A 278,181-nucleotide genomic window follows, 5' to 3' on the forward strand; every position below is an offset into this window, starting at 1 on the left:
CCAAGAAAACAGGCACAATGTACTGAACATGTTAGCTTCCCCCAAGGCTTTGACTCATAAAATCATGGGATTTACTTCTTCACTTGGATCACTGATAAACATTTTAAACCTATAATTTCAAAAGGTAAATATTTGTGACTTCTGATTCTGAATGAAGATGTATTAACAGATCAGATTTACTTCCACCCAAAATAACCAAAAAGCTGGACAAGTATTGGGCTGGCCAAAAAGTCCATTTGGTTTTTCTGTAAGATACCTCTAGTAATGCCAAGCTGTCTTTAACTTCATTCAAAAACAATTGTTTTAGATTGTATTGTGACAGCTGTCATATCGACATGCATTTTTAAAATACATCAAAACTGATGAATTTTTGTGTAGTCATTTTAATATTGAAGATGAAAGAAAGAACACAACATTTTTGGTATATTATGCTCTATTATTTCAAGAAAAGGAAAAATGCAACTGAAATGCAAATAAAGATTTGTGCAGTGTGTAGAGAAGGTGCTGTGATTGACCAAATGTGTCACAAGTGGCTTGCCAAGTTTTGTGCAGGAGATTTCTCACTGGGTGATGCTCCATGGTCGGGTAGACCAGTTGAAGTTTATAGCAGTCAAATTGAGATGTTAACTGAGAACAATGAATTTTGTACCATGCAAGAGATAGCTGAGATACTCAAAATATTCAAATAAATAAAGTTATTGGTGAAAATGAAAAATGTCTTTTATTTTATGGAATGAATTAAATGGACTTTTTGGCCAACCCAATACAATAAACAATGTCATGAAAACATTGGATATTAGACAGTGAAGAACAGTTGTTCCTGAAAGATGGGAAGCAAATGAGATAAACCCTATGATGACCCCAGCTTAATGCCTGGAGGGAAACCCAGAGAGAGCTTAATAGTCTCCTCAAGTTGAGAAGATAGAGTTGGGAGACTAAAGTGACTTGACTTTGCAGGCCAGATCATCAGAGAGGAGGAACTACACAGAGAGAGCTCAAGAAATCTTCAGAAGTTCTCTGGAGTATTCAGCTGAGTACTGGCAATGTGTATATAAGGAAATCTCACAAAGCAGAGGAAAGTATCACATAAAGGACCTGAGGAGAAATCCCTGCAGTTCAAAAGGAATATACATAATGCATATTCTCAGCATCCAGAAAGGAAAATTGCATAATTCACAGGACATCAGATAGAATATACAGAAGAGTTTGCCTCAGTGGTGGGGAAAAACTAGCCCCAGAATAAACACTTATCTGGTCCTGTCTAACAAAGCTTAAAAGCAAGATCTAAAGAATTAAACTGGTTCCAAGTGACTTAATTGTGCCATGTAACAACAGTCATGCATTTATAAGAATACAAAAACATCTGGCATGCCAAAAAGGTAAGATTCAAAATGCCTTGCATACACTCAAGGGTTACCAGGCATGCAAAGAAGCAGACATAATCTGTGAAGAAGGAAAAATCAATCAATAGAAACTGACCCAGAAATTACATAGATAATAAAATCAATAGGTTGGGGCCTTAGCAGTTATTTGAACTATAATATATGTATGTTCAGGAAGTTAGATGAAATATTAACATGTTAAGTAGAGACACAGAAATATAAAGAATATTCAAACTGAACTTATATACATGAAAACTGCAATGTATGAGATTTTAAAAATACATTGGATGTTACCAAAAACAGATTAGGTGTTATGGAACAGAAGACCAGTAAATTTGAAGACACAGCAATAGAAACTATCCAAAATAAAACACAAAGCATAGATATACTATAAACAAAGCATCAATGAGCTGTGGGACAACTTCCAGCATCCTAACATACATGTAAATGGAGTCCCTAAAGGAAAGGAGAGGAGAGGAAGGCAGTGAAAAACATTTTCCTGTTTTATTGAGATACAATTGACATGTAATATTGTGTAAACTTAAGGTGTACAGTGTGTTGACTTGATACACATACATGTTGCAAAATGACTAACCATAGCTATGTAACCATAGCTAGCACCTTCATCACATCACATAATTACCTTTTTGTGGTTAGAACACTTAAGATCTACTCTCTTAGAAACTTTCAAGTGCATAATACAATATTATTAACAATAATCACCACGTTGTACAGTAGATCCCCAGAACTTAGTCATCTCAAAACTGAAAGTTTGTACCCTTTGACCAACATCTCATCCCAGGCCTCTCCCCAGTCTCTGGTAACCATTATTCTACTTTGCTTCTATGGGTTTGCCTTTTTTAGATTCCACATGTTAGTGAGATCATACAGTATTTGTGTTTCTCTGTCTGACTTACTTCACTTAGCATAATGACTTCAAAGTCCATCCATGTTATTCTAAATGGCAGGATTTCCTTCTTTGCCATGGCTGAGTAATATTCCATTGTAATTACACACACACACACGATGAAGATATCACATCTTCTTAACCATTTATTGTTGATAGAACTGAGGTTCTATCTCTTTGACATCCTGTTTCCATTTCCTTTGAGATGATACACCCAGATCTACATCCAAAAGTGGGATTTCTGGATCATAAGGTAGTTTTTTTTTAATTTAAAAGGACTAATGGCCAGTTATTTTTCTATATTAGATAAAAACAACAACCCCAGATAGTCAAGAAACTCAATGAACCCCATGCATAAGAAACATGAAGAAAACTACACCGAAGTTCTTCATAATTGATCTGCTCAAATCAAGAGATAAAGAGAAAAATCTTTTAAAAGGCTAGGGAAAAGGGAGACAGAGATTTTAATGTAAACCAGAAATAGTCTAACAACATCTTTAAAGTACTGAAAGACAAGAACTGTCACCTTAGAACCTTTTACCCAGTGCAAATCTCTATCAACAATGATGTGGTGTGACTGCTAGAAAGTAGACAATGACAAATATCATGTGTCCTACGAACTCTAAAGCAATAAGTATAACAGCTTTGAGGTATTGCTTATAAGTCAACCAAAGAGGAGATAAAAATTTCTAAACTGATCCAAAAGAAGGCCAAGAAAAGAGAGAAAAGAGAACAATGGCCAGATGAGACCTGGCCCTACTGGAGCAGAGATAGCCTGCCTTGAATAATACAGGTGAGTAAGTAGGCAGGGGGTGGGCGGGCTGTGGATAGGATGTAGGTGGCTGGGTGGTGGGAGGTAGGCAGATGGGTAGGTGATGAGTTGAAGCTAGTTGAGCAGGTACCCTTATCCCTAGGTCTCAGATTCTTCCAGGGCTTGGAGCCCCAGATCTTGGTTGCTCATACTTTGCCTGCTTCATTCCAGCTTAGTTTCTTCCCGAAGGAAGATCTCAAAAGAGCTAAGTCATGAAGGAAGGATAACATTTAGGCCCATTTAGAAGAAGGGGATGGTGCTTCAGAAGAAGATAAATCACAAACAAATATATAAAGCCAAAAAAATTGTTCAGGGACAGCTCAGTTACTAGTTAGGGTTGAATGAAGATGCAGGATCAGGAAGCTAAAAAAGCAAAAAAGTTGAATGATGAATCCTCCTACAATGATTGAAATGACTGCTATTACTGCTGATTTATTGAGCACATACTATGTTACAGGAGCTATGCTATAAGTGTTACATGTTTTGTAGCTATGCTCTGAAGTTGGTATTATCCCAACATTCTAGGTAGGTAGATTGGCAAAGAGAGGCCAATTAGCACAGCTGTGCACACAGAGGGGGGTGACTGTCTCAGCTGGAGTTCAAACCCAGGTCAGGGTGGCCCCAAACTGGCCTTCTTTGCTGCCTCACAGAAACCACCTTCTCACTAGATGGACCATGCAGTGGTTTGGGGGGTATTACTGTCTTTAAGGTGCCCTGTCTGGAGATCTTACTTTTTTTTTTCCCCCTTTTTTTCAGGGTTTGAGATCCTTTAGAAGGTCAATCCCAGAGAAGTGGGATTGACCTGCAGTGGTCCCCTGGAGTGTGAGTCCTCAGGCATTCAGCCAGCAGAGTGGGTACCTGTAGTGGGCCACTGCTTTTCTCTCCAGCCTGATTGTGTCTTCTGAGCTGAGGGTGCCCTTCTTTTGAGTCTCTGGAAATTGGGGGAAAGTTTTTTGCATTCTTCGAATCCCACATCTCACTAGTTGTTTGACTCTGGACTGATCCATTCAGCATTTTTTAATTTTTTAATTTTTATTTATTGATTTAGAGAGAGAGGAAGGAGAGAGAGAGAGAGAGAGAGAGAGAGAGAGAGAGAGAGAGAGAGAGAGAGAGAGAGAGAGAGAGAGAGAGAGAGAGATTGAGATTGATTTATTGTTCCACTTACTTACACATTCATTAGTTGATTCTTGTATGTGCCCTGACCAGAGATCAAACCCACAACCTTGTGTAGCATGACAATGCTCTAACCAACTGAGGTACCTGGTCAGGGCGTGTTCAGCATTCTGAGCCTCAGTTTCCTTGTTGGTAAAAGGTGAGTCCTTGGGTGAGCAGGTGCAGCAAACATTCCACAAGCTGCGTGAGCCATAGAAGCCAATGAGCGGCTGGGGAGGGGAATGCCCTGGATGCACTGAGCTCAGGGCTCCAAGATGCAGTGGGGGGAACTGGGAGGGGGCAGCCTTTAACCTCAGACAGCACAGGGTTCAGTTGCCTTCTCTGCCACCCACCTACTGGCTGTACCTGTACTTTGTACAAGTTCTGAACATTTCTGAGAGTTTCCTCCCTTCCGGAGGGGCTGGTCACAGATCCAACTCAAAGGGGTGTCAGGAGGACTAAATGAGCAGGTGCCTGTCGGGGCCTGGAGCTAGGGACACAAGTGCTTTCCCCCTGGCGTTGTCACACACTGATGCCAGGTAAGGGGCAGGTTGTTAGCACACAGCACAGGGATCGCCTATCCTTGCTCCTGCCCACCTCAGATGTGACTCGGCAATGTCAGGTGTCCAAAGAGAGAGAAGCAGGAGGGTGAGTAGTGCCTTTTTCTTTTGTGGCTAAAGTATGCCTACTAAAGAATAGTGTGTGTAGGGGGTTGGGGAGCCAGGTGTCATAACCCTAGGAAATGTTCTGGTGGTCTCAGGGGGAGCCCTGAAGTTGGCAGGGACTGAACTCACAACCCAGGCACGTGACCTGACTGGGAATTGAACTGGGAACGTTTCTTCACTTTGTGCAATGACACCCAACCAACTGAGCCACACCAGTCAGGATGGAATAAAATAAATTTTTGTGTATTGACATTGTATCCTGAAACTTCTCTAAAATTCTCTTATTGCTTCTATTAACTGTTTTTGGTAGATTTCCTTAGGATTTTCAACATATATGAGCATGTTGTCTGCAAATAAAAGCAGTTTTACTTTTTCCTTTCTAATCTTTATCCTTCTACTTCCCGTTGAATAGAAGAGATGAGAAATAGATCTTAGAGTAATTATTGATCTCCTCCCTGATTCCCCACATCATGCAGTTATTAAATCACATTTATTTTTCCCTAGAAATATACCAGGAGTCTGATGAGCTCTTATCCACTCTAGTGAGCTGGTAAAATATGTCTGCTAGAGCCGGAACGCCTAGGTTCAAATTCTGACTTTGCCAGTGACTGGCACTGTGTACTTGGGCAGTTACCTAACCTCTTTGACTCAGTTTTCTGACTTACAAAAAGAGCATGATTATAATGACACCTACTTTGTTGTTTGTTGTGCTGGTGAGGATTAAGCCTTGACTCCTGGGGAGTGCACTTTGAATTTTTATATCAAGTAGCCCCCTATGTGGACTCACGCTTTCAGCCCTTCAGTCTATTCTCAACTCAACCCACCATATGGATCCCATTAAGAGCTAAAGCAGAACATATCACTCTCCAGTTCAATGCCCAGCCTGCCCCTCCACCCCCGCCCCACCCCCACCCCACAACCCCACACAGTGGTTCCCATTTCATTTAGAGTAAAAGTCAAAAGGCTTACAATCACTGTAAATCCAGGTTGAGGAGGTCCCATGGAAGCCCCCACCTCACTGTTCGGACACTTCCTCTGCAGGGAGTGGGCTACAGGACATGTTATAGCTCAGCAGGAAGTTGAGTGAGATTTCGGGGGCAGGTAAAAGTAGCAACTCTTTCCCATTGTGGTGTTGTCCTGCCCTCCAGGAAGGGTGTTCTTTCCCAGCCCAAACTCCTGGTCCCACCTCGGGATAATGGTCTTGCCACTGCATACAGGCCGGTCTCAAAGGGGTATGGCCAGAAAGCCCATTTTCAAAGACCAGACCAGCAAGCTGGGAAGAGGCCAGGGAGGTCAGCCTGTCCGGGAGCCAAGCTGGCTGATTTCTTGGTGACAGTGTTGTTACAGAACCCCTGGGCTGCTCCAGTTGAAAACAAACCCACGGGCTCTTTAGTTAGGGGCCCGATTGCCCGCCGCCAAAATTATAACTCTCAATACCAGAGTTTGGTGAAAAGAAAAAGAATTGTTTATTTAACAGTTATATAGATTTAGTTATTTGCAGATTTCTGTTGTTAAGTCTTATGCTCTTTAAAACACCCACAAACACATATCCTTGCCTCCCCCCCTTCCAAACCAGGCTAGTTTTAGGAAAGTCACAGAAACCGTTTCCCTACTTTCCAAACACAGTTCAGCTTTACCAGCAGCTGCCAATCATTCAATCCTGATTGGGGAGGTCCTTTCTGTGCTGTGGCGCCCTCCAGCTCTCAATGCAGGACCGCCTGGATTCTCAGCCTCCTTGCAAACTGCCTTCTTCCTGCAAACCGCGTGGATCTTCTCTCCTCAAAACTGCATGGCGAGAGCCTCTTAAAGCAGCCTGGAGACCCCCTTCTCCAAGCCACATGGAGGGAGCACACGAGAGAGCGAGAGCTCCAGAGTGAGCGCGTCAGAGAGAGAGAGAGTGTCAGAGCGCCAGAGCGAGAGCACGAGCCAGAGAGCGAGAGTCCCAGAGTGAGAGCACGAGCGAGAGCCAGAGAGAGTCTAAGCTAAAATGTCTGCAGCTGCTTATATATCCCTGACTGCGTCATCTGACGCAGTGGGCGTTGCAAACAGTTCTGACCACTCACAGACCCTTACGTAGGCTCTGTGTGCTTTCCATACCGTCCCCTGGTTCAAGACTCCTCCCATCTGCCTGAGGCTTTGGATGCATTAAAGCCATTTTGCATAAGAAAGACAGTAGCCACCAGCCTCAGGCATGTGGAAGCATTTGAAAAGCCGCTTACTTCTCCCCATCCCCCAGCAGCAAACTCTGGGGATTTTTGGACTCCCCTGTTTCTGTAACAGTGTCATGTCTAGATGGTCCTGGGGTCAGAGTAGTGCAGTTGCAGTTCCCTTTGTTTTGGAGGGAGACAGGTGTCTGTCTGTGCCATCTGCAGGTCAGGGTCTAGGCTGGTGTTTGAATGTTCTCACTCCACCTTCAGAGCCCCAGAGGCTGCACTGGAAGACCCTTGTGCTAGGTGCCAGGGACAGTGATGAACAAGACACAGCCCACCTGCATCGTTTAGTGGGGAGACAGACACACAAATGGCCAGGGCAAGGACTGGAGCAGCAAGAACTTGGGGAAGGGGCCCCCACCCAACCCTGGGGATATGGCAGGCAATCAGGGAAGCTTTCTGGGGAAGGCCACACCCACCTTCTTAGGAATACAAGTTGCACCAGTCTTCACTGATATTTTTAGAAGATATCCTTTCAGAAGATATCCTTTCCAATAGTGCTGATAAACCAAGTGCTGGGACACACTTCTTACCACACCTGCACTGATGTCACCTGGCCATTCTGTATGAGTCAGCATGGTTGGCTGTGTAAGAAACGTTCACAATAAAAACTGGGACACAGGACTTGAGCAGTAAAAGAGGCCTTTATTCACGAGTCTGCAGAGCCGGGCGCACCCTCACAGCCAGGAGAATGTGCGCGCCAAGTAGACAAAGGAAACTGGTTTTATAGTCTTAGCTTCCCCACCCTGAAATTGCCACCCTAAAGTGATTATCTTCTCCACCCTAAAATTGCCACCCTAAAGTGATTATCTTCCACACCCTAAAGTGAGAGCGATTAGCTTCCCCGCCCTAACGCAATTAGCTCCCCCTCCCCTCTCCTTCTTCCCCTTTTCTCCATTACTGGTTACTACGGAGTTACAATCTAACACGGTTATCTAAATGCCCCTTCTGTGGTTTGTAGATATGCCAGTGCTGTCAGCTCCCTTCTCAGAGACCCTCTAATTACATTTGCCCTTAAGACCCTCTAATTACATTTGCCTTGTGTTACTAATGACTTCCTACTGGTTTGGGAGTCACTCTGTCCTTGTTTCTTACAGCTGGAAGACTGGCCCAGAGCTGTGGCTCTCTCATCCCCAGCACAGCAGAAAAGAAAGGGGTCCCAATGGACACTGGGCATGCACTGTGTGCCCATCCCGGGCTGGCCCATACACGTGTGATCGCTCATCGCTTGTTGTCTGCAGCACTACTCTGCAAGTCAGTATTATTACTTCCATTTCAGAAACGAGAAAACGGAGGCTCAGAGGGGTTGTGATGGTCCCTGTGTTTTGTCCCAGGCCATGCAGCCAGATTGAGGCTGTTAGAAACAAGGACATAGTGACTCCCAAACCAGTAAAAAGTCATTAGTAACAAAGGGCAAATGTAATTAAAGGGTCCTAAGGGCAAATGTAATTAGAGGGTCTCTGAGAAAGGAGCTGACAGCACTGGCATATCTACAAACCACAGAAGGGGCATTTAGATAACCGTGTTAGATTGTAACTCCGTAGTAACCAGTGATGGAGAAACGGGGAAGAAGGGGAGGGGAGGGGGAGCTAATTGCGTTAGGGCGGGGAAGCTAATCGCTCTCACTTTAGGGTGTGGAAGATAATCACTTTAGGGTGGCAATTTTAGGGTGGAGAAGATAATCACTTTAGGGTGGCAATTTCAGGGTGGGGAAGCTAAGACTATAAAACCAGTTTCCTTTGTCTACTTGGCGCGCACATTCTCCTGGCTGTGAGGGTGCGCCCGGCTCAGCAGACTCGTGAATAAAGGCCTCGTTTTACTGCTCAAGTCCTGTGTCCCAGTTTTTATTGTGAGCGTTTCTCACAAGGCCAAGCCTGTATTTGCTCAAGTATCTGTCAGCCTCCAAAGGGTGAGCCCCTCCCACAAAACTTGGGATCTTTCTTCATGCTCTCTGATGCTCCCAAGCAAGGCAACAGTGACATTTCTTGTGTCTCCATTGCACAGCCTCTGGTCTTGAAGTCCAAGAAGCCAGAACTGTGACTCAGCATTGACTTAGGTAAATTTCTTAGCCCGAAGGAGACATGTAGGTTGGCCAATTCCCATGACAAACAAAACTCTGGGATGAGCCCTAGGCTCTTCACTGCCTGCCTAACACTGTTGCTGGTCAGTCACAGGGGAGACCGCCAGACTGACCTGAAGCCCCTTCCCAAAGAGTCCCCTTGCTGCCAGTAAGTTAACGTTAATGACAGTTTCCTTGCCTCTAGCCCTTCCTGGGTGCCAGGCAAAGTCTCAAGGGCTCTTAATAAATCCCTTACCTCAAATCCCTGAGGCAGTCAGAATTCCCATCCTTATTTTATAGACGAAAAGGAGGCTCAGGGAGGTTAATTTTTTAAGGGTGCAGTGTCTGATTTGAAACCAACCTGACCCCACACCTGTGTTCTTACCCTGCAGCCTGGTCCCACCTGTCCTCTCTCCCTTCCTCTGACCCCATCAGGAGCAGGGGACCCAGGTGCTCCAGAACAAACAGTGCCCACTCAGGGTTGTCCTCTGGACAGAGGGCACTCTTCCCTGTGTCAGACTAAGGAATCTGTGTTTTATCTTGGAGACAAGGACAGTTAGCAGGACAGTGGAATGCATGATCCAAGAGGGATGACTGTGGAGTGTTAAGTCAGGTTGCCAGGGTGTCTCATGGTCGGAGGCCCACTTGCCAGCCCACCTTCCCACCACTTTTCACATTCTGCTCAAGAGGAGTTGGGAGGGGGGACAATCAGAACTGGGCCAGGGGTTCTCTGCGTATTGTAATCCCCTGACCCAGGCCCCATCCATGCCTCTCTTCCTCTATTCCTTCATCTCTGTCACTCAGGCCTCTGTAGCAGGCTTCAGCTGCTGCTGCCTCAAAGAACTCAAAGAACTCGTGGATGGGGGGGGCGGTAACATTTTCATGGATAACAGACAGCTGAGTGGCTGTCAGGGTGTGTGCAGGATGCAGCGGGGGCGGTGGGAGCAGGAAGCTCTGGCAGAGTCAGTGTGGGCCACCGGTGTGCACATTTGCCAGTCCAACCCAACATTCCTGCTTTAGGCTGGCCCCTTCTTGGATCTGACTCCCAGCCTATGTCCCCACCTCTGCCCTAGAGAAACCAGAGGGGGAGGCTGGGGTGGGGGAGTGTCAAAGAAAGACTAGGAATGGGGGTGGGGGTGGGGGCTCTGCGTGCCTCTGAGTGAGAGGCATTGGGGTTGCTGGACTCACAGCGGCTCTCTTGGACACATGGTGACCCTGCAGACCTCATCATCCCTGGCTGCGCTACCACATTGGGAGTGGGGGTGGGGGCAGCTGAGAGGGGTCAGGTGGCAGGGCTTCTCCAGGGCAGAGTTCTGGCAACTTTCTCACTCACGGTCCCTCCTGTGGGGCGGGTTTCCTGTTTGGTGACTCCTCCTCTTTGCAGGGGCATATTGCCCACCCCCTGCCCCTGCTGCTTGCACAGGCAAGAGTCCTGGGACAGTCTTTGTTTCCTCTCACCTCTCCTGATCACGCTGTACCGCCAGCCAGACTTTTCCTGGGCAGGATCTTGAGTGCTGGAGGAGGGTTTTATGGCCCTGTAGTCAGGGAGGTTTGGAAATGCTGGGACGCTGACAGGTAGCTTCCTGCAAGTCATGAGACCCAAGTGGCTCTGAGCCCTGATGCAGATGGGTGTGCAGGCCTGTGCTCTGAGGCTGCCCCTCAGGCACCAAGTTCTGGAACGTTTAAATACAAGCCTTCAGTGGTAGGACTGTGTCCCAGGTGCTGCAGTTCAACCAGGGCGATTTTCGGAATGTGTGAATTAGTAACTCACCAGCTCTCTCCCTGCTCCCGGCGCCCCTTGCCCTGGCATGCGGACAGTCTCTGAGTGAGGACAGTCTGCTGGCCATCTGCTGACATCTTCTGGACTCAACTTTTACTTCTTCCACTACTTGTAGACTGTGCCCTCTTAGGGAACATCTAAGCCCATCCTTCTTCTGTCAAATGCTGTCACCCTCCACTCTGTCCCCTCCCATCCCACATGCACCTCTCATTCTTCTTCCTTCAAGGGCAGCAGCCTGCAAAGGAAGAGGGATGCTCAGGTGGCTCCAGCCTGGCCAGCTTGCCCCAGGGCCCTGCATGCTGCAGGAGTTGATGAGGGCTTGCTGCTGGGCCCTCAGAGATTCACAGGAGGCTGCGTTTCCCAACAGGGCTGGTGAAGGAAGGCCCATCTGGGGACCCAGAGGAGGAAAAATGAGGGTGGAGTGCAGGACCCATAGAGGTGAGGTGGTCACAGACCATGGCCCTTCTCTGTGGTCTGGGAGGACTGGGGCCCCTTCCTTTTGGGCGAATTTACAGCAGGGTCAGGAGTCTAGTCCTTTCCCACACTATGCCACATACCAGGGGCTACAGGCCTGGACACGGAAGCTGGAAAGAGATGGACAAACAGAGAGGGAAGAGGGGAGGACCAACATGAGTAAGCTGGGCCCAGGTGGGTCCAAGGCAGAGTTCCGGTGCAGGCTGAGGGGTACAGTAAGGGTATCAGTGGATTCAGAGATGGGTGGAAGGCTGGGGTCGCGGAAGCTGGGGCAGCATCTAAGGGCACACACTCCAGCTTACTCCCAGCCTGGTGGTTTCTGGTCTTCTTAAGTGTGCTGACTCCCTTTTAATATTCAAAAATCTGATATATCTCACAGGATTGACAGTACTTTTACCTTCTCTTTATGCTAATAACTTCCAGAAAGTAAATTAAAAGCAGATTGTCTATGTAGGTTTGGGCATGGGACAAAATGTGTCCCACACATTGTTTGGGATGAAATTCCACAACCTTTAGAAAATCAGCTTCATGTCAGTACTTTTAATTCCTTCTCACATTTGATGTACTGTTCTAATTCTGTCTGATACATAGTTATTATGTATTTGGATTTTCTTAGCTGCATATTTAAGAAGCCCAGGAATAGGACCATGGTGCTTTAAAATACTTATTTTTGCTATGGAAAATTTCAATCATGGAAGTAAAGAAAGTAGTAAAACAAATCCCCATGTGCCCATGACCAGCTTTAATAATTACTAACATGTGACAGATCTTGTTTCAACTTCAACCCCCACTCCCACTCCTTCTCCTGACTCATATCATTTCATCTGCAAATACTCAGTCCTTTTTCTTTAGAAACATAACCAATTCTATTATAACACCTAGAAGTTGGCAATTATTCCTTAATGTCACCAAATATCCCAACACATTTAAATTCCCCAGTTGTCTCGTTAAAGGCTTTTACAGATGGTTTGTTTAAATCAGGATCCAAACAAAGTTCACACATTGGTTGCATCTGGTTAACATGCCTCTAACTTTTTTTTTTCTTGGTCATTCATTTATTGAAGAAACCAAGTCATCTGTCATGTTGAGTTCCCTATATTCTGGACCTGGGTGATTGTGCCCTCTTGGTATCATTAACATATTCCTCTGTTCCCTATCTTTCCTATGAATGGTAGTTCATAGGAGGTTTAATCAAATTCATGGGCAATTTTCTATAAGAACATTTTATAAGCCCTGGCTGCTGTGGCTCAATGGATTGAGCATCAGCCAGTGAGCCAAGTGTTGCTGGTTCGATTCCCAGTCAGGGCACATTACTAGGTTGCACGTCAGGTCCCCACTTGGGGGTGCGAGTGAGAGGCAACCACACAGTGATGTTTTTCTCCCTCTCTTTCTCCTTTCCCCTCTCTCTAAGAAATAAAATAAATAAACAAACAAATTTTAAAAAATAAAATAAAAGGGTGTTGTTTAATACTCTCATAAAAAAAACTTTATAGATGGTATAATTTAATTCTTATCTTATCACAGCAGAAGTCACATAATGTCTGTTGTCTCTATTTTCATGAAACATTCTTTATAGAGTGATGCATTGTAGAATTTGCCATCAACATTTTGGCTAGTGGTTTTAAAAGACAGTCATTAATAAACATTGTCCAGGTTATTACTACCTTAAAGTATGTAAAATGATGATTTTCAAATTCTACCCATCCCTTCTGAATTTATTCCTATTCTTCTCTAAAGAACTTTCCTACATCAACTGCTGAGTTACCCTGAATACACTGTGTACAGAAACTGCAATAAATGCTTTTTTAAAACAATTTTCAAAGTAATGAGCTGGGTGAGATATTGGGTGTCTGCGATCTTGGCTTCCTAAGAGCCACCAAGTTAGATGGCCACACTTTCATGGAGGTCAGCAGAAGACGTGACACCCCTAGGTCAGAGACAGATGGCATTTACTCAGCAGGCAGCATGAACTTTATGTTCTAATCAGTTCCCCTTGTCTCCCAAGGTTCCTGGATGAATGCCACACATGCAGTGGGTTGCATCAGAGCAGACAAACACTGAACTTTGAGGATGAGGAGTCACCTTTGTCCTGGAGGGACACATTCCTCAGACTTGAGGGCAAGGTTGCTCTCTGCTAACGTAACACTAATAAAGGGCCTGGGTAAAGAGAGGTCAGGACCTCGTGTTCTTTACATTCCCAGCAAGAACATGCAAAGGTGTTGCACACCATGGCCTGAATTCCATTGTGTTTTTGTTTTTGTATTATGTATAGACTCGGTTATTTTTGATATATTTGATATATTTTATTCAAAATATAAAAGTGCAGGAATTATTCTTTTTGATGCCCTAATTGTCCCATCTTTTGGGACTTGACTCCTCTGATCTTTTGATATGACTCAAGCAGTCTTGGTTGGCACCCTTGCTTTCTCGTTCGATAGTTTTGTAGGCTCACCTTGTAAATTCCTGCTTCAGACCTACAGACATTTCTCCAAAATCCTTTTTTTGGAGGATGATATTTAGAAAACAAAATCTGGGTGCCAGAGATGCTCATTACTCCTGGGTGGATGATTGATTGTAGTTTTTTTCAGAGGACAGGGCTAGAATAGGTATTTGTTTTAAAATATAAAAATAAATTAGGAGTCAATAGTAATGTAACAGATTAAACTTCAAGATTACAAAATTTGACTTAACTCTTTGAATTTTGTATTTGTATCTCTTATGGTGAAAATTTTGACTCCTATTAACATTAATCTAGTTATTTATTTTATCCTAATACATAATAGTTTCAAAATAATATTACTAATATCATTACCACAATATGATTACTGAAGTAATCAACTTAAAATTTCTTTGCAGTTATGTCTTATTTGTAATATTCAGCCAGATTGCTGTATCTTAAAGCTTCTTTAATAATTCTATGTATGGTTAAGCCACCGACTTGATATCCAGTTAGGTTCATTCGTTTTATTTTGTGTTCTATATTTTTTTCTGTGTGCATTTTCTCCTGGCTCAATTTTGTGTAATTGTTCTATAAATCATCTACATGATATAAAGTCAGAGCTATAAAGTCAGGTAAATTCAGAGAAATTCAGTTTCCATTCTCTTCCCCTAAATCCTTTACACTCCCTCCCCATATAGAAAATCATTTGCATTTTCTCTTCAGCTGTTCTTGCTTCTGTTTTTAAAATACAAGCAAATATGAATATATGTATATTCCCCAAGTCCTTATATATTAATAAAAGATATTATATTATACACATGATCCTGCACTTTGCCTTTTTTCATTTAACACTATATTTTATACCTGTTGATTATACCAAGACTGTATATAGAAACTCTCCTTATTCCTTTTTATAGATATATAGCACTCCATTACATTCACATACTGTGGTTTATTAAACCAGGCTCTAGTTGCTGAAAATATGGATTTCCTATCTTTTGCTATTATAACAGCACCTCAGTAAATAGTCTTACAAGATGTCATTTTGTCATTTTTGTTAGTATCATGGAGGAAGATTCCTAGAAGCAGAATTGCTGAATAAAGGCATAAACACTTACATAATTTTGCTAGATGTGACCAAAGCCCCCTTTACAGAATCTGTGCTATTATCATTGGCTACACTTAAAGAATGATGTGATAGTTTTATTTAATATCAGGTTATATATATATATATATCTATATGTATGTATATATATATGTATATATGTATGTGTATATATATATATATTGTGTATGTGTATATATATATATATATATATAGTCCCTGGCTGGTTTGGTTCAGTGGATTGAGCATCGGCCTGCGAGCTAAGTGTCGCTGGTTCGATCTTCCAGTCAGGGCACATCAGAGAAGGAAAACTCTGACTCCAAAAAACCTCCGCTGCCTTGCGGCATACCTCTTCAGGGGAAAGGCTAAGGGAGTAAACCCCGACAGAAAATCCGGAGCCGGAGTCCCTTAGGCGGTTCGACGTTGTAGTCAACACCGGCAACTCCTGCGGCGCACCTGAAGCCAAGCTGTATTGACTCCATCTTTCCCTTGGACCCTTCAGCTGCGAAGAGAGGGGGGGTCTGCTGCATGGGCAACAGCAGACCCTCCATATCACCCTGCCCAGGCTCTGTAGCTTCAGCTTCACTGGAGAGGACACTCCAGCATCATCGCAAGATGTCAATTCAACACGGGAGGAGACAGATACCGTGTCACTACCGAGTCGGACTGCACAGCCATTCTCGGCGGTGCATATAGACTCTTAAGAAGCTACACCATCGTCTCTCGAGATGGACGGCTGCCGACGACGATATATATATATATATATATAGACAGAGAGAGAGAGAGAGAGAGAGAGAGAGAGAGAGAGAGAGCACAATTGGAGCATATGATAAAATACTTTAGAGTTTAATTTTGAGAAAGTACAAAGCTTTTCAAAAATGTTTTAGGGATTCTGGCCAAGATGGAGACCTAGACTGACACGCTCCATCTACCTCCACAACTAAGAAGGACTACAACTACTGCAAAACCAGAAATAACCAGAAGTTCCAGAAGATAAAGCTACATGGAACGTCAACATATAAAGTTATAAATAAGTGGTGCTTGTCTGGACGGGTAGGAGGGATGAAGCTGGGGCAGAGAGGTCAAGCTGTGCTGACGGCGGCAGCTGCACCAATGGTGACAGGACAGCGGTAAGCACAGACACCCGTATTTAAGGGGAAGCGAGAAGCACCTGGGGAGCACCCCCAGCTGCAGACCAAACCAGTTAGCTCGTGATTCCAACGCTGGGGAAGGCAGACCCCCATTGCCTCAGACTGTGAGGGCTAGAGGGCTTGGGGATGGAGGAGGAGGCTCCCGGTCTCTCAGCAGAGAGTGAATGGCAGGAATCCATCTTGGACCCCTGCCCCCACACAAAGCACCACAGTGTGGTGAGAAGGGTTGCCCGGTAGTGAGGAGTGCACGAGGCTCTGCCCCTGATAGCATAGGAGGTGTGACAGCCCCGCCCAGGAAGCAATGGTAAACACAGAACTGTCAGGATGGCAGGGATCATGATAGAAATCCCAATCACGCAGCTGACCAGACAGCAAATATATCATCTATCGGACCAGCAGATAGGAAATCTTTCTGAGGCTCAGTTCAGAGTTCTGGTTATAAGACAGCTTACAGATCTAACAGCAGATCTTAAACAAGACGGAGAAGGAGTGAAAGCTAGCCCTGCTGAAATGAGCAAGAACACATACAAAACAAGTGGTGAGGGAAGGAAAACCAGGGATGAAATCAACAAATCGGAACATAGGGAAGGAACAGTCAACCAGAGCAGAAAGAGGAAATGAGAAGTGAGGAAAATGAGGAGAGGCTCAGAAACATACTGGACAGCTATAAGCAGGCCAACATCCGAATCGTAGGTTTGCCAGAAGGTGAAGAAGAAGAACTAGAAATTGAAAAAGTATGTGAAAAAATAATGAAGCAGAACTTCCCTAACTTGGGGAAGGAAATAGACTTACAGGCCCAGGAAGCACAGCGAGTTCCAAAAAAAACTGAACCCAGGGAGAACCACACCAAGACACATTATCATCAAAATATCAAAAATTAAGGATAAAGAGAGAATCTTAAAAGCAGCAAGAAAGAAGAAGGGAATTAAATACAAAGGGGTCCCAATAAGACTATCAGCTGATTTCTCAAAAGAAACTCTGCAGGCAAGAAGGGACTGGAAAGAAATAGTCAAAGGAATGAAAAGCAAAAACCTACAACCACAATTACTCTATCCAGTGAAGCTGTCATACAGAATAGAAGGGCAGAGAAAGTGCTTCCAGGACAAAGTAAAACTGAAGGAGTTCATCAGATCCAAACCACTGTTATATGAAATGTTAAAGGGACTTGTTCAGGAGGAAGAGGATCAAAACTATGAACATTAAAATGAAAACTGTATCACAACAGCCAACAACAGAAACTAGGGAATTGAAACAAAGGCAAACTAAGTAGGCAACGAGAAGGGAAAAAGAATTATAGGTATGGGGAACATATTGGGGGGAGGTCAGTGGAGAGGGGGAAGGGAGGAAAGGGAGGAAGATGGTACAGGAATTAAGAAGCACAGTAGGAGGGGGTGGAGTAGAAAGGAAGATGTTGAGAAGAACTATATGCACAACCAATGGACGTGGACTAATTGGGGGATGGACAACTGGAGGGAGAGGGGTCACTGGGTGGAGGGGAACAAAGGGAAAAGAAATTGGGACAACTGTAACAGCATAATCAATAAAGCATATTAAAAAAACATTTTAGGGTTTCTCAAGTAAAATTTTAAGACAAGTGGTTTCAGAGAATGTGTAGAATCGTTGGTTATATTCACATTTTACCCCTGGGTGAAAGGTGAAGTTTTAATGTCAGATAGACCTGTGTCCCCTGCCTCCCTGTCTACCGGCTGAGTGACATTGGATACATCATTTAACATCTCTGGGACTCATGGGGAAGGCATTTTCAGATAGTGTGAGGGGAGATAATGCACAAAAAGCACCTGGCACAGAATCTGCAGCAGGTGGACCACAATGTGGGAGAAATTATTACTGACTTGACTTTGCCAGAACTTCACTGCCCCTCCCCATCCTCATGGGCCTGAGTGGAGGAGGCAGCTATGATGGGACTGAATGATCAGGGAGGCGGTTGAGCAACTTGTCCTGGTTTGCCCTGAACCTTTCTGGTTTTAGCTCTGAAAGTCCCATGCCCTGGGAACCCCCTCAGTCCCAGGCAAATTGGGACAGTTGGTCACCCTCTTAAGAAGACAAGCCTGGGATGAGGACCACAGAAACATCTGACAGAGTTGGAGAGAGCTCCATCCTACTCTTCTCAAAAGGTCACAAGGCAGAACAAACAGCTACAGTCACAGAGGGGACCAGAAATGTTTTCAAGTTAAAAGGGGGCCTTCACCTTGAAACTGCCAGGGTGACTCAGGGATACCCAGCTCCTTTCTTCTTGCCTGGGGCTGGGAATAGTTTTTCGTAAGGCCTTTAGCCTTTGGGTATCCACCATGACTGAAAGTCCCCTTGCCTGTCCTGGAATGGTGGAGGTTAATACTTTTGTGATAACAATAATGAGGTGTATAGTTAGCCTCCTCGCTGTAATAAAAAGCAATCCCAGGAAACCATATTTAGTCATCTCTAGTCACGGGGGGTAAGCCATTGTTTAATATTGACCAAGCAAGTGAGAACATTGGTATTTGGCAGCCTGAGATTCAAGACTCCCTGCAGGAATTTTCATGCCAGATTTGTGTCATTCCGCTCCAACTATTTCAACATTTTCATGAAAGAAAAATGTCCTTCCATATTACTGGGTGCCCCAAGGTTGCCAAGAAGTAGGCCCACTCAGCCAGAAGGGAAGAGAATGTGCTGGGAGCCAACCGACCTGCCTCCGAAGTTCTCAGGCTGCTGGGCCTCCCCAGGAGGATGGCCTGCCCTCAACTCTCTCGTTCCTGCTAAGGGCCCAGGAACAGTCTCAGGGTGGGGCATGCTAGGCACTCAGAGGTTTTAGCCCTGATGGACTTATAACTTGAGTCATGCAACCAAGTCTCATTAATTGCCTCTCAAATTGTATTTCATGTTCAGTATAGCTTACCAGTTCTTCAGGGACACTCGGTCCACAGGAAATGCGTGTAGCTGCCTGTGGCCCATTACTCACTCCCCTGCTTTCTTTGATCAGACCATCCACCATCCCATGCCCTGCCCTGCCCCACCCCCTCCACACACTCACCCCACCCAGTATCAAGTGCATTGTGTCCCATCATCTCTGGGGGGGATGTTTGGTCACTTGTGATGTCCTGTCACCAAACAACATCCAGTCAAGTGAGGGAAAGTTTCCCACGGTGGGCAGCCCTAATAAGGCTCACCCCAGGCCTAGGCAGGATGCCCACTCCTCGGTATCACCCTGATGCCGCTGAGGTGGGCACCACCCTTCAAGGGTACCTCCTCTCCTGGGACCTTCATTTCCCACCAGAGCCTTTCAAGCAGTGAGCAAAGGTTTGGACTTCAGCCCACTCTGGCTGTGGCTGTGACTCCTGGAGTGGCTCAGAGGTGACCTGGCTCTCCAGGGTCCCTGCCTCCCAGGACTCCCACATGCCTTCCAGCCGTAGCCAGTGACGTACCTGGGACCCCAGTACCTAGCTGCCTCCATGGTGAGGAAGGTCTGTGGGCTGTCCCCCTTGGAGACTTGTTCATGAAGCAGCCTGGTTCCTCCAAGTCTGGGAATTTAATTTTTTAAAATTAATTTCTTATTTTCATTAAGTAATAAACACATAAATAAACCTGTTACAAAATTCAAAATGTGTAATAAAACACCGTAAAAATGAAGTCTGTATCCCACTCCTGTCCCCTACCCCATATTTGTGTCCTTCCAGAAGAAATCTTCACATTCATGATTATGATGACTTAACATCACAAACCAAATCCACCTATTTACATACTGTTCCCCCTAAGGACATAGCTTAGAGTCTCAGCGTTGCTGATGGGAGGAAGTAGTTGGGTGTTTTGTTGGAAGGAGCAAGGACCCACGCAAAGGGATTTGTTCTCAGGCGGGAGGCTGACCTCCAAGGCTATGCCAGGCAGGAGCTGGTGCAGCTTGTGAGTTGCCCTGTGAATCTTCTAGCACCGCTGCCTGCTTCTGCTGGGAGAAACAGTTTCCAGGTCCACTGAGCTGTATCTCATTCAAGTGTGCCTTCTCTGTGAGTGTGAGAGTGCCTGTGTGTACATGCAAAAATGTGCATGTGTGTGTGTAATGCTGGCTGCACACGTATTGCTGACACCCAGGCCTTGTGCACGGTGTGACAGGGTGGGGAAAATCAGGCCTTGCTGGTCTCCTAGCACTGAGCAGCACCCGGCAGACAGAGAGCAGGTGCTCAGAGCAGCTGGTCATCTCTTCCTCATCCCCCAGCACGAATCCTGCACTTGAGCCGATCTCAGTGATTGTTTCCCAGATTATCAGCAGTTGCTTCAAGAAACAAGTTTCATGTTTCTTGTTGGATTTCATTTCTTCTACCTGGAATATCCTTCCAAGTTCTTTATCGCCTGTTGAAGTCATGAGCATGCTTTCTGGCCCTCCTCTCCGGAACGCTTAACTGGACCAGCCGGGCTAGCCAGAGGCCACTGAAGGCCTTCCTCTGTCTCACATGGGACTGCCCAGGCCTCAGCACTTACACAGCGACCCTACCCTGACCCTAATCCCAATCCTAACATCGACACCAGAGACACAACATTATATGGGTAAAACTGTCCCACCCAGCCCTGATGTCTCCCAATGTCACTTGGGGCTAAAGGGCTGGGACAAGCCTGGAACCTCATCCACAGTCTGTGGTCTTTCCATGTGAGCCACTGCCTCTGAGCTGGGAACTCTCAGTGGCTAATTTATTTTTCTTGCTATCTTCTGGTTAGTCTCCTTTCTAAACTCCTGAGCAAGAGGGAGCTAAAGACAAATATGAGATTGGCCACTAAATCCCCACCATGTGTGTGGGCTCTTTCTCCTCCCCACCATGCACACATGTGGCCCAACCCTGTCAGCTGTGAAAAGAGGAGAGGAATCATGGCTCTCTGGAGCTGCCCTCTCAGTGTTTGCTCATTTAATCATCACTTACCCAGCTTATTAACGGGGCTCCTTCCATGGACTGCCGAGCATTGGGGATAGAGCTGTGAACAACACCATGTCCAGGTATGAGGAGCTGATGTTCTAGGAAGGGACCAACAATAAACAGATAAGCAATGAACATATAGCTAATGTGTCAGCAAGGCTGTGAAGCAAGCAGAGGCTACCAGGGTGTGCAGTGGGGTGAACCCTGGCAATTTGTCAGGCTGGTCAGGGAAGGCCTCTCTAATGAAGTGGTACAAGTAAGGAGGACTGTTTGGGAGCAGAGCCTAGAGGCAGAGGGAACAGCTGTGCTGGGGATCTTCAGGGGAGAGGAAGGGCCCCATGTGCTTGGGAGGGAGGAACGAGGGGCAATGGTAAGAGATGAGGCCCAAGGTAAGGTTGCTGGGGCTACAGTGGAGCAGGCAGTAAGTCATACAGGCCCCAGAAAGGACCTTGGATTTTACTCCATGTGTGCTAGGAAGCGTCCCCTGGACTCTGGAACATCCTAGAAGAGTGACAACATCTGACTTACGTTCTAAAATGATCATTTTGAAGCTGTGTAGAGAACAGGTAGTAGACGGGGCAAAGGCAGAAGTTGGGAGAGCAGTGAGGAGGCCACAGCAATGATCCAGGTAGCAGCCGAGGGAGGTGGTGGAGGTTGGCTGATTCTGGACCAATACTGAAGGAAGAGCCAGTGGGAGGTGTCGATGGATGAGCTGTGGGAAGCATGAGAGGGAGAGGTGCACCAGTGGAGCCCCACGTTTTTTGTCTTTGGCACCTGGAAGGTGGAAGTGGGGAAGGCTGTGGGAGAGGCTGGTGCTGAGGTGTCAAGGACAGACCCTAGGTTAACACGCATGCCTTGGTGGTGGTTAGAGACATAGGCTTGAGGCAAAGCCAAAGTCTTGCTCCCATCTGGGGCCCACAGTGCAGTATGGCTTCATGCGAGGCTCCCACAGTGCAGGGCGCCTTGCGGGGCTGCTCTTGTCCCTCCAACAGCCTGACAAAGCCTCTTCTATCTTGTCAAGAACATCATCCATAGCAAGTCAGCTCAGTTGTCATAGTTAGACCAAAGGAAGGTAGTTTTCAGACTCTGCCAGATGGCTGCTTTGGTAAGAGATCACTTTGGTGGTAAACAAACAGCCCATCTGGCCATCCTCAACTGAAAGACAGAGGAATTCTGACATCCCGCCATTGTGGGAAATGTCCACACTGTGTCCTTCGAAATGATACAAATGTAAACAGCACCCTTTTCCCTTGGGTCATCCCCTCACCCTTCCTACTAGGTCTCCACAGGTTGAATAGCTTCTTCGAGGGACGGCTCCTCTCCTGAGGTCAGAGGTCAAGGCTGAGCCCAGAGCTCCTCCAGCTCCCAGGCAGGACTCTGCCTTTCTGTGAGAAAGTGGGAGGGCCTTTGCGGGTTTCTGTAAGTTTGAGGAGCAGACAGATCCTCAGGTGTCTGAGTCTCTGGACGTTGTTGCTTGAGGCTTTGTTCTGGCCACTTGGCCATGCTTCCCAAGAGGCTGGCCACTGCCTGTGGGGTGCTTCTGCCCTCCTCCTTGAAGAAGTCAGTGCTCTGGACTGTGAAGGAAGACAAGGATACAGTAATCTGGAGGCAAATGGGTGTCTTCCCGTGACCAGTTCTGATCTACAGGCTGGTGGACTCTGCAGTAATATAATGATGGTGGTGGCCACCATGCATTGAGGGCTCACTGTGCACCTGACACTGTTTTAAACACTTGGCATGGATTACATCATCTAATTCTCACAGCTGCTACTGAGGTAGGTGGTGTTATTCTTGCCATTTTACTATTGAGAAAACCTAGGCTTGGTGAAATTGGGCACTGGCCTGAGGTCACATCGTCCAGGACTGGTGTGGTCAGGGTGGAAGCATGTGCAACTCAACAGCAGAGCCTCTGTGGGGACAGCTGCCCTGGGCCAGGGGAGGAGAGTGCCAGCACATGGTGAATGGGGCATAGGCCATTCCTGGCACCACAAAATAGAGGCCTTCCAAACACATGCGAGCCAGCTCTGGGGTTCAAGGATGAACGGGGAAGTTCCTGCACTCTGGGAGCTCATGGCCTAGTAGAATAAAGTCCCTGTGCTGAGCTCACCACCCTGACCAGTGCCCTGGCCCAGTCATTGTTCCATAATGTTCCCTCCATGGGCAAGAGTGAAGATCTGACTTCTGATGGAATGCTAACATTATGGGTGGAGTTATCTGACATTTGGGACTTTAGACATCATAACACTTTTTTAAAAAAAATATGCCTTATTATGCTCTTACAGTTGTCCCAATTTCTTTTCCCTTTGTTCCCCTCCACCCAGTGACCCTCCTCCCTCCAGTTGCCCCGCCCTTAGTCCATGCCCATTAGTTGTGCATATAGTTCTTCTCAACATCTGTCTACTCCACTCCCTCCTACTATGCTTCTTAATTCCTGTACCATCTCCCTCCCTTCCCCCCTTCCCCCTCCCCACTGACCTCCCCGAAAATGATCCCATACCTATAATTCTTTTCCCACTCTCATTGCTTACTTAGTCTGCCTTTCTTTCAATTCCCTAGCTTCTGTTGTTGGCTGTTGTGATACAGTTTTCATTTTAATGTTCATAGTTTTAGTCCTCCTTCTCCTAAACAAGTCCCTTTAACATTTCATATAACAGTGGTCTGGATCTGATGAACTCCTTCAGTTTTACTTTGTCCTGGAAGCACTTTCTCTGCCCTTCTATTCTGAATGACAGCTTCGCTGGATAGAGTAATTGTGGTTGTAGGTTTTTGCTTTTCATTCCTTTGACTATTTCTTTCCAGTCCCTTCTTGCCTGCAGAGTTTCTTTTGAGAAATCAGCTGATAGTCTTATTGGGACCCCTTTGTATTTAATTCCCTTCTTCTCTCTTGCTGCTTTTAAGATTCTCTCTTTATCCTTAATATTTGACATTTTGATGATAATGTGTCTTGGTGTGGTTCTCCCTGGGTCCAGTTGTTTTGGAACTCTCTGTGCTTCCTGGGCCTGTAAGTCTATTTCCTTCCCCAAGTTAGGGAAGTTCTGCTTCATTATTTTTTCACATAATTTTTCAATTTCTAGTTCTTCATCACCTTCTGGCAACCCTGTGATTTGGATGTTGGCCTGCTTATAGCTGTCCCAGAGGTTTCTGAGCCTCTCCTCATTTTCCTCACTTCTCGTTTCCTCTTTCTGCACTGGTTGATAGTTTGTTCCTTCCCTATGTTCTGATTTGTTGATTTGATCCCTGGTTTTCTTGCCCTCACTATTAGTTTCATATGTGTTTTTGTTCATTTCAGCAGGACTAGCCTTCATTCCTTCTCCGTCTTGTTTAAGATCTGCTGTTAGGTCTGTAAGCATTTTTATAACGAAAGCTCTGAACTGAACCTCAGAAAGATTTCCTATCTGATGCTTCATTAGATTAGATATTTGCTATCTGGTCAGTTGTGTCACTGGGATCTCTATTATGATCTGTGCCATCCTGACAGTGTTGTGTTTACCTTTGCTTCCTGGGTGGGGCTGTCACACCTTCTACACTTGGGGGGCAGAGCCCCGTGCACTCATCACAACTGGGCGACCCGTCTCACCACGCTGTGGCGCTTTCTGCGGGGGATAGGGGTCCAAGATGGATTCCTGCCATTCACTCTCTCTGCTAAGAGACCGGCAGCCTCCTCCTCTGTCCCCACTCGCTCCGGGCCTCACAGTCCAAGGCAATGGAGGTCTGCCTTCCCTGGCTTTGGAATCGCAAGCTGATGGGTCTGGTCTGCAGCTAGGGGTGCTCCCCAGGTGCTTCTTGCCTCCCCTTAAATACGGGTGTCTGTGCTTACCGCTGTCCTGTCTCTGTCACTGCTGCTGCTGCCCCAGACAGCACAACTTAACATCTCTGCCCCAGCCTCGCCCCTCCTACCTGTCCAGACAAGCACCACTTCTTTATAACTTCATATGTTGGACTTCCATTTATTTTCTAGAACTTTTGGTTATTTCTGGTTTTGCAGTAGTTGTATTCCTTCTTAGTTGTGGAGGGAGAGGCAGAGTGTCAGTCTAGGCCTCCATCTTGGCCAGAAGTCGCCTATGTTTGTTTGCTTCCCTGTCCGAGGCAGAGCTGTCGCTTGTACTATGTTTTGAAGGGGTGGAGCCTTAGAGATTTGTCAGTAACGGGTGACCTGTTTCACCACATTGTGGTGCTATATGCGGGGGAGGGGTCTGACAAGGAACAATGCCTCTTGCCCAGCACTCGCCCCTTTTCCAGTCACTTCTCCAACTTCTGCACCAGACTGACACCCCTCTAGCTGCTTCCCTGGCCGTTGTTCCCAGAGTGGGTGGGTCTGCAGATGTTCTAGGACTGTGGGGGCCCTTTAAACAAGCGGACTCTGTTGAGAGACCGGCAGTTTCTGCCTCCATCCCAACCCCCACTGGTTTTCACAGTCAAAAGCAATGAGGCTTGATTTTCCCCAGTGCTGGGACTGTGAGCTGCGTGGTCTGGTGAGGAGCTGGGAATGCTCCCCAGGTGTCCCTCCTGACTTTTTAAAACGTGTAACTGCGCTTTCCGCTGGCCTGCTGCTATTGCCTCGGCTGCCACCACCACACTGTGTCTTCACCCTGGCTCCACCCCTCCTACCTGTCTGGATGAGTATTTCTTCTTTATATCTTTGTTTGCTGGACTTCCATGCACTTTGATTTTCTGGAACTTCTGGTTGTTTCTAGTTTTGAGGTAGTTGTATTCCTTTTTAGTTGCGGAGGGAGATGCAGCATATCTGTCTATGCCTCCATCTTGGCCAGAAGTTTGACATCATAACAAACTGTTCTACACTGGCTAACCATGAACTTGAGTGGGAGTAAACGATGAGCCCCATTGACTATTTTGCTCACAGGTCAAGCATAGGCCCTGGCACATTGTAGGTGTCTGGTAAGACTCAAGTGAACAAATAATATAGACCATTGAGGGCAGGGGATGAGTGGCTTCTGCACCATCAGCATAGCAACCCTGCACCTGGGTCACCGAGGTGAGGCTGCAGAATGCACAGGTGGGTCCTGTTGATGACTCACTAGGGGCCTGTCCTATGTCTTGGGAAGGGATGGTACTTTGGAAATAACCCTTAGTGTTAGAGCCGTGGATGAATGTGCCTCTGAACACCAGCCCAGAGCCCACTCACTGAGCTCTTAGAGGAGTGTGCAAGAGGTGGGAGGAGACTTTGCAGATGGATGGAAGACGTGAGGCCTCTGCTCCAGGCCATGGTCAGATGGAGCAGCGGACTTAGAGAAGGGAGGTGTGCCCGTGATGTGCAGAGGCTCCTTCAAAGCAGCCAATCTCCTGTGATCAAGTATTCAGGACTTTCTCAGGTGTTACATGCCCAACCAGACCAAGAGCAGCAGGGCAGCACAGGGTAGGGGTCCCCAGGACAGCCCAACCTACCTTCCTGCCCTCCAAAGGGGTCAGGTAGAACCTCAGACCTTCGAAGACATTGGAAATAAGTCCTGCTGTTATTCAATGAATATTTAATGAGCACCTACTTTGTCCAGGCACAGAACAGACCAAGCCCCTGCTCCCATGGAGCCCACACTCCAGGGCATGATGAATCCCCTTCCCCTATAAATGGAGAGGGCTCACCCTAGCAGGCTGTGTCTCTCCTGCAGCCAAGAGGGTGGCTGAGGGGCACAGACAGGAACTGGAGAAGCAGGCTTTCAGCAGCCCTGTGAGCCGCAACTAGGCCACTGGTCACAGACTTTCTTAGCTACAGATTTTTGTTTTTAAAGAACCTTACCTGGAACCCCATCTAAACAGTGTTTTTATTAAATATACCTTTGTTTGATGCCTCCCTATTTGTGGTATTTACTTACTGAAACAAATAGTGAGATTAATAAGGCAGTTTTTAGCGATATCACCACTTTGGGAGGTTCCCTGTCCCTCAGTTCCCTTGGCGCCAATGAAAGAACTGACTCAGAAACAAATTGTCTGAGGAGAGAGAGAAGGGTGAGTGTCTCTCATAGGGGATCACTGATCACTCTTTTCTCAGTCAGGGTTTTTATTGAGTTTGCTACATGCAGAAATGCACGGGATAAGCATGCAGACCTCCACCAAATGGTTGGGAGTAACAAAAAAAGGGAAGCATAAACCAGCTTAGGGAGATAGGTGGCAAGACTGTGAGGCACCCAGGCATGTCATAGAAGTCCAGATGCCTCTTTTTACTCAAACATTTTGTTTTCACATTGCACTGATAAGAATTTGGGGCTACTCAGAGCAAGGAGGCTTCATTAGCTTCAAAGAGTACATTGCATTCCTATCCTTCTAAAACCCCCCAGAGTGTGGGACCAGCAGTATGGTATGTGGTGCACAGTGGGTACAGCTCTCTCTCAGTACCATACATATTGGTTTCCCACACCACTTGAACTCCAGGGTTAGGGAAATTAGTCACAGGGTCTTATGTAACCTAGGTATCCAATGCCTCCCATGTATCATTGGCACTATTAACATTTGGGGCCAGATAATTCTTTGCCATGGAGGCCTGTACTGTGCATTGTAAGATGTTTAGCAACATCCTTGGTCTCTACCTGCTAAATACAAGTAGTAGCATCCCCCTCAGTAGTGAAAACCAAAAATGTCTCCAGACATTGCCAAGTGTCCCTTGCTGGGGGCAAAATCACTCCAGCTGAGAACAACTACCACCTATTTTGATTGCAAATGTACTTGCAATTGGCAAGAGTGGTTTGTTTATTTGTTTGTTTGTTTAATCAGCTCTCTTGTTACCTGTAGGATCACCTTTAATTAAATAGAAATTTCACTGTAAGGTCTGCACAAAAAGCAAGTTAATGCAACAGCCCAAATTAATGTGTTGGTGGTGGTTTTCAAGGTACTAAATTTATATGTAACACAAATGTATTACACTTGCATGGGTGTGTTGTTTTATTACAATGTTGAACAACAGAAAATCTTCATATTAAAAGCATTCAAACAAAATATTAGCAGACCCCCCACCGCCCGCGGGCCCAAACCCTTTGGCCGGTGCCGGTTTCACATTAGGAAGCAGCCGTAGAGAGGCCAGGAGCTGATGATAGCGCGGGCTGGGCAAGAGGACAGGGTCACTGCGACTTCTTTTGCCTCAGAGACTGAGGTTTCATCAAACAAAACCCGGGGGAAGCAGGGAGGGCGCATGGAGGACTGAGAGCCTCTCAAGACAGGATCCGAAGTTGGAGAGGAGAAAAATAAGACTGACATAAGGGGTGAGAAGAAGGAATACAGGGCTTCTCGCCCCATGCAGTTTTAGGAAAGGACCCCATAATCTTGGTGATGCGGGGCAGGAGGTTAAACCCAGAACAATCATAATGAAAACAATCTGCACTATATGATGCTTCTAGAAATTCCCGGGAGCGAGTCCAAGGTGGAGAATCCCAGCGGAAGTGCTGCTGATTAGAACGGAGAGGGTGGTGGTGGATGAAGGGACAAAGGACGGCATCTTTCCCAGCTCCCAGCGTGGGGGGCGCCAGCCACCCCAAGGGTGGTGGGGCGGGGTACCCGCAGGCTATGGAAACAACAGCTGGCTTTAATGTTCCAGAAAATAAAGTTCTCCACTGGAATCGATTACCCATGGGGACTGGCAATAGACACAGCGGAGGCCCTACCCGGGGACCGAGGACCGGTGACAGACAACTGCCCACCAGCTATGGTCTCAGGCTCTGGAGCAGCTCTGGAAGTAGCTGCGACACACCACCCGCAGGGCAGAGACCTGGTTTGCAGGCGCCCTGCGCCCCTTTCTCACGTCCTTCACCACAGTCACTTTGAGAAATCCCGTTCTTGTAACATGACTGACCACTTCCCACAGGTCAGATGTGGGTGCGAGAGAGACCTCAGCGATGACGTGGTCCAACCGCTCATTTCACAGACGGAGACTCGGAGGTTCAGTGCGGGGTCTTTCCAAGGTCCCGGCCCAGGTGTCCCGAGCACCGACTTTGTGCTCTCTAAAAGCACCACCTGCTTCCTGATGGGGGAGGGTGACTTGTCCAGAGCATCTCAGCTTTACCATCTACCCTGCTGTCTCCTGGGATACAGCAAGCATGTCCATGGATGCACACACGTGTGTGTGTGTGTGTGCCCCAGCATGACCGAGAGAGTGAATATGGTGCCTACATGTCTTTGTAAGCTGCTGACTACTAAGTGCCTGGACAGACACTGTGTGAAGTGCTGGGGTCAGGGCGCAGGCTGGACAAAGGTTGGGGGTCAGGGTGAGTGCTGAGAGTCAGGCAGTCTTGTGTGGGACTCAGGAAAGTCCTTGGTGGTCTGTGACTGGAGTGGTGTTGGGTTGGGGTCAGGCTAGCCAGAGTAGGTGTCCCAGGAAAGGAGGTCCTCAAAGGGTGCTCAGAATGTCAGCTGCTAACAAGGGACCTGGGAAGACCTCCCAACACACACACACCACAGGAAGAACAAGGGCTGGGAGTCTAGAAAAGAGAGCAATTTGGTGACGGTCCAATAATCTACATTGACTGCAGGGTAGGGTTTATTTGGGGAACAAAGAGTCAGCTGCCAGACATTTATTGAGCACTGACTGTGCAGGTGCTGTGCTAGGTACTAAAGACAAAGGTGGAGGAGTCCTGAGAGTTTACCCAGAGCTGCTTCTCTTGATTTCCCCAGCAGACTTGCAGAAGCCCTGCTCCGTGGCACACCGAGGTTTCTAAGAGGAATGACGTGCTGTCCACAGCCTGGAGAACTCACTGACCTCAGGCAGAACCAAACGCAGCAGCGTGCTCGCTGCCTGGGAGGGCACCTGCCTCCTTCTAATCCCAGCCTAATTCTAACGCCCACATGCCCACCACCAGGGGTCCCGAAGCCCACATCCTTGTGCACCCAGCACCGCAGGAAGTCTCTCAATTCCCAGGATATGCGTGTGCATTCCCTGTTCCCATGGAACTTTCTCAGAGGGCTCCTTAAGAACCACCAGCCCTTGCGCAAGCCCAAGGAAAATGCAAAGGTCAGTCTGCCTGGAGGAAAGGACCCCAGGGCAGCTGCATTTCCAACTGAGGACATACAAGAGGTCTTCAGACTTAGCCTGACACATTCTGTGGGTCCTGCTCTGCCTCAGGGCAGAAGAGCCCCAGTTTAGCAACTTCTCTGCTTCATGTTGAATGCTGTCACCAGTGTACCTCAGGGTCTCCCCTCTCCCCACTCCCCTCAGTGACTGGAGACTGACAAGTTTTGCCTCCCATTTGGAAAGCACCTTGCAGCTTCGCACCTCAAACCTCTCCTCCGGCGCTGGCAGAGAGGTTATGGCTTCCATTGCGCAGAGGAGGCCATGGAAGCTTGGTGAGGGCAAGTGTGGTGCTCAAGGGTGGGCTCTTTCTGAGGAGGGTGGGCTCCCTCTGAGGCTGGTGCCCTTCCCATGCCTGAGGTCCTGCTTTGCAGCTTTCCTCACAGTCTCGCCTTCGCCAGTGGGGGTCGGGGGACTTCTCTCAGAAGACACGTGTGCCCTGCTCCTTTGTGCCGGGAATGGTTTCCAAAACCAACTGCAAAGTTTCCTGGAAGGCACTCCAGGGCCTCCGACTTCCAGGGCTCGGCAGGGCCCTGCCAAGGCAGCACTGAGCCCACACTTCCACAGTGACGCCCCATGTGCTGACCCTGGCATCAGGGGTCTTCCTCTCCTCATTAGGGGAGGATGCTGAGGAGGATGAAGGAGGCTCTGAGGAAAGCCCAAGCCCTTCTGGGAATCCTCCTAACAGACGTGGATGCTCCTGTGTGGCCTGCCCAACACTGGGCCCCACCCACCTCAGCCTTCAGCAGGGCACTGGTGCTGGAAAGAATTTGTCTTACTTAACTCCTGGGTCTTGCAGGAGGCAAAGGTCAGAACATTCCAGGGCTTGCGGTCTTTCTGCCTCAGAACAGATGGAAGGCTTCCATCTCCTCCTGAGCTGTGCTGGGAGCTAGAATGGACAGGGGTGGGGACCAGCGGCCTGCTCTCTACCAGGTCAAGTGCTTGGAGCTGCTTGGCCTCAGCTGAGTGGGAACTGACCTGGGATCCTCCCTAGCTGAGGGTACAACTGGGCCCCAGACCACTGCCTGCTCCCAATGCCTGGACCCCAGCCATTGAACTGCCTCGTGGAAGGGCTTGTTTCTCTGCTAGCAGATAAGACACACAGATCTTGGTCCTGTCTCCCTCTCTGAACATCTAGAGCCATCTGCTTGGTCTCCCTGGAGGCACACAGGCCTTCTCTGTCCCTCACAGCTGCTGCCCCACTCTTGCCTCATTTCCCTGGGATGCCTTCGTGGACACCGATGACTGGCCCATCTGTCAAATGCCCTGCCTCTCATCCTCCCAAGGGCTCTTCACGGTCAGGGCTAGTGACCTGAGGTGAATCCATTGCCGCCCCTCTCCAACCATGGGATGGTTAGGATGTGCCAGGCCAGACCAAGTAGGAGCTGCCTGACTGTGTTACTGGGAAGTTGAATGTTCTAGCAGTATTGAGGTTCCCAGAAGGTGCTGCAGTGAAGCCCAGCACACACCCAGGGTGGGAGGAGGCATGCCTGACCCAGAGAAGGGGTCACGTGGGGCTCACACCAAGAGGGCAGCCCAGGCCGGCGTGTCAGGGGTGGCACTGGGCAAGGAGTTCAGAGGGGCGGCTAGTCCAAATGGGATGAAATGTCTTATAGTAGGTTTGACAGGAGAGGGGAGGGCTGTGGAGGAGACAGTGCCCAGTGGGGGACAGGCAAAGGCAGAGTCCAAGCCTTTGAGCAGTGTCAGCAAGGGTCTCCACCTTACAACAGAGCTTCCTCCTTGTGGGGATAAGGCAATGGCTTCAGAGGCACTGGGTTCAAATCTGCTCCCCACTTTCTCTACAGAGACACACTTTCCTCATCTGAAAAGTGGGGACAACAAGACCTAACTGTCAGGGTTATTGGGAGGCCAGCTGGGGAAAATGCCTTTGAAAGGTCAATCAAATGTCATTTTGCTTTTTCCGTCTCTGCAGGATTGCAGGCCAGAGGCGAGGGCCAGGAGAATGGCGCCCTCCCGACCCATGGAAAGTGGTCACCACCGGCTAGTTGCTCTCCCGCTGATGGTGAGCTATTGCAGACCCTGCTCCAGTGACCCATGGCTCTGGGCAGAAGGCAGAAGCAGCTTCCTGCGAACTGCACAGAGATGGGGAGGGTTTTTCCTGTCCTCCCAGCCCTGTTGTTCACAAGCATGTCCCAAGCTCTTGTCAAGGACCAGGCACTGGACAAACGCATGCAGATGGAAGGATGCCACTCTGCCCTCAACAGGCTCTCTTTCCAGGGCCAGAGAGGCCTGACCCTGAAGGGGAGCAGATTTGGGAGCGAGGGTGCCTTTTCTAGACAGCTGACTCTAATAACTTCTTGGTGTAGGAGAGCCAGGGCCCGGTCGTCACTTCCCCTTGCTCCCTAGAGACCTGGCCAGTCCCTGGCTTTCAGTCCAGCATGTCTCCAGCCCAGACTCTCTGAAACTCCAGACTCCTATAGCCAACTGCCACCAGTCCTTTCCCACAGGGGGACCACTTGACAGCTCGTACACCTGTCCATAGCTGGGCTCTGAAAGAGCTTTCCAACATTGCTCTACCCTAATTTCCACTGACGGCATCTCTAGCCTTCCAGATCTTGGGCCAAAGTCTTGGAGTCACCCTCTCTTTCTCTCACAGCCTACATCCAATCTGTCTACCAGTCATGTCAACTCTACCTTAGATATATGCAGAAACTAATCGATGGTGACAGAAAGCAGACCCATGGTTACCTGGAGTGTGGGGTAAGAGAGAGATGACAAAGGGACACCAGGAAGCTTATGGAGGTGAAGGAAATGTTAAATGTCTCTATTATGGAGATGTTTTAATGGATGTGTATGTGTGTCAAAAGTCATCAAATTGTACACACTGTGTGCAGTTTAACGTACATTATGAGATGTACTCCTGTAACTAATAGGACGAGTAGAATGAATGCCTGCACACTTGATACAGGTATGCAGCTGTCCAAGGAAATATTCTCTTCCCTCCATGGAGGGAAATGTCTGGGCCCAAATGTCATGAGTTTGAAAGAACAATGCAAAGGAGCAAGGGGACCTGGTCTCAGCCCAGCTTCCTCCCTTCCCACCAGGGGGATTAAGGGCCACCAGCTTCACCTCTCAGACCTCTGATTTCTCATTTATGAAATGAGACAAGAATACTGTAGACTTCAAGGAGTTAGCATGATTGAAAGAGAAAACACATGTGAACATGCTTTATGGGAATGTGGGGCTGCCTTTGTGGGTGGAATGGCTTTTGCTGGCCATAGGGATGCAGAGCTGCTGGTCCTGCATAAGAGCTTGCTCTATGGCAGGTGTGTTGGGCTGAACTGTGTCCCCTGAAATTCATATGCCCAGTATGATCATACTTGGAGACAGGGTCTTTAAAGAGGTGATTAAATCAAATGACATCAATGCCCTGACCAGCCGGTGTGGCTCAATTGGTTGGGTGTCATTCCACAAAGTGAAAGGTCAACAGTTCCATTCCTGGTCAGGGCACATGCCTGGGTTGTGGGCTCAGTCCCTGGTCAAGGTGTATATAGGAGGCAACTGATGGATGTTTCCCTCTCGCAGTGATGTTTCTCTTCCTCTCTCCCTCCCTTGCCCTCTCTCTAAAAATAAATAAATAAAATCTTTAAAAAACCCAACCAACTAACCAGACAAAATGATCTCATTAGGGTAGGCTCTAATCCCATATGACAGGTATCTTAGGACAAGGAATTTGGGACATAGTTATAGAGGGAAGATGACAAATTAGAGAGAGACCTCAGAAGATGACTAATTAGAGAGAGAGAGACCTCAGAAGAAACCAACCCTCCCAACACCTTGATATCAGACTTCCACCCTCCAGAACTGTGAGACAACAGATTTCTGTTGCTGAAGCCCAGCCTGTGGGGCTCTGTTACAGCAGCCCCTGGAAACCAATGCGGTAGGTCTGGCTGGGATTCCATGAAGATTAGCAAGCCCAGAGAACTGAGCCACTCTGCTCCTCTCCCACTCAGAACTCCACCCCCCCCACTTGCACACACACACACACATGCACACACGCACACACTGGCCCCAACATCAGTCTTCCAGTACCCTGCATTCACACCCTATCTCCCTTGGGTCTTGGTCTTACTTGGTTAGGTCTCTCAGCCTGAAAGTGGCTCAAGAGGAGTCCTGATGGTCCCTTGGAGACCATTTCTGGGCAGAGACCCACAGGGACACACTCTGTTAAGGTTCTATGAGGAGGGGTTTTTGAAAGGGTCTTGGTCACATTGATTAAGATGGAAAACACAGTCTCTGCTGGACTTTTCTTTTTTTTGGCAGTCAGAGGAAAGAAGTCTATATTCTCTGGAAAGGGCTGGGCAAATGCCCAGAGCCCTGAGCCCAAACCCCCTCTTCCCTTCCCATGCTCTGGAGGTCCTCTCTGGGCACATGACTCTGTCAGGGTGGGGGATCTGTTTGTGTCAAGAGGTTGCCTTCGTGCCGTAGTGATTGAGATCACCCCTGGAGGAGTTCAGGGTTCCGGGATGCTGCAGGGATGTCCTTGCTTCTTGTCTTAGGGACCACGACCACTGGGGCAACTCACTTCCAGATCCTCCTTTCTTGCACTGGGCTTTCTTTGTCATGAAATGCTTTGGGGTCTGCTGGATTTCCCAAGAATCACCCCACCCTGTCCCCCTTTCAGGCCACCCTGTCCCTATAACTGCTTTGGCCAGCATACAGGCAAACAGTCAGGGAAATGAGACGCGTTGTAACTATTGACCCTCTTAGAATTTCCAAGTCAAGGGCTGGGGCAGAAATCCTGTGAAACCTTGGTAGAAAATCTCATTTCTTTCTTCTGTAGAGTATGGGGGAGAAAATAAACAAAAGGAGGTTCTTCTTGGCAAAACAAGGCCACCCATGCGCACTCCCCTTCAAAATCTAGGCCTGCCTGGCTTAACTGTGAAAGTTGGCCACTGTCATGTAAATGTCGCCCTGCAGCAGTGTTTGGAGGCAATCTCCCCATTTGACTAGCTGCTGACTTAGGAAAGGGGAGCCTGGGGTCTGGGCCAACATTCCCCAGTCCTGACACACGCCCACTACAGCGCACTCTGGGGAGAAGGGTCTGAATTCCAGCCCCACAGCCTTGCTCACAGTCGCCTGCTGCATTGAAGAAGACTGAAGGTCAGCTGCCCTTGGGCAGCTTGGGGACAAGCCCTGAAGGAACTAACTGTCCTATCAAAGCACGGGCTCCACAGTAGCTGCTGGCACATGGGGTTTCAGATCCACATGGAACCTGTTTGACTTTGGACCAGTGTTCACAATTCAGACAGTAGCTTTGGGTGTGAATATTTGGTATCGATCAAGCACATTCAGTGAAGGGTTTTGGACTCCTGCTCCTTCCCTCATGCTTCTCCATAAACACGGTTGTTTTCTAACAGAAGCTGGACAACACACAGATGTCAAGGTCCGTGGCCTCGAATCTGTTTGTGCAAAGGATCAAATTAAAATGGGCTTTTCTTGACAGTTCCAAGAGAGGATTAGCAGCCTGTGCTTATGGGTGTTACAGGCTGAGTGACCTCGAGACCCTATCGTCTGTTTCTCTGGCAGCAGGGAGGGCTCCCCACATATCAGAGGAGCCCCCGAAGTCCCCTTAGTGCAGACTGCCCTTGGCACCCTGAGCTGGGAAGTCCCAGGAGAAGGAAGCTGCACATCCCCCAGGTCTGCCTGCATTTGTGGCTAATCCCATGAGGATGCCCAAGTTCACGGGAACCCACTGCCAGGGAATTTCCTTCTCCTTCTCATTAAAGGGAAGACAACTAACCAGGAATACATTCTAAATAGCTGTTTAGGGAGTTTCCTCATTGATAACACATAGCAGCTCTCCTCACTGTCTGCTTTTGCTGCCTGACCCAATTGGAATTCAGAATGATGTCCCAGGAATCAGAAAATTCTGACTAATATTTTTAAAATTCTATTATGCTTACTCGATGAGTCTTACAGAGTCAGGAAAATGAAACATATGTTCAGTGAAGATTTCCAATAACAGCATTTGAAACTACACTAGACAATCTGTGGTCAGTAGAGTGTCAGCCCTGGCTGCCCTGGCCACAGCCGTCTGTCTCACCCGAGGCAGCCACTCACTGGTGGGAAAGAAAGGAGCTGGCATGGGCCCAGTCTGACCACTGCTGTGCTCTCACTGGCTGGAAGAGAGAGAGAGAGAGGCGCTGAAGAGGTGTGGGGGAGTCATCTGGAGAGAATGGCAGATCCAGGGTGGGAGCCCCAGATGCCAAACTCGAGGAGCAACAGGATTGGGGTCAGCTTGGTAGAGCAGTTCTCATGGGCTACAGTCACACTAATGGGCTCTGCGCTGCTAGCTGCACTACTAGCTGTAGGACTTTGGGCAAGTCACAAACCCCTCTAAGCCTCAACATTCTCCTCCTCCAATAGACAATGATGAGCATCTCGTGATAATGCACACAGAGCTTCTAGCACCATGCCTGGGACCAGCACTCAATAAACACTCACTATCATCATTATTAAGGCAGCCTTAGTATAAACCCAAACCTGAGTCCTGACTGCAGGGCACTGCCAGATCCTGCCCATGTATCTCTGTCTGTCTGTCTTTCTTTTCTTCCTTTCCAATAATCAGTCATAATTCTACTACCTTGAGAGTGTCTGTGTTTCTTGCAGCTTGGAAAAGCCTCTTTAACATGGAAATACAAAGAACTGTATTGATTTGCCAGGGTCCAGGGGGCCAGGATGTCTGATACCCCAGCACTCTGTGTCAAACACGTGGGAAAGCAGCTGGCAGGGGATGGCTCAGCCTTTGAAGGATTGGGTCTCAGTACCTGTTGGGTCAGTGCAAACAAGGAAATGCAGTTGTGGATACTGTCCACCTGGGGAGAGGCCTGTCCAGAGGAGGAGCAGCAGCACTGAAGGGGCGTCACGTGCATCAGCAGTGAGACCATGCATCTGTGTGTGTGTGTGTGTGTGTGTGAACTAGACATAAGAGTGGACAGGGATGGACAGGTGTGCTTGTGCCAGGATAGACGTGTGTAAGGGTGGGGCTGAACGGATGGGGGAGGGTAGGCTGCCTTGTATCTGGGAGAGTTGGGCAGGGTGTCCCAAGTGTGTGTACCTGAGGATGGGTAATGTGCACACGTGGGAGTGTAGTCCTGTGTGCAGATGGACATGTGTGTGACTCTGTGCATGGCAAATGTCGGCTATCCCCAGTGCTGAAAGGGGTGTGGGAGGCCCACTGGTCACCTGGCTGACAGGGCTGCAATGACAGCCTTTATGGGGCCTGCGGCAGCCCAAGAACAGAACCATTCAGGAACTGCTGACCAAAAACAAAGAATGAGGAAGTCCCAAAGGTTTCTGTGTGTTTTTATTTCAAAGGACACAAAGTGACCTTTGCCTCTCACTTGGGTTTGCTGCTGCCTCTTTGTCCTTCCCCCCAGGGAGGGGGAGAGGTCAGTTTCACTTTTCTTCTGTTTGTTTTTACTTTTAAATTCCCTTCATTAAACACTGAGAAAGGCAAGGCAGCAGTGGTGTGGTGTGCTGCACAGGTGCCTTAGCAAGGGCCTTGGCGGAGGGAGAGAGTGGGCTCAGGAGCCGGCCTCGGGTTAATACCAATGGCTGTGATGAGCCAGCCTGGCCAGCCCCATGACAGAGGTTGTGACTAAACAGTATTTGTTGTTTATTGGAAATTTACATCGACCTGAGGGGGCATCCATTATTTTGTCTGACAACCCTAACCTGTGTCAGAGGCTCTGCAGGAACCTATGACTAGCTGTGAAGTACTGGGGATTGCCACTGATCCACATGTGAGGACAGACTCGGGTCTCTCCTGGAATAACGCCTCTCTTGGGTTCTATAACAGACAGTTCATGCAGTCTCTGGACAACCTAACCGATGCCCAGACCTTCAGTGTCCTGGAGGTCACTCCAGTGTATCAGCTTATGTAGCAGTTACAAGCTGCACAGTGCTCCAGGCTTTATACCCCACCATTTCTTTTGCTTTTCTTTCTCTTCTTTGCTTATTGCTATGGACTGAATGTTGTGTCCACTCCAAATTCATACTTTAAAACCTAACCCCCAAGGGGTGTTTCTGGGAAGTGGTCGTGAGGGTAGAACTCTCATGAATGGGATTAGTTCCCTTCAAAAAGGGATCCCAGAGAGCTCTCTCACCCCTTCCACCAATGAGGACACAGCAAATAGACAGCTCTCTATGAACCAGGAAGCAGGTTCTCATCAGACACCCAATTTCCTGGTGCCTTGATCTTGGATTTCAGCTTCCAGAGCTGTGAGAAATAAATTTCTGTTGTATAAGCTACCCAGGCTATGATATTTTGTTATATCATCCCAAATGGACTAAGACACTCATGAATCCATTTTTAGAGAAGAAGACTCAAGTGTGATTAAGACAGTTCAGCAAGAGCACCAGCCTTGACATTGAACTTGGGTGGGGATGATGCTGTGAACATCTTTGTGAGTGATTCCCACATAAGATCAGAGCTGGACTTTGGTGTGACAATATCCAGGTTAATGACACCATCATACATGTCTGTAAATTAAGTAATAAATAAGATTTCTTTATTCTTAGCCCTCAGTAGTACTTTGAAGCCCTATTCAAAACTTGTGGGTTGGAGATACACATACAAAATCAATGAGTATTGCAAAATATTCACTATTTGAAAACTTAGATTCATCTTGTTCATTTATCCTGTAAAGTGTCACATCTTAGGCTGATTTGTTTACTTATCTGCTTGAGAAATGCTTTGGGATTATTGTTCCAAATACGATGTCTGCGGCACACTCTCCTCCACTGCCCTGCAGTGTTTTGGGGATGTGTCAGCCCCTCAGTCTAACCTGGGCGGGGATCGTAGATTGAATTTCTGTCTGATCCCCAGTTTTGAGTGGGGTTGGTGACCACATTTCCCTCGACATCAGCCTTAGCTGAAATCACTGGCTCACAAACCTGTTAGAACCTCATGTTCCTTCTTGTCACAGTTTCCCTAAAGTTCCAGGTCAGGAGCTGGATCAGATGTTGCAAACACTAGTGGGGAAGATTGTTTTAAAACACTGCCTTTTATTTGTGCAGGCAAAGGGCCAAGATGGGAGGTCAGTGGGCAGACCCTGGCCTGGCAGCCTGGATGAACACACTTCCTGCTGGCTCTACTCTCAGGAGCTCTGCTCCAAGAAGTCACTTTGACATCTGAGCCCAGAGAGCGAAAGCTGGGGCTGTGACTTAGGGACACACGGCCCAGATGGGCAGCACTGTGCAGCCCCATGTAGCATGTGCTGGGCCCTGCCTGGCTGGACGGCAGATAGCTCTCATCTTCTGGAGCAGCACATGGGGATCCTTCCATAGCCTGGGACCTGGGACAACATTGCCCAAAGAAAGGAGGGACACTGGACATATTAGGTGTACAAATTTAGCATTGCTATACATCGTTATGAATTTTTTGCAACTTTATTCAAAACTAGAAAAATGTGACACCAAACTCAACAACAATCACTTATTATACCAAAGGATGCTGTAAAGTGATTCCTTTAAGTTCTGTCACATCATCACATCACTTAGCTACTAAAAACAGGTGGTCTGTCTGCCCAGAGAGCCTGAGACTTCCCTAAGGCAAGGGCCTATGCTATATGCATGCGAACCTGGCCTTGGCAGCCTGGTCATCAAGGTGAACCAGGCCTGAAAGGAGCAGAGCCATGAGCAGATCTTCCCAACTCTTGGCTCCACAAGGCAGGCTGTTCTATGTATTGATGACTAAATCAGTTCTTAAACAACAACAACAACAACTTTCATCTACTTTTTATTGACCTCTGGCTCCCACTCATTGCCCTTCTTTGTTTTTTAGTCCTCCGTTGAGGGCCCAGATCTCCTGAGGCTTGGAAACTGTGAGCACCACTTTGAAGGGACGCCTACAAGGAGAGGGGCCCCATCACAGTCATGAGAGGACACCGTTCCTTGTGCTTTCTGGAGCTTCAACTCTCCAGAGGAAGGGAGGCAGCTCTTATATTCAGTTGGGGGCCATCAGAAAGTGTGGTGGGGCCAGGGGAGAGAAGGACTGGGTTGGCTGAGCGGACAAAGAGCCTGTAGCCCGGAAATTTCATTTGTGTGTTGCTGAGTGAATGCACTATGGTTCCCGAATGCAGGATGAAAGACGATTTGTTTTTTGACCCATCTGAGAACTTTAAAATGGGAAGGAATAAAAGAAACAGGAAAATCTCAGTTTAGAAAAGGGTAGCGAGGATTGTGTAAGATCTTCTGGAATGCACAGCTTATCCTAGAATAAATGCACTCATTTATTCAACAAATGTTTATTGAGCATCTTTAGAGTGCCAAGCAATGATCCAGAACTGCTTCATGGGCTTTATGAAAGTCTGGCTGTTTTGAATGATTGAATCAGATCTGGGCCTTGGTAAGAAAATCAGTACCATTTTATTACAGTATTTCCAAAAAAAAAAAAAAAAAAAAAAAACCCAAATATTTTTAGCTTCCATCCAAAGAAATTCAGCCCCTGCCCAGCAGCTCCATCCATTCATGGACACAGGCATCAGCTCTCAGAGAATGCGCCCCCTTCTTCCTGTGCAGATAAGATCAGCCCTTGTAGGCTGTGGGAAGCAGGGCCGAAGCTTGGCAGGGGTCTCAAGGTAAAGGCCATTTATTTAGTCCCTCAATCAGACAGACGGCAGAGAAGAAGGAGCTGGTGGTTCTGAGGCTCTGCCCCTGGGGAGTGATGCTGGCCTCATTGTTAAGACTGTCCCTATGCTCCTACATCAGCAAATGGGTTCACGCCATTTCCTCTCCAGGGCGGGCATTTGCTTATGTGGACAGTCCTTTTGACTCTCAGCCCTGAATGTGGGTGCTGGGGAGGGAGCTCAGGGCTGCTAGAGGAAACTGAGGAAGTACTCCAAATGTAATTGATAAAATTTTTAGGTCTTTACGGAAGCACGTCTTTGTGTCCTTTTAAAACACACATGGATGGGGCATAGAGAAAATACAGCAGTCAGAAAGGAAGGTCTGGCCCTGGCCAGCTGGCTCAGTTGGTTGGAGCATCATCCTATAAACCAAAAAGCTGTGAGTTCAATCCCTGGTCAGGACACATACCTAGGTTGAGAGTTCAATCCCCAGCTGGCGTACGTATGGAGGCAACCGATTAATGTTTCTCACTCTCACCCTCTCCCTTTCTCTCTTCCTTCCTCTCTCTCTAAAATTGATAAACATATTTTTGGGTGAGGATTTTAAAAAGTAAAAAAAAAAAAATAAGTTGAGATTAAAAAAAAAATAAGTTGAGGTTTAAAAATAAAAAAAAGAAAGAAAGAAGAAAAGATCTGATTCTAACCTGAGAGCAGGCGGAGCCCCATCTGATGGCCTCAGTGCCACTTCTCTGCGCCGCTCACACCACTGATGATCTTTAGTACCTATTTTCTGCTCTCCAGCCATAGAAACAGAGACCAAGAGTAAGTTGGAAAATGAGCCAAGAGTGAGTCCAGGCACCTGAACAAGCCAATGGCACAGAACTCACCATTGTCACTGAGCCACAGTGGAGGACCAAACCCATTCCTCCAGCTCAGGTGGGAGTGGCCCATGTTTGTACGAACCTGCTGAGGCACTCCCCTCTGAAACAGTGGTTCTCAAAGTGTGTCACCAAGCCAGCAGTCGCATCACCTGGGAAGTTGTTACAATGCAAATTCTCAGCCCCAACCCAGGCCCACTGCATCACAAGCCCAGGGACCTGTTTGTAATGCACACTCACAGGTGAGAGCCACTGAGACACCCCTGTCATCTTCCCCCCAGCAGCCACACCAGGCCAGTTTTGTCACATGTACTCTACATGTGAGAACACCAGGTGTCAAGGTTCAGTGAGTGACCCAAAGCTCTCTTTACCAACGTTCACAAAAGCTCCCCAAGGGTGAGAAAAGCAGAGCAGAGGGGTGACTGGACCCTGAGGTGTGCTCCCAGTGAGACCACATGGGCCAGCCTTTCGTGTGGCCTGGGACACTGTCTCTCAGGGACAGGTGGAAGACGGAGGTTTCACAAGGTATATACCAAGCTCAAGGAAGAAACAGACGGCCTGTTTGCTAGGGGCCTGAATCTCGCATAATTGGCACAAGAGTGGCATAGGATATATTTGAGGTCTCAGACACACCAACGTGGGGAGAAGCAGCTGGAGCAGATCGTGTTCTGACAGCTTTCGACCCTCCTCCATCAGTGGAGTCTAAATGCCTCCTTTCCTCCACTGTAGTGAAGCTGTTGTACAAAGAGCGAATGGCCAAGACCCACACTCCACAGAGTCTGTGGAAGTTCACAAGAGTGTGAAAACGTGGGCCTCGTTAACTTCCAAGGGAAATGGGCACCTGAGGGAGACAGAGAGGGTTTAAGAAAATAAAAGTGGAGGGGAGTGACGGAGAGTAGCATGAGGTGCGGAGAGGGAGCCATGTGGTCCCGTAACGCCCATAGTGGGGACATCGTGGTGTGGGCAGTGAGACCGCACACTTGACACTCTAGCCTGGTTCCGGAGGATGAGACGTCTTAGTCTGGGATGCACAGTGCCAGGAGCATCGCCACCACTAGTTGCTGCTATTGCAACTGCTTGGCTGTGAGGAGTGGGAGAGGCATCCAGCAAGACTCGGATCTCTGCCTTGGAGCTACTGGCGAGTGGAAGGATGAGGAGGTCTGGGGAGAAAGACGGATGCACTTGGCTCGATTCCAGACATCCACGAGCTGTCCGGGTGAGAGGTTAGGAGGCCCCTTGGTGTAGGGCTTGGAGGTCGGAGAAAGTTGGTGTGAGTCCTGAGCAGCAGCAGGTGGTAGTTGAGGTTGTTGAGATGCTGAGGGGGATGATGAGGATCGGAGCACCAAAGCACTGGGGTCCGAGGGGTGTCCGCAGCCACGCTGGTGCTGTGCTGGTTCTCACACTCAGATGTGCATCAAAAACACAGTGCCCCCGCTGAGAAGCAGGAAATTGGGAGGAAGCTCCCATGGGAGAAGGGGTGAGGCTGGGGCGGGGCACCCACCATGAGTGGAACCCAGGTTTTCAGGGCATATGTGAACAAGGCCCTTTGTGAGCTTGTCAAGGGCCATTCCGAGGTGACGGTGAAATCTCTAAGCCGGATGCAGTGGTTTGCAAATGGTAAGTGAGAAAAACAGAGACAATCTCAGAAAGTGTGACCGTAAAAGAGGACAAAGAACAGAACAGTGGCAAGCGGAAGTGAGGGGGAAGAGTGGCTCTGTTATTACTGTGGGGAAACATGAAAACAAGCAAATTTGCTGAAGGGAGAAGCTCGAAATAGAAAGAAAAAGAGCTGAAGATGCCGGGGAGAGGAGGAAATTTGAAGGATCAAGTGGCTGCCCCCCAAAGCGAAAGGGGATGGACAAGAGCAGAGGCCAGGGGGTCAGTGGCTCTCAGACGAGAAGAGGGACAGCCCTTCCAAGCAATTCTCTGGGTTCCAGGCTGAAAGGAGGTGGAAACAGGCAGGAAAAGGCAGTTGGGAGAATCCAAGGCCTGAGAGCACTGGGTGTCTCCTCTGTGAAGTGCAAGGTTGGAATGAGGCCTGAGCGGCATGCCTGCGTTCCAGAGGTGGAGCGGCTACCGGAGGAGGCGGCCTGCTGTGGGCACAGGTGACAAGTGTGGCCGGGAGGTAAAGGCCTCCAAAGTGGAGGATGTCAAGGACTGAGGGTGTGAGGATGGGAGAGAGATCATGTGGTGGGGATAGAGGCCAAGAGGAAAAGCTCGGTCAGAGCAGCAACCTTGAAGAGTGAGGAGAGGGACCCAGGAAGGGATGGATGACAGAAATGAGGAAGAGGCTGAGGGAGGCTGAGCCGGATGTCTGAGCCTCACAGGAGGCAGGACTCAAGGAGCAGAGACATGGAAATATCCTCAGGAACCCAAGAGAAAGCCTCCAGCCAGGCACCCCACATCCACCCCACCCACTGCCCGATCCTGAGTGTTGGAGGAGGAGCAGCTCTGCTGAGGAGGGCACGGGGAGTGGGCCCTTGAGTGCTGCCATTCCAGCCAAGAGGCAAGCAGAAGGAGCAGAGGGGACAGAGACTGAGGAGGTGGGGGATGGGGACAAGACCCAGGGCATCTCTGTACTCCAAGGTTGTGGGTTTGATCCCTGGTCAGGGCACATACAAGAATCAACCAATGGATGCATGAGCAGGTGGAACAGCAAGTTGATTCTCTCTCTCTCTCTCTCTCTCTCTCTCTCTCTCTCTCTCTCTCTCTCTCTCTCTCTCTCTCTCTCTCAAATTAACAAATAAAAATTTAAAACAAAAATAAAACCCAGAACTCAAGGTGAGCTGGGAGAGGCTAGAAGGCAGAGGGCTGGGGAGTAGTGGGGCAGGGAGGAAGCACAGGGTGGTCTGGGGGTGGAGCAGGTAGAGGATTTGGATCCAGGCCTGAAGCTTGAGCCATGTCCAGACCAGGGTGGGGGCCTGGCAGCTCGACTGGGTGGGCACAGGCTGGAACCACAGTGCCCAGAGGCTGGGTAGGGCTAGCTGATGCTCGGTCGGCTCCAAGGCTGGGAAGGAGGCCAGGGCAGAGGAGCCCTCTCCCATTTCCTGAATTTTGCTGGGTACATCCCCTAATGAAGGCTTGAATGGCTGCATTTTCTCGTTGCCCTCAATGCTCTCTTCCCTCTGTCTGCCTGGATAAGGCCCAACCATCTTAATGCAGGTCACGCCTTCTCTACAAGCATTTCCTGATCATCCTGATGTGTATTATACTTTCATATATATAAACTCAAATAAATTTTGTGGGACTTTTCTAGTTATATACTAATCAAAGATTTATCACCTAGGTTTTATGTGAATGTTACTATATCAATATATCATGCATATTATAAATACATTAAAAATAGAAATTAAAAACTATGAGACAGAGAATAGCTATAAATAGAAGAGATGTATCCTTCCTGCTGCCCTCGGGATGGTCCTGTGCCCCAGCAGGGCATGCATGTGCCCATTGGAGACTGCTGGGCTGTGTCATGAGCTGCTGTGGTATGCTGATATCTCATATTTCCTCCGTGTCTCCTTTGTGAACAAGAATCAAGTCATGTGCACAGCAGGTGCTCAGTAAATATTTGTGAAAGAGATAAATAAACAAGTCACCCAGGAATGTTTGGGAAGAGAGGCAGTGTCTCAGCATGGCCAATGGCTGGGTCTTTGGAATCAGATGGGCTGTAGTTCAAGGTCCAACTCTGCCCCTCACTCACCTGGTGACAGAGGACAAGTTCTTAGGCTCCCTGAACTTCAGCTGTCCCCCCAGTGAAAGGGGCACAATGACTGGAGCTGCTGTGAGGGTGGAGCACACAGTGTAGGGATAGTGTTCTCAGAGAGGGGACACCATGGAGCAGCAGCACATCAGACTGTCTGATGTGGGTGCGCCAAGTAGGCGAGCTCCCCTAGGAGGACATGGGGTGAATGTGAATTTCAACAGAGTTTAAGTCCGGGCTGGACCAGAAGCAGCTTCCCTGCCACCCATCTAGACAAGGGATTGATTTGGTTTCAATTCTGAAAATGGTACTTATGGAAAATTGCTATGTGACAGAGTGATGACTTTCTTTTTTTGTATTTCACCAAGTTTATAATATTTACTTCATTACAAAACAATATCCATCATAAAAATTAGAAAGATGCTGAAGAATAAGATTTTTAAAAACCCTCATAGTCCCACCATGGAAAGATCATCTTTATTAACATTTTGGTATATTTTCTTTTAGTTTTTTAATCCTCACCCAAGGATATGTTTATTGATTTGAGAGAGAGAGAGAGAAACATCAATGCAAGAAAGAAACATCAATTAGCTGCCTCCTGTACTCATCTCGATCAGGGCATCAATCCCGCAACCTAGGTATGTGCCCTGACAGGGCTATTTGTTTTTATTTTTAGTCTTAAAAAATTCTATGCATCAGCTTTTGAAAAACATAATCACAAGTATTTTGTGTGTGTGTATGTGTAATCTATAAGTTTGTCTGCTTTTTTGGCTTCATGTCAGAAGTGTTTTCCTCATTATCACAAATTTTTCATGACCATAATTTTCAATGGCTGTTTATACCCACCCATGAAGCTGTTTCTCCACATGTTTTCAGAGCTGTTTGCGGCTTGGCCGTCTCCCCACGGTGCTGGGCAGTCCTGCTTCTGCGCTTGTGTCTTTAGGGCCTGACCCCAGCAGAAGGACAGACCCTCCTCCACATGTGAGGCCCAGAAGAGGGACAAGGTCTCTATTCCAAAGACCTGGATGCCAGGCCACACTAACCTCTCACGGGCTGGGTGAGCCCCGGACCTCCCAGCCTTAGGTTCTCTTCTTTGGAGCAGGGGTGCTAACAACCAGACCCACCATGTATGGCAGCTGCGAGGTTCAGTGAGATCGTGGCTCTGAGGCCACTCTGGGGATGCCTGGTGTTGTCTGAACCTTGGTTTCCTGGGTTCATTGGAACTCTTTAGATGCCAGCAACAAGAGGAAATCCAGCTCAATGAAACTTAAACCATGAAGAGAATCTAGCAGTTCATGGAATTGCCAAGTCCAGAGGCAGAGGCCTGATGGGACCCACATTCCTGCTCCTTCAGTGGTCACATCCTGGGGCAAATTCTCCCCTGAAAGTTCTGGACCCCAACACTGAGGGAGGTACCCTCTGCTGGCACATGGTCCTGACTGCTGCAGCAAAGGGCCTGAGGGCTAGACCTGGGCCCATGTCCTCCCACCCCACTGAGGCCAGCCCACCTGAGAGGGGGGATATGGTATTCCAAAGGAAGGTCAAGAGCTTTCGCCAGTATGAGACAGACTCAGGGAGGGGCCCACAGCAGATACTCACTTCATGGACTACATTCCTAATACTGGGGCCAGAGGGAGATTCTCAGAGCAGGTGAGGCCAGGCACAGGTGGGGTTTAGTCTCTGCACATGGGTGTGGGGGCGCTGTGGTCTCCCAGCCTCGGGTCAGACTGCCCCCTACGCACCCTCCTCAGCCTCCTCTCCTGCTGGCCGCACAGGGAGGCCATGAATATTTTCTACCAGAATCCCAGCAGTGGGGCCACACCCCCAGGTGCTCCCTCCCTGTGACCCATGAACTGGGAGGAGGCCTGACTCCCAGTGACCTCATCAGGTGACTCAGCACACAGCGAACATGTCCCAAGGTGTGTGAGGGACCCCAGGCCCCTGCCCCCACAGACCTTCATGGACCCCAAACCTTACAGCTGAGAAAGCAGAGCTAATGCGGCTACCTGGGTGAGCGTGCTGGGGCGGATAATGGAGAGAGGACGGAGGTGCAGAATAGGTCATTAACAGAGTCACCAGTGGCTGCTGGACTGGTCTGGGAGCTGGGGAGTTCCCAGTGACCTCCCCTCGACCTTTGTTCAATTGGGAAATAAGGTATGAATGTCATAAGCATGTCCCCACCAGTCTCTCACGCCTGAGGTGGAAAGAGGCAGGCTCCTCTGACAGCTGGGTCCTGCTCTGTCCCCTGCAGGTGGCATCCTGCTATCCCACCTGTGTTTGTACTTCGTCCCTGCCCTGAAGGCTCACAATCCACCTGATATGGGGACAGTCCAAACAGTGCCAGGAGGGTGTGTGCCCAGCAGGGCAGGACACCCGTTCACTCTCCCTGAGTTAGAGAAAAACAGGCATCAGGATGCCCTTGGGAGCCAAGGAATGGGTGCTGAGGTGCAAGGAAAGGAAACAGAGCAGGAGCCCTTTCTGGTGAGGGGACTGCAGACCTGGGCATGGAAAGGAGAAGTAAAGGGTGTGAGATGCAAGACTAAGAGGAGATTCTTCCAGAAGCAAGAGGCTGTGTCAGGTGGGAGCAGGAGCCAGACCTAGATTCAGGACCAGGGAGAGGGCACAGGGCAGGATCCAGGTGAGCCAGAGTGACTATCACAGAAATACAGGCCATGGGGAGCTTTAGAAAATGAAAGAGATGCTATGCACAAGGGAGGGGAAAGGGAGGGGTGAGGGTGGAGGGAGGGGCACTTCTGAGGAGGAAATGCCCAGAGGGCTTTAAGGAAGCGTGTCTGTGAGGGTGTGTGCATTTGCACATGTGTGTGCATGTGTGCATGTGTGTGCACGTGCATGCATGTGCATGTGCATGTGTAGGCTCCCAGGGAAGAGGGGTAGAATTCCAGGACTGTGTACAGAGAGGGCAGGAGAGAGGAGAGTGGGGACTGGAGGAGGCAGAACAAATCCTGCAGTTGCCCTCTAGATGCCCAGCTCCATCCCCAGCATTAGAGGGGATGGGGCTCCAGTTAAGTTTACTTAGGGATGGCTTCAGACTTGGCTCCTGCCTTCTGCTACTTCATTGCACCCTTTATGCCTTCAGTGATCTCTGGCCTGGGATGATGGGTAACTGCCCACTGCCCTCAGATTCAGCTTCCATAGATGCGGTTTGGATTAAGTGTCTCCCCAGCTCTATGGCGCAGAATTATTTGGGAAGACATTCTGACAAATAAAGCAGGGCCTTTTAAGGAGAAAAGCAGGAACAGCTGAGGATGGAACAGGGGATCACAAGGAAGCACTGATGAATGAGAAAACAGCAGTAATGATAGTGACCATTAATGAGGACTTACAAGTCCCATTTCACTCCTCACTCAGTTCTAAGAGGCAACTGCTGCACAGGGAGGTTAAATGACTTTCCCTAGGTCACATGGCTAGTAACTTAGAACAGGGAGAGAACAAGAGGATAACCCCCATTTGGACCATGAAGTCCAACATCTTGATTATACAGGTGAGGAAACCAGCTCTCTCCAGGAAGGTGTCTACACAAGGCCTCCAACCTACAGCCCTGGGTGCTGAGTTCCTTCTCCAGAACTAAGGGTAGAGGACAGGCATTTGGACCAAGGCATCCCTGACCCATGGCAGCCTTGGGTCAGCCCCTAGTTGGCTGTCTGAGCTCCAGGGCTTTGTCTGGGCTACTGGGGACAAGGGAGATTTCAGTGCCTGAGTGGACTCTACAGCTGGAATAGTCATGCCTTTCCCCCTGGGGTGCTGGTCTCCTTCTACAGGTACTTGGAGGGGCGTTACTGGTGAGGAAGAGGAAACCAAAGTGGTGACAGTTCAACCTAAGGAGTAATTTTTGCTTTCACAGAGAACAGTTTCTAGAGGCATTCAGATTACAATGTGGGCAGTCAGTTGTAAGGCAAAGAACTTTCTGCAAAAAATTAACTATCAGGTCACTCATTATTTGTTAAATACAGATATGAGAGGCATCTCCAACTTTCAATACTAGGGGAGGCTTGAATAAGTCCTGGCTGCCCATGAGATGGTGATGACCCCTCTCCACATGGAACAATGAATGCTTATTGTAAAAAAAGTAGGAGACAAATAGTATACCATGATTGTTTTTTAAAGTAAAGATGTGCTTATGGGAGAGAATTAGAAAAAGTAGAAAATTTAAATAGTGACCCAGAGTAATGAGTGAATTGAATATTTTTTCTCTCTCAGGAGAGTTAAAACACAGTTAAAGTATTTTTGAAAGAGTATCATATAAAGATTAACAGCGTTGAAAAACAAACATTGTGGCAAAAACACAAAGCACTGATTTTCTGTTTCCTTGGCAACATCCAGATGACAGGATCCAGTGGGTCCCAGGCCCTCATGTGGCCAAGAACAACAATACAGGTGCTCTCTCAATGCATGTCGCATGACCCCAGCAGGACCCAGAGGCAGAGGTGAAGTCCGAGCTCTCTAGGGGTGGCTGACTAAGGAGCAGGGGTGGTGATGAGCCGGCACAGGAGGACAGGCTATGATAAACACCCTCAGGATGACCTGAGTGGGGTGGAGTGCAGAGGACAGGGCCAGGCTGGGGCTCCACCCACAGGGAGGGGGCCGCTGAGAGGGCAGACCTGAGAGAGGCGTAGGGCCAGGCGTGTTGAGGTTTTTCCTTTCCCTACCCCTGCTCACCTCCTGCCAAAGCCGTGAGTGACCCCCACCAGCTGGGATGTGAAGCTGGGGCAGGCAGTCAGGCCTTGAGCAGTCTTTCCTGGAGGAAAATGGAAATCTCATCATGGTGTCCCCTGCCCTGTGTCAAGCATTGGGGACCCCAGGTAATATGCAGAGGGGCCAGAGTTCCAGGAGGCAGGATCCCAGGTAATATGCAGAGGGGCCAGAGTTCCAGGAGGCAGGACACCCTGGTGCTGTGGTACCCCTCCCTCCCCTACCCTCCCCTCACTGCACTTTCTCAGGGCAGAAGGGGCAAAGTCAGACTCAAGTCCTAAGAGGGAGGTGTGAAGATGACAGGGCTGAGGGGCGGGGCCAGGGTCACAGTGGAAGAGAAAGGCCTGCAGCCTATGCTGCAGGAATGGAATGTGCACAATAAACCAGAGCAGGATGGAGGGTGGTTTGGGAGCTGGATCCAGGAAGACCCCAACAGCTGTGCTCCGACCCTCATTTAGGGCTGGGCATGGTGCTGGCAGCAGAGGTCCCAAGGGGGCAAGGGTGGGCACCACGGTGGGCCTCAGACCCCTGAAGTGTCATCCTGTGGATGGGGTTGGACTTGGCCTACCTGAAGGCTGTGGCTCAGTCTCGGCGGAACAGGAGCCCCAGACGCTGAAACTCTGCCCTGGCTGCAGGGGGTTTGAATCCTGGCTCTGCCACTTACTATCAATGTGGCCTTGAGCAAGTTATTTTACCTCTGTGTCTCCGTTTCTCCAAATAGAAAATGGCAGTAGTAAAAGTAACCCTTTTCCTTGGGTTATTTTGAAGATTAAACAAATCAATATTGCACCAGCCCCAAGCACAGACTGTCAACATTGTGTGTTTGTTAAATATAAATATAAACTAGTAACCAGGGCAGTCCACAACGAGAGCAAGCTGCCCCACCAGTGACAGTGACAGAGCAGTGGAGCCCTTGACTGCAGCAGTGCTCCCACCCAGCAGCAATAACAGTAACTGTGGGATTCACCCCCCAACCCATACCTGTTGGTGCACAAGGACCCGGGAGGCCAGAGTTAATCCATGATGACATTCAACTATCCCAAGTGCCAATGCACCTCCATCAGCGGCTTCAGGAGTGGAGAACGTGGCCCATGGACTGAAAAACATGCCTGAGGGCCCATGGTCAGCCACCAGTGAGGACAAGGTTGATGAAGAGAGGCGGTGGGGGGGTGGGGGGGTGGTCAGAAGGGATGAATTTGAGAATAGAGACAGTGGGCAGGGTAGGGGTGGTGGTGACAGAGACAGCAATAGCCTGGAGGCCTCAGGACAATAAGTACCTCCCCCTCAGTCACTAGGTCTTTCTGGAATTCATTTCAGTTCATTTCCATTTTAATAAACATTTTTAAGCAATAGGATATGCTGGGCCAAGTGGCAGACAGAAGGAGAATTGACACAGCACTTGGTCCCAAGGAGCTCACAGCTGGGTTGAAGGAGAGAGAAAGGGTCCTTACTGTGGTCACTACCACCAGCCACCACAGCAACAGCAGCCGCCAGCACCGAGAACTCACAACAGCTTTTGAAGGTGGACACTAACATCTTCACCATAAAGAGAAGGCACTGAGGATCCGAGAGGTTAAGCCAGCCATCTAAGGTAACACAGCTGATGTGAAGAGTGATCAATCAGCATCCATGTCTGTAAGGTCTGTGCACTTAGCCACCTCACGTATTGTCTCCACTGTGACCATAAAGGAAGAGCCCTGAGCCTGTTTATTTATCTGCAAAAAAATAAATAAACAATGACCTCCAGTTTCCTGAGTGACAAGGGATAATGTGTGAATGTGTGTAACAGGTCTGTACCACCGCAAGACATGTTTTGACACTTGTTAACGGGGCCCAAACCAAGCAGTCACGGGAGCTGCCCTTGAAGAGCAGGAGCCAAGCAGATGAGGCAGGCCGCACAGGCGGGAGTGGAGGGAACACAAGACTGGAGGTACGACTGTGCACAAGACCTAAGAGAAAAACGGAGACAATTCAGCAGAGAGGACAGCCTGAAGCAGCTCAGCTCCTCCCTCTTTCTCTTCCCTCTGCAACGCTCGGGAAGTGGCCCACGACTTTCTCCTTTCCGGCTCCTCCTCCACCCCCTTAATTGGGCCTCTGTGCACTTCGCCGCTGGAAACACTCTTGCCTCGGTCTTCAGTACCAGCCTGTTGCCAGCCCAGCGCTCATCCTCGGGTCTTATCTTCCCTCCTCAGCAACCTGCATGTGCTCTTGACCTCCTTCTCTTTGAAACAACACCCCTGGGCTGCTATAGTATTTCCCTCCGCAGTGGACTCTCCCCTCTGTCTTCTTTGCTGGCTCCATCCCCCGTGCCGCCGTTGGACGTTGCTGTGGCTGGTACGGGACCTACTTCTTGTCAACACAGTCTCACTGGGAGACTCGTCCATCCTCAAGGCTTACCCACTGCCTCCGTGTGGGATGTCCAAGTTGCCACCTCTAGCCCAGTGTCCACCCGAGCCCCGGACCCACACACACCTGCCTGCTAGACATCATGATGGGCATGTACTTCAGGCAGTTTGAACTCAAAATGAGCCCAGGGGGGCTCAGTGCACTCCCCCCATAGCTGCGGCTCTTTCTGGCCTCCTTCTGCCAGGGGTTGGCATCACCAGTGCAGGTTGCCCAAGTCAGATGCTGGGAATCATCCCTAATGTCTCCCTCGCTAACACCTGGATGCCCTCTCCTTTCATGTCTCAGTGCCTTTCTCTCCTTTCCTGTTGCAGAACAGCCCTTCATCTTAGCTCCTGCACTTTCTTTCACAGACTGCCCCTTTGCACTCTTACCCAAACTGCCAGAGAGGTCTCTGTGAAATGGAAATCAGCCCAGGTCACCCATATTCAGAAGCCTTTAATGGCCCTCCTTGGTTTTTGGAATAAGGGCTACACTTTATAGCATGAAACTTGGTAATTTCCAGCCTCTTCACTGCCCACCTTCCCGCTGTCCCTGGGTCTCGTGCTCCAGCCAGAGCAAACCTATGGAGCAGATTTACCTTACTTCCCAATATTCCTCCTAGTCCTTAGGGTTCAGCGTGAGAGTTACCTTCCCCAGGAAGCCTTCTCACTGGCCCAGGATGAGTTAGGGTCGCTCTGCCATGTTACCATAGCAGTTGTGCACAACAGCTCTCTTCCTACATCACATCGATGCTTTGTCTTCTCACTCCCCACATAAGACCATGCAGTCTTTGAAGTCAGGGATTGTCCTTATGGTTTGTTTTTCTACAGTGCTAAGAAATGTTTTCTGAAGTCAAAGGATGTGGAAAGGGTTTTGGAAGCAGATCTGAAGTGCCTTTAGGGAAATGGGTTACTCCACGTGCAGACACTGAACACTGAAAACACAATATACTTTCTTCCCTTTTCCCTAATAGAGACTCAGTTTTGTTCAGGAGGCAGCCATAGTGTTAACTACATTCCTTAGCCTCCTTCGTACAGCGCAGCCATGTGACCCAGTTTGGGTCAACAAGACTTAGTGAAAAGTAGCTAAGCATGTTTCGGGAAGAGCTGCTTCCCTGACGTAAGCACAGCCCTTTCCTATATTTCCTGTCTTTCATTTCCTTCCTGGAGTTAGGAGAGGAGACTGGAAGTGATGATGAGCCGGCCTTGAAGATGAGAGCCACACACTAAGGAATCCTGAAGGGGCCTCAGTCATGGCCACCCTACACTAGCTACTAGCAGACTTACTATGAGAGACAAATAAATCTCACTGGAGCCACTTCAGTTAGGTTTCTATTACATTTATTTAGTTGAACTCCACCTAGTAAAGTAAAGGCAGATGAAGGCAGAGAACCATCTGCAAGCATTTTTGAATTGGCCTTTCCTTTGAAGACGATGTTGGTCCTGACAGTAGTAAAAGGGCAAGGTTAACGGAGCAGGACGAGCTGAGGGCTGGAGAACCTGCCCCTGCCTGGGACTCAACCAGAGGGCCCTGACAAAGGCTTCAGGGTGTGAGGGAGAGGCTGCGGCCATGGCAGCCCTAATGTGCCTGTGACCTTGGCCTTCTCTGTTCTCTGCTTTGTTTCACTTGTGAAATGAGGTTGCTGGAATAGATAACTTTTCAAAGGGCATAGTGCTCAAGTCTTGGCTGTAGAGTCAGACAAAGCTGGGTTCAAGTTCCAGCTCCATTACTTAGTAGCTGTGTGTCTTCCAGTCACTTTTTTTAGTTGACCTAGATAGCATCACTGCCTGTAAAATCCAGACTGCAATAGTACCTTTAACTGTGGAGCTAATGCTGGATTCTATGGAATCACACATGCGGGTGCCCAGCAGAATGCCTGGCACATTCCGCCACGGGTGTCAGTCACAGTATGCTTGCAGTGTTCCGCGGTGGCAGTCATCCTTGTGTTTCAGGTTTTCTAGGACAGATGGGGCACCTGCAGTTTCATGCCTGCTCTGGCTCCCGGGTTGGTGCTGGGCTCAGGAAAGCCTCTCTGGGTGCTCTGCGCTCTGTAGCTGGGTGATGTGGCCAGAGGCCACCCACTATCCAATGGCTTTTCCTTCAGCACTGCATGCTGTTGTGTCCTGTGGTCCAAGTCCATGACAGCATGAAGGACAGGAGACAGGAGAAGCCCCAGGACACAGGACAGCCCAGATCAAGCCCAGAAAGACATCAGGCATTGGGGAGAAATAAGAAACCTATGTGGTCCGACCATCCTGTGGCCTTTGTTGTAGCCACTGTTTCTTGGGTATTGAGGGTGGGCTCGTGCTTTTCCTGAGAGTAGGGTGGGCTTGCAGAGGCCGGCTTTGCAGGGGACTACAGGAATTAGGGAGCTGGAAAAATACCTTCAGAACTGGCTTACTTACTGCAGCTGCTTTTAATAGAACTTTCTTATTTCTATCTTAAAAAGCCTCACCTTCCTCTTCGCTGCATTGGGAATCCTGGTGGGAAAAAAAATCTTGGGGGAAAAATAAAGCTGCTGTTCTATTCCAGCCTGAGAAGGAGGTCAGTGGGGTGCGTCTGTTTGTTCAGCCACCCCCACTCCCCATCTTCCCCGCAGTACTCCAGGCCAACCCAGCGAAGCTGACACTTGACAGCGTCTGCAGTTTACCTTGGCTCAGGTCCACAGAGTTCGGCCCGGCCCGGGGCGGCCCCCACTTCTCCACCTTGATACCGGCCCCCCTCGCCAGCGCTGAGAACAGCTTAAATATAAATCAGTCCTTGACACAAACAGAACCTCAGCGAGTCTCAGAGCCATCACCGGAACCGAGTGAGAGTCCAGGTTTTCTTTCGGCGAGTACAAACAAGCCGAGACCGGCTCAGTAAATCTCCCCGAGTGCGTCGGGAGGGGCGCGGGGGCTCCCCTCTCCTCCAGAAGTCCAGGCTCCCCTCCAACATCCCTGGCTCCCGTTGGCCCCTCCAGCACCCCTCGGTCCTTCTCCGGCCTCCTCCTGCCCCCATAGCCCTGCCGACCCCTTCTCTGGTCCCCTTCAGTCCCCCGCCATTGGGTTCCCTCTGCACCCGCCCAGCCAGTCCCACCCGGCGACCCCACCCTCCTGCAGCCTCCCGGCCCCTCCAGCCACTACCTTCCTTTCCCCGGGCCCGCCACACCCCCAAACCCCTCCGGCCAGGCGGGACCTTCTCCAGAGACGGTCAAGCCTCAAGGGTCCAAGCCGAGCTCCAGGAGCAGAGAAACAATCCTGGGCCGGGAACAAAGTCAAGCGCGGCGCGGCGCCGCGTCACACCTGTCGGAGGGGCGGCAGCGGCGGGGGTGGGGGCGGGAGCGGGGGCTCGCACCGCCTGGGACAAGCTAGGAGAAGAGGGAGGAGAGAGAGCGCGTTTCTTCGTAGGCGGTGCCGGCGGCGGCGGCGGCTACTTATAAAACTTCTCGGCGCGCACTCTCTGGCTCAGTCCCCGCTCTGCGGACCTCCTTCAGCCACCGCGGCCACGCACGACACCCACGCGCCGGACCGCACTAGCCCGACGCCCGGTCCTTGCTCTACGGGCCTCCGCCCCGGGACCTGCAGCCAACGCCCTGACCCGGCCAGAGGGGACACCGCCTCGCGCCGCTGCTGTCGTTCGACCGCGCTCCCGCCCCGCTGTTGCCCGCCACCATGGGGCTGCTGCCCAAGCCTGGTGCGCGGCAGGGCGGCGGCGCCTCCTCGGGCCCAGCCGGCCGCTGTTCCCGCTCTATCTTCAGCAACGTTAAGGTGAGCGGAGAACCCGAAACCATCCTGGCCCGAGCAGCGCCGGGTGCACCTTCGCGGAGCCCACGAGGCTCCGGATGCGCCCAGGACTCCCTGCTCCGCCCTCAGTGCTTCGCTCCGGGAAGCATACCCCGGACCTGGCACGAACGCGTGCTGGGTGTGTGTATGTGTTGTGTTGTGTGCGTGTGGGTGTGTGTGCGCGCGCGCGCTCACATGCCCTCATCAGTATAAGAAACAGGAAAGTAAAGTACCTGCTTATCGGGATAACGCTATTCAGATAATCCCGGGACTAGCCCAGGGAGTCGGTCTGTTATCTGATTGAAAAAGGACATCCCGTGGGGCACTTTTTCGAGATCTCCTGCAGGCAGTTACTTCCTTTAGGAGGTGTGCTTGGAAGTGCCCCTGTCTGGCGCCCTGTCGGGGAAGGCTGTGGTCCCTCTGGGATGGAGGGGATGAGAGCCCAACTCATCTGTGGTGGGTGGTAGAAGGGATGTTCTCCTTCCCCAGGCTTTCCTCTTCCCGAAGAGCAGCAGCGTAGAGACTCTGCTACCTCCCTGCCTGCAGCGTTTAGTATTTCCCCAGGATGGCTCTCTCAACCCTGTGCGTTGGGGCCAGTTTCCTAGGTCCGGAAATGGCCCCAGGAAAGCAGTGGGTTCACACAGTCGGTTCAGTAAGGGCTAGACAAGTTCTGGGGAGTGGGCAAAGAGGTGGGGTGGAGGCAGCTGCCCAGTGAGGACACTTTCTTCTCTAGGGGTCAGGAATGCCTTCCACTCCCTCACTTGTCTAAGAGGACCCTGGATGGTTGAATCCTCGCTCAGGCTTTTTTTTTTGCCTGTTCTGGCTGGTTAGAGCATCTGATAATGCACCTGCCGAGGGGGCAAAGCTGGTGAGAATGTGGAAGGTTGCAGAGCCTACATCAGGGCTCCCTGGGGTCAGGGTGGGGATTTAAGGTGCAGAGCTGTTGTTTCGGACAACCATACAACCATATGGGTAAAGCCTCTAATGGGGCAACTAAGAGGATCCTAGATGTGAATGTCCAATGCAAGGGGTTCCGGAGGTCACAGTGGATCTCACCTACACACTTACTCATATTGTTGGCAGTGGACCTGAATCCTCACTCCCACTTCTGCTTTCTCCCTGCACCACAATATATAAAGGCTGAATCGATGCCACACAAATTTTGAGATGACTTAAGATAATCCTTAGATCTCTTCATTTTTAGCCAGACCTGGAGAATTCTGTGTGTGGTTTTGGTCCCGCCATTTAAAAGAGTCTTGGAGAAGTTTCAACAGACAATGGTGGAAATTTTGGTGTTTATAACTTAGGAGTTGGGAGGAAATGGTGGGGGAAATGGTTGGGTGGTCTGAAAAGAGAGGGTCTCAGGAGGGAGCCAGGGTGGGGGCAACTTCCGTTATTTTCACCAAGAAGGGCAGGAAGGACAACTTGTTCCAGAACAGACCCCTGACAGCGAGGGCAACCCCAAATGAGGTTGATCCACTTAGACCCTCCCTGAGTCCCTAAAATAAATGCATCTACGGCTGCAGTTTCTTTGAAGATCTGTAAAAATAAGACAATTTCTCACATGCTGATGTTTTAGCCACACGTGCCTGCAGCCTGGGCCCAGGCCAATTGGCCTCCTAAAGTCTCATACCAGTTGGGAGTTTTTCTTAACTCTAAACCCCAGATTTTCTTAATTATTGCCTCTGTTGATCCATAGTAATTCTAAGAACAGAGTTTGGCAAGACTTCCACTTGGCTTCCCATAGCAGCCTGAGAACAGGTACAGGGTTGGATATCTTAAGGCAAATATGGAGTCTGCAATTTTGTTAGTTAAACTTACTGGAAACCTTTTCTTCCAGAGGATATTACTGACCATCTAGGAGCTTTGTTTTTGATGGGAGAATTCCTCTTCCCTATGAGAGGCTGTGTGGCTTCCCTTCACCCTCCCAGTGGGGTATGTGTGACATGAGGCAAGGGACTGGGGAACCCATCCTTTTTCTAGGTTCCTTGTTCCTGGGACAGATGAGTCAATTTACTTTATGACATTCCTGCAAAACCTCATATACTGTATGGTTTAGGGGAAGGCGATGAAGTCAGGGGACACAGATCTAAGATCCAGTCCAGGCTTTTATAAACTAGGTGACACAGGGAAGCATTTCTCACCTTTCCTGGGCCTTGGAGTCGTTACATGAACACACTGGATAATATGAGCAAGTCCTACCTCTCGGAGCTCCGTGAGGATGACATGAGGTGAAGCACAGGAAAGGGCTTTGTGGGCCATGATAGGCTCTGGGATTGTCATCCGTGTGAGGCTAGTTCTTGCCTCAGTGAATTGGATACACATTCAAACATCATTTAGGACCTATTGTTCCACTAATTATAGTTAACAGTTAAGAGAAACTGTAGTTAATAATAATAATGTCCAAAATAATAGTAATAGCTAATAGCAATGGAGCTGTCTGACTGTAGCAGGAACTAAGCAAGTATTTTACCCATATTTAATCCTCATTACAATGCTCCCAAGTGGATACTAATACCATCCCCATTAATGTTGAGGAAAACAAGGCTTAGTGAGGCCAGTCCCTTCTATGTGGAGACAGAGCCAGAAGTGGGGGAGGTTAATATAGAGTCAGAGACCCCAAAGGCCCTCACCATCACACAGTGCGCTCAACTCTGGGCTAGCATGTGGGGATACCATGGTGCACTTACTTATTTCCAGTTGTTAGGACTTTCTCCAGGCCTGGTGACCCACACATCCCTGCCACCATCAGGTCACTGTGGTGGCTGCAGTGTGGCCACTCCCGTCACTGACAGGCTTGTACCCTTTCATTCTTCACAACTCTTCATCAAAAGAGCCAGCAACTCTCACTCTAGTGATGAGTTTTCTCTACCTCCTTCTGCAGGCATAAATACAATGGCAATTAATCTAGAGACAAGCTCTGTTGTCTCTGGCTTTGCAGGTTTCTTAAAATGTAGGGAAACTGCTCACCAGTCATTGTCAGAGCAAGCGGTTCGACATCCAGAACTCTAAAACTCTAAATTAAAAACAGGTTCATTCAACGGTTATGGGGGCGGGCAGCAACGGTTGGGAGGTAGGAAGGAGCCTTTGTGGCTAACTTTTATCCTGGCAGCCTCACAGAGATCTGTTTCTCCTTAAAATGAAACTCCTGGGGCCAAACTGAGGTTATCTTATAAAAGGAGCGGCTGATTGGTGACTGCTGCCCAACTTTCAGGCGGTACACACCCAGGGCCCCATGTAGTGAAACAATGTACATTCAGTGAGTGAGGGAGCATCCTGTGGGGGCGGGTGGAAGGATGGGGAGCAGCAGTGGGAAGAAAAGGAGAGACCGATCTGGCCTGAGTGGCCCTGGTGACCTCTGACCTGGGAGGGAGGGCCAAAAATGAGGGAGAGGTACTTGGCCTTGGCCTGTGTCCATAGCTCCTGAGGCCCAACCATGGGCTTAACCTCCAGGTTTCCAGAGGAAAGTGCTATATCCCAACAGCCTGTAATTCGTGCTCAGGAAAAGACTCAGTAGAATGCCCAGGGCCAAAGACTTTCTTAAGTGACCCCATGGGTTAAGACATGCCCTTTCCTCCTCAGGGGTGGTTTCTCTGACTCTGAAGACAGCATTTATTCCGTTTGCGTGGCATGAGTCCGAGTCTTGCCCCCTTGAGGGGGTGAGCAGGGAGAACAATGGGTGGAGTGGGGATCACAGGTCACTCAGACCCTTTCCTCCTGTCGTGATGCTCCAAGCCTTTCTTAGCTTTTGTTTCTCTCCTGGTGATGAATTTGTGACCTACACTGCCTCAGAACAAACGGAAGAACAATTTAGATCTCATAACAGGTAGCTCATTTCATCTCTCTGATCCTTCTCTTGTCTGTGACAGTGACTACTCTTCTTTCCATTGTAGGAGACCCAGATGTTGGAATGCTGGGGTGGGGGCATGGCTCCCCCTCACCTTCTTCTGCTCTGCTTGCAGAACAGGTCATGGCCCACGCAGAGGAAGATGGGTGGCCCCCCAGTCCAGGCCTCACCCCTCCTTGTTCTCCCTCTTCACACCCCTGCTTCGTTTTATCCTGTTCTGTGGTTTTAATCACCTCTTGCCCTTATTTTATGCCCTTTCTGCCTTTGGAGGCACTAGCCTGCCAAGAGTTCCAGTTACATGCTGAAGCCGAGAGACAGTAATGGCGGAGCTGAGAAGCCAGGGGTGCACCTGGCGAAGGGGTCCATCACAGGACCTTATGTGGGGCTGGGCTAGTGCAGCCCTCATTCTGCTTTATAAGTTCACTTATGTGTCCCTTGGGAATTGCATTCTTTGTTTCTGTTGAAGAAGGGTGTAAAGAAATAGCTATGTGAATTTCCACTTGTCTTTACCCCACAGGACCAGGACAGGTGTGTTGTCACTACAGTACTTGGTCCTCTTCTGAGGGACCATGGGAGAAAGCTGGGTTCTTAGTTCCAGACAAAGCTTTATTTATTTATGAGTTTTTGAAACAATTATAGATTCATAGGGAAAATAGTACTGAGATGTCCTATGTACCTTTCACTCAGTTTCTCCCAATGGTTCCATCTTATAAAACTACAGTATAATACTGAAAGCAGGAAATAGACATTGCTATAATATATATGTAGAGTTCTGTGCCATTGTATCAAATGTAGAGATTCATGGAACCACCACTTCACCACTTCAATACACAGAACTGGTCCTTCACCAGAGATCTCCTTGATAGTCACGCCCATCCCTTTTCGACTGCTATCCCAATGCCTCACAGCCGCTTACCTGTTCTCCAGGGCTGTAATTTTTTCACTTGGAGAACGTTATATAAATGGAATCATACAATGTGTGACCTTTTGAGACTGGTGTTTTTCCATTCAGCACAAGGCCCTTGAGATCCATCCAGGTTGTTGCATTGTACGCACAGTTTGTTCCTTTTCATTACTGAGTAGTACCCCATTGCATGGATGTACTGTGACTTGTCTAACAAATCACCTATTGAAGGACATTTGGGGTGTTTCCAGTTTGGGGCTATTACAATAAAGCTGCTATGAACAGTTGTGTACAGCTTTTTGTGTGGACATAAATGTTCATTTCTTTGGTGTGAATGTCCAGGAGCACATTTGCTGGGACTTAGGTATTTGCATGTTGATTTTTAAAAAAAGATTTTATTTATTCATTTCTAGAGAGAGGGGAATGGAGGGAGAAAGAAAGGGAGAGAAGCATCAATGTGAGATAGAAACATCAATCAGTTGCCTCTCATACACGCCTGGACCTCAGGATGAAACTCACAACCCAGACTTTGCAGGATGACGCCCAACCGAGCCACACCTGTCAGGGTGTGTGCTGATATTTTTTTTTTTAAAGGACCTGTCAAACTATTTCTGGAGTGGCCATACCGTTTTACATTTTCCCTGGCAATGTATGAGAGATCCAGTTTCTCTGTATTCTTGCCAGCATTTGGTGTTAGCTATTCTAAGAGGTGTGTAGTGACTTCTCATCATGGTTCTAACTTGCATTTCCCTAATGGCTAGTGATGTTGGACATCTTTTTGTGTATTTATCTGCCACGTGTATTTCCTTTTCATTGAAATGTCTGCTCATATTATTTTATTCATTTTTAATTGGATTATTTTTTACTATTGTTTTGAGAGTTCTTTTTACTTACAAGATATAAGTCCTTTGTTGGGCATGTGGTTGGCAAATATTTTCTGCCAGGTGGTTGCTTTTCATCCTCTTAACAAGATATTTCAAAAAGTAAAAGGTTTGATGCTGATGAAGTCTTAATTTATCATTTTTCTATATTCTGGATCCTGTTTCTGGTATAAGGTATAAGAACCCTTCACTGAACCCTAGTTAGTCCCTGAAGATTTATACCTGGTTGTTTTCTAATTTGGCATTTAAATCTGTAATTTACTTTGAGTTAATTTTTATAGAGGTTTAGGTCAAGGTTAATTTTTTTTTTTTTTTTTTTTTTTTTTGCCTGTGGTTATCCAATTACTCCTGCACCATTTGTTGCAAAGACTAACCATTCTTTATTGAGTTGCCTTGGCAACTTTGTTGAAAATTAGTTAGCCTTACTTATGTGGGTCTATTCTGGATTTTCCATTCTGTTTCACTGATGTATGTGTGTATCTGCCAGTAGCACCCTGTCCTGATTACTGTAGCTATACATCAAGTCTTGAAATTAGGTAAAAGTTTGATTTCTGTTCTGCAATAGTATGTGTTTATCTTATAGACGCCAAATTTTATAACCCATTCAGTTTCCCTTCTATTGCACTTGGACTTTAGGAAGATTTAAGGACAGATTTAAAGCTGAGTTTTAGTAACTAGATGGGGTTTTACACCTATTATGTGTTCCAGCTTTTCTTCTGAAAATGGTTGTCTTATCTCTTGAACTTGATTTTTAAGTCTATGTTCCTAAACTTTTGTATAACAGCCTTGCAAGGGAGGTACCAGCATCTCCATTTCACACGAGGAAACCTAGACTCTTCCAAGACCACACATCCAGCAAATGGCAAAGCAGGCTTTTCTATCAGGAGCCTTATCGCTTCCCAGATCTCTTCTTCCCAAGCCTGCAGAATGCCTCTCAATTCTATAATCTCTAGTCCGGGAACATTTGGGCCTGAGCTCAATGATCTCTGACGTCCTTTCAAGTTCTCAGATTCTCATCTCATTGCTGTTCTGTTGCTGATTGAGATGAGAGTAGGAGCAGGGCCATGTGGGTCTGGGCTTAGCCAGGAGATCTGCCTGCTAGAAACCTGGCAAAACTGGAAGGTGCTGGCTGGCTAGGTTGTCTTCCATCAACCCCCAGCTCTCGCTCTCGGTTTAAGGATCTTGATTCCCTGGGCATGTCTTACTGTTTGGGATGGATTAAATTTGATCAGGGGTGGGGGATGAAACCAAGGCAGGGCATGTCAGACTCCACTGCAGGGTTGAAGGATGGGATGATATAATCCGGTGGGCAGCCCTCTTTCTGAGCTGAGCTGTCTTCCTGACCTCTTCACCCTGTTTAATGGAAATGTTAAGGATGCTCAGGGGGAAATGCTAAAGGCTCAGACACAGCACCAGCCCAAGACTTGTGACCTTTGGGACACTCAGTCTAGTCAGCATTGGCAAGCTAACCCTTTCTCAGAGACTTAGTGTGCACCCAAGTCCTGTAGGAACCTGGGAGTTCTGATGACAAGTCTCATTTTGTTTTCCCAAACATCAGCAATACCTATTCATTTAGGTTCTGAACAATGCTCCACCCTTGGGAGGTGTGACCTAGAGCACACAGCCTTGGTGAAAATGCAAATGTTGGGGGTGGGGGGTGGGGAGGGAGGACTACAATAAGCCGGTGTTGTCAGACTCCCCCACATGATGTCCTGAATTCTAGGAGGTGGTGAACCAGTTTCCACCTAGGGGCAGCACAAGGGGCAGAAGGGAGGTGTCTGGAGATATGGCTTGATGAGCCATGAGTATCACATTTCTGTCATAGTACATGTTTTATTTTTGCTTTTCAATTATTTTTTTTTGTTTCTATTTTTATTGCATTTTTTCATTATCATTTATCTCCCCATACCCTCTTCTACCTCCACCCCCCCCTGCCTGCAATCACCACACTGTTGTCCATGTCCATGAGTTCTTTCTCTTTTTTTCTTTTTTGCTCAGTTCCCTCCACCCCTCAACCCCCTCCCCACACTGCTGTCATCCTCCTGTGAGTCTGCCTCTGTTTTGCTTGTTAGTTCAATTTTTGATAATTTATGTTTTATCTTAAAACTAAGTGAATGCTATAGTTTTTCCACAATATCTATGTGCTTCCAAGTAGTATGCTGTCTTTGCCCTCAAATCTCGGAGTAACAGGGATGCTCCAGAAGGTTGTGCGTGCGGAGCTCGTGGCTCCCAGATGTGGCTCCCCAGTGGAGCATACCCATTTTGGGAAACACAGCACAGGCCAACTCAAGTCAGAACTAGTTTATCCGGTTAGTTCTCCCAGCCAACTTGTTGGGCGCAGAGGGAACGGGTACCTAAAAAGTTTAAGTGGGACAGATGTAGGGTGTGGATGTCAGACAAGTCTCAGGCTGAGCCCTGTGGGACACTCCCAGACAGGATCCCCCATGGGCCTGGAGGAAGGGGAGAGTGGCAAATCGAGGGATAGGGAAGACAGCAGTTTCCTAGAGTTATGTCTGTCCTGCCACCTGCCAAAGAGATCGCAAGGCCGCAAGATGGAATTAAACTGATCACTCTCGCAATCTGTTTTAGAAGTCATTCCTGCCTGCCTCCTTGGGCCCTGTTGAAATCTTTCTGCTTTGCCTCTGAGTCACAGTGCATTAGAGAGAAGTGATTGGGAGCTGAGCTCGGTGCCAGGGCCTGGACTTCACTCCTGCATCAGCCAGCACCGAGTGTCTCCCGTGTGAGGCTCTTTATCAGGCATCACTATTGGCACTTGGCTCCCTGAGAGGCTCCCGAACTTCCAGGAAACAACTGCCTCTAAGTTTCCTGCTCCCCAGTGTGACCAACTAACATGATTGGCCCAGGACTGAAGGAGGGGTTCCTGGGACCCAGGACTTTCAGTTTTAAAACTGGGAAAGTTCTGGGCAAATTGGGACCAGTGGCTCACCCTCCTGCCTCCTGTGCTGTGATATTTTACAAGGATAGAATGCCACCCTCTGACTGTGGGACGGGGAGGCACACAGTGAGGTCAGGATGGTGCCCAGAAATGGCAGCAAAGCTCTGCAATCTGTGGCAGGAAGAAACGGGCGGCTTCCCGAGCGAAGAGAGCCACAGAGTGTCAAGGCCCATTTCTCTCTCTTGTTTGTGTGGGGAAGTCCTCATTGCTCGTCATGATTTTTATGACATTCTAAACTTTTCATTATCGAGAACCTATGCAAATGATGCTAAAACTGAGCTCTAGAAAGATGGCACTTCCTGGCTTATAGAATCCCTGAATTTTAAAATTGGAAGTGACTAGAAAGCGCATCTGCTCAAAGAAGCAGGATCCCTCTTTTGCCTGGCCCCTGTGATGGGGACCTCACCGCATTACAAGGCAGGCCCAGCAACTAAGTGGTAGCACCCCAGGCGTTTAGTGAGTCTTCCCTGTGCTGAGCTGAAATCTGCCCTTGCTCTTGCATGGAAATCCCCCAGAGGGATGCTGGCAGAATCCCCCTCTTCCGGTCACTCTCCTCACTGTTTCTTAGAGAAAGCAGTCTCCCCTCTCCCACAAGGCCTTGTAAGTGAAGAGCTGCTCAGCAGGGTTGAAACGAAAAGCCACCCTCCTCTAAAAGCCGAACCAAGCTCTGAAGGTGGGTGTGACTGAGGGGCATTGTGGTCCAAGGCTCCTGTTGTCCCAGAGCATGAAGCTTCTTCCTCTGCTGGCTCTGATCACTGCAAGGAGCTTCTTTGTCGCTCATAGGAGACCTCAGGCTTTGGGAGACCTCTAGGCTCAGGGTTTCCTAGAACCAGCAGAGCCCTTCCTGTGATAGGGACCCCACCCATCACCTTGCAAGTTTGTTATGCCCTCGTGGGCTCTAAAGCCTGCTCCCACCCATCTCTCACTCTCTTCCCATCTCTCTCTGTCCTCACCCCCCATCTATCTCTCGCTTTCCCTGACTTTGGGAACTTTCATGGAATGTCCTTGCCGAGGCTTGATGAGTCCCAGACAGGCTTTTGAGTCCACCCTCCAGCTATATGACGCCTGATACATCAGCAGTTGGACAGTCAATAAACAGATACTGGGACATCCATCAATGAAATCTTTACAAATCATTTCTTAAAGTTTTATTGAGAAAAGTTTAAACTTGGGGGAAGGGTTTATTCTATAATATTAAGTAGAGATGGCAGGATGGACAACATATATAGAGATGATCCATTTTTTAAAATGTATTGATTTGAGAGAGAGATCAATTTGTTGTTCCACTTATTTATGATTTTATGCATTCATTGGTTGACTCTTGTATGTGCCCTGACTGGAGACTGAACCCACAACCTTGGTGTATCAGGACAACACTAACCAGGAGCAACCCGGCCAGGGTGAGATGATCCAAATTCTTAAGAAGGCTTGAAGAAGTTATACCTAAACGGAGATTAGTTCTCTGTTTTGGAAACCTACAAATGGTTTTGTTTTTCTTCTTTGTGACTTTCTATGTTTTCCATTTTTCTACCATAAACATGTCTTGTTATTATAATTAGAAAAAATGACCAGTTAAAAAGCCCTGATGTCTGTGGCTACCCCTGTGCCCTGCTTTGCTGGGTGCAATGAGATACCTCATTGTGGTAAATGAAATGCTGTGTAAAACGGGAGGTGGCTGGTCTCCAGGACCCTGAGGATGGACCAAGGATGTGGCCAGGATGGCAGCCAAGGGGATAGGGTTGCCTGGAAGGACCATTCCTGCAGTGCCCATCACTGTTCCCACTGCATTGGTATATATATTATCACATTTGAGTCATGGCTCCCCAGTGATGGAGGGAAAGTCAGATTACAATACTTTTAACTCTTAAAGAGAGGTAACACTATGAAACATTTTCTGGGAACAGTGAGAGGTGTTTGTATCCAGGAAGCCCTTTCTGCTCTTCTGGTGTCCTCTCCCAGGGGCTGGCTCAGGGCTTGGGAATCCAGCCCAAAGGGTTGGCCAAACATCTCAGAGAAGTGAGTGTATCTGATGAGCTTTGTGCCATTAAGGGGAGGTGGTGTGGACAGAGGCTGGGACAGGATCTGCTGGGTGCCTCCTGGGACCTGGTCCTGAGTCTGGAGTTTAACACCTGGGAGGATGTGGGGACACCCCTGGGTGGGCTTTCATGCAGTCATTTGGTGAGCCTTGATTGACACCAGCTGTTTGCAAGACAGTGCTCTGCTAGTGTCGTTGACAGGAGAGGTTTCAGACCTCCGAGGCCAGGAATGATGTCAGAATGTCTGCGAGAGACACAGTTATTCATGTCTTCATTTCATAACCTGAAATTATTGATCACCTACCATCAACCATTGGAGGTGTAATAATGAATGGACAAGAGCAGGCTATGAGAGGTATATGAGGACTGTCTGGAAAAAGTCCAAACATTGCTAATACGTATAACCTCAGCATGGCAAACACAGCCATGAATCAGACTAGGTTTCTATATTCCAAAGGTTCTGGTTAGTTGGGATAAGATGGACCTTAAAAAACTATAGTGAACTATGGTCTCCATCAACATGACAGGTTCACATGAACATGGGACCTTCCTACCACAAATACCTAGGGATGTTACATAAACTAGAATGCCAACACATATTTCAATACATAGCTGAGCTTGAAAGAAAGTGAAATAATTAGGTGCAAGAAATGAAGAGAGTTGAACACCAAAGCAATGAGTGTACCAGCTGACCCTGCAGCACGTGTTCAGGGAGAAATGTGTGTGGTGTGATTGGACCAGTAAAGAAACCCTAAGGAAACTCCTCATGCATAAATCTGGACCCCTTGGTGAGAAGGGAACTGACATAAGTCTGCCCACCACCCTAGGAACAGCAAAGAGGCTTGTCTCTAACAGGACCTCTGGGTGAAATAATTCCTTTTAGAAATCAAAACCCCAAGCCTGTGCCATATGGCACGGAACTGAATTTGTACGATGCATGTGGTAAGGGAATCTCTAAGCAAATAAATTAGCATAAACCATTGCTTCTAGGCTGGTGAAACTCTTTGCCATCTGGTAAACACCAGAGTAAACCCACTCTGGAGGGATACTTCCACAATTCAGACTAACTGGAATCCCCAAGAGAAATCAATGCCCATGAAAGAGGAGCTTATAACAAAAAGTTACACAGTGAGGCCTTTGCTGGGTAGCTCAGTTGGTTAGAATGTTGTCCCAATAGACCAAGGTTCGATCCCCGGTCAAGGCACATACAAAAACAATCAATGAATTCATAAATAAGTAGAACAACAAATTGATCTCTTTCTCTCTCTTTCTTCTTTCCTCTCTCTAAAATCAATTTTTAAAAGAAGTTACACAAGCAAACAATGCATCCTAAGCAACACGCAGCAGATAATTCAATGAAGAAGATTAGCACTGCAAAATTTTGAGATAATGGGAAATTCTGGAAGAGACTATAAAAATACATTAAAATGTTTAAAGAGGTACAAGAAGAACTAGAACACCAGGAAAGAAAAAACGCTATGAAAAAGGAACAGGTAAATTTGATAAACACATAGGAATTCTAGTAATAAAAAATATTGATATAAAAAATAAAAACCCAGCAAATGGTTATATAGCAGATTAGATGCACTAAGTGGTTAGATAAGAGAATTTCCCAATTTGAAATCGTTAACTTAATCATATCTGCACTAATTGCTAATTAGTGCGTGGAAGACAGGGTTGAAGAAGTCACCCTGAATGCCACACAGAGTAATGAAGAAATATCTAGACAGGAAGGACTGAGTCCAAGGTGAGTCTGAAATGAGTGAGAATAAAGCAAATATGTGATATAGTATTAGAAAAAGTTGTAGAGAATTTCCAAAATTCATAAATCATATGGTACCTTGATCTAAAGACAGCACAGTAAGTTCTGACAGGAATTTGCCCTAAAAGCACACCTACCCATCTTATACTGAAACTGAAGAACAGTAGACAGAAGACTTTTTGGAGCTACTATAGAGAAATTACAGATTACTCATAAGAATCGATAATTAGATCAACAAGAGGCTTCTCAATATAAATAATGGATACTAGAAAATAATGGAATAATTTTCAAAATGCTAAGAGAAAATTACAATGAAATTCAAATTTTTTAACTAAATAATTCAAGAAGACAAAATAGAGATTTTCAAACCAAGGCAGAGAATTTAGTAATCATGAGTCTTCACTAAAATAAACTAATAGAGGATAAATTTCATAATGCAAGAAGTCAAACACAGAAGAAAAGAGTAGGATGCAAAAAGTGGTAATTATTGATTATAGATAGACAAAAAAGAATAATGACTGATGGAGGGCAAAAAATATGGAAAGGAAAATTGAACTTAAAATCTTAAGTCCTTGGTTTGTTTGGGAAGAGAGTGGAAGAATTAATTAACTTTAGTCTTTGTTAGGTCAATTATACCTGTGACAATGTATGGGTAATCATTAAGGAGAAAAAAAAAAAAACATTGACTTTATACTGTCCAAAGAAGAAGAGGATAAAAAGTAGACCTAATTAAACTAACAGAAGCCTAGAAAAGAGTGAATAAAAGGCAAAAAAAACAAACAAAAGATGTCATGGTAAGTAGTAGCACAATGAAATGAAGTAGACATAAATCTGTATTTCTCAGAAATTACAGCACATGAAAATGGAGTACTCACACCATTTCAAAGCTAGAGAATCTCAGACTGGGTAATGGAGAGATGGGAGAGAGAGGGAGGGAGAGACAGGGAGAGAGGAGAGAGGCAATCTAGTTACATGCTCTTTTTAAAAAGGTTGAAAGTCAAAGGACAAAAGAAGATATATCAGGAGAATACCAACTAAAAGAAAGACTTACCTACCTTAACAGAGAAGAATGTTTCTAGGATATGCAAAGATCTCTTGATAATCAACAAGAAAAAGATAAGAAACACATCAGAAAAATATGTGAAGCATTTGGGCAAGATGGACTGGAGTGTCAGTTGGGCTCTGTCTGCCCTCTCTACTTTTCTCTGAATGTCACTGTTATTATCTTCCATTGTAAGCCTTTGTCTTTTTCATGGCTTAGACATACTCAACAACCAGCATACCTGCTGCCCTTCATTTACTTCCAACGTGAAAAAATTGTGGGTCAGGACTCTGATTGGTTCAGCTGGGTCATGTCCCCATCCCTGAGACAGGGCCGGGTACTCTGACTGGGTGGGGGGCAGTGTGCTTCTCCTGGAACGATGTGGTTGACTAGGAGCCCTTCTCTAAAACAAACGGGAGCACTATTCTCAAGACTGAGCAGACAATTGAGACTTCCTATGGAGAGGGAAAGAATGGACTCAAAGAGACACCAAAAAGGAGGTGTGGTCCTGCTGAGGGAAAAGAGGCAGCCTGAATGAGGGCATCAGTAGAGGGAAGAAGGGAAGGGTTGGTATGGTTCAGGGTTTATATTATTTTTCTATTGCTACTATAAGAAATCACCATAAATTTAGTGGCTTAAAACAAGATGAATGTGCTATTTTATCGTTCTGGAGGATAGAAGACCTAAAATTGAAATATTGGTGGGGCTGTGCTTTTCCTGGAAGCTTTAGTGGAGCATCTGTGTCCTTGCCTTTCCTAACTACTAGAGGCCACCTGTCTTCCTTGGCCCATGACCCCTTCCTCCATCCTCAAAGTCAGCAGCTTTGCCTCTTGGAATCACTCTCCATCTCACCTTTTTTTCCTGAATGACACTCCTGCCCCCCTCGTATAAGGACCTTTGCGATTACATTGGGCACACCCAGATGATCCAGGATTATCTCCCTATTCTAGAGCCTTAATTTAATCACATCTGCAAAGTCTTTTTGGCCTTGTAAGGTAACGTATATTATATGTTCTGAGTATTAGGACATGGAAGTTGGGGAGGCCATTATTTAATCAATTTAAGGGTTCAATCAAACCAGAATCAATACACACAGCATGTATGTATATATATATAGATATTAAGAGATTTATTACAAGGAATTAACACATAATTGTGGGGGCTGCATAAGCAAAAACAAATTTCATTTCATAGGGCAGGACGTCAGGAAAGGATGATCATGGGCCTTGCTGAAGCTGCTGTCCACAATGTCTCGGCTCTCTCTCCTCTCTCACTCTGTTCTGCTTTTAAGGCCTTCTTATTGATTGAATGGGACCCATGCAGATTTTCTAGGATAAGCGTCCTTGCTGAAAGTCAACTTATCTATATATTTTAAATTACAGCTGTAAACTCCTTCCATAGCAACACCTAAATAAGTCTGGCTGAATAATTGGTAACTTGTCTAACCAAACTGACACATCCAAAGCACTGTCCCAGCTTCAAAGGGCAGTGACATTCAGGACATCATGGGACAAAATGTGGCCGCAGCCAGTGGAGGGCTCCAAGAGAAGTGTGCACCAATGGGCAATAGGCAGCCCCAAAAGGAGGGGTGCAGGGATTAGAGGGGCTTTGCTGAAGCCACTGATGGGAGGAAGGTGTGTTTAGAGCGGAGCTTCTGCTAGGAGGCCTGGAACAGGGCATTCCAGCTAATTCTTCCCAGAGTCGAAAATCCCGTGATAAGGGTCTGCTTCCCTCCTCTGCATGGCTCAGATGCCCAGCATATCATCAGTGTTCAGGTGCCCCTTCCTTATGTTGTTTCCCAGTGTTTGTTCTGTGACCTGCTGCTGAGGTCCCAGGCTCCTGGGCTGCAGACATGATTGACAGAGATTTGGGGAAGGTGAGTGAGCTCATGTCTGCTGCTCCTAGGGCTGCAGCTGGTAGGCGGAAAGTATTTATTTAGCTAATCTTTCCCCATCTAAAACATCCTATTGATGATTTCATTCAAGAGTCTCGAATCCTGCAGGTACAAATCCCAGCCAAAACCAGCCAGTATGAATGATGAAACCACATTCCCTTGCATTTGCCTTCAAGAGCTCTAAGTGGGGCCTTGTGGAGTGCTCCAAGGAGTTGAGAGGTGGATGGAAGTGCACAGCCAAGGCTAGTTGTGGGGGCCTCTCCTCCTACCCCGACAGTGCAGCCAGATCCTCACTAAGTACGCGGATGGTCAAGGGAGAGCAGAGATTGTCTTAGTTTTACCCCATTCCTGCAGGATAAAGCTTGGGTCTTGTCTCCAGGAAACAGATGTCTAGAAGGAAGGAGTAGGTTAGAGTTTAGGAGAACTGACTTGAGCCTAAGAAGTGGTTCCCAAAGTGTGAGCCCCATCCCAGCAACATCAGCATCACAGGAGAGCTTGTTATAAATGCAGATTCTCGGGCCCATCCCAATCCAAAATTAGAGAGGGGCCCAGCATGCTGCTTCAACAAGCCCTCCAGGTAATTCTGGTGTACCCTGATGTTTGAGAAGCTCTGCTCTGAGGTGAGGCATGTATCGGGGTGCTGATTCACATGCAGAGGTCACTGAAGTACCTGTGATATCCTTGTTCCCAAGACATTCACCAAAGTTGGGGAATAATCCTATTATACTGAAATGGTTCCCAGGGAATGGAGTCACTCACGTGGAGCTGTGACCGATGGAAAAACTTTGGGGAGCATCCTCGATGGGCCAGTGAAGGCCTCCCAGAGATCCTGCTGTGTGTGGCTTGGGGCCAAGCCAAGGGATGTGAACCTCAAGCCCTAAGACCTGCCTCTGGGCCAGGAGAAAGGAGGATGGGGAGGATGTGGAGAACAGAACCTTCTCGGCCAGGAAGTGCTCCAAGGGCCACATGCTGGAATTCAGGGAAGCTCCGGGGCTTCTCTGGGCACACAGGCTTGCTGTGCTAGGCTGAGATCCACACCAGTCACTTTTCTTCCCAAATGTGCTCAGAGTTTGAGGTCAGCGGTGTTCTTACTACTGATGTTTAGAGCTTTAAGTTAAATACTCTAGTTAAACAGGGGTTCTGAGAAGTTGGCTTGCTTCCCTGCTTGCCCTCACTCCTACTCTCATTTCCTGTGTCTAGACTGGACAGTTCATGCCCAGAGAAGACTCTGGAATCCTGAATGACCCCTCCCAGCAATGGTGGAAATCACTGTGGCCCACTCCCCTTGTCACTACCTGGGGTCATCAGCTGAAGGGAGCCCCAAAGGGCGTGGGTACCAGGGAAGGATGTCCCTTGTTGCTTTTATCTAAACATAACTTTCTGGTGGGAAGCAGGCTAGCATGCCTTGCTTCACCTCCTGACTTGACCTCTCAGCTTTTTTACCTCTGTCATGCCAGCCTGGGGCTTGAGGCACTGTTTCCAAGGAAGGCTTTGGGCATTTTCTGTGGACATTTCCAACTGAAGCCCTCTCTCTTCTCTCAGCCTGGATCCCACTCAGTTTCTTTACCTTTCCCCATCCAGGCCCTACAAATGTTCCTCCCTCTCCCCTCCTCCTTGCTCATCTGAGGAGTGAAAAGGGGAGGAAGGCAGACAGAGAGGAGGAGAGAGGGACCACCTTGGGGGATGCATAGGAAAGTCAAAGACATGAGGCTACAGAAGGCACAGCCCTTTGTCCAGAAAAGTCCAGAAATAAGTTGCCATGATGGAGAGTAGAGCTGGAACAGAGTCTGGCCAGGGATGACCACAGAAGACCAAGCATGTCACCTGACCACCTGCATCATGATTAGCCTGCCCACCTTGGCTAAGGGCAGGGTGGGCTTCATGGGCAGATTTTTCTACCTGTCGAAAGACTAAATAGAAGACTCCACATGGACTCAATCAAGTATGTTGTTAGAAATCAGACAGCCTCCAGATCCTTCATCTTTAAGATCAACGTCAGGCATCCCAGAGAGCCTTGTCAAAGTCCTGTGTGTCCGCCTGATTCTTCTGAGGATTTACCAGGTAAAGTTCTGTTGACGTATCCCTGGGGCTCCATTTCAGGCACACCCTCCACAGTGGTGACCTGCAGCTGCGTGAAGGCTAAGAAGGCAGGAGGCTCTGGCCTCAGGGAGCAGGAACAAAGGGAAACAGAGATAAAGTGACAAGACATCATCTCACAGCTGCAGTCTTGCTCAAGGAGTGCCAGCATTCCATGGAGCCGTAAGGGGATTTATTTCCAGACCCCAAATGAAGCTTCTGAGTCACTATTTTAATCTGAGGATCCGTCCTTGGATTCCATATGGTCCTTTCTTCCTGGGCGCCTGCTGGTTAGCCTGAAATGCAGGGGTGTCTCCCTGGATACTCACCTGGGTCTTCTCCAGCCCATAGTCTAACTCACCCTGCTCCCTTGTTGATTGAGTTCCTTACTTCCCTTTTCCTTGGTCTTCAGATGCTCACCCACTGTCCCCCCCTCTCCTTAATCATCAGATCATTGTCTTCTCCATGGCTTCTGTCCAGCTGATGTTCGCTGGCTCACTGCCACCCCCAATCAGAGGCTCCGTCTACATTGTTCCGAGACTTTATTGACCTTTCTGCCTCTGCCTTGTCTTCTCTTTCCTCTGTCCCTCACCCTTTCTAAAAATCGTGGGATATGCATTATCGCTGCCCAGAAATCTTCAGTGATGAACACAGAGACAATGCTCTCTGACCCCTCTTGGTCACCAAGCCTCCTTCTCAGGGCGGTTTTCACCTCTCACTTAGAATTTTCTCACACCACCCACACCACTTTCTGAGCCCTAATCATGCTTATGCTTTTCCATTCCTCATCTTGTCTCCCGGGCCTAAGATGACTCCTTCCTCCCTCTATACTTTCTGATATTCTCATCCTCACACACCCAGCTCCAGCCCCACTTTCCCCGGGACCCTGTTCCTCATCCCCTTACGGTCTCAGTGCCTCTAGCACGTCACTTGTATTGCTCTGCTGGCATCTGCCATGCGGCCTTGAGTGCGCTCACAGCTATTGTGTACATACGCCTCATCCGTTGACACACTGCCTCCACAGGGGGCCAGCCCTGTTTGACCCTTGGTCTCCTCTAGAATGTGCTTGGCCCATAATGACATTTAATAAGTATTTGCTTATCACATTATTTTAAATGTTTCTTCTGGGCAAAATTAACAATAATGCACCTCCCCCTACCACACACACACACACACACACACACACACACCAGTAAAATCTGTCAAAGTTGGCAGGCCAAGGTAATTGTAAATTATGTCTGTATCTTTGCCAGAAGAGGGTGTCATTTCAGCCGTCACTGGGAGACACAGCATCCGGTGAAGAATAAGTCTTGAGTTATATGTGTTTTAAACTAAGTGAGGTCTTCAGGGGTGGATCCCTGTATAACTTTGGCTGCCCCGAAATCACAGGTGTGATGACGTTAGAGAGGTTCCTGTGGGAGTGTGCCAGCAAGGGGGTGGCCTAGGTAAGGGACGGAGAAGCTTTCCTGGAGAAGTGATGTTCAAACAGAGCATCTAACTCAGAGGAGTCAGAGTTAGGCCTGAGGAGGCAGGGGAGGGGCCCGGAGAGCGGGCAGAGGGCAGCATGCTCAAGGAGCCAGAACCCGGCTGGGGAGGCATATGTTCAAGGAATAGACCCAAATTCAGTATGATGGATGCTGCTGCCTCTGTGAGGCAAGAGAAGGAGGCCCTTCACAGCTATGAATGCTGATGGACACAGGTTTAGCATGAATCCGAGAAAGTCTAGAAAAGCGAATCAGTCTAGAGCCTTGTCCTTTATAAAGTCTAGAAAAATTGGTGAGTAGACAGTCTCTGGCCTGTGGAGAAATACCCGCAGACAGACTCTGATGCTTGTGAGAATTTGCCATCAGCCAAGAAGGCAGAGAATTCTGCACAATAGCTTTGAAAGTCAGGAGGGGAAATCATTTGGGCTGATGAAGAGAAGAGGAATGGGCTTCCTATAACTATGTGGCTCACACAGAGGAGAGGTCTATGCATTGGGGGAAAATTCTCATGGAACTTGAGCACTCAGGGCCCTCCAGCTGAGGCTAGAAAGCAGAAGACCCTGGGAATGAGAAAGGGGGACACCCACGGTGGGGAATGGAGCCCCAAAGGCGAGACAGTACATGGTGGGAGCAGGAAATGGGTGACCCGCATAGGAGGCCTTGGCTGTCACAGTGTTTGTCCCCGGTGAACAATAAATGAGTAATAGAGGAATTAAGAAAATAGCTGGGGAACTTTGGAAGGACTTGAACAATTTTAAAAAATAAAGCAACCTGCTTCCTCAGTCACCTGGAGAGCAGGTGAGAGCAGGCTGTCCCTGGAGCTGGAGGAAGACATGTGGTGGGCCCGGGAAAGACGAAACAGGTTTCTGGTAGGATCAGCTGAGGACATCTGGGCCAGAGGGACAGGATTCTGTCACTGAACTGAACTGAGGGGATGAGGGCCAAGCAGATCACAGAGCATGTCCCTTGTGCTTCTAGTGGTTGCCAGAAATCCTTAGTGTTCTTTGGCTTGTAGACATATCACTCCATTCTCTGCCTCCATAGTCTTATAGTTCTCTGTATCCAAATTTACTCTTCTTTTTTAAAATCCTCACCTGAGGGCATGTTTATTGATTTGAGAGAGATGGGGGGAGCATTGATGTGAGAGAGAAACATCAACCAGTTGCCTTTTGTACAGGTCCTGACCAGGAGTCAAACACATAATCTAGGAATGTGCCCTGACCAGGAATCAAACCTGCAACTTTGGTGTCCAGGATGACGCTCCAGCTCCAGGCAAATTTCCTCTTCTTATCAGGACACCAGTCATTGGACTAGGGCCCACCCTGTTCCAGTATGACCTCACCTTGACTTGATTATATCTACAAATACCGTATTTCCAAATAAGGTTACATTCATAGGGGATGGGCCTTCACCTTACCTTTTTGGAGGAACACAGTTCAACCCATAATAGCCAGCCAGCACAGAGGCTGGGATAGCACAGGTGATGGAGAAGGTCTTCAGCCTTTTGCTCTGAGTTCCAGAGGGTGGAAAGAGACATGAGATCAGTCACAGGGACTATAACAGAGCACTGGGGGCCACCTACAGGGTTGGAGGGGAGAGGGTCTGAAGTGGAGGTGAAGTGGAGGTACATGGGGTCTGCTGGGGACAGATATCTTAGCTTCCCTGCCCAGAGTCATTTAAGGCACTGTGATCTTTTGGTCCATATCCTTGGTATTTTGATTGTCATCAGTCAGAGGGAAACTGAGATTACCAAGTTACCTGCCCCTCCTATGATCTGCAGGAGGTCAAGTGGCGGAATCTGGAATTGAGCTCACAGCTTAACAGGGAGGACATTCCATTCCCTTAAGATGTCTGATGAGAAAGAGGTTTGAATGTTTCCTCGTGACATCCTTCCACCTACCACCAGGAAGAGAGAGGGAGGGAATGACCACAAAAGTACACCCATACATAGGGGCAGTCTGCTCTATTGCAGGATGCCCCACCCCCTGTCCCGAACATCTTATCCTGGCTGCCAAGGGCCTGCTCTACATGGGACCGAGTCTATAGGGGACTGCCATTGCTTTTGGAGTGACGGGGTCTTAGAGGGAGTGGGCACCTGTGAGAATGGTCCATGGTTGTGAGTCCTAGGTCCCTCAACAGGCAGGGAAAGGCCAAGGCAACCAGGACAGTGTATGAGAATGTTCCCATGCAGGGGAAAATTTCTCTGCCAGTGACAGGTGTGTTATAGGGGAGACCCCCTCTGTGAGCACACGTGGTGGGAACGGCAGGCTGAGCATGCCTGTCTGTTGCATGTGTGTGCAATTCCAGAATGCTGTAGCCTCAGGTCCTCCTGAAGTTACATGAGGCTACATGAGCAACACATGTCAACACTGGGGACTGTAGGACAGCAAGAAACACGGCCTCATCTTCCAAACCAGCCCCTTGGACTGTGCTCATCTGCCCAGCACAGGGACTGGTCAGTGAGCACTGAGCCCTTCCTTACACTGTGCTGGGTGCTCTGTTGAGTGCGGTACAAAGGGCCGCAGTGGGTTCTCCACCCTTCCTGGGGGCTCATCCCATTTCACATATGCGCGTCTGGGCAGCGGAGCCGGGAGTGGGGACAGTGATGACCATAAGCAGGCCTAGCATCGTGGCCAGTGTCGAGGTGGACAATTGTCCGTGCACATCGTGCTCTGGCCCCTCGTGGTGAGCGGCCTGCTCACCCTCCTCTCAAGCGGCCGCTGCTTTTGACTCTATTGTAGGTTCTTAAAGCTTTGTTCTCAGCCCTTCTCCGTGGCTCTGATCGGGCTGGGTGTGCTGTGGTTTACAAGACACTCGGGAGCCCAGGAGGGGGACTATGGGATGGTCTTCTGCTGCTGAGGCCAGCAGCCTGATAGTGGGTGGGAACAGGCTGCTGGGCCAGGGCAATCCCTGGGGAGGTCTCCTTCCTCGTCCTGCAGAACATCCACGTGTTCCCTCCTCAGTATCCTCACTGGAGGCCCACAGCAAATGCCCAGACATCCCCCCTCCTCACTGCTCAGAGGGAGTTTCCACTCCCCTCTCCACTGAAGAACCAAATGGGCCCAGGGTTTCATTTCTCCAAATGGAGATACTTGGAAGCTCTGATGTGGAGGAGGCCTTGGGCGTAATTCTGGTCAAAGTGAAGGAATTTATAAGCGTTTGCTAAATAATTTGCTAGCCTCTAGAATTTTGGGGGTGGAGAGGCTATAAATGGATACAGTACAAAGAGAAACGACCTATTTCTACAAGGACTTTACAGTCCATTTTGGTAATTTTACATCTGCTTGCTTACAGGTGCCTAGGTAACCAATGGTTTCACTCACTGAAGTTTTTTCATTCCCACTGATTTGTTCATCAGCAAATATTTGCCCAGCAGATTGCCTCTTCCTCCTAAAGTAGCAGCTGTGCTTCTGTGCTCATTTCCCTCCTCCACCCGCTAGCTGACTAGACAGGTACCTGTTGGCTGCCAAGATTGCTGCAAGGTGGTGTAATTGCAGTCTGGGTTCAATGCCCTGAGGGAACAATAGAGGATGTGTAACAAGAGGGACTTTCTTTGCCACCAGAAAGATAGGTGAGCACCATGACTTTAACCAAGGGTTGGGGCGGGAGTGAAGAACCCCAGGTGGAGAGGATGCCCTACCCCCAAAGCCCTGAGGCCACACATCATCTCATGTGGTCATGAATTTTCCACTCAACTACAGACTCCACTTGCTTATATCCACAGATGAATGCAAGGTAGCTCAGTGTCTGAGAAGAGGTCACTGTGGTGGGAGCCCAGTGGGAGCCAAGTGAGTGATTGGGCTGGAGCAGGAGGGGCCTGGAGGCGGGGCTACTCTGCCTGATTCTCATCTGAGGTGCTGGGGATTCACTGGAGGGTGTTTTACAGGGTCATGACAGGCTCTGGTCTCCATTTTCAAAAGATGATACTGACATACTCTATGGTTGTATTTCTATAAAGTATGAAACAAGTGAACTAACCTGTGTGGCTAGAATTCAGGGCAGTCGTTACCCTGCAAGTAGGTAGTGACTGAGAGGGACACTAGGGGGCTTTGGGGAAGATGGGAATGTGCTATTGCTTGATCTGAGTACTGGTCCCTCAAGTGTCCCCAGTCTGTGAAGTGTTATCGAGCTATCTGTAGGACTTGTAACTTTTTGTGTGAATGTTATATTTAAGGTTTCTTCAAAGGTTGCTCTGGCTACTGGTTACAGAATAGATTGGAAGGAGGAAGGAGTGGAATTAGGGGAAAAGGTAGGAACTTGTGATGGTGGCCATCTGAGAGCGACCTGGACGCAGTGGAAATGGAGAGCATGGGGTGGATTCGAGGCTCGGTTTGGAGGTTGAAGCACCCACCAGTACAAGAACTGGAATTGAGAGGGAGAGAGCATACGGGATAATGCTCATGGTTTGGGGCAGGAGTTTCAGAAACTGATCAGGAGTTGAAATTGTGGGATGGAGTTTATTGCAAGGCCTGGGGTGGAGAAGGGCAGTCTGCACTCTGGCTATGGACCAGCAGCTCCAGCGTGCCCTGGGGATGACCCTGCACACGGATGGGTAGGACACCCAGGGCAGGTGTGTGTAGCGAGGCAGGCAAAAGGCGCGAGGACATACCCAGATACCACCTGCATCAGGTGGGGAGAGAGAAAAAGGCACCCACAAGGGTTTCTAAGGAGGAACAACCAGGGAGAGCAAGAGCACTGGGAGGGCAAGCGACATCACAGATGGTGACAGGGAAACCAGAGTGTCAAATGCTGCCGCCCTTTGGCAAAGAGATCAGGCAGTTACGTAACTGCCCCTCTGGATGAAAACCATTTCCGTGATGACTCCTTCCCCAAACTCTCATGAGATTGGGCTGCATGGTGGAGCAGAATGAGTGTCTTATTTGGGGTCAGTGACTGCTATCATTTCCCAGCTGTGTCATGTGAGACAATTCTGTAAGTGTCCCTGAGGTTTCCTCGTCCCTAAGCAAAAGGGATTATACCTACCTCTCAGAGTGGTATACGGATTAACTTTATGCACAAAATATTTGTTGAACATTTTTATGTGTCAGATAATCTGAAGGTACAGGTGACCAAAACTGGTAAACAGGATACAGAAGAAATTTAAAAACAATCATACAAACAAGATACATGAAGAAAACACACAGCCTCTCAGTGCTTCCCTGTGGCCATGAACCTGCTTTCTTGGACAGTGGGGCCCCTCCTTCTTGACTGGCTTCCTAGGGATTAGCTCCCAGAGTCCTGGTCTCTTCTGAGATGATGTCCCCAATCCCCACTTCTTCTTTCTCTGAAAAACTAATTTCTGCTTCCTTGAGGGCAGGAAGGAAAGGACATAATCTTCAAACCCTTCAGAAGGGAGGGGAAGGAAAATATTAACACCCCATCTTGTAACTGAAAAGACTTGGAAGAATATACAATGGATGAGCTTTCCATATAAATACAGTCTGAATATTCTTTCCTTGCCGTAAACAGATTCAAAGCAGCTCCCCTCATGGGGACTTATTCCAACCTAACAAATTACTCTTGTGACAACTTTCAAAAAAGACAGATGGTTCTTGTCCTCCATGAAGGAAAGCTTTTCTGATTTAAAAAAAAAAAAATGGCTTTAGGATTTTCTGAAGAAGGGTTTGGACACATACTTACAAAAATATGAAAGATGAGTTTGTTTTGAAGTTTTTGTTTTTCTGGGAAACCTTGAGCACCATGCTTCTAGCTAATCAGATAAATTTGTCTAGTCTCATGCGCTCATGTTCCATCTCTTCCAGAATTTTGTTTTTAATCTATGATTTCTGAAGTCCAGATCACAGGTCTCAGTCGCCTCAGGCAGTCAGTTGCCCCGTGCTCTTCAGGTGATCGGACATCTGCCTTCACCCTCCCCAGGGCTGAGGTCAGACAAGGCACTGCAAGGAGGGAGCAACAACAGAAAATCAAACACGACAGCCAGTGTTTGGGGAGTGCTGGTATTAAGAGCTAGAAAGCTCACCTCCTTCCTTTTATGTGTCCTGTGTCCTTTCCAACGAGGACGCTGTTGTGAAAAGCCATGTGTTTCTTTATAGATGGTTCTGATCTTTATACTTCCAAGGGCCCAGGACCCTGTCTCATCCAACGCCTCTCTAACTCATGATAATACAAAATGCGAATGCACGCAATAAAAGCAAAAACAACAGGATAGTGGAGACTGAGACTTCCATGTGAATAAAAAATATATATATATTTTTATCCTCACCCGAGGACATTTTGTTTCATTGCTTTTAGAGAGAGAGGAAGGGAGAGATAGAAACTTCAAAGTGAGAGAGAAACATTGATTGATTGACTCCTGTCTGTGCCTGGACCGGGAATCAGATCTCACAACCTAGGTCTGTGCCCTGACCGGAACTGAACCCACAACCTTTCAGTTACGGGACAACACTCTAACCAACTGAGCCACCAGCCAGGGCTTCAGGTGGTATTTTATCTACACTGAGAGGACTAAGCTGAAAAAATGGCTGAAAGATCCTGGTTTAATCCAATTTATTGGGTACCTGGCTCCAAAGACAAGCCTTGGTCAGGCACCCCCAGGCAGTGTAAAAGGTGGGAGAGAGCCCGCTCCAGCATGATGGGCCTTGGAGCTGTGGTGCTTTCCTATGGCTTCCTGGTCTCCCTTGAGGCTCCAGACCTCCCTGAAGCAGAAGCAGCTGTCACAGGCCTCAGAGAGTGGCCTCTCTCGGTCGTATTAGGAGAACCCTGACAAACAGTAAGGTCACTCTGTAGACAGCAGAGGCTAGCAAGGGGCACACGAGGAAAAAGTTATCCTGGGCAGTGAGAACAGCCAGGGGTCTGGCTCAGCTGGCCTCCCCTCCCATTCCAGCTCTCTAACTTCCCTCTTAGGGAACAGTGAAGCTGTGATGGAAATCTATGTGTTATTCTTTTATTTTTTTTTGTCCTGAGTTTTATACTTCCCAGGACCTATCTTATTAAAGGCTTTTTCTAGTTTATAATGATACTAATACTGAAGAGACCTTTTATTATTGTGTCTATGTATACCACCCACTTTGACCCTAGTCTAGCTATTTTGAATCTCTGAACTTTATCTTGTTCAGGCATTCTTCCTGCATGGGAACATATTTGATTTCCTGAATCACTTCTTAAAAGAGACATTCTCCTTTGGGGCCACCAGGCCATGATTTCAATCCAAAGTCACACCCTGCAGAAAGCACAGCAGGGCAAGCAGGCTGGCTGGTTGAAGGAGGCCTTCTTTCCAGGACACATCTGAGTCTTTACTTTGTCTCCTTCTTCTTCTTTTGGCAGGAGAGGGAAAAAGGATCCCCCTCTTCCCTGCAGCTCTGAAGGGCCTCACTGGTGGGCCTCAAAGGAGCCAACCCAGACAGCCCCCTCCCCTTTCAGATGCCTGCATCTCCAAGGTCATTGGGAAACTGACAGAAGTGATCCTTTCGGAGTTCCCTTCTTTGTCTCCGCTGCATTAGGGCCTGTTGAGACCCAGACTTCACCTCCCAGGTCTTACCGATTCAGTGAACTGCCAATCAGGACTGAGAAATGGGCTATAAGGGTAGAGATACTGAAAAATAGAAATATCAGTGGAGACGGACAGACACCCAGAGCCAGCAACATCTGGCGCGTGCCTTCTCCTGGAGGCTCACCAACCACTTTGGAAGCTTCAAGTCAAGTAACTGGATTATCAGGGTGTGTAAATGCAGTGGGACGGGGCGGGAAGGGGGGCTGTGGAGAAGGACTGGCGTACACTTTTTGATTTGACTACCTAGTCCACTAACAAGTATATGCTCCTTTTTTCCCCCCATGGAAAAAGTGGGGACAGAATTCCTAATTTGTTTGCTAGACTTAGCATCAGGAAATTGATTGGGTTTATTATGCAAGATGACATTCATAACACATGTTTGTCTTTCCTTCTCTCCAACACCCTCATATAATGAAAGTACTGAGTAAAAAAGCGGTGAAAACCAGTACAGTAGTCCCTCTCTATATTGTGGTTCACTTATCGCGGCCTCACTGTATCGCGGGATTTTAAAAAATATTATATTTAATTAGTTATTGTGGATTTTTTGCTGTATCGTGGGATTATGCGGTACTGTATACGTATGTTGTTAAAGTTACATAGGTTTAAGAGTGTAGAATATGTTTAAGAACATAAGTAGGGTTTATAAAAGTGTGGAAAAGGTTAATAAGGGAGTGGGAAAGGTTAATAAGGGACTGGGAATGGTTTATAAGTGTGTGGGAAGGGTTTATAAAGCCTTAAAATATATATAAATACTAAAATAAATGTAAGGTTCCTACTTCGCGGATTTTCACCTATCGTGGGGGGTGGGGGTCTGGAACGTAATACCCGCGATAAGTGAGGGGGTACTGTAACAGAAAAAAGAAAGGGAGAGAGATGATGAATGGATGAAAAGTCAGCTAGTGAGGCCGTGTGCACCCAGGAGGGAAGTCTGCTGCTCCTGGCTCCCAGCTGGCTTGCCACGAAATGAAGTCATACAGTCATGATACAAGTACTGATAGAATGATTAAAAGTTGAGGGCAGTAGGGAGAGGGGTGGGAGGGCAAGAACAAGTAACCTAAATCCTCTTCTGCAATGGCTTCAGTCTCAAGGGATGAACCAAGAAAACGCTGAACAAGCACATTTTCTGAGATGCGTGCATGTCTTCAACAGAAAAACTAAACACAGGTGACTGCCCCTGAACCCTGAACTGCAGTACTGTTGGTGGGCTTGAGCTGAGTACAGGGCCAAGTTTCGTTATTCTAAGCCCTTTCATGTTACCTGAATTTTAGGACATATGCATGTAATACATTGATGGGGAAGAAAATGAAACAGTGAAAATAAATGTAAGTAGATTTATGGTTACACAGGAGGGATTCCAGCTGCCTGGGAAAAGAAGCTTCTGGATGCCAAGTGTTACTCAAATTGAGTTGTCAGCATGGCTGTGCTGTTCTGGGGTTTCCCACAAGATATGCCTTGGAGCCTTGGAATTGCTCCTGCCTGTCTGGGGTGCAGTCAGTTCCCGCCTCGAGAGAGAAGGAATAGAATGGACTCTGGGGCCACATTTTGATTCCCCGATGTTGAAGAAACTAAAGCAAGAGGCATCTTGGAGCCGCCTCCCTCCCTCAGAGAACTGTAGTGGCCCTGCGCACACATTACACGCTAGACTCTCCTTGCATTGCTGGGGAAGGTGGCAATAAGGTTTTACTGTGCTCGCCTTTTCTCTTTCTTCTCTCTCTCTCCCTCCCTTTTTCCTTTTCTTTCTTCCCTCCCTCCCTCCCTCCATTCCCCCCTCCTTCCCTTCCTACCTATTTTTTCCCTTCCTCCGTCTTTCTGAAGAATAGTTCCATTTACATTGCTGACAGATGTCATTTATGAATAGAAGCAGTTGTTCCAAACTAAGAGGTCACAGCCTATGTCACAGTTCAGCCCCATCTCCTGCTTGGGAATGGTTTTCTCCTGAATCCTGGGCTTCCTAGTATGTTAAATGATCTCAGACATCACATGCTAGTAGTGGATACAAGGCATCAGGTGACTTTTCTAGAGTGTTGCCTTCCCAGGATGCCTGTCAACAAAACCAGCATTGGCCGACAGCAGAATCAGTGGTTAAACAAGTAATAACCCTATAGGGATCACATTTCAGAATTTCTGCCCAGTGTCCCTATCACCATGAGTAGATGCCTCAGGTCCTAGTTGCAATGTTTAGTTTGGAAAAGAGGATCATAAACGTGTAGAGCAAAGGAAACCAAGTCTGCACTCATCCTGAGCTGTGATGGTTCCCCTCCTTGTCCTTATGGTTCCCCCTTTATGGTACTGTTCACGTCTCTGAACCTTCACTTGGCCTCTTGGCATCTTTTCAGCTTTTCTTCACTCTTTGGCACAGGTGGAGAAACAATTGCTCTTCATTAGAAGAAGGATCTTTACGACCACTCCAATTTCCCTGCTTCCTTACTCTCCAGATCTCCTCTTCATATTCCTAGGATTGGAGGAAGGGTGGAGCTGTGGGCCCAAGCATTTGAAGTCTTAAAGCTTCCCACCTGCCACAACTTGCAAGAATGCTTTTCCCTGACATTAGTTTTCTCTTTGAGCTGCCTTCTACAACATGTGCCTAAAGACGTATAGTTTTAATATAGTCACATGCACAGACACACAAACTTAAATATTGACATGGTTTTATCCTTTCAAAGTGGGCCCTTTGGATAAGCAAACTTATTCCAATGACATTGCCAATGCTCCTAATATATTTTTTGATAGATCTGTGGAATTCCCTTCAAAGCCTCAGAACATTATTTTGAATATTTTCATGGTTGCAAAATATTTTTAAAATTAATTTTTCCTTAGATCAACTTTATTGAGGTAGAGTTTCCATATAATAAAGTGCATAGATTTTAAATGATTGATGGCCTTTGACAAATGTATACACCTGTGTAAATACCACCACAATCAAAATATAAACTATTTTTACTGCTCCAGAAAGTCCCTTCATGCATAATACAAATCTTTAACTTTTTAGTTTGGGTTTAGAAATATCCAAAAGTAAGTTAGAGTTGAGCAAGGTAAATAAATGGGCAGCTAACCTGACAAAAGATGTTTTGTGCCTTGTAAATTTTGTGGCTTGTGGACTGGTGGACAGGAGAATTCATAAATGGTTGAGGACAGGTCATTGGAACAAACAGCTACTCTGATGGTTGCATATTCTGGAGCAAGGATTCATTAGTTGAAGTATTTAAAGACACATCCGTTCACTTGATGATGACTGACCCCAATTATGGACTAGGCAACCAACAGGGAGATCGCATCCTAAAAATCAGATTATCTTTCCTCCATGAAGCCTACACCCTGGTGGGGGGAGAAGTCAAACAGTGAGAAATCAAATGCGCGACGTAATTGTAGTAAGCAATTGTGCTTAAAAAAAAAAGGTAGAATGAGGAGAGAGAAAATTATGGTGTGTTTTTTAAAGAAGATAATACAGCCCATGTAATATCTTTTTAATTTCTTTTCCTTTTGTGAAGAAACCACAAGACTCAGATGCTATCATAAGCTGCTTTCTAAATGGGACATGGCATCTTTCTCTAAAGTATCATTTTGCAGAGTACTAGTCTCTGTTTTATACACACACACACACACACACACACACGTGTGTGTGTATATATGTTTTATATATATATATGTTTTATATATATATATTTTATATATATGTTTTAAATGTGTGTGAGTTGAGGGGGTTCCATGGTTAAAGTATGGAGAAAGTTGGATAAAACAAAGTTAAGCAGGTCTCTACAGAAGGTTTCCTCAGAGCCTTTGATATGCTAATATGAATTATAAATATTCATGTAGGAATATTATAATATGCAAACTTTCCCCAAGTTTTTTCTCCTGGGAATTCTTTCAACTTGGAGCATGCAAGTGGTGTTCTGTGTACACCTGTGGGAACTTCTGTTCTAGCGTTCTCATGCCTTGAATACATCAGAGAGGTTCAGATACTTGGACAAGAGGAAACAGTGGCAGAACTTTATTTAATAAAGATCCTTCCAGTATGTGGGCCAGGAAGAGTGCTGGGTGCTTTGGACACATTCTCTTGTGCAAGCCTCACAACAGCAATGAGAACAGATATTATTATAGCTCCCATTTACATGGTGGAAACCATCATGAGAGAGGACAAATATGTAGCCGAAAGTAAGGATTTGAACCTTAGTTTGTTTGACCCCAAAACCCAAACCATTGACACCCTAACACTATATTGTCTAAATGATGGTGGAGGGTAGGTTGCAACCCAACCAGCAAACCTCTTCTTTCTCCCACCATTCTGTCTATATATACTCTTAAACCCCATGGTCTCCAGGGGTGAATTTCCAGTTCTGCTTTATGTCAGGTGTCTGTCATTTCATCTCATGCTGGCCATGGATCAGCAAGTTCGAGGAGCCTGGGTCATAGTCCCAGGGTCCCGTCCTCATAAGTTCAGTAGTCAGTAGGTGGGGTCAGATGGCCCTGATGACCCTGAGTGGCCCTGGCCAGAAAGCTCTGCGGGAACTATCCATTCACTTCTTTCTCTTCCTGGCGTTTTCTCCCTGCCAATCCCTCCCTCGTAGCCTCCTTTCTTGTTCCCCTCGATCTGTTGAATCCACTGGAAGCCCAGATACATGCCAGCACTTCTGCCAGGGCACCCATAAGGCACCCAGACCCAACAAGACCGCAGTGGCTAATGCTAGCGGCAACGCTGGTTCTGTGAAGGGGTGTGGGGCATGGAAAAGTGCCAGCTGACTCTAGGCGGAGTCTTCCACCTAGTATTTGGGGAGAGAAAATGGGGAATTTCTGTGTTTACTGGAAAGAGCAAAAGCATATCTTTCAGGAAAATATCTGAGACAGTTTTTTTTTCTTCCACTGTCTTCACCTTCCTCTCCTGAGACTGCTGGGGAATTTGGTAGGGATTAGTCACTGCTGTTAATTCATTACTGATTTAGTTAGAGGAAGCCTGGTCTTTTTTGAGCTCTATGCTCAGAAACTCACGAGTTCCAAAACTGTCCTCCCTGTCTATATATCTGCCTCTTCCTGAGCCTGCTGTCTCCACACTTGGCCCTGCCCCCTTCCTGGTCCTCAGACTGGAGCACTGCCCCTTTTCTTCCACTTCAAATAAGGCACAGCCTAGTCAGCTCAACCTCCGCAAGATCCCCCAATTGGCTCTCTCCCCAAGTCCCCACTGTCTCGGCCTTTGGTCCAAGCTTCACTGTGTCTCCCCGAGGCTGTTTTGACAGCCCTCACTCCTGTGCTGAATGCTGCCCTTAATGCCAGCCATGTGCCAAGCCACCAAGATGTCTCTGTGCAGAAGTTTGCATCAGGTTCTTGGATTTTTAGAAGCAACCTTGAACTAGACACATAACTGAGCACCAGGCTAGACAAGAGGGTCCCTGAAGGGCAAGGAGGAGTTATCCAGACAGATAAAGGGAAGATGATTCTGTACAGATTGTGAGCAAACACACAGACAATGAATGAGTGCTGTGGGGAACTTGAGTAGTAGGATCTTGAAGAAGTTTGAAGGGCAAGGTCTGTGGCCTCAGGTGTTGCAGCTATCTAGTGCTGTGTAACAAAGCAACCCCCAAACTTAAAACAATGACAGCCTTGCCCTGGCCAGGTGGCTCAGCTGGTTAGAGCATCATTCCATACACCAAAAGGCTGCAGGTTTGATTCCCGGTCAGGGCACATGCCTAGGTTACAGTTCTGTCCCCCCTGGTGGCGCACATAGAAGGCAACAAATTGATGTTTCTCTCTAACATTGATTCTTTTTTCCCCTCTCTTTCTCCCTTCCTCTTTTTCTAAAATCAATAAACATATCCTTGGGTGAGGAGTTTTTAAAAAAAGAAAAACAATGACAGCATTTAGTTTGCTCCCTAATCTGCTATCTATCTAAGGCTCGGTGGGGATAGCCTATGTCTGCTCCACTTGGCATTGAAGGCTTGGGCTGGAACCCTCCAAGGGCTCGCTCAGTAACACGATGCTGGCTGCCAGCCGAAACTAGCTGCAGTTGTCAGCTGGAACACCGGCCTTTGGCCTCTCCATGAGTAGGAAAGACTGAGTTTCCTTACAATGTGATATCTATGTTCTAAGGGTCCCTAGAGAGAGAGAGCCAGGTGGATTTTCTATCAACTTTCAGGACTTAGCCTTGGAGATCACACAGCATCGTTTCTGATTCATTTTCTTCATTAGAAGCAGGCAGCTAAGACTGGCCATGTTGAAGAGGAGGGAACAGAAACCTCATCTCTTGATGAAGAAATGCCATTGTCACATTGTAAGGAATGTACATGGGATAAGAGATAAAAGTGTAGCCATCTTTGTAAAATACAATTAACCCCAACGGAGTATAGAGCCAGAATCAGGCGAGGTCTAGGACCTGTCCGGATACCATGCCAAGGGCATTAGTTCTTATCTCAGAGGAAGTGGGAGCCAGCAAGGGGCCTTAATTTAGGTGTCACCTGCTCATGTTTGAGAAAGCTCTTTCTGGGGTGAGGGATGGAAGGTGTGCTGGGGCTGACAGGAGACCTGTGAGAGGCTGTCGTAGTAACCCAGCCAGGAGAGGAGGGCCTGGGGCAAGGCACAACATGGAGCTGAAGGGCACATCAAGATTGGGAGACGCCAAGAAGAAATCACAGGGCTTAGCAATGGCGCACGTGCCAGGGGGTGAGGAATAAGGGCATCTAGGAGTCCCAGTTTCTGGTTTGGAGAACTGAGTGAAGGTGATGGGGCGTGAAGGGAGCACAGGAGAGGTTTGTGAGGGAGGATGACAAGCCCTATTTGGGAAGTGATTAGTCTGAGCGGTCTGAGAGTGTCACATGGACACATCCAGCAGACAGAATTTGGTGGGTAAAACCGGAAAAGCTGGTGTCATGCTGCCTGTCACCTACCAGACCCAATAAGCAGAGGCAGGGACTGAATCTTTATGGGCGCTTTATTCAGACGGGTGGCAATCTGAGAAGATGGCGGGTTTGTATCCTAACAGTCCGTCATAAATTCCATTACAAACAGACCCTTTTTATAAGGAGAAGAAAAGTGTAGGTAAGGGGTTTGGAATTTATGGGAAAAGTGAATCAGATAAAAGCTGCAACATTCTTCCATCTGTGTCCTGGGCCGTGGTGTCTCACCCTGGAGCACAATGGCTCAGTAACATCTTGATTGCTTGCCGTCCTCCTGAGGCACAAAGGTGGAAATGCTTATGGTTCCTGGAGTCAAGGTGGCTCATACCTCCCGTTCCTAAAACAGTAGCTTTTTACATACAGTGTTTACTAAGCTTATTAGCTGTTACCTGAAACTAAAATTTTCCAACATTTCAGTCCCCCATCATGGGTATTAGCCTCTAAGGCAGTGGTTCTCAACCTGTGGGTCGCGACCCCTTTGGGGGTCGAACGACCCTTTCACAAGGGTCACCTAAGACCACCGGAAAACACATATATAATTACATATTGTTTTTGTGATTAATCACTATGCTTTAATTATGTTCAATTTGTAACAATGAAAATACATCCTGCATGTCAGATATTTACATTACAATTCATAACAGTAGCAAAATTACAGTTATGAAGTAACAATGAAAATAATTTTATGGCTGGGGGTCACCACAACATGAGGAACTGTATGAAAGGGTCACAGCATTAGGAAGGTTGAGAACCACTGCTCTAAGGGATGGCAAGGCATCCAATATCCAATCGCCTCTTCTCTCGATTTAGCTTGGACCAGGGACTCGGGGCTTTAGCACGCTCAGATGCCCTGTGTCCAGGGAAAACAGTCTGATCTGGACAAACTGCCTCACTCTCCCCCTCACTACCTGTTGGGAGCCCCAGGCTGGCCTCACAGAAGCTCTGCCCTGGAAGGTGGAAGAGGGAATGTCAGCTCTGATCCCACGACCTCTGCAGAAGGGACAGGATTAGCTTTGCAAGGAAACAGAAATGCAGGTTGAGCCCCAGTTGTTCTCCTGAGATGCCAGCCAGCCGTTCAATTAAGAGGAGAACTTTTGCAATCTGTGAAACGTAATGGCACCCCACCCTTCCTTGGAAGAAAAGTGTAATCTCCAGAAGGAGTGCCTTCCAGGGGGCTCTGGGATGTACAGCTCCTGGCTCTGAACCTGCTATGGACCAGCCAAACAGCTGAGAACTCAGGCAGGCAGGTCCAGAGCTCAGCAGGCAGCTGATTCCAGATGCTGCAAACTCCTTCCCACCCTGCCTGCTGTGCATCTGTCCCCCTGAACTACAGAATTCGCTTTTACTCATACCCACAGGACAGGGTACATGGGGCTGGCTGGGACCAGAGACAACGACCTGGGCCTTCCCTGGGCCATATCACCTGGGGGAGGGAGCCATCCAGGGGAAGAGCCAGCACAATCACACATATTCCTGATAAGAAGTGATAACAAGCTGGGGACATTCAGTAAAACCAGGTGATTTAGGAATGCCTCCTGGTGAGTCATTGAGGTATCAGAGGTGGGCCTTGGTGGACAGGTTTGCTGGAGGCAAGGGGATGGAGAACAGGTCAAAGGGAGTGGGGCAATGTGGCCCAGGGTGTGTCAGTGTCTGGGAGTGACTTGGACAGGAGGAAGGTCACAGCAGCAGCCTGCAGGGCACTGTGGTGTGGCCAGAAAACAAGTCAAAGATGTGGCTCATTAGCCAGGCCTTTCCCAGGGGGTGCTTCTCCAGCCCTGTGGTTTACTGGGCCATTTATAGCAACAGTGTTAAGAACGGCAGGAATGGTGGAAATGGGGGGCTGATGACACACTGAGTGAGTCCCGGTGAAGCCACCATGGCATTTCGCCCTCAGGACCACCTGAGAAAATCAGTGTTCCCAAGTAACAGATGAGAAGACAGAATGGAAGGCCCAGGTGGGCAGCCAGGGCTCACGGGCAGGTGTCTCTCCCAGGTGTTCGTGCTCTGCCATGGGCTCCTGCAGCTGTGCCAGCTCCTGTACAGTGCCTACTTCAAGAGCAGCCTCACCACCATCGAGAAGCGCTTTGGCCTCTCCAGTTCTTCTTCGGGTCTCATCTCCAGTTTGAATGAGGTAAGCAGGATGTTCCGGTCCATCAGACCCCGCTCTTGCACCCTGGTTCCAGGGCCTGGGAGGGGGCTCTGAGAAGTGGGGATCTGGGATAGACACATGGGGAAAGGAGACAGCCAGATGCAATGGGCGTGGTGAAAGCAGCTACATTTCCCGAGGCTTCCTGGCACCGGGCCCTGAGCTGAGAGCCTCTGGTGGCTTCATGTTAGGAGAGGGGGTTCCTAGGCCCAGCTCCCCTCTTCCCATCCCACGAGGTCCACTGTTCTGGGATAGAGGCTGTGGCCTCTCCATCCCTGACCTGGGCCTCCCAGCAACAGCCCTGGGAGCAGGTGCTCTGCTTGCTCCTCCCACCTGTCACATCAGGGCCTTGGAGCTCAACAAGGGCAGCAGCTTGCGCCAGGTGTGCAAACTCTGGGCCTCTAATTGAGTTGTGTGACCACCGATGAGTTTACGTGACCCTTGCCCATCCCCATCCTGGGAAAAGATGAGCCACAGACATGTAGCTGGGAAGCAGCCCCAAGCCCGGCAGCTCCTGTCTTATGAACATCACAGGAGCCAGAGCTGCTCAATGGCCTTGACCCCCAGAAAGGTCAGATCTCTATGACCTCCCAACAATGTGGATTTCACACTGTCCTTCAGTGACTGCACATCAAAGTTAGAGAAGATAGGGTGGGTTGAGAGGTCAGGGTGAGAGAGCAGAGGGCAGAGTTACTAGGCGTCCCTGGAAGCTGGTGAGAAAGAGGCATGGCAGGCAGCAGAGCCTGCCCATCATGGCAGCAACATTGGTGGTTCCAGGTAAGGAGATGGATCTCCCAGGCACAGCTTCTCTTCAAAAGGCCCACTGTTCTGGGATGGAGGCAGTGGCTTACCCATCCCAGGGCCCAGTTTTTCCTCTGGAATGCAGTTAGGTCTTCTCTTGACTTGGTGAAATTCAGGTTCATGTAGTAATTTAGAGTCTGGGGCTCTCCCAAGATAGCTTCTAAGGTGGAGCTGTAAAAGTGGGATGCCTCCTAACACCCACCTCCAACCACCATCTTTTAGTTTCCCCATCCCCCTGCCTGCTCCCAGCTGGTATTGCTCCTTTGCCCTTCACCCCTTGGGAACCCTTCCCTTGTGCCAGATCCCCTGCAGTCCTAGGAGAAGGGATTTCTTCACAGTCACATTTTCCAGACAAGGAAACATGCCTCAGAAAGCCTAAATACCCCTCCCAGGTTGGTCACATTGTATCCAGTGCAGCCAGGATCTGAGCCCAAGACTGTCTGATGACCACACGCTAAGGTCTTCCTCTGAATTGCTAACCTACTTTTTCTATCACCGCTCCCCAGACCCGTGTACACAAATCTCATCTTCCAAAAACCTCACTGGAGTCTACTGGTACCCTTCTCTGCACGCACTCCCTGCCATGGGCTATTACCCCACACCTGTGATATACACACACCTGTGCACATACAGCTCCGTGGCCCATCCTGCTGGCTTAATGGGCCTCAGACCCCTCCTCTGACCTCCCGGACTCACGTGTATGCCATCACTGCTTCTGTGTGTGTGAGTATGTGCCTGAGTGTGTATGTATGAGCATGTGTGTGTGTGAGTGAGTGTGTGTGGTCATGCCTGTGTGTCTGGAGCTTCCCAGTGGGGCCCAGTAACTGGGTTTGCCCCTCCATATAGGTTGTGCTATCCTATAAAACAGGGACCTGGGACCCCTCACACAGAATGCAGCCTCCTGAATGTTGGCCTATGACTTTGACAATACCCCTGGTATGTGTTGTCCTCTCTCATGAAGGACACAAGGAAAACAAATCTCTGATATTTGTGTCACAACAGTCCTATCCCATGACCCTGGAATGCATCCCTAATCCACCACAGTTGTTTTTCCTGCTGAATCCAAAACTCTGAATCCTTCTTCACCCAGTGGTCTAGGCGCCCTTACTGATCACTGTCAGAACTGCAGTGTCACTCAGATGATAGATGAATCGATGCTCTTCATGCTTAAATTTTCATTTCTATTTTTCTAGGCTTGGAACAAAAACATGGGCCCAGGGACAATTGGATTTTTCAGGGGGCAGGGCAGGGAATAGCTAGCTAGGACATGTGGCATTAGGACATGTGGATGTAGATTAGACAAACAAGGGACATAATATTTCCCCAGGCTATAGTTGAATAAAAAATGAAAATAATTCATCCATTATCTCTTCTCTTTCCCAGACTCCGATGAACTTTTCCACAGTCTGGTTTTCAAGCATGTCTGTGGGTGTGGTTGGAGACAAATACCATGAGAAAGTTCATTCTTCAGACCAACAATCCTGTGTGTGCCTCTGTGTGGCTGTGTGACTGTGTCTGCCTGTCTGTGTACCTGTGCCTGTGTGTCTGAGTATTGGTGTATGACTATGTGTGTGTCTGTGATCTGTGCATATGCATGTATTTGTGTATCTGTATTTATGCCTTTTGTGTATCTGCCTGTGGCTGTGTGTGTCTGTGTGTGTCTGTTGTGGAGGCATGTAGAGAAGGTAGGAGAGGAATTCAGCCATAGGGCTTTCTGTTTTCCTGTTGATTCTGCCCCAGGCATTTAGAAACTAACTAGCAGTAAAGTAGAGGTCTTACTAGGAGAAAATGAGGCAGCTAAATCAGGAGGTCCTTCATGGTCAAGCTCAAGGCTCCTAGCTTTTGTGGTAGGCAATAACTGCCATGGCTTCTCTAGCAGAGCCGGGGCAGGAGGAACAGTCTCGTGAAGATGAACCCTCTGGAAGAAGAGACTGGGAGACACTAGAGGTGAAGGACTGTGAATCCAGAAGTTGGCTGGCTGGGAGGCTGTGTCACTAAGCCAGGCTTGAGTGTTTGGGGAAGAAGAGGACCCCAGCAACACCCCAAAAAGAGGAAAGGCAGGATTTGGCAGCTGTTTGAGTACAAGATTGAAGGCATTGCAGACCACAAGGTGGCTGCCAGTCAGAAACCTGAGGGGTGTGAAATAATAAACAGGCCTGGTGGAAGGGAAGGTGAGGCCATCTGGGCACCTGGAGTGTAAGACCAGATTCCAGGAAACGTGAGTATTCAGGCTGAAGCCCATCTCAAAGCCTTACGGGAGTCCAGTGGGGGAGGTAAAGGGGAGATGAGGGCTGGGTATAAAAGGCCAGTGGCAGGAAGAGGAGCTTGGCTATCAGGAGAAGACATTGGGCATCTTGCCCTGTGAAGCAGTGACATCTCTTAATTAACATATTATAACAATTAATTATTATCGTTAATTATTATAAATATGTTATATTTTAATAACTCCCTTTTTATTGAAATATACTTGACATTAACATTATATTAGTTTCAGGTGTACAACGTAATGATTCTATGTTTGTATATCTTACAAAATGATTATCACGATAAGCCTAGTTAGCATCCAGCACTCACATGGTTAGTTTTTTTTTCTCATGTTGAGAACTTTTAGGACCTCTCTTAGAAACTTTCAAATATTCAATACAACATTAATTGTAGTCACCATGACTTACTTATTTTATAACTGGAAGTTTGTACTTTTTGAGTCCCTTCACCCATTTCACTCTCTCCCTTCCTTTTCAAAAGGTTCAGTCTGAGCGGAGATCTAAAGTAGGTGAGATGAGAAGGGAGACAGAGGGAGCAGCAAAGTGCAGAGGCCTGAGGAAGGCATCCTATGCGTGTTCAAAGAACAGCTGGAGGCAGTGTGGCCAGAGTGGAGGGAGGAAGAGGGAGAAAGAGAGGAGAGCCGGTAAGAGTGATAGTAGGGAAGGGGGCAGGCTCTGCAGGGCTTTGCACATCCTGGGACAGACTTTGCCTTTTACTTTTGCAGATTGGAGCAGAGAGAACATAGTCTGACTCTTCACCAAGACCACTCTGCTGCTGGGTGGAGAGTAGACTGCAGTGAGGCAAGAGTAGAAGCAGGGAGCCTGGCTAGGAGGCAACTCAATAATCCAGACAGGATATGACATAGCTGAGGTGGTGGCAGTGGGGAGGTGGTAAGAAGTGGCCAGCTTCTGGATGGCTATTGAAGGTCCAGTCAGTGGGATTTGCTGATAGTTGGATATGGGAATGAAAGAGAAGTCAAGGATGATGCTCAGATGTTTGCTTGAGCCACTGGTAGAATGGAGGTGCCATTTACTGAGATGAGGAGGTCTGGGGAGGGGGTGTCCAGGTTTCCAGGCAAAGATGAGGACTGAGATTTGGGGTGTGAATTAGAAGCACATACAGAACATGCAAAGCCATGGGACTGGATGAGTTCACCCAAATGGGAGCAGAGGTACAGGGACTGAGCTCTGAGAATTGAGAGTTCAGAGAGGTGAGGAGGACATGGCCAAGGAGACTGAGAAGATGGTGTCATGGAAAGTCAGTGAAAGAAGTGTTATAGGGATAAAGAAACGGTCAACTGAATCAAATGGTACTGAGAGATCCAGTAAGATGAGAACTGAGAACTGACCAGTGGATTTGGCAATGAGGAGGTCATTGGTGACCTTAGCAAGAGCCATGTACCAAAACGCTGGCCCCTATTTCCTGAGACAGGGGCACCTGCTTTTCCAGCCAGGAGGAAACTGTGGTGTGGACAGGGCAGAGGCTATGTGGGTGCTGACATTCAGGGCTCCTCAAATCCAGGTGAATGTATATTCTGGGGCAGAGTCATGTCTTTGAATGCAGCCTCACTCGGGCCCTGTGCTCTCTCAACAGATCAGCAACGCCATCCTCATCATCTTCGTCAGCTACTTCGGTAGCCGCGTGCACCGTCCACGGCTGATCGGCATTGGGGGTCTCCTCCTAGCTTCAGGCGCCTTTGTCCTCACCCTCCCACACTTCCTCTCAGAGCCCTACCAGTACGCCTCGGCCAACGTCGGTAAGTGGCCTCCAGCCCCTGCTCCAAGGGGTTAAGGAATGAGAGAACACCTCACAAAGCTGGTGGTGGTGCTTCCAGGGCAATGGCTACCAGGCTACCACGCTGGGCCGTGCTGCCCTGGCACGTGGGAAAGTCAGGACATGCAGAGTGAAGTGGAGCTATGCATGCAGCAGCTAGCCAGCTCTGGCTTGCTGAGGATGGAACACGCAGCAGGTGGCCCCCTCCCATTTGCTTCTCTGGGATTTCTGGTGCTTCACGATCTACTTAGAGTGGTGCCTGTGATGGACTTAGCAGGGTGAGCATCAGAGCACCGACCGTGATGAGGTCTGTGGAATTTCTCCATGCTGAATCATGTATTTAACTCTCCATGACAGTTGCCCATCATTCTTTAGGTTTATAATGTACTTACATTGTGATCTTATTTGATTACCATGAACACCTGTGAAGGGGAGAGTAGAGGTCTACAATGAGAACGTGGCACTCAAAGATGTCTAGTGACTTCCCCAGGGACACCAGGCAGTTAGGGAGAGACAGATTCAGGCATCCTGATTCTTCAACAAGTGGCCCTTCTGCATCCTGTAACCTCTGCTTCTCAGTGATATGCCCGTGGCAGGGAGAGATGTGTGAGAATTTTACATAAATCATAAACAAAAAGTTAAATAACACTAAATTGAGCAGTAAGAGTTTCTGCTTTCTTTAAAAACTATTTTATTTTTAATATAAAAAATTCAAATAAAGAAAATAATATAGCAGACACTTATATAATGACCATTAAGACTTACTAATTTTCCTTCAGATACCTCTTTTTTCCTTCTCTTTTTATTTTTAACAGCTTTCTTGAGACGCAATTCACATGCCATTATAGTTCATCCATTTAAGTGCACAATTCAATCATTTTGATATATTACACTATTCTTTAATTGTGGTAAAATATATAGGGTGGGGAAAAAGTAAATTTACAGTTGTTTGTATGGAAAGTTGCCATAATTAATAAATAATACAAGAAGAAATGCTGTGTTTTGCATACTCATAACTGTAAACCTACTTTTGTCCCACCCTGTATATAACATAAAACTTGCCATTTTAGCCAATTTAAGTAAATAATTCACTGGTCTTAATTATATTCACAATGATTTGCAACTATCACCACTATTTCCAAATATTTTTCATTAACCCCAAACAAAAACTCTGTACTCATTAAACAATAACTCCCCATTCTCCCTTCCTCACCCTGGTAAACTCGAATTTACTTGCTATCTCTATGAATTCACCTATTCTAGATATTTTACATAAGTGGAATCATACAATATATGTCCTTTTGTATGTGGCTTATTTCACTTAGCATAACATTTTTAAGGTTCATCCATATTGTAACCTGTATCAGAACTTTATTTCTTTTTGGCTGAATAATAGGTTATTGTATGGATAAACCACATTTTTATTTATCCATTTACCCGTTGATGTCCACCATAAAGTATCTAAGTATGGGTTAATTTCCACCTATTTTTGGAAGTTTGATGTGCTGTTTCTTTTGAAAATTTAGGCTTTTCTTTAATTCTGAAAAATTATCAGCCAAAAATATTCCCAGTATTGCATACCCATATTTCCTCCATTCTTTCTTCTAGAACTTCTTTTATATTTGTGCTGGACATTTTTATTCCTGGCTTCCTTGCCTCTTAACTTCTCTTTCATAGTTTCATAGCTTTATTCATCTGTGCTGCATCCTGGGAGATTTCCTCAGGTATGGCTTTCTGTTCACTTAGTCTCTCTCTAGCTATATTAATTTATTGTCTAAGCCACTCTTTATATTATAAAATTTTAATGGCTTTATATATGTCATTTCTAAAAGTTATTAGACTAGTTCAAACCAACTAGCCTAGTTATGTGGTTTCTTGGTATTTCCCTGTGATTTCTATGTTTCCTTTGGTCTCAGTTATTTTAAATAGATTTATTTTATAGTCTTTTCTCAATTGTTCTTTAGCTCAAGTTTGTGAATGCTAATCCTCCCAGTGCTTTGTGTCTGCCTGCTCTTGTTCATGGTGGATTACTTCCTTGTACATTCTAGGATATTTGACCATGGGATCATTTACAGAGGGACGTTTTTTCCCCTGTAGAAATCTTGTGTGGTCTGGGTTGGGAAATAGCCCCCACAGAATAGTTTTGCACTTGCATTTATTCAGCACTGCAAGAGCATCACTGCTTTGGAGCTAATTTTATGATAATTCCTTGGTTTGAGATAAATTTGCACTTGCTTTTAAGGGATGTGGGAAGTGGCAGTGGTTTTGTGATGAGCAGCAATGAGAGGCCCAGTTCATAAATACTCTTCCTCAGTTCACTGTACTGGGGTTGAAGATGTCTGAGGATAAATGAGCCACTCAGGGATGTGCTGAGGGAACAATTGACTCCTGTGTGTGGAAATACCAGGCTTTAAAAGAAAAAGTCATATATACAGATCAGGCTCAAGAGATGAAGCACTCAGAATGATAGAAGGGATTCCTTTACAGGTTCTGCGACCTACAGTGGAGACAAATGGGTGGCAGGAATGGAAAAAGATGTAGCAGGAACAAGGATGTCTAGTGACGAAGTGTCAGCAGGGTTCTGATCATGGGAATCTTCCTCCCGCTCTCTGTAACTGTGAACTAGTCACTTCTCAAATGCACTGTGGCCTTGGGTCCTTCTGGACTGTTGCAGGGCTGAGTCCTGCTTCATGTAGGCAGAGGAGGAACACAGACCTGAGCCTGGGGATCCTGCCATGCTCCTTCTTTCCTTCTGTCTACACAGGCTGGGCATGTGAGGCCAGTTCTGAAGGAGAGTCAGGAATTGCTGGCCCCCCTCTCAGAGGCTGTGGTCAGGCCCACTGCATTATTGTCCTTCCCGACCTGAGGTCCCTGCCTCTCTCCATCAGTGTGAAGACTAGCATAATGGAATCAGCAAGGGAGCCTGGGGCACTTTGCCTAGGCCAACCAGGGAGGTGGGGGGGACACATCCTGCCAGGTGCTACACATGGTGGCCTGCTTAGCCTGATGAGTTGGCTCCCTGCAGCCTGGGCTGAATCCCAGGGGCATTTGCTACACACAGAGGGCGGTTAGAGATGGGGGCGGGCTGGGGGTCTTTGAAAGCAATCATTCTGCTCCTTGTTAGGGATGGTTCCACAGCTTGGTCCCGCCTACTGTGATCCTCCCTTCTCTTTGCTGTTCCTGCCTTGACTTGACCTCAGGGCTCTGATACAAACTCCACTGAGAGAGAAACCCAAGGGGCTTTGTGGGGGGCCATGGCTTGCCTCTCAGGTCTGCAGGGAGGTGAGCAGGCCAGGAAAGTGAACAGTTTCAGTGTTGTGTTACTCATTTTGTTTATGTAAATTCTATTTGCAACACAGCCATTCCTCTCACTTTGACTGGGTTTAGAGCAGCAGCTGGGAGTGTTCAGGGCTGAGATACCTTCAGGACATCTTCCTGGTGCCAGGGGATGGGATGGGGAGGCCTTTGGCCCAGGAGCCATGTCTGTGGGATCCAGCTGGGGCTGTGCACCAGGTGCCAGGACAGCATGGGTGTGTGCTCTGCTAAGATGTACAAACAAAAATATTCACAGTCTCACTTCAGGGGAAAAGTTTGAAATGCGACTCCTACGTCAAACGTATTCCTCTGGGAACCTGAGTTTTGAATTATGTAAGGTCATCAAGAACAAACACATTTGATTAACAGCACCCCGCTGCATGGTGTCACGAATCTGAACAGTCTTCTGGAGTCAGGTCGTCCTGGTCTGAATTTGGACAATGAGATTCCCCAATAGCACAGCCTTCGGCACTTTGCAGCTCTGAGTCTCGGTTTCTCCCTATACGAGATGGACCCCCTCTTGCAAGGCTGGGAGGGCTGAGAGGATGCACATTCAGAATTTAGCCCAGTGGCTGACACAACCATTAAGTGGTGGTTCTTATCACTGGTGGTGGTAGGGACAACCTTTATTGTGATGGGTAAACTAGGGGTGCAAATGAGGAAATGCCCTGCCAGGTCCTCACAGGTGAGTCCATGGGATTCCTCTCTCTGGAAGCTTAGGCTGCTCTGCTCCCAGATCCTTAGGTTAGATGAGCCTGGTATGATGGGTAAGACCATGGACTTAAACATTCAGTTCCCAGCTCAACCATTTCTTTGCCAAATCTCCTTAGGCAAGCCACTACTTCGCCGTTCCGAACCTCAGTTTCCTCATTGTAAAATAGGAACAGTAATCCCTTCTCTGTCAGGGTGCTCTGAAGGGGTAAATCAAAACAAGATAGTTTAGGTCAAGTGCCCAGCCCATGTCAGCTGTTCAGCACACTTCCCTCTGCTGCCCTTGTTGTGGTATTGAAAATCTGTTACTCATAAGAAATGACCCCCAGACTGTTATCATGTGTTGATTGAGAATTTCCCCCCCTTGGAGCAGACACACTCCAGAAATGAACATGGGAAATGAAGAGTAACTATGTGTTTTAGGAAAACAATTAAAGAGGGGCTGGACTTTGTGGGAATCACGGAGACCTTTAACAACTAATTGCCCATTTTAAAAAGGCCCTGCAGACATTTATGAATGTTTAGATTTTCTAAATGTCAGTGGGGTCCAGAAATGTGTCCTGCTGGCGTCGGTAGAGAAAAGACGAGCTGCCCAGCCAAAGCCTCCAAGACCACTTCTGGAAGGCACAGAGAGGTTTTGGTGCATGGGAAACCAGCCAACGGAGGCCAGTTCTCCCAGAAGATGAGAGAAGAGTCTTCGGAAACCAGTATCTGGGAGGACTAGGTGTAACCTGCGAACGCTCCTCAGCCAAGTCCAGGGGGAAGTCTGCCCCATGCAGACAATGCAGTGCACAGGCAGGGAGCTTCCTGTAGGATAAGCAGGAGAGGCAGTCTATTGTATTTTTGGAACAGCCAAGAAAAGAAAGAGAGGGAAGAGACACTTTCTAGTCCTTTATTCACGAAGTTGCCAGCCCCTCACCATGCTCATTAATCCCAAGGGTGCCCCCAGGGAGGAGGATGGTGGAAGGCATGAAAAGTGGGAGCCTTAGCTCTTGCATGCCTGTGTCCCTTCCTCAGTGGAGGACATGAAGGACTTGGAATCGGCCTCCCAACGCCCAGAGCAGAACCCACTCCATGGGCCCATGGGAGCTCCACAGGGTCTTTCCACTGAGGGAGCTGCTCCCAGACCATGAGCTCAGGACTGTTCAGTGGCGAACACTCAGACGAGGTATAGGGTGAATGTGCTCAAAGGTCATGTGTCAGAAGTGTGAGTGTGTTTATGGGTAATTGTGTGTGTGTGTGAGAGAGAGAGGGAGAGAAAAAGAGAGGCATTTCTGTGTGTGAAATGGAGTCTCAAGGAGGTGCATAGTATGGAGAGGATGTGGATGTATGTGGAGATGGGGAGGGAGGGGGTGGGGTGGGCAGGAATTAGAGAGAAGTGGGTGTGTATGTGTGGGTGGGGAACTGTAGGGGGTGGGGGGAAAGCTGGGGATGTATGTGAGGGAAAAGGGTGTGTGGCAGGAGTCGGGGTCTGTGTGTGGAGGTGGTGGTATATATGGGGGTAAAGGGGAGAGAGAGAGAGAGAGAGAGAGAGAGAGAGAGAGAGAGAGAGTGTGTGTGTGTGTGTGTGTGTGTGTGTGTGTGTGTGTGTGTGTATTAGGAGGTGAGTGGGTAGGGGATGTTCAGAGTCAGAGTTGCTCAGCCTGGCCAGTTGGATCTATTTCACCTGAAAAGGAAGAGAAAAAAACAAGAGGGGTAAAGAAAATTACAAAACACGTGAGTAGTATTAAGTCAACTGAGAGAAAAAGAGCCTCGAACAGATGAGCACAACGAAGCCTAATGAGATTTTATGTGGGACATTTTTTTAATGCCTAGTGTAGGAAAGACTAGAAACCAACATGGAGGAATGATAGAAAACACTAGCTGCTGTGCTGGACGTTAGGGAAAGGCCAGGGAAGGAGCAGGGGCTCTGCAGCAGAGCTGGCCGTTGCCATGGCAATGGTGTGTGGCCTCTATGAAGGCCCAGCAGTTTTGATATGAGAGAAATTGATGCTCTGTTGGGATTTCTTAACATCTGCTTTGTGGGCAAGTCACAGTCCCCACCTTGGCCAACCTAGAAACATGCCCCCTTGTTCTGGGTCTTCAGCTCAGGTCTGAGCTGAAACAGGGAGTGTGGCTGCCTCTCTCCATCAGCCCCTCCAAGTTTTTGTGGTCATTTCCCATGCTCAGGAATAAGACTTGGGTGGCAGGCCTGCTTGGGGTCTGGTGGGGGAAGGGAAGCCTCAGCAGCAAGCCGAATCCTGCGTCCTGCAAAAAGAAGTTGGGTCTGCCACCCACAAGAGGTGCTCACCAGAACCCTACCGTGCTAACACCGTGATTTCGGACTTCTAGCCTCCAGAACTGTAAGGAATAGATCCTATTGTTTATAAGCCACACGGTCTATGATACTTTGGTACAACACCCCAAACTGATTCCGTTGCATTCCTTTTTCCTTGGTTTGAGCCCCTTCTTAAAGTCTTGGATCTAATTTGGAATTTTCAGCCTCTGGAAGGTCTTATTAGCCATTCCACCCAGCTTTGTGTCATTTGTGTCCTTCATAAGTTTGTCAGCTATTCCCTGCTTTCACCCAAATCCATGACAATGATGAGGGATACACAACTTGGCAGCTGTCTTCTAGGTCACACTGGCCCATCAACTCCTGCACAGGGCATGCCTTGGGCTGGTTCTCCCAGTGGACCCTCCAGGCACGTGTCCACAACTTGTCTACCAGGATATCATAACAAACTTTGTCAAAAGGCTTCCTTCAGCTCAGTAACACCATGTTACGGCTTCCTGCTGCCCTGGAAGCCCTATTAACAAAGGAAATGAGGTTGGTGTGGCATGAATGGCTCTTGGTGAACTTTTGTTGGCTCAGCGAATTGCTTTTTTTCTTCTTCAAAGAGTTCCACATCAGCCAATTGAATAAATTGGTGAATAATACATTATGCTACACTCCCCAATGAGGGTTGTGAATTAAGCACTAAGTAACAGTTTCAATGATGAACCGAGCCAAGCCATGCCTCCTTCTTGGCCTAGTGGCAATTCCTCAGGGTGCGGGCGTGTGTGCAGGGGCAAGGGAGTGAGTGGGGAAAGCCCCTCGCCAGCAGTGTGACGCCTAGCCTTGTTGCACTGTGCTCAGTGGACTGCCCTCTGACACCCAGCTCATTGGTCACATGGACACAATACGAAGGCATTTTCCCCTATAGCCCCCTCTAGTGCCAGGGTGGCAGTGTGGGAAGGAGTGTCCAGCTTCAGCTTCAGAACTAGTCTTGGAAACTCAGTCTTGAGAGCAGAGCAGAGGAACTCTGTCCCTCTGCTACCACCCCGGGCTTGCTCTTTTCTGCACAGATGTGAATGAACCCTTTCCAGCGATCCACAGGCCTCACAACTCCTTTATTACAATCCATCCAGCATGGATCTTACTTTTTCTAGTTTCTGGATCCAGTCCCCAGATTCTTAAAAATCAGGGTGATATTGCTTGTCTCCAGGGTTCTGTCATCTCCCTTATCCATTTAAATTTCTTAAAATTTCTGGCCTCTTTGGAAGAAAATTGATCATATTGTATGATTGCTATGTTCCAAGTTATAATATACTCATTATTTTTAATCCTAATAAGGATATTTCTAGGTAGGTGTTATCTGTTTTTAAAGATTTGTTTGTTTGTTTGTTTATTTATTTATTTATTGTTAGAGAAAGAGGAAGGGAGGGAGAAAGAAAGAGAAACATTGTTGCCTCTCATGCGCCCCCAACCGGGAACCTGGCCCACAACCCAGGCCTATGCCCTGACCGAAAATGGAACTAGCAACCTTTTGGTCCGCAGGACGATGCCCAGCCCACTGAGCCACACCAGTTAGGACTACTATATCTGTTTTGGAGATGAAGACGCTGAGGTTCTGAGAGGCTCCTAACTAGTGAGCAATAGAACTGAGATTTGAACCTTGTCTGTCTGGCTTCAAAATGTGAATTCCTCCCATTGCTCCATGATGTGACCAAGGCTGTCAATCTCAATTCTGTTGGTTTCTGCTTGTACAGAAGAGTATGTTCTACTACTTCCCCCAAATGAAACTCAGAATGCAAATGCCTATAGAAATTATTTTATAAGTGGAGGCTTAGTCTAGTTGTATTAGAACACACATTATTATAAGAACATTAAGGATTAGTAAGGCTTGATGAACTCCATAGGGATCTCAGTCACTTCTGATGTGCAAACAGCCCTCTCTACAAACAACTTTGAGATCTCAAATCATGAGTGAGGTTGGAACAGCCTGTTCCAGGCCTGCTGGTGGGAGTTGTCAGAGTTTCTGGTAAAATTGTTGAGTAGCCGGATTCAGGAGGATGAGGAAATAGGTCCTTCAGAGCGGAACATTCTGAATGAGGTTCCAGGCATTTGCTGATAGCCCAAAGGCTTGGCACCTTGGTCATGCTTCCAGAAAATTCTCCGGAAACACCCCTGCCTTTCCCTATTGTTCTCTCACGGATTGCTTCTGAGGTTTGGGTTTTGCTAATCTCTACCTCATATGACCCTACTCCCCCCCAAGCCATGCCCCCTTCTCATCAGAGAGGTTACGGTGGTTCTTGAGAACCAAGACTTAAACAGAAAGTCACTGCTGCCCTCCTATTTTCTGTCAGAATTCTTTCTTTTCTCTACCAGAATGATGAGAATAACTAGTCAAAGGAAAGCCCACTTGCCATGGCCTTGCTATGTTACTTGACCCTTATAGGGTTCTCTCTCAGACCCATCTCTGGAACTTGGTGCAGAGACCTCTTATTACACCCTGACAAGCCTTCCAGCCCACTGCAACCTGGCCACACCTGGAATGTGTGCCCTTGAACAATGGTGTGGCCAGACCATTGTCTGCCCAGATCTGCCTATAGCCGTGGATTCCATTCTAGGGAAGTAGACCACCATAGGGAAGCTGTTGCCTAGCTTTCCAAAGCCACTGAGGGGGTCCAGAAATTTGAACTGAAATTCTGCATATTTGAGTTGTAGGATGATGAGTCAGATGGTTGACTCCATGCAGCTGGGGTAGCTGGAGCAAAGAGGTCCCAGCCTGTTTCTAGTTAGCATTTCACAGCCCTGTGAAAACTGGCACAGCCAGACCTCTGTGTCTTGTGGGTAAAAGAATGTGCTCTGATGAACTTAATCCTTCCAGAAGTTTGCCTCAGGGAACATGAGAAACAGGCTGACATCCAGCTAATGAATAGACACCCCCTCCTGCCTTTCCCAGGGCCCTCCAAGATGGAGGCAGGCAGCCTTGGGTGGGCAGGTGGCCTTGGGTGGGCAGGCGGCCTTTGGAATCTGGTGGCTGGAACAGTCAGGCATTTCTCTCAGTTTACATTGTGGGACGGTCAGAGCTAGCAATCTCTGAGGAGGAGGGCAATGTGCTTCCATAAATCCATGGAGGGTAACTGGGCACTGGGTTTTTGCTAGAATGCTTGAGAAACGAGGGAGAGGTGGGTTGCTCTTTCTTCTTCACACAGCCCTTAGCTCCTGAAGAAAGCTGAGGAATCTGCTCCAGGGAGGAGACAGGTGAAGTGGGGCAAAGAAAACTCAGCCCCCAATTCTGCAAAAGGCTTTTTCTCCCCCGACTTCCAGCCCCCAATTCTGCAAAAGGCTTTTTCTCCCCTGATTTCCAGCCCTTGGACTCACCTCTCCTTGTTCCCTTATTTTTATGGAAAGAGCCTAGTTAACGGTCTAAATTCTAGAAAACTTCACTCTCACCAGAATGAACTGGCCAAAGCCATCCACTTCAGGGAGTCCCAGGCCTGAGTTCTTGGGAAGCCCACCCTGTGTCTGTCTCTGACATACATACAGGCAGACCTCATTTTATTGCACTTCACTTTATTGAGCTTCACAGATGTTGCATTTTTTACAAATTAAAGGCAAGACCCTCCACCAGCAAATAGATTACAACTAGTGTTATTGCCATACTCACTTTATTGCAGTGGTCTGGAATCAAATCCACAATATACCTGAGGTATGCCTTTCCCTGTCCCCACATCAAGCCAGGGATCAGTGGGTTCTACCCACTGCCCAGCCCTGCTCTTCCTGGCTCCCAGGCTCCCTGCCTCCCTGATTCCCTGAGGACTGTGCTCCAAGGGGAAAAAAGCCTTGCCCTCTACAGGGCAGGCCTTTTCTCATTCACATGTGTCAGATCCTGATCTGGGATTGATTTGGCCCCATTCATGGCTGGCATAATGAAAAGAGAGTTCGCTGGAAGATCTTGTGTCAATGTGGAATACAGAATAGCTAGAGGAACTCAGTAGACTGGGACTTAATTGTGACAATTATGTTTTAAACTACATATTTTTAAATAAAGGCTGTTTCTGACATAGAATCTGACATTTTAAAAGTTAATAATAGCACTGGCCAGTGAGGCTTGGTTGGTTGGAGTGTCATCTCACACACCAAAAGGTCGTGGGTTCAATCCTCGGTCAGGGCACATACCGAGGTTGCGGGTTTGTGCCCGGTCAGCGCACGTATGGGAGGCAGCCAATCGATGTTTCTCTCTCACATCAATGTTTCTTTATTTCTCTCCCTTCCTCTTCCTCTAAAATCAATTTTTAAAAAGTTAATAACAGTTAAACAATCTCCAGAGAGTTTGGCCTCCTGGACACTACATTAGGTGAAATTACACAAGGGTTGTTGTGGTATTGGCAGCCCACACAACATGCCATGTAAAGACTTCATAAGGGAGCATTTGAGATCTTGCTTACTGGCTGGCATATGTCATCAATTTGGCTCAAATAAACTCGTAAAAATTCTCTAAAAATAAAAAGGACTGACTTAATAAGGCAGTCAACATTTTCATGATCTTCAATGACCATTACTAAATGTACCCCACAAAATAATAATTTAGCCTGCTAAGCCAGCAACAATGTTCTAATAATGAGAATTTAGTAAAATAATAAGAATCAACAAAAGCAAGAACTAGAATTCTTAAAAGCAACACTTATTCTCCGGTCCTTTGATTCTCATGCTCTCCTAGGACAGGCCCGGCCTTGTGCACCTCACATACACCCGTTGGGCTGTGTGTCCCCACGTGCACAGTGTGGAGCCAGGCAGTGCTCCCTGCCCCGTATGCAGTGCACAGCATCACCCATTTTACCACAGAAATGTCTCTTGACTGGGTCATTTCCCCTCTTTACTCATGGGCCTTGACCTTAATCTTTCCAGTGTGTTCATTGCACTGCCCCCTCCCCCATGATCATCACCCTCTGGCCACCTCTGGGGACACACACACCCTCCAGGAGTGGCCATGCCTCACCCTGGTTGAATTTCATACCAACCACACTGAACTTCATCGTGTGTTATTGAGAGTACCTCTGCACCCCGAGTGCCTTCGTATGCTGTTCATCTCTCCTCCTTGCCACCAATCTTCTATCTACTTCCGTTGATTCTCTTCAGCTCAAAGGTCACTTGCTCCAGGAATCTTTTCCCAAATCCTCTCCCCAACAACACTGGCTTTGCTGCCTATCCCACATGCTCCCTGACACCCTGTCCTCTCCCAACTCAGTGTGTACCATGCTGGCATTTTTATGATGATAAAATATACGTAACATAGAATTTACCATTTTAGCTGTGTTTAGGTGGACAGGTCAGTGGCATTAAGTACATTCACACTGTTATACAACCACTATTACTATCCATCTCCAGAAGTTTCTCATTTTTTCCAGCTGAAACTGTCCCCATTAAACCCTAACTCCCTTCCCCTCCTCCCCCAGCTCCTGGCAACCACCATTCTGCTTTCTGTCTCTGTGAATTTGGCTATTCTAAGTTCCTCATAAGTGGGATCATGCAGTGCTTGTACTTTTGTATCTGGCTTATTTCAGTTAGCATAATGTCTTCAAAGTTCACCCACTTTTTATGTAGTATGTGTCAGAATTCCCTTGTTTTTAGGGGAATTGTAATATTTCATTGTATATATATATCACATTTTGTTTAGCCATTCTTCCACTGATGGACATTTGGGTTGTTTCCACCTTTCGGCTATTGTGAATAATTCTGCTATGAACACTGGTGTACAAATACCTGTTCAAGCCCCTGCTTTCAGTTCCTTTGGCCATATGCCCAGAAGTGCAAATGCTGGGTTATATTGTCATTTCAGTTCTTCTGAGGAACTGCCATGCTGTTTTCCATAGTGACTGCACCATATTACATTCCTATTAACAATATATCATACAAAGGCCCTAATTTCTGCACATCATACCCAGCACTTGTTCTCTGTTTTTTGATAATAACCATCTGGTTGGATGTGAAGTGATAGCTCATTGTGGTTTTGATCGGACCAGGCAACATGGTGGTTGCCTTTTCGATGATATGCACACCACAGTGGACTGAAGGTTTGTTACGTCTGCACCTGCGCCTGTCGGGTTTCATTAGGAATTAAAGGCCTCTGGCAGCAGGCTCTCCAGTGTGAGGCAGTGTTCACCCAGGAGTGAGGCCTCTGGATGACCCAGCAGGGATACATCCCAGGCCTGGGATGCCACTGCCTCCTGTAGGACAGGAACTGGTCACCTCCATGTCTCCCACCCCGGCAGAGTACCTGCCCACAGTCTGATATGGCCAAGTAACTGGACAACCGAGAATGAATGAAATTTGGTCCAGGCGTCTTCTCAGAACTCAGCATTCAATCTCTCCCTCTGAGAAGCAAGCACCACCCACACTGCTGCTGACGGGCCCGGGTGTGTTCCTGCAGTGGCTGGACTGGGAGCAAGGGCCAGTCCTTCGCCTTCAGGTGATCTTTCAGCCACTCTTGCACCTAACATACACCTGGCCCTGCCACCACATAACCTCCACAATGACATGCAGTGGGGAGGGGCTGTGATACCTCAGTGGAGGAGACAGGCAGCTCAGTCAAGCACATTGGCAAGTGACAGCGGCCCGTGGTTTCAGGGCACTTCAAACTTTTCTCACTTCCTTATACAGAATATACTCAAGTTGTTTGAGTCTCCTGAAAAGAAATGCCATTTGAAAACTTGGCAACATCTCTTGTATTCATGGGCCCTTCAGAAATGCATCAGCTGAGACAAAGTTGGCCTAGGGAAGTGAGCAGAGAAGGGTATGTGCCGATTTGTCTGAGTGACCACAGAGCAGTGTCTGGTCAGTTGGCAGAGTGGGTCAGGGCAGATTCCCAGGCTGGCAGCCTGCTCTGCCCTCATTCCTGAACATGCCCATTTGGTCTTAAGAAGGGCATAGGTGTCTCAGGACTTGCCCATTGCTTTTCCTAAAGGCCAGCCCACGGTGTGTAAATGCTCATGCACCTGGGGTGCACTTTGTGGTTGCCGCATTGAGGGCAGGGAGTGAGCAGTGAGCCTGGCACTCTGCCTGCTTGGCCCTCCAGAGTCTCCCACCCTCTGCAGTTCTCAGCCCTCCATGGCATCCCCTGCGGTCTCTCAAAGTCAAGGTCACTGGCGTAGGGCGTCATGGATTCAAGACTAGAACCCAGGTCCCAAGCTCCCAGTCTAGACCTTCCAACACCTGTTGGCCTTGCCTGCCCGTGGCCCCTTGGACCTCCCTGTGGGGAGTGGTGTGAGTCTGTGGCACCACACCCCTGTTTCTGGGTGTTGGACATGGGTCAGTGTTGGTGGTAGGGTTCCTTAGTGGGGTGGGGAGTGGGCCGCATAGCCCCCATTGTCTCTTTCACAAAAGAAATATTTTACAGTTTTGTGCTTCTAGACTGTGACTGCCCTAAGACTCAGACCCTTGCAATGGTGCTGAGCCACATCAACCTTCCTTCAAGAGGGTGGGCACAGCCATCAGACCTGTGGACTGAGCTGTGGAGTCTGACCTTTCATGCCTGCACTCCTTTCTGGAACCATCGCCTTCTAGCTCTTTAATGTTTCATAGGGAACTTCCCTATCCAGCCACCTTATGGTCTCTGCCTCAAGGGAAACTGAGGCTCAGAAGGGTTTAGAAACTAGCTCCAGTTTACATAGCTACCCAGGGTCAAAACCAACTTCTTTCTTTCTTCTTTTTAAACTACTATATTGAGGTATGGTTAACATGTAAAAAAAAGGTATGTATTTAAAGTATACAATTCAGTGAGTGTGGGAGTAAGTACATACCCCTGAAACCATCACCACCATCAAGGCCATAGCCATATCCATCACCTCCCAAAGTCTCCTCCCATCCCCTCTTTTATTGTGCATGTGTGTGTGGTGGGGGTAAAGAAGGCTTGACATAAGATCTGTTCTCTTAACAGATTTTACGTATACAGTGCAACGCTAAGCTACAGTGTCATAAATGTCCAGAATGTTTTTATCTTGCATTATTGAAGCTTTATACTCTGATCGTCACCTTCTCATTCCCCCTCTCCTCAGCCCCTGGCAACCATCATTCTGCTTTGATGGGTTTGACTATTTCAGAAGAGTCCAACAGTATTTGTCTTTCTGTGTCTGGCTTATTTCACTAAAACCAGTTTCTTGACTCTCTGTACTGTGTGTTTGTTTCATCTCCTTGTCTCAGATATCATCAGAACTCCGAGCAGCCAGCTCCTTTCAAGGATGCTGCTACTAGGGAGGAAGTGAGGGTCCCAGCCACCTCCAGGGTTCAGAGCATCCATGTGTTTGAATGTGGCTAGGCAAAGGGGATGCTCCCCAGGCCTAGCTCCTCCATCTTTGCATAATGTGTGTTGTGTCTTTTCAAAGCCACCATTTCAGATTTAACTTCAGCATGGACTTTGAGTCAGACACATGTGGGTTCACATGCCAGCTCTGCCTTAAAATGGCCACTTAGGTAGACCAGTAACCACTGTGAGAAGGAGACAATGTACGTCACAGCCTTGGCAGAGTCTGCCTGTGCAATAAATAGATGTTTAAAACTCCTGGCACTAGAACTGGGTCTCTACAGTAGAGCCTGTGAGTTGGGGAAAGGCTCAACACCCCACTGAGGGGAGGAGGCGGGGTGGGGACAGAGAAGCACAGCTCTGGTCGAAGGCCTGGGCCAGAAAGAAGGGCAGTGGTTATGGAATGAAGACATAAAACTGGGAGAGACATTGTTAAATATTGGCTATATGTATTAATGGAAATTTTTAATTTAAAAGCTTTTACTGTTGCTTTATTTTAAAAGTATCATGTGTTCATTATAGAAAAATTAGGAACTAGAGAAGCACACACATCACCACAGCTTCATCACCCAGAGAGCCATAGTTTTTCTGAGTTTTTCTCTGCATATTTGATTAGTTCCCATAAGTTTTCTAAATTAGGGATTATACTCTTCTCCAAACCACTAGTTATTTTTTTTGAACCTATACGATGTTACAGCTGTCCTTCCATGTTAATAAGGCCACATCTCCACCCTGATTCTAAGAGGCTGCCCCCTATTTCACCATGAGGTTGGGCCACTCTCTATTTGAATTCTGCATTGAAAGGTGCGGTAATGGGCACAGGATGAGAGGAGAAAGGTACAGAGGGACGCTAACCGAAATCCAGGGGCTGGTCACTCTCCTGTATGCTCCATTCTCTGCCCTCAGCTGGTGTCAGGTTTGGATGATCTTGACCAGACAGATGTCTTGGCCCCCTTTGCCTTTCTTGGGACAGGCCTTTCTGGCTCATGGGGGGGCCCCATAGGCCAGCAGTTTTCCAGTGTGTCCTGTACAAACACCAGCAGAGAGGACAGGTGATGGTGGGGCCAGGCTGAGTGAAGCATGTGCATCAGGGGAAAGGCTGACCCCTCCTCAGCCCCATGGTCCATGGTTCCCAAGAACAAGAGCACTGAGCAGAGCCCAGTGTGAGGGGCAAATCCAGTCTGCAACCCTCAATTTTCCTCTTTGTGGGATTTGACGCCCACCTAGTTCAGAGCTGTACCCTCTCCAGGAGCACCACAAATGAGAATTAAACTGAATCCCATTAGTGCTAAATGGAAAAACCCACAGAATAAGATGAGTAATGCCAGTGGTTTCCATTGGCCTGGACAAGGCAGGAAGAAAGGCATCTCATGGAATGGAGCCCTCAAAACCTTCAGGATCTTGGAGAGCTGACAATGCTGGCTGTTTAGTGGGGGCCAAAATGAAAAACAGCCTGGCCATGTCCCCACAGCCACAGGCATCACGGTGCCCACAGACCACACTGTGGGTCTCTGGGACCCTCACAGAAGGATCCCAGGGTGCAGCCTGGCTCCTCTGGGTGCAGCCTCAGCTCCCCATCTGTAATAGAAGGGGTTGAACTCAAGAGTCTGTAAGTCCCTGCCAGCTTCGCAAGCTCTATGATTCTTGGGAGCTGCCCAGGTTTCATTAGGAATTAAAGGCCTCTGGCAGCGGGCTCTCCTGTGTGATGCAGTGTTCATCCAGGAGTGAGGCCTCTGGATGACCCAGCAGGGACACATCCCAGGCCCGGGATGCCACTGCCTCCTGTGGGACAGAATGACTTCTGTCCTGCTAAAGAGAATCCCATCCTGTGGTTTCGAGTCTGAGACTGAGCACAAAGTACTGATAAGCCTGGGTTTTTCTCTTGGCTCCCCCTTTTCCAGCAGGGTGGTCCTCTCCTCGAGGATGAAAGAGTTGATCCCTCCATGCTCAGCGCCCAGTCTGGGCCCATAGAGGAGGAAGAAAAGACACCCAGGAGAGGAAGAGTCCTCTCCCACCCAAGAAGGCCTGCGACTATAGCCGGGAGCCCACCTTCTCACCTTTATTTCTAGAGTTGCTCCCAAAAGGCCTGGGAGAAAGGCCAGGTTCAGAGGCCAGCGGTGGAACCAGGACACTGGGATGGTGGTGACGGGCATACACTTTCATTGCAGGGAACAGCAGCCTCTTCCAAACCGAGCTCTGCCAGTATTGGCAGGATCCACCTCCCAGTAAGTGCCACAGCACCACCCAGGACACCCGGAAGGAGACCAGCAGCATGTGGGGTCTCATGGTGTTCGCCCAGCTGCTGGCAGGCATTGGGACAGTGCCCATCCAGCCTTTTGGGATCTCCTATGTGGACGACTTCTCAGAGCCCAACAACTCGCCCCTGTATATCTGTGAGTCACGGGCTTGAGGAGGGCTGCAGGGAGGGGTAATCTGACACTTACTCAGTCCCCAAGGGGCCGAATCGAGGTCTTAACCCTCTTTGCCCTACAACACAGCAAATGCGTGCAGAGGTTTGGGGATCAGACAGACCTGGTTTGAATAGCAGTTCTGTTACCCACCCACTGTGGGATCTGGGCAACTGGCTAAGCCCCAGAGCCTCAGGTTCCTCATTTGCAGAATGGGACTGACAGTATCTGTGCACTGGGCGGCTGCGGGATTATATGAGGTCATATATGTCACCATTTAGCCCCGTGCCAGGCACAGGGATGCTCCCTGTCCAGCAGCAGCTACTGGTGCTGTTCAGCCCTCCAGGCCTAGGCCAGGGCACACGTGTCTCTCCAAGCCGTCCACTTATGGACAGGTTGGCTTCCAAGAAGCACATGCAAAAAAGATAGATGACTATCTGAGGGCTCAGATTCTTCTCTTAGCTCTAGCCACATTAAGTATCCTCAGGGCCTGGACAAGACAGACCACACCCACTGGCTCTGTGGCCTCACAAGCTCCTGCCAGGGCCTCTAGCATTGTCCCTGCAGAGAACTTGCCCACCAGCAGCACTGCTCTGGGCCAGCTCTAGAGATGCCTCCTGGCAGGTGGATCTCTCAGACAGCTGCCTGGAGAAGAAGCAGCTTTGGTTCTGCACACCTTAGGCTGTTGAGTGGTTCTGGCATTGTCTGTGGGAAATGCCATAGGTGCAGACTTGTCAGGGTCAGGGGACAGATGGGGTGACATCTCAGGAATCCTTCAGCTATGGAAAGAGCCTGAGGCTGTCACACCCTCCCAGGCCCCCTCAGCCTTCTTTCCCCTGCTCTCTTTTCCAGCCATCTTATTTGCCATCTCCGTATTTGGACCGGCTTTTGGGTACCTGCTGGGCTCTGTCATGCTGCAGATCTTCGTGGACTACGGCAGGGTGGACACAGGTGAGTGTGTGTGATGATGCCCATCCCATCACCAGTTTCATGAAGCAACCTCTCATCCCCCCTTACCCCATCCCCAGCCAATCAGGGCAGAGAATGAAGCTTCAACTGCAAATGCTCACCGCCGCGTGCACACTACTGCTGTTCTCCAGACAGCCAGGAGCAGATGGCGTGTGCCTCCCCTCACCACGGCACATGGTGGATGCTAGGAACAAGGGGGAGGAGGGGGGTGCCAGCTGAAAAAACACTTTCTGCCCTTAAGAAGTGTGCAACTCAGGTTACCTGCATAGAAACCTTGAGCTAGAGGAAGGGGCCTCCGGTACTGCCACCACAGCTGCCTGTCTTGGCGATGGTGTTAAAAATCATTCCTGCCAGCTAGCAGGCGTGGGCCGGAACCTTGGCAATAACACCCCGACCTGTGCTCAGTACACAGATCAGAGTCTGTCCATCTCACAAAGAACAGGGGCAAGTGTTCAACCTGACCATGCTGCCAGAGCCCACAGACTCCTGTCTCTGGGACCATCAGACCATGATGTCACCTATGTAGTGTCCTCTGTCTGTACTTCAAACAAAAGGGAAAGTCAGGGGGGAACTTTGTGCCTCAGGGTCAAGCTTTCTTTGACCTTTCGCTGGCACTTCCTGCATTGATGCCTGACACTTGCTTAACCAAAAGACTCAACTAAGCTCCTGGTCCACTGGGAATGATGCCCAGGGATGCCTGTCATTGTTTGGCTGACGGCCATTATGCTCCTTCTCCTTTCCTCCATGCCTAGGGAGCTTTTTTGCAAAGAGAAACACAATGACCAACTCTTAGATGTGAGTAGGAGACTTGCTAGGAAAAAGCATCTCCTTGGAGGCCAGGCATCTGACTCTGTGGATGGCTGTTTCTTTGGGATCCTAAGGATTATGAGGCCTCCTTCCTTAGGGATCAAGTACAATTGGGTAGCAGTAGCATCCGGTGGTTAAGAGCTCGGTTTGGACACCAGGAAGACATAGGTTTGAAACTAATCAATAACCGTAACCTTAAACTGAGCCTCAGTTTCCTGATTGGTTGGAGGTGGTTGGACATAGTTTCTACCTCATAAACTTGTTGGGAGAACCCAACAGGATAAGAAACATAAACATGTGGTCTCATGCCTGGCCTGTGCTAAGCCTGAGAGTCACTGCCAAGGACTAGGAATAAAATAAGGTGAGGCCAATGTTCTGATCCCTTCAGCCTGGGGATTCTCTGATGCTCTGCTTCCTGCACAGTGACCTCTGTTTTCTGGGAAGGCCAGAATGGCCAGGATAGGGAATGTTGTCTTGACCAAGGTTCTAGTTCATGGCTTTACCTCTTCTCCATTGTGGGGAGCAAGGCCCTCTGACTAGAGGGTCTCTTCCCAGTAAGGCAAGGTCATGCATTCATCTAACAGATATCTGTGTCCTTTGCTTTCTCTTCAGCCTTAGTTAACCTGAGCCCTGGAGACCCCCGATGGATTGGAGCCTGGTGGCTGGGCCTGCTCATTTCCTCAGCCTTCTTGGTTCTCACCTCCTTCCCCTTTTTCTTCTTTCCTCGCACAATGTCCAGAGGAGTGGAGGTAAGATTTGGAGAGCCTGTAACTCTACCTATCGGAGTTTAAGAAAGGGAGGCGAGAGGAGCTGAGAAGCTGCAGCAAGTTAAGCAAATTCTGGGTGAAATCTAAATAAGCCTCATGATGCAGGGCTTCTCAGAGGCTTAGAGAAGTGAGAGTATGGATGAATTTTCGAAAGATGGTATCTCATGAGCGTGCCCTTCCCATGGTAGCATCCAGGAGTGAAGATCCAATAAAAGCTGAACATGTGACCTGGTACAGTTGGCTTTTGCATTGCTTAGAGCCCATCATGTCTGAGCCTGAACAGCAGAGTAAGCAGGGGTCCCTAGTGCTGAAGCGTGTGAGGGTGGGCTGAGCAAGAAGCACAGTTTAAGCAGACTGACCTTCCGCACATCTTTCAGTCATGTCTGTTGGGGGAGGAAATCGGGGAAGGATGAGAATGTAACACAGGAATAAGAAGTATGGGCGGGGACTTTGATGTTAGGCTAACAGGTCTAGAACCTGTTCTGATCCCATGAAGTTCTAGGGTGCTGCAGTGATGGGGTTACGAGTCAGGTGGTAATGTGGCAGCAAGGTTGAGGTTGGGAGTCAGGAAGGAATGAATACTGGAAATCTGAAGAGGCCAGTGTAGAGAGAGGGGACGCAGCTGAGGGCCAGGGAAATGGCCAGGACAGCTGAGGGCAGGGCAGGGATAGATGTGTTTGGAGGCGGTGCTGAGAAGGACTCAGCAGCACCCTGGACTGGAGGGGAAGAGGGGTTACAGTTAGTGGGAAGGTTTTTAGCCAGATATAGAACTTGACATTCAGCACTGAGACGCACGAGATCTTGGCCTAGCCTTGGAAGGAGGGGCAGTGGGAGGAGGATCTGGGTTTGTCTTGGGGAAAAATTTCAGAGGTTGGCAGCAGCACAGCATGGTGGTTTTGGAGGTCGAGCAAACCTGAGCGTGAATCTACCTCTGCTGCTTAGAAGCTAGATGTGTGATCTTAGGCAAGTTTCCTTGTTCCTAAGTTTCCCCTCCTTCGAGATACTGGAGATGGAATGGGTATCTCGGAAGGAGGCTGTGACATGTGGAACACTAGGCACAGTGCCGGACATGGTATAAGCGCTCTGCGTGGAAACTCCTGTGCCCGGTGATGAGTTCCCGAGGGGCCTAACCATGTCAGAGCCCAGGGGCCTTGCTTCTGTGTGGTGGTTTGGAGCTATGTCTGACGAGTTCCAAAATGGCAGGCAAGTTCACCAGGTGTTATGCACAGAAAGTTTGGGCACAGGGTCAGGACAGAACTTTGAGCAGGACTCAACTTTGGACCCAGAAGGAAGAAGGGGCTCCATAGAGGAAATAGAAAAAGAGAGCTGAACACAGAGGTCATTCTAGACTAGAGTGTCTCAGAAGCCCACAGTCCCTGGAATCTGAGGACAGGGAAGAAATGTAGCCATGACAGACAGGCAGGGGTTAAATCCAGTCAGACCCTTCTTGGCATCAGTTGTGGGAAAGTTAGATATGAACTCATAGGCCCAGAGGTATCTTGAGAGGCATTGGCATGGAAGCAGCCAAAGCACTGGGCTCACTGACAGGCAGAGTGTTCTCTGGACACCACCTCTACTCACACCTGGGGCAGCTCACCACTGCCCAGCACTGAGCCACTGAAACTGGAAGGGTCACAGACCTAGGAATCGTGGCTGCAGGGCGCCTGGGCCATTAACACTCATTTTCTTTGCTGCCTTCAGAGTTCTCCTGCCATAGAGGACGAGGCGAGGAAGATGAAGGTCAAGCCAAGAGGCTCCCTGGTGGATTTCATTAAACGTAACTGACTGACCCGGCAAAGCCCTGGGTGGGCTGGCTTGGGCCCGGGGTGGGGCATCAGAGAGCACCCAGGCCCATGTGGCACTGTGTGTGATAAGGGCGTGAAGAGCAGGTGGTCTGTAACTGGCGCATCTCACAGGAGACACAGAGTCAGGCAGAGCCAGCCTCACCCCATGCTCTTCTCTCTCCTCCCTTCCCATGGAGGTGGCTGTCACATGAAGCGAATGTCCCCACTGTTAGTCTTATTTCTATCCACCCACCACCTGATTTCTTCCAGACACATTCTCATTTTATTTAACCGGTGAGCAGGTTGAGTGAGGGTCTGAGAGGCTCTGTGCCCCTGGACTGGCCACTGAACTCCTTGGTGCCCAGACTCTGCCCTGAGGAAGAAAGGAGTGCTGTCTGGAGGGAGTAGGGAGGCCAGTGGCCAGTTTCACAGCACCCGGTGACCACTGTGGCCCGCGGAGCCCGGCCCCTGACAGCAGTCTGTTTGCAGGGTTTCCCCGCATCTTCCTGAGGCTCCTAATGAACCCGCTCTTCATGCTGGTGGTCCTGGCTCAGTGTACCTTCTCCTCCGTCATCGCCGGCCTCTCCACATTCCTCAACAAGTTCCTGGAGAAGCAGTACGGTGCCTCCGCAGCCTATGCCAACTTCCTCATAGGTGAGTCCCGGCCAGACCGGACACACCAGAGCCAGAGGAGAACTGACCCAGGAGAAAGAATTTTAAGGACAGTTTTCTTGGTTGGCAATCTAGAGTGCTCTTGGCAGATATCTGGGAACCCATATCATTCCAGGCTAGGGGCTGCCTTCCTGCCCGTCAAAGGGGCTGGAAGCCTGACAGCCTCCCATCATCAGGGGCAACAGAGGGAAAAGAGAGCATCAATCTGGTGTTAGGTAAAATGCTCCCGGTTTTGTTCCTTCTTCTCAAGGACTTGACTACACTTGCTTGGGTAGGGAGTATGCAACCCAGGGATTCTCAGCTCTGGCTGCACTTTAGGCTTCCTGGCAGACCTTTAAGTAATGCAGATGCCCAGGCCCACCCTCTTGTCAATGAAATCAGAGTCTCTGGAGGGACCCAGCATTGGGGTTTTTTACCAGTGAGGTTGAGAAGCACTGATGTGGTCCCACCACCTACCCAAGTGAATTACTAGGCCCAATCCACAGGTGAACTTGACCATATAGATGGGGCACAGTGGTCAGGGTGTGAACCCCTGCCTCCTGTGTGGTCCTTGGCTGTGACCTTGCTTCTCTAGCCTTAGCCCTCTGACTAGCAGGCAGAGGGCACTGCCAGAGCCTTGCTAACTAATCCCTTATGGTCACAGTGAGGATACAGTGAGGGGTCAGGCAATGAAAAGCACTCAATAAATGCTTATTCAACCCATGTCCATGTGGCTGCAAGAGCCCCACTTTCTTTATTCTTTGCACAGACAGGGTAATCCTCTAGGTCAGGACAACTGTGTAGATATGCCTAACAAACAGCAAGTGCTCATTTAATGTCAGGTATGATATTGTAACGGAACATATCAAGTGTTCCCTCAGGAAGCTGTGCCCCTTCTTCATGATCCAGCTCAGTGTCTGTACCCACATACACTTCTAGGCCTTGGCACATAGATCTGCTTCTCTCTCTCTTCCCACCCCCACCCCAGGTGCTGTGAACCTCCCCGCTGCAGCCTTGGGGATGCTGTTTGGAGGAATCCTCATGAAGCGTTTTGTTTTCTCTCTGCAAACCATTCCTCGTGTGGCTGCCACCATCATGACCATCTCCATTATCCTCTGTGCCCCTCTTTTCTTCATGGGCTGTTCCACCCCGGTTGTGGCGGAGGTCTACCCACCTAGGTAATGGGAGTGAGGGGTGAGAGCATCCCCTTTGCTAAGGCCAGAGTCCAGGTCTGGCTGTCATACCTCTTCCTTTCTGCTTCCTCAACTCTCTTCTCTCCTTTTCACTTTTTGATCTAATCTCTTACGTGGATACTTAGAAAAGTAGGTCTTGAATAACATGCGGAATTATAAGAAAAAAGAAAGTCCTAGTGGGCCACCAGGAATCAGGGTTAAGGTTCTGTTTCGTTTTGTTTTTTAAAGCACCACAAACTAATTAGTTTGGTTTCAGGATGAATCTGTAGGGCTGTGAGCCTCCGGAACCAGGAAATAAGCTATGTTTAGCATCTGCTCCATGCCAGCTAAAATTACAGAGTCTCACTGAGCTGCTGAAGAAAGATGAGAGAAAGAGACTTGAAAAGATCTGAAGAACAATGACAGTGATGGCAGAGTTAAAAATAAGGGCAGGTGAGGAAGAGGGCAGGTAAAGTAGACCTATCAGTTTGTACAAAGCACCAAGGTCCTAAGTTTTAAGTCTGGCTTTGTGCTTTGGAAGAGCCTTAGAGGCTTGTGAAGGGAGGATGTTGAGCAGGAAGCATTTAGTTTTTTTGCTGGGTGCTACCTTTCAATCACTTGTTCTTTTAAATTTTCCTTGATGAGGTTACAACATTTGGAGATGCTCTACCTTTCAGCCTTGGTGTTTTCTCCGTCTTTCTCTTTGAAATAACCTCTTCTGTCTTTGGTTGGGGGAAGGAGCAAAGGGGGAAGCAGGAAGGGAGGGTTGCCCAGGATGGGAACCCCCTGGTTTGTGTTGATCTTCTGCAGGCTGACGGTGGAATGAGAGAAGCTGAGCAGGCCCTGGGCTTTTGGTGGCTTTCACTAGGAGTTAGCACAGGGCTTTATCATCAGACTGGGTTCTAGTTCTGGCCCTGCCCTTACTAGTTGTGGAATGTTGCTTAACTTATCTAATCTTCAGTGTTCTTATCCCTAAAAAAGAGCCTAATAATTATGAAGTCATTGTGGTGAGGTGCATGACAAGCCCCTGGGCACCGTGCCTGGCACATAAGAGATGCCCCATTAATGTTAACTATCATTAGTGTGATTATTTTAGCAAAGCTCTGAACTATGGTTTGTCAGCCCTATCCCAGCCCTCCCCAAAGAAGCTCATGGATATCAGATGTGAAGAATGGTGTGAATGGTGATATTAGTCAGTGGAACCTCCTTCGCTGAAGCTCCAGGGGATAGAGGGACCTGGGCAATGTTTGCATAGATCTAGAGACAGGGAACATCTAGAGCCCAGATTGCTTCAAGGGGCTCCAGCCTGGTCCTTAGCCTGAGCCCAGGTGGAGGAGAAGGGAAGGGAAATATTGCCTGTGACTTCTGCGTAGCATCTGCTATCTCTCTCATGAGAGTCCTGGTGGGTTAATTGTCTCGACCACTTCTGCAGTGGGGGGTTTTCCAGCCAAGCCTTTCTGACTAGCAGTTGGGGGGGTTGGGCTCCATGAGCACCGGCCAGCAGCCAGTTCACCATTGGCCCCAAGAGGCATAATTCAGATCCCAGGGCAGTGCTGGCCCAAGCCGGAGCCTCGCAGGCACACTGACCAGGCGGGAGCTCACATGGGGCTGGAGTGGAGAGGTTTTTCTTCGGCCTTGCTTTGTTTGAGTCCCTGTTTCCTGTTTTTCTGGCAGCACATCAAGTTCTATATCTCCGCAGCCTCCTGCCTGCCGCAGGGGCTGCTCATGCCCGGATTCCATCTTCCACCCGGTCTGTGGAGACAATGGGGTAGAGTACCTCTCCCCATGCCATGCCGGCTGCAGCCACGTCAATGCCAGCACCATGGCCTCCAAGCAGCGGGTAAGGGTATGAAGGGCCCCCCAGGGTCCTTGCGCTCAGTGTGTGCCCTCGAAGACTGCTTTTCAGCTCCAGGATGGGAGGACACCAACCACACCATCCTCCTTCCCCACATCCTGGCCTCCAGGCCCCGCTTCCCTACCTTCCCTTCCCTAAGGTCATGACCAGATGCCTACACCCAAAAGTCAATTAAAGATTGGCCGATGTTCAAAAATGTTCATTCCTGAGGCTCGGAGCAAAAACTGCCAAAGCACTCCTTCAGCAGAGGCCTCCCAGTCTCACGCTGGTGGGTCCTAATGGGCATCTTTGGGTGCTGCATCCTGGCCATGTACTAAAGCCACATGGCTAGGCCCAGAAAAATCAAAGGCAGAGGGTCCTCTGGGACGTGGACCTGGGATGTTCAAGCTGGAAGCGGTGATCAAGGGCATTAGTTTCTCCCTGTCATCTCCCAAGTATGGCCACACAACTGGCCTGAAGTCATGCAGTTATTTAGGGGCAGATCTGAGTCTAAAGCCCTGTACCCTGCCTCAGTCTGGGGGCACATCTCTTCAAGGTCATGGATCTCCTGGCCACCAGCCTTCCCCTTGTGCAGTCCATATTCACTCGTTCACTTGGTGAGGTCCTCTCAGCCCTCTGAGCGCTGTGGCCCCTGGCCTTCTAGGATCTGCCAGCGGCAAACTAACTTGAATCAGTTCAACAAATAATCAATACGGCACAGCCACACAGGCTGAGGATTTAGTTGTGAACCCATCTGACAAGATTCCTGCTCTCATGGAGTTCACATTCTATCAAATAGTTTTAGAAATTAGCTCATGCCATCAAGAGAGTTAATGGACAGAATGTGCCTGGGGGCCCACCTAAGGAGGTGACATTAGAACTGAACCACCAGAAGAAAACCCTAAGGACCTGGGGGTGAACCATTCCCACTAAAGGAACAGCAAGCGCAAAGCCCCAGGGCATGAATGAGTTGTGTGTAGGAGAAAAGAGAGAAGGCCAAGGTAAGTGCTGAGAGAGGCAGAGTGTCGCAGCCAGCCATGCCAGGAAAAGAAAGGGGCCGGGAATGCACCTTATTCCCTTGAGCCTGTATGGAGGTCATGGGCAAGGCTAGCCCCCACTTACTGTCCTCCTCTCTTAGGATAAGGGAAAGCGGCTTCCACGGCCACGTCCGTGTGCAGAGGAGCAGCAGTGTCAGGCAGAGGACAAGGAGCTTGGGCAGGTGTTCTCTCAGTCGCCTCCTAGCCAGAGGAGTCTGTGGTGGCCTCTGTGGTTTTCTTATCTTTATTACTTACCTCTGACTCATCTACTTTCAGAAATAATCTTGACAAACTTCCAACAACACAAATCATCATCCATTAGCATAATATCAAGAAAAAAAAGTAAATTATGAGAAAAATATCTATGGAAGTAACAGCCATATTGTATATAATTTATTTCTGAGCTTCCTAGCAGCTGAACTGAAGAAGGTGCATAGTTCTTGCTGTCTGGTAGAAGAAATCATACTAGTTCATGAGTCCCAATCCTGGCTTTATAGCTTCTTTGACACTTAAATGGTCATAGGCTAGTTTATCAGCTACTTCATGGGGGGTGGTAAAGACCACCTGACCTGGGTAGTGGCTGAGTTGTACAATAGCATTGAGCCATATGGACTTGCAGGCTTGAGAAAGGGACCTCCTTCTCTAGAGGCCTTTACAAATGGGAGGAATTCCTCTCTGGCAAAGGCCCTGACAAATGAAGAATTTAGTGGATTCCATTGTTTCCTCTGTTGTCTCCTCCTACTTATACCTTCCTTACCCTCCCTACAACAAACACACAAACAGCAAAAACAGCTCACTAAACCATCGCTGCTGGGCATCAAGTGGGCTGGCCCAGAGAAGAGCCCTCCGAGGCCTTGGTCCCAAGTGGGGTGAGCTTGCCTGGCAGTAGGATCCTGCATGAACCAATGTGGGTCTAACTGCTCAAGGAGCCCAGCCAAGCTGGACGGCTGGTTTTGGTGAGGATGGTTTGTATTGTGCAAACACTGGTCAGAGGTGGGATCCACAGGGCACCTTGAAACCCTGAGCCGACCTCCTCTCCAGCCTCTACATCGGCCTCACCCAGTTCCCCAGGGGACCTAGAGGGCAGAGGGGTTGAAACCTGAGGGACTCAGAGCTGGTGCAGTTGTTTGAAGTATGTGCAGACAAAGCAATGACAGCACATTTCCTCCTTTTTCCTCCCTCCCCTTTTCAAGACCTATTTGAACTGCAGCTGTGTGACCGGGGGATCAGCAAAGACAGGCTCGTGCCTCATTCCCTGTGCCAACTTACTGCTCCCAACCATCTTCCTCATCTCCTTCGTGGCCCTCATCTCCTGCCTCTCCCACAACCCACTCTACATGATGGTTCTGCGGTGAGTGCGCCTCCCTGTCCCTGACTTTGCCTTTGCTTTGTGTCCAGCTGCCCATTTGTTATCTCTCCTCCCTTTCCTGGTCCTCAGAGCCCTTTGAACACGACCTACAATGTTCTCTGGGTGAAATGGGGAGATGGCGCTAACACAACAGTGCCAGGGCCCCACCCATGCCAGGCTCTGTGCAGAGCTCCTCACTGCATCTCCCTTTCCTGCAGCCCTGTGACTGTCTCCATTCTGCATGGGGAGACCACTAGCCCAGCAGGGCAGAGCTGGGAACAGCTGAGCCAGATGCTTAAGCCAGGCTGCCTGGCTCCACGATGTGAAAATGCCTGTAGATTTGATTATTTTTAAATCCCAAAAGAACTGAGAGGAGGGAGGATACTTCAGTTGGATGCCTGAAATTGGGGATGGAAAATTGGGAAAGTTCCAGAGACGGAATGAAAGCTATGGGAAAGGATGAAAATGAGGAAAGTCTAGTGACTAGGAGCCAGGACTAAGTTCTCAGGTCAAAAGAGAGAGACTGGCCAAGCAGGAGGGGAGGGCAGAGGTGTCCCATTACTGTGGCACCTAAATGTCTCTGAGCTTTTGACAGGGGATGACCTTTCCTTCACCTCCCTCCCTGCAAAGGAGAAAGCAACATTTCAACCACCTTCACCTAACCCATCCCTGGCTACTTCCCTCCTGTCCTCACCTGCCTCACAAGCAAAGAGGGAAAAACATAGAATTTGATGCCACGTTTCAGGGTCAAGGGCCCCGCTCTGCCATACATTGGTTGAATGTCCTTGGGTGTTGCCAATCTCGCTGAGTCTCAATGTCCTCATTTATGAAAGTAGGTTAATGATATTGACCTCAGAGGATTAGTGTACAGGATTATATGGTAAGTTGCTTTGTAAATACAAGGTGCTCTTCATATTGCTTAATTATCACTAGTAACCAATATTATTATTATTATTATTATTATTATTATTATTATTATTAAAAGCTAGCTAGGTGTCAATGACCTATTTTCCCCAGAAGCCTAGGAGATAAGGAAGAAGGAGAAGTCACTTGTCAGGGTCTGAGATTTTACCCTCTTTACAAGTTAACTTGCAAACTACCAAGGTCCTATTTCTGCTGCTGTTTCAAGGATGCTGGCAGAAGGCAGGAGACTCCTGGGTCAAAGGCTAAGGACTTTGTTATTCATCGCATGGTGGCAGCATGGGCCTCATGTTGCACCATATATCCTTGCCCCTCAAGTCCTAGGGGCTGACATGGAGGCACTCAGGTGCATGTTTCTCGTGCAGTGGGTCTGTGGTGCAGCTGAGAGACACTGAGCTTGGGAATGACATCACTTTTATAGACCAAGTCTGCTCTTGGGCTAGAGGAAGATTTTACCTCGTGCTTCAAGGTAGTTCGTTGCAACCACACCCCTGAGAAATGGTCCAGGAAAGGATCAGTCAGGACTCTGCCTTCTTAGCATGCTCCTCAAGAACATGTAGGGATGCTCAGAGCCCATGGCATTGTGCCTCTCCCAACACCATCGTCACCCTCTTCTCCACCGCTCCCCATCCTGTGCATTCCAAGCACCAGCACTTTCACTTAAGCCCCTTGAGAGGGATCCCTTCTTGAACCCCAAGTCAGATGGAACCCTGAGAAAGATCCCTGGGTGGCCACAATGAGAAGAGGGAACAGGATAAGGAAATTTCACGGATGGGAGGGAATCCCTGTCAGATGACATCCCAGAGGACTTCTGTCAGACCCCAGGGATGGGGAAGTCATGAGGGAAGAGCATGGTTTCAACCACAGATGGGCTTTTCCAGAAAAATCTCTCCCTTTCAAGTCTGGTCAGGGGTTGGTGTGAAACTGGAGAAGAGACCTCAGGACCCCAAAATGGATTAAAGCTCAATCCATGGGAAAGTTGAAAGAATGGGTGCTATTTAATGGAAAGAAGGTGAGGCTTAAAGATGACTTTCTAGGCAACCCAGGCAATATTGTATCTGTCCTCGTCCCCAACTAGGCATGGGGATACAGGCTGGGAGTGACCAGAAAGCCTTAATTCAGGATTTAATGGCGCAGAGACCAAAAAGGACTCAAGGTCTCCATCAGAAGCCAAATTAGGGTGCCCGAGTCCCATGCAGATGAGAATCTAGTGGAGTCTGCCCGGGGATAAGGGCCAAGGCATCTATTATGGATCAGGCCATTGGAAGGGTGTGTAGGCTCAAACGGAGCAGATGTTAGATTGAGATGTGAGGCCCCTTCCATTGGGGGGCGGGGACCCCAGCAGATGCCTCGTTCCCCTACTGCACCCCAGTGAGCATTGCTCTCACCAGACCATTCCTCACAGACGCTGGACAAAAGTCCCTTTCCCACTTACTTCTAGTTCCCTTCTTAGCTGTCCCGAGTCCCAAAGGCTTTTCCCCACCAAGAACCCACTGAGGAGTGTGTGTACTCAAAGCACAGCGAAGCCAGGTGCCTTTGCTGGCCAGCTCCTGTTTGGGGCAGGTAGCCGGGAGCTGGCTGGCAGGAGACCCCATCTGTCATGTATTCCCCGTGCATGTGGAAGTGTTCCACACCCTCTGGGATGGCGGGGCCTCGCAAGACCACCTCCAGATAACACCTCCTCTCTCTGAATCTCCTTCCTCACCCAAAATGCTTTTCCCCTCTTGCAGGAAGAAGGCGTAGGGGCAGGACTGGCTGCATAATTTGCAGGACCCAGTGCAAAATGAAAATGCCAGGCTCCCAGTTCCAAAACTATTAAGAATTTCAAGACAGTTCCAGCAGAGCACTAAACTAAACAGAAGGCCTTTCTGAGGGTGGGTCCCTTTGAGGCTGCACAGGTTGCACCCCCAGAAAGCTGTCCCTAGGTCAAGGATTCTTTTAGTTGCACACAGAAGCCAACAGCCCTGGGCCTTTTATTGCTACAAAACATGTTGTTCACACTTGCTGCTAGGAAAACGTCCTTTAGCATCCTCGCCATTTCCAGCCCCTTCTGCCCATTTCCTCTTGAAGGGGGCTCAGGGCAGCCCTAAAAATCAGGGAGACCAGTGGTTCTCAAACTTGAGGGGCATCAGGATCCCCTGGAGGGCTTCACTTAACACAGATCTCTAGGCCCCACCTCCAAGGTATCTGATTCTTAGATCTGGGGCAGGGCCTGAGAGAATCTGCATTTCTAACAAGTTCCCAGGGGATGCTGATGCTGCTGGTCCAAGCAATCAAGCTTTGAGAACCATTGATACAAACCACAGAAGCACTTGGCTGGGGTGAACGCAGTCTGCCAGTCTGCTGAAGTTGGCTGCCCCCATTTGGGGGAAGGCACAGTCCCGAGTCCTGCTGCTCATTTCCTGTCTTCCTTTTCAGCGTGGTGAATCAGGAAGAAAAGTCGTTTGCGATTGGGGTGCAGTTCTTGCTAATGCGCCTGCTGGGTAAGCGTCTGAGAGACCCCCTCTCTGAGGAGTGGCGGCGGGGCATCTGCGAGGGATGCGGTGCTGGGTGGGGATGGGGAAAGTTCTCTCTCATCCCTTGTAAAGAGCAAGCATGCGTAATCAACACAACCCCAGACGCCAAACCCCTCTATGGACAGTGTCCTTGTTACTTTTGGTTAAAAAAAGCTGTTATCTATGGCGTTAATTTCAAACTAAATTATTTAAGAAGAGCAGACACAGCTGAGAATACCTAATAGAGAACTGAAGACAGATATTTTTTAATCTCTGAGAACCAGCCTTCAGAATAAAACTTTACGTTTCTGTCCAAGCCAGAATGGCAGCTGAGCCCAGCTCTCACTTCCCTCCCATTTTACAAAATTCACTCCCCCTACTGCCATTCAGCAAGTGTTTCTCTGTGCAAGCGGGGCCCCTGCAAGGAGACCCTGCCTGCCCACAAGCAGCCCAGAGCTGCGCACCCATGATCAGTGATGCCCACAGGAGGGTGAGCTGCCTTCTGGATGCAGGGCACACAGCCCTCCCTGGTGCATGGACTGGAGGTAGGGATACATGTGTGTCTCGCTAGTACATTGCAGGCTCATTCCCAGACTTTGTATTGTACACCAAAGTGTCCCTTCTTAACATATCCTGGCACTAGATAAACATAAGGCACTGATATGGAGACCTTTGCAGTGATAGGCACACCAAGTAAAGGGACTGGATTCAACTGAAGGCGTGTTTCGTAAGGACCTAGTGGGTGGGTACTGCAGTGGGGAGGATGGCAATTGCAGTGGAGGAACTTCAGTTACCACCAAGGGGCACTTTCTGACCTCACATGCTGAACTTCTACAGAGCCCACTGCACGCTGTTACCCAGGAGCCCAGTCTGCACTTGGCCCTACAGTGTCTCCTATGATCGTTCTGGGGTGTGTTGGTCATGTGACCTGCTGCGCCTGCTGAGTGAGAGCCTTTGCATGGTCCTCACCACCCGAGGTTGGGTGAGGTGTTCAGATGATGAAGAATGAATCAACTTTGGTCACATCCCTTGGCTTTGGGCCATTTGCTCCTCTCTTGCAGTAGAGCCCATTTAGACCTTGTATTACAAGCACAGGGGACCCAGGGCAGTGGGATCCACCCTGTTCTGGAGGCTCTATGGTCATAACAGCTCCTTGCTTTCATTTATCACTCATTTATGACTTGCTCAGAACCCTCCACTGGGAAGGAAACCTTGCGTTCTGCCAGCCCAGTCAGCAACTGGATGGGCTCAAGAGCCCTGCCCTGCCTCTTCCAGCCACCTGGAGGACTCCCTTCCCACTGCCTTTGTTTCTTTATTTGAGTTCAGATAACTCAATGTGCAGCCCATTAGAAAGCTCAGGCCTGGGGGATTCCATTCATCACCCAAGAATGCAATTCCACTCTGAGAATAAAAAAAAGAAAAAAGGACTTTGTATTTATTTATAAACCCCAGTAAGTTTAAAATTACCCACTGGGGTTTGGTTGAAAATTTCCTGGACTTTGTTTCTATTTAGGGAATATTATTGGAGATCAGTCAGTCCATTTGGCCAGTTTCAGTCTCTCATTCACCTGAGTAGAGAGGCTGGTTCCAGAAGGTTCCCACTTATAGGTGGAGCCACAAACGGAAGACTGCAGCTCCTCACAGGGCCCTAAACAGAGTCTGGGAGCCTGTTCCTAGCATCATAGTTTTGAGAGTGGGAAGGCCTGGCCTGGGTAGGGGTCCCAGACAGGCCCCTCCCCAATCCAGTGACTGCCTAGAACTATAGCTAACAAGAGAGGGCTCATTCCAGAATATTTAACAGCAGTAAAGCATAGCTCCTGCTGGACCAGGTCACTATTCAGCTTTGAGGAAGCTCAGGGGGCCTGGAGCATAGGCTCTGAGCAGCCAGGGTGTTGGGGTTCTTCTGGGGGTGTTGTGTAAGCTTGAGATTCAAATCTCTATAAACTAGGGCTCAAAGTCCAGCCTTGCCTCCTCTTACCTATGTGATGGTGAGCTCCCAAGCCTACCTTCCTCATTAAATGAGGGCACCCACCCACTTCCAACTATTGTGAGAACCTGAGAAGTCCATGCAGTGGAGAGCCTCCTGCCACACAGTGGCGGTCAACCCAAGGGTAGGAACGATGTTGTCTGTAAGCAGGATCAAGGTGACCCTTGTGACTTACTCTGCCCTAAAAGGATCACTTGGGTCCCTTTTCTAAGCTCTAGTGAAAGGAATTCGGGCTTTACAGGAGGCTATTCTGCTTACCAAAGTCCCTGTGATTCCCAAGGGTGGGGCAGAGCTGTTGTCACACCTGCGACACGCACAGGCATTGGGGGGCTGGCTCCCCATCCTGCCGGTGCCTCTGCCTGCAGCTCCATGTGACCTGAACTCTCTGAACTCTCTTCCCACCGGTGCCAGCCTGGCTTCCATCCCCATCCCTCTACGGCCTCACCATTGATTACTCCTGTATCCGGTGGAACTCACAGTGCTCGGGCCAGCGAGGGGCCTGTGCCTACTACAACAACGACGCTTTCCGAGACAGGTGAGGGCCCAGCATGCGAGTGTCCAGGAGGCCAGGCCCCGGACCAGAGCAAAGGGCAGACATCTGTTCTGGTGGCTATTGCGGGGGGTGTCATGCGTCCGAGGCAGAAGGCCAGAGAGGTGATGCTGTAGATGGAACAGGGGCCACCAATGACAGGAATCTCAGAGGTCATCCAAGTAACAAGACCCAGGGGCTGCTCTGAGGTCACCCCCAATCTGCAATCCCCACAGGCCCTTGGAAGAACAGCAGCAGAAAGAAGTGTGTCAGAGGGAAAGGGGATGGTTAGAGTCCAAGGGAGAGGCGTGGCTGTGGAATGGCGATGCTAGGCCAGCCTCCCACTGCTCAGAAAGAGGTAGCCCCATCATGGCTCCTAGAAGAGGGCAAGGACAGGCCACAGTGGGTCTGAGCCCAACTACAGTGCCATTAAGTTCTGCACCCCTTCCTGCCACCTCACCACCTGCCATCATCACATAGACCAGAAACAGTGGGGAGAGTGGGTTGGGTCTGGGAACAGTATCAAAGTGGCACAGAAGGCTGGGAGGGGGGTGGGCCAAGAGGGAGGGCAGTAAGATTATGCCCTTCTTCTTGCTTGTGGGAGGGACAGGACCTTCAAGGCTGGCTGGGGCTGCAGCGTTGCCTTTGGCCCTCTAGTGGGCAGCAGTGCAAGAATGAGGACCAGTGGATTAGGCTCTGCCTACTCACTGGGGGGCTTGTATCCCTGTGCATCAAAGGAATGGGAAAAATGGCCCCCACCTGGGTGGTGATAGACTCTTCCCTGAGTGGTGATGACACAGTCCCTGGTGGCCCTGGGATATAGGCGACAGAGCCTCCACAGCTCCTCACCAGTCCTGTGTCCTCTGCCCCACAGGTACCTGGGCCTGCAGGTGGGCTACAAGGTGCTGGGCACACTGCTGCTCTTCTTCGTCAGCTGGCGGGTGAAGAAGAACAAGGAGTACAATGTGCAGGAGAAGGCTGCGGGCCTCATCTGACCCTTGACCCTTGGCCCACCCCCTACCCCCACTCCACAACACCCCACCCCACTCTGGCTTCAGAATGGGACCTACCCTTCCACACCTGCCTGTATTTACTAAAGTTAATGTGTCATTTTCTTTTTGTTTTTTAAATAAGAAAATAACTGCAGTCACCATTTACCTTCCTTGCCTCCTCCCAAAGGCCCTGACTCAGAGTTCCTTAGGGCTACTGTGCTCCTGGGCTGGGTAGGCACAGATCTGTGGGGCTGGTTCTTCCCTGGCTCCTTGGGAGGGACCCCCACATGCCTACGCTGTCCTCAGTGCTGGGTCCTCCGGTGAGGATGCCCTCTCAGACAGCCCCTTCCCCTGCCCCTGTGGGGGGTGGTTTCCTAAGTGGAGAGAGAAAAGGGGTATCTATCCAGAGAAAGGAGAGTGGGCTGAGTGGGCTAGGCGATGGGGTAACCTGGCTGTATTCCCCTTTGTATCTGGGTTCAGCATCAGCACAGAACCCAGAAGGGGCTGGCTCCCCTCCTCTCAGATCCTTGCCTCCTGCTCCTAGAGGCCATTTTGGAAGCTACTGTGTTGGGAGCTGTGGCCAGCTGGTCCCCTCTGGTTACCCACACTCAGGCCCTGGAGCAGAGACCAAGATGCTGTCATCCAAACGCTGTTCATGTTAATTCCAGGCCCTCCTGTACATGGGCCTGTGTGTGTTTGTCTCTGTCTTTCTGGGGGGTGTATTTCAAACTAAGAAAGCCACACCATGACGAAGACCTGAAGAAGTCTGCGAGGTGGCCATGGCGCCCAACCTCCCACCCCCACAGTGTGGGGATAAGACTCCTCGTCTTAAAAGGATAGGAAGACCTTCTCTAAGTTTTCCTAGGAACAGAGGAGGGTGCTTCACACAAACTTCCCTGTCTGAACTTCAGGTGCCACTGAATAAAGAGAAGCAGCCTGGGATGCCAGCAAAGCAAGGTCAGATGCTGCCAAGCTGAATGGTGAGCTGCAGCCCACAAAACAGGCTGGCGAGGCTGACTTGCGTGGTTTCAAACACACTGTGGTCTTCATGGATGTTTTCTCAGCCTCCTGAGGTGGTGCCCTCTATGGGCCTGAGTGGAGATATACTGCAGCTGTGTGGTAGAAGCCCGCAAAGGAGGCCTTTTATCAATAAATGTATTTATTGGACTCAAGGCAGTGCTAGTACATGGTTTTCCACTGAGTGTCATGGAGATCCTACCTCTGTCCATCTATGCTAGAGCCTCCTCCAGAGTATGCTTCATGGGCAGTGGGGGGACTGGGTATGGCACAGCAAGAACCCAGAGATTGTCAACAGGATCTTGACCACCCACGCCTCCCCCTCAGACTGGCCCTGCACCTGGCCTCTGCCATACAGAGGCCTGGTACTCTGTGTCCTCTGGAGCAGCTGGGTACTGGGCATTGCCACATATGGATCTCTTGAGTGCCACTCCTCTTGAAAGACTCCTCCAAGGACACACCAGAAAACCACCTCCAGAAAGGCCAAAAAATATATGTCAATGGCCAAAGTGCCAAGAGACTGAACTCTGTTAAAGCCACCATTACAGCAGCCTTATTTTCAAAGCCACCAGCCTTATTTCCAAAGACCTCACTCAGGAAAGGAGGCTCCATGCAACCTCAGGCGTCAGTTTCAACATTCGGAATGGTCCTGCCTGGAAAATGATTCCTTGCATCTAACCCTGGTCTTTCTTTCTTGCTGTGGTTTAACTACATTCCAAAGGCACTGCCTTCAGCTAAGCTCATGAACAGTGAATACCAACCTTCAGATTCTGAGAGATTGGTTGCCCTTCCAAGCCTTTATTCTATTATTATATTGCTATTAATATAATTTTGCTCCTGATGTAAACTGGTCATGAATTTGTACTGTCATGTGCATCTGGCAAGGAGGGGTCCATGCCACACCCTCAGGAGCCCATGGTCATGGGGATCAGAAATAATGCAACTCTTAGCCCACCAGCCTGGTACAAAACAGGCAGTAGGTGCTTCTTGTTCCTTCAGTGGAGTTCTGCAGGTAACTGTCAAAGGCCCCCAGTACTGGACTCTCAGGAGGCCTGAGCCCAGCCCTTAAGTTTATATCCAGAAGTGGGATTTGCCAGAAACAGCTAGGTCCAGAATACAAAACATCATTAATATCAAAATCATCATGGGTCACTTGGTCACAGCCAACACTCCCACTCCCACAGCAAATCTTTCCTCCCAACCGCCAGCAGGGACTCTAATGGTGTCACCTCCATTTCATGTCTATAGCAAAGCTTGACAAACTGCCTTGAGTGTCAGACTCTCCTAGTTGTTGAAATGTAGATTTCTAACCCCCTCCATTTATCTTCAGAATCTACTTAAGGGGGGTCTCAGGAGACCCAGGAGTGGCACTTTTACCTGGACCCTCGTGTGAGGCTGATGTGGGTGGGTGTCAAACCCTGTGGTGGGTCAGCGATGCAGCACAGCCTTGGGAATGCCCACCTGGGCTAAGGCCACTGAAAAATTTACAGACATGATAGGTCTTCGGTGAGGTCAAGTGTGAGAGAAGGATGACACAGTGAAGGGGTGCCTACAAATCTGATTTCCTGGAGGGCTGCAATCAGGAGCTAGTGGGCAGGTAAAACAGTCCAAGAGCTAACATGTATATTAGCTTCTTACCAGTACTGAGAATGGAATTCTCACTCACCAAGCTTGAGAGTACAAAATGCATCGTGATTATTTCTTTAAATCACTATGTCTGACTTTAAGCCCTCATCCTGCTGTCTGGCTGGAAAGTCAACATCAACCATCCTTGGGGCTGGCTCCCAGAGCCAGGTGTGGATCATTGGGTCCCGCCACTGTTGGTTTTTGCTTCTTTCTCAGCCTGAGGCCTCTTTCCCTGCTTCTCCCCTGATCCTGGAGACCCTGCAGAGGCCAGATCCCAGGGCTAGAAATGCCTCCCTGTTTACATACCTCCTGTGCCATCCTTCCTGGCCTGTCCTAGGTAGCCCACCACTGCTCCATTTTTCCCCCAGTCCCTCAGGGCTGAGCAAAAAAGCCAGGAGAGGAATGGTCTGCAGCAACCTTTTTATCCTATCCTTCCTTTAACATTCCTGGCATGAGAGAGGGAAAATTCAGTGAGAATCAAACACCATAGCTCCATAAATTCTTTGGCCCAAAGCCCTCTGGAATGATCCTCACATAGCCCCACAATGGAGACCAGACTGGCCTTAGGAACCCATTTGAAGATGAAGAATCTGAAATCGAGGAAGTAACCTTTGTGGCCAACTTTGTGCAAATAAGAACTAGTCAGACTTGAACTCAAACCAGGCTGTCCAGTCCTCTGTCCAGTCTAGCTCCAGCACCAGCTCTATCTCCCTCACTGAGTCCATCTGAACTTGCAGAGAGGCCCCTCTGTTCCCACTGGAGTTCACTGGCCTGTGAGAAGTGGGTGGGAGGGCCATGTAAGATAGTAATGGAGGTGGGGGAGAACCAGGTAACATTTCATTTACCCACCTTTCTACTTCTTCAAGTAGCCAGATCATTACAACTATTCACTAACCAGGGCCACTTCAGCCCTACAGCACTGTGAGTTAAAGGCCAGTTGCAGAGAAAAGGGGAAACGAGGAAAAGGCTGTCAGGAGAAAAGGGTCTGAGTGATCTGCACATAAGCTGACCTTCAAGGGAACACCCCCACCTGGTGACAGGTTAGCAATTTCTTGCTTAGGAAACAAAGCCATATTGTTATTTTTTTTCCAACCAGTCTCAAAGATGGATAGATATAGTTAAGCTGGGGCTGATTCCAGTCAGTATCAAATTGATATTAAAATATTATATTACAGATTCCCAAAGAAACTGGCAGAGGCTGAGAGAGAGAGAGAGAAATCTTGTGAATCAAAAAACCTCCTATTTTTTACAACCACAAGAATTAAATACCTGGGAGAAATGCCTGTCTCCTACTAATAGCACCAGAGTCATTATAACCTTTCCTTAGAGATTAAGTATGTAAACAGATCCTGGGCAAGCCCTTGGCAAATTGTAAGTGAGAGCAAGTTTTTCCCTTAGGACACACCCTGTCCATTCACCCAGTCTTCACCACACTCCCACCCTCACCCCTGCAATGCGGCCACACTACAGAGGAGTCACCCTACCTTGCTGAAGTCCTTGCCCACCCCACTCCTCCGAGGCATCTAAAATGTGCACAGATCCTTACAGTTCACAAAGCCCATCCATTTAACCAGCTCCTTTAAGTCAGAGAGGCTTAGCCATGCTATGGTAACAGACCTCACTAATCTGTCACATGACACAACAGGAGTTCATATCTTGCTCACTTAAAGTCCACTGCGGGTCCAGGTGAGTCTCCAGGGCAGTGGCTTCCAAATGGTGGCTCAGTGAGCCAGACTGTTTAGAGCCTGAGGTTTCTCCATTTCTTAACTTGCTGCTGCGATTGGTAAGGTAGGGGCAGGAAGTCTTTGAAGGTTTGTTCACTGGTAAGTAAATGTTTTGGCCCAGAAGTAAGCTGCTTCATCTCTGCTCCCAGCCCATTGGCCAGAACTAATGGCATGTCCCTTCATGATTGCTAGGGGGACGGGGAAGGAATATCTTCCTATGAGCTCAGAGGAGACAAACATCAGATATGGGTGAGCACTAGAATTCTACAGCGCTGGGGTGAACCTGGGCAGACACAGGCGCTCACTGGACACTGAGGTCAGCTTTGTCAGGCTGCTGGGGGAGAAGGTACAGTCAGGGAAAGTTTCCCAAAGGAGGCAGCATCAATGGTGAGATGCTTTCCAGACAAGGTCGTGTCCATAGGCAGTTTGCAGAGGGATGGGGAGGTGGGGAGAAGGTTGCCTCAGAGCAGGCAGATGGCTAAGAGAGACGCAGGGTCAGGGAAATGTTCTCCAGAGATGGGAGAAATTTGTTGGGGTCAGGAGCCAAAGGATCTGGGAGGCCGAAGAGTCCAAAGAGCCTGAAGCACTGTTTCAGAGGAAGAGAGGATGAACTGATCCACAGCAGAGGGGTCTCACCTGGAGCTTCCACCAGCCCTGGAAGGCCAGTACCACCAGTCCTGTTCGCAGATGGCAAAAACGAGGCCCATTCTAGCTGTCATCTGTGCCTGCATTTGCTCACTTATTACCTGATGTGTCCAAAGACAAAAGATGACAAACACAGGCTCCCTGCCCTTCAGGGACATATAATAAGGAGCAAAGAATGAGGCCTTCACAGAGGGCAAAGTACAAGTGCTATGAGGTCATTCAGTTGAGAGATCAGAGAGGGGGCTTGTACCTGGTTGGTCTTAAGGAATGGACTGGATTTCAAGAGACTCCCTGGACAAAAGAGAAGATATTCCAGGCAAAGATAAGGCAGCAGGCAAAGTTGTGCAAGTTCTGAGAATTCACTCAACACAGGGACCACGAAGGAGAGCAGAGGTAAGGCCTGGAGAGGCAGCCGGGTCCAGGCTCAGAGACTCCCGCAGGGCTGGCTTACACAGGCTGGGAATGGTGGGGCGAGGCTGGCCTGCTCCCCAGTCAGTACCCATGGCTACCTCTTCCCTCTCAGGGCCTCAGAGAAGGGCGTCTGCCCCCAGCCAACAAGTCGCAGGCAGGCACTCCTAGCTCAGGGTTCCGTCCTGGAGCTTACACTGGGAGGGAATCCTGAGTGGGCCATGTTATAACCTTGAGGAGCACAAGGAGCCTCCACCTCACGTGCTTGCAGGAACCTCTCATCTGCAGCCTCCCTCTTGGCCAGGCTCCAAGACTATCCCAGCGCAGGGTGGGGTGGAAGCAGCTCTATCCTCTCCTCTCCCTCCCACCTCCTCTCTCCCCCATTTGGGTGCTGGAACCCAGGCTTGGAGGTGGAAGTCAGAAGACTCAGTCTCAGGCAGAGTGGGGTAGCTAATTTAAAGGGACATCAGTTGAGGCACCAAATGTGTAGCTAACGCCCTTCTCTTGGCACTGTGCTCCATCCATTGGCCATACACCAGGCATCCCCTTTCATGGATACCAAGTCATTAAACTTGGTCCTCAGTACACCTCACGGCCTGGGAGATTCAGATGAGGCAGAAGCTCTCCCTTGGGTCCATATTGGGAAAGGACCGAGGCAGGTTTCCCACTGGACCCGAGCCACCTCTCCAGACACACGAAGATTCCAGAAGGGAGCTTTTGCAGTCCTTTAATAGCTCAGGTGTGTTGAGCGCTCAGACACTGTCTTTTTTTTTTTTTTTTTTTTTTTTTTAGCTTTTTATTACAAACTTTAATGCCACACGAAAAGCACTCTGAATGTAGGAATCCTTTAGTTCTTGATACATATCTATAAAAGAGATCACAATGCCATGTTACACAGACTTGAGACCCATTATAATAATCACTTTTTAAAATAAAATCCTCAAATTTCCAAATACAGTAATCCTTTTCTGAAGCCTTTAAAATTGGCAATTATATTTTTGAAATAGTTACCCATTTTATGCACATTACAGGACAGGTTATAGAAACCAAATTTTTTTTTTTAAGTATATTTTATTGATTATATTGTTACAATAGTTCCAATTTTTTTTCCCCTTTGCTCCCCTCCGCCCAGCACCCCCCTTCCCCAACAATCCCCTCTCCAAGTCCATGCCCATGGGTCGTACATACAAGCTCTCCCGCCTCACCCTTTCATATATTCTTCTTCTTCTTTTTTTAAAATTAATTAATTAATTAGTTAAATATTTTAACAATAAAAAATAACAATTCCTCCCTCTCAGACTTAAGACCCTTTACAATCTTATAAAGGACAATGGATGAAGGTCTCGAGCTCCTCTAGCTGCTTCAAGCTGGACATGGTCGTCGTCCTACCTACCCGTGGGTCAAGAAATCCCTAATAAGAGTGGGGATGTGGAGGGGAGGGTGGCCTTCCCACAAGGGGAAGGATCGTGCAGACTCCAGGTTGGTTGGCTGTCTCTGGACAACAGCATGCTTGGTTTGACAGGCTGGCATCCTTGTTGTATTCTGGGGGCAACAGGGTTAAAGGACATCATTTAATCCGTAACCACTAGATGACAAAAGACAGGTATTAATTTTTCAATGTCCCACATTAGGGAAAAGAAGGGCTTCTTTGGAGGAAGGTGTGCCAGGTACATCTCACCTGTCCAAAACCCTTTTGCCCATTATACTTATTTTGGACTGAGGGAAATATTTTAGGTTTCCCCCATCTCAGGCCTCTGGGCTTTTTCTGTCCAAGCCATTAGGATAGAAAAGAGAAACCAGTTTTAAAGTGAAGCCCACAGACCACCCCGTTCTTCACCAACCCAGCCACTTAGTTCAGCCAAATCATTGAGTCTCAGGAGGCAGCAATGCAGACAGGATTAAGTGAGGCCTATGCATACAGATAATCACTCAGGTAATAAGATTGTAGGCTTATGCCCTTTGAAAACAGGAAACACATGTTAATTTATGTAACATAACCCACATACAAGTCTCTAAATCTGTAGGACTGTCTTATCGGAAGGAAAATCCTTGTCCTTCTAATATTCACTGAACTTGCATTTCTATTCTTTATATTTTTATTCCCCCCCCACTAAAAAATTTTCTGTTTGTTTGTTTTTCCACTACAGTTGTCTCACTTTTTTTCCCCCTCTTGCTTCCCTGCACCCTGCCCCCCCCCACAGTCAGTCCCCACCCAGTTGTCCATGTCCATGGGTCATTCATACGTGTTCTTTGACTAGACCCTTCCCCTTCTTACCCCTTCTCTCCCTCCCATCTCCCCCTTTGTTACTGTTAGTTTATTCCTTGTTTACATACCTCTGGTTCAATTTTGCTCATTTGTTTGTGTTGTTCATTAGTTTCCTGTAACAGGTGACAGCATAAGGTAATTTTCTTTTGTTGCCTGGCTTATTTCGCTAAGCATAATTCTCTCTAGTTCCAATCATGTTGTTGCAAATGGTAGAAGTTCCTTCTTTCTTTCAGTACTTATTCATTGTCATTTTCCCCCTTTGTACTCGTGTTCCTCTCTGTCTCTCTGTTTCTTCATCTTCTTAAAGCAGACCCTTTAGCATCTCTTGCAATGCTGGTTTGGTGGAGATGTATTCTTTTAGCCTTCTTTTGTCTTGGAAACTCCTTATTTCACCTTCCATTTTGAATGAAAGCCTTGCTGGGTAGAGTATTCTTGGTTGTAGGCCTTTGTTTTTCATTGCTTGGAATATTTTTTGCCATTCCCTTCTGGCTTGTAGTGTTTCTGCTGAGAAATCTGATGATAGCCTTATTGGAGCTCCCTTGTATGTTATTAGTTGTTTCTCTCTTGCTGCTTTTAGGATTCTCTCTTTGTCTTTGAATGTTGGCATTTTAATTATGATGTGTCTTGAAGTGGGCCTGTTGGGGTTCATCTTCATTGGGACCCTCTGTGCTTCCTGGACTTGCGTGACTCTTTCTCTCGTCATGTTAGGAAAGTTTTCTGTCATTAGTTTTTCAAAGAGGTTTTCTATCCCTTGCTCTTCTTCTTCTCCTTCTGGAATTCCTATGATACGGATATTATTACGTTTCATGTTGTCCTGCAGCTGTCTTAGAACCTCTTCAGTCTTGTTCAGTCTTTTTTCATTTTGTTGCATTGTCTGGGAGTTTTTGTGTAGGTTGTCCTCCAGCTCGCTGATCCGATCTTCTGCTTCCTCTAGCCTGCTTTTAATTCCTTCTACTGTGTTCTTCAATTCAGAGATCGTATTTTTCATTTCCTCCTGGCTCTTATTGATAGCTTCTATGTCCTTTTTCATGCTCACGTAATTTTCTGTGAGTTCCTTGTAGTTTTTCTGGAGTTCTTTGAAGTTTCCGCTGAGCTCATTCAGCTTCTCCATAATCCATGTTTTGAATTCCATATCTGATAGTTTGCTCCCCTCTATTTCATTTAGCACTCTTTCTGGGGATTCTACCTTTCCTTTTGATGGGAGGTTGTTTCTCTGTCTCCCCATTTTTTTGACTCCTATTGTTTGTTGGTGCTTCTTGGAATGATCTGCACTTCCTGGATCTGCCTCTGGTGGCGTCAGATCATGTACCAGTCTGGCCCTAGGCAGCCTGTTGGAGACTTCCAGGGATCTACTGCCTTTGTCTGTCTTCTTTGATTGTTAATCTATTCAATCTGTGACTAGCTGTCAGGCTTAAGGACTGTGGGTGTGGCAGCTTAATTCCTGTAGGCAGGGCTTTTGCTTCCCCTCAGGCTGACGCCACTTGGAGGGGAATGGTCTACCCGCAGTACTGGGGATGAGTCAGCACTGGGACCCAGTCAGCTGCTCCTCCAGTTCTCCCCTCAAAGCCACCGTGCCAAATTCTCCCCAAGTGTCTCCAGCCCTCATTGCCTTCCCTCTGCTTGAGCCCAGGGTAAGTGGTGGCCAAAATATTTTCGTATGTGATCCACTTAAGAGCTCTTTTTCTCCTGCTGTTTCTCTCCGGCTAGCAAGAAAGCCTGTGGCTTTTCGCTTTTCACAGCTGATACTATTTTACTTTCCACTCTGTCGCTGTAGGCTGGGAAGCCCAGCTGGGGGTTTAGACCCTGCCCTTCTCAGGGGGAATCCCCGGCTGCTGAGCTGTTTCTCAGCCCCTTCAGCTGCCACCCGTGGGAGCCCAGCCAGCCCTTCCACGTCTCCGCACTCCCTACCGGTCACGTTGTGATGTAGCGGCCTTTTCTGTCTCTCCGTGGTTATAAGACTTCTCTCCAGCTGGTGTTCGGTTCGTTATTCCAGATGATTTCTCCAAAATTACATTGTAAATCCAGACTAGTTCTAGGAGGAAGTTAGTGTAGCTTCCACTTACTCCTCCGCCATCTTGTTTCTCTCAGACACTGTCTTAAGTGCTTTCCATAAGTTTGTGCCTTGAATCATTACCATAGCCCTATCAGATGCAGATACCACGCCATTTCACAGACTAGGAACCCCAGGCACAGCCAACTTTGGTCTTGACTCCTTTCTCTCATTTCCACGGAGAAGGCGGCTGAGGTCTGCGGAGAGCAGATCAGAAGTGGCAGTCGGCCACCAGGGGGCGCCGCCCCAACAGCACGGACTCCGCGGTAAGACCACGGAGGCTTCACGCCCGCGGGCAAAGGGATGCCGGGGAGACGGACTGTGTGTCCCCCCATGCGTTGTACTGCTGCATCCCACCCCACCCCTACCCTGGATACCCGTCCCCAAACCTCGGACAACCCAGCTTCCTCACCCGGCGCCCTCGGACATGAGGGGCTTCCACCACCTCCACCCCAACTCCCGCATCCCCCTATTCTGGCCATTCCAGAGTGTTCGGGATCTGAGCCCACCTGCGTCTGCTTGCAGATCAAGATCTTGAAAGATTTTCCTCTCTCCCTCCCCCGCGACAAAGCACCAGTCTGTTTATCTGTATTTACATGAGAAACGTGTGATAAACACGTTAAAGAACAAGGAATGTAAATAAGCACCAAGAGTGGCAATGGGAACGCATGGCTTCCTCCCACACCTTCTGACCCATCACGGGCGGGGTTAGGGTCACCCAGGCCGCAGTGTGCAGTCATCATTGGGCTGCTACAGGGGGCTCAGGTAGCCTCCGATCCCTCCTTCCTCCAGCTCTCAGAGCACTTTCTGTGGCCTGGCCCTGAATTAGGAGTGGTCATCAGTGAGAAACCTACGTCTGTATTCCTGCCACTCTCCATCTTGGGGAGTATCCACGTTCCCATTCCTGTCAAAGACTCAGGCACTGAACAAGTGCTGGGCACCAGGCTTGTGGGGTGACCCAAACAAATAGAATCCCTTCCCCCTTGGAATTTACAATTTGGGAAGACAGACATAGCCAAGGAGGCACACCAATTGTGTGGCTGCAATGAGCTTACCAATTACAGGTCCAATAGTGCCAGGAGGGAGAAGTGCAGACGGACAAATGGCTACCTGCATCACAATGCAGGGGTAAGTGGGGGTATCGCCAAGGTGAAAAAGGCTGGTTTCCTAAGAGGTTAGGGATCAGGGGTGGAGGAAGGTGAGTTGAAGAAAGGGGCAAGTTTGTTGATCAGGGGCTTAGAACAAGGTATTCTGAGCAGAGGGGGTTGCAGGAGTGAAGACTCAAAGATGAGAAAGCTTGTATGTTTACCTGGAAGACAGGAGGTAGGGTAGGTAGTGCTCATACTTACAAGTTGACAGAAGTGAAGTGTAGTGGGAGGTAGGCTCTAGAGGGAGTGTGTTCCATGCACACCTCCTTTAGTAACTGCGGTACTTATTTACTGCCTGTGGGTAATGGGGAGCCCATTAACAGAGTTGAGGTGCAACCAGATTTCTGGGTTTAAAAGGCCAATGGGGCATGTATACTTGAGAAAGGGAGTCTGGCTGGATAAGGAGAGAGGGAGGCCTCCTTCTTGTCTTTATGGTCACTGAGAGGGGAGCGCTGGCATTGGAGATCAGAGCTGAGATGTTCCAGTGGGTCAAGAGCCAAGGGCAGGACCAGCAAGCAGCAGAAGCAACCCAGAAACCCAGGCTCCAGGCAGCCAGGCTGAGTGCTGCCCAGGGTACTGGCACACTGGAGCTGCTGGTCCCTGCACCAAAATGTACCTTTTATAAAGTGGACTCTCTGGCCCTGGGCCCAGCACATGGGTTCTAATTGGCCTACATGACATTTATGTTTTTAAATTCATTGCAAAAAACATTGGGAGAGTTTGAATCATGGGTTTTCTCTTGAAAAGCCCAGGCCTAGCACTCCCACCTGATACCAAGGGAATAGAGCTGGGTAGAGGCCATCCCTTCAGTTGGTCCCTGTACTCTTAGGGTTGCTACAGTCCCCAGGTCGCCTTCTTAACTCCTGTAGGTACTTGAATTTTCATACATATACACATCCTTTAAGAGTCAGGCTAAGTCATGAGAAACCCAGGTGAATGTTGGAAAGGACCAGTCTGGGAGGTGGGGATCTGGAGAAGGAGAAAAGGGCTGTATTTAAGAAATAATGACCAGGGAAGATGGGCAGGGCTAAATAATTGCCAGGTAGAAGATGTGAGGACTCAATGCTGACTGCAGAGTATGAGTAGCATTAACCATAAAAAAGATTGATAAATTGAACTACATTAAAATTAAATACATCTTTTAATCAAAAACACCATTAAAAGAGTGAAACAGAAAACCACAGAGAAGAAAAAGAGATTTCCAACTTATACAACAGACAAAATATTTGTATCCAGAATCAGTACCTAAAACTCCTATACACATAAACAAGAAAAAGATATACCCAATGGAGAAATGGGCAAAAGACTTGAAAAGATAATTAACCAAAGGAGATATTCAAATAGCCAACAGATATAATAAAATGTACTAAATATCATCAGTCATCAAGGTCATGAAAATTAAAACTACAACATGGTTCTATTACATCTCCACAAGAATAGCTAAAGTTAAAAAGACTGAGGATACTAAGTGTTGACAAGAATATAAAGCAATAAAAATTCTGATATATTGATGGTGGAAGTGTAAACTGGTGTGATCATTTTGAAAACATTGGTATTTTCTATGTTAGCTGAATACATACATGTCATCTGACCCAGAAATGCCACTCCTAGGCATATGCCCAGCAGAAATACATTGTACATGTGCACCAAGAGATATGTACAAAATGTTTCATAACAATGGAAATATCACCACACACATCCATGAGCACACACATACAATATAGACAGCAATGAATATAAATGAACTATAGTAACCACAGCATCACGAATGATCTTACAAACATTTTGTTGAATGAAAAACTGAAACACAAAAGAATACATACCCAGGGATTCCAAAACCAGGCAAACTAAACTGCCCTGTTATAAGTCAAAAAAGTGGTTATGTTTCAGAATAAAAGAAAGCTTAGTAATTGGGAAGGGCATGAGGAAGAAATCTGTGATTGTGGCAATGTTTTACTTCTTGGACTCATGGTTGGTACATTGTTTCATGATAACTCATTGAGCTGCATAGGTCTGCCTTTCATACTGTGTATTACAGTTCAAAGTATAAAGTGTCAAAATGTCATGCAGGTATCTCAGTTGGGCACTATTATAACTACCATCACCCCAGGGATAAAACGCAGAATCATCCTTAAAGTAAAATCGCACCTAAGATTTGATATTATTACTAAAGTTTACTTAATTAGGAGTTTTGAGTAATTTTTGAGTAATAATCAATTCTCATAGTCAAGTAACATATTACTATCTTTTAAAATAAATGGTGTTTGTATTGAAATGCCCTCAAATGGAAAGCATTTCCAATTGTAGAACTTTTACCAATTTACCCTTGTATTTAAACATTTTTAATGAGGGCCAATATTACTATGTTGCAAGGTACCACCTACCCTGTAACTTATTTTAGACAGAGATGGCTTCAAATCAAATGTCTGATTTTTTTAACTTAATAAAACAAAGAAGATGTTACTTTTATTCTCTTCTTTCTCAGTCTGCACTGTCTGATAGGGAAAAAAACAAATTATGTGAGAAAAAATAGGATTATCATTTTCAGCATTCAGCATGAATTATAATAACATTTTCATCTTTATTGTTTGAAAGTCATCTGGAACATAAAATGTTGTAATTAATAGCTTTTTACCTCCCAAAAATATGCTTAGATGAATGTTTAATCCTTAATACATAGTTTAATTTTATATTTACAAGCTACTTATTTTAAGAACAAAGTTTGTTGCTGTTGTTGTTGTTTATGAAGTCTAGTCTCTGTTCATGAATTATAAAAATCCATTTAATATGTTTACACTCGTCTTATCATTTAAAAATCACACTCCTTCACTCAGCTGTCTGTGAGATTGAGAAGATGGTCCCCTCAGGCTACAGGGACCAGTGGATGGCCGGGGAAGGAACAAAATGAAAATGCTTATCAAGCCTTTTGTTGTTAAGGCAATGAGTCAAGAATCTACATAACTGTGCTATTTATCTGAATATTAGTCCACATTTTTTTATCATGATTCTTATGGTCATGATTCACATGTGCTGAGCAATCCCTGGAGAGACAGCTCCTTTCTTCTCCCATCTCACTGTGCTGGGGGAGCATTATTCACACACAATGGATCACAGCTTCACGACCCCAGAGCTGCTGGGGAGCCCAGGAGCCCCTCTCAACCAACATGGTTCTGCCGGGACTTAGTCAAGTTGGGGGGTTTTTCTGGGATACAAAGCAAGAAAGCACATGTCCAGAGAGGGGACTATACATTCCGACACACGCAGCAAGCACCTCCTTTTTGTTCTTGCTCATAAATTGTGGACCGCATTGTTTAAATGGGAATTATGCTCCCCAAGAACATCCTGTGCACTGTTAGGAAAAGGAAATACACTTCTGTGGTCAGACTGACTCCCAGGCTGGAAGCATGAAAGTTCTAGACTGGCCATTCATGGATCAACACACCCCTTCAGCCTTTCTGTCCTCACCCAGGGTCAAAAAGCACTCAGACCAGCCAGCATGGGCATTTTCTTGGGCTGAAGTTTTCTCCTCTTCTCCTCTACCTGCACAGAGGCCTCAGGAAGGGAGGCCAGCGGGTGCCAGGGGAGCCCCAAGGAGAGCCTGGACCTCTGCCTTGGTCTGGGGCATGGATGGAAACCTCACGGGGGGTGTGGGGGAGGTGAAGGAGGAGCTTCACAATTCAGATCAGAGTAAATTCACACATTCACAGCTTTCAGATGAAAACCTTAACTTATACACTGTGAGGGGAGAGAAACTTTTCTAGCTTACTTAATCTTAAAACCTGTGGTAGACTAAATGATGGTACGTCAACACCCTAATCCCCTGAACCTGTGAATGTTAACTTTATAAGACAAAGACTTTGAAGATGGTATTAAGGATCATAAAATGGGGAGAGTCTCCTGGATTATCCATGTGGGCCCTAAATAAAACCACAAGTAACCTTATAAGAGGAAGAAGAGGAAGATCACACACACAAGAGGAAAAGGCAATGGCACCACAGGGGCAGAAAAAGGGCTGAAAGTGGCCACAAGACCCAGACCAGCTTGGAGAAGCTGGAAGAGGCAAGGAACAGACTCTTCCCAGGAACCTCCAGAGTGCAAGGGATGAAGAAGCCAGTGACTCTCAAACCAGTAGGAGATAATTAACAGATGAATCATGAAAATGAGGCAAGGAAATGACATTCTGCAGCTCCTCACACATACCTCTGGGATCAAAAGGAGGAAGATTGTTATCACTAAACACAGAGAAACAAGAAGATGTAGCTAGATAACTTTGCAACTAAGTTGGAGATAGACCTATAACTAGATTACCCTTAGTTAATCACACCCACAGTTAAATAGTTAATCGCGTTATATTGTGAACCAGAATTAGCCAGTATGCGATGGAGAAACAGGGGAGAAGGAGTGGGGAGGGGGAGCTAATTGCGTTAGGGAGGGGAAACTAATCACATTAATACAAAACCAGTTTACTTTGTCTACTTCGAATGCCCATGTCCCTGGCTGGCGGTGCACCCAACTCTGCAGACTCATGAATAAATGCCTCGCTTTGCTGTGAAGTCCTATGTCCCGCTGTTTTATTGTGAGCATTTCTCACAAGAGGGAGCACCATTCTGCCTACCACTTAATTGCAGCCCAGTGATCCTAGTTTTGGATTCTGGAATGGTAACAATAAATTTCTCTTACTCTCTGTTGGTCAGAACAAATTCTGTTCAGATTTGTGGTTATTTGTTACAGCAGCCATGGGAAGTTAGTGCCCATCCTCTGAGCCAGAACCCTAAATTCTTAAAGAAAACTTCCTTAAGACAGGTTTCTCAAATTGTGGCTCTCGATCCAATTAGCCAGTAAGCAGCATTTCCTTTCTACATATGATTTAGTAGTTAGAAAGCAAAATCAGCCCCGTCTTAGCTTTGAGCTGGCAGGGGAGCTTGCTATACTCCCAACAACCCACCAGATATAGCTCCACGCTGGCAGCATGGGTATCCATGCTCCAGGACTCCATAATTATCCTAAAAGAAAGTCTATGTTTTACTTAAAAATGAATACACTACCAGTCCTTGCATAAATATCTTTAAGAATAAAGCTTACCATTAAATGTCTTATTCTCCAAGGACTCTACTTAGTTTATACAGCCTCAGGTTAATTATAACAAGGTCAGAGGGGATGTAGGCAAGGATTACTTGTCAAGGGGTTGTGAGCAAACTTAATTCTCTCTCATAAATGGAGTTTGCAATGCTAAATGAACACTTGTACATGTTTTTATAACAAGCACCTTGATAACTATGCTTTCCCTCTAACAAACATACAAAATAAAACAAGCATTGCAGTTTCTATGGCCTCGAGATTAAGGCTCACATTGCAAAGGGAATTAGCAGGAAGCCTGGAGTGAAACTATGGAAATTTAGAGAGCACTCCTACAACTAAACTACTCAAGGTAATGATGACAAGATTAGGGTAAGGAGAGAATTAATTTTTTTTAATTCCCTCTTATATTAAGGAAAACCAGTATAAGTTTTGTAAAAGGAATGCATATGTATTATAAATTATTCAAGCACTCACAGAGGTTAAAAACTTCAAATGCCACTGCTCATAAATAATTAGCAGTTAGAAGGGTATCATTCTAGAAGCTTTACATGAATGTGTTCCAGAAAGGCTAAATCGATATATTTAAAAATTTTTGTATATATGCAATTGTCTTGTACATACTACTTGTAATGTTGTTGTATTTAATTTCATTTGTATTTAAAACTTGAAAAAGAAACCCAAAGGAATATGAAAGAATTGTGAAATTTCAACAGAGTTTATTTTTAAAGATCCTTCTGTAATTACAAAAAGATATTTTGAACAGAAAAAAACACATCGAGATTAGAGCAATCGTTTTTACATTCTATATGTCAATTTAGGCATTATCATTTGACTCCCTGATATGAAAGGTCAGGACATTAAATCCAGAACCTTCCTTTTCCCTCTCCCACATCTTGATATACTGTGATATTGATATTTAAGCACACATAGTATTTATATTTTAGTTTGTAACTGTAATTTGTAAAATGTTTTATATTATTTCACAGTTAAATGTTTCCAAATCTTACAGCAGCTTCTCCGTTCCTGAAATCTTCATTTTGATTTACAGAAATTTAACTTCGAATAAGAATTTTACCCTTCTCAGCTCATGATATTTATCTCTTAAATCTTTTTTCTTTTCTTTTTCACATTAAAAAAAAATTTAATGTTTATTGTATTTTTTTCCCATTACCATTTAGTCCCCTTATACTCCCCTCCCCCCAGCTATCAGCACACTGTTGTCCGTGTCCATGAGTCCTTTTTTCTTTTTGTGCAATCCCTCCACCCCTTAAACCCCCATCCCACTAGCTGTCACCTGCTCTCCACCTATGAGTCCAACTCTGTTTTGCTTGTTAGTTCAGTTTGTTCATTAGATTCCACACATAAATGAAATTATATGGTATTTGTCTTTCTCTTCCTGGCTTATTTCACTTGGCATAATGTTCTCCAGGTCCATCCATACTGTTTCAAAGGGTAAAATCTTCTTCTTTTTAATGACCAAGTAGAATTTCATTCTGTAAATGTCTCATAGTTGTTTTATCCACTCATCTACTGATGGACACTTGGGCTGCTTTCCGTATCTTGGTGATTGTAAATAACGCTGCAATGAACATAGGGTTGCTTATGTTTTTTCAAATTAAGTGTTTTGGGTTCCTTTGGATATATTCCCAGAAGTGGGATCACTAGTCCAAAAGGCAGAACTATTAAATTTTTTAAGGTATCTTCTTGCTGCTTTCCACAGTGGCTACACCAGTCTGCATTCCCACCAACAGTGCACATCCTCACAAGCACTTGTTTGTTGATTTATTGATGATAGCCATCTAATAGGTGTGAGTTGGTATCTCACTGTGGTTTTAATTTGTATTTCTCTGATGATAAGCGACATTGAGCATCTTTCATATGTCTATTGGAGAAGTGTCTGTTCAGGTTCTTTGCCCATTTTTAACTGGGTTGTTTGTTTTTTTGGTGTTGAGTTTTGTAAGTACTTTATAAATTTTGGATATTAACCTCTTATAAAATATATTGGTGAATATGTTCTCCCATTCTGTGGGTTGTCTTTTTATTTTTTTGATGATTTGCTTTGTTGTGCAAAAACTTTTTAAAGGCCACATATGACAAACCCACCGTCAGTATCATGCTCAATGGGCAAAAACTACAAGCGTTCCCCTTAAGATCAGGAACAAGACAGGGATGTCCTCTTTCACTCCTCTTATCCAACATAGTATTGAAAGTTCTAGCCACAGCAATCAGACAAGAAGAAGAAATAAAAGGCATCCAGATTTATAGATGATGTGATATTGTACATAGAGAACCCCAAAAATCCCACCAAGAAACTAATTAACATCCAGATATCAGTTGCATTTTTATATGCTAATGACAAAATAACAGAAAGGGAAATTAAGAAAACAATCCCATTCACAATTGCTTCAAAGAGAATAAAATACCTAGGAATAAACCTAACCAACGATGTAAAAGACCTATACTCAGAAAATTATAAGACACTGAAGAAAGAAATCTAAGAAGGTACAAATAAGTGGAAGCACATACCGTGTTCATGGATAAGAATAATTAAAATGTCCATATTAGACTTCCAGCCAAGATGGAGGCGTAGACAGGCACACTGCATCTCCCTCCACAACTAAGAAGAAATACAACTACCTCAAAACTAGAGACAACCAGTAGTTCCAGAATACTGAGCTGCATGGAAGTCCAGCAAACAAAGATATAAAGAAGAACTACTCATCCAGACAGGTAGGAGGGGCGGAGCCAGGGCGGAGAAGACCAGTGTGGTGGCAGCAGCAGCAGCAGTGGCAGCGACAGGTCAGCAGAAAGCTCAGTCACACATTTTAAAAAGTCAGGACGGACACCTGCAGGGCGTTCCCAGCTCGTCACCGGACCTCGCAGCCCACGGTCCCAGCACTGGGGAAAATCAGGCCTCATTGCTTCTGACTGTGCAGACCGGTGGGGGTTGGGGCAGAGGCAGAAACTGCCAGTCTCTTGCAAGAGTCTGCTTGTTTGGAGTGCCCCCAGAGTCCTAGAATGTCCTCAGATCCACCCACTCTGGGAACGACAGCCAGGGCAGCAGCTAGAGAGGTGTCAGTTCGGTGTGGAAGTGGGAGAAGTGCCTGGAAAAGGGGTGAATGCTGGGCAAGCGCCATTGTTCCCTCTCAGACCCCTTCCACACATACAGCGTGACAACGTGATGAAACAGGTCGCCCTGTACTGATGAATCCCTAAGGCTCCGCCTCTTACAACATAACAGGAGTGACAGCTCTACCTGGGATGCAGAGGCAAACAAATACAGGAGCCTATCAGAATGAGGAGACAGAGAAGTATGGCCCAAAGGGGGAAACAAATCAAGGTTCCAGTGGGAGAACTAAGCAACAACAAGATAGCCAGCCTCACAGATGAGGAGATAGACAACTTAACAGACACAGAATTCAAAACACTGGTGATAAAGATGCTCACAGACTTGACAGATATGCTTGAGTATGGCAAACGCATAAGAGAAGAAGTGAAGGCTATGCTAAGTGAAACGAAGGAAAATCCACACAAAACCAATGGTGAAAGGAAGAAAACCAGGGTTCAAATCAATAACTTGGAACATAAAGAAGAAAAAAAACAGTCAACCAGTGCAGAAAGAGGAAGCAAAAATTGAAAAAAATGAGAAAAACTTCCCAAATTTTACGAAGGAGATGGACATACAGGTCCAGGAAGCACGGAGGGTCCAGGGCGAGCTGGACCCAGAGGGGACCACACCAGGATGCATCATGATTGAAATGCCAAAGGTGAAAGATAAAGACAGAGTCCTGGGGGCAGCAAGAGAGAGGCGGAGAGTTGTCTACAGGGGGGGGATGCCTATAGGACTATCAGTTGATTTCTCAGAGGACACTTCGCAGGCAGAAAGGGACTGGCAAGCAGTATTCAATGTGATGAAAAGCAACCAACAGCCAAGACTACTCTATTCAACAAAGCTATCATTTGGAATGTAGGGGTAGATGAAGTGCTTCCCAGAGAAGGTGAAGCTAAAGGAGTTCATCATCACCAAGCCATTATATGAAATGTCAAAGGGACTTACTTAAGAAAAAGATCAAAACTATGAACATTAGAATGATGATAAACTCATAACTATCAACAACTGAATCTAAAAAATAAAAACAAAATCCAAATAAGCAAACCAGAATAGGAACAGAATCATAGTTATGGGGATCATTTGGAGGGTTATCAGCTGGGAAGGGGGAGGGGAAGAAATGGGGAAATGGTGCAGAGACTAAGCATAATAGGTTGGTACAAAATAAACAGGGGAAAGTTAAGAATAATATAGGAAAGGGTGAAGCCAAAGAACTTATATGCACGACCCATGGACATGAACTAAGAGGGGGGTGGGATTGCTGCAGGGAAGGCGGGTATGGGGCAGAGGGGAGCAAAGGAGAAAAAATTGGAACTACTGTAACAACATAATTAATAAAATATACTTTTTAAAAAATGTCCATACTACCCAAAGCAATCTATAGATTTAATACAATTCACATCAAGATTCCAATGATGTATTTCACAAAAATAGAACAAATATTTCAAAAAATTATATGGAACCACAAAAGGCCCCACATGTCAACTGCAATCTTGAAAAGGACAAACAAAGTTGTAGGAACCATGCTACCTAATATCAAACTATACTTCAAGGCCATAGTAATCAAAATAGCCTGGTACTGGCATAAAAACAGACACATAGATCAATGTAACAGAATAGAGAGCCCAGAAATAAGCCCACATTTTTATAGTCAATTAATATTCAACAGAGGAAGCAAGGAAGCCCATACAATGAGCTGAACATAGTTTATTCAATAAATGGTGTTGGAAAAATTGGACAGATAGGTGCAGAAAAATGAAACTAGACCACCTTATTATACCACACACAAAAATAAATTAAAAATGGATCAAAGACTTAAATGTCAGACCCCAAACCATAAAAGTTCTAGAAGAAAACATAGGAAACAAAATCTTGGACAGTGCCTATAGAAATTTTTTATCAGGCACATCTTCCCAGGCAAGGGAAACAAAAGAAAAAATAAACAAATGGGACTACGTCAAGTTGAATCTTTTTTATTTTTTTAAAGTACATTTTATTGATTATGTTGTTACAGTAGTTCCAATTTTTCTTCCCTTTGCTCCCCTCTTCCCAATACCCCCCTTCCCTCCAGCAATCCTACACCCCTTAGTTCATGCCCATGGGTCATGCATATAGGTTCTTTGGCTTCACCCTTTCCTATATTATTCTTAACTTCTCCCATCTATTTTGTACCAACCAATTATGCTTCTCAGTCCCTGCACCATTTCCCCATTTCTCCCCCTCCCCCCTCCTAGCTGATAACCTTCCAAATGATCCCTATACCTATGAATCTGTTCCTATTCTGGTTTGCTTAGTTGAGTTTTGTTTTAATTTTTTAGATTCAGTCATTGATAGTTGTGAGTTTCTTGTCATTTTAATGTTCATAGTTTTGATCTTCTTTTTCTTAAGTAAGTCCCTTTGACATTTCATATAATAATAGCTTGATGATGATGAACTCCTTTAGCTTTACCTTGTCTGGGGAGCACTATCTGTCCTTCCATTCTAAATGATAGCTTTGCTGGATAGAGTAATCTTGGTTTAAGTCCTTGCTTTTCATCCCTTGAATACTTCTTGCCAGTCCCTTCTTGCCTAAAATTTTTTAAAAAAATCAGCTGATAATCTTATAGGCACCCTTTGTAGGTAATTCTCTGCTTTTCTCTTGCTGCTTTTAAGATTCTCTCTATATCTTTCACCTTTGGCATTTTAATTATGATGTGTCTTGGTGTGATCCTCCTTGCGTCTAGCTTATGTGGGACTCTGTGCCTCCTAGACTTGTATGTCTATTTCCTTCACCAAATTTGGGAAATTTTCCTTCACTATTTTCTCACATGAGCTTTCAATTTCTTGCTCTTCATCTTCTTCCATGACCCCTATGGTTCAGATGTTGGCACGTTTAAAGTTGTCCCAGAGGTTGCTAAGCCTCTCCTCATTTTTTTCAATTCTTATTTCCTCATTCTGTACTGGTTGACTGTTTTTTTTCTTTCTTATGTTCCAAATCATTCATTTGAACCCCAGGGTCCTTCCTTTCACCATTGGTTTTTTGTGGATTTTTCTTCATCTCATTTAGCATAGCCTTCACTTCTTCCCTTATGCGTTTGCCATACTTAAGCATATCTGTCAAGCCTGTGAGCATCTTTATCATCAGTGTTTTGAGCTCTACATCTCTTAGGTTGGCTATCTCCTCATTGCTTAGTTCTCCCACTGGAACCTTGATGTGTTGCACCTTTTGGGCCATACTTCTCTGTCTCCACATCTTGACAGGCCTCTGTGTCTTAGGTAGAGCTGTTGCTCCTGTTACATTTAAGGGTATTCGTCAGTACAGGGTGACCTGTTTTACCACGTTGTGGTGCTATATGTCAGGGAGAGGTCTGAGAGGGAACAATGCCGCTTGCTCAGCACTCGCCCCTTTTCCAGGCACTTCTCCCGTGTCCATATGGGACTGGCACCTTTCTAGATGTTACTCTGGCTGTCGTTCACACACTGGGTTGGTCTGCAGACATTATAGGACTGTGGGGGCCCTTTAAACAAGCAGACTCTACTGAGAGACCGGCAGTTTCCTCCTCTGCCCCAACCCCCACTGGTTTGCACAGTCAGAAGCAATGAGGCCTCATTTTCCCTAGCACTGGACCATGAGCTGCGCGGTCTGGTCTGGTGCTGGGACAGTTCTCCAGGCATCCCTCCCGACTTTTTAAAACGTGTGACTGCACTTTCCGCCAGCCTGCCATGTTGCCACTGCTGCCACCATCACACCGCGTCCTCTCTGTCCCAAGTCCACCCCTCCTACCTGTCTGGATGAGTATTTCTTCTTCATATCTTTGTTTGTTGGACTTCTATGCAGCTCAATTTTCTGGAACTTCTGGTTGTCTCTACTTTTGAGGTAGTTGTATTCCTTCTTAGTTGTGGAGAGAGATTCAGTGTGTCTGTGTATACCTCTGTCTTGGCCGGAAGTCCTTATTCTTATAAGTACTTATTTTCAACAACATTTCCCCTTAAAATTTTCACTCTAATTTGTGATTTATTTTTTCTTAAATATTTAAAATTTTCTCAAAGGTTCTAGAGATTATTAGATTTTTACACAATGTCACACAGCTAGTGTTTAAAGTAGGATGCAAATACAGGTCTAATTTCAAAGCTCACCCTGTTGTATCTATCCATTATCCACTGCCCTCATTTACTTACACTTTTGCTCATTATCCATCACTCCCCACCTATCTACCCATGTGTTACACCTGTCTCTCCATCAAACATACTCCTACCTACTTCTTCATTACTCCATTCACACACATATGATGCAAACTTACATACATACAGGGTGGAGCAAAAGTAGGTTTACAGTTGTTCGTATGGAAAATACCAGAATCAATAAATAATAATACAAGAATAACCTCTATAACTGTAAACCTACTTTTGCCCCACTCTGTATATACATAGCCATTCACTGATCCACACATTCCATTGATCAATCCACCCATCATCCTTCCACTCACCTATCAGTTTTCCTACATTCATTTACTCCAACATCCATCTACTCAGCCAAGTATAGATACATACAAAGATATATCCATTCATCCAGATATTCACTATCATCTACTCACTCACAAAGCCACCGATCCTTTTATCCTTTCTATTGATTCACCTACTCATCCAACCAGTTTACCAATTTACCCAATTACTGATAACTCTGAAACCCCAACTTCCATACAGTGGTCTTCTAAGATTCTTTTCTGATCTCATTCCATGTCTCAGTCATCAAGAGGAGACCACAGCATTCCATGAAGAGAATAAGGTCTTTGAGCTCACATCCTAATTATCTCCCACTTATATAAAAGTTCTTGCCACAGAGACTGTGGGTCTTATGGTATCTTATTAAACATGGAGTCCTCTGTTAACAGTCTCCCCAGTTATTGAAACTTCTCATCTTCTTTCAGTAACTAATCTTCTCTTTGTTGAAGAACCTTCAGTAAAGAATATTGCTCCAGACCAGAAGGTAGACATTTTGCCCATATTTGGACTCCTTTAGACCTGCTCCGTCATTGGCCTGATATTTTTATGCAGGCACAATCTTTCATTGATCCATCCACTGCTTAGCTCTCTCGCCATCCAGCCAGCACTGAATGTGACTTGTCAATTTACACAACAGTAGTTTAACATCTACTTTTTCCACCCCTCTTGTAGGTTAAACAGCTTGGAAGCTCCACGTCAATGGACCTCAGTAAGAAGTTGAGTAAGAGAAGCTTGGTTTCTCATTCAGGTGAGTGGTTCACATCTAGAATTATTAGATCAAGGCTATTCATGAAAAATACACATCAAAACAAACCAAGAGGAAAGAGTATAAAAACAAAAATAAATTTTGAAGACTTTCTTGCAGAGTAACTTTTTAAAACAGAGATAAGGAAACTATAATCAAGCCCAGAGTTGAAAAAGAAAAGGAGGAAGAAGAAGAGAACATTAATAATAATGATAAGGCGTGAAAGGAGGAGAAAGGGAAATACTAGTGCCTGACAAGAAAGGGAACTAGCTTTGTCTTCTGGCTGACTCCTCCAAATCCCAATGATAGAGAAATTACAGAAATGAGATGGAAGAACTAATATAAACTATGACGAAGCCCTGAGGAGGGTAAAGCTGGGGTGAACTAATGACAAGTTAGTAGCAATCTGAAGTGGGGAAGGCAGACACTGAGGTGGGAAAAAAGAGAATTGGAGAGGTTTTAAGTTCCATTTGCTCTTCTCTCCCACATCTCCCAGGGAAGAAGACTGGTGGCCCCTGCCTCTGGAAGAAAGAAATCAGTGGCTAAAGCTTGGCTGCTCAGGAATGTGAGAGTAATATCAGAGCCATGCTGAGCTGAGATTCTGATCAAAACAAATGCAGGATGACCAGGTACCAGGTATTTACTCTTCATCCCATTCTCTTTCAAATCCTCATGGGTGGCAGATGACCATTTCATGGATGTTTAATGATTTCACAAATGGTGGCTGGCCATTCGAAAGATCTTATTGTCTTTAAGTGCTGTTTTTTTTTGTTTTCAAAGAATTTAAAGAAAAATCCCAGACTAGGGAAATTTCTCTGTTGAGTAGCAATTCTGGAGTACCTGAAGGTTTCCATTCTGGGGCTCATCCCCATTCCTTCCTACAGAATCACTGGAAGGGACAAAAACAGACCTTCATTGTATCCCTTATACATTATCAGACTGGGCAGCTGATAACAACAAGTGAAATGAGCTTACAAGCCAAAATCAGTAGAGACCTGAGGAGTAAAACCACCATAATACATATATATCTGAACACAATGCAGAGGCAGATCAAGAGCATAAAATAAGTATAATAAATATAACAAATATATTTAAAGATGTGAGAGAATATCAGTAAAATGAAGAAGGAATAAGAGGCAATTAAAAAAAAACCAGTTATACCTCTTCTGATGGAAGAATAAGTAATTCATTCAGGACACCAAGAAAAACTATGTAAAGTTTTAAAAATGTACTTGAGGATATTGGCAAGAGAACAAAGTAGTCAAGTAGTTGGCCTAGATCTTGGAGAAAATGGGAATCTAGAAGTGTGCTGCACATTTGCATGACTTCTGCCCTGGGGGCATTTAATAATTCTGGACAAGTGAGCTGAGAGCCTGAGCAGTATTTTAGTCCATCTCAAAGGAAGGGGGTTAACAGTTCAAGCCAAGGACTCATGTTGAGATGAGGACCCAAATAACTGTAGTATAGTAAATTTGGGCAGCAATTAGACTTGCTCTCACAGAGATTTCAGTCTGGCTGCAAGTCATCTCAGACTCTGAAACTGGATTTTGAAAAATTCCTGTTTGCTGGAATTTCCTAGAGTATGGCATAAGCAAATGCAAATCCTTCTTAGAGAAAGATAACATGTTCTCTAAGTCCTAGTTTTCAAATATGTAAATTAAAACTACTGTGAGAAGTCACTACAAATCCACCAGAATCTCTAAAATTAAAAGATTTACAATATTAAATGTGGGCAAGGATGTAAAACATTCAAAATTTTATATATCACTGGTGTTTGGTACACTACTTTGGGAATACCTACTATAACTGAAAATATACACACGGTATGATTTAACAATTCTACATATATATACAAAAGAAATATACATAGTATGTCCAGAAAGTAACCAGCCACATACTATGAAAACTATACATTTATTGAAGGAGATATAAGAAACATTGTACACAGGACAATGATGCTTCAGTCCCCTTCAAAGTAGGCATCACACAGTTCTCCCAGCATCTCTTCCACTGTTCAAACACTGCAAAATCCTTTGTTGGAATCGCCATGAGCTGTCCATTGCATTTTCCTGAATTTCATCAATGGCCTGAAATCTCCTCCTGTTCAAAGGTGATTTTAGTTTTAGGAAAAGCCAGAAGTTGCAGGGTGCCAAATCTGGGCTATATAGGAGGGCTAAGTCACCTGGGTGAATAGATGTTTCACAAAAAAATTCTGCAGGAGATATGATGCATAAGCAGGCACATTATGTGATGAAGCTGCCAATCACCAGTTGCCCATAGCTGCAGCCATTTTCATTATATTGTATCTCTCAACCCACCAAGAACACTGAGGTCATACTCCTTATTAATTGTTTGGCCTGGAGAGACAGACGCATGGTGGACAACACCTTCCGGATCAAAAAACAGTTAACATGGTCTTGGTCTTGTTGCAATTTTGCCGTGCATTCTTCAGTCATGGAGAACCAGGCGACTTCCAGTGGGATGACTGTGCCTTTGTTTCTGATCATAGCCATAGACCCACCATTCATCTCCAGTTATGACCTTCTTGAGAAAATCTAGCTCCACTGGTAGCAGTTTGAATCAAGTCATTAGCAACTGCAATACAATGTCCCTATGCTCTGGTAGCAGAAGCCGCAAAACAAATTTTGCCACCATATGTTTCATGCTAAGATCCTGCATCAAAATCCCAGACACAGTAGTTTTTGGAATTGCCAGATGAGCTTCTAGTTGTCACAGTTGCCAGTCTTTGTTGATTGCAGCCCATACACGTTCAAGATTCTCAGGTGTTCTGCTTGTTGTAGGCCTTCCAGAATGTGGATCACTTTCAACAGATTCTTGACCATCTTTGAAGCATTTGTACCAGGTTCTTATTAGTGCTGTTCCCGTTGCATCATCCCCAAAGGTGTACTGAATCATCCTAATAGTTTTTTTGGAGGAATGTTCAAGCTTAACACAAAATTTGATGCAGATTCATTGCTCTACTCACTCAGTCATTTTGAATGCGATGGTGCCTACCAACCCCACTGACTAGCACAGTGAAGTCGTCATTGTTCACACGTGCGCATTCCAGTCCACTCTCCTTGGCTGCCAGATTACATCATGGCCTGCAAACCATTCTTCTGGACAGACCTTGCATATTTAGTACATATATTCACCAAAACAAACAAAGAAACAAACATGCACTAGAATTTTCATAACAGCATTAATATCTGTAATATTCAAGCATTGGAAACAACTGAAATGTCCTTCTAAAATAGATGGATAAATAGACTGTTATATTCACACAATGGAACAATATCGTCGTCGTCGGCAGCCGTCTGTCTCGAGAGACGATGGTGTAGCTTCTTAAGAGTCTATCTGCACCGCCGAGAATGGCTGTGCAGTCCGACTCGGGAGTGACACGGTATCTGTCTCCTCCCGTGTTGAATCGACATCTTGCGATGACGCTGGAGTGTCCTCTCCAGTGAAGCTGAAGCTACAGAGCCTGGGCAGGGTGATATGGAGGGTCTGCTGTTGCCCATGCAGCAGACTCCCCCTCTCTTTGCAGCTGAAGGGTCCAAGGGAAAGACGGAGTCAATACAGCTTGGCTTCAGGTGCGCCGCAGGAGTTGCCGGTGTTGACTACAACGTCAAACCGCCTTAGGGACTCCGGCTCCGGATTTTCTGTCGGGGTTTACTCCCTTAGCCTTTCCCCTGAAGAGGTATGCCGCAAGGCAGCGGAGGTTTTTTGGAGTCAGAGTTTTCCTTCTCTGATGTGCCCTGACTGGAAGATCGAACCAGCGACACTTAGCTCGCAGGCCGACGCTCAATCCACTGAGCCAAACCAGCCAGGGTTAATGGAACAATATACAGCAGTGAAAATGAGCAGCCCTTTAAAAAAACTAGATTACATGGTGGTAGGGCAGTTTTGTAAAACCTCAATTAATCATAATGCTTGGGAGTATTTCTGCTGCTTGGCCCTTGCTCCTTGTTTTCATCCGCTCACCATCATTGGGTGCCTTAATGGATCAGGTAAAGACAGAGGAATTGAGGGTCGTAGCTCTATCCTCTGGAAACTCATTGTCCAGATACACCTAATTATCAGGGTGAAGAGTGGTGTTGTCAGCCCAGCAGCCCCTGGGTCAAGGAACCCAGAGCACTGTCCTAGCAATGGCCATGCTGACATTCAGGGCGTCATTGCTTTCTCTCTCATGGGGCAGCTGATTTAGGATAAAATGATCCGCAGGAGCGGTTGGTTTGAGGTACCTGCGCCCATTACTGGTGCCTCCTCTCTCGCGAGCCAGGTCTGCGGGGACACCCATGGCCCCACAGAGGCGCCCAGAGGAGGGATCTGGACCTAGAGAGGGGAGGGAGGCCAGAGACCACACAGGGTGACTGACAGCAGAGCCCTCTGTACACACACAGTCCACCACACCCTGTCTCACCCCCGCCTCCTTCCTTTCCGCCTGCCAGGGTGGCTGCGCTGTGCATCGGTGTCACGAGACAGGGAGGAAGGGACTGGCATTTAGATTCAAAGACCAGAATCAAATGTACCCTGACAATTTCATGTCATTTTTCTGGATTGAAAGGAGGGATAGAGTGGTGAAGACAGACGTAGAGGGGCAACGAGAGACAGCCTGATTTGGGGTTCTGTTGGAGGCATAGCGGGGCCGTTCTCTCTCGCCCGGGTACGGGCAGTGGGTGGACCGACGCCCCCCAGCCCCGCAGCGCCACGGGCCCCGCATGACATCAGAGGCTGGGGAGAACGCAGAGCGCAGGCGCCGGTGGAGGAGGCAGGCGGGAGGGGGCTGAGTCGCGCGGCTGGGGAGAGCGCCCCTCCGCCCCGCGCGTGTCCCTGCGCCCCGCTCAGCTCGTGCCTCACTGTCCGCGCTGCGCCTCGGGCAGCCAGAGCGCCCGCCTCGCACCGCAGTAAGCGCCGCCCGCAGAAGCCCAGCCCAGCCTTCCTCCTCCTCCTTCGCCATAGCCGCTGGACACGCAGCCGCAGGCCGGGGCCGGGACGCAGCTGGGGAGGCAGGGACGCACGCAACCAGCCCTTCCCCCTCCGGCTCCCGCACTACCGGGCCGCCTCCCCTCGCCCTCCTCCTCTCCCCTCCCTGCTCCTTTGCTTCTCCTCCTCCTCCTCTCCCGGCCCGGCTGCCAGCACCATGTCCGCAGGGGGAGATTTTGGGAACCCGCTGAGAAAATTCAAGTTGGTGTTCTTGGGGGAGCAGAGCGGTAAGTATCCCGCTTATTCTCTTGGCTTGGTGCCGAGTCGACCCCCGCTGCCAAATCTTCTACCCCTTTGGGACCCACGGCCCCAGCTCAGAAAGGCCGCTTCAAGCCTGGGTACAGGGGAGGGATGGGCAGGTAGAGGTCGGGACCGGCTCGGGCGGGGCCGGGCAGGGGAGGGGTCAAGGATAGGGACCGAGAAAGCGCTGGGACCGGAGGTTGGGGAGACGTTGGGATGTGGGGTGGGGTCTCGGGGTGCGGGGGCGGGGGCAGGTGCAGGTGCTGTGCGACGGGAGGCGGGAGGGCGGCGGCTCGCTGGGCAGCGCCGGCCAAAACCTGAAAGCGTCGGGCTCGCTGGCTCGCTCGCATTGCGGCACTGGCTGCGGGCGACCGGGCAGGTGGCGAGGGTCTAAAAAGGACAGACGTCCCTCTAAGAGGAATGAGGTGGGTCTGGCATCGGCCATCCCCCATCCCAAAGCACTGGAGGGGTTCCCTGAGGACCCTTCCAGCAACTATGCGTAATTTCGGGCGTCCAGGCCCTGGGGCAAAGGGCCTGGAGGATAAGACCGACACCTGCTTCCTTTCGAAGAGGCAAGTCCGGACCGTGGGGGTGCCTGCTTCCCCTGGCTTAGGTCCCCTGGTTACTTCCCCTGGACACAGAAGGTTCTAGACCCACTGCTCTTCACCGGCATGTGTTAGCTTCTTTAAGGGTCTGGGGTCTGGATGATGACAGACAGCAAAGATTCCCCGATGCGAAGCAGATTTGGGGGATGGCATAGGGGCCCCTCGCACCAAGAGGCCCGCTGAAGCTTGATGCTGGACAGAGAAAGGACCAGGCGACACGCCCTGCCTAGCTTCCCTGCACCCCTCCCAGGAGCTCTGGCAGCCGATTCTTCCCACCCCCATCTCCCAGCTCACCGCCCTTCTTGGGGGAGGGGAGGTCACCGTGGCAGCCAGCCAGGGGCGCGAAAGAGAGGGGAAGAGAACCTGCTTCCCTGCTGCAAGAGGCCTCCCCTGGGAAAGCGTCTCTGAAACCCAGGTTGGCCCCAAGGTGGGAACACCAGATTGAAGAGCATGGACCCCTGTGACACCTGTAGGAAGGAGAGGTTCTCAGAACATACCTCCAGAGGCCTCTCACCCTGGAGCTGCAGGCCCTGCCCAGGTCTTCTAGCTCTAGCTCTACAGACCAGTCCAGTTCACCTGGTTTGCTGCCTTTCTGTACAAGGGGCCAAGACTTAGCAACCTTGGGAGAGCCTGTGATGTGTGTGCATGTGGGCAGTGGTGGGGCACAGGGCAACCTTGTCTGCTGCTGCCCATTACCTGGGATGGATGGTAAAGAGGAGAGTCCTTTATCAGAAGGTGGTCAGGCCCTATCCTGAGGATGGGGCATTTCAGAACAAGGTCAGCTCAGCCAGCCAGACCTGTGTCCTGGAGTCTGAGTTTCTGATCTTAATAGATTACAGTCTCAGAGCTCACCCACCCTCACACCCCACAACCCCCCAGCCAGGGTCTGAAGGTATTTCAGGGTCTTTGAATCCTAATGTCAGCCTTACTGGGCCTGGGGCCTGGGTAAACTCTGCCAGGGTCAGACAGCCTGGGAGTTGAATCCAAGAGCAGATTTGGAGGCCCCGCCCAGCTTCAGTTTCCGTTTCTGTGAAATGGTTACTTGAGGGCAGTCCTCTTACTCCCTCATGTTTCCCTAGTGCCTCTCACAGGGCCTGGACCCTGGTCGATTCTCAACCAGCATTTGTTTATTGCAAGTTGGAACACTTTTTAGTAAAGGACTAGGGCTTTCATGAGGAGGAGAATGTCTGGTGAGTTTCAGTGAAAACTCAGGGCTCTCTCAGTGTCCCTGATGGACCAAGGGCCCTGCTGCATCCTGCAAACCCCCTTGCCCAGAGTCCCACCATGAGCTGTTAACACTTCTGGGGCTGAAACCCATGTCTCCTGTTCCCAGTCACTGACATGTCATTGAGAAATACAATCAGATAACTTTGAATTGGGGAAGCCTGGAACTGGGAAGCCTCCGTGAGAGGGTGATGGTTGCCGCTATCTGGTCAGGCTTGGGGCTGGGTTGGGTGACCAGGTGGGAATGCAAGGCTAGTTGGTTGGGGGCAGGGTCTGTGGGTCCTTCGAACAAGGTCTTTAGGGATGTAAGGCTCTGCTGTATGTGAGATTGGTTACAGGTCATTCTGGCCCCTCCTAGCAGGGAGCCCTAGGCTCTGAGAAGCCGCCTCCTACTTGGGTGTGTCATCAGTGGGTTACCTTAGACTTTACAAAGCTTCCAGGGTCCCTGAGTTTGGCAGGGGAACGTATACATCTCTGAGTCTGGGGGGACTGGGGAATTACCACCACAGCCTCTACTGTGATGGGAGACCCTGATCTCTGGCCCTTAACTCCACTCTGGCTCTCCCTCCCGATGTGACCTCGGAGGGTCCCTCACCTTCTGCACACAGGAGACAGGCGAGCTGAGCTCAACAGAGCCTTCTAGAGCAGCTGGGCTTGCCTATATGAGCTGAGTCTGCTGGAAAGGAGCCAGGAGAGGGGGCTGGAGGGATGTGGCCTGCTCTTGTTTCCTGTGCCTGGCAAGTGGGTGAGGACAGCTGGACTCCCAAAAGGAGTATCCAGCCTGGAGCCTGGTGATGAGGAGAAGCATCAGGACTTCGAAGATGCTAAGGGTCTGGTTTGAGTGGGAAGCCCTTGCGGAGCCACTCAGGAGAGAACGCCTCCAGCCCGTGAGAGAGCCCCCGCTCCTGGCAGCAGAATGACTGCTGTCCCCTGGTCGCCGGAACACAGGCTGGCTGTCAGTGTCAGCCTGGCAGTGGGTAGGATTGTGGGGAGGGTGCTGTGGACGCAGGATGAAGGGTTTCCTTGCAGTAGGAATGCTGTGCAGTCATGCTGGTGCTTAAGTGGCTCTCTGGGCCTGCTGGTCATGCCCTTGTGCTAATGGCAGTGGTGGGGGACAGAGGGGGTGATGCACACCAGTCCCAACTGGGGCACTTGATGGCATCCAGAGATGACAGGCACCAACATGTGTCTAAGGAAGAAGAGTGGGTCTGTGGGTCATGTCTTTCTCCCGCTGGCATTCTGAGGGTGGTCGGGCGCATCTCAGATTGTGTGGTGAGGAGGGGGAATTGGATGTGTCAGCTGTGCTCTGGCCACCTCTGACCTGCCTTCCCTGAGACTCTTCCAGCCGAAGCAGGAAGATGGGTAGATACACGTTAAGGCTGCTTTCCCAGGCTAAGGCCAGCAGGCCAGCTCCTCCCTCTGACCAGCCACCTCCCTGTCCTGCCCCTGCCGCTGGTGCTGCTGCAGGTGCCATCCACATGGAGCACAATGGGAATGGTGTCCCTGGAGTTGTGTGGCCCAGTGACCCTGTGTGCAGCTGCCACTCAGTCCTTTAGTCATTTGTTCACTCACCCTTCTCTCCCTTCCCCACCTCCCTCTCTCTCCCTTCCTCCTTCCATCATCCATTTATTTAATCAGACCTTTGGGTGTCTCCCTGCCTCAGGAACTTACGGCCCACTGGGGAGTGCAGACATTTGTGGGTATAATACAGTAAAGGTCTGTAAGAGCTGCAACAGCTGCTCTGGAAGCACATGGCAGAGGAGGAGATGCCTTTATAGGCAACCGGCTGATACTCCTTTGCACTCAGTGCAGGGAGTAGGTCCTGCAAGGGTCCTGCCCTCTCCAGGGAGTTTTGTCTGTTCTTCTCCCTGCTCTGGAGAAAATGTGTGGGGTGGACAATGGCGACTCTTAGGTGTTTGGCTTGTTGATGCCGGGAAGGGGCTTTTCCTCCACGTTCCTCCCATTCCTCCAGGGTAAGGAGCATTGATTGCCTCCCCCACTTCTGCCTGGAGGGCTCACCCTCCCCAGCCCGTGGCCTGGCTTACCCTGACTCCTGCCCTCCCACCACCATACCACCCACAACTACACACGGAGCATTTGCTGGCCTGGTGGTTGTGCCTGAAGCCCAGACCAGAGCTTTTCTCTCCCCCACCACCTCCCAGACTGGCTGGCTCTGCTGTGCCTGCCCACCTGGGCACTTACCCTGTTCGTTTTATCCTGAGCGTTTTTATAAAACAGTCTCCTTCTGCTTCGTGATTTCTCCATTGTCCTCCTTACTCAGAATTTTTTTCTTAATGTTCATTAACTTTTTTCCTAAGTACAGAAATCCTAACTGAATTTGAAGCCCCTTACAGGCACCGTTCAGAACCTTAAGAGGACCAGGGCTCAGGCATCAGCCCTCCTCCTCATCTTCAGGAGGTGTGTGCTCCTAAATTATCTCAGTTTGAAAATGATGAGATTATCCTGCTGTTTGAGATGTGGTGGTGGTGGCCCATCAATAGATTAAAAGTGAAGGTAATCAAGGTGGCTTTGAAAAATAGGATTCTTCATCCTGACACCTGCTCCTTTCTCAAGAAGCAGATTTTTTTTACTAGCAATGCTTAAGAATCTTTCACAGACAATTAGGTCATTTAGTCTTGGTCCTGCCGGACTCACAGTTCATCTCATTCTTAGGGCAACCTCATCCCCGCCCCCCCCCCCCCCCCGAAGATGGATGAGAAAGCAGTAAGGCCACCAGAGGCGGGAAGGAAGGGACATATCAAACCTGAAGCCAACAGAGTTCACTGAGAGGTCTGGGGTAAATCACCAATCTGTCCTGCGCCTTAGCTTCCTGGCCTTGCTTTCTCTTCTTCCACTTTCTCTTCCGTCTTTAGTGTCTGGGATGAGAGCAGGAACCTTCAATGTTGGATTCAGACCCAGAACCTTTGCTTCATTTGCTTAGAAAGGTGTGTATGAGGTGAGAGAGTCAGGCACCAAGATGAGACTTCACCTGTATTTGGTATAAGAGAAAAGTTGCACCCTCAATGCTGATGACAGAGACAAGAGAACTAATCAGATGAGAAAAAAGAAATGGTTAGAATATGTTCTGATTGTGCAGATGTAATAGTAATTATCATCTTTTACATGATCTGATTATCATTTACTGCCCCCAAATTAGAATAATTCCCATTAAAATATAGCAAAATAACCTCATTGTCCTTTGTTACTTACTACATCCCTAAAATCAGTCCATGAATATTTATCCTTAGAGATGTTGCCCTGTCATTGCAGACTCGCCCGGGGCAGGCCTACAGGTGGTGTCATCTCTGCCTCATCCAGGCTGCAGAGCGACCCTGTCCTCCCCACCCCATGTCTTCCACTGTTGCTTCATTAATGAACCACTGAATGTGCAAGGCTGTTGATATCAATGTAAATAATTGAGAAAAATTATTGGACAGAACCATTGAGGAAGATGAGAAAAGGTTGGGAAGAACAGCAAAATTAATAAACAGCAGGGTGCACTACTGACAGACCACTGAGCATTTGCTCCACTGTCTGTCTGTCTGTCTTCCTTTCTGTTTCTCACCACAGAGAAGAGAACATGGGAGGAGTTGCAGGGGAGAAGTGCCAGACATGCCCAGATATGGGCAGAGCTAAAAGGGAAATGGTGGGGCCCCTGGCAGGGCCTGGGGACTTAAGTCCTGAGGAGATGGGTGAAGGAAGGCCAGCCTCTGCTTCCTGGAACAGGGAAGGAAAGGGTGAAGATTCAAAACTCCTAAGAGAGGTTCTTTACTGTTTCTTGTGGCTTGAAATTTCCAATTTCCTTTATTAATTGTTATAACTTTTGCCTTAAGCAAAATGGGATCTTTAAAAAAAAAGTGTTCACTGCTATGAATACTTTATCAATTTAGCAAAATGGTTTGTTTTTAGTAGAAAAGCATAGCTATCCTGGTCTCTTGATATTAAGCCAGTGGTGACTCCACCATCTGTACCCAGGTGGTGACATAGCCACGTGCCAGGCGGGGTCCATGAAAAAGCAGAGTATACCTTGCCCCTGCAAGCAGAAAAGAGCTTTAAAGCAAAGGCTGCTTCCAGGAAGTACATGAAAAGAATGTACCCTGGAGCCCAAGCAGGTTCCTGGACAACTGTGGGGAGTGGGGGCAGGGGCGGGGCTCCGTTTTGTGCCTTCTGTTGGAGACCAGAGCTTTCTTCCAGGGCCTGGACAGCCAGTGATGGGGCATGTTGCCTTGGTAGGGTTTCCCCAGAGAAAGGGGCTACCAGCATGAGGCAACCAGCTAGCTCTCCCAGCTTCTTCTGTGGCTGGAGATGAGGTGAGGGCAAGTCCCAGAGACTGGCTGGGCCTCAAACTGGGACTTTGTTCTGAAGGAAATGGGGAACTGGTGGAGGATCCCCAGCTGGGGAGTGTGGCTCAGTCACATCTACATGTAGGAAGGATTGTCATTCGAGGGCCTTGGAAGGAGATTGGACGGGGAGGGGTCCAGACTGAGTCTGTTCTTCCTGACAGAATGGAGCTCACCCTCCTGGGTTTCCATATCCTCCCCCTCGTTAACCTCAGGTGGCTTTTAGGACCACCCACTCTGCCTGAGGGTCTGCAGGGGCACCCTGTGATAGACATGGGATTCACCTGTTTTCAGGTCAGGAGACAGCAGATCCATGAGAGCCCAAGGACTCATTGCTGGTGTGGCAGGATTAGAATTCAAACCCTGTCACTGTGAGAAACACAGTGAGCTATTGGGCCTTGGGTCTCATGCCTCTAAGGCAGGTCCAGGCCAGGGCGCAGGGAGGATGGAACAGAGGACCACTGCGGCATTGTGGACATGAGGTCAGTTATAAATGCCTCTTAGGGAGTGTGTCAAGCTCTTTGCTGAGGAGGAGCCTGCAGATCACAGCATAAGGGTAGGCAGGAAGAGTCCTTTGATTCCCCCAGGCTGGTGGGGGGCACTGGAGCCCTGAGAAGGGAGGAGGGCAAGGGGGCTCTAGGAAGGAAGCTGGTTCTGCATGTGGGAGTCTGATGGAGCTGGGATTATGGAGTGCATAGCAGGCACTCCATCCTTACGCTGAATGAACTGCTTATTTGGGGTGGTTCAAAGGGAGTTCATAGAGAGCATGAGGGTAGTTTATACCCTTCAAAGTTAGCCCTTGGCCCACTGCCTAGAGGAAAGACCCTACCTGGTTTCAGCTGAGAACTAATTACTAAGAAGGGAATAACCAAACTAAATGTCTGGCCTCCTCCTCCCACAGCAGGCCTGGAGCTGTCAGGGCCCTGGAGACCCTGAATCTGTCCTGGGTTAGCCATCAGCCAGTTGTGTGGTTGGATAAGCCCCATCCCATCTCTGGCTTCCTCAGTGTGTCCCCAGATGCTACTGGACTGAGTGATCACTGAGGGATCAGGGTGTCCACCAGCTTCTTTATCCCCAGAACTTCTGCCAGCAGTCCCCAGTGCAGGGTTCTCTCTAGCCTGCTACCTCTTCTCCTGGGAGGCATTCTTGCCCACCTCCCAGGGCCCAGCCTTCCCTCAGGTAGTCCCAGGGTACTGTGGCTCATCAGTCTGAGAATGTGTTTGGCCCTGGTTGCCAGGCAACAGGGATGGGGCTGTCCTGCCCTTCCTACTGCTGCGGGCAGGCATTTCTCTGTACAGAGATGACCTATGATGACCTATGATGAGGACAACAAAACATGTGACAGCTCCCAGGTAGTTCAACTCTAGGACACTTCCTTATGCAGCCAGGTGGCGGGTGGTAAGCAGAGAGGCCTGGGAAAGGGCCAGCGCCCAAGGGAGTGTGCAGTGTCCCCATTAGGCCAGGCCAGCTTACTGACACAGCCCCAACTCCTACTCCAAACCCATATCTTACTCCATCCTCCTGAGGCTTCCTCCCCAGCCCTGCCCCTCACTGTCTGGATAGTGTTGGGATATAATAGGACCACCCTGTCCTCTTTTTCCTCACCAGACGGTAGGGTGATTATGACCGTGTTGGGGTTTCATGAAGATTGAATACATCAGTGCATGGCACATGGTAAACGCTCAGGTGATGGGCAATTTTGTTAATGAAGTAGTGACAGCAATCCCCTCTTTGTAGATGTACGAGGGAGAGATAGGTAGGGGTGCGAGGTTTTGAGAGTCATGGATGTGTCATTTTTGTGTCATGAGCTGCAAGGCGCACATCTGTGCAATCTGACAGGTAGAGCTGCATATCCCATTTTATAAATGAAGGATATGAGGCTCTGAGAGATGAAGGCTTTAAATGGAGTGCAGGACCCAGAGTGGTTACTGCTGAGCTGGGAAGAGCTCCCAGGTCACTGATTCTGTGGCAAGTGTTTTTCCTGCTGCCCTTCCTGGGAGGAAGTGGGACAGACTCACCCTGCTCCACTAGGTGGGACCCCCCCAAACCGGGCCCCGCCAACCCCCCCCCCCGGCAGCTCTTCACGGAAGAGCACCTCATTTTCACAGCTCTGGTCATTCCCCGAGGAGCTGGACTGCAGGGGCAGAGGCTTTGAGGTACTGTGATTAGAACAGTACTTGGCGAGGTAAGCAGGTAATAAATCTCAGGTGGAATGAGTGCTCCGTAAGAGCAAGGCTGTGGGCGTGGTCTGCTTGAATTGTAAGGCGGGGCTTCTCAGAGGTTGTGCCCAGGGAGCAGGAATTCACTGGCAGACAAGGGTGGGGGGCTTGGAGAGCAGAGGACCTGGCTGGGTCAAGGTCAAAGGCTGTGAAGGGCCTGGGGCTTCTGGGGAATCAGGAGTGGTACAAGGTGATGGACTCTGGCCGAGGTGGGCGTAGTGTGGTGAGCTCCCCTGGGCCTCCGTGCAGCTTCCTATCACTCCTGTCCTTGCCGGTCTTCTCTCCTTTGCTTTCTCCCATGGATTCCCTTGCTTTTCTCTGCCAGCTTCCAGCTCTCCAACAAGTTCAGGGAACCTTGAGCTCCTGAGGGAGGCAGTGATGTGTAGGGGAGAGCCCCCCTCTCTCCTTGGAGATAGAAACCCAGTCTTAAGCTGGGTGCCCAAAAAGCGAAGGGCAAGAGCCAGGGAGCCAGAGTGGAGGCAGGGGCTGCCATCCTGAGCCTCGCCCTAGCCTGGAGCAGGCAGCCTGTTCAGGCCAGCTGGTGCAGTTCCCTGCCCACAGGCCAGCTCATGGTCTGTTCTCAAGGCTGGAAGCCCCAACCTCCAAAGCCCTGGTGACTTCTGCTCCTTGCTCTTCCTGTCTCCTGTCCAGGCAGTGCCCATGGAGGTTACTGAGCACCACCTGTACTCCTTTACTGGTGTGGCTGGTGGGTGGAGAATATCCTGTTATGCATCACCAGTGATCACAGCGTGTTTCAGTCGCCACCCATGGGCCCTTTGAGCAGTGCCAGGTGAATTGTCTATGAGATCAGGCCACCCTGCTCAGCAGGGTCATCTCCAGAACTGCTGGCCTGGAAGCTGCCACAAGCAGCTCAGTTCAGCTTTGACCTGTGTGAACCCCCTCTGGTCCCCCATTGTCCCACTCCTGGGGCTGAGGCAAGACCAGAAGATCCATTCCTGGTTCACACAGGTCCCTCTGGGGGTGGCTAATTGTGAGTAGTAGGAAAAATGTTCCGTTCCCACCCTGTGGCTGACTGGGGGGGAGTCAGCCCTGCACAGACTGAAGAGGGTGAAGTGGGGCATTTAGGACAAATGCTTCTTGTTGACTTCCCCCTCCAATGAAGAGAGAGGGCGAGTGAAGAAATGGAGGGAAGACAGAGCTGTGAAAGTACTGAGACAGAGGAGGGAGGCGCTGCCACCAGACCCAGACAGACCCAGATGAGCCACAGCCACCCGCCTTTGATGTCTGTGCACCAGGGCTTTGAGAAGCCGGAGTGCTTTGCAGTGCTAGACAGTGGCGCTGTCCATTGCTGGGTTCTGACCAAATAGAATCAAAGGCTGAAGTTTCCTGTAGAGGCGTTACTGCATGTTGGGGCACAGGAGTGATGGGACCAAGTCTGTATTTGTGTGGAGGACAAGGTGAGGAGGGGGCTGCTGCTTTAACAAGGGCTGATAGAGAACCTGCAGCCAGGCAGGAAGGGTGGAGAGCAGGGCCCTTACCTTGTGCTGGGGATGAGGCAGGACATTCATCAGCTGCCCACGCCCGGCTTCTGTGAGCAGATGGAGCTTCGTCTCTCCCTCCTCAAGGCCAGCGGTCTGTGCTGCACTGGGACCCTGCAGTTCCCAGGCGGGGCTGCTCTGAGTGGGGCGTAGTGTTGGGGCTGGGAGATCTTTGTTTAGTTCTGCTCTTCTCTGAGGAGAGAGCACCTCCAGGAAGGGTGTCTCTTTAGGGAGAAACAACACTGCTCCCGAATTAGCCACTTATTTTTTAGGATATTAGCACCAACATCCAGAGATTTTTCCCTGATTCTAATTCAGTAAGTCCCCCTACCACTCCCCCGCATCCAGCCAAAACACTGCAGGCTTCTGCCTAGATCAGAATATGAAATTCATGTGTGAAAAGGTGCCCCGCTAGCCTACTCATCCTGCTTCTCTCCCACCTACATCAGAAGGCAGAACCCCCAATGTTGGGACAGAATAACTTTGCTCCTCTCCGGCCCCCACCCACCATGCAGCAGAAGGGCCACTCTAAGCCAAGGCTCTGGTGTGGACAGCAGTGTTGACTCATCCACCCACCTCAGCTTGGGAGAAGGCTGGGTGTGACATGGGAAACTGGGCAGGGCAGTGTGCAAAAACCCACAGTGCGATAGACACAACAGGGGTCAGCCTCTGCTCACCCACAGCCTCCATCCAGGCCAGCTAGTAGCTTCAGTCTTAAGGCAGAGTGACCTGTGAGGTTCTGTTGAGGGTGATTAGCTACTTCACCACTGTCGGAAAGGAGGCAAAGGCTGAGTGAAGAGTAGAGGCAGCATCTCTCAGGAACCTGCAAATATGTGATGGTGGAGTGGATGTGACCTGAGGGGACCCCCAATGAGTCACACCCTTACTTGTCTACTCCCCTTGAATACAGATGGCACCTGAGACATGCTTCTAGCCAATGAGATGTAGCAAAAGTGATACGATGTCCCTGCCATGATTGTTTCTTTAGACAACTTCTCTTGCTGGCCTTGAAGAAGTGAGCTGCCATGTTGTGAGAGGGTCTGTGAAGGGGTCACATGGCGAGCAACTGTGGGTGGCCTCTAGGACATAAGAGCAGCCCCTGGCCCATAGCTCCCAAGAAAATGGGGACCTCAGTCTCCCAGCCACAAGGAACTGAATTCTTTCAGCAACTGCAGGAGATTGGAAGTGGACTCTGAGCTCTGGAAAGCAACACAGCCCAGCTGATATACCATGGTTGCAGCTTTGTGAGACCTTGAGCAGGGGACCCAGATAAGCTGCACCCAGACTCCTGCCCCACTGGAACTATAATGTAATCTTATATGTTGTTTTAGGCGACTGAATTTGTGGTATTTGTTACACAGCACAGATAACTCATACAGATAGGATGAAGATTTCTAAGGAAGGAGATGCCTTAGAGGTGCCCTCATTTTGCAAACAGGGAGTTGGAGCATCCAGGAGGGTTTGTGACCTGCTCCTAGTTAAGCAGCTGGCTGGGGCCACCCATAGGCACGAGGGAGGCCCCTGGGAGCTGGGTCCTGGTTCTCTGTTAATGCATGTAGCCTTGAGCAAACCTTCCTGCTTCCTGCTTCTTGATTTTTCATGTCACATGATTATACATTCTTTGGGTGCCTTCTTGCTATCACTTGGTATTCTGAGGTCACTGTGATCTGTGGTCTTTCCAGAAGCCAGGCTTCTGTGCCTTGGTATGGTTTACTCCTTGCTGCTCCTGGGCACTTCTTGTGTTATGTGGATATTTCTGTCCTGGGCACAGTTGGGTAAACCTTACAGACTCAGAGAAACCTCTGAGATGGGACTCTTAGCTGTGCACCAGGAGAGATACTGTCTGGCCGTGACCCTGGTGCTGTGTGCTCTGGGGCCCTTCTTCCCTGCCTTCACAACTCTTCAGCTCAGTGAGCAACTTAGACAAGATCAGCTCCAGAGCTCCTGATGACTCCTGCCATCTGTGGTGCTGCCTTTAAGAAGGGCTCCTTAGGGACCTGGAGCTTGTGGGACAGGGACAGGTGAGCCTGGCTATCATCTTCTTGTCCTGGTTACCCAGGCATTCAAGTCCAGTGGGCAGATGTGAGTACTGACCCAGCTCTCCTGCCCCCTTCCCCTAGCCTGGCCCTCTGGCTACACGAAGGCCTGACCAGTGTCATTTCTGGTCCAACAGGATTGGAGACACAGTGTCCCTCCATGCCTACTAGGTGGTCCTGTGCCCCCTTCCAGTCCTGTGGTCCTTGGAATCTAGAGTGCCTTTTCCGTCCCAGAATAGTAAGCATCACCTGGAAAGCTTTCCGTACTCTGAGTGAATCCTGAGCAGGTGGCTTTGAGTCTGTCCTGTTGACTGAATGGGGAGGTCCATTCTTCTCTTACCAGCTGGCTCTGGAGGTGCGGGGCCTGGGCTTGCGTCCGCTCCCCCTTGTCAAAGCAGCAAGGGGAAAAACAGCGAGCAGGCTGTGTGAGGGAAGGAAGAGAAGCTGGGCCAGCAAAGTGCTGGAAACAGCTTCCTGGGCTCATGGAGCCCTCAAGGTCGGCACCCATGGCTGTCTTCTGAGGGCTTTCTCTGAGAAGGAAGGGGTGCACATCTGGGAAGATGCCCTGCCTACAGCAACCTACAATCTGCCTGAGTGACGTTGGTCTCATGGCCAGGCCACAGCTGTGCCCCCATGGGTGGGAGCTGTGGGTCCATTGCCACAAGGCCCCTCTGGCTGGACCTCAATGGACAATCCAGGAAACACAGGCCATGCCTCTCAAGACTCCCTCTCCCCATTCTCACTGCCCACTCTTCTCTCCCTGTAACCAAGGCTTTTAACATCAGTGCCACTGGCAGTTTGCTTGGCAAGAAAAGGTTAAACATGAGCATATATATTACTTTATCCAACTCCATGCTGTGGATGGGCCAAGAGTTCCTATCAGTTAAATCAGCCACCAAATTGCGTTAATGTTCGCTTTGTCAAAAGATCAGCTGGAGATGGGAATTAAACATACATACACTTCTCTCAAACATACGTATACTCACCATGTATTAATTCTTCACAGCACCCAGGCAGCCACTCAGACACATGGACATGATTGGCATGTGTCGGGTCTGACTGGAGCTGGGCTGAGCTCCAAACCCATTGAAATGGGCTGCATTCTGCCTGCCCGTCTGGCTATCCAGGAACGCCAGGCCAGAGGGTAACTGTGTGTGCTGTGAGCAGGAGCTCCTTTTCTGAGCTGATGTTGGAGGGTAGCTGTCCCTCACATCTAGTGGCTGCTGGTGATGGTATTGCGGTGGAACCTAGGGGGTAGACCCTGTATCTATTTGAAGCCGACAAGAGTGTTTGAGATTACTCAGGGAGACAGAGAGGGTCCAGACAGTGAGTGGATCAACTGTGGTTGGGAGAAGCTCTGCAGCCCACTTGTGTGGTCAGAACTCAGGCGGTTTTCAAGAAGCCTTGAAGACATTGTCTTTGTAAGGTTCTTAGTTTCACAGCTAAGACACCAGGCGACTAGAAAGTTCCCACATACCAGGGCTTCTGGTGCCTACTTCACTGAGCACGTGTGCATGTGTGTGTGTGTTTGCATGTATTTCAGTGCACATGCATACATGATAGTTACACATGGGTTCTGCCCACTGAGCTGACTTATCCAGACTTGCTGCATCTCCTGGCCTGTGGTTAGAAGGGCTCCCAGCAGTTCCCTAGTACCCAGCTCAGGCCTGGTTCAGTGTGAAGACTAAGTTGATGCCAAGTACAATTATGTTCTAGCTCCTTGGGAAAATGTCATGTTGACCAGAATGTTTAATCAGCACAATATTTCCTGAATGTGCCAGGAATCTGTGAGAAATGGATGTGTGCATTTGTGTGCATAATTTTAAAAACCAGCATTATTTTGATATAACTTTTAGCTTATAGAAAATTGCAAGAATAGTACCAAGACTTCCCATATGCCTTTCATCCAGAATATTAACTTTTTACTGTTTGCAGAGGATTCATAACAGTTTTGTGAGGCAGGCACTTCTGCCCCCATTGTAAACATGAGGAAGCTGAGCCTCAGAGGATAGTAACTAACCCATGATCACACAGGAAATAAGGGGCAGAGCCAGGATTAAAATCCAGGTCTGTCAGACTTGAGTGCATGTTCTGACTGTGTTGGATGTAGTGAATGTGTGTGAATGGTTAGGTGTCCTTCTTCTGCCCAAAGAACTTCCTTTCTTAGGCTATAGGTCTGCTACAGTGAATTATCTTGGCATTTGATTTTCTTTATTTTACCATCATTTTTGCTGGGTATAGAATTTTGTGTTGACAATATTTTTCTTTTCGTCCTTCAAAGATGTAATTTCATTTTCCTCTGGTTTATATCGTTTCTTTCAAGGTAACAAGATTTTTCTTCTATGTTTTCTTAGACCTGTGATCCAACATCTTGTAGTAATTTTTGTGTGAACAGTCAATTATAAAGAGATTTCAATAACAGCAAAATCTTACATATCTACCCAGGTAGTGACCATTTCCGGTGTTCCTTATTCCTTTGTGTAGATCCACATTTCCATCTGGTGTCATTGCACTGTTTCCTGAAGGACATCCTGTGACAGTTCTTGTCATGAGGGTGTGCTGGTGATGAAGGCTGTCAGCATTGTGTGTTTGAAAAGTATTTCTTCTTTGTTTTTGAAAGATGTTACATGTTATATCTGAAAGCTATTGGATTCTATGTTAATAGGTTTTTCCTCCAGTACTTTGTAGATGTATTCCATTGTTTTCTTGCCTGCATTTTTCTGAGGAGAAATTGCTATTGCTTTATCATTGTTTCCCTGTACATAATATGCTCCCCCACTACCACCACTGGTTTCTCTTGTGATTTTTCTCTTAATTGTTGATTCTGTGCAATTTGTTTATGATGTGTCTTGATCTGGTTTCTTTTATGTTTCCTTTTGTGGGGTTCATTGAGCTTTCTGGATCTGTGAGTATATAGTTTTCCTCAAATTTGGAATATTTTCAGTAATTATTTCTTCAAATATATTTTTCTGTTGCCCCTACCCCTAATCCTTTGAGGACTCCAATTCATGTATGTTAGGCTATTTGATATCATCTCACAAGTCACTGGTGTTCCAACTATTTATTTTTATTCTTTCTCTGTGTGTTTCAAGTTTGCTGATACTTTCTTCTGCAGTGTCTAATCTTTTGTTAATCCCATCAGAGTATTTTTATTTCACACAGTATAGGTTTTTTACCTCTAGAAGTTTGAGTCGTGTCCTTTTTAATATTTTTCTCATCTCTGTTTAACTTTTTGAACATATGAAATACAGTTCAAATAATTTTTTTAATGTCATTACCAATTCTAACACATGTCAGTTTTGGGTTGGTTTCAATTGATTGTGTTTTTCCCCTTGCTAGGGGTATATTTTATTGCTTCTTTGCATGCCTAATAATTTTCTTATTGGATGCTTGATATTGTGACTTTTGCCATGTTGTATACTTGGTAATTTTTGTATTCTTATAAATAGTCTTAAGATTTTTAAGCTGAGACCAGGGTGGAGCTCAGTCTGGAGCTAATTGTTACCCAACATTGAGGCACAGCCCAATGTCCTGAGATTAGAGCCCAATGTCCTGAGATTGCAGAGGCTTTCCCCTGTGCAAATGAGTGGGAACAGGCACTCTCCCAAGCCCTGTGTGGATACCACGCACTGTTTGCTTTACTAAAATGGAGTAAAAGAAACAGTGCGTGGCACACACTTACTAATCAGTCCTCAGCTGAAAACTTGAAGGAGCCCCTTTGCAGACCCCTGGAGTTCTCTCCCTGTGCATCTCCCTCCTCTCTGGTCCTCAGTCTCATGAATTCCAGACTCTCAGCTCAATCCAGAGAGTATGCCAGGCTCCACCTGGCTCCGCATCCCTAAGCTGCAGCCTGAAAATTTCTCAAGAAAATAATTTGGGGGCAGTTGTGGGGCTCATCTCATTTGTTTCATGCCCCTCAGGGGTCATTGTCCCTCAGTGTCTGATGTCTAGTGTCTTGAAAATCATTATTTCATATATTCTGTCTGTCTTTTGGTTCTTTAAGGTGAGAGGATAAATCTGGCCCTTATTACTCTGTCTTGACCAGAAGCTGAAAACTAGGGCCCTTGGTTTTTCATTTAGTCATTTATCTGTAGGGCATATCAGTGTGGACCCAGGACTGTGAACGTTGACTCAGGCCGGGGATGTTAGCACCCTTGATTTTCATCAGTGATGCTCATCCAGTTGATCATAGAAACATGTAGATTTGCCCTTTCAGTGGTGACGTAATTTCTGCACTCTAGGCTCTTTTCAAGAACTTCTTGCTTTTCCACTCTTACAAAAAACTTAGCAACTAGTTTGGTTTTATCTCATAAGTACTGTGAATATTACAGTTGGTCATGTATTTTTACTTTTATTTTTAGTTTTTACTTTGACCACGAGGGAGAGCAAGCCATCTCTGAGCCTGACTTCAATGACTTGAGTAAGATGATATAAGATGTATTTCAGTAAACAAAGTTTTCACTCCAGCCTTCTCTTTTGAGCTTACTTCTCCTTTGCCTTATATCTATCTCAAAATTCTTCATTGTCAACAAGGGAAATCTCTCTCTATCCAGCTGATTTATATAGGCAATTAATATATAGAGTCATGATTGGGGGAGAAGAGGATATCTCAGGTCAGGTGTAGACTCCCTTAGACGCTCCTGGTATGGGCTGGGCAGGGATGATCTGCAACACCCTAAAAGCTCATGGGGTTCTGGGGGAGAGAGGGGCCGAGGCCAAGACCAGACCAGAAGCTAGGCCTGGAGACTTTGGAAAGTGAAGGGATGCTGGGGAGGAAAAGAAGAAAAGCAAAGCTGAAAGCTCTCCATCAAGCAAAAGGAGACATAGCCCAGCCTCCCCTGTGGCAACAAGAGGTGCTGGTGTGACCACCCAAGGCTGGGACCTCTCCTCACCCAGCCCTGCTGGCCCCCTGTTTCCTTGGAACTTACATCTTTCTGCCAAAGGTAAAACCTCTGGGGAAAGAAGGAGGAGGTGGGTCAGGGCATCAGTGCAAAAAGGGAGACTGAGGCTGGACCTCCAAAGCCCCAGCCCCAGTTACCATGTGGTACCTTTGCAGGCCACCCTGTCCCTGGAAACCACAGGGCTGAGTTAAGGTGTTCAGGAGGAATGACTGGGCAGAGGGCGGACCATCTAGGGAGTACCCTGTGGGTTCGAAGACACCAGGAAAGCTCTCCTCCTGGATTCCTAGCTTTTCTGGGTCACAAGGACCTTTCCTTTCCTTTGCCTTTCCTTTGTCTGTTCTCATCCTTTCTACATGGCTGAAGCATGGGCTGTTATCAGATAGGACTCTTTAGGGCTCACTCCTCCTGTTCCTTCCTTCTTACTCTCATGGGAAGCTGAGACCCTGAGCGGGGGCTGTGGCAGGTCCACAGTCCACAGCCAGCCAGGGGCACCTGTGACACCGGAACTTCCTCCGGCCCCGCAGGCTTTCTCTTCGTCAGCAGCTGGGTTGGGGGTAGTGGATGACACCCTGTAGCCCTGACTCAGGGCAGGCTTTCCTGGCTGGGTTCGGTGGGCTTTGAGAGAGGAAATGGGACAGTTGGAGGACAGTGGGGAAGCGTGAGGGTCAGCAATGGATCAACATCCCAACTGGAGCAGGAGAAAGGGCCTTGGCCAGCCCAGCCCACCACTGTCCTGCCCCTTCTGCTCCTTCCTGCCCTCCTACCCCCTCTGTTTTTTCTTTCCCAGGTCCTTTAGTGACGCCCAGGTGGCTGAGCATCCTCTGGCAGAGGGAATTAACACACTTAATTAAAGTGTCCAATGAAGAGCTTTGCATATTTCTTAATTAACATCTGAGTCTTAAGGGGAACAGTTTGAAATGGGATTTTTCCTGTTTCCTCATTTAGCGAATAGTGAGCCAGGCGGCCCTCAGGGCTCAGGTGGGAGCTGGCAAAGCCCTGGCCTGGAGCCCCCTTTTTGCTCACTGGGTGGCAGGGTGGGTGTGGAGGGGGGAGCCCAGCCCCCAGCACCCCATGCTTGTTCAACTTGCAGGAAGATCGGGGCTGGATTTTCTGTTTTGTGAAAACAGAACAAAAGAAAACAAGGATGAGGTAGATGTAGCTGATGTTTCTACCCGTTCTTGTTACCCCAGGGCCTGGGGGCTGTGCACCCCATAGTAAGGCCAATAATGGAGGACTTTATGGACAAAGGTTTGCAGGGGCATGGTGGAGTCCTTGTCCAAAGCCCCTGTGGAGCAGGAAGCTGAGCCAGGATGGTGTGGCCTCCTTCCCAGCTGCTGGGCAGGGCCGGAGCCCCTCGGCAGGCAGCCCTTCCCAGCACTCACACAGCATTTCCCATCTGTGTCCTGCAAACTGAGCTGATGGGACAGCTGAGTCAGCCAGCACCTCATTGTAGGGACGGTCGCTGGCCTGAGAGAGCACATCTGCCTTTTCAGCTGCGAGGGCTACCATCTGACAACTGCAGACACTCTCTGACTGAGAGACTGTGGGCCTGTCCCAGGCCACCAGGGTAGCCTAGAAATGGCACTGAGATCTGCCAGGTCTTTTCGGCCTCCCACTCTGAGCCCGGTTCTGTGACCCTGAGGGGGACCAGACAGGACCCCACTGTTCAGCAGTGCCCTGGAGCTGGTGTGGGTGGTAAGGGAGAACATGTGGCTGAGAGCAGATTGTGGGCCAGGTCCTGGCTCGGCTCAGCAAGGGGGCCACCTCGTGTGTGGTGCACTCTGCCAGGTCTCAGCCGGCCCTCCACAAAGTCTCCAGCTAATTTCTTGTGCTTTGCCTCGCATTCTGCTCCATTTCTGGCCATCCTGACACTCTCTCCACCCACACCCACATCCCCCATGGAGGTGACAGGGCAGAGAGGGATCCTTCACAGAGGGAGACGGTGTCAGCATGGGAATCTGGAGGCTCACGGCCCACTCGGCTGTCAGCCTGTGGCCTGGGCACAGGCCAAGCCCAGGACCCCGGGGCAAAGGGGCTTCATGTGGCAGTCATGGAGAAGTGTGGGTAAGTGACCACTGTATGCAGAGAACACCTCAGCATCACATTGCCGACTCTGTCCAGCCCCTCCCTGGACTCATTCCCCCTTCTCCACCCATCAAGAGCTCTCCAAATGCCACCTCCTTCAGGATAGGGGAGATCGCTGCTATTCCCCAGCAGAGGGTGACCTTGCCTTCTTGTTGGCCACATCTGAGGTATTTGCACCTGAATCGAGCTCCACCCATGGACAAGGGCTGATGGCGGGCAGAGGTGCCCGTGCTTTCTCACTGTGAACTGCCCAGCAGGGACCAGGCACACAGTGTGTCCCCAGTGGGTATTTATTTGCAGAGTGGACAGAGGGACCTCACATCCTCTGCAGCTACCTAGGAGCCACCCCAATGTACAAAAACTTACTTACCTGGGACCTGCCACTGAGGTGGGGTCTGGGGCTCATGGGAGGCTAGTGGAGTGAGTGGGCCCCACACGTGAGGTCCCAGTGGGTGCTGGTAGCTGATTACGAAGGGCCAGCATTCAGTTCCTGCTGCATGGGTGGAATTTCTACGGAGTGTAGGACTGAGCTCATCTGGGCAGCCCACTGGTATGCAAGACCCCTGAGCCAACAGCTCACACTTGGATAAGAAAACAGTTTTCATGGCGATGTCACTGATGGAAAATAACCTTAGATCCTCGGCTCATAAGATTGAATTGTCAATCATGATATGATTTTCTTCTGAGTATGATGCTAGTACTGGGTCTTTGGTATGACAGTTTTTTTCTTTTCTTGTTTTAGAATAATATTTTAGTTTTCTATTACAGTTGACATACAATAGTATATTCATTTCAGGTGTACAACCCAGTGATTAGACATTTATATAACTTATTAAGTGATCACCCTGATAAGTCTGGTAACCATCTCACACCATCCGTAGTTATTACAATATTATTGACTATTTTCCCTTTGCTGTACTTTACATCCCAATGACTATTCTGTATCTACCAACTTGTACTTCATTCTTTTACATTATTTTTAATTGTATTTTCCATCACCATTTATCCCCCCGTACCCTCTTCCACCTCCACCTACCCCTCTCCCCCACAATTACCACACTGTTGTCCGTATCCATGACCAACTTACATTTCTTATTCTTAATCCCTTCACATTTTTCATTCAACTCCCCCCCCCCCCCCCGGCAGCACCCTTCTGATCTGACAATTTTAAAGAAAGCTTGTATGGGTGACCTGAATCCAGGGTAATACTTGGTGTTTGCCCTTCATCCAGGTTGTTTGGGCTCAGCAATAACTCCATATTCTGCTAGTCACAAAGCCAAGTGACAAGGAGGTGTCCCACACTCTCCTCTGACTCTGACCAGTCACTAGGTGCTGTCGCCCTCCTCTGCTCGCCATTTCTACCAGCCCCCTGCCTCTGCTTTAACCAAAACCTGACATCTCTCACTGAACTCCTAGCCCTAGTCTTCCCCTGTAGGCCGTTTCTCCCATAGAATTCTAAGTTTTCTTCCCAAAGCACAGTTCTGTTGCTCTGATTACCTAATTCTGTGTAACAAACCACTCCCAAACTTAGTGGCTCAAGACAGTGAGAACCTTTACCTTGCTTAGGAATCTGTAGTTCGGGCAGGTCCGAGGAGGGAAAGCATGTCTCTGTTCCACTCGGCATCAGCTGGCAGCTTGAAGGCTGGAGGCTGAAGCCATTGGAAGGCTCACTCGGCTGCCAGCTGTGGCTGGGGGCCTCTGTTTCTTGTCGTGTGTCTCTGTGGTCTCCCTCTTGTAGGCTGCATTGGGCTTCCTCACAGCATGGCGGCTGGGTTGAAGGGACAGCTTCCAGAATGTGAGGAGCCTGAGCACTCCAGACAGAAGCTGGGCTGCCTCTTCTACCTAGCTGTGGGAGTTGCACACAGTGCCATTTCTGCCACAGTTGCAGGCCTGCCCAGATTCACCCCTGAGTATACTGTCAGTGGTGCATTGCAAAAAGCACGTGGGATGGGGATTGTTTTGTGAGCCATCATGGAAGTCGTGTACTGCCATTGTTCCCACCACCCCTCTGCTTAAGACCCTGCTGAAGCTCCCAATTCCCTTGGGAGAGAATCCATGCTCCTTGCTGTGGCAACACAGCCCAGCTGTTGGCCTCTGCTCTGCTGGCCTCGCTGCTCTTGTCAGCCTGCCTCCTCCTTCCCTCCACAACTGGCCTCAGAGACAGAGTTTGGTTTAAATCAACCCTTTGACCACATGGAGTTTCCTTGAACAGTATTGGTCACTTAGCTCTCTCCTCTCACATCTGGTCTGGCGCAACTTTCCCGGAGACAAAGCTCAGATATGGGGGCCTCCAGGTGTGTCCCCCATAGTTGCCTCCTGTCTGTTCTCAAACTTTTTATCTCCCTGCCTCTGTGTTTGCTCACACTGGTCCCTCCTCCTGGAGTACGCGTTCTCTCCCCACCTTTCCTCCGTTTGGCAGCTGCCTTGCCTTCTCCATACGGTCTTCTGGACTGCCTGGTCACCTGGGCCCCTGCCTATTGTGATCTGCTCTGCTGCTGGTGAGACCTTTCTATGAACCAGCACAACATCATGCATGACGCATGGACTTTGGTGTCATATCTGGGTTTGCATGCCAGCTTCACTGCTTACCAGCTCTGTGGCACTGGGGACAATAATTCATTGGGTCGTGACAAGGATCAACGGAGGGACCCTAAGTAAAGCACCTAGTTTCTTGTCTGGCACTAAGTAGAAGCCCAGTAAGAATTCGAGTTCCTATTCCTTCTTTCTAGAGTTTCCTGGTAAATCCTCAGTAATGAATTTTCTCATCCTCATTTGGTTGAAAGGAAAAATGAATCTCTTTGCCTAGTGACGTGGGATTAAACGACCAGAAGATTACAAGAGTATTGCTGAACCACAAGCCAAGATTAAAAAACAAAACAAAACTTGATAATGATTTGGCCACTTATTTTTAATAAAATCCTGCCAGTAAGAGCTGAATCTTTGCCTTCAGCAAAAGCTCTGCATTGCTGTACTGATGCCTCAGACTGTTGTGAGATGGGATTGGGGACAGTGTGACCTTGAGAACAGAGCTGTGAGGGGAGGACCACTCTCTCAGAGTCGGCAGGCGCTGGTGTCAGGAGGGACCTTCGGGGAGCGTCTCCTGTCGCTCCCATGTGCCTGCGCCTGCCTGAGCTGGGTGAATGCTGTGGCCCCTCTCGGGTCTTCCCTGGGCTCCAGCCAGCGGTAGTGCCAAGTCAGGTGGTGGCTCCAGCTGCCCTGCTGCTCTTTGTGGTGAGGCAGAGAGCCTGGCCAGGTAGATGGGCTGTGCATGCTCATCGGCTCCAGGTTCTAGTACCTTCTCCTCAGGTACGGGGTGAGGAAGGCAGCGGCGCTTTGGAGGGGTGAGGAACTTGGCCCTTTTATCAGCTCTGCTCCTTGTGTGATGCCGGCTAGCACCTGGGCAGTGGTGCACAAGGGGCTCCTTCTAATCAGCTCTGTCTCGGGGCCCTTGGGAGCCTCCCAGGGACAGTGTGGAGGCCACCTGTCCTGTACTCAGGTCAGACAGTGTTGCTGGTCCTTCCTCCGAGAACTGGTCAGTCCCCTGCATCCTGATGAGTTCTGCCCTGGGACCCTGGGATCAAGGGTCAGGGTGGAGGCCCTGCAGTCAGACATGTGTTCAGGTTGGGGGCTGGAACAGGACACACCAACATGTGCCCCCAGTGAGAAGTACAAGTATCTGCCACAGTGAAGGATGAGCCATCAGAGGGAGGCTGAACTGACAAGTTCAGAAAGGGTCTGAGCCACGTCTTCCTGGCAGCCGTGGAAGGAGGATTGTGTGGTCTTGGGGAAGCTCAGAGGTGGGGAAGAAGAGAAAGGAGAAAAATGGTTCTAGAGAAATAGTAAGAAATTCCCTTTTGCAGCAAATCAGTAATGATCTGTTCACGCAGTCCGGGACTCAGTTGGAGTGCTGGACCCTGGGTGTTCAAACCTGCCCACCCCCGCTTTCTGAGCCCTCCTTGTGCCCCACAGGGCACCTCAGTTTCTAGTTTCTGACCTTCCAGATGGGGTCAAGCAGCACCCGAGTGGGGAGAGGCCCTCACCTGCTCCATGGAAAAGGGGCCGTTCCTGGGAAGTCCATGACATCCACAGTGATGACAATAATAACCTGGCAGGATCCTGAAACCCAGTTTAACTCCAAGATGCCAAAAAGGGTCAGAAATAGGAGCTCAGTTCTTGGTCAGGTTGCCTGATCCTGACCCTACTCAGCTCTGGCCCTGGGCAAGTAGCTGTCAACTCATTTCCCCTTGTATAAAATAGGGAGGAGATGAATACCCGCTTCAGAGTTGAGGACTAAACAGATTGGTGCCGAGGGCTCAGTACGGCATTGCTGCAAGCATGGCATCCTGTGAGCTTCAGGCAGCAGGTGTCCTGACTCTCCTGTTTACTCCTGTCATGTAATCTGCACCTGGCACAGCCCCTGGCGTGTGCCTGGAACCTGGCCTGCAAATACACCTGTTGCCTAGGATGGTTATTGTGGGAATGTTCAGAAAATATTGACTGTGGCCAGGCCTCCACAGTTGTTCCTTCTGCACAGTCCCAGGGCACTGGGAGGCTCAGAAGGGACTGGCCCCACCGAGCTTAGCTCACAGTCCCTTCTGCTCCAGGCTGCCGGAAACAGACAACTGTGCTGGGGAAGCAGGACAGCCAGCCCCCGAGAGTGCTCCATTCTACCTCTCCCCAATTCTTGGGATTTTCTCCTTCTACCCTGCAAGCCAGTTGTAGCCCACTGCCAGTGGCTGATGTCCCAAGAAGGGGCGACCTGGCATTAGAAACCCTTGTAGGGATTTCTACATTCTCAGCTACTCTGAACCTCCTGTTCTTTTGTGGCTTTTTATGATTCCACCATCTCTCCTGCCTGCCTTCTCAGCTGCCCCAAGGGAAAACCTGTTGGGAACCCTGTTCCCTGAGCTATCCCCCCAGGAATAAGATGCAGAGTGTCACTACCTAGGGGAGTTACCTGTGGGCCTTCCAACACCTCTCTTCCTGAGGAGCAGGCCATAACTTCCCATTGTCTCTTGGAAAAGGAGGAAGCTGTGCTCTTGCCTATTTCTTCTGCTTCTTGCTGGCTCAGTGTTGCTCTGCTTCTTCATACTCTGGGGTCCCCTTAGCAGTTTCCATCCAGGCCCTTCTGTGTGGGAAGCCCCCATTTCTCACCTTCATGTGAAATTTAAGGGGAGATTTAAAGCAATTGGAAAGCACTTTATAGATTAAGTGCCCGTCAAGAGCTTTCCAAAGGATAATTTGCAGTTGAAATTAGAAGAGACCTTGGGTGCATTACTGCTTACCTCAAAGATGTTGTTCTAGAAATGGGGTATTTTGACACCTACTGGTTACTGCAGTCCATCCTGGTGCTGCCCACCTGGAGCTGGCATCAGGCTCCCCTGGTTTAAGGGCACAGCCCCCAACAAGACTTCCCCCCACTTCACATGCCAGCCACAAGTGGGGTCCCCAAGGATGTCACACTTCAGACCAACTGGCTACAAATCCAAGGGCTCCATGACTCTCCTCAGGTACCACAATTCACCAGAACAACGCGTAAAACTCAGGAAACTGCTTTACTTAAGATTACAGTTTTAGCCCTGGCTGGTGTGGCTCAGTGGATTGAGTGCTGGCCTGCAAACCAAAGGTCTGCTAGTTCGATTCCCAGTCAGGGCACATGCCTAGGTTGTGGTTCAGGTCCCCAGTTGGGGACATATGAGAGGCAACCACACACTGATGTTTCTCCCCCTCTCTCTCTGTCTCCCTCTTCCCCTCTCTCTAAAAATAAATAAATACAATTTAAAAAAAAGATTACAGTGTTATATAAAGGATACAGATCAGGAACATGAAGAGACATAATGGGCAAGGTCAATACAATAGTGGTGGTGGTATTTTTTGGTTTTGGGGTTTTGTTTTTATCTGATATTCTGGAAACTGCCTCAGCTCTATCAGTTATCTGCTACCTCCTTCCAGTTTTAAGCATTTCCTGTGTGCCTGGCACTTGTATTCCCTTATTCCATTTCTGTTACTGCCCTGTGAAGTCTTCGATGTTATTATGTCCATTTTTAAATGAGGCATTGAAGTCCAGAGGGGCAGGGACCACCTCAAAATGACGCAGCTAAACAGTACCCCAGCTAGGATTTGAATCCCGCTAACCGATTCCTGGTCAAAAATGGAGCTACCTAAATTTGCCCCAAACTCAATCCATCACACGTTCCTTGTGGCTAGAAGACAATTGTGTTTCTGTCACAAATGTTGGCTGTCAGGAGGTGGCTACACTTGTCTGTTATATGTTGCACTACTAAGTCTTCCAAACTGGGAAAGGGCCTTTCTCAGAGGAGCCCTGTTGCGTTGCCCTGCTCCATTCAAGCAGTGCCCAGCCACCTCGCCAGGCTGAGCCCGTGGACACCCCATCTGAGAATCAGGGACCAGCAGAATGCTCAGCACTCTCAGGTGCTGACCCTCCTGCACGGTTTTCCACCCCGGTCGTCTACTTCTGGCAGCCCGGAGCCAAAGGGACTATGAACCAAGCTCAGAGAGGCCAGTCTCTTCTGAGCCTCCCAGGACCATGGAAGACTCAGTGGGACAGTGTAGAAAAGCACTCCATGCTGGACTGACCTAACAGATGTTCCTTTATCACCTTTCCTCCCCTCCCAGATGATAGAAATGCTACTGTAGGCATTTCTGCCACTGCCAGGCCCTGGGGGACTAGTTCAGGGTTAGGTCAGAAGCCAAGCCCTACAGATTGGGAAATCAGTAGCCCTTGTGGGATTCCCAAGTGACTTCCTGGTTCTCTTAGCCATAGCAGTGGTTCTCACTTAAGTGTTGCTGCCACTTAGAGGGCATTTGCAAATATGGGGTGTGGGTCCAGAGTTGTCACAATGACAGGGTCCTGCTGGAATTTACCCAATGAGGTTCAGTGATGCTGAACATCCTGCAAGGAGCTAGACAGTCAGGCACACTCTACAAAAAGTAGTCCTGCCCATGAGAGACACTGGAGAACGTCCCATTACTTCTGCCTCCTGGTTCCTTAGAAAGCCACCTTCCTCAGCAGTGTCCAGGCTGAGTGAATGGGAACTAAATGGCATGCCTCCATCCTAGCTTGTGACCAATGACGAGGCAATATTTCCCGGTGAATGTAGGCTGGTGTGAGAGTAGCATCTATCTTGCATCCCCTTGCCTGATTCTTCATATACAGCTCTTGCATCAGGCTCTTGTGGGTCAAGAAAGGCCTGGATTTGGGTGGTAAGAATTCACGGGACAGGGCAAGGCCACCTCTTGGGTGCCGGCAAGAGCTCCCAGCAGCCCAGCCAGCGTAGACTCATCCACCTTGGTCTGGGTCTCTCTCCTGGGCCTGCCTTTTATGTGCTTCTGTTTCCATGTCTCATCTTGTTCTTTGGGCTTTTTTTGTTGTTGTTGTTGCCTATTTTTTTCACATGAAATGTGTTCAGAGGAAACTAGCTCAGATGCCGTGGCTGACCCCTCTCTTCTTCTTGTTTTACAGTCGGGAAGACATCTCTGATCACAAGGTTCATGTACGACAGCTTCGACAACACGTACCAGGTGAGGTCCTGGGTGCCCTCTTCCCTCATTGCCCACGCTGTCTGCAGCCATGACGGTTGCCTGGAGACCATGCTGGCCTCTCTCTGGGGCTTGCTAATCCTGAGTTGAGAGCAGGATGTTCCCGAGGCCCAGGGCTTTTGTTTGGCCTTAAAGGAGCTTCCCATCTGTGCCCTGTCCCCAGCCCAATAAAGACCCCAAGCCCGTCTAAAAACACAAACCTTGGCAAAGGAAACATTTCCCAGTAGAGAAAGGACATGTTTCAGTCTGTGTCATCTTGTTGCCCATGAGCAGGTCTAACCATTACAGTGTTTGGTTACTTGGGTGGGTCGTCACACAGAGAAGGAGTGATAAGATGCCTAATAATGGAGGTGAAAGAGCAGTAGTAGAACTTGCTCCTTGAGCCTGGTTTATAGTTGTTGGACCTCATTCACGTGCATGCACATATATTCAGACATGTACACACATGCACACACACACACACAGATGTTGAGGCACTTCCTTCCCTGGAGAGGTTGATGCGACGGACTTGTACTGCTCTACATGAGCAGGAGTTCTGCATGGAGTGGCTCCTCACTCTCAGGGTGACCTTGGGTCAGCCAGTGGCCCAGAGATGGCTCCAGGTGACCCAAAGGCTGAGCTCTTGGGGGTCGGTAACATTTCACTTTCCTGACACTGCTGGTGAGTGGGAGGTTTGTGCCAAGGAAGTGAATTTTCCCTGCAACTATAGCTTTTTGCAAAAGGTACCAACTTGAATCATTTCAACTATTTTTATGAAAAAAGATATTGTTTTCATCCCTAAAACAGAAACAAGTGATAATGCATTTCTCTAAGCCAGTGGTTTCTGTGAGGTACTAGTTCCACGAGATATTAGTAGATGTTATCCGAGAGACAAAGGCAGGAAGGAAGGTTTAGTACTTGTACAGATTTGGGGAACACTGCTGAGCACAAGTAAATCAACTTTTCTACTGCAGATCTCCTCAGGGTCTTTACTGCTTCCATGTATGGCTCTGTGCCGAAAGAGCGGGGTAGTGTGCAGGAGCTCCCACGTGTATCTGGTCATGGAATCTTTTCGTCACCGAGTCCTCGGAGGAGAAATATTTATAGAACACGCTGGGACGGCTGTGCTGAGAGGTCCCTCTGCCTTCCTGGGCTGACCAAGGCTGCGGAGCACAGCTCTCTGCTGATGGCAGTTCCCTGTCTTCAGTCCATGCCTTCCTCTGGACCAGTCATCATCGTTGCCCCACAGACAGCCCCTATCACTGCCGCTCTTTAATTTCCTGCTTTTCCTCTGCCCTTGACTGAAAGGCCAGAGAACTAATGGACTTGGTAAGAATTGGTGGAAGGGTCAGAACATGAGGCTTTGAGAAAGGATTCCTGGGTGATGGACACAGCCCCGGGCACCGGCTTTAGGAAGGTGACAGCAGCCACGCTGTCTTCGTTGTGTCCTCTGCAGGCCAGGGCTTTGTGCCACCACAGCCTTATCAGAGACCTCGCCTCCCCATAAGGGGAGTTCTGCCACATCAGTCTGTATTGGGGTTCCAGTCTAACAGACTTAGGTTCTGGAGTCTGCCCTAGTATTCCCTCCGTGTGTGTGCGCGTGCTTGTACATGCACGCCCATGTGAGAGAGAGGTCTCGTGGCTATTATTTCCATTATTTGATGTTTTTGAATATCAAGATATTTATAGTGCCTCTTGTTGGCCTCCTGATGAGCACAGTGAGACGCTTGGCTGGTTGGTATTCTTGACAGTGGTGGATGTTAACTGCGACCTTAGGGCCTTTGCAGTGACCCTCATTGGCATGGATCAACTCCTCCCCACGGTGTGTGAGTCCCTCAAAAATCTCAGCCCACCGCCATTTCCAGAGTCATCTCCCATTGCTCACGGCTTGTCCCATATCCCTGGTCCAGCAGGCCTGGCTGCTTGCTGCCCCCCGCACAGTGACACTGTTGCAGTTCTACACTGTGGCTCGTGGTATCGCCGCTCTGGAATGCCCTTCCTTCTCCTCTGTTGTGAAATGTTCTTCTGACTCATGAAGGCTCAGAACATGTGTTTTCCTGTGTTCCAGCCCCTCCATCACTCCCTGTCCCCTGGCACTTTGTCCTAGGGGCTCATTTAGCCTCCTGACTCTACAGGAACTCCCATGTGATCTGGCTCCTGGATGGGCTCTGGGCGTGGCTGAGGCCACAGGCCCGCGGACCCACCACTGCATTTATCAGCCCAGCATAGGGCCTGGTCATCGCTGGTGCCAAGTGCCTGTTGATACCCCAGTGGCTTGGAGAGGCTCTGTCAGCCTTGGTTTTAGATCCCCCCTGACTGAGAGGCCACAGAGGCCCTGTGTCAATGTGGTGAGAAGGGGAGAAAGCCCAGAGGGAACCAAGCACCCCACTGCAGGTTTTTCTGCCCCCATTTTTTCAGCAGATAGAGTTTCTTTCCCAATACCCTTTAAAATTGTAATTAGGCAGTGGCAGTGGGGGGGACCTCCAATTCTGTGCACACACAGGCTCATCTTAATGAATTCTCTGGAGACAGGAAGGGGGCACTGCTATTTTGTTTGTTTTTCTTAATATGGTGGCAGAGACATTTGGGAAGTAGACGAGATCACCAAGGGCTCTGGGGGATATTCCTAGTTGCCCCCTAGTTAGATACTCCCAGCCACCCCCCACAAACATCCTGCCCATCAGCCAGTACAGCCCAGCAGAGCCCGCCACCACCCCACCTCAATTAGCTGAGGTACCCAGACAGCTCCCAAGACAAGTGACCCCACCCTCCTTCCCATCCTTCTGTGGGCCTCTGACTCTGTCTCCTGCACCCTCCCTCATTCACTTATTCTGACAACAGCTGTTTGTTAAGTGCTTACTTGATTGGAGGGACAGTAGGAGAAAATGACCTGCCACAGAATCCAGTCCGCCCTCAGCCTTGCATGGAGGGCAGAGGGGGTTTGGACGCATCTGGTGGCAGGAAGCAGGTCCTCCCTCTGCCTGGGGCTGAACATGCCTGAGTCCCCGAGGGGCTGACAGGAGGACCCAGGAGGATCCGCCCATGCAGGGCTGGGTTTCCCTATTAAACCTCTCATGGTCCTGTCCACCTGGCAGGCCCTGGGGACATGTTCCCTTGTCAGCCTGCGGGCCCCTGGAGAGCAGATCTTCGCTGCCCCCAGCCTGGCCGCTTTTCAGGGCAGCAAGTTCTACTATTATTCGTCCAGCCAGACTCAGACATGTAGCCTGGGGGTTACGAGGCTTGGGCAGCCAAGCCCCACACCTAAAATACCCACACTGCCTTTGCCGATGGGCCAGAAGAGAGGTTAAATGAGGGAAAAGGACCTGCATATGGGTCAAGCCTGAACATCCTCCTTGAACACAGACCCACACACACTCATGCACATTGTCTCTGGTCTTCACCACTTCTGGGGGCCAAGGAATAGGAAAGGCATGAGGCCTTCAGAAACAGAAAGGTGCTGAGCACATTTTTGTTGGTGGGCCACTGTGTGGAAATGAATGAGCCTTCACAGAACCCATAGCAGTGGAGAGACAACCAGGAGGCAGGGGTCCCGCTGATGGGTGTGGGGAGCTGCCTGGTGCTTCACCTTGAAGAGGAGATGCAGTTAGACAAGAGACAATGAGGCATCAGTGAGGAGTCAGTGCACAAGGTCCGTGGGTGAAATGCCCCTAAATGCCGGTCAGCTTGATGGGATGACTCCGCCCTCAAAGACCTCTAGGTCACTGCCAGTCATACAAGTGCTCCCTGTATACATTCACCTGATCCAGGACAGAGCAGATTTGCCCTTACTCTGACATCTTTTCTTTTCTTCCTTCCTTTCCTCTGCCTTCCTCTCCCTCTCTTTTGATGAGTATCTACAAATTAGGAGTATGGTCACCTAGTGCAGAAAGCTGACTAACAGTGGCTTAAACAAAGAAAGGTTTTGGTTATCCAGATGCAAGAAGTCGTGGTGAGACCTGAGGTGGCATAACTGTGCAGTGTTGCCACCAGACACCAGGCCCTTGCTCTCATTCTGTTCCACCTTCTTGCTGTGTGGGCTCTCGGCTTCATGCAGGCTGGTTGTCACTGCTCCAGATATCACCTCTGAGTCCCAGGCAGAAAAAGAAAGCAAGAGCTTCCCTAGAATACCCTCTCCCTCCTGCAGAAAGTGGCCTATGTCTTAATGGCCAGAATTGGGTCACACCGTCACCCTTAGACTCTAAAGAGGCTGGGAAAGCAGAATTTCACTTTTAGAGTCTTCATAGTCTCTAGACAAGCAAGAGAGTAAGAGGTTGCCAATGGATAATGGGTGGGTCCCCCAGTAGCACCAGCTACGTCTCGTAAGTTAAATGGACCCGTGATGCAATTCTCTGCCCCATATTTTCGTAATTCTTCCTAATTCACTTTGTAGGTTATACTTAGGTAGCTCTTAGACAACCTCAAAAGTCCACCACTTGTGCCCTAATTGTTAAGGAAAGTCTTGTGTACTTGTATCCATATGTGACCCTACAGGAGACCTCTCTTGGAGCTTTGGGCCACACATCCATGGGTATCTGTGGCTTTTGAAAGGATTGACTGATTTTGATGAAATGTAACCCCTTATTTAAAGTTGGAAGGTGTATATTGTTCAGTTGATGTTTCAGACCACAGTCAGGAAATAAAAGAGCAATCAATAAATATTTAATTGGGTGTTGATTAGCATAAGCCACTCTCCGCTAAGAGGAAAGTGGCCAACAGGACTGAAGGTATCTGAAAGAATCTAAGTACCTTCACTGTGGCCTTGGGAGCTAGTACCCCCTCCCCCAGAGCACAGAGCTGCTGGCAAGGATAGACCCTGCCCATCACGTTTCCAGAGGCCACTGTCTCCACCCACAGCACCCACTTGCCAGTCTGAATCCTTAAGCTTTGCCAACCTCATTTGCATGCTAATTTTCATGACTTTTCCCTGCTACTCTCATCTAATGGTTGGTGGTGTGGAACACAAACAGCAGCTTCATTGTCAAGGGCTTGTCAGTCCCAGCTGCTTTCTGCTACTTAAGGATGCTTCCCCAGCCATGGACCAAGGCCTGGCCAAGACTAAAAGAAGACACACATACACTGCTTTTAATGATTTCTCTTCCTGAGAAGAGAGTCTGGAGTCAATTTATGCAAATCACCATGCAGATTTCCACTGCAGACTTTATTACTGTGTCTTGTCAGAATGTGGATGCAAAATATATTTCATAATAAATGCACATAACAAAGAAGATTTCAACAAGTGCCTCAGGGAACACCTTCCCTTGGGGATCTGCTAGGCCAATGAAAGCTTTTGTGCAAAAGGAGGCATGTAATGTACTATTCAGCCCCTGTTGACTCTGTTTAATACCACCTTCAGAAGATAAATGTGGATGTGGCCATGAAATCTGTGCTTGCTGAGTTCCTCATGTTTTGTGTATAATGAAGTACCTGCCATTTTCCATTAGCAGTACGTTTGCAAGCAAAATTATATTAAAGGAATAAATAAGCATTGGCAGGTTTGGGATAATCTTATCACAGCAGGGCACAGCCCAGCCTTCTCAGAGGGGCATCAGGCAATACAGGAGGCTCATGCACCACAGCTGAGAAGGGGAGAGGAGGGTTGTGGGGATCGTGGACTGGCAGGAGAAGCCCCAAAATCAAGTCTGCTGCCCATGTTGTCTTGAAATTCTCTTTACATCCCAGTGGCATAGTTACCAGCAAGAATAACTTACTCCATATTTAATAAGTGGAAATGAAGTACAAAGAATGAGTGCTTCAGCCAAGACTCCAAGGCAGGCTAGAAGAGGGTTCTGGTCTCCTTTAGACCTTACCTCTTTGAGGGTCAGCCTTTCCTGAAGCTCTGGGAACACTAGGATGCTAATAAGAATAGTAAACACACTTCCAGTCAAGATGGCAGCATAGGTAAACACTGTGCTCGCCTCCTTGCACAACCACATCAAAATTACAACTAAACTATAGAACAACCATCATTCAGAACTGTCAGAAATTGAGCTGAAAGGAAGTCCTACAAATATAGAATTAAAGAAGTAACCACATCAAGACTGGTAGGTGGGGTCAAGACACGGAACAGACTAGTCCCACATGCATGTGCAGCAGATAAAAATCATGAGGGATATCTCAGGAGCAAGGGGACCCAGCACCACACCAGGCCCCCCAGACCAGAATTCCAGTACCAGGAAGATAAGTCCCCGTAACTTCTGCCTGTAAAAACCAATGGGGATTGAGGCCGTGGAAGACAGAAACTTCTGGATTCCCGGGCAGGTCCTCTTAAAGGGCCTGTGCACAGACTTACTCAGACTCACTCCCTCTGAGTTCCAACAAGAGGTAGCAGATTTAAAGGTATCAGAGATACAGGGGGAGGAACTGAATTGTCCGGCATCCTTATGGGCAAGGGCCAGGGCTTGTTCTGCTCTGTATCTAACACAGAGTAAGCATTTGAGAATGAATAAGTGAATGAGTGTTAGTTTCTGTTTGCCAGAAAGAGCTGCCCAGGGAAGACCGTGACCACTTTCTCCCTGCAGACCTGGCCTGTCTGGGAGAAATGGGCTCCCACCAGCAGTCGGCAGTCATCTGGGACCATCTGCTTGTGCCTTGTATCTGGAAAAATAAATGAATCCAAGGATTTAGAAATTTCCGGGTGACCAAGGCCCAGCCAAGGCAATCATAAAATTTCTTGTTTCTGTTCTGTCCTTAGAGAGCTGACTTTTGTTGTTGTTGTTGTTAAAATGCAAATGAACTTCCTCTTAAGTAGACTCTGCTGAGTTATTATGGCTAATGGCCATAAGATTCTGACAATAGGGAGCCAGACAGGATGTGACCCCCATGCAAACTCAGTGACAGCTTCAGGCCAAAGTGACAGCTTCGGAAATGAAAGGATTTTAGGAAGCTGAAGAATCAAGAGCAGGGGCTTTGCAATCAGGGAGACATGGGTCATATCCTGCCTCTGCCACCACTTGTGGGAGGTTGGTGCTGTGTGAGCCTTGGTTCCTTCACCTATGGATAGCGTCTTCTGCATGCATGAGCATCTCCCTCTATCTCTCACCCTGGGCAGGGCATCCGCCCCTCCTCCTGGATGCCATGGCCTTCCCAGACTGATTGCAGCTCAAGCTCAAAGGCCAGGCAGTTGTTTACTGCAAAGGTAGGTTATCTGTGGGCTTGTCTGGGATTCTGATTCCCAGACCGACACTGCAGAGATTGTGATTCTGTCTGTCCAAGAGGCAGGAATTTGCATTTTACAAGTTCCTGATGTGATCCTGAGGCAAGTGGTCCATACACTACATATTGAGAATCACTGGCCAATGGGGGAAATCTTTACAATTTAGTAGGGAAAGTGTTAAATGAAAGACCCTGAGGCCAACCTGAGAGTCAGAAAACTACTTGCAAAGAAGCAGGATCTTGAATTCTGGATAGGTATTAACCATGTGAAAGAGCATTCCAGGGGCGGGAACAGCATTGGAAGAGGCACAGAAACATGAGGTGACTTACGTGTATGGCTTCCTGGCCAGAGTACTATTATTACTGCATAAAGTGCAAGCTGGGCAAGAGAGAAATGAGGCTGCAGGAAGTGAGGGGCAGGCCCTGAACAGCTTTGGAGGCCAAACTGAAGTGTTTGGACTGTTTCCTAGGGGCAAGAAGGAGTGCTAGGGTTAAATTTATGGTTCAGAAAGAGAACCCTGCTGCTGTATGAAAGATCACCTCTGAAGGGAGAGCCTGAGGGCAGAGAGACCGGTCAGGAGGCTGTTTAGGTTATTCAGGTGAAGAGGTTGGAGGTCCGAACTGGGGCAGTGGTACTGCGGGTGGAGAAAAATGGACAGGTTGAAGAGTAATCAGCTCTGTGATTCGTTTGATGGGAGGAGGGGATGAGAGAGCAAGTGAAGAGGTGGGTTGGGGGGCGGGGGGGGGGGCATGGGAGGGCTTCCCGAAACTTGGGCACCTAGGGTGGTGGAGGTACCAATCACAGAGACAGGAAAACTAGAAGAAGCAAGTTTGGAGGGAGATAATGGGCTCTGTATGGGGTGTTTACGTTTAAGGAGATGCCTAGTAAGCAACTAGATACCTGGATCTGGGCTCAGGACTGAGGCAGGCCTGGTGTAGATTGGGAAGCCATCAGCACATCCTGTTGGAAGGTGTGAGAGTAAATGTGGGACCCTGACACAAAACAATAGGGACCACCAACATTTTAGGAACAGAGAAAGAAAGGAGATCCTACAAGAGATCAATAAGGAAGAGCAGTTAGAGAGGCAGGGAAGCCAGAAACAAGTAGTGTCTTGAAAAACAAAGGAAGAATGTTAAGGAGGAGGATTGGTCGGCAGGATTAAGAGTAGGAAGTAGAGCCTGGCCCATGGTGTCCTTACAATTTGCAGGTGAAATACCTCCTGGCAACCATAGCAAGGCAGCTTCAACAGACAGAAGGTAGAAACCAGACTGCCCAACTTAAGCGATGGGTGGGAGAGTAGGAGGTGGAGATTGTGGTTTTAGGGTCCTTGTCCAAGGAGCATACTATTTGAAGAGAGGTGAGAGACTGGGGATAGCTAGAGAGCCACTTAGTGACAGGGAAGAATTGTTTTTAAGGATGGGAGAATTCTGAGATTTTTTATTTTTTATTTTTTTGGATAAAAGGAAAGAACCAGCAGAGAATGAGAGGTGGGAGATATAGAAAGGAAAGGAGGTGGCTGAGAGAGCATCATTCAGGGAAAGAGGGCCAGGGCCACCAGGACCCCAAGGAGAGGCTTGCTTTGAACAGAAGAAGGAGAAAATACTCAGCGCCCGGGGTGTGGGGATAAGGTTGGGCACATGTAAACAACTTTTTGCAAATACCTTTGAAATCCTGGCTCTTCCACTTCCAGCTGTTGACACTAGACAAGTAACTTAACATCTCTCATACTCAGTTTTTTTACCAGTGACATACAAATACTAATGAACATAGCCTATAACATAGGTTATCAGGATTAAATAATGCATGTAAAGCACTTAGCACAATAGCTGGTTAATGATAAATACTCAGATGTTTAGTCATTGCTACAGTGGTTATCATTGTTATTATATTAGAGCATAAAATTAAGGAATTGAAGTGGTCTATGCCTCTATTGTAAGGTAGGATTTTAGGTCATCTTCTGAGAGTGATTTGTGCTGAGGATGTGGCAGGGGCAAAACAGAGGGGAGAATGTTATGAACTATTGCTGATATGGATTGCAGCAGAAGGTGATCAAGGACAAGTCACGTGGTTTTATATTCATCCATAGAGTTACCATTTTTTGGTGCTCTTATATTCCCTCTTTAAAGATTCAAATTTCCATCTGCAGAATTTTCCTTCAGCCCAAAGCATGTCCTATAATGAAGGCCCACTGGTGACAAATGATCACAGCTTTCCCTTATCTGACAATGTTTTTGTTCTGCCTCCATTGTTGGAGGAAATTTTCACTGGCTGGTGAATTCTCACTGGCTATAGAATTCTAGGTTGACATGATGGTTGTTGTTTCTTTTGGAACTTCATTCAGATTTGTTCTTCTTTCCTACATTGTTCTGATGGGAATCAACTATTATTATTGTCATTGTTTCCTTATGTATCTTGTGTTTTCTATTTCTGGCTGATCATAAAGCTTTTTCTTTGTCTTTGTTTTTCAGCAACTTATCTATAACAGGCTTGGGTGTGGTTTTCTTTGTATTTATCCTGTTTTAGGTTCACTGAGCTTCTTGGAATGGTGGGTTGGTGTCCCTAATTAAATTGGGAAAATTAGTGACCATTTTTTCAAGACATTTTTGCTGATTTTGTTCCTATTCTTTTTATGAGAGCCTAATCACATGCAATTGCATGTATATCAGATCACTTGGTACTGTCCCAGTTCTTGATCCTGTGTTCATTTCTCTTGCACCTTTTTTCTCTCTGTGCTTCAGTTTAAACAATTTCTTTCTTTATTTTTCTTCTTTTTAAATTGTTGTTCTATTACAGTTGTCCCATTTTTCCCCCATTGCTCTCCCCTGCCCTGCCTACCTCCCCCCTCTCCTTTGGCCTCTCTTCAAGTTCACTGACCTTTCCTCTGCAGTGTCCTAGTTGCTATTATTTAAATCCAATGTATTTTTATTTTAGGTGTTGTAGCATTTAGTGTTAAAATTTCTACTTTTCTTATATCTCTTGAAACTCACCCACCATATTCATCTTTTCCTTTATATTCCAACATTTATATCAGTTATTTTAAAGTCCTGTCTGCTAACCCAATATCTGGGTCATCTGAGGTCTGTTTCTTTTGAGTTGTTCTCTTGATTATGGCTTGAATTTCCTGCTTCTTTACATGTCTAATCCTTTTTTATTGTGTAGGGGATGTTGTGAATAATACATTGTAGTGCTTCTTGGATTCTCTTACCTTCCTCTGAAGGGTGTTGAGTTTTATTTTAATAGGCAATTAAATTATTGGCAGCTAATTTTTTCTGGAAGGGTTACTTGCTATAGTTAAACTTTAAGGTAGATCTCTGGGTTTTTCCCTTAGTCACCTCAAGTCCTGAGATAATGTTCATTCTTCCAGACCTGGCCCTTCTGGCCTCGCTCCTGGGGAAGACTTTCACCCAGCCCTCTCATCCCCTTCCCTTTCATGTCACTCCCTAAAAACCTTGTCTTCGTACTGATTTAGCTCAAAGTTACTTCCTCTGGGAGGGACTGGTAGGCTCATTGTTGAGAGGGTGGGGACCAGGGACAGCAGAGCAGAACTCACCTGCACTTGGCATGGGCGTCCCCCATTTTCCTGGCTATCATGTCCTGGACCACTGAGCGTTTGCCCTTCTGTCTGAGACCTTTTCGTCTCAACCTTTTCTGTGTTTTTCTCTAACAGGCAACCATTGGAATTGACTTCTTGTCAAAAACCATGTACTTGGAAGATCGCACGGTGAGCACTTGACTTTAGAACTGGGAGGAGGGGGGCTCCTTTGGGCCGATTGCCTGGACCCTTAGCTGGGCACCACTGAGAGCCCATGCCTGCTCCAAAGCCAGCAGTGCCAGCATCACAGAACCAAGACCTTTCTCCAGTCCCCACGCCCACTGTGAGGACCTCAGTGCCCCTGCTGATCCCCCTGCCCTCCCTGCAACAGGTGCGACTGCAGCTCTGGGACACCGCGGGCCAGGAGAGGTTCCGCAGCCTGATCCCCAGCTATATCCGGGACTCCACGGTGGCCGTGGTGGTGTATGACATCACAAGTGAGTGTGGGTCCTAGGGGCTCCAGGGCCTGAGTGGAGCCTCAGCTAGGCTGCAGCCTCTGTGTGTGTGTGTGTATGAGTGTGTGCGCATGCATGCACACTTATCCTCTGCATGCAGGAAGGCAGGAGCTCATAGGTCACGGGTTGAGCTGCCTTTGAACACCAGTGCGTTTTCCACCTTCCCCCACCCTCCTGCAGCAGCCATGGGTGGGCAGGTCAGCCCAGCTCAGCACAGGACCTGTGCGTGGAGGTGAGCTGAGATGCTCTCAAGGCTGGCCTTGCTTCCAGCCCCTCTGCACCCTCCCTGGCCCTGGCTGTCAGAGAGACCCCTACAGAGCACCTGTGTGCATGTGTGTGAAGGTGGGAGAAGACAGTGCTCCCTGGGCCAACTTGACCCATCAGCTGTGGTTTTGTCAGGTGGCATCCCAGCTCCTCGCAGGGATCCGTGGGAGGGGAGGCTGAGCAGGTCTGGAAGAGCTGTGATGGCTTCACTGCTCACACACTGTGGCTCTTCCAGCCAAAGCAGCTGTCCTTGAGAGTGATTGCACAGCCCCGAGGGAGGCTCATGGGGCTGGGGGTCAGGGGGTGGGGCCTGGTGCAGGGCCCCACTGTCCAGGCAGGCAGAGTGGTAAGCCCTAGGGCTGTGGGCATGCCTATGGCAGGTGAGCACCAGGGCACTGCTGCAGCCTGCTGCGCTTGGCCCTCCCCATCCCTCTTTCTGCCCCTCTCTCTGACCACAGGCTTCCTGCCCATCTGACAGCAGGTGGGCACTGGGGTCACGCAGCCTGACGCAGAGCAGAGGAGAGCCCAGGCTGCAGGAAACAGACTGCCTCCCCTCCCCTGGTGTGTGGGCTGCTGAGTTGGGTCATCGCCCTCTGACTGCTCCTCAGGATCGCTCACATCTTCTGACAGATGAGGGAGCTGCTCTGAAGAGGCCTTGCCTCTCCTGGTTTCTGTCTGTTCCTGGGGCTGCCTCCTTACCTCCTCTTACTTGGAGACCCAAGGAGTTTTACTTGTCGAAAAACCCTCTGGCCTTTCCTGAGCCCCCCAGGGTTCCTCTCGGTGACTGTGCGCTCTGTAGGGCCCTTCCGCCTAGGGGCTGCTGCGCCACCACCCCCTTCCACAGTTTCCAAGTACAGCCAAGTCCATTGTGCCACTTTTCATTCTGCTCTGAGCCTCCAATGTCAAGTGTGACTCTCAAATGGGTCCCTAAAACCACTGGTCCACGTGGCAAATCATAACACTGTGACCTTCCAAAGGGGATGACTTCTCCCCTGCATCGGTGGCTCAGCAATGCAAGGGACCCTCCAGGCCCTGGGGCAGCAGCTCCTCACACAGGCCTCCTGTGGAATGCCTGGACCACCTGGTCTGTGTGGCCTGTGCTTCAGTCCCTCCTAGGTGTCTGAGGGTGCATGCTGCCTGTCCCTTCTGCGCCCTTCCCACCTTTGCCCTCTGCCACTGGGAGCTGGATCTCACTCCCAGTTCTGTCCCCACTTTCTACCTGCAGACCTCAACTCCTTCCAGCAGACCTCTAAGTGGATTGATGATGTCAGGACAGAGAGGGGCAGCGATGTTATCATCATGCTGGTGGGCAACAAGACGGACCTGGCTGACAAGAGGTAAGTGCAAGGGCTGGCAGGCTGGGTCCACCCTGCATGCCTCTGCAACCCCCCTGGACAAGGAGTTCTGGGATGCATGAGTAGTAAGCACCCTGTCTGTCTGACCTGTCCTGTGCAGCTGGGAAAGGTCCCATCAGGTAGCCGGAGGCTTTGAAAGCCTCTGGTAGACCCCTCCCTGTCCGTGTCATCTTTGAGGCGCCCCCGGCACTGCTGGCAGGGGCAGGGCAGGGGCGCATCTCTGTGTGTGGTCTGCATGGAACCCTTTGCACCTGGCCCAGCCCATCAGCGCGTGGTCTGGGGCCTGGCCACAACCAGCAATACAGCTGCAGTCCCTTGGGTTCCCACCAACTTCTGCTTGTGCTTTGTGTCTCTGTCCCCATGAAATGCCCACACCAGTGAGGGTGAGAGTATGAAGGTCCTGGTTCTTCATGTCAACCTCAGAATTTTCCAACCTGGTGTGGTGTCTGGGTGTGACACTTTCTCTGAAGAAGCTGCAACAGGTCATTGACTGTGAGCTTCCTGAAATATACTCTGATCATTTAAGGAATAACCTGAATCAGAGCCTACTTTATTAGAATCCTCTTCTTGAAGCAAATAAATAAATAAATAAAATTGGACTCAAAGCCTAGCTCCTTTGCTAAGTAGGTGACCTTGGGGCAGTCACTTCTAATCTCAGTGTTCTCGTTTGGAAAATGGGTCTGATAAGACTACCCAGGGAGTGGGTATGTGGCTTGAAGCACGTTACAAATGTCGTCTCTGGCAGTGGCAACTACTGGGAGAGGCAGGTATGGGACAGCCCCACCCACCTGCCACAGTGTCTGTTCCCAAACTGGAAGATACTACAGAAGGAGTAGAGGAGGGGCTGGTGTGTCTGGCTGGGCCCTGTGTCCCTTTCATCCTGGTTGGTTCCCCAGCCCTGCTGGGTGGGACCCCTTATCTCAGGCTGCTCCCTCCGCCTCTCCAAGGGGCTGCTTCTCTATTGAACAGATGTCCCCCTTCCCCTCACCTGCAGGCAGATAACCATCGAGGAAGGGGAGCAGCGTGCCAAAGAACTGAGCGTCATGTTCATCGAGACCAGTGCGAAGACCGGCTACAACGTGAAGCAGGTAGGATGCACCTGGTGCTGACCCCTGGCCCAGCTTGGCCACGGGGCGCACACGTGGCTTCCAGCATAGTCATCCCCAGCCTCAGCCCTGTCTCCACAAAGGGCTAGTGACTGGATTGGGGCAGCCAAGCAGAGTCCCCACCAGCCCATCTAATGGGGAACAGCTTACCTCTAGAAGTGGTGACGCATGCGAGAAGGAAGGAGCACTGGCCCTCGGAGGGTGTCCGGAGAATGTCATCATTAGGCACTCCACAGCAGCTAGCCACATGGCCCCTGTAGCAGGCTGTGGGTGTCCAGTCCCCAACTTCCAGGTGGCCGAAAGAAGCATTGTTTCCCTGGCATCTTGCTTGACTAGGGATGGAGGTACCGGGGTTTATGCCTTGAGCTTGGCAAGTGCTCAGGGGTTGAAGGGCCAGGCTCTCAGGACGGGACAGGCCTGCTGAACCAGAATTATCAAAGGAGGCATAGAGGGTCCAAAGACGCCAAGGAGTCCATGGATGCAATTCAGCAGGTCAGCGGTCTTGGGTTGGAAAAACTACGGCTTTATCAGCACTTAGATCTAACTGCTTTCGTGTTGTTACCTTCAGCGATGAGTGAAGGCAGCAAGACTCTTGTCATGGCAGCAGCTTCTGTGGCTTTATCACACAGAGATCACGGCTGTGTTCTTATCACCTTACAGTGTTGTGGTATCTTGAACTTGGCACCCGTCACTATGTCGATATCACAGCGGTTATTAGACACACTGCCAGCCCTTGCTGTTTAACAGGTTCATGCTACATCACCAGTTTATATCTTTAAAGATTTCAGTACTAAATGGTTTCCTTTATGCCGCTGTGTAATTGATGTCACACACTTAGAAGGAGTGTGTAGGTGTCACCAGACTGCCAGAGGGGTCGGTCTGTGGTTCACAAAAGGTTAGGAGCCCCTGTCTTTAAGAAGGAGGGGACTGGAGAGATGAAGAGGAGGGGAGGAAGGCCATCACAGGCAAAGGAGACAGCGTGAGGAAAGGTGTGGCAGGAGGGGTGCCTGTGGCATGGGGGAGGGGATGCTGAGTGAGGAGCATGGTTTGGCTGGGGTGTCACTTCTGCCCGGTCGCACCCGTTGGTGCCCAGGAATGCTAGTCAAGCTGCCCATGCAACACTTGGCCTGGATGCAGTGAAGATTCACCTCACGTGGACAGTGCCAGCACCAGTGGGGAAGATGGCAGAGGAGTGGACAGAGACAGAGTGGGAGCCCCAAAGGTCCAGGACTCAGTGTCCCCCCAATTGGAGTGACTGCAGTATGGCTCCGTTCACTCCCATCTTCTCTCCAGCCTCTTCTGTAAGTCTGGGGCTGGCTGCCGTGGTGTGTCCTGGAGGAGAGAGCTACCTGTCTCCGCAGGCATATAAGACTCTAGGCAGCTGCTTTTTGCATCCAAATGGAAAGTCATGGGGGGCAGGGAAGCAGAGGGCAGGTAGCCTTGGTACTGGCGGTCAGGGTCAGGGAGATGCTGATGCCTCCCTTCCTAGAATGCTCAGGAAACCACGTGATGGTCTGAGTGGGAGTTCAATGTGGTCAGTTGAAACCCTGTGTGGTTCAGAGGAGTCTACACTGGACTCTAAACGTGATCGTATCTGCTCTCAGACACCCACATGTGACCCCCAGGAACTGCCGTCTAGCTGTCAGTTTGGCTGCTGGTGTCAGAATCTGTGACCATTTTGACATTCAGACAGGCAGAGCAGGGCTGCCTGGGACAAGGCCACAAGGAAAGCTCAGGAGGAGTGACCCAGGACCTCTGCACCTTCACCCAAGTCTGCCTGCGCCGCTCCAGAGCCCTTTCTGCAGCCTAGCCACAGGGTCCCACACCCTGCCAGGCAGGCCAGTGACTTTACCACCCAGGCCCCCATTGCCTTCGGCACTGGGGGCTCCCATAGGGCCCTCACTCAGCCTGGGTGCTCTGATAAGGCTGAGCTCTGAGTGAAACCATGAATAAGCCTTACCCTGTCCTCAGAGAATTCACACAGAGAAGTTGTAAGCCCAGAGTGCACTGAGTTCCTATAGCTGGTGTTTGTGGGAGAGGGGGCAGCGTGGAGAATCTGATGCCCGGTACTTCTGCTTTGTCCTTACTGCCACCTCCTAGGTTCCCTGTCTGCTAACACCTACCTGACACCCCTGCCCACCCCTTGCCCCAGCACACACACCCCACATGCATTTCTCCCCATGCACGCTTACACACTAACACACACAGAAGCCCCATGTGTGCACATACACACCACACACTTACACAAATTCACACACACACAGACGCCACACACCCACACCACACACTCCTCACATCACACACCCATACCCAAACAAGCCCACAGTGTCACGTTCACACTCCTGTGTTGTTCTCTCAGAAATGTTTCTCTCTGCTGTGACTGTGTGGCCCCGGCTCCCAGCGCCTAGCTGTCTCCATGCCTGTGAACTTGCAGGATTCCCTGAGGAGGGGTCATTTGTCTCTAGGACGGGTGGGAAGTTGGTCCCCCACACCTGGTCCCTATGTGGACACTGGGACAGAAGTCCTCCTAAGGGCTTGCCTCCTGGGGGTAGGTCCCTGTCAGCCACCATGACCCACGTTCAGCTCCTGGCCAGCCTGCTGGGAGAGAGGCCAGTTGAGGCCCAACACTGTGAGAGGCACTGGGCGTTGGGGAGAGAGGTTGGTGCAGCCCCTGCCCTCCAGGACAGTCAGTGGGACAGACATGATAGTACAGCCCAAGTAGACGAGTAGACAGACACAAGAGGATGGAGATGCAGTGGGAGCAGGTGGGGAAACAGGGGGGGCAGGAGGGACTCATGCTGCATCTCCCCTTTTCTCCAGCTCTTTCGACGTGTGGCGTCGGCTCTGCCTGGAATGGAGAATGTCCAGGAGAAAAGCAAAGAAGGGAGTATCCTTTTTCTTTGATGAAGGAGTGAAAGATGTGCTGGAGAAGCCATTTACCCTAGTTATTCACGTAGTATTTTAGAGCAGTGGATAAACACTGGCCTTGCCTCCGGCCCAGCCTTCCTGGCGGATGGGTGTGGTGTGGGGGGCTCTGTACAGGGCTGGGGCTGAACCCCTAGGTCTTTAAGACCCATCCAGCTCGAACCACCTAAGCTTTTACTTCCCAAACGGGGTGGGGATACCAGAAAGAGGTGTGCAGAGTGATGATATGGGGCAGGGAGTGAGAAACAGTGGCACTGCCCTTACTTACAGGACTATTGATCTGTATTTCATGGGAACGAGTAGACTCTCCACTGCGGGGAAGGTTTCTTTCTCTACACTCAGATATGATTTACACATGGTTCAGCCTACCGGATATGAGCTACCCCAGCTGATGCTGCCTGCATGTTCTGCCTGCTTCCCCAGTCCCCCCATTCACAGCCCCGGAGCTTCCCAGCACTCATGGGACGGGGTCAGCATGCCACTTACACAGTCCCCCCCAAACTGCAGGCAACACCCAGAAGCTGAAATGGAGGTGCAGAGAGGTAGTCTGATTTGCCCAATTAGAAAATTGTTTATTGCCTATTTATTGTTTGTTTATACTCTGCCATGTTATGAAAAATGTGTTCACATACATTTACATACAGAAAGCAAGATAAAAATGTATATGTGTGTACACACACACAAGAAAATCAGGGCATAGGGAAAATAAAGTAGGAAAACAAGGAAAAGGAGGAGATAAAGTCATACTCAAAATATATGCCATGACTGAATGGCCAGAAAGTGGCAAGGAGTGGAAACGTGGCCTTTATGGGAAGTGTGGCTTTTTATAGTACAGTTGTCCCTCTGTATTTGTGGGGGATTGGCTCTAGGATCCTCCGTGGATACCAAACTCCTCAGATGCTCAAGTCCCTTAAATAAAACGGTGCAGCATATGCACATCCTCCTATATAGTTTAAATCATCTCTGGATTACTTATAATACCTAATATAATGTAAATGCTATGTAAGTTAACTGTATTGTTTAGGGAACAGTGACAAATAATAATGTGCATGTTCAGTCCAGATGCCACCACTGTAGGCTTAACTACACGTCAGCCACAACATAACTTTTTTCCCAAATATTTTTTAAATTGAGTTTATTGGGGTGACATTGGTTAATAAAATTATATAGGTTTCAGGTGTTCTATAATACATCATCTGTACACTGTATTGTGTATTCACCACCCCAAATCAAGTCTAAATATTTTTGATCCACAATTGGTTGAATCCATGGAGAACCTGTGAAACCAGGGCTGACTGTACTTAAGCCAAAAGAATCTCTCCCATAGTCCTCAGATAGGGGTCACAAAACATCCCTAGGATGCCAGCAACAGCTCCCACAGCAGGCCTTCTCCCCCAGCCCAGTACAGCACCCCAACCCAGGCCCCAAAGCCCCACCCAGGAGTCATTCTGTGCGGGTGGAGGGCCTGGTCCTCAGCTGTGATGGGCCTGAAGTGAGTTTCCAGCCTGCTGACAGCAGAGGGAACAGCCTGTCTGTGTGTTTTGAACCCACTTCTCTGGTAGTTCTGACTGGTGCTTCTCCAGTATACCATCCTCTGGGCACCAATGGAAAGGCTGGAGAGGAGGCTGTGCTGTGGCCCATCCCCAGGGCTTCTCACAGTGGCATCCTCAGAGTCTAAGTGACCAATACTGACTAGAGCTTAAGGGGTCCATGTGGCTGCAACAAAAGTAGAGCAAGGCACACGTAGCCCTGTGCTTTGCAATGTGGGATCCATACCCGGCCTGAAGGCTCTCCACCTCCAGCGCACTTTGGGGTGGGGGTGAGGCCTGAGCTGGGAGCCAGTCTTCCAGGGCCCTGTCACCAGGAAGGCTTCCGAGAAAGGGGTAAAGGGGTGTGGAAAGGGACCCTAAATCCTCCCTCCCAGGCCAAGCAGAGTCTGGGTGTTTGTGAAGGGACAGAGGGGCTGTGCAGGGCAGCTAAGGGGTGCAGAGGGAGGGGCGTGAGCAGGGTGGCAGCCTCTCTGAGTTGTCTTCCTTAGCCCAGCCCCCTGCAGTGATCGACATCAAGCTGGACAAACCCCAAGAGCCCCCAGCCAGCGAAGGCGGCTGCTCCTGCTAATGCAGCCTGACCTGACGGCTTCCTCCGACACTACTCGCTTGTTGTGTTGCTTCCTATTGGTTAGCTTCCTAAAGGGGGGTGGGAAATGAGCTTATCAGGATGGGAGGATTTTTCTTTTCTCTCTGTCTCTAGGAATAGGGTGGGGTGGGGAGGGAGGCTGGGCATCAGGGATCACGTCACTCTTAACAGCTGTTACTTAAACAACTATTTTTTGGTTTGGTTGTAATATATTGTACTTTATTAAGATTGCCAAAAACTGTTAAAATTTAAAAAAAATTTAAATCATGTGTATACAACTTTTTGCCAGATAAAAATGTAGTCATTTTTATTTGTAAGATGTGCTTTTTTGTTTTTGTATATTTGTAAACTTACAGAGAACCTTTTCCACACACCTCCTCTGTCTGGTCCTCTTTGGACTGTTCATCACCTCTGCCTTCCTCCCCCCCCCCCCCCCCAGCCCAATAAACTAAAACATAACTGGGCAATTTAATTAGGCTCCAATCCTGGGCCATCTGGCCCAGACCAACCAGGCCCCACCAAACAGGCCCTACCTGGTTAAATCAAGCTCTGATTGAACAAAGCCTCTCAGGAGGCAGCTCTGACACTGTCTTCCGTGGCCAGAGTGAGACATCAGGCATGGCTCTAAATGGACGTAAAGGTCTTGTGGACTGCAGGGAGCCCAACAGCAGGCCCCATTACAATTACTTCTGCTTCTCCCTTGCCCTCCCTGAATACCCTCAAAGAGGGTGGAAGGCACTTGCCACAGGCAACCTAGTGTTCTCTGTGGTAGGCCCAGTGCTTGGCAGAGCAAGAGGTCATTGGAAGGAAAGACAAGGTGGTGCTGGCATCTGAGGGCAGTGTTGATGTGTGGTTGGTTCACTGACTGGGGGCACCATGTGTACTTCTGAAAATGTTTTAACCAACCGGCCCAGTGTTCAGCACACATATCTGGGTTGAATCTATAGGAAGAGCAAAAGGAGACTCATTGTGTGCCCTCAGGGAGGGTTGTCTACAGAGCCACTATCTTAAAGATGCATGTTCTCAGATCCTCAGCTGCTAATACTGTTGAGTGCTGTTCTGGAAAAGCTGACTTCTTGATGTGTTCTCGCCCCACTGGCCCAGGGTATTTGAAATCTTTGTGCACATACCTTGGTGGATATTGTAGCCACACTCCGGTTGCCTGAGGGTAGAGCTGAGGTGGGGTCTCCAGAAGGCTGCCCAGAAAGAGCCGTCTTTGCCATTTTTGACTCATTTCTGAGAAGGGCTAAATGTGAGGATCTGTGCAATCTCTGAAGACAACTCTCTCTTCTAAGTGATGTAACCCACTTGGCCAGTATTCAATAGACCCAGACTCACCAACCCTGAGCCTGCACAAAGCCAGGTAGAGGACAGCAACTCTGGCTAAAAACAGTAAACCCCGCCCTCCAAGCCGACATTGGCTCCTCCTCCAGGCTGCTGTTGGACATGTCAAAGGTGAGCTAAATGACTATCTGGGGTGTGATAGGGGGTGAATTCCTCCACAAAGCAGTGCTCAAACTAGTTATTGCAATGAATTTTGGAACTTCTCAGAAACTAATCCAAAATGGCAGCCAGTAAGTGCAGCAAAACATGGCAGGACTCACTGCTGTTTGTCCAGTGGCCTGTCCCACACTTTCAGCTAAGGAGACCAGATGTCAGAGCTGATCCGTAAAGAGAAATTTATCTTCAGGTTAAAAAAAAGAGGAAGCAGAATTCCCGCTGAGTTCCTCTTCCTAAAGGCAAAGACCAATGTACGAACATAATTCCAGTGTTGTGTGTTTAGTTTTTATATGTGTGTACATAATTATATATAGAGATAGACTTGTGTATACACCTTCCACACACACATTCTCAGAGGTACGTGTGCTCAACGTATATTCTTGTTTTTCCTGCTCTCAAGTTGGAACTTGCATTGTGATAACAGTTTTGGAAATTCAAAAGTACTGCAACGTGTTGAAATAAGAAGTACTTAATATTGTCAAAAAACTTGTGATTGTCTTGCCATCAATAAAATAATTACATAAATGTGTTAAACTACAGACAAAAATAGACCACCGGCATATGTGCACCATTTCTCCCTCTATGTACTTATATGCACGGGTGTGCATGCCACGTGGGCCAGCACCCCCCCACCATGGCACACCCCCAAGTGGTGCTTGTTGGGAGAGTGCTTACTTACCTCGTGAGCATTTATAGGAGTCCATGTTACAGCATCTGGCTTGGGTGGCAGTGAGGGCCATTGCTTGTGGCCTCTGGGACAGCCTCATTTGCAGGGATCTGCACTGGATCTCAGTGAATGAATGTACGGTGGATTTTTATTTTCTTGGTACAAAAGAGTAGCTTTTCTTAAAACATTCCTGTAAAAAAAAAAAAAAAGTAGAAACTCAGTTCCCTCCTCATGTGCACACATACTCAAGGCACCATGAGCTCTTCATTCTCTCCCCACCTACAGGAGCAGTAAGACACAGATGTCGTTCAGCTGGCTTGCTGTGGCCTCTGTGAGCCCTGCCTTTCCTGGCACATACACAACAGCCCCTCTTTTGAGTCTAGGCTCTCCCCAGCCCTGTGGGCCTCTGCAGGTGAGGGCAGTTGCCTCATCTGGTCTTGCCACCTTGGTGGTGCCATTTCATTCCATGACCCTTCTCTCCTCAGGCCTGATTCGCACCCAATTTCCTGGCATGTTAGGGTGGCCAGACCTCTTGCACAGAAGTGCGTTGGTTCTTTGGTTCTCATTTTGAGCAGGTGCCATCACTGTCCTCTTACCTCTTACTCGTAGGTAAGATCTTGACTCAGAGAGTTAAGGTTCAATAACAAAAAGATCAGGTTCCCTTGAAGATGTCAGGAAATTGCCTTGGCATCCCCAGTGACAAGGGCATCTTTGATAAATCCAGATGGGCTAGTACGAGGCCAAGTGGAGGAATCCTTTTAAGAAACTATCTCAATTTAGCCAGTAGTTCAGCCCCTCTCCTCAAAGACTAGCCCTGACTTGGGGGATGGGCAGGGTCATCATCTTTAGGCCCTCTTTTTTTCTTTAGGGATGTCAAAGAAAAGCTGTCAGTAAAGCTCCTGTTTTGCTGGCACTGAAAAATTGAACATAAGATGGAAAAAGCACATAGCGTGTTTTAAATGTACACACACCAGAATGAAAGTGTGATGGAGACACCTTGCTTGTTAGAAGTGCAGCTGTGTAGTCCAAGGTAATTACAAGCCAGTTTCTTCTGGTCAGAGGACCCCCTGCTATCACTGTCCCCGCTCTCTCCCTGTCAGCATCCTCAAACACTGTAACGTTCCCAGGTCCAAGGAGCAATGGCAGGTCAGTTCAAGTGTCTCAGGCAACAGAAACAAGGATTGCACTGGTGATAGTTCAAGATGCAGACGTGGTTTGAGTGTACTGTCTCCATCCTCCTGGTGGCCAGCCAGTGCTGGGAGCCCCTGCCCTCAAGTACCAGGTGTGACTATAATGGCACCGCTGGCTTCGGTGTCCTTCAGGCAGAGCAGCCTCATTCCTTCTTGCAGTGGAAGGCAGGGGAGGATGTCAGGACGTGAGAACAGGTAGCCAAGGATTGTAAGGCGTGTCTGAGGGGCAGCTAAACAGAAATCTGTCTGCATCAATCAAGCAGTCGTATGCTCACTAGTTTCCAAACTACCTCTTCCTTGAGAATGTGAGGCATTGTCACCTGGCTACAGCAGTGAGGCGGAGGTCTCATAATCCTTCCTGTTTCACAGGCAGCAAAAGCGAGACAGAGAAGGCTAACTTGCTTACAGTCCCCCAGCAAGTCGGAAGCGGTCAGAACCAAGACGTTTCCATCTTCATCTATCGTTGACCTGTGTGTACAAATGTGACTGTGCATTTGCACATAAAGGGCTGCTGTGCACGGGTGTCAGACCATCTTTACTCTGGTTAGGACGGGAGATTCTGTTCAGTGTTTCTGAGTGAGCCAGGGAAGAATCCACCTACATTTCAGGCTCCTCCATTGCAAAGAAGGGCCAGTCCCCAGGTCCGCTCTGACTGTCGAGGGCACCCACAGACCAGGGCACCTTTTGAATTTGTTTGAAATGAACTGTCTGGGTGTTCCAGACCTGTGAGGGTGATACAGTGGGGTCTGGCTGTTTCCTTCCAGGGGGAGCCTCCATACAGTGAAGGCCAGTCCCTGTCACGTGGCACGTGGCACCTTCTCCCCTCACTTTCCTTCACCCATCCCCATTCAGTGACTGGCCATGAGGAGCACAGAGGGTGGCATTTCCATTTCTTACTGGCTCAGCAGGCATAAATGGCCACACTGACTTTATATAAAACTGTGTAAAATGTGGAAGACTCAGCATGTTGATCAAACAATAAACTGTCCTAATTCTCAACACAAAGCTTCTTGTCTAATGCTTCTAAGTGGTGCAATCATATATGGGGGGTGGGGGGTAAAAAAATATTTCTTGAAGTGCATGCTCCACAAAGACCCTCCTATGTATGTATGTCCACCACCCAGTCTTTTGCTTCTTCCTTCTACTCACCTGGGCTCTCCACAAACTCAGAGGGGGCAAAGGTAGAGCATACTCATTCCCATAATTCCTCAAGGCTGATGGACAGGGAGACTACGGGCAGAACTGAGACTCATGGGTGTGTGGTCTCTTCTGTCCTCCCTGCTGTCCGCTTGCCGTGGCTGGGGGTGATAACGGTGGGTGCAGGGACTGGACCTCTCTTCCTTCTGCTGATTTCCAGGAAGCCATTTAAAGGCAAGAATTTCAGGTGAGCCATAATCAGCCTTTCAGGTGACACCAAGTTGCCACATACCACCTCCAGTGTGACCCCACGCCAATGAGAGAACATTTCTAAGAGGCCCCATCAGGTCTCAGTCGTCTCCAGACTAAAAGATGCCCTAAAGGCCAGGAGAGTTGTGGGATTAATCCAAAGAGAACACAAAGGCCATGACCAGGCACAGAATTGCCCTGACTGGCAAAGCCTAGGAATCCTCAGGCTGCAGAGTAAGCCAAGTTCGCCAGGTCACCTTCTTTTTCAAGTTCACCTTCACTATCTCAATTTCCCTAATTATCTTTCCCCTTTAAAGATTCTAAAGTTTCTGGAACACCCTCCAATCTGCCACCTCAAGGGAACCATTTCTAATTACGAGGGACAGGAAATAGAGGTCCCTGCCCAATAAGCCTAACTTTTATGGACTTCCAGGTGTAAAATGTGAAGTTAGAAGAGGTATGGAGGGGGATTGGGGGGGGGGGGGGGGTGAAAAGGCAGAGGCCTGAGAGCCAGAGGGCACTTGCTGGTATGGACCAGATAGATGAAAGCCAGAGTAAAGCTGTGTCAAAAATCTAAGGTGAGCCATAAATTCCCCAAGATTCCAGTACTGAGGACAACATGACTTCAGACAGCAAAGGGAGTAAATAATCTCACTGATAATGGTGTTACACACATGACTATCTAGCAACTTTGACTATCCTATGCTAACCTCTAATTTAAAAAAAAAAAAAAAGCCTAGTTCAGTTGAAAGAAAACAGTTGTAGGTCAACACAGCACCAAGTGCCTCATGCTAACGGGCCCCCAGGGCGACACTGGAATCCCAGGAGGCGCTGAGACAGAAGCCATAGGAAGAAGGGGCAGCCCTATCGGGGCTGTGTGGCTGGCACAGCCACCCAAGAACACAAGGGTATCAAGAGCAAAGGTGAGGGTAGCACTAACGCAGTTGACAATAGGGCCCATGCGGTGCTCAGGGGTCCAGCACAGCCATCACGCTGAGATGAGGGAAGAGAAGGGGAGTCGCACTCAAAGGGCCCATTTTTTTCCACCTCAGAATGGGACCGTATACCTTGAGAAGCAGGAACTGTGGTGTACTCAGCATTCCTTAGAGCCTGGCACAATGCTTGGCTTTTTCTGAATGAGCGAACGCCATACAAGGCTCTTGTGAGTAATCAACAATTTAGGGCTTTAGAGTTGAAAAGAGTGGGATTACTTTCCTGCACAGAAGGCAAGGTAGTAACCACCTTTTTTAAAATATGTGACAGGCTGAAAGAGAGAAGAGGTAAGCATTTTAATATCCTTCAGGTGAGAACGGGCATAAACCAACTGAAGCTTTGATAATTCTGTGCTAAACTCAAATCTCAAAAGCAGCAGTATAATATTCTGGCTGAAATCATCTTCAGACAACAGACCATGGCCAAGTTTCCTCACACAGGGGATCCATGCCTGTTAACAGCAGTATCAAGTCATTGATTTTTACTCACCTGAGCACCTATTATGATTACGCGAACATGTCACATTCATCACATCACTCTTTGGTTTCTGGTTCACTGTTCTTACCTACTTCCTTAAGTTACTACTTGGTAAGGAAAGGGCAAGAACTAGGAGTACAAAGGAGTTAGAATACTCGTAGCAAAGACGCATTAAAAAAAAGAACTCTGCCAGGGTCAAGGCCTAACGTCTTCTCAACTGCAACTTGCATTTATTTTGTACACCAGCAGGAAGGTGTATGATAGTCTGGGGGCCGGGGCAGGAGAGGAGCTGCAGTACTCTCATTCAGAGCTGGAGTGGCCCACAGGAAGGGTGACAACAGCCAGAGGCATGGCCTGCAGTGTACATGAGGACCATATTCACTGGGACGTTATCAGCTCCATGCTTTTATTCATAGACTCTCCTCGATCCCTCAAGGCCAGGTGGGTGCGCCTGCTGCATGCTCCCAGTGCACCCTGTACCGCCCCTGTACCACACTGTCCTGGGATCATCTTCCCACTCATCCACAGCCATCCTTGTCTCCTTTGAAGCTTTAGTTGGGCTTGCACCTGAGTGTGTGAAACAGGGATAGAAGAGTCTGTTCTTGTGTAAACTGCAATCTTTAGGCCCTGGAAACTTAATTAAGAGTTAGGCTTGAATCCTAACACACACTCCCATTTGTACTCACTATACTATTCTATTTAATTGCTTTGAGCTAGACAGTGTGTTTTATTTACTGAGAAATGTACTAATAATTTATAAAAAGCCATACATTTAAGAAGACAGCAAAGGATATCACTTTGAAAACTTTTTTAACCATCAGTGAATATGCACACTGAAAATCTATAGAGAACTTATTTTATTTTGTATTTGTTCCACAGCATTCTAGCTAAGAGTACAAAATAGGAGCTGATCAAACAGCACATGAACACAGTTCAGGAGCCCTCAGCCACCCAGAAAAACAACAACTTCTAAGTCTCCATATACTCTCCGGTTAGGGGAAACCACTAGAACACACTAGACCCTTGGCACTTGAAGATTTAGCACTTAGAGTTCTATCATCTGGGAATGCTTCATTCCAAGGGTCGATAACATTTTTGAAACTTAAGTGCTATGAGGCTGGAGTGTGGAAAAGTCACTGAGCTGACGAAGAACAGACCCAATGTCAACACAGCCTTGCTGTTTTCTACCTGTCTTCACATGTCAGGAGGCCATATTATAATTGTACCTACTAATCTGAGAATTCACAAAGGACTAGATGATGGACTATCCATGAACTTCAAGAGTAATTGGATATTAACTGGTCCCATACATAGACAGGTTTGTTCCCAGGAAGAAGGAACCAAGCACAAGAGAAGAGGACTTCTAGATGATAACCATTTCTCATGATAATAGCTTCTCTATGCGGAGACTGCTTGTTATGGTCACAAAGACCTTGGCCACATCAAACACACCAAAGGGACATCACATACACTTTAACAAAGGGAAGGCACACGAGTCAAATAAAAGTGACAAGTTTGAAAGCAACAGGGGAACTGAAGTTAAAAAAATTTCAAGCTGGATTCAACAATTTGTTTCCAGAACAAGGAAATGTTTCTAACTACACCCTTTTCCAAAACTGTCAGTCACCATGTACAGCTTCACAGCCTGTGGTCTGGACGGACCTCAGGCGATTTTAGCCAGCCATTTCTCCAAGTCCTGGATGTCAGCAGAGTCAGAGTCCCCTCTTCCGCCCCTGGCACTGCACTCCAGGAACTCCACTTTGAGGGGCAACTGTGAGAATTCAAAGTCTTTGCCTTTCCTTCCCAGCTGAGCAGGCGCTGCGCTGGAACTGTCCAGCGTGCTGGGGGCCGCAGAGCGGGTGACGCGTAAAGTGTTGCTGTGGGGCAGAACGAAAATGAGTCAGGAAGCAAGAAGTTTCATTTTTTAACCCCACAATTAAAGGCCTTTAGGAAATCAATTTATTCCCAAAATATTTCGCACTCATTTAAATACCTAGTCATAAAACTGTCAGTTATGCCATTAGGACTGCTGAATAACTCCAGGCCATGCTTTTGGACAAGGACGTGAGACGGGGCCCAGCCTTACAAAGCTAGATGACAGCAGCGAAGGGCCCAGGTCACACCAGCCGTCTTTCAGCCCAGTGCCCCCTTCCACAAGGGTCTCCTGCATGATGCCATGTTTAAATACGTATGTATATTTTAAATATGTGCTATAAGTGTTATGAAAACATAAGGTTCTGAAAATTTAAATGTGGGTAATAAGGTATTCATATTTATATGGAGTCTTTTGGATACAGAGCTTAGAAATCCACAAACTCCAGATTCTCATATGCTATCCTATTTGGGGACAATGACTACTCTCCAACCTCTTTAACCACTAAAACTTAGGCAATTTAAACCACCTACTGCCACCTGCTGGCCCTAATAAACAATGCCTAAGCAATGCTCATCTGTCCACTCCCACTCTTTCTGCTATCCAGAGGCAAGGGAATACATGCTCCTCAAGCTTTTGGGAAGGAGCACCTAAGCAGGGTGGTAGGTTTCATTGGTATTTGTTTTAGTATTCTTTACACTCAATATATGTGTCACATATATATTCCTTTATATATAGAAGATATTTTATAATTTTAAAAAAAAGGAAAAAAAATCGAACATTATATGTATTCTGCTCTTGCCATAAGGCCATGTAAATACAGTAAACCTTGTTATTCAGAAGACTGAAAAGCTTCAAAGCTGATAGAGCCTAATTCTCACTAACACAGGATTAAACTAAAATTAGACTCCTAATGTAACTAATACTAATCTTCACAACTTTCTGACATTTTCCTTCACTTCATTACAAAACATCATTTCCTTCTATATTGTTCTTCCATGGCTCTTTAGAGTGAAAAGCAAAAAGACTAAGGAAAACCTGTGTTTTAAACATGGGAAGACTTGGACTATACTGTTAAAAAAAAAGAATACACAAATAATATGATTGCTTTTTCCCAAAGGTAATTTCCAACAATTACAACAGAATATTTAGAAACGCTGAATCATCTAATTGTTTCAATTTCCTCAGCCTAATGACAAACACTCTACAGTATGGAAAAAGATGATAAACGTGCAATTTCAGAAGAAAGGAAAACTGCTAAAACTGACATCAGCAAGATGGCAGGAGTTTCCAGCACAAGTCCTCTCACAGAAACATCAATTTGAATAACCATCCATGCATGAAAATACTTTCATGAGAGCTAAGGAATCCAGGTCAGAGCACCTGGGTACAGCAGAAATAAAAGATGCATTGAAGAGGGTGGAAGGACAGTTTCACATTACCAAAGTGACTTCTGCAAGCTTGCACAATGTAGCAGGAGAGATGCACTCCACATGGGGCAAGGAGAGTGAAGTGAGCACCCACTGTGCTATGGAACCTAGCACCATGCTGGCCCGTTGCCCCAGGGCCCCTCCGTTGGATCCAGGCTCCAGGACTACCCCAGTGGACCCCTGCACAGGCCAGCTCCAGCAGACCGAAGTGCCTGGTTGGACATGACAGATTCAGGCTACAGGTCTGCTCAAGTGGACCCTGGTGCCAGGTCAACTTCCATGAATCCAGGCAGTAGACCCACCAGCCCACGGACCCAGGAGCTAGGACATCCTGCCTAAGGACCCCATTAGCAAGCCCACCCAAAATCTCTGGCTGGACTGACTAGAGAAGGGCTTTCTCTTACAAAGCCAGTCAGTAAGGACTAGAAGAAGTGCTTACTTTTTCAGATATGCAGACACCAATGTAAGGACACAAAGATCATGAATCAGGAAAACATGACACCACCAAAAAAACAAAAAAAGCACCAATAAGACCCTGAAGAAATGGAGGTCTATGAGCTGCCTGATAAAGAATGCAAAATAGACATCTGAAAGTTCAGTGAGTTGCAAAAGAACAGACAACTCAACGAAATAAAGAAAACAATATATAAGCAAAATGAGAAGTTCAACAGAAAGATAGAAATCATAAAAAAAAATATCCTAAAGCTGAAGAACACAATGCCCGATGGGAAAAAGTCAGAGCTTCAAGAGCAGACTTGATCAAGCAGAAGCAGAAGAATCAGAGAGCTTGAAGACAGATAATTTGAAATGAGCAGATCAAAAAGAAGAGTGAAGAAAGCCCACATAACTTATGGACATCACTATGAGAGACCCAGAAGGAACAGAGAAAGACAAAGAAGCCAAAAACTTATTTAAAAAAATAATGACAGCCCTGGCTGGGTGGTTCAGTTGGTTGGAGTGTCATCCTATACACCAAAAAGGTTGCAGGTTTGATCCCTGGTCAGGGCACATACCTAGGTTGAAGGTTTGATCCCCAGTCAAGGTATCAATGGAAAGTAACCAATCAGTGTTTCTCTCACACTGATCTTTCTCCCTCTATCTCAAATCAATCAACATATCCTCAGGTAAGGATTGAAAAAAAAAGAAATAATGACAGAAAACCTCAAATCTGGGGAGGGATATGAACATCTAGATCAGCAGTTCTCAACCTGTGGGTCGCAACCCCTTTGAGGGTTGAACAACTCTTTCACAGGGGTCGCCTAAGACCATCGGAAAACACATATATAATTACATATTGTTTTTGTGATTAATCACTATGCTTTAGCTATGGTTGGGGGTCACCACAACATGAGGAACTGTATTAAAGGGTTGCGGCTTTAGGAAGGTTAAGAACCACTGTTCTAGATCCATTAAGTCCAAAGAATACTGAAGAGATTAAAGAGAGCTTCACAGAGACACATCACAATGAAACTGACAGAAGTCAAAGACAGAATTTTGAAAGCAGCAAAACAAAAGCCAATTGTCACAAACAAGGGAAACCACATAAGACTAAAAGCTTGCAGACCAAGAGGGAGTGGGATGATATATTCAAAATGCTGAAAGAAAAAAAAACCTGCCAATCAAGAATACTATAGCCAGCAGAGCTATCCTTCAGATATTAACCAACAGAACTTATTCAGACTTACAGTTCTTTCTCAAGCTGCTGCTGAATTAACTTTGCTGATTTTGCCATTGTAATGTCTGTAAAGAAATGAAGACACTGTTGTAAGTTAAACCAGAAAGGGTTTTCTCCCAAGACTTCTTATACATATGGAAAAGTCCTATTTAAACCAGTAAACTGCTACCCACCCACCTTTTTTTAAAAAATGCTTTTTTTATCACTGGTAGCTTCATTATCAAAGTAAACTTTACATTTGATTGTATGGGTTTTTCTATAATGCTCACAAATATATTAAGCTGGTGACTATAAAACTGACTAGCTCCTTCATGAAAATTTTCCACATCTCTTACAGACCTTTTAAATCAATATATAACCCAGTCATTGTAAAAAAACAAACAATAAAACAAAAACCTACCAGCTTTGTGATTTTAACAAGAGCCTGCACTACAACATAAATACCCTACCTGTCATATAAAAGTAAACTGAGCATATTTCCAACTGATATTAAGATGGTATGTTACAGAATCAACTGCACATAGGTAAGAAATTGCTGGTTTGGCACACAGCTGATATTACCTCCTCTTGTTCAAGTAATGATCCTAAGACTGATTCCTGATTAGGCACTATTAGATTTATTACTTGACCACTTTTGAGAAATGCACTGGGCTCTTAATAGAATCAGAATTTTAGATCTGAAAGAGATCTGTAAAGATCAACTGGTCTCTGTCTATCTTATTTTAGAAGTAATGAAACTGAAGCCTAGTTTTATTGAGTGTGACTACAAAGTTTTTAATGGTTAACAAATTAAAGAAAAACAACTTGTGCAAACTATCCTTAATGAAATGCCCTGGATGGTAAACTTTTTTGAAAGGAGAGACTCCACCTGTCCCTCCACAATTGAGTATCTGATATGGCATACTGCCAATCTGACAGACTTAACTAGGTAAAGTAAAATGATTTATAATTTAAAAAAAGCAAAACACTGTATCAAAGAAAAATTGGTAATAGTCATTCCTTTGTCATTCCTTAGAATAGCCTAGTAAGTAGACTAATAAAAATATAAGAGTATAAATACATTTTAAGAATTAAAAATACTTCAAGTTATAGCTTATTAGAAATTGTCTCTGATCCTGAATAAATATAGTTTTAGATAACTGTATTAATTCTTAGTAGCAACCCCAGAAAAATCTCAATAATTATGGCCAGAAAATATGATGGTACCTTGCTTATTGCAGGCGATTAAGAATGATGGTGTGTTCTTCAGACACATGCTGTCAATAAGGACTTGATACAGAAACTCGGCCACATCTTTCACCTCTCGCTGGAAGGCTGCACTATCCACAACAAACACCACGGCCCTGGAGGCGGGAGAAAGAAAAATCAACATGTGAGCATGCAATAGTGCAGCATTATATTGAAAAACCATATACTTAATTTTTTATGAGAAAAAGCCCAACGACAGAATTCTATACCCTGTGAAATTTATGGCATGACCTAAAATCAATAATCTACGCTTCTACCTTAGGAAACTGGAACAATTAAGAGCAAATTGAAGTAAGCAGGAGAAAAGAAATAAAAGGGCAGAAATCAATGAAACTGATAGCCAGAAACAGAGAGAATCAACAAACACAAAAGCTGGTTCTTTGAAAAAAATCAATAAAATTAATAAACTTCTAGCCAGGCTAACTAAGAAAGGAAAGAGAGGACACAAATTACTAATATCAGAAATGAGAGGGGACATTACTACAGATCCCATGGACATTAAAAAGATAATCAAGAAATACTGTGAACTGACAAATTCGATAACCTAGGTGAAATGGTCAAATTCCTGGAAAGACACAATCTACCAAAACTCACACAAGAACTAAACAATCTCATTAGGCCTATATCAAAGAAATTGAATCAATAGTTAAAAATCTTCCTAACAGAAAATAACCAGTTCACTGGTCAATTCTAGCAAACACTTAAGGAAGTTTACACAATGTTATATCCAGATATATATTCAATTAAAAAATTAAAAAATAAAATATACCAATACTCTACAATCTCTTTCAGAAAACAGAAGCAGAGGGAGTATTTCCTAACTCATTCTATGAAGTTAGCATTACTGTAATACCAAAACCAGACAAAGACATTGGAAGGAAACTACAGATGAACACCTCTCATGAGCATAAATGAAAAATCCTCAATGAAATACAAACAGACTCCAACAATTTATAAAAGGAATTATACACCATAATAAACAGGGTCTGGACCCAATTCCAAAGTAAGCGGTGAGGGTTTCCACCATCACCAAGCAATGCTCCTTACACCAGATTGGTGTCCTACCATTCAGCTTGATTTGACACTATCTACCTGGAAATAGGTAAGATTCTACGGGTTAAGGGCTCAGTTCCACAAGACTGCTCTCCACTTCAGATGTGAATCACCTGTATTTCTGACCGACTGGCTACAGACTGGAGGTTCCCACAACTCTCTCCTTGGGTTCAAGTATGTAATTTGCTAGAGGAGACCTCAAATGCCAGTCACAAGTCCAGGTTGTTGCCTGTACTTCTGAATGACTGACTATAAATCAGATATTCCCCCCCTCCTTGGATTCAATTAACTTGCTAGAGTACCTTATAGAACTCAGGAAATCCATTTACTCACTAAATTACTGGTTTATTACAAAGGATATTAAAGGATACAATCAACAATCAGATGAAGAGATACAGAGAATGAGGAACCCATCTGGTTATGGGTTCCCCAACTTGGGAGCTGTCTGAACCACACTCTTTAGGGTGTTTATGGAGGCATAATTACTTAAGTATGGCTGATTAAATCATTGGCCAATGGCAAGTGATTCAGCCTCTAGCCCCTCTCTCTCTGGGTGGGACTGAAAAGTTTCAACCCTTTAATCAAGTGGGTGGTTCTCCTGGCAACAAGCCCCTATCTTTAGGAGCTTTCCAAAACTCACCTCATTAAAATAATAAAAGACACCTTTATTGCTCTCCTCACTTAGGAAATTATAAGGGTTATCAGAGCTCTGCACCAGAAACAGAAAGATCAAATACATATTTCTTATATTAAATCACAGTATCACAACAACAAAGTGGGATTTATCCCAGGTATGCAAGGCTGGTTCACTATTCAAAACTCCATTAATATAATCAATCACATCAACAAATTAAAAAAGAAAAAACACATGACCATTATCAATAGATGAAAAAAAGCATTTGACAAAATCCAACACCCATTTGTGATAAAAACTCTCAATAAACTTAAGGAATTGATGTTAGCTTCCTCAACTTAATTAAAAATATCTATGAAAAACATATAGTTAACATATTTTTAAAAAGATTTTATTTATTTACTTTTAGAGAGAGAGGAAGGGAGGGAGAAAGGGAGAGAAACATTGATGTGTGAGAGAAACATCAATCAGTTACCTCTCGCACACCCCGGGGAACTGGGGACCTGGCCTGCAACCCAAGGATGTGCCCTGACTGGAACTGAACCAGTGACCTTTTGGTTCACAGGCTGGTGCTCAATCCAATTAACCACACCAGTCAGGTCAAGCTAACATATTTAATGGTGAGAAATTCAAAGCTTTCCCTCTAAGACCAGGAACAAAGCAAGAATGTCCCCACTCACCATTGCTTTTGGAACATTACTGGAATTCCTAGCTAATCCATTAAGACAAGAAAAGGAAATAAAAGTTATATGAGGATTAAGAAGAAATAAATAAAAATGTGTTTGCTCACACATGAAATGACTATGTAGAAAATGTTAAAGAACCAGCAAGAAACTCAGGAACTAATAAGTAATTATAGCAGTGTTGCAGGGTACAAGGTTAGTATAAGTCATCTGCTTCTTAAATATTAGGAATAAACAAGTGGAATTTGATGCTAAAAATACAATACCATTTACATTAGCATCCAAAAAAATGAACCTTTGGTATAAATAAAATAATATGTTCAAGATCTACATGAGAAAAACCACAGAACTCTGAGCAACAAAATCAATGCAGAACTAGATTAACAAAGACACTCTATATTCATTGATAGGAAGACTAGATGGTGTCAAGATGTCAGGTCTTCCCAACTTGATCTATAGATTCAATGAAATCCCAATCAAAACTTCAGCAACTTATTCAATGGATATTGACAAACTGACTCTAAAATTTATATAAAGAGAAAGAAGACCAGAATAGCCAATACAATATTGAAGGAGAACAAAGTCGGAGGACTGACACCTCACAGCTTACTATGAAGCTACAGTAATCATGACAGTGTGGTACTGGTGAAAGAATACACGCAGGTATTACATTCCAGACCCCCCCGTGAAGTAGGAACCTTACATTTATTCTACACTCTTAAACCTACGTAACTTTAACAACATATGTATACAGTACCACAAAATCCCAAGATATAGCAAAAAATCCACAATAAATAATTAAATATAATATTTTTAAAAATCCCGCGGATACAATGAGGCCGCAATAAGTGAACCACGACATAGCGAGGGACTACTGTAGATCAATACAACAGAATATAGTACAGAAAGAGATCCCTGTAAATATATGTAGTCAAGTGATCTTTGACAAAGGAGTAAAGGCAATACAATGGAAAAAACAGTCTTAACAAATGGTGTTGGAACAGCTAGACATCTACACGCAAAAAAATAAACCTGGATACAGACCTTATACCTTTCACAAAACTAACTCAAAATGGGTCACATACCTAAATGCAAACCTCAAAACTATAAAACTAGGAGATAACACAGGAGAATCTAGATGATCCTGGGTTTGCCTATGAGTTTTAGACACAACACCAAAGGCATAATACATGAAAAGAATCGATTAACTCGACTTCATTAAAGATAAAAAATTTCTGCTCTAAAATGTCACCATCAAGAGAAAAGAAGACAAGCCACAGACAGGGAGAAAATATTTGCAGAAGTTGTATCTGATAAAGGACTGTTGTCCAAAATATATCAAGAACTCCTAAAACTCAACACCAAGAAAACAACCCAATTAAAAAATGGATCAAAGATCTTTAATGACCCCTCACCACACAAAATATATAGGTAGTAAATAAGTATACTAAAAGATGCTCCACAGCATGTCCTCAGGGAAAATGCAAATTAAAACAGCTAGCTACCGCTACATACCTATTAGAATGGCCCAAATCCACAACACTGACAACACTAAAGGCTGGCAAGAATGCAATTCCATAGGAACCCCCATTTGTTGCTGATGTAAACGTAAAGTGGCCCAGCCACTTTGGAGGGCAATCCAGCAATTCTCTTACCACGGGACTCTGCAATTCTGCTCCTTGATATTTATCCAAATACGTCCACACAAAACCGGCACACAGATGTTTGTGACAGCTTTATTCAGAACTGTCAAAACTTGAAAGCAACCAAGATGTCCTTCAGCAGATGAATGAACGAACTGTGGTACATCCAGACAATGGCCTATTAGTCAGCACTAAAAAGAAATGAGCTATCAAGCAATTTAAAGACATGGAAGAAACTTGAGTGCATATTAGTAACTGAAAGAAGCCAATATGAAAAGACTACATACTGTATGACATCCCAGACAAGGCAAAACTATGGAGACAGTAAAGAGAGTGGTTATCAGGGCTTAGGGGAAAGAGAGGGGTGAACTAGCAGAACAATGAGGATTTTTAGGGCAGTGAAACTTTATGATACTATAATGGTGAATAGGTGTCATTATACATTTGATCAAATCTGTAGAATGTATAACACCAAGAGTGAAACCTAATGTAAAATACAGACTCTGAGTGATTATGATGTGTCCATATAGGTTCATCAATTATAACAAATGAAACAATCTGGTGGAGGATGTTGACAACAGGGGAGGCTATCCATGTGTCGGAGCAGGGGTATATGGAAAATCTCTGTACCCTCTTTCAAATTTTGCTGTGAACCTAAAACTATTCTAAAAAATTGTTTCTTAAAATCACAGAACAGTCTCATCTGTGATAGATTGCTCAACACCACCATCTTGTGGGCAAGGAGCAACAACAAAATATAAGTCACATCTTCAAAAAATAAGTAAAAAAACCAACCACCTCTTTTCATCAAACCTAAGATTCCATCATTTAAAGGAATAAAATTGCCCTGGCTGGTGTGGCTCAGTGGATTGAGAGCCAGTCTGCGAACCAAAAGGTCGCCAGTTCGATTCCTAGTCAGGGCACATGCCTGGGGTCCAGGTCCCCAGCTGGGGACAGATGAGAGGTAATCAATTGATGTTACTCTCACACATAGATGTTTCTCTCCCTCTCTTTCTCCCTCCCTTCCCCTGGCTCTAAAAATAAATACATAAAATATTTTTTAAAAAGAAAATAAAGAAGACATTATTATTTCAAGTACGACTAAGAAAAAATTACTGTGAATTAAACTATGACACAATCAATTTTAAGTAGCATATCAATTTCATAGATACTAAAAAAATAATATCAATGACATCTGATATATTGATTTTCCTCTTAGGTTTTTATCAGGGTTTGAAACTAAAGAATAAAGCATCTGAAACTGTAGCAAAAGAATTTTAGGAAATAAGAGTAACGTTAATTAGAATATTAAAAGAAATATGAAAATACTGTTCTGTCCTTTTGAGGCATTGGTTGTAGGTAATTTAAAAATATAAATATATAATGTTAGGTTTTAATAACTTCTAAGGATTCTACCTAGCTTTAAAATTATTTTTTCAGATTTAATAGTTCTATACATTATTAAATTTGTCCTCAGAAAAACTGAAAACTTTACTAACATGACAGTAAGGGTTAACAGTTTCTGAACACTCTGAGAAACACATCAAACATTATCTCATATAATCCTCACAAAATCCTGGTATAGGTAGGCTTGCAACCTAGAACTGGCTGACCCTAGGTTCCATGCTCTCTTCCCTGCAGGACACCAGGATGCTTTTCAAATACCATCAGAGCAATCGACATGGGTGGTCTTGATAGGCAGATTTCAGACAAGCTCATTCCACTTCCTACTTACCGGGCTGAAGCCTTAAACCGTTCTAGGAACTGAAGCCTCAAGCTCTCATGGCCAGGGAGGTCAATCAAGGTTAGGCTAGTGCCCTAAGGATGGCAGCAATAAATTAAATTAATGTTTTGGTCCTGATTCACATCCACAACATAAACCTTTCATATCAGATTTCAGGTACCAGAATAGTGGCCAATTAATTAATTTTTAAAAGTTTACTCTAATTAATGAATCAAACAAATATTCACCAAGCATCTTCTAGAGACACTGTCCCTACTCTAACAGGGCTTATAATATAATCAGAAAGATCAACAATGTAAAATTACATATACGTAAATGTAAAATTACAACTTTGACAAATGTTCTGAGGGTAATGAGAAACCTGACTCTGTCTGGGAAAGTCGGGGAAGTGTGTTCCATCTAAGACTAGGGAAATACACTTAGTATAAATAAAAGCAAAAAGCATGTGAAAACAGTAATAAATACAAACTAAATTATATAAGACCCTATACTTTACCACACAACATATTACCATCATAGGGATCCCCAATCTTTATAACAAAACATTCTTTTACATTTCCACCATAATTTAATTTAAAATATATCTATTAGCCACACCATTTATTCCAATCTTGTCAATATTTTGTGTAAATTCTTGATCCAGATGACAGTCATTGAAACAAGGAGGGGTTGTGCCCCTACTGAGCAGCCTCACTTAGCATCAATTGACATGCTATTCATTCCAGGCCTTCATTCTTGAGCTTAGGTTCAATGTAGATGTGGCTATGCTCAATGATAAGACTCTCAGATACAGCTTTGACACATGTATCATCAGACCCATGGATCATTTCTCAGTTGCTCTACCCGTTCCATAGCCAGTCTTAACCCACTGTTTAGCAGGAGGGAGTCCGCATTACTCAATTTGACATAAATATGGTTAAGATTCATTATGATCTGACAATTAAGTCTGTGTAGTTTTCTAGGGGTAAAAATATGATGTGTATTGGTCTCCTTTAAAATAATACAGGTACGAGCCGAGGGACCTCAGGGTGGGACCCACTACCACATTTCATAATCAGCACTGCACCAAACCCTATACATAATCCAAAAGATACATTACTACCCTAAGAGACAGAGACTAGATCTAAAATATAAGGGGAGTAAGAGAAGGAGTAAAAAAGGGGGCGACTGTTCTATATATTCAATAGAAATATGCAAGCCTCATATGTAATATCGTTTTCTGAAAACATTAATAAAGTAAAAATAAATAGATAAGATTAACTTTAATAATATGTGATATTTAATTCGAAATAGAGAATGGGGCAAAAGTACGTTTATAGTTGTTTATATGGAAAATAATCCAATAATTAATAATACAAGAATAAACTGTGTTTCACATACTCATAACTGTAAACCTACTTTTGCCCCACCCTGTATGTACATAATCCTTTTAACATATAATAAAAAAATCAAGACATTATTGATACTTTACATTCTTTTTTTCATTCCAAGTCTTCAACATCTGGTCTACATTTTACATGTATAGCACCCAGTCACATTTCGGGTGCTCAAGAGCCACAAGTGGCCAGTGGCAACTCTACTGGAAAGTATAGGTTAAGGCATACCCTGGAATATGCCATTTAAAAAAATATGGTGCAAGTGCCCCAAGAATTAAATATCTCCCAAACCTGAAATTTCAAAATGTGAATCCTTGGAAATTTAAAAAGGTCTGGGCCAAAATAAGTGCCTTTAGTGAAAAAAGCAAAAATATCTCTAAGACATTTAAAAGGACCTCTATTTTTTCTTACAATGTTTAATTCTGGAAGCATCAGAAAAGTAGGGGGAACACAAGAAGGGGAGAAGGCCTCTAAGATCACCATTCAAATTCATTATCTATACATCTACTTCTCCAACCATCACCCAGACTTCCTTCCACTCACTTACCAAATACTTATTAAGCATAACAATTGGCTTGACAGTCACTATCAACTTTATAGAGCTACAGATACATAAGAAGGTCTCACAATTCCTTATTGGTATTTAAAAAATATACTCATATATACTCTTTAAGAGATCCACTGCAACATTGAAAAAGATTATAACAACAAACTAAATATCTGTTAATAGGGCTCTTATTAAATAAGAACTTAATTGTATGGTACAGTCACATAATAGATAGAATACTATGCAGTTCATAAATCAACTAGGTACAAATGAGGGGGAAAAAAATCAAACACAAGCTGTATCATATTGTTAAATTAAAAAAAAAAAAAAAGGCAGAACAGAGTGTTAACAAGAAAAAAAATTAAAGAATATACAGAAATCTTTGCATATGCATAGACCACCTGAAAGGGTACACAGGAAAATGGGAAGTTATTACCTCTAAGGAGAAGACTGGATAGTAGGGATAGAAAAGGCACAATTACTCTTCACCAAATATCCTTTTTAGCCTTTTGAATTTTTGTCCCATATACATGTATTACATGTTCAAAACACAAATGAAAAGAAAAAAGCTTAATGCACACCCTTAACACACAGAAACTAAACTAATAAAATATGATGTAACATCAGTGTACTGAGGTACAAGAACACAGGGGAGGGCATGATTAAATCTGTTGCCTGGGTGGTCAAGAGCAGAATTTGTCACATGGGCTATAGTTATCCATAAAAATAAGCTATTCAGACTAATTTATCTTAGAAACATCCTTTCCTGACACACCAAAGTAGAGTAAAATTGTCAGACTCCCAACATTCTAGGAATCCCTTACCCTGGTATTCTTGACTCTGTACACAGCAGAGCTGTCAGTAATGGAAGTCTGAGTGTCTCTGTAAAGGCCTGTTAACAACTGCAAAAAAAAATAATAATATGGAGGAGATCAGAGTAAACACTGACATAGCAAACCTTAAGAGACTAATTTTGTTCTAACCCTCCTAAGGTGTCTGGTCAAATATATGAATGTTGTTTGCAGTAGATGAAAAAGACCACATTGAGTTTTTATCCTTTACTTTTAGAAAAAAACTGTAATGAATTGCAAACTTTATTCTCCTCTACCCAATCGAGAGGGGGAAAACCCCTATTATTTTCAAATAGGAGTTTCAAATGGTTTGTGGCCAAATTTACCAACCTCCAAAACATTATTTAATTATTAAAAAATAACTTAAAATTATATTTTAGTGGAAGGAAAATCTTTTATACTCTCAAAAGGAATTATAATAAGAAAACCTCTGCTATTCTCCATAGCAAAAAAACAAACATTTAACATAAATTAAAAATTATTAGTGACAAGAAGCCAAAGAGGGCCAATGTCAAAGAATCACACTTTTAAAAATTGTCTTTGACTAGCTATCAGTGGAGAGTATACTGCACAATGAACAGATCAATATTTTCTATCTTTTCACCTGTTCTGGCCTCCTAAGCCATGGTATAAAAGTAACTACATAAAACCTTTAAATGCGGTAAGGACTGAATATCAGTACCTAGCAAGTGCAAGAAAATAGAAACGGTCAAACAATTCCAGTTTACGAGTTTGCAAGAGTCTTTCTGTCCTCCCAAGTGAGTCAAGAATTAACTATCCAATTTATCAGCATCAGCTACTTTTCCAAAATAAACCATGACCTCAAAGAATAATGGGATGCCCTAAATTTTCCAGTCAAGTTTGAGAGAGATTGTAAATCAAAGCATTTACTCTGACAAAAAGCAATGTTTTCCCGGAGTCACAAAGGCCAACAAGAAGAACAGCTCTTTGACTGCTCCTTCTGCTCCGGATGAACTTCCAGAACACTGTGGAACAGAGAAAAAGAACCAAAATTATGCCTTATTAATAATAGTATGCATATGGTTATCGTGGGTAAATTAACATGTCTACCACAGAACACCGCAATCACCTGAAACTAATTTTACCCACCATTATAATTATTATTGTTACTGTTGTTATGGACCCCATTGAGTACCAGCCACTATCAAATGCCAACTTTTGTGTGCACCCCCTACCCCGACTGTGGACTCTTTTCTAAAGAGCAATCTTGTGTCTTACTTTGTATCCCCAGCGCCTAGCACGTGAACACAGGACGCTCAAAGTTGAAGCAGAGAGCCCGAGAGTCTTGGTAATAAAAGCAATGTAAAAGGGAACCACGCGCTCAAGCTAAACAGGGGCCGAAAAAGGAAGCCTAATTCGTGCCCCAAGAACCAGGGTATCACTTCGGGGGTCGCGGAGATTCCGCTTTAACGCAGCGCTGATCCGGCAGTTTCAGGCAGGAGGACAGGATGTCTTACGAGTTGAGACTCCCTCTCTAGACCCCTGCCCGGTGCCTTCTCCGCCCAGCATCCTCCCAGTCCAAGCCGGACTCGTCGGCTCTACACCCTCCATAACCACCAGCCGCCTCTTTACCCAGGGTCAGCAGCACCGCCAGAAGCGCCACCACGACTGACAGCATAGTCGGGTCCGCCTGCTGCAGCTCCTGCCGCAAAGAGTCTAGGTAGGGTTGGAAGGCGCCACCGTCACCACCACCATTCTCCATTCGCCGGGAATCAGTGGAAGCCATAGTGAGTTGCGTGGTGTCTGGCGCCTTGATAGCAACGTGTCCCTGGGCTATGCGCAGACGTCTGAAGCGGAGCATCACGGGAATAGTAGTTCCTGGGTTGTATTTTCTCCTCGAGGGCGGTGCTCCCGAAGGGCCTGATGGGAGTTGTAGTTCTTTTGTAGTACAGTGTGCTCGTACCAAACGTGAGGGCACCCACAGGTAATTTCATGAGACACACTTATCCTTTAAGATATAAGTCCATGATGCCGCCCTTCTTCATGGTTGTTGACAGAATGCTGGAATTAGGAAGAAAGGCTGCTTCGTGCAGACGAATATGAGCTATTCGGTGCCCCTACCCCGTGAATCCAGGGCTGCCGGTGAGTGGTCTCCTTTAAAAGAAGCAGCCGGGAAAAGCAACGAGGGGGCGGAGGGAACTGTTGAAAACTGCAGCTGCCATCCCTGCCCAAAGTGGCAGCCACAGCCCTGCCAGGCAGTTGTGTGTGGGACCAAGGTGGTCCGTTCTTTTCATTTGTAAAGAGAAGCCAGAAAGCCAGGCACTTATGGGAAATTTCCCACTTTTCAAACTTTAGCACTCAAGTAATGGAAAATATTTAAAAACATATGGCCCGAGTCCTGGCTGGGTGCTCAGTTGGTTAGGGCATCGTGCCAATAAGCCAAGGTTGCGGGCTCAGTCCCCGGTTATGGCACATGCAAGTATCAACCAATGAGTGCATAAATAAGTGGAACAATAAACTTCTCTCTCTCTCTAAAAAAAAAAAAAAAAAAAAAAAAAAATTAAAAAAAATCGTGTGGCCCAAATAAAACGCGACCTAAGGGTTGCCACTTCACAGACTCTGACATTAAAGTCGGTGTCACTTCAGCAGAAGTGGCAGGAGATGATCAGGAAAGGCTGGCAGGAGCCAGACTTGAAGGGACTGGGTGTTGTGCTGAGGAATCTTACTGCCATATATAGACTACAATAAGTTTCAGTTGGAGGTGACATAAATGGTTGGCAGGTCAATGGAGGACTATCATTTGAGTGAGAAAATACCAGAGGCAGATTGATCAGCTGGGGGCTGTTGCAGTGTTTAGGCAAAAGATGCACAGGGTCTAAACCAGAAGCCGGTAGGTGACGGTGCAGGTTTGAGAGATGCTTAGAAGGAAAGTATATAAGATGTGGTGATGAACTGGGCATACTGAGTTAAGGAGAAGCGTTATCAAGACTCCATCTAAAGCGGTTGGTGTGTTGTGGGTGGCCAGGACTATCAAGAGTATATAAAGGGAATTGGAAAACTCCCTTGGAGGGACTTTGGAGCTGGGAACAGAACCAGAATGAAAATAGCCTCTTTTTTGGGTTTGTTGATTTACAGGTGCCTCTAGGAAATAAAAAATCATATATCGGGTTGGTGATACAGGGCACAAATGTAAAGTTTCAGCAGCAGGGGCTAGATTTTCATTTGGGAGTCATACATAAACAAGTGGTCATTAAAATCATGGCAAGCGTAAAGAGTGAGGAAAGAGAAAGGAACCCGTAAAGAAGCCTAAGGAGGAAGAAGCAGTGACGCAGGAGTAAAACGTGTTGTGGAAGTGGTCAGCAGCATTGCTTAAAACAGAGGGGATCCTATGTTGAGGACTTGATTCGAAAGTGAGCTCAGGGGAAACAGCAGGGTGAGGATGAGTGAGGGCATGGGTATGGGCGCAAGACTGGTCAGGGAAGAGGGTGGGTAATGAGAACAATTGCTGACATTAATGAATGCTTGCTAATAAAAGGCATTGTCCTAAATACTGTTAATTTGTTAGTTTGTTTAATCTTCAAAATGACTTGTGATCCCAGTTGTACAGAGGGCAAACTGAGGCAGGGGTTAAGTAACCTCCCCACTGATCCCAGGCAGTTGGATTTCTTTATGCTTAACTATATTCTCTAACATAATCCAGTTCATCTCCCAGGCACTCCATCCATAAATAGGCAATAGCGACTCCAGATTAAGAAAGGATGTTTATGATGTGAGGTTAAAGTAAGTAAATGAACTACTTTCTTTTAAGTTAACGAAATCAATTAAAACTCAACACTGACAGTAGTCTTGCCACATCCTATTTCTTTTCTTTCTTATGGTCCTGACCCCTTTTCTGTATGCACCCCCAACACACACACATACACACCTCCTTTATAATAATCACCAATTCCTCCATTAGGGACTAAAAATGCAGGGAAGGAGAGAGGACCAGAGTTGGAGAACACACACCACAATGGACCTCGCTGTGTAAGGATTTTTATTCAGAGCTATGTGAATGAAAAAGTGCTGTCTTGGTGATGAAATGTGGGAATGATAAAAGAAGAGTTTAAGTAGACATGGTCTTTGTTTGTTTGTTTGTTTGTTTTCTAATCCTTTCCTGGGTATAATGAAGGCTGAAGAAATGTACACACTTTCCACATCCCAGTGAAAAGGTGGTGCTGCTGATCTCAGGAATGAGAGCAGGAGAGGATGGGATCAGCTGCTTCTGTCCTCTCGCGTGTCCACTGGGAGCCCTGTGGGGGTGAATGCAGAATGCAGACTGCTGCTTGCTGAAAGTGTCCTGCTCCCTGATTCAAACAGCAGATTGAGAGTTATAATGAAAACAAATGTAGTGAGACTATTTTTCCTTCTCTTCTATTAATTAAAATGTCTCATATACCAGACTCATTTTTATCTCCTCTCCTGGTCCCAATAGTTCCAAAGCACAATGCAACCTATCTCAGGGATCCCAATCATGTGGTTACCCTCCTCTGACTTATCTCTTTAACTCATTCTTTTGGAGGAAAAAAATATGTAGAGAATTTTTTTTTAAAGAATTAAAATGAGTCCTGGCTAGTGTGACTCAGCTGATTGGAGCGTCGTCCCATAGACCAGAAAGGTTGTGGGTTTGATGCTCCGTCAGGGCATACACCCAGGTTGCAGGTTTGATTCCTGATTGGGGCATGTATGAGAAGGCAACCAAATTTATGTTTCTCTCTCATTCTCTCCCCCCCCCCACCTTCTCTCCCTTCCTCTCTTCTCTAAAAGCAATAAAAAATGTCCTTGGTGATGATTTTAAAAAATTAAAGAATGAAAATGAATTATGCTCGTTATAGTAAAAACTCAAGCCATAGTGAAAGATCAAAGAAGAAAGCCACAAGTCACCTCAATTTTTATACCTATAAGTACCTGGTGAACATTATTTCAGACATTTCTCTGTACATATATACTGATAAGAAAGAGTCTAGAGGTAGGAATAAATAAAAATACACAGGAATTATTTTAAGGGACTATAACATGCACTGCTATATTTGCCATCTCTAGATGGTTCATGGTAGGTGCTTGGAACATTGTTAACAAAATTAGATTTGTTGACTCATTGCATTAAGACAGATCACACCCCATGGGGGATCTCACCAAACAAAGGAAAAGTTAGTATAGGATTTTGGGTAAGTGTGGAGTTTTGGTGAATATTAAATAAGGAAGAGTATTGATAGGCTCAAAGCAAGTAGGGCTGTGTGTTAAAAGTCAAAATCAGGTCTTCACTGCAAAGTGGACCTAGGATCCTGCTTCCATGGACACTAGAAAATTAAGAGATATATGGACTGTTGCGTCCAGAAACCCCCATGTGTAGCTTTGTTCCTGAGACTGTGGAAGGAATCAGGAAATAAAGAGGCAAACAGGAGAGTTGTTTAGAAGGCAAAATCAGCAGAACTTGCTGACATTGGACATGCAGTGAAGGAAAACAGTGAGTTGAAATCTAACTCCTCACTTTGTGGCTCCCGTAAGGATAGAAGACTGTGACTTTAGCTGATGCGAAATACTCATATACGTAAACAGCAGTTGGATTAGGGAAGCGGGAGAGGAAAGGGGCAGGATGATCATCTCAGTTTCTGACTTGTTGGATTTCTGGGTGCCACAGGAACTCTACAGTACAGAGGCACAGTAAGGAGGAGGAGGTGTGAGTGTGGAGACACTAGAGGCCGGGGTCAGAAATATAGATATAAATGTAGATGCCCAGGAGTCATTCACATTGTTTAGGGAGGGCCTGCAAACTGAGAAGAGCACCGGGTCAAGCAAAGAACCCCAGGAAGATTTCCCTACAATTTCAGGGTCGGCAGGATGAGCCCGAAGTAAGGGCACAGATGAACAGAGGAACTGCCAGGACAGAGAAACTGGGGAGAGTTCCCAGGAAAAGTGCAGCTGTATCAGGTGCAGTAAACAGACTCAAGAATGAGAGAACTAAAATTGGTTTTCACAATTGCAGATGGATGGTGACCTCAGCCAGGATAGCTACAGAGAAGTGATTTCCATATGTTCAGCTGTTAATAATAAGTGAGGCATGGAAAACAGCACACTTATAATAAGTGAGAGGAGGAGACAGGGCAATGACTGCTGTGGGAATCGAGGTCAAAGCATGATTTTTAGCAAGAAGATGTTCCAGTGATTCACTTTTCCAACCAGTTAGAATCAGGATCTGATGAAATTCATTAAATATATTTTTAAATATATGAACATTTTATATTCTTTTTTGGTACTCCCTTGAACAGTCCAACTCAATAACTCGCTCTGCATCATCCTTCCTGCTCCTTCCCCAGCAACACACACACACACACACACACACGATTCTATTATATTGACCATACTGCAGACCCCTTTTAGGAAGAATTCCTACTGGGACTGTACCCAGGAGATGTGACTACGGCACCACAACCAAAGCTTTGCAGAGGATCAGATGAATCTTGAGCTCTTAAGGAAGGACTCAGTTGCACATGTATTTAGTGGGATAGTATAAAAGAAATCCTTCCAGGATAAACATTTAGGAAAGAATGAAGTTTTTAAAAGATAAAACCAATAATAAATTTTATTTTATTTCCTGCACAGGTGACAACATTGAACTACCAAGACAGCCACACCACTCAGGCCAGCAAGATCAAGGGAAGCTGATGGGTCACATGGACTCCCATCTCCATCAGGTCATGGCCCCGCTTTTGGAGTTGGAGCTCTGTGGAAAGTGCAGGCTTCCAGGAGTTCTGTAGGGGCAGAGAAGAAAGGTAGGACAGTCAATATCTACCTATATTTATTTTCTGTTGAGTGAGTGAAGTTACACCTGATACAAAAGCATTCAGCCCATAGCCCTGCTCTTCTGATAGCTGGACCCGTCATTCTCCCAGTGGCCTTCTCCGTTGGCCTGCACAGCCTCTGTCCTATCCCAGGTGGTGCCCTGTGCCAAGGATGGTAAGTTCCCTGCCCTACATCACCCCCCACCTTGTGTCTTACAGGCAGAGCTTCACACGTGAGTCCATGTGACTGGAAGGAGCCTGAAAGGACTGTTCGTTCTGAACTTTTTAGGCAGGTGAGGAACTACCACAGCAAGATGCGCTAGGCACCTGGCACATGCCAGTTTCTGTACTAGGGGCTGGGGATGGAGCAGAGAACATCAGAGCCATACTTTCTTCCCTCTTGGAGGATGTAGGTTAAGTAAATATAACCTGGGTGCTCGCAGCAGTGGCCATGGGCAAGCAATGTTTCTTATGTCAAAAGTATGTGGGGCAGCTGTTAAAATGGAAAAGCCCGGACTGTGGCACAGACTTGCTGCCTCAGTATCCCCAGGGCCGTGGAATCAGTATTTTAAGGACCATGGCTCACTTATGTGCACGCAAAAGTTGACATATATTCACCCTATAACCATATTATTCTCCCACATCTTCCAAATGATTTCAAGCAATTAAAAGATGCCCAACATATAGTGCAAAGGTGTGTTTTATTGTATTTTAATTATGAGAAAACTGGTGTTCCAGATGCGTAGTATGTATGACAACTTTATAGTTACCAAAACTTAGCATTGTTCAAGCTCTCGAGCAGTGCTCTATTAAAGAACTTTCTGCGATGATGAAAATGCTATCTTTGCCCACCTATGTGGAATTACATGTAGCTTTTTGAATTGTGGCTAGTGTGATGAGGAACTAAATTTTTCTTTTTTTAATTTGAATTAATTTAAATTTAAATAACCGTATATATAGCTAGGGATTACCATATTGGACAATGCAACTCAGTATTCAAAAAGGATTTTAGTACAGAGCAATGGACATGGGCACATAAACCTCTTATTTTGGAATTCTGCATATCCAGGCAGTTCAATACTTCAATGCCCATGGCCTCCTTGCCATTTGCCCATACAAGTGGCCTTTCATATGTTCTGGGATTATGTGGTTCCATCATTAACTCATCTTGTCCATTGGTCACCTCTGGGGGACTATAGCTCACTTCTCATTTTGAACCCACCACGCAGAACCCTGCCCATATTTGGTTTGTAGTTTCCCCCATGCTGTTCCTCCTACTCACTTGAAGTTGAGCATTGTTTCAGGTTAGCCACAGCTGTGACATACTGTTCTCCTAAGTATGATTTATACGTTGTTTTGTCCTGAAGTTTGGCCAAACATTTTGTATCATCCCTGAACAGAAGGTCCTTGGTTTCTGACTGGAACAAACAGAAGTCACCCAGGCAGGTAGTTCCATTTGTCCCAAAGCTGGCCTGTCAAATGAATAGAAAGTGCATGAGGACCTATGGTAGTGAGCAGCTAGGAACACATGGATGAGATGGAGGCAGCTAAAAGCTGGGAAATGGCTTTGGAAAGAAAGGGAGGTTACAGAGGATCTCTCCACCTTCCTCATCTGGCTTCCACCCTTTTTTGGCCCTGGCTCCATGCTTTCATGAAGTCCCACCTCCTCTGTGAAGTCCTTCCCACCCAGCCGCCCACTTCTGCTTTCTCTGATCTCTCTACTTCCTTGGCCATGGCCTTGGGGGCTGCTTCTAGGAAATGAGAGGACAGAAACATGTCCCTTCCAAGTGGTATTGTCAGAGAACATATTAAACACGAGCCACCCAATGAGGTGGGGTACAGGTGGTTGTTTCAAGTTCATGTTTGACTACATCTTTGATCCTATCTTGGGCAAGAGGCTTGATTACTCCAGGCTTCCTAAGATTATAAGTGAAATGATGATTACAAAAAGTTTAGCATTCCACCCGGCACCTAGGAAATCTTCATTAAATCTGAATTATTATTTTCATTTACCTTAAAAGGACTCACAGAGATGCTATCTTAATTTTAAAAAAAGAAAACTAATGGTGAATAGACAGGAAACTGTTGTAGAGGGGAAGGCGGTGTTTGTGGGTAGAGGAGCCTTTAGAATCAGAATACTCAGACAGGCCCTCTCCACACCAAGGCTGGCCTGGGGGTTGTTTGTTCCAGAGGAGAAGCTCTGTGAGGGTAGGGACCTTGGGTTTTCTGGATATTGGAGTGATTCTCAGTCTGTCTAAGCAAGGGAAACACAGATTTGCATTTCATGACCTGTGTCAAGCAGGTCTGGGAACAGAATCAGTCTCCTTCATTAAAGAAACATAGATGTGTGGAAAATGAGGGTACCACACAGAGCAAAGTTAAGGGTAAGCAAGAAGGCAGACCTGCAGACATGTAGATCATATGGGAGCTTATCTCCAGTGACCAGGAGAGCCAGGCCTTGGAGATCCAGTTCCACAATCCATACCCTCCCAATTCTAATTTCCAGAAAAAGAATGCTGGAATGCGGGCAACATTTAGCTGTGAGTTCCCCCTGAATAATCCACACCACCCAGGAAGAAAGGCTGGGAGGCCTTGGCTGGTTCATACCTGCTGGTCAAGTAACACCTGGCGAACACAATCTGCCTTATCTTCCCTCGAGACCACACCATGATTTGGGGATCGGGCTAGGTGGCAGTTCTCAGCTTCTGTCACAGCTTTCCTGGTGCCATCAAGGCACAGTAGCTTGAAGTCATCCTGCTTTAGATTCTTAGCCCAAGCTTCAGGGTTCTTTCCTGGAGATAGAGAAGGTGGGTCAGCCACAGCAGACGGCTTTGGTCAAGACACCCTCTCCAGGGGGTATGACAGACCCATTGGTGTGTGGAGGGCCTGGATCCAGTGGCCAGCAGACGTGCACACACTGAGGTCACAGTGACGTGGAGAGGCAGAGACTTACCAGGAATTCCTAGTGACCACCCTTTCCAACCTGCCCCACCCAGCCAGGGCAGTGTGGACTATGTTCTATGGATGCTGTTCAAAAAGTTCTTCATTTCTACTAAATTCTAAAGCATTTGGACCTCTTGCTCAAGCATTAGAAAGAACATGACCCTCAACTAGTTGACAATCTCCATGCTATATCTTCTTGCACCAACAAGCAAGAGAACTCTCCCCAGAAGCCCTTTTGGAAACTGCAGCAGTGTTTTAAGTCTGACTCACTCACACTAGCTCTACAGGAAAATGGGCACAGTCCTCTGTGCTCAGTGGGTCCATATCCTGTTCTTAGCCCTTTGCTTCATCTTCTCTGGATTGTCTCTAGAAAAGAAAATCTCACCCAGTCTCAGGATTTTGGCTCCTTCTTCTGGAGGCAGTTCTCAAATATGTTTTCTCAGTTTTTACCTCTCTCCTAAAATGCAGTATTGCAATCTTTTTCTTAATTTAATTTCCAGTTAGTTTTCTTATTTAATTGAATAACTAATACATGGATTCACTATTATAAAATTTTATATTACTTATATATAAAGTTAAAACACCTGTTTCCTACACTCCCCAAATATATACTTTTAGTTATAATAGAAGACTTCAAACTGCCTGCCTAGTAACTGCACACATCTTCGCTCACCTTCTCACATTTCTCCTTTCCTTTCTTATCAGTCCCTCCAACTCAACACCTTCCAAGTGAAATCCATCCGTGTTCTCTCCAAACCCATCTGTTCTACACGTAATCTAAGCATTTATTTAATACTGTGTTCTCAGGTCTCTGCAATACATAGTCTTATTAGAGAGGGAAAATAGCACACATACAAAAAGCAAAAATTCAGAGCACAGATAATAACTTTCTGTTTTGTGGAACACACTCTAAATGCTGTATGAGCTAAGAACCAACACAGTAAGTACAGTATTCCCTCATTTATCGTGAGTATTACATTCTAGACACCCCCGCAAAGTAGGAACCTTACATTTATTCTACACTCTTAAACCTACGTAACTTTAACATACATATACAGTACTGCAAAATCCCGCGATATAGCGAAAAATCTGCAATAAATAATTAAATATAATGTTTTTTAAAATCCCGCGATACGGTGAGGCCATGATAAGTGAACCGTGGTACATTAATTAGGGGAAGCTAACTGAAGGAGGAAAGGTTTTACGTGTGTCTTGTAACATGTAGGATTGAGAGAAGGAGAGAGGGATGCTTTTCGGGGTGAGGATGGAGAACACTGGTAAGACTCAGAGTCAGGTATGAACCTGGTGTTTCTAATGGTGAAAGGGGCATTACCCAATTGGGACAGTCTTGGGCAGTGGAGCTGAACCAGTGAGGCATGCCCAGGCACCAAGGCCTTGAGTGTGGGATGGAGTGTGGCTCTTGGCAAGAGGAAAAGTAGGTCTATGAGGATTTATGAGTGGAAGTCAATGTTAATGTGTGAGCCAGAGCCTGGAATAGGACAGTTAAGGATAATGAGGTGGGAGGAGTTTCAATCTGGGTTAGGAGGGTAGCTGTGGGCACCTAGAAGTGCATGATAAAACGTTCTCTTTCCAGGAAAAGTAATCCTTGCCATTGTATAAAAGTAATTTGTAAAACACTACATAGTTTAAGGAAGAAAATTTTGAAGCACTTATAATCCCACAGCAACCACTTTCAAGATTGGTGCATTTCTTCTAGTCTTTTTTTGGCACACACATGTAATATGCAGAGATATCTAAATAATTAGATCATATAGTCCACATGCTTTTGTGTCCTGATTCTTCTATATTTTTGTTTTTTAATGTCAAGGCCATCCAATATTTACCCACTAGTTTTAGTATGCAATAATGATTCTTGATTGAATAAATTGTGACTCTATTGGATGCCAAGTGATGGTTTTTTTTTTAACTTTATAATTTATTAGTCAGAATTATACAATAAGAAAGATCTGTCCTTTTGCCTTCATTTGGTTAATCAGGATGGACTAATGTATTCTTATTTTATCCAATGGGTTGTTATCTTATATATTATTATTATTATTTCTTTTAATGCTCATAAGGCCTCAGATCTGGCCAGTGGGGGGTGGGTGGGGTCCTTCAAAATGGCTCCTGTGTGCTCTCACATGTCCATCACTCTGAGCACTTCACTGTGATGTTACAAGCTCACCTTATATTTTCCCTGCCCAGCCCTAGAATCAGCTATTGTTCTAAGGGGCCCTAGTTCCTTTTATTGGAGGTGGCTCTAGAATCCAAGGTCTTGGTGCCACTGTCTGTAGGTTTTTTCAGTGGACATAGAATATATTGGAATATATATTGGACCTGGAAATATAGGAAACAATTACAAAGTATCTTTTAGAAATGATCCATAAAATTTGAATGTGGGCTATGAATGTGATGAGTATTAATTCCATGTTAATATAAATATCCTGATCTTGGTAACTGTAATGTGGGTATATAAGAGAATATCCTTGTTCTTAAGAAATGTGACCTAAAGTATTTAGGTAACAGGCAACATAATGCCTGCATTTGTGGTGGGGTTCCTGGGAGAGGATTTAGGGCCACTGGAACCTCACAGTCCTTACCATTCAGCTTACCCACGTGAAAACTTCTTGCTTCACTGAACAAAACAGTTGAGAGAGTCAGAGCTATGGAGCCTGACAGAGTCCATAACACATCCACCAAGCATCCTAAGCACAAGAGAACCCAGCAACCCCAACTTCCAGGGGCAGAGCAGCGTGTGCACCTACCCTCAGTGTTCTGTATGACAGTCTGGTCTTTCACAAAAGCCACATCTCCACTCTCCACCAGACACCTACAGAGAGCCAGATAGGGAGAAAGAAGAGAGGAAGTCAGCAAGGTACATCTGTCATTCAGAAGGGCCACCTTATAGATCTAGGGCTCGCATCTGATATCAGCAATTATAACTCCCCTTCTATCACTTATCTATTATTACTAATAATAGATTATTACTAATCTTATTTATATTATTAATGTAAGTAATAAAGAAAAAGAAAACAAATCCTCTGATTTGCTTTGGAGTTATACAATCTGGTTCCACACACTAAATCTTAAATTCTGGCACTGTTTTTCCAACAGAGAGAACTACGTCATTTCCCTAGCATTAAAACAGATATTAGAGAGTAGTTTTCCAGTGAGGGATAACCTTTGTTGTTGTTTTATTTTTTCTTTACTACTGAGAAGTTCAATTATAATACTACCATTATTGTGCAGTTGATAGATTCATGAACTACTAAGTAACACTGGTCTGAATCAAAAAGGATAGTTAAAAAGTAATAAGGTCAGCCCTGGCTGGTGTGGCTCAGTGGATTGAACACCGGCCTGTGAACCAAAGTGTTGCCAGTTCGATTCCCAGTCAGGGCACATGCCTGGGTTGCAAGCCAGGACCCCAGTTGAGGGCGCATGAGAGGCAACCACGCATTGATGTTTCTCTCCCTCTCTTTCTCTCTCCCTTCCCCTCTCTCTAAAAGTTAAAAAGAAAAAAAAAAGAATATCAGTTTAAAAAAAAAAAGTCATAAGTACACAGGTGTCTCTATAAAAATGATAAACATTTCATGAACTAGAGTTGTAGTTGGGAATGTAGAAATCATGTACTTTTCTAGGTGAGTATGATCATAGGTTCCCCAGAGATGCATGGAAGAACATGAGCCAGACCCCTGACTCCTATATTCAACTACCTTAGTGTTCCCTCACATTGGCACGTGTAACATTTTGAATCAGATAACTCTTTGTTGTAGGGTGCTACCATATGCATGCAGGATATTTAGCAGCCTCTACCAATTAGATGCCAGAAGCACCTCCCAACCCATTACAGCCCTATTTGATCATCCAAAACGTCTCCAGACACTGCCAAATGTCCCCCCCAGGGGCAAATTGCCCTCTGTTGAGAACTTCTAGTTTGTATCATACTGCCAGTCTTTGAGGTCTATGACAGCCAGGTCTGGAGACAGCCTCCCGGAGGGGCCAGCATGCCCCTCCACACAGGGTTCTTCAGGTGGTTGCCGAATGTGGCACCCTGATGCACTTAGGACTAACAGTCTAGAAACATAAGAAATTCACCTGAATTCCTAAAAAGGAATCTTATCAGAGCTAGGGTATTATTATATTCATATCACTGTTATAAACTTACCTGAAAGCCCCTGTATAGCCGTAGTATCTCTCATTGCTGTTGGGTTGACACTCTTTTCCTGGACTATTTGCTGAGCCGACACACAGAGCACAGAGACTGGAAGTTGGCTCATACCCAGGAGCACAGCCTTGACTGAAATAGTTATCTGTGCCAAAGGACAAGGGGCAGTCAGCTTTTCCTAACTAAGTCAATATGAATGGCCTTCATCTAACACATGAAAGGTGTGTATGGCCCCAAACCATTAGAGACCACCAAGACCTTAAAGAGACCCGAGGATCCCTGCATAGAAAGCCCTAGGGCAGGATTGTGGCTGTTGACCCAAGAGTCATCCCCCCTTGTTCCTTAGTAACAAAGATCTAGTTTAAAATTTTTTTTCTCCATTAATCATTGTTATTGTTATATAATTGACATTTAACATTATATCAGTTTCAGGTATACAACATAATGATTTCAAATATATTGTGAAATGATCACCATAATTAATCTAGTTAACATCTGTCACCCGACATTTGTATAAATTCTTTTTCTCATCATGAGAAATCTAAGATCTCTCTTAGCAACTTTTAAATATGCAGCACAGCATTATTAGTTTTAGTCACCATTCTGTACGTCACCCCATGACCTACGTATTTTATAACTGGAAGTTTGTACGTTTTAATCCCTTTTACCTATGTTGTCCAAACCCCACCCCTGGCCTCTGGCAACCACCAGTGTGTTCTGTGTATCTGAGAGCCTGGTTTATTTTTTGTTTTTGTTTTTTAGATTCCATATATAAATGACATTATATGGTATTTGTCTTTCTGTGTCTGACGTATTTCACTTACTATAATGCTCTCAAGTTCAATCCATGTTGTTGCAAATGGCAATACTTCCAGTGTGTGTATGTGTGTATCTCCCATTTTCTTTATCCACTCATCTATCGATACTTAGGTTGTCCTGGCTATTATAAATAACACTGCAGTGAACATGGGAGTGCTTATATCTTTTTGAGTTGGTGTTTTTGTTTTCTTTGGATAAATACCCAGAAGTGGAATTGCTGGATCCTATGACAATTCTATCTTTAATTTTTAAACAAAGATCTGCTTTTATTTGGGCAGAAATATGCCCAAATAAAAGATGACATTTCCAGCCTCTTTTACCACTGAGTGGACTATGTGCCTAAGTTCTGAGCAACAAGAAGTTAATTAAAGTAGTTGGGTTAGATTTCCAGAATGGCTTCTTTAATAAGTTAACAGTAGGTGAGAAACACTTTAAGTTGCCCTTACTCCTTGCTGTTTGAGGCTTCCTGGATTATGGATGTGATAATGATTATGCGTGACCTTGAAGATGGAGGCCTCATGTTCAGAATGGTGAAGCAGAAAAAGAGAAGGAGCCTGGGTTTCTAATGATCAAATCAGCATGGACTGCTCACCTCTCCTCTTTTTCATGAGAGAAAAAGGTAAACCATTATGTGCAACTGAAAAGAACCATTCTGATTCATCTCCCCAGCCCTACCACCCCTTTTAAGTATTTCCTTAAGGTTCTCTTTAACCAAATTTTAACTACTATAGAACCAGGGCCACCTCAGCATGTTGTACTGTACCACTCTCGTCCTAGTATACCTCTTTCTGCCCCGACTACAGTGACTTCCCGGGATTCACTCACCAAATTCACAGCTGTTGATCCTGTTATAGAGCAGGCCCATGGGGATATTCCAGCCAGCAGTTCTGTCTACTGCAGTGTGACAGGACTTCTTGCCTTTTAGAGTGTTCCAGGTGAGGTCATCTGGTGATGATGACTTAACCACAGCCACAGCAAGATACCCTACAAGAAAGCCACCAAAAAAGGATGTATTAATACCTCTCGGCCCTCCGAAGTGTCTCTCTGCAGTCAAAGCCTGCCATCTCCCTATGGAAGCAAAATTATTCTAAATCATTCCTACTGAATTTGAAAGGCCCCTTCCCAATAACTAAGTAAGGTGAAGTACAAGTCACTCTGTCAGATGGAGATTAATCTGAACTGTAAAAATCAAAATAGTAAGAATATATTACCATCAGAGCAATGGCTGATATATGACCCTTCCCAAAGGCACAAAGCTACTGAAATTATAAATCAGCAACTTACCCTCCACTGTGGAATATCAGAGGAATGAATACAGAAGAGTACATGTAACTCCAATATTTTATACACTAACAATTATCAGTAAAGATATGACTAATAAACTGCAGGGAATATTCTGGCCAGATATTTTGCGATAAGGAGAATACAGGTTTGCACCAAAATAAATATGTGAAGTGGAAAATGTCAAAAGTCAGCTGCCATCTTTTAGCAGCAAATAGTTGCTGATTCTTTAAATTTGGAATGGAACATCAACCCATGGTTTCAGCTTTCTAATTCAATTCAGTAACTTGTTTACCACAAAAAACAGAGAAGTTATATTATCCATGGAATAAGAATAGGCCTTTCTATGTTCTGCTACTGAGCTTGACTCCTAGATTAATGGGGAAAGGCTCAGAGGTTGTAATCAGGGGAAGTCACAGGACAGACTTGCACACTAGCAGCTGGAAATAACCTGAAGAGGCCTGAGCATAGGGGTACAGGAGCCTGGTGCTCACCGTGGTGTAAGACTTCCTGACTTGCTCCCACCCCATCTTTCCAGATCCACCCCAGCCAGACCTCTGGGTGAGAATCACGTTGGCTGGGTTCTGAGCCCATCCCTGGCTGGGACACTGGGTAATTTTATACTCCTAGACATCTGTCTGTGTGAGCCTGTCTTCTCATCCCTGCCAGCCACAAATATGCAAGGCTCCCTGGCTGGTGCTAACGCTCATCTGAAACTGTGCAGGCCTAATGTAATGCAAGGCAGTCGGGAGTGGTGAGGAGAGTGAGGATTTGCTTACTGGATATAAGAGCCTAGACAGCTTGTAAACTCTCTCAGCCGCTGATCCTCTTATGTATCCTTAGAGGATGACAAGACCTACTTTATAGGATTAAATGAGAAATCTTTTGTGCAGATCATTGCAAGTGTAAAAGAGTAACCATTATTACCAATTATTATCTTTCCATGATTCTTTTGCATTCTAAAAATTTATATCTTTCATTGCCTTTTGTTAATTTAATATTACCTTCCCCTTTCCCAAAAGCACTGGAATTTATCTTAAATTCATGAGGTTACCAATCCCAACTCACCTCTTTCTGGTGTTGTCTCACAATTCTTTTCATAAGTTTCTGGAGAACAGAAAATGAAGAAGTCATTAAATATTCATTTGTAGATTGGAAATCATGCCTTTCCTATGTTGCAACTCAGACTAAAAAGAGCCAGGAAAACTAGATCTCACCAACTCCCTAAAAGCCCAGGCTCTCTTGATTGTACAAATTCACTTTAACTCACTGGCCTATGGAATTTAGCCCAAAATTATGAATTTCAAGTTTCCTGCTCTGTCTATTGTGGGGTCACAGCTGTCCCTGCCAACATACTTGAATCCCTACATCAGGGTAATAGGAGAAGTATAAGTTTTGAAACCAAGAAGATCTGCCAGGAATCCCAGCTGAGACTCCCAACTGCCCTCTGCACAAGGGTCTCTTTTAGATGGAACTTCACAGTACAAAGGCTACATTTCCCCTGGTGGAAAGTATGATAGAAGGTCTGTCCTTCAAGATAACTGTGGGGATTAGAGATGAGGGAGCCCAGAGCCTGGAAACTAGGAGGTGCTCAGTAAGCAAGAGCTTTATGGCTGATGTGGTAGGAATCAGGCTATGATTTCCCCCATTTCCTTTTTTTGTGGCTTAGAGGAAATAAAACACTGAGAGGCACCCCCTCCACTTACTGTAGTTCTCTGCCAGGACAGGCACCAGACCACACTTGCCCGCGATATAGATGAACCCTCCATCCAAGCTCATGGCATCAGCTTCTCCTTTCTGCAAAGACACGGTACAACACAGCAGATGAAAAGAGGCCATTTACTGTCCCATCTGCCCTTCCAGATGTTTTCTTGAAGCAGCCTACCCACCATAGGTCATGAAGGACCAAGGAGACAGCTGTCGCTAGTTCTGAAACCCCAAAGGTTCAGCCAGGTACACCCAGCATAGAAAATAAAATGTATTCTCATTTTCACCCAAACCATCATGAACCTATGATCAATTCCGGGGGCCTTGCTTAGTTTCTTCAGGAGCGAAGACCCACATTCAGTCTGCCTGTTCTCTAACAGGACACACTGTCTCAGAGACATTGCCACAACACCTTTCTGACACCAAGAATTCTTTGTAAGACAAATGACTGGAGCCCAACCCTAAGGAGTCCATCAGATCCACAAACTCAAGAGTACTGAAGCTCCTATGAGGCAGGGCTCCCACAGTGAGGGCAAGGTTCTTAACTCATTTTTCCCAGTGAGTTAGCTGCCCACATAATCTGATTATTCCTGGGTTTTCATATTATGCCCAGGAATACTTCCTCAGCTTCAGAGACAGGCAGGCAGCAGTGGCAGGGACACTGTCCTCTGGAGGCAGGAGTGACCTACCATGATCTTGGCAATGCAGTCTTCAGTGGACTCTGCTGATTCACAATTTATTTTCCCATTACTGTTTATACTCCACTCATCACATTTGGCCCTTTCATGGTGGCCTACTGCACACCACTTCACATTCTGGCATGTATCCTTTGGGATAAGTGGGCCTAAGGCATAAGAAAGAGAATGGGTCTTTAGAAAGGCACTAGAAGCTACCTCTTGGTTATGAATGCTACTAACTGTATTCATGAAAATGCTGGGGTTTGCCCAAACAGATCCCATTCAAGGAATTAATCATTTTAGAAAGCAAAGGCAATAACAGTCTCTTGGTTGACTTATCCTCCCAACCACTGGGCACTCTCTCACTTCAGGCTAGTGTTTTCCCTCTTCTTTTTGAAATAACACTTAACCACTTAAGCTGTTCTTCTTTGTTTGTTCACTGTTTATTGTCTGTTCCCTGTAGGAGAACATAAGCTCAGCCAGGCAAGGGCCATCCGTGTCTTTTTCTCCATAGCACCCTCATTGTTCAGGACAGTGCCTGGCCCGTGGTCAGTGCAATAACTGTCTGCTGAGTAAATGGACACCCACTTAACTTTCAGACTCAGCTCAAGAGTCACTTCCTCACGGAAGCCTTACCTCAGCTCCAAGACATGTTTTTGTTTTCATGATCTCATAGCTCCATGATATTTTGTTTTGTTTTGGGGTTTGTTTGTTTTTTAGCTGCTTCTGAATAAATCTCTCCTTTTTTATTGATCGTTCAATAGAATGACTATTCATTGAACATTTGTCTTCTCCACTGGTGAGAAAGTTTCATGATAGCAGAATCTAATATATGTTTGTCTCACTATTAAATACCCAGCACCGACCACAATTTATTGCCAGATAATCAATAAATGTCTATTGAATGAGTGAATGATCAAACAAACCTTGAGGGACCCAAGTAAATTCAGGAACAGGATGGCCCTATCTAGAGCTCCAGCCTCACCAGGCCGTGTGTTGACCATGTACTGGCTGCAGATATGCAATTAATTTCATTCTCTTTTACTTTCTGCCAGGCTAATTGACTTCACAGAGTGGTTGGGGTGGCCCTGATTTATACAAGGGAAATAATGTCATTTTAAGCATGAATTCCTTTAATGCCCTTTGGTGATGTCCAGACGCATCTCATGATGATGAATGCCATTTAGCATCTGTCCGACAGGTAGTGCAGATAACATTAGGGCAGGTATTCAGTACTCTATCACTGGTCCCTGCCCTCATCAGGTTTCCAAGTTCCCACCCTCACCATGTTTCCAAGCTCCTAAGGTCACACAATTCTTCCCAAGTACTTACGTGTCTCTTCCCTAAAGCTCTGAAGAGCAGTGACATACTCATATCCCAGGTACATCCAGGAGTCCATCTTAGGAGGGATCTTTAAAAACCCTTGGGCAGAGTCCTTAAACAGCAGGTCTTTCCCATGAGAGGAGCTGAAGAGCTGGAAGTCTTGAGATTTACCTCTGCCATAATGTTCCTGTTTACAGTAAAACAAACAAACAAACAAACAGTGAGTGGCTCTAGGGACAAAGTAGGTTGTGAAAAAAAACAACAACCCCAGCAAACTAAATTAAACCATGAAATGTTCAAGATGCCAGGGAAGGGGGTGGTCAGGCCTGCTCTTTCTTACTCGTCACCTTCTCCCCTCCCAGCCCTATTTCCCTGGATGCGTTTCTGTGCTTGTCTCCCTGGCTGGGTTGATGGCTCACTGAGAACAAGAAAAGTATCTCTGTCAAAAGCTGACACTGTGTGTTTGCCACTTAAACTCTCAGCGGACGGACACGAAGGCTAGATGATAGACAGTTGGCTTATTCCTGGCATTCCGCTGCTCTAGGATATAAAGCTGGTTGTGCATGCAGCTCCCTTGCAGTGAGGTTGAGGGGCATCAGGAAAGAGATCATTTCCTTCTGGGGAGGTCATGGAGGGCCTCATGGGGGACGGAGTGTTTGCCCTTGTCCTAGGAGGCTGACTTTGATGGAAAGAAATGGAATGGAGCAGTAAGGAGCATCTTCACATCACTGGTCCAAAATGCAGGGGTCTGGCAGACGATAAAGCAGGACTGGGCTCTGTGCCACTCAGAAGAATTCCTGCGGGGCACTTTTAGATAAGTGGATGATGTGCGGCGTAATTCTCACTATGTCCTAAAAACAGAAGATTCTACAGTGGCAATAAAGGAACAAAGGAAAATGCCCCAAATCCAAGCAAGGACCACTAAGCAGGCGGGAGGACAGTGGATTTGGTACCTGGGCCTGGTTGAGAAGCTCCCAGATTAAGTCCTCCTTGCCATCTACACTTCGGGCCACAACGGCATGGGAAGGGACTCTGGCCAGGTGGCATTCCTCATATTTGTCAACTGGCTTCCGGGTGTTGTCCCTGCAGAGCAGCTCATACTTGTCCCTTTCAGCCTGGTTTGCAATGGTCTCTGGGGAAGGAAAGCCCAGATGAACCTACTGCAGACAAAGCTGTGAGCTATGGCCCCCTGCCCCCTCCCTTGCAATCTTATTACATCATAAAATGTATGAGCTGAGAAGCCTAGAGTGAACATTGAGGACCAAAGAATATAAGGAAACTGACTTGCTCAAGATCCCAAAGCCAGTTATAGGCAAGGAAGCTTCCGATATCCAGTGCAGGAGTGACTGCCCCACACCCCATTATTAGTCTCATCTCAGCAGGCCAACTATAGGCCAAAGCTGGCCAGACCTGCCCCCAATCCTTTGCTATGGCAACACTTAAAAGAAGGAAGGGTCCTTGTATCCAGGAGACTGAATGATGAAAAAAGGCCCAGGAGTCCAGCTGGGGACTGTACAGGTGCATACCTCTGCATAGGTAGAAACCTAAGCAGTGATAAAGAAGGAACACACTATGCTCATGTGTGACTACTGAACATGAATGAAAAAGGAGGCAGGAAAAAGAGAAGGCCCACTACTCAGAGGGCATCTGCAAATTCTTCTATCACTTACCAAATACCGTCAAGTGCTTGACAAAGGCCACCTCCCCAGCATCATCCATCAGACACCTGTGAGAAAAAATACCTTAAGAGGGTTTCTGCAGGACAGGCCTTTTTAACTTGGTCTTGAGGGTCTGATCCCACTGTTCAGCCCTGGGACAAGGGAAGAGCCTGATGGAGGCCTCTTTGCAGTCCTGCAGCAGAGGAATCACCATGGAGTGCTGATATCTAGGGTACCACTGATGCGGGAAGGATGAGTTCACAGGAGCTAGAGGTCACTCACCATGTGCCCCAAAGCAGTAAAAAGGCACAGAAGATATTTTAGTACAGAGAAGAGCTTTCAAACTTTTGAAAGGGAGTATCACCTGAGGGAGAATACCCTTAGCTGGCTATAAAACTTTAGGATATAACCCGGGAAAAGAAGCAGCAAGAAATGAGCCATGTGAGCTATCGGCACAGAGGCCGTAAGGGGAAGCACGACAGAGGTCAGTACATTGAGCAAGGACTGCTGCAATAGAAAACAGAGGGCCAGTCACTGAAGAATGTCCTGGACACTGAAGAATGTGCCTGTCCCCTCAGGCTCTGCCCAGTCCAGTAAGAGGATACATTGGCCAAATTCAAGGGCTATGGGGAAACTCAAGAGTCTCCAGAAAAGGGCTTCTTTATCAATGTCACATGAAAGGAGCATGCACTGCCCTGCCCTGGGGAGACCCTGCTAGATCACCTAGTCACTGTGAGGGGATTGGGCCTCCTGAACACTCCTGTTGCAAGCTGGTCTCTGCTGCGGACCAGAGAGGGTTTACCAGACAGAGGACATTGAACACTTGGCTTCCATGGACCAGTAACCTGTCTCACTCACCTGAAGGCACCCGAGTAACCAAAGTATGGTTCGTGGTTGGAGCAGGCACACTTGTCGGCCCCTTTTCCTGCGCACAGCTGACACAGTTTGGGGAAGGCTGTCGGATCCGCACAGGGGACACAGCTGCCCGCGAAGAAATTGGCCACTGCTGCTCAACACAGAGATGAGGAACACAGGGCATGAGCCAGCCTGGCCAGAGACAATTACAGCTCCCAGCCCAGGCTCATGAGTGAATAGAGAATGACCAGAGCAAAACCAGAATACTAGTACCAGTTTGCCCTTATGTGTGTTCCCTCTTCAAGACCAGGGCTTCCAAAAAGGGGATGGAGTAACCCCTGACTTCTCACTGTGCTCCCCCAGAACCAGGACTGTGCCTGCCACCAACAAAGGCCTGTCCCAGGTTGCTGTCAGCTCCCCTCCCTGCCTCATCAGACTGGAACAGCTCAGAGAGGTCTTGGGAAGCCATGCCCAGGAGATGACAGACCCACCTGGGCAGGTGCCTGCATGGCCAGCAGATGGCCACCAGAGAAAGCTCCAGCAGAATGGGAAATACATGAGCCACAGAAAGGAAAGCACCCCAGGGAAGTGGACAATAGGGCTTAGCGACCTTGGTCCTGCCTGTCCCCTGTCAGGCCAGATGTCCTTCCCTCCACTCCTCCAAACAGCCTTTGCTGGGGTGTTGAGAGCTAAGACTCAGCTGACACCTCCCAAGGGCTGCTGATGGAGCAGACCCAACCAGTCTAAAATGGTTAACTTCCCGCCTCCACCCCAACAGCCATCACACATGAGGGCTTATGTGGGCACCTACAGAAGGGCACTCACCTTCCTCCCTGCTTACCTTTTGGAAGAGGATCACGTGGCTCAGGCAATTCCGAATAGAGTAAGCCTATGGGGATATTCCACCCAGCAGACCTGCCAAGGCCTGTGTGGCAGGATTTCTTGCCTTTGAGTTCATTCAGCTGGAAACCGCTGCCCTTCTTCACCACGGCCACAGCATAATAGCTGGTTTGTGGATCTGTAGAGACAGTGTGAATGGAAGACCCACAAACTGGGCCTCAAGGGAAACACTGCTCCTCACTGCTGGGGCTCCAGACAAGGGAAGAGGAACCCACAAGGCACACTTAGCTTGGGTTGGGTCATAAGAGAGAGGGGTTGGAATAAGTTTCCTAGGCTTGAAAAGAAAGAAAGGACGAGAGAGGGCACATTTGTAATAACCCTCCAGGCAAACACAGGCAAGATGCCACGTGCACATGTGCCCCAAATGACTTTTTCTACACCGGCCCTGCAGGTTGTCTGCCTATACCTACCAGCCCAAGCCTACCAGGAAACCGGAGTTGTAGCACAGAGGCCACATTCTGACTCCATTCATTTCCTGTCCCTTGACACAGGCTCAGGGATAGTCTGGTTACCCGCAGAAAAGACACAAGGCTGTTGCAACTCCGAGTGTGTGCTCCAGCATGGTCTGTCCTCTGAGTGAGGCATCTGTGGTTCTTGGAGACTTCTGTATACAGTTCTAAACCCTAATGGCTCAGGTCAGGCTGTAGCCAGCCTGCTCCGTTTCTCCAGGGAGCACACTTCCTGGCGCAGGCAGTCAGTGTCAGCAACACCAGTCTTCAACCACCCCAAAGGCACAGAGGCCTCGGGTTGTTCCTGTGGTGGCCGCAGGGCCCCGCCTTGCCCACTCACTGCTCCATTACCTGCCTAAATAAGACTCTACCAGGAGAGAACGAGAGTCTCTCAGAGGAGACAATGGCCACAAACTGTCTCCTGGGTCCCCAGAAAAAACTTACTGTCTCCTGAGCCATAGTACTCTGCCACTACAGGTTTCAGATTGTAGGGAGCCAGGCCCGCCTCAAACACCCAGCCTGCATCCAGTGTCACAGCATCTGCTTCATTTGCCTGAAAGGAAATAGACGGGACACTAATGAAGCCCTCCCTTCTAGGGAAGTCCACCTACAGCCCGGTGAGCGGGGGTGACTGGCAGGGCTTCTTCGATCTGCGGCCCAAAAAGCTATCAACTTGGCCAGATCACACACCAAACCAAGCTTCATTTGACTCCAGCACCCTGGTGAGGGAATTTGGCCACCATATTCCTATTTCTCCCACATAGAGGAAGGAATAGATTATTTTTCTTTTCCCTGGTGAGAAGTCTGGCTCTTGGCCCAGAAACCTATGCGTGATCCTATAGGTTCAACCTGAATAACAGAGGCTTCACCTAGCAGGCCTCGTGGGGGAAACCTGCCCTCCCCACACCAGACTGGGTTCACAGCTTGGGCCCTGCAGTCTCTGAAGGAGGCTGCTGTCAATTACTCAGGTCTGCCTGCCTGGCCATGATCTTACATGTGTTCATACTGAGAACCCAGGTGCTTTCATCTGGTGACCTCTTTATCTTGATCCTTCTGCTGAGGCCTCCTCAGAAGTCACTGTGAAGCCCTCCTTATGGGGGAGTGGGGATTTGATGATACCCTTCTCCACTGTGACTCAGTGTTCAGTAGTGGACCTTCCCGTCCTGGTCCATACAACTGCAGGACTCTTCCATTCATGGATTCAGCATTTCTCTGGGTTTAACTTCTTGCTTTACTCTGAACTAAGTGTTCAACTATCATTACTTCCATTATGGCTCATTGTTCGTTTACTTGGCTGCTCAGACATGTCACAGCTCACCACTGTCCAACTCAGCTGCATTTTACACATTAAAAAAATAGAGACACTTTAAGCCCCTCCTCAAGGCCACGTAGTAAGTAATGGAGCTGGGATTCAAATCCAAGCAGAATGGGTTCATTTTTTTCCACTACACTGTTACTTGCTGGTTGTTGTTGTTGTTATTTAGTTTCTGCTGCTACTTGAAAATAATAATTCACTCTAAATATTTTATGCACCTTCTCACTGTGTCTTAATTTATGTTCTCTTAAAATTTTTTTTCAATGCTCACCCAAGGATATGTTTATTGATTTTAGAGAGAGAGGAAGGGAGAGAGAAAAGAACATTGATGTTAGAGAGAAGTATTGATTGGTTGCCTCCCATATGCACCCTGACCGGGGATCAAACCCACAACCTTTTGATGTATGGGACAATGCTCCAACCAGCTGTGCTACGTGGTCAGGGGTATATTTTGTCTTAAAGTGAGAAGCATTGTTTTTTATAGAGACTCTTAATATATTTCTATTGCCTTTTTTCTTCAACTACCTCTAATCAAAATGACTTTTCTAGAAGCCCTTGCCAGTACTCTGTGAATAGTTATAATTGATAAAAGTACAAGGCAGAAGGCATAGCTCCATGATATGTGTCATGTTACAGGCAGGGAATAAGACAACAGTATTTTTAAGTGAAATAAAACAATAATGTAAGCCAAACTATATATTTGTCTAGCTGAAACTTTTCTTTTTGATGTTGGCCTTGTATTTGTTGTTGTTTTATTGTAATACAATACAGAACATAAAATTTACCATTTAGCCATTTTAAGTGTACATTTCAGTGCCATTAAATACATTCACTTTCATTCTACAACTAGACACCAGATATGAAACAAGCTTTGAGGTTTTCTTGGCATCACAAGAAAACCCTCAGAGATTCTCCCCACTCACCACCCATGTTGTATAATACAAATGTAAATAAGCAAACAAAAAGGACCTTTTCCCAGGGCAGTGAGGTTGGGACTTTCTTGGCCAAGACACCAGGATCCCAGGCAGGAATCACTGGAGCCTCAGGACCTCAGGAACCAAGGAGCCAACACCAAATTCACTGGGTTCACTAGAGTAGCATGGATTCCGAGGGGAACCCGATCCAACTGGGTATGGGTGTTAAAATCATACATGGAGTCCTAGGTGCAGATAACCAAATTCAGAAGACAATAAGGCACAATGCATGGTCATAACAGGAAAAACAGACTTGAGCCCTTAAGAGGCGTAGAGGTTAGAATTGGGAGATGCAATGGAGAAGAGCTACCTTTGAGGTGTTTAGTTTTATGTACACAAGGCTACAGTCACAGGCCTGAGCCTGTGGAAAGGAAAATACCAGAAATAAAAAGAAAAAAATTAATTGCTGCTTCCAGAAACAAAAATATAACTGTTGAAATCAAAAGTAAGTGAATGGGAAAGAAGTTGATTAGACATGTTTAAAGTGGAAGTTAGTAAACTGTAGGCTGTAGCTAATGAATTTATACTGGATGCTGTCAAAAAGAGATGCAGATGATGGAAATTTTTTTTTTAAAGATTAAAATATAAGGAGGCTAGATTAAAATTTCAAAAATTTCCAGAACTGACGAAAAACATGACTCCACAGATCCCATAATCCCTAAACAGGATAAGTGCCAAGATTTCCACAGCTGTAAATATCCTAGTGAATCTTTGGAACCTGACAGACTAAGGAAATGCAATCTCAGAATTATACAGAGATGATAATTGAAGGAATGACAGAACAACACAAAACTCCTCAACAATTACAGTGGAAATCAGGAGACAGTGGAATAATATTTCTAAACACTGTAAAAATGTCAAACTAGAATTACACATTCAGCAAAATTATCACTCAAGAATATATAGAGAATTCCTAAAACTCAACGACAGAAAAACAAACAACCAAATCAAAAATTGCCAAAGAATGACCAATAAGCACATGAAAAGATGCTCAAGAACACTAATTATTATGGAAATGATAATCAAATCTATAATACAAAAAAAACCAAAGCAACTGATAGAGTTTAACATCAAGAGATTTACTCTAAAGAATCACCAAGAGTGCATATTTCAAGAAGAAAATATGTCCAGAGGGATGGTTTGAAATATGATAAATAATGGTGAATAGATTAAATGGCAAAATGGTAGTTAATCCAAATATTCTCTCTCACCCTTCCTCCCTCCCTGCCTCCCTCCTTTTAAGTTTTTGGATGTGTGTATACACACATATATATTGACACACAGACACACAAACACACACACACATAAATATATTTATATTTAGCCCTGACCAGTGTGGCTCAGTTGGGCATCATCCCACAAAGCAAAAGGTCATTGGTTTGATTCCCAGTCAGGGCACATGCCTGGGTTGTGGGTTTGGTCTCCAGTTAGGTGTATATGAGATGTTTCTCTCACATCAATATTTTGCTCCATCCATTTCTCCCTCCCTTCCCCTCTCTCTAAAAATAAATACATAAAATGTTTAAAATATATATATTTATATTAATATATATTGTGTCTGCAAATACATGAAGTATTTACATTGTGGGGTTAATTTTTCTGTAACTTTGTTAAGCTAAAAATATAAAGTAAAAATTTAGGGGAAATAATTAAAGAATATAAAGTGTTTAAATTCACCACTAGTAGGGGGAAAAAGTGGAATAAAAGGAAAACAATGCAAATAAACACACATGTACCAACTAAGTTTTTTAAAATCAGAAAAGGAAAAATTAGGAATTACAGGGAAAGCAGGACTAAGAGAAATTAAAAAGTAATATGTCAGAAATAACTCCAAATTTATCAACAATAACAATAATTATTTATGGTCTGATTTACCGTCTAAATAAGTGAGATTGTCAGACTGCATTAATAAACAAAATCCCACAATATACAGTTTCAAAAAGCACACCTAAAGCTAAGCACACAGAAAGTTGAAAATAAAGGAATAGAAAAAAGGTATAGGAGGATACTAATCAAAAGAAAGTTGATGTGGTATGTTTGTATCAGAATTTAGTCAAAAAGGACTGCCAGAGATAGATATTATTTCATAATGATAAAATACCAAACTCACCAAGAATGATACAGATTATTCTCTCATACACTGTTAGTGTAAAGAAAATTGAAATAACCATATTGTATTTGCTTAAAAATTACATACATTTAGCATTGTTTTAAAAGTCTAATACAAATCCCATGGCTTGGCAAGTCTGCCACTCTATATATACTCAAGAGAAACTTTTAATTCTTGTGTCCCAAGAGATTTGTATAAGAATATTCCTCAAGCACTCATTAGAATAACAAAAAATATGGAAACAGTCCAAATATCTAATGACCAAAAAAGAATAAACCATGGTACACTAACATAATGGACTATTGTAGAGCTCTGAAAATGAATGAACAATAGCTGTATTCAACAACATGGCTGAGTCTTAGCATAATACTGAAGAGAAAAAAGCAAGTATCAGAAGACAACATAGTAATGTCACATTTATAAAATTTTTTTAAGAAGCAAAACTATTAGTTATTCACACATACCTATATAAGTCATAAAACTAAAATAAAAGGCAAAAAGTTCTTAGGATTATGTTTGCTCAGGCAGGGGAAGCACATAGGTCCCTGTAGGTAGGACCAGCAGGTTACATCACCCCAAGTGGCGCCATTCACATCAAATCCAGTGCTGCCGCAAAATCGCCCTATAGACATAAGCTATTGGCAATAATGAAGCGTTGGGAACTTGTGGTGGGCTCATGGATAGTATATTATTAACACATTTGAAAATAAAGAAGGACATGCATATATCAAAGCTGAACTGATGTCATAATTCAAGGGTTATAATTAAGCCATGATTGTCACTGAGGTCCAATTTAAAAACAATAACAAACGGAACACATGAGTTGTTTGTACCAAATCACTGATTGCTTGAGTTAATCAAGCTCCGTCTGGCTGAGTCTACCTCTCCCACCTCACAGCTCCTTCCAGCCTCCTCCCTGCTCTGCTCTGTCACCCTGGCTTTCCCACAGCAACGCAAACAAGCTCAGCTCTCCCCTGTCTCAGGCCCTTTGCACACGCTGTTGTTCACTGCCTGGAGTATTATACCCTGGCTCTTGGCTTGCCCATGCACATCCCTGCGGTCTCAGCTTCATTGTTCCATCTCAGGGAGATTGTCCCTGACAACCACTGCTCTGTCAGAGCATTCTACTTTTCCCTTCATTGAACATCACACAATTTGAAATTACATGTTTACTTGTTTGCATGTTTTTCCCCTCTCCTGATTTGACTGTAAGCTCCTCAAGAATAAAGACTATGTGTGTTTAAACCTTACCTGTGGATATAGTTTTGTTTTTAATTGATTTAGAGAGAGAGAGAGAGAGAGAGAGAGATTGATGTGAGAGAGAAACATCCATTGATTGCCTCCTGTACACACCCCAACCAGGGATCAAGCCCACAACCTAGGTAAGTGCCCTGACTGGGAATCAAACCCTCAATCTTCTGGCGTTTGGGAGGACACTTCAACCAACTGAGCCACCTGACCAGGGAAGGACCTTGTGTGTTCAAATTCACCACTAAAGCCCCATTGCCCAGCACAGCATCTGACACAGGTTCAAATGAGCAGGAACAATGTTGAAGGAGTGAAGAGGATTTTGGAAAACCTAGAAAACAAAGGGTTCAGCTATCATTTGCAACCCTAACACCATATTCCTCCTCCCTGTGAGTATCATTCATCTACTTCCCATGATGTATCAGAAACTTTTGAATTGTGTTACATGATCATTTTGATAGCAAACATACTTGTTTTTTCCCTGAGTTCAGAGAACTTAGTGCCTCAAAATAGTGGTCTTTCAGAGCACACTGGATTTTGCTTTAAGACTTGTTAAAGACAGCCCCTCCTGTGTCCATTTCTCAAGTGATTTTACCAACAGTGGGGGTTGAGTGCCCCACACATCAGCCTCCTATATGTGAGTACAGGTTAAAGAAGCAACAGGAGCAAGAGAAAGTATGGATTGTCTTCCACTCTCCTTTAGGCAGCAGTGACTTACCGAGATGGCATTGATGCACTCAAGGTAGGAGGTTTTCCTCACACAGGTGACAAGAGGACCAGTCTCAGGAAGGACTTTCTGCATACTGTCACGGAAAGCGGAGCACTCACTGGCCTCATGACTTGAGATGGTGCACCATCTCACAGTGCTCTTGGGGACAGCCAGACACAGCCCTAGGAGAGAAAGGCCAGAGGTCCCTGTTCCAGTGGGAGAGACAGCAGCACCCTCTGAAGGGACTTGAGAGCTACATCCCCTCTATCCTGTGCTTCTCCCCCTCCTGTCCATGAACAATGAACGGTACAGATTTCATTGCCTTCTAAGGCTGGGGACAAGAGAAGGGGAGGCAGTTTCCCACTTGCCACCCATTGCTGGCCAGAGAGATGCTGGCTTGACCTTCAGTTCTCAATGGGAGATCACAATCTGCTCCTCTCTGTTCTCCATGCCTCCTTCCCTCATAGGGCAATGGGGCATAAGCCTCATCAGTGTGACAGGGCATGTTCAGCCACTTTAAGGCATTGGCTCAATACCACAACTCAGGAAGTCAACAAAGTAGGAATTACCATTTTTAAAAGAGGTGGGAACTATGCTCAAAGAGTAGTATTTTACCCAGTGTCACCCAGCCTATTATTAGTGGCTGAGACTGGCCTAGAAACTGGGCTTCCAGACTTTGGTCTCTGCCCAGGGAGCTAAAAAAGGTAACATTCTGAGTTAATTACATCTGGTTAGCTAGTAGATAGAGTTAAATGATTGATGAGATGATGAATTTCTCTGTGACACTCATCTGTCATTCTGTGTCCCAAGAATAACTAGAAGCTCTACATATTCAGTGGTTCTCTCTGTTTCCAGTTACCCTCAATTTCATCAGTCTTTTTGGCCATAGTTAGGGGAAGCTAAAGTCAGTTATGTTTGTAGATATTAAAATCCATGTGGTTGCAGATATGTTGTCCCCATTATGTGAGCTTTGGCACTCTCCCCAAAACCCTATGTTATCTCCACTCTCCATGGATCAACTAACTCAGGGAAGCTGTTGAATATCCACAAAGCAACAAGCAGCAGAGGGGGAGGGCACCAGTTCTCCAGGTACCTTACTGCACTGACTGCCCTTTATCCCAGCTCTGCCCTGGGAAATCACAGGAGGCATCAGGAATCAGTGGCAGACCCTCCCCAAACCACTCCTCCCAGAGTTCCTGTGGGCAGGAATTTGTCTTCAGTCATGTATTTACCTTGCATAGCCCTATGAGGTCCTTGGGGGTAGGAGGAGGGTAAGGGATGAGGCAAAGACAAATAATGTGGGACCAACTCTCAAGGGTAAACTTTTCAGGAGACAAATGACTAAACATGGAAGTCTCCAAAGGGGTGACAAATGCACCATAAGTGACAGGCAAAAGTTAGAGGCCAAAGGGGCCCCAATTATCTCAGGAGGTGATGAGAGTGGGAGAGACCATCCAGTGACAGGCGTCATTGCAGGGATATGTGCAGCAAACTCCACTGGTGCCTGGATCCATGGCCTCAATTATCCTTACCTACCCTCCCAGGCTGGGCTGTACTACCCAAGAAGTCTGGCTTTAAATCCCATGCTCCAAACCCCTGGACAGCAATGCGTCATTAGCAGGACATTATCAGTGCCCATGACTCCCATGAAACATCAGACTGCCAAAGATGAGGAGAGTAGGTCCGGAGAGGTCTTGAATGCTACCCTAAACCGCTTAGACTTGACTGAGGAGGCCCCAACAAAGGGATTTGATAAACCACGATGGGAGTGCTCTAATTTATTGTATTCCACTATTACAAGATTTACTGGACAAGGAGGAGGAGGCAGAAGCAAGAAGAGCATGAAAAGGTGCCAGAGGCACAAACAAGTACCAGCAGTTGCATGCACAGGCACTGAGCTGTCCCCAGGCAGTGCTAAAGCAGGAGCGGAGGTGCGGCAGGAAAGAGCTGAGGAAAGGCTCCTGGGCTTCCAGCCTGAGCACGGAGCCCAGAGGGTGGTGTGCCGAGGTTCCAGGGTGTATGTAAGGGGCCTTCCCTGTGCCCAGACTCACCCAGGACCGCCCAGGCCAGCAGGATGGGGATGACGAGCCTCATCCTCAGGGTCTGGGTGTGGAGCAGCAGGCACAAACCAAATGGCTTCTGCGCTGTCTCTCGGTCTCCACTCTCCTTTATCCCTGGCCAAGTTGACCAAGCACAGCCTTTGACCTCCTGTGTTTGCACAGCCCGCTTGCCCAATCACCCCTCACTCCTCCTCCTTCATTCTTCGCCCCCACTGATCAGCTCATTTCCTGAGCTTTGGGTCAGGCCGGTGGATGGAATCCAGCACAAAAATGCTGATTGGGAGGAAATTAAAGAAAAATCAGTCCCTTGTTAATAAGTGCTCGCTCTGTGCCAGGAGCGGAACTGCAGCTGGCAGGGACCCATAGGAGGGGGTCGGGGGAGCTCTGCTCCTGAGTCCCTAGATGGCAGAATGCACCAGTCCTATGTGCTCATACCACAAGTGGAAGAGGGAAGTGAACAGTCCCAGATCCAGACTGCAACCTAAGAATAACAGGCAAAGACCTTCCTGGGAGAGGGTGTCAAGGAAGAATAAAGCTGATGTCAAGTCAGAGACACCAGGCTCAACCCTTCACTTGTTCCCACATGTCCATCCCCTGCTCCTGGGGTCTTCGCGGCCTGCCCAGCTGAGGAGCTGCTCTCTCCCCATGGGCCCTGCTGAGCTTCGGCTCTTGGACTGGAAATCTCCCTTCCCTTCATGCAGTCTGCTAGACATGTTGGCCTAGGGACAGAGTCACAGAAGAGACCAATTCTCTCCCACAAGAAGGTGCCCAGGAATGTGGTCAAGACTCTGAAACTCAGAAGAAACTGTTCTCTTTCAGAGCACAAAGAAAGAGGCCCAGGGGAGGATGTGGCCTGATCTCAATGCCCTGGGTCATCCCTGGCTCTCTCCAGCTAGATGGTCTCCAAACAGTTCTGATCGCACATCCTTATCAGAAAAAAATAGCAAAGTTGTATATTGTACATACAACTTTTTAAACTGATATATTTAAACTAACATTTAAACTTTTAAAACTAATATAAACTTACTTATCCTTTTAAAATTCCTATTCCTTTCATGATTGAAAGGCATTGAAGGGTGGGGATCTGGCTTCATGTGGGGTCCTTGAAGATGGAGGGGAAGTCAGGGGCAGAGCTGGCAGGGAGGGCACTCTGCACAGCAGGCATGTCCACATTCAACTGATGCCTTCACTTAGGAGCGAGCTTGCAGACTGCCCAGAAGTAGGAAGGAGAGGTACTAAATGTTGAGCTAATCCACAAATTCAGTGAAGTTTGGTGGAAGCCGTGCAAGGTAAATGGACCATAATCCTCCTCCCTGGGCCCCTATTGCATTCACATAGGGAGCCTTTCCTGAGGCAGCTCATCCAGGGACAGGCCCACAGCCTAGCCTGAGCCCCTCAAAGGGAGCACCACCTGACCAGGCAGAGCCCTCTCCAGACCAGCTAACCCTATGCCCTGCCTCAGTGGAGCCCTCTGAGTCCAAGCCCATACAGGGGCAGGGGAAGAAATGCAGAGCCCAAGGGAGCTGGAGGAAGGTAAGATGAGACGTGGACAGCAGGAGTCTCACATCACCTACTCACATGGGCAGAGGCTCAGGAGAATGATAGGAACAGACTCCCATGTCCGCCATTCCTTGGTGGCAGGGGTGAGGCTGGCTGTGAGGTGTACATGTATATAGGATGTTGATTGTATGGCTGTGCCCATTTCTGTAATGAGTGTGGGGATGTGTGGAGGTAAAGGTTAACATAACAGTGCTTCATGTCCTTGGTGGCCCGTGACACTCTCTCTTAATTCTACACCAGAGACACTCTGGAGTCAGGAAATTCATTGTCACTCTTTTACCACTTAATGATGGCTAACATTTAAAGCTTTACTGCATGCTAACTCTCCGTGATTGGTGCATTAAAATCCCCATTTCGCAGATGAGATTAGTAAACTGAGGCTCTGAGAGGTTAGTAACTTGTTCAGTCAGCTGGTGAGTCAGATGCAAAACCAGGCAGTCTGGTTCCGGAGTGTATATATCCATTCACCAGGGACAATTCCCTCTTCTAGGAAACAGGCACACAAAGAGGCCCTGGAGCTCATATGCGAAAGAGATTGACAGGGCACTCCCAACCCTGCCATTTCTCCACAGAGATGCAGCCCTGGCTTTCAGTCTGCAGCAGGGCTGGTCCATCCAGTAACTCAACTGCAGAACCTCAGGCATGCACTGGCTTGTGTTCAGATGGAAGGAAAGTATCATGTTTGCAGCTCTGCCATGTGCCAAGCATGGGTCTGGGGCAAAATCTTGTGGTGTTGACTAACCACCTTAAGAGACAGAATCAGTTCCCCCATTGTTTAAATGTGAACACTACAGTAAAATGACAGCTCCTCATTCACAGAGCCCTGGAACTTGAACTGAAATCTCCTAAGTTTTCCAGCCTTCTGCAGACCACAGTTGCCTTCTCTCTTTGTTTATCCAGAAAAGGAGACAAAGGGAAGAAGGAAGAGAAGAAAGGAGAAAAGAGAGGGAATATGAATATGAGAGATTTCCCAGTTACAGAATAATCCAAGTCATGAACCAAATCTTCCATCATAAACTGAATAAAACTCTTTAAGTTTCAACAAGATTGGCCCACCTATAGAAAGAGCCGAACTTGTGTGTAAGACGTGCAGAGGGGTTGGGTAGCTGACGGAAAGAGGATGGGCAGAAAGGCATTAGTTCTCTGAACCAATATTTGCTGTTTCCAAATGTTGCCTCATTTACAAAGAAAAAGAGCAAACAAAGAGCCTCTGTCTGCTTAAACCAGCCCCTCCTCCACCTCCCACTCACTGCACTCTGCCCAACAACAAGGCCTTCTTATCTGAAAGACCTGTCTGTCTCATAGACTCCTGTGCTCATAGACCTGTTATCCCCCAGACCTGCAGCTCAGGGAAAAGTATGATGAGACAGATGGGAACCAAGGGCAAGATCCTTTTAGGAAAGTGTTAGGCAATTTGAAATGCCAAATGGCACCACCTCTCCACCTCTCTCTGTTTTAACCTCACAAGTCCCTCGACAATGGTTCTCAAGGTTTCCATTCTTTTCCCAAGAGATCCAACCCCTGGGCTGCTCCGATTCAAACAGAACTCACGGGCTGTTTAGTTAGGGGCCCGATTGCCCGCCACCAGAATTATAACTCTTAATACCAGAGTTTGGTGAAAAGAAAAAGAATTATTTACACATAGTCCTGCCTCCCCCTCCCAGACCTGGCCAGTCGTAGGAAAGTCAGAAACACCGTTTCCCTACTTCCTAGGCACAGTTCAGCTTTACCAGTAGCTGCCAATCACTCAGTTCTGATTGGGGACGTCCTTTCTGTGCTGTGGTGCCCTCCAGCTCTCAATGCAGGACCGCCTGGATTCTCAGCCTCCTTGCAAACTGCCTTCTTCCTGTAAACCGCGTGGATCTCCTCTCCTTCTCAAAACCGCCTGGCCAGAGCTTCTTCTTCAAGCAGCCTGGAGACCCCCTTCTCCAAGCCACATGGAGGGAGCCCACAAGAGCCAGAGAGTGAGGGCGTGAGGGCCAGAGAGAGCCTCCTAGAGCCAGAGCCAGCCCAAAATGTCCGCAGCACCTCTCTCTTCCTCCCTGCCTCCTCTCTCTCCTCACTACATCCTCTCACGCAGTGGGTGTTGCAAACTGTCCTGACCATTCACAGAACCCTACGTAGGCTCTGTCTGCTTCTTCTGTACCAGCCCACAGTCCAAGATCCCTCCCATCTTCCTGAGTCTTGGAAGTAAAGTGGATTTTTGCAACAATGTTTCCAGCCACTAGCTCCAGGCATGCAAGGGCATCCTTAAAGCTGCTTCCTGCTCCCTATCTCCCAGCGGCAAACTCTGGGGTTTGTTTTTGAACTCCCCTGTTTCTGTAACATAGGGACAGTTAGAGTCACCGACGAATTCTTCTAAACATTTAAGAAGAATTAGACAGTCTTAAGCATACTCATCCAGGGAACAGAAAAAATGGATTACTCTCTGACTGATATTTTGAGGCCAGTAAGTATAGTTTTAAAGCAAAAACCATCAAGGATATTATGACAAAAACTTTTAAAAATTACCTTTTATTAAGCAAAATATTAGCAAATTGAATCCAGCAGTATCTAAAAGGGATACTAAATTACTAACAAGTTGGGTTTATTCCAGGAATGCAAGATATCATTTAAAAATCAATCACTGTAATTGATCACATTAACAGAATAAAAGAGAAAAATACATGACCATATGATCTCTATAGGAACAGAATTTGGTAAAATTCAACATCCATTTATTTTAAAACCTCTTGGCAAACTTGTCCTAGGAAACTTGCTTAATCTGATAGAGCATGTATATGTGTGTGTGTACATATATATATATAAATATATCAAAGAAATGTTTTGTGCACAAAAGAAATCATACTTAGTGGTGGAATGGTGAATAAAAACTTCCCCTTTGAGATCATGAAAAAGATCAAAAGGTCTACTATTATTTCTAGATAACATTTTTACTTGCAGTCCTTGCCATTCCAAGCACGGAAGAAAAATGTGTAATATATAAAAGGGTTGGAAAGGAAAAAAATAAGACTGTCATTTTCACAGATGATATATGATTGTATATGTGTAAAATTTCAAGGACATGGTTAAACGTTAGAAAGATAAATGTAAGGCATTAGTAGGCTGGCTACAAAGTAAATATACAAAGAGCTATTGTATTTCTATATACAAAATGAAAAAGGCCATGAAAATGCTATTTAAACTAGTATAAAATAACAAATGCTTAGGTATTAGTTTATCAAAAATGTCTAAAATTTCTATATATCAAACTATAAAATATAACTGAGAAAAACTGAAGGAACTTTAAGTTACCCCCCAAATTAAAGGAACTTTAACTTATACACAAAACATGGAGTGGAGATGCAATATTATATAGATGTCAATTCTCCCCAAGTTAATGTATAGATTCAATGCACTCCCAATCTAACTCCCAGTAAATGTTTTATATTTTTTTGGTGTGATTGAGGATATAATTCTAAAGTTTATATGGAATGGAAAAGCCCTGAAATAGACATTTGGTTGCTTGTGTAAGTTGTAGCACAGCAAGGTTAGAATAGAATGTATTTGACTTTTCTTATTTCATCTGCCCAACTCTGAACACCAAGATCTATAACCAACTCAGGTGTTAATTATCAATAATATTACCTAAATGCTTTCTATAACTTGATACTGAACGACTAGTATGAAATGAAAATTATATGCAGTCCACTAAACACTTAAGGATTTGTAGACATATATCCACTACAGTTGGTATATAGTCTAGTTCTTATCTTTCCAATTCTTCCACATTAAGAAGTGAATTAAACTCTTGACTACCTATGGTTTAAGGTTCTTTTTCGGGTTATTCTCATCTTCCTCCTTCTTCTTTTATGTATATATGAAAAAATTTAAACATACATAGGAGTAGAGAAAATGATGTAATAAACATTCACAACTTACCCAGCTTCAACAACTGTCAATATTTTGTCAATCTTATTTCCCTATTCTTCCACTTCCACTTTTTTTCTGAAATAACAAACATATTATTTCACCTATCATTACCATTCATCTCCAGAACTCTTTTCATCTTGCAAAACTGAAACTCTAGGCCCAGTAAACAATAACTCCTCATTTCCCCTGGCTCCCAGCCTGTAGCAACTCCAGTTTCTGTCTTTATGATTTTGACTACTTCAAGTACCTCACTTAAGTGGAATCATACAATATTAGACATTTTGTGATTGGCTTATTTCATTTACCATAATGTCCTCAAGGTTCATTCATGTTGTAGTATATGTCAATAATTTCCTTGCTGTATAAGGCCGAATAATATTCCATTGTATGTATATATTATATTTTTGATTATCTGTTCATTTATCAATGGGCATTTGGGTTGCTTCCACATTTTAACTATTGTGAATAATACTTCCATAAATATGAAGTATTATAAATATCTCTTAAGACCCTGCTCTCTATTCTTTTGGGTATCTACTCAGAAGTAGAATTTCTGGGTCATATGGTAATTCTATATTTAATTATTTAGGAAACTCCATGTTGTTTTCCACAATGGCTATACTATTCTATATTCCCACCAACAGTGCACAGAGTTCTAATTTATCCACATCCTCAACACATTACTTTCTGATTTTTTGATAGTAGATATGCTAATAGGTTTCTCATTATAGATTTGATTTATATTTTCCTAATGCTCAGTGATCTTGAGCATCTTTTCATATGCTTATTTGCCATTCTTATAATTTTTTTGAAGAAAGGTTTATTCAAGGCCTTCACCCATTTTTGAATTGGCTGTTTGTTTGTTTTTGTTGTGGCGTTTTAGGAGTTCTCTATGTATTTGGGTATTACTCCATTATCAGTTATCCGATTTTCAAATATTTTCTCCCATACTGTAGGTTGCCTTTTTACTCTATTCATGGTGTCTTTTGATGAACAAAACTTCCAGTTTTCATAAAGTCAATGTTTTTTATTTTTGCCTTTGTTGCCTGTGCCTTGATGTCATATCTAAGAAATCATTACCAAATCCAAAGTCATGAAGCTTCTGCTCTATATTTTCTCCTAAGAGTTTCATACTTTTAGGTCTTAAGTTTAGGTCTTTAAATTATTTTGAGTTAATTTTTATATATGGTAATGGAGAGGTTCCAACTTTATTCTTTTGCATGCTTTTATTTCACTTTTCCAACATAATTTTTTGAAAAGACTGTTCTTTCTCCCACTAAATGTCATTGGCCCACTGTGGAAAATAATTTGACCATTTATGTGACTATTTATGTCTTGGCTTTTCTATTCCATGCTACTCTATTCTATTCATCTATGTGTTTGTCTTTATGTCAGTACCATACTCTTTTTTTTTTAAACATTCTCTTGCTATAAATTTATTACTTGTGAGGAAGAGTTTCTTTTTTAACACCAAATGCAGAGCAGAACTATTGCTTATTAGTCCCCACATGGAACAAATGGTTAAAGGACTGTGTCATGGTGGAAACAGTACCATACTCTTTTGATAGCTATAACGTTATGAGTTACATAAGTTTTGAATTTAGGAAGTGTGAGTCCTCCAACTTTGTTCTTTTTCAAGAGTGTTTTGGCTATTCAGAATCACTTGAGATTCCATATAACTTCTAAAATGTTTTATTCTGTTGCTGCAAAAAAAAAAAGTCATTGGGATTTTGAGTCATTGCATTCAATCTGTAGATTGCTTTGGGTAGTTCTGATATCATATCATGACAATATTAAGTTTTCTAGTCTACAAACATGGAGTGTATTTACATTTATTTTTGTCTTCTTTAATTTCTTTCAGAGATGTTTTAGAGTCTTTCACTTTTTTGGCTAAGATAATTCCTAAGAATCTTTTTTGATAGTGGAACTGTTTTCTTAAATTTCTTTGTGGATCTTCATTGTTAGTATATAGAAAAATAACTGATTTTTGTGTGTTGATTTGGGATCCTGCTACTTGGCTGAATTTGTTAATTAGTTCTAAATTTTTTTCTTTTTTTGTAAAATCAATAGGGTTCTCTACATATAAGATCATATCATCTACCAGCAGAGATAATTTTACTTTATTTTCCAGTTTGGATGTCTTTATTTTTATTTCTTGCCTAATCTCACTGAATCGAACTTTCAGTACTATTTTTGAACAAAAAATGGTAAAAGTGAGCATCCTTGCCTTATTCCTGATCTTAGAGACAAGCTTGATCAACATCACTAATTATTAAAGAAATGCAGATCAAAAACTACAGTGAGATATCACATCACACCTATTAAAATGGCTAGTATCAGAAAGACAAGAAATAACAAGTATTGGTGAGGATGTGAAGAAAAGGGAAGCTTTGTGTACTATTAGATTGAAAATTGATAAAGCCGCTATGGAAAACAGTGTGGAGATTTCTCAAAAAATTAAGAAAAGAACTACTATGCCCTGGCCAGTGTGGCTCTGTTGATTGAAATGTTGTCCTGTACACTGAAAGTTTGCAGGTTTGATTCCCGGTCAGAGCACATACCTAAGTTTCGGGTTCTGTTCCCAGTTGGGGCATATACAGGAGGCAACCAGTTGATGTTTCTCTTTCCATTGGTGGTTCTCTCTCTCTCTCTCTCTCTCTCTCTCTCATCTCTCTTAAATCAATAAATGTATCCTTGGCTGAGTATTGAAATTTAAAAAAAAGAATAGAACTACCAGCAATTCCTCTTCTGAGTATTTATTAAAAGAATATGAAAATACTAATTCAAAAAGATATGTGTACCCCTATGCTCTTTGTAGTTATTTACAATAACCAAGAAATGGAAAAAACCTAAGTGTCCATTGATGGATGAATGGATATAGATGTGGTATATGTGTTTATGTGTGTTTATGTATACACATAAATGCACAATGGCATTCTACCCAGCCATGAAAAAGATGGAATATTGCCATTTGCAACAACATGGATGGATATAGAGGGTATTATGGTAAGTGAAATAAGTCAGATGGAAAAAAACAAAACATGGTTTCACTCATGTGGAATACAAAACAAAAAAGAAATGAACAAGCAAAACAAAAACAAACTCATGGATACAGACAAGATTGATAGTTATGGGGGGACAGTGAGGGGAGGATGAAATGAGTAAAAGGAATAGAAACTAGATTTTGGTGGTGAGCACATGATAATGTATACAGATATAAAATTATAATGTGTACCTGAAAGTTATATAATGTGATTAACCAATGTTGCATCGATTTAAAAAAATAAAAATTACGTAATTACTGATAAGGAGAGACTTACTTCTGTCATCGTACTATTTACTTTCTATATGTCATGTAGCTTTTTTGATCCTCTTCACCTGCATTACTGTCTTCTTTTGTGTTTAATTGATTTTTTTTCTAGTGAAAACTTTAAATTCCATTTTTATTTCCTTTTGTGTATATTCTATAGTTATTTTCCGGTGGTTACCATCCTATTTAACATCCTAAAGTTATAATACTCTAATTTGAATCTTTACTTTAATAACATACAAAAAGGCTGCTCCTTTAAAACTCCTTTCCCCACCCCTTTCAGTTGTTGATATCACAAAGTTTCATCTTTATACACAGTATATTAAAAACATAAACTAAAAATTATTTTAATTCATTAGCCTCTTATATGTGTAGAAAAAAGTGTGAAGTTTTAATAACACTAGATTTTATAATTGCCCATGTATTTTTCTTCACTATAAACTTTATTTCTGCATAAGGATTCACAGTATTGTCTAGTGTGCTTTGATTTCAACCTGCAGGACCCCCTTTTGCATTTCTTGAAGGGCAGGTCGAGTGGTAACAAACTCCCTCAGATTTCATCTGGGAATGTCTTAATTTCTCCCTCACTTTTGAAGAACAATTTTGCCCGATATAGAATTCTTGTGACTTTTTTTTTTCTTTAGCACTTTAAATATATCACCCACTGCCTTCTGGTCCCCAAAGTTTCTGAAGGGGCATCTATTTATAATCTTATTGGAAGTCCCTTGTATGTGTTAAGTAGCATCTGTCTTGTTGCATTTAAGATTCTCTTTTAGTCTTGGGCCTTTGGCAGTTTGCTTCTAATGTCTCAGTGTATGTCCCTTAGTTCATCCTACCTGGTGTTTGTTGAATTTCCTGGTTATTTATATTCATCTCTTTCATCAAATTTGGGGACCTTTTAGCCATATTTTCTTCAAATATCCTCCTGTTCCTTTCACTTCTCCTCCTGGGACTCCCACAATGCATGTTGTTCCATGTTATGGTGTCCCACAGATCCCTTAGGCTCTGTTCACTTTTATTCCATCTTTTAAAATTCCTGTTTCTCACACTCAATAATTTAACTTGTCCTGTCTTTCAGATCACTGAATGTTTAGATATGTTTTTGAATTCCTCTAGTGAATTTTCATTTCAATTATACTTTTTAGCCTCAGAATTTCTTTTGGTTTTCTTTTTTAGGCTTTCGTCTCTTTATTGCTATTCTCATTTTTCTACACATCAGATTCTGACTTCCTTCACATCTTCTTTTAGTGTTTTGAGCCTTTATAAGATAGTGTTTTAAAGTCTTTGTCTGGTAGGTCACCGGTCCTCAACCTTTTTGGCACCAGTGACCAGTTTCATGGAAGATAATTTTTCCATGGACTGGGGTGGGGTGGGGGATGGTTTCAGGATGATTCAAGCACATTACATTTATTGTGCACTTTATTTCTATTATTATTACATTGTAATATATAATGAAGTAATCATACAACTCACCATAATGCAGAATCAGTGGGAGCCTTGAGCTTGTTTTCCTACAACTAGATGAGATGGTCCCATCTGGGGGTGATGGGAGACAGTGACACACAACGTGCCACCTTTTGAACCTCAGCCTCTCCTAAAAGTTCACGACAAATGTCCTTAGCAGCAGGCAGAATCAACTCTTCACCAATAGGAAAGGGCTTCTTAGCTTTAGCAATGCGAATAGTCACTAAGAATGATGCTTCCCGTGCAAACACATTTGGTGAAATGCTAGCCTTTAATAATTGCTTCTGTTCTTCGCGTTCACATTTTTTCTTTTGAAAAACTCCAAAGGTTTGTCTTTTAATGCAGGGTGCTTGGCCTCCATGTGGCGAAGCAGTTTTGAAGGTTTTGTGGCTTCGTTGGATATCTGCTCACCACATATTATGCAAAGCAGGCTTGGAGAATGTGAATTATATGTTGTAATGCACCTGTAATTTAAGTATACTCCTGATATTTTCTTTTAAATGCAGCTTTCTTTTTGTTGGCAGTTGTGGTTTTCTGATGTCTCATCATTGGGTCTTTCCCCCTTTTCAGAGAAGCTCTCCAACAACGTTTACTCATTTTGGCTAGGGTTAGCTGTGGGTTCACCAAAACTGTGACTGAGACAAGGGCACAGTGCGGGAAAGAGGAGCGGGTGGATGTAGTAAATAAAATAATGGGTGGGCCATGTGTGGACTAAAATAAGTGTCGGATTCTGACTTAAGCCTGCCACCAGATGCAGCTTGATTGTCACTTGCCACTCACCACAGGGTTTTGATATGAGCCTGCAAGCAGTGATTTATTATGGTCTCTGTGCAGTCACACCTCCCTGCCAGTGATAATCTGTATTTGCAGCCGCTCCCCAGCACTAGCATCACCGCCTCAGCTCTGTGTCTGATCATCAGGCATTCGATTCTCATAAGGAGTGGGCAACCTTGATCCCTCGCATGTGCAGTTCACAGTAGGGCTCCTATGAGAATCTAATGCCCCTGATGATCCAACAGGAGGTGGAACTCAGGTGGTAATGCAAGCGATGGGGAGTGGCTGTAAACACAGTTGAAGCTCTGCTTGCTCACCAGCCCCTCATCTCCTCTGTGCAGCCTGGTTCCTAACAGGCCATGGACCCGTATTGGTCTGTGGCCCAGGATTTGGGGACCCCTGTGGTAGATCAATCATCAGGGTTTTATTTTCAGGGACAGTTTCTGTTGGTTTATTTATTTATTTTCCTTTAAATAGGCCATACTTCCCTATTTCTTTGTATGCCTTGTGATTTTTTGTTGTTGTTAAAAACTGGACATTTGAATCAAATAATGTAGTAACTGTGGAAATCAGATTCTCCCTCATCCTAAGAATAGGCAGTTTGTTTTTGCTTTGTTATTTTATTGCCACAGGCTGTCTCTGTGCTGAGGATCAGCCTGAGGTGTAAACTTACAGTCTTTTCAGGTCTTTTTGATCCTGCTGCTTTTCCTGGGTATGTACAATAACTTTATAACTTCCCCTAAATATGTGGTTGTCTTCTAATATCCTCATGTTAATGTCTGGTTCTCAAAAAGGAGAGAGAAAAATAATGAGATATAGGAAATGTCAGCCCTTTAAATCCTCTGGAAGTCACTTCAGCTGGAGGCAGAGGGGAATTGTAACAGTGGTTTCCTTCCTCTGTATTGGAACCTCCCTGTTCAAAAGCAGCAATCAGTGACCATAACACAGATCTGTGATATTTGCATAACAGGATTCTTATTGCCCATCTATCTCCTACAAGCTGTGTGCAAGGTGCTCCTGGAACATATGCACAGTTGCCTGACAGAATTTGTGGTCACTGCCATGCTAAGAACTGAAATTGATTGAAATTAATGGCAACTTATCTTCTGAGCTTTCCCCCAGAGGTTGGAAGCATCCAATAGACTTCAGAGTCCCAAAATACATTACAGATTCCACCAGTGCAATTGTTGTCTGAGTAGGGAGACAGAATCCTGGCACTCTACCATCCTCCCAGAATCTTCCTCCTTTATTTTTATGCTCAGATTATCATGAATTTGGCCACAAGGTGGGCAGTCAAGCTTTCTCTGCATTTTTACAAGCCCCATTATTTCATAAATACTTTACTTTCTGGCAGAATAAAACATTCAGGCCTATCTTTTACTCCACCTCCCACCAACTCTAGAATCCCTGTTCCTGGAATCTCACTTCTCTAAAAAAATGTTTTATTTTATTTTTTTAATATAGAATGGTATTTGGAACCAAATTCTGAGTGCTAGGTGTTATAACTACTACTGGAGAAAAGTTGATACTAGCATCTTTCAATAGACAGAACTATACATAGATAAATAAGTCAATAAATATCTATGACACAGTTCTATATCTTTTTCTTTCTCCCTCTCTCTCCAACCCTGCATTCACACTGATTCCTCCAGTTTCAGTTGAAGACCACAGCATATCTTCCAGTCTTTTCCTCCCCATATCTGCAACTCCCTTCTCTGACAGTGAGAAATATGGATCCCAATATTCTCAATATCTTAAGCTCTTTTCTCACTTCCCCTGTACATAATCAATTTCCCAATCTTCCAGCTGCCCCCTTGGTCGCAGTATCTGAACTTCCACTGCCCACGGCCATGGTGAGGAAAGGAAAGGGTAGAAAGTGAGTACCTATTTCTTAACTGAAGAAAAGAATGAAAAGGGGAAGAGAAGTGAGAAAGGTCAAGAAAGATAAGAAGAATATGGAAGGGAAAGCTTTTATCGGTCTCCACAGACACACAGTACTCAGAAGGGCAGATAGCAGGATCATGTGCAAAATGAGAAATAACTGAACAGAGATGGTCAGTATCTCTCAAAATTACAAAACTCTGGTCTCCTTTTCTTCAACTCAGTCATTCTATAATGCACCAGGAGACACTAGAAGCCCTTTGTCTTCATTTTGAAAGCCAGCGATATCCATTCTGCAAGCAAAAGAACCTCCTAAGAAAACTCCTTCCTCATTAGTATAATGTTCAACCTAATCCAATCATACCTGACCTCTAGGCCAGTAGCTTCAGAGGCCACTGACCCTGGATCTGAGTAGACTCTGGAAACTCATGTGTAAAGGAACAAAAGTCCTGATCAAAGGTAGACATACAGGAAAAGCCACTCTATTCTGGCACATTGTTTGCAGAACACTTGGATAGGTTTGGCAAAGATGGGAAAGGGGTTAGAGGTCAGGGTCAGGGATACAGTTTAGGGTCCATTGCAGTGTTGATTCCAGGCAAAATGAAACAGGCCATACCTAGTATAATGATCTCATTTCACATAGAGAAAAACTGGGGCCCAGCCAGAGGGAAAGCTAGAACATAGCTGGGAAAGTGCCCAGCAGAACAAGCAAAGCTAGTACATAGGACTTTGGTTTCAGTGTCTTCAGCTATCACTACCATCTTGTGACACACTTTCTTGAAAGGTGTCATTCCTATTTTATCCCAAGATTATTTAGGAATTTCACTACCCGTTACTCTTTCACCAAGAGAAGCCAAGACCCAAGATCATCAGGTGGGCCTGTGAATAGCTGCTGGTTAAGCTGAGCAGAGTCTAGTGCTCATAGGGGCAAAACAAACAGATCACTGATCACTGTATTGCCCCCAGAGCAAACACCATTGTTTAATGTCCTTGCTCTCTACTGGAAGAGAAGAGCAAATTCCACCTGGTTTCTCAGCTATTCCAAAGTAAACCTGTGACCTATACAGATTTGTAGACAATTGGTGTCAACTATTAGTTTCTCCAGTTGAATTATCTTACCATTTTACTTATTCTAAATGTTCCCACAGATAGGCCTTTTACATAAATATATGCAAGTTGTCTACACGTGTAATTTAACAACAGTTGTCCCCATAGAATATCATCTGCCTAAAAACAGGTTAACTAGCCTCTATCTCCATGCTTGCAGCCCAGAGGCAGGTGGTGTAAGGCTGCAGAGAATCACTGGACTGCAGCTATGAATACACAAAAATTGTACACCAAGTCATATGTGTATGTGTGTTACTAGGGTGAGAGCCCCAGGCCTTTATTAATCCTCAAAAGGGGTCCCATTAGTACCTCAAATATGTTGAAATGCTGAACATTAAATATCTGCTCTAGTCTTCTTTCCAAGTTCTTAGAATTGAAAGGAAGTAGAGGTAGGGTACTTGAAAGCTCTTCCCTAGTACCAGTCAGTGAAAGGTCCCTGTTGGACTAGAGTCTTCAGGTTCCTCCCTCAGTTCTATGCCACTCAAGACTTCAAGTTTGCTTCTCCTTGAAGGAGAAAGCGGTGGCAGAAACTCAAGCCCATCAGAGTCAACAATCTCTGAGGCTTTGGCCAATGGAGCCTGAGGGCTTTGCAGTAGGTGAAACTCCAGGAGATAGTTTCCCTAGGACCTCCAGCATAAAGGATAATCATGCCTGTGGCTTTCTGGGAACAGACTGCAGGGAGATGACCTAAAACTAGCTGTGAAAATAACTTTCCCAAGAAGTACTAAAGGATCTGGAGTAATCTAGAGCAAGAGACAGTATTTAGAAGTAAATCAACATTGTGAAGGAAAGGGACAATGAAGATGAAGTAAAAAGAAGTTGTAGACCAAAGTGGACAAGGAAATAAAATCAAGAAACCCAAGAAGGCAAGTTACTATGTTCTTGAATAATGCAAAAAACAATAGAAGAGGTGCTCTGTGAAGTCAGAAAACATTCCCTAAAAGTAGCCTTATTCTAAAAGTTCAGGAAAGCAAATTTTGCCTAAAATTGAGCAACAGAAAATACGATGGTCAAATGCCATACAAAGTTATTACAAGAAAAAATTAAATAAGGAGAGAAATTACAGACAATGAAAGCATGCCAGAAAACCATGCCCACAAAACATCAAAAATATGTAACCTACACAAAGGTACGAAGAGAGCCAGAAACAGTAAAGAGGTGGGTAAAGATTTTTCTTTTTCACTTTTAAATTTCCTTAAAAGATAATTATTTACTGGATGTAAGAAGAATAAAAGTGTATTGTGGAGTTTCGAACATGTAGAAATAAAATGTATGATAATAAGAGCACAAAAGGTAAAAGAGGGAAATCAGTGGATAGTGCAGTCAGTTTGTGTTGGCTTGTAAACGCTGATCGTGTGTATCTCTTTCCAACTCTGCTTTCTTCGATGTCACTTTGGTAGCTTGAAATCATCCATGGCAAGAGTACTTACTCCATGAAACTGACAAATGATACAAATGCGAGCCCCTCTCCCATTTTTTTTTTACTTTAAAAATCTGTTTCTTATCCACGCATCACTGGGGAAGTAGAACTGTGCTATTATAGGATCTTACATTATACACAAAGTGATATAATATTATTTGACAGTGATTTTAAGCTAAATATATATATTGCAAATCTTGAAGACATTAAAAAGTAAAAGAATAGCCAATAGAGAAGAGAAGATAGGATACTAAAAATAATTTAATACAGGCATACCTTGTTTTATTGTGCTTTGCTTTATTGCCCTTCACAGATGTTGTATTTTTTACAATTTGAAGGCAAGACCCTCCACTAGCAAAAAGATTATGACTTGCTTTATTGCAGTACTCACTTTATTGCAGTGGTCTGGAACCAAACCCACAATATCTCTGATGTATGCCTGTAGAAGGCAAAAAAGCAGGAGCAAGGAACAAAAGACAGATAGAAAACAAATATCAATAATTATATACAAATGAACTAAACACATTTAAAATGGTAGAAATTGTAACACTCAATGAAAAAATACCCAACTATGTGTTCTTTATAAGAAATCCACCTTAATATAAAGAAGCAGATGGATTAAAAGTAAAAGAATAAAAATACACTATGCACACATTAATAAAAAAGAAAGGTGGAGTGGTCATATTAATATCCAGTAAAGTAGAATTAAGGACAAGAAGTATTACCAGAGACAATGAAGGGCATCTCATGATGATAAAGAAGTCAATTCATCAAGAAAGTCTTACATCCTAAATGTGTCTACACCTCACAGAGTCTCAAAATATATAAAGTAAAATCTGATAGAACTGGAGAAATGAGCAAAACTATACTTCTAGTTGGATATTCCAGTCCTCTCCTCTCAGAAATTAAATGCAAAAAAGTAGACAGAAAATAAGTCAAGATAGAGGATTTGAACAATAATATCAACCAACTTGACCTAATTGCTATTTATAGAGCTACACTATATACAGGTTGGCAAAATTACATTTACAGTTGTGAGCATGCAAATATAAAGTCTATTCTTATATTATTATTTATTATTTATTTTATTATTTCCCATACAAACAACTGTAAACCTACTTTTGTAATACAAAACTATACATTATAGAACCACACTCTACAACTATAGAATACATGTTTTTCTCATGTATACATGGAACATCCACTAAGACAGACCATCTGCCGGCCATAAAAAAATAAATAAATGAATAAATTTAAAAGAATTGAAGTTATACAGAATATAGTCTCTGACCACAAAGGAATTAAATTAGAATTCAACGAAAAAAGCATATCTGGAAAAGTCACTAAATATTTGAAAATTAAAAATAACTTTTAAATAATAAATAGATAAAAGAAGAAATCTTTGGAAAATTATTTTTTTAATTTTATCTGAATGATAATGAAAGTACAACATAATAAAATTTGTGGAATGCAACTACAGTAGTACTTAGAAGGAAATTTATCATTTTAAATGTTTATATTAGAGAACAAAAATGTTCTAAATAATTGATCTAAGCTTTCACCTTAAAAATCCAAGAAAAGTAAAATGAAAAGTAGAAGAAAGGAAATAAGGCTAAGAACAGAACATTATATAGAAAAAAGACAAACAATAGTGAAAATTTATAAAACCAAAAATTTATTCTTTGAAAAGTTCAACTAGGCTGATTAAGAAAAAAGGAGAAAACACAAATTACCAGTATAGAGTATGGAAGAAGAGATGTCACTATACATCCTATAAATATTAAAAGAATCATAAGAAAATATTTTGAACAGTTTTATGGCAAAAATAGGTAATTTAGGTGAAATGAACAAATTCCTTGAAAATCAAAAATTTTGTAGCTCTAGATTTTCACTGGTTCTTTGTTAAACCTTACACTTCTTCTTTGTTATGTTCATGTTTTTGTTTAAATCCTTTGCATATTTAAACAGTTGTTAAACTTTTTAAATTGTTATTTTATTACAGTTGTCCCAATTTACCCCCTTTGCCCTCCTCCACCCAGTCCCCCCACCCCAGTCAATCTCCACACATTGTCCATGTCCATGGGTTATTCATACATGTTCTTTAACTAGTCCCTTCCCCTTCTCTCCAGCATTATCTCCCTACCTCCCCTACTCTGGCCACTGTCAGTCTGTTCCATGTTTCTATGCCTCTGGTTCGATTTTGTCTGTTAGTTTATTTTGTTCATTAGGTTCTTTTTATAAGTGAGATCATATGGTATTTGTCTTCTACTGACTGGCTTATTTAACTTAGTGTAATATTCTCCACTTCCATTCATGCTGTCGCAAAAGGCAGGAGTTCCTTCTTTCTTTCTGTTGGGCAAAGAATAACTGCGAGAGAACTACATGTTAAACAATTTTTAGGGCTTATAGAGAGCCAGGAAACATTCATGTGCCTGCCAACCAGAATAGAGACCACACTGAAAACCTAAGGATTTCACTGAAGGTCATGCCTTGGATGTGAGTCTAAAATTGCTGTGGATTAAGGGTTGCTCTATAACTGCTCTTACAGAGTGAAACTAGCCTTGGTAGAATCAAGCTAATCTATAAGTAACTTAACTGCCTTCTAAAATAAACCTCAATTCTCATTAAAGGAAGACAACAAAATCTAAATATACAATAATGTATATATAATGTCCAGCATCAAACGCAAAAATTACCAGATATGCAAAGAAGCACAAAATGTGACCCAGAATCAGAAGAAAAGCCAACCAAAAGAAACACACCTAAAAACCACAGAGATGATTGTATTCACACAACGAACTTTAAAAAGTTTAACAACTTTTGAATTGGTGTTTTGGGATTCTTAGGGTATATTCCCAGCAGTGGAATTGCTGGGTCAAAAGGCAGTCCCATATTTAATTTTTTTTCACCCTTTTCTATATTATTCTTTTTTTAAAGCAAATAATAATTATTTTAACATTAAAAAATAACAATACCCCCCTCTCAGATGTAAGACCCTTTATAATCTTATAAAGGACAATGGGCGAAGGTCTCGAGCTACTCTAGCTGCTTCAAGCTGGGCATGGTTGTCATCCTACCTACCCTTAGCCTGGAAATCCCTAATAAGGTTGGGGGTGTGGAGGGGAGGGTGGCCTTCCCCACATGGGGAAGGATCGTGCAGACTCCAAGTCAGTTGGCTGTCCCAGGACAATGGCATGCTTGGTTTAACAGGCCGGCATCCTTGTTGTATTGTTATCTGCTTAAGAGCTCTTTTTCTCCAGCTGTTTTTCTCCGGCTAGCAAGAAACCCTGTGCCTTTTCGCTTTTACTTTTAATTTTTTGAGGAAATTCCATACTGTTTTGCACAGTGGCTGTGCCAGTCTGCATTCCCATCAACAGTGCACTGGGGTTCCCTTTTCTCTACATTCTCGCCAGCACTTGTTTGTTGATTTATTAATATAGTCATTCTGACAGGTGCAAGGTGATATCTCATGGTTTTAATTTGCATATCTCAGATGGCTAGTGATGTTGAGTATCTTTTCATATGTCTATGGGCCATCTGTATGTCCTCCTTGGATAAGTGTCTGTTCAAGTCTTTTGCCCATTTTTAGATTGGATTATTTGTCTTTCTGGTGTTGAGTTGTATAAGTTGTTTATATATTTTGGAGATACCAAAATACCAGTTCAAAAGAACTGATGCACCCCTATGTTCATAGCAGCAGTATTTACAACAGCCAAGTGCTGGAAACAGCCTAAGTGCCCATCAGTAGATGAGTGGATAAAAAAAACTGTAGCACATTTAAACAATATGGAATTTCCTCAAAAAGTTAAAAATGGGACTGCCTTTTGATCCAGTAATTCCACTACTGGAAATATACCCTAAGAATCCCAAAACACCAATTTAAAAGTTGTTAAACTTTTTAAAGTTCATTGTCTGAATATAATTATCTCTGTGGTTTTTAGGTGTGTATAAACCCTGAGAATTGTTCAATATGTAGGTCTCTCACAGTAGTTCTTTGCCCAGCCTGATGGTCTTCAATTTCATTTACAACATGCAGATTAGTATTTCACCAAACTCTCAAGGAGACTCTTATAAGATCTCTTTTGTACACAAATTCCAATCACTGTGGCTTCCCCAAGCTCCTATCTCTGTTTCAACTCAGTGTGATGGGCTTTCTTGGGTTCCCTCTTTCTGTGCTGTGATCTGAAAATTTCCTCTAAGCAAAAAGTAGGGTCAACATACTATTCACCCCTTTTCCTTTCCTTCTT

The 278,181-nt window shown here is 46.5% G+C and overlaps 4 protein-coding genes across 5 annotated transcripts; 2 read left to right on the forward strand and 2 right to left on the reverse strand.

Moving 5' to 3' along the window:
- The first annotated feature begins 55,699 nt into the window (after positions 1-55,699).
- Positions 55,700-130,760, forward strand: SLCO2A1 (solute carrier organic anion transporter family member 2A1). The gene is made up of 14 exons (XM_090284320.1): positions 55,700-56,055; positions 91,337-91,474; positions 96,149-96,311; positions 113,070-113,294; positions 114,162-114,260; positions 115,698-115,834; positions 117,554-117,629; positions 118,126-118,290; positions 119,276-119,465; positions 121,134-121,299; positions 123,524-123,681; positions 127,018-127,082; positions 129,493-129,616; positions 130,485-130,760. The coding sequence occupies exons 1-14, from the start codon at positions 55,960-55,962 to the stop codon at positions 130,603-130,605; spliced, it is 1,923 nt and encodes a 640-aa protein (XP_090140446.1). The 5' UTR covers positions 55,700-55,959; the 3' UTR covers positions 130,606-130,760.
- Positions 130,761-159,672: 28,912 nt separating this feature from the next.
- On the forward strand, positions 159,673-205,985 carry RAB6B (RAB6B, member RAS oncogene family). Of its 2 annotated transcripts, none has more exons than XM_090284321.1 (8): positions 159,673-160,114; positions 186,520-186,578; positions 197,396-197,449; positions 197,652-197,757; positions 199,265-199,376; positions 200,389-200,482; positions 203,321-203,387; positions 205,479-205,985. In XM_090284321.1, exons 1-8 carry the CDS (start codon positions 160,045-160,047, stop codon positions 205,541-205,543), a joined length of 627 nt encoding a protein of 208 aa, XP_090140447.1. In that variant the 5' UTR covers positions 159,673-160,044; the 3' UTR covers positions 205,544-205,985. The 2 variants fall into 2 exon arrangements, with proteins under 2 accessions (XP_090140447.1, XP_090140448.1); XM_090284322.1 differs by lacking the exon at positions 159,673-160,114 and adding an exon at positions 176,439-176,470.
- A 6,631-nt stretch (positions 205,986-212,616) lies between these two features.
- On the reverse strand, positions 212,617-228,332 carry SRPRB (SRP receptor subunit beta). The gene is made up of 7 exons (XM_090284326.1): positions 228,125-228,332; positions 227,423-227,517; positions 226,505-226,582; positions 223,749-223,831; positions 217,959-218,095; positions 216,763-216,817; positions 212,617-213,651 (listed from the first exon to the last, which is right to left on the reverse strand). Exons 1-7 carry the CDS (start codon positions 228,276-228,278, stop codon positions 213,438-213,440), a joined length of 816 nt encoding a protein of 271 aa, XP_090140452.1. The 5' UTR covers positions 228,279-228,332; the 3' UTR covers positions 212,617-213,437.
- A 4,764-nt stretch (positions 228,333-233,096) lies between these two features.
- On the reverse strand, positions 233,097-258,597 carry TF (transferrin). The gene is made up of 17 exons (XM_090284323.1): positions 258,498-258,597; positions 256,456-256,628; positions 250,535-250,643; positions 249,583-249,759; positions 248,745-248,892; positions 247,899-247,954; positions 247,182-247,360; positions 246,238-246,415; positions 244,918-245,072; positions 244,228-244,318; positions 243,590-243,628; positions 242,066-242,224; positions 240,422-240,566; positions 239,022-239,086; positions 235,921-236,105; positions 234,596-234,785; positions 233,097-233,283 (listed from the first exon to the last, which is right to left on the reverse strand). The coding sequence occupies exons 1-17, from the start codon at positions 258,538-258,540 to the stop codon at positions 233,228-233,230; spliced, it is 2,148 nt and encodes a 715-aa protein (XP_090140449.1). The 5' UTR covers positions 258,541-258,597; the 3' UTR covers positions 233,097-233,227.
- Positions 258,598-278,181: the final 19,584 nt, after the last annotated feature.

Source organism: Furipterus horrens, unplaced genomic scaffold (assembly GCF_987537825.1).
Source record: "Furipterus horrens unplaced genomic scaffold, mFurHor1.1.pri manual_scaffold_7, whole genome shotgun sequence".
NCBI lineage: Eukaryota > Metazoa > Chordata > Mammalia > Chiroptera > Furipteridae > Furipterus > Furipterus horrens.

Coding starts and splice junctions, on each gene's coding strand:
- SLCO2A1 (XM_090284320.1), top strand. CDS start 55,960: ATGGGGCTGCTGCCCAAGCCTGGTGCGCGGCAGGGCGGCGGCGCCTCC. Junction 114,261..115,697: donor CTACGGCAGGGTGGACACAG/GTGAGTGTGTGT, acceptor CTTTCTCTTCAG/CCTTAGTTAACCTGAGCCCT. Junction 123,682..127,017: donor CTCTACATGATGGTTCTGCG/GTGAGTGCGCCT, acceptor CTTCCTTTTCAG/CGTGGTGAATCAGGAAGAAA.
- RAB6B (XM_090284321.1), top strand. CDS start 160,045: ATGTCCGCAGGGGGAGATTTTGGGAACCCGCTGAGAAAATTCAAGTTG. Junction 197,450..197,651: donor TGTACTTGGAAGATCGCACG/GTGAGCACTTGA, acceptor TCCCTGCAACAG/GTGCGACTGCAGCTCTGGGA. Junction 199,377..200,388: donor ACGGACCTGGCTGACAAGAG/GTAAGTGCAAGG, acceptor CCTCACCTGCAG/GCAGATAACCATCGAGGAAG.
- SRPRB (XM_090284326.1), bottom strand. CDS start 228,278: ATGGCTTCCACTGATTCCCGGCGAATGGAGAATGGTGGTGGTGACGGT. Junction 218,096..223,748: donor CGGTTTAAGGCTTCAGCCCG/GTAAGTAGGAAG, acceptor TCCCGCCTCCAG/GGCCGTGGTGTTTGTTGTGG. Junction 213,652..216,762: donor CAGCAGCTTGAGAAAGAACT/GTAAGTCTGAAT, acceptor TCTGCCCCACAG/CAACACTTTACGCGTCACCC.
- TF (XM_090284323.1), bottom strand. CDS start 258,540: ATGAGGCTCGTCATCCCCATCCTGCTGGCCTGGGCGGTCCTGG. Junction 240,567..242,065: donor GATCAACAGCTGTGAATTTG/GTGAGTGAATCC, acceptor CCTTTGGCACAG/ATAACTATTTCAGTCAAGGC. Junction 239,087..240,421: donor GGCTATACAGGGGCTTTCAG/GTAAGTTTATAA, acceptor GGCTCTCTGTAG/GTGTCTGGTGGAGAGTGGAG.